Source organism: Callithrix jacchus, chromosome 9 (genome assembly GCF_049354715.1).
Source record: "Callithrix jacchus isolate 240 chromosome 9, calJac240_pri, whole genome shotgun sequence".
NCBI lineage: Eukaryota > Metazoa > Chordata > Mammalia > Primates > Cebidae > Callithrix > Callithrix jacchus.
The window spans coordinates 107,049,216-107,287,051 of NC_133510.1; the positions used below are offsets into that span (position 1 = coordinate 107,049,216).

At 42.0% G+C, this 237,836-nt stretch overlaps 2 protein-coding genes, 1 non-coding gene and 4 pseudogenes across 9 annotated transcripts; 3 read left to right on the forward strand and 4 right to left on the reverse strand.

Annotated features, from left to right (window-relative positions):
• Positions 1–10,648: 10,648 nt before the first annotated feature.
• Positions 10,649–30,862, reverse strand: NFYB (nuclear transcription factor Y subunit beta). Of its 7 annotated transcripts, XM_017976328.4 has the most exons (10): positions 30,800–30,862; positions 28,136–28,220; positions 24,653–24,701; positions 24,464–24,552; positions 20,973–21,066; positions 18,701–18,831; positions 16,440–16,637; positions 14,771–14,852; positions 13,940–14,019; positions 10,649–13,340 (listed from the first exon to the last, which is right to left on the reverse strand). In XM_017976328.4, the coding sequence occupies exons 4-10, from the start codon at positions 24,470–24,472 to the stop codon at positions 13,308–13,310; spliced, it is 627 nt and encodes a 208-aa protein (XP_017831817.1). In that variant the 5' UTR covers positions 24,473–24,552; positions 24,653–24,701; positions 28,136–28,220; positions 30,800–30,862; the 3' UTR covers positions 10,649–13,307. The 7 variants fall into 7 exon arrangements, with proteins under 7 accessions (XP_017831817.1, XP_009002763.1, XP_009002764.1 ...); XM_009004515.5 differs by lacking the exon at positions 24,653–24,701; XM_009004516.5 differs by lacking the exon at positions 24,653–24,701 and having other exon boundaries at positions 30,050–30,862.
• A 3,490-nt stretch (positions 30,863–34,352) lies between these two features.
• On the reverse strand, positions 34,353–34,454 carry LOC118144599 (U6 spliceosomal RNA). Its single transcript, XR_004729367.1, has one exon. It is a non-coding gene; the product is annotated as a U6 spliceosomal RNA (small nuclear RNA).
• Positions 34,455–84,021: 49,567 nt separating this feature from the next.
• Positions 84,022–86,422, reverse strand: LOC100385969 (dnaJ homolog subfamily C member 8 pseudogene; annotated as a pseudogene).
• Positions 86,423–120,634: 34,212 nt separating this feature from the next.
• Positions 120,635–237,248, forward strand: TXNRD1 (thioredoxin reductase 1). Its single transcript, NM_001256419.1, is given in 17 exon segments — positions 120,635–120,747; positions 145,901–146,052; positions 150,949–151,009; positions 176,384–176,493; positions 200,831–200,959; positions 203,019–203,091; positions 205,459–205,578; positions 209,251–209,393; positions 209,787–209,902; positions 212,688–212,913; positions 216,286–216,378; positions 217,587–217,663; positions 218,339–218,495; positions 219,006–219,113; positions 221,292–221,387; positions 225,475–225,609; positions 235,348–237,248. Coding segments are annotated over 17 exon segments (1,956 nt in total). The 5' UTR covers positions 120,635–120,656; the 3' UTR covers positions 235,417–237,248.
• On the reverse strand, positions 129,632–131,047 carry LOC103795403 (protein LSM14 homolog A pseudogene; annotated as a pseudogene).
• LOC144577658 (large ribosomal subunit protein uL6 pseudogene) lies at positions 139,224–140,120 on the forward strand (annotated as a pseudogene).
• Positions 160,684–161,316, forward strand: LOC144577659 (large ribosomal subunit protein eL28 pseudogene; annotated as a pseudogene).
• Positions 237,249–237,836: the final 588 nt, after the last annotated feature.

Sequence of the window (237,836 nt, forward strand, 5' to 3'; positions counted from 1 at the left end):
TGAGATGACATTGGCAAACCTCCCATCTAACTTTTATAGTTATAGTTGTTAGTCCCTAGACTTAAATATTTATGTAACTTTAGAAAAAGACTTAGATTATTCCTAGAAAAACACAAACTACAGACTCAGGGGAAAATCAATAAATTCTATAAACCAAATGAAGAGCTCACATCTGGGATCCCAGCATTTTGGGAGGCTGAGGCAGGTGGATCACCTGAGGTCAGGAGTTCAAGACCAGCCTGGCCAACATGGCAAAACCCCATCTCTACTAAAAATACAAAGATTAGCTGGTCATGGTCATGGGCGCCTGTAATCCCAGCTACTCAGGAGGCTGAGGCAGGAGAATCGATTGAACCTGGGAGGCAGAGGTTGCAGTGAGCCAAGTTCACGCCATTGCATTCCAGCCTCGGCAGAGAGCGAAACTCTGTCTCAAAAAAAAAGAAAAGGATATAAAATTTGAGAACACCTGTAATCTCAGCACTTTGGGAGGCTGAGGCGGGTGGATCACGAGGTCAAGAGATCAAGACCATCCTGGTCAACATGGTGAAACCCCATCTCTACTAAAAATACAAAAAAATTAGCTGGTCATGGTGGCACGTGCCTGTAATCCCAGCTACTCAGGAGGCTAAGGCAGGAGAATTGCCTGAACCCAGGAGGCGGAGGTTGCAGTGAGCCGAGATTGCGCCATTGCACTCCAGCCTGGGTAACAAAAGTGAAACTCCATCTCAAAAAAAAAAAAAAAAAAAAAAAAATTTGAGAACATCAGCCTCCTGTTCAAAATAGATTTCTTCATCTCATTAGTATCAATTTGCTTCTCTCCTGTTTTCTGCAGAACTAATTATGAAGAAAATGTCCACTCATGGACTTGTTAATCTCAGCAAAGGACATCTGCAACTGAGCTTGAGGTTCTTTTGTTTTATATATTTGGTATTTTGGATACATTGGATTGAGCAAAGGCCTGCTACTTAATCATCAGATTCACAATCTGGCTACCACTCCTGCCAGCACCTCACATTCACAAAGTCTTGAGAATGCAGGGTTACAGAGCCTTTGGTCTTAGAGAGAATGCTGGGAAGTCATAGGGATGAGGTTGTGAAGGTTACAGAAGTATTCTTTGTTTACTGATTTTGCTTGTTCAAAAGATATTTGAAAAGTGCCTAGAGATGTCAGGGTGTTTACATATAAAAGAGAAGAAAGTATGAATTGATGGCATATCAGATATGGAAGGTGTCACAGGAAAGGAAACGTGCCCCCATCTCCCCACCATTCTACCCACTTCCCCTTCATGGTCTTCTTACCACTCAGATATAAGAAGCTAAAAGAGCCATCGTTCCTGAGCATGAGAATTGAGGAAGGCATACCTTTTGGTATGAGCACATACAGGTTAAAAATGAAAGGTAGCAGCCTGTGTTTGTTTTTTTGTTTGGTTTTTTTTTTTGAGACGGAGTTTCGCTGTTGTTACCCAGACGGGAGTGCAATGGCACGATCTCGGCTCACCGCAACCTCTGCCTTCTGGGTTCAAGCAATTCTCTGAGTAGCTGGGACTACAGGCACGCACCACCATGCCCAGCTAATTTTTGTATATTTAGTAGAGACGGGGTTTCACCTCGTTGACCAGGATGGTCTCGATCGTTTGACCTCGTGATCCACCCGCCTCGGCCTCCCAAAATGCTGGGATTATAGGCGTGAGCCACTGCGCCCGGCCCTGCCTGTGTTTGTTTTTGAACATAGAATAACCCTGTCCACTAGTAAATTATAGTCCAACAAATGTCCAGCTCCAACCAAAAAGATGATCCATTCTTCCTACTGAGAAAACAGAGTAGAAGTTCTCTGAGAATTTAAAAGGAGTTACCTCCTCTTCTCTTTTCATATTGGGTAGGGGCAAAAAGCTACAGCCGTAATGTTTATCATCTGCTATAACAAAACATAGCATGAGTGGGCAGAGATAGAAGATAAAACTGCTTAATTCAAAATCATCCTGCCAGTTGTGGTTTAGCACCCCCTGGTGGCATTGTCCAGTCCAGCTTACATGTGGGTAAGATTCTAGGTCTTGTAGCTGCCTAGGATTTTAAAAATAGCTACAGCAATACCTGGAACTTTCTGAGCTGGCACCCCTGTGTTAGACCCATTTTGAGAGATTGGACCTGGAGGATATACTTTCTATTTCCCTGCAACTTCCTAACCCAAGATAGTAACTTTAACCTGCCCTGTTTCGATATAGGGAATGCATTGATTATTTCAATATCCATTTAATTTTTGAAGATTTTAAAATTGTATATCAAAATTTCTGGCTAGTTTTCTGAAATCAGGAGAAATTGCATCTTAATTGTGTCTTAAGTCTACAAAATGGCATTGACATTGATAACCTTGATAAAGACATGATTGCAAAATTGTTATAACATTTGTGTGACCAGCAAGGCACCTGAGCAATGTGGAGAAAAACATGCAATGGTCAATTGCTGCCATGTACTTTCTGTATTTTTTTGAATACTTAATATATAAGTGCATTATTAGGAGAATGTGTGAAAGGAAATTTGTGCTTTTGAATGTCAACAGAATTCAGTAAAGAGGTGGTATCTTTGTCAATTTATTTGGAATTTCTATCACCTATTAGTATATGCTTTATACAAATAATTATACCCAGAGAACAAAGTAACCAATTAACCAGAGTCATGCCAGTGACTCCAAGCCGACTTGGAAGAACAGCGCTATAATATTGTCGTCTCACTGGACCTTGACCCTGTGGGAATCTAGTTAACTGTTGTGAAGAAGTCCATACTCGTTTCCTTTTCATATTATATTTCTCCCCCCATTATTATGATTAGCTGATTTGCATAGCACAGTAGTGGCTGAAATGTCAGAGGATGTTCTTTGTTGATGAAAGTGTATATTGCATAACCTTATATCTTTTTTCTTTTAAAATGTTTGTTGTGAAATAGTACACACAAAATTATATTGTGTATGTATGGTTAAAAAAAAATGATCACGGCCGGGCGCGGTGGCTCAAGCCTGTAATCCCAGCACTTTGGGAGGCCGAGGCGGGTGGATCACGAGGTCAACAGATCGAGACCATCTTGGTCAACATGGTGAAACCCCGTCTCTACTAAAATTACAAAAAATTAGCTGGGCATGGTGGCGCGTGCCTGTAATCCCAGCTGCTCGGGAGGCTGAGGCAGGAGAATTGCCTGAACCCAGGAGGCGGAGATTGCGGTGAGCCGAGATCGCGCCATTGCACTCCAGCCTGGGTAACAAGAGAGAAACTCCGTCTCAAAAAAAAAAAAAAAAAAAAAAAAAAATGATCACACATGTACTCAGCCTTCAGCTTAAGAACTAGAACATTCTCAGCTGCCTAGAATCCCCCATTTGTTCTCCCTCCATAGATTATATGAGGTAAACATTCTTCTGAATTTTTTGTTAATAATTTCCCATGTTTTGATTTGTGACTCTCCCATCTATGTATGTATTCCTGATAATATGTTGTTTAGATTTCTTGAACTTTTATGTAAATGGAGTTATGCTGTATGTATTCTTCTGTGACCTCTTTTTTTCTGACATTGTTTTTGAGATTCCCATCCATGTTTATGCATGTAACTGTATTTCATGTTTTCACAGCTGTATGGTATTTGATTGTATGACTGGTTCACAATTTATCCATTCTTCTATTTATGGAGGTTTGGATTGTTTTCTGCATTTTGCAATTACAAACAATGCTGCTATGAACATCTGCCCGATTACAATGTAGGCTGTATGGGCAGGAGTTTTGCCTCTTCTGGACTCTGCCATATTCCCGTGTCTAGAACAATGCCTGGCACCAGGTGGATGCTCAATAAATATTTGAGGAATTAATGACTTGTACTGTCTCCTGGTGCACTTTTTCAGCAGTTGTCCTAGGACAGTTGTTGTCAAAGTGTGGTTCAGGGACCCCTAGGGGTCCCTGAGACCTTTCTTTGGGGGGGTGTCTGTGAGGACAAAACTATTTTCATAATACTAAGGGATTTTGTGTTCATTTCATTCTCATTTTTTTACAATATATTTTCCAGATGTATGATGGCATCATCACTCTAGCAGCTAATCAAGTATATTTGTATATTTCTGTTTTAAAAATGTCTGAATTTTAATTTCTAATATGGTAAATATTGATAGATATAACCCATGTGAACAACAGCTCTTTGAGGCCCTCAATAGTTTTTAAGGTTATAAAGAGGTTCTGAGACCAACACTTTGAGAACTGCTGCTTTAAGGAGTGGGTTTTCCTTGGTATTGTTTTCTAAAGCATTTGTAGCAACTTACGCTCCCCCTGGCAATGGTTGAGCGTTCCCATGGCTTCACATCTTGGCAAACACTTGGTCTTGACTATCTTTGTATTTGTCAACTGAATGGCTATTATGCGGTTTCTTACTGTGGGTTTAATTTGCATTTCCCTGATTACTAATGAAATTGAGTGTTTCTTCATATATGGGTCCCTCATGATTCCTCTTCTGTGAAATACTCATGTCTTTGGCCCATTTTTCTATTTGTGTCTTTTGCCCATTTTTCTATTAGGTTGCCTTTTTTTCATTGATTCGTATGATTTATCTATTCTGGATACCAATCCTTTGTCAGTTACATGTATTGCATATATCTTCTCTCAGTTTGTGTATTGTCTTTTGTAACGGTAAAGAATCTGTTGATCTTGGAGAAAACTGACATCTTTTCAGTAATGAGTCTTTCAAGCCAAAACCCTTGTGTATCTTTCCTTTTATTAGGTCTTCTTTAATGTCTCAATAAACTTTAAAAATTTTCTCCATAAAGGCCTTTACATCTTATATTAGATTTCATCATAGTGGTTTTATAGTTTTTAATGCTGTGGTAAACTGAATTTTAATATTTTTTAAATTTGTTTTTATCTTAAAATTTTTCTCATTTTTATTGACTTTAGTTTCATTCAAAGTACTTATCAACAATATTTCTATATAATTAACAACAACCAGAATGGAAAAAAGTATAATTTAAAAAATTCAGTTTAATTAAAGTCAGTACTAGTTGGTAACTGAATTTTACCAGATACTGAATTTTTTGAATTATACTTTCCATTCTGATTGTTGCTGATTTTTAAAATTCAGTTTAATTAAATTCAATTTACCTATTGGATGAAAACAGGTGAACCAAATTTTTTAAATTATACTTTCCATTGATTATTGCTGATTATATAGAAATATTGTTGATATGTATTGATTTTAGATCTGACAACTATGGCAAACTTGTATTAGTTATAACAATGTATCTAGATGTCCTTTGAGTTTTTAAAATTAACATTTGCAAATAATGGCAGTTTTCTTCCTTTCTGAGGCTTATAACTTTTTTAAAAAATTTCTTGTATTTCTGTACTAGCTAGGACCTATAGAACAATGTTGAAGAGAACTGAGAGTGAACATCTTTGTCTTAACCGTTATTTAAATATTTTTTTTAAACGTTTCACTGTTTGGTGGGGTTTTTGTTTTTGTTTTTTTGTAAATGGTCTTTATTGGTTCAAGGAATTTTCTTTGTTTTTTGGTTTGGTTTTTGTTTCTGTTACCCAGGCTGCAGTGCATGGCATGATCACAGCTTACTGCAGCCTTGACCTGCTGGGCTTAAGTGCCTCAGTATCCCAAGTAGCTGGGAGCACAGGCATATGCCACCATGCCGAACTAATTTTTAAATTTTTTGTAAAGATGAGGTCTCATTATGTTGGTCAGGCTGTCTCTAGTTCCCGGGCTCAACCTCCCAAAGTGCTAAGATTGCAGGCATGAGCCACCACACCTGGCCAAGGAAGTTATCTTCTGTATCTAGTTTGTTAATAGTTGTATTATGAATGGATGTTGAATTTTATCCAAGGCTTTTTTCTGTCTCTCCTTTAATCTGTTAATTTATAAATTATGGTAACTGACTTTTTAATATTAAACCAACCTTTAATTCCTATTATAAACCCAACTTGGTCATGGTGTGTGTGTTTTTAATACATTACTGGATTCGATTTGCCAATACTTTGTCTAGTTTTGCTCCTATAGGCCAGGCGTGGTGGCTCACACCTGAAATCCCAGCACTTTGGGAAGCCCAGGTGGGTAGATCACTGCAGTCAGAAGTTTGAGACCAGCCTGACCAACATGGTGAAACTCTGTCTCTACTTAAAAATAAAACATAGCTGGGTGTGATGGTGTGCGCCTGTAGTCTCAGCTACTTAGGAGGCTAAGGCACCAAAATCATTTGAACCTGGGAGGTGGAGAGTGCAGTGAGCCCAGATCACCCCACTGCACTCCAGCCTGGGCAACTGAGCAAGACTCTGTCTCAAAAATAAATAAAAACAAATAAATAGTTTTGCTCCTATGTTCATAAGTAAAATCAGTCTATAATACTTTCATGTCCTATCATTGCTGATTTTGGTATCAACATTATACCAGCCTCATGAAATGGTGAGTTTTTCAATTTTCTGGAAGAGTTTAAGATGAGAACAGTCTTTAAAACTATTTGGTTATTAATGGAAGATTTTTATTTAGTTTCTTTAAAGGTTATAAGAACATTAAGATTTTACATTATTCTTGTAAATCGTTTTATTTTTTTCTATGGATTTATCCATTTCATCTTAGTTTAAGATTTCTGCTGTATGAAACTGTCCATATTATTCTCGTTTCATTTTAGTCTCCACAGCATTTGTTAGTTGACCATGTTTCATTCCTGTTAGTTTATTTGTGCTTTCTCATGTTTCTTGATTAATCCTTCAGGAGGTTTAAATGTTTGACACATTAGTTTCTTTAAAAGTCTATTTCCAAATGTCAGGAATAGGTTATGTAGGTTCTCTGTATTTTTTTTTTTTTTTTAAGACAGAGGATCTCACTCTGTCACCCAGGCTGGAGTACAGTGGAGCAGTCATAGCTCACTGCAGCCTTGAACTCCTGGGTTCATGATCTCTTGCCTCAGCCTCCTGAGTAGCCAGGACTACAGGCACCACCACCACACCCAACTAATTTTTTTTTTCTTTTTGAAGAGATGTCTATGTTGCCCAAGCTGGTTTCAAACTTCTGAGCTGAAGCAGTCATCCCACCTTGGCCTCCCAGTTTTGGGATTACAGCGTGAACCACTGTGCCTAGCCTTAATCTGTATTTCTAATATTTTGAGAATATGATTTACAGGATTTTGGTTTTCTGAAACTGAGACGTTTATGTCCTATCATGTTTCATGAGTATTCCATGTGTATTGGTAAAGTGTGTATTATCTAATAGTTGAGTATTATGTTCTCTAAGTCCTAGATCAAACTTGTTAGTTGTGTTGGATACAACTTTATTGATTTATCTTGTACCTGATTTGCTTACTGGAGTCTAAGGATTTCATTATAATGGATCTCTCAATTTCTCTTAAAGTTGTATTTGCTTTTTCACTGGCTTTATTACTAAATACATACTAATTTAGAATTGTTCTATTTTCCCTAGTAAATTGAACCTTTTAAAATAGTTTAAGTGGCTCTATCTATATGACTGCATGTTGCCTTCATCTTCTTTGTTGTCAGTACTTACTTTAACGATATTACACGTTCTATTTGGTTTACAAGTCTCCTTGTTTCTATGCAGTCTTTTGTTCCTTTTTCCATGCTTCTATTTCTTTAAACATCATTATTTTTTTCCCTATTTTATTACCAATATTGAGTCTTTGTGGATGCTTCTGTTGTCTGTTGGATATTTTGTTTTTTACTCATGGTGCCACCATCTTTCCTTGAGGGTTTTTTTTTTTTTTTTTTTTGAGACAGGGTCTCACTCTGTTGCCCAGGCTGGAGTGCAGTGGTGCAATCTCAGCTTACTGCAACCTCTGCCTCCTAGTTCAATCAAGTCTCCTGCCTTAGCCCCGCAAGCAGCTGGGATTACAGGCACATGCTACCATGTTCGGCTAATTTTTGTATTTTTAGTAGAGATGGGGTTTTGCCATGTTGGCCATGCAGTTTGTGGAATCTTAAACTTCTTTTCCTTGGCAAATAACTTCAAGCATTGAAATGGAGAATTTTGAGAGAACTTTTTTGCTCTGCCAGACATCCAGAAGCAACCAACATGAGACTACTTATTTTAAATTATCAGCTGACATTTAACCTGAGGAAGAGCCTGTGGTTAGGTATTTGAGAATAGGGGTAATTTATACCCCTTCATCCAGCACCAAAATTGAGGCAGGTAAGCCTGCTTGCTACCTATTTCTCTGGTGGCCCTAATAAGACTTCAAACTAGGTAAGCATTCAGCTTTATGTCCAGGCCCTCCTCTCCTGCTAGGTCAAGAACTCCAGACTCCAAAAGAGCTCTTGGGGCAAAAGCAGGCTTTAGTGCTAGCTCAGCCTCACAGGTTATTTTTACATCTTTTTGGAGTTCTGCAAATTCCTTGCTTTCATGATAAACTTACCAAAATACATTATTCAATAATTTGCTGATAGTTCACGTTATTTCTTTTATAAAGCATTGGGGGGGGTTAATTGGGAGTTGTTAGGGTATCTAGGCTGTCTTACTCTTGGAAATGAAGTCTAGATTAACAGTTTGCCCTTTATGCAAGTAGAATACGTGGTACCTTCTAGCAGTCTATACAGAATTAAAAGATGCCTGGCTCCCTCTGTACAGTTCTGTAAGATAGCACTTTTACAGTGGAGAGACTGCTACTTGCAAGGTTGGAAATGTACAGAAAGAAACCATTTTTAAAAGATAGACTCTTCCTCCAAACAAAGGAACAGCTCTGCCATTTCTTTAAATGTCCCAAACATTGTATTCTTTTATTAATGATTGCTTTGATCTGAAAAAAGAATTTGGATTTGGTTTCTTGTAAAGCTAATATTGGGGAGATATATGCATGAATGAGCCTCCTTGGCATACCTGTTCTGGCTGAAAGGCACTTTCTGTTATGACTTGTCCTTGCCCAGTAACTTTTTTTCAACAACTGCCTAGTGTTCAAAGTTCAGAAGTATCTTTCATTCACATGTACTCTGAAATTGAGCCCTGGAAAACAGTTGCAAAAGTATGACAGAAACCTGTTACTGTTTGCTTTTAGAGGACAATCAAGGAAGACCTAAATCATACCTTAAAGAGGAAAAATTTTATGCCATGGATCGGAATTTTATAATCTCAGGATATTTTTGTGGAAGAAGAAAGAATTACCTATTAATGTAATTTGGTCCCCTAAAACTACTACATGGCCTTTAAGAGGGTACCAGCACATACTTTAATGACTTTATTCTTATCTCACACACTTGCTCAAATTAATTTTGGCAAAGGAGTTCTTACATTGTCTTGCACACATATCCCTTTAATATGCAGTGGAAAAGGAAACAGTCTCTGGAGTAAGATCAGGGAAAACTAACTTTACTATTAGGCAAGCGTCTCTTTAAAGGCAATGGCCAGAAGCCAGAGAAATGAATCCATGCCAGTGCCATCTGTGGCCCAAGATTGGAAGGGATTCTGCCTTATGGTTTCACAAATCCTTAAAATCAGGTACAAAAAGTAGCACAGTCTCAAAATAAATTTATAAGGGGCCGTACAGCAGCCAGTATAAAAGGCTGTATTACACATCTCTTGTGTTTGGGTGGTGCTATTTTCTATATTTGGTGATTACTACAAAGGTTTTACAAATGTTTGAGAAACTTTTCTGATAAAGACCTGAAGAATGAGTGGGACTTAGCTAGGTAGAGGGAAGTATGTGTTTAAGGTCATGGCAGGTGGATGCGGGAGGCAAAGAACTTGACATAAGGAGCCAAGATGAGATCGGGGTGATGCAGCTGCCCAGCTCACCCAGTTTAGAGAGAGCTAAACTAGGTGAAGTAACGGTTCTAGCTCTAAAAGAAACCATAAATTGAAACTGAGTATTTTTCAGACAGTGTAGTATAGTTCCTTAGAAAACAAAGTTAGAGTTGTTCAATTTTTTACTCATGAGCACATTATATGACTTAATAGGAGTTTAAGGTCAATATATACAAATTATTAACTTACACAAATTATCAGTTGCCTAACTCAGGGAGACCAAAAAACACATTTAAAATAGACTAGTTTTTGGTATAGATTTTACCCAGTATCACTTTTCTTTTAAAGTCCTTTTAAGAACTGCCTAATTATCATTTATTTGAATGACTTAAAGTGTATTTTATCACATAAATAACAAACATCATCTTGTTTAGATTGTTGAAAAAATTAGCATTTTCCTTAAGAGAAAATTTTTTTTAAATCTTGCATTCTTAGCAAATGGGAGAAACTATCCTTTCTGCTTTTCATGCCTAATTACTACTGCTATAGAAGTCTTTTTAATTGGGCCCTCATAACTATATTCAATTAGAATTATTAAAGTTAACTGGTACTCCTTTAACTCGCTAAGGCAAAACGGGCAATAAGGCATGTTTGTGAAGAAAGGAAAACGCTGCACACGTAATACAGTGTAGGAGGGGAAAAAATACAAATAGCTTCAAACACTGTCATATCAAAGTATGTGACATTAGGAAGGCACCATTTAAAAAACAATCCTTGCTGAATTCAAGATGATTTTAAAGCATCTCCTTTAGAGTGAGGTAGTGAGGGGCCAGACAGAAGCTACCTAAGACACAAGCTACCTAAGTCCCCTTCTTCTACCTTACTACTGAAACCCGTTTCTCTATTACATACTCAAGAAAGCAATGTTTACAAAATTAAAAAAAAAAAACATTTTTATAATAGGTTAACATGGGAGCTTGCATACAGAAGTTCCAGAGAAAACATGACATCCAGTTAAATGCAACACAAGCCAAGTAAGACACTGACCCCAGCTCTGACAAGCATAAATTAGGATATTATGTACCTGACACATGCAGAATGTCCATTTTCTTTCCCATCAGAGTATGAAGTCCAACAACAGTGAAGTCCATACAAAAAAAAAAAGTGACCTGATTTTACCTAGTGTAAAGTTTTGGTGAGCACTACCAGCAAATGATGAAGTTTGGAAATTTGTTGTATTAGATACTGACTTAAAATTTTGAATGATGGAATTCCTGGGTTTTGTTTTCTTTTTTTTTTTTTGAGACAAGAGTCTGGGTTTGTTGCCCAGGCTGGAGAGCAGTGGCATGATCTCAGCTCACTTCAGACTCTGTCTCCCAGGGTCAAGGGATAATGCCTCAGCCACCAGAATAGCTGGGACTACAGGTGCATACCACCATACCCTGCTGATTTTTGTATTTTTTGTAGAGATGGAAGGTTCGCCATGTTGGCCAGGCTAGTCTCAAACTCCTAACCTCAAAGTGATCCACCTACCTCAGCCTCCCAAAGTGCTGGGATTCTAGGCATGAGCAACCCCATACCTGGCCTCAAATTCCTTTTTTATCTTGATTCTCTACTCTAATATATCCCAATCTTTAAACTAATTTTACAGATAATCAAAGACCAAGTGGTTTTTTCAGTTATATAAGGACACACTACCTGGATCAAATGGAAAATATTTTAAAATACACTCATAACAAAGTATCAAAACGGTTAAAATTTTGCATATTTGATAATCCAGCAATACGTCTAAGAATTTAAGAAAACAGTCATGGATGAACACGAGATTCAGTGAAGTGTTGTTTATACTGTGAAAAGATGTAAATAATCAAAATATCCAATAGAAGATTAAATAAATTATGATTGAGTCATATAACAGAATAATAAACCAATAAAAATGATGCAGAAGACTATGCATGACCTGGAAAAGATGATCACAATATATTGTTAAGTGAAAAAAGCAGGTTACAAAATGGTATGCACAATATGAGCCCATTTTTATAAAAATATACATATTTAGCAAAGTAAAAGGACAAATAATATTTATCAAAATATTAACATTGGTTCTTTCAACATAGTAGGATGATTATTGGTTTTGCTTAACTACTCCCATTTTTTCCTATTTGAATTTATTATAATGAAAATTATTTTTAAAATGGAGCATAGTTGATGAGGGCATTTTTAACCTCTGATTAGCTCAAATATAGTCCCAAAGGCTCCTTCTGGCAAAGAAATGTTTCTATTCAGCCTGTATCTGGGAAATTGCTTCTACCTTATAAATCTGAGTATCCTTCAAAGATGACATTCACTCCAACTTCCTTTTAGGCAAACTATACAATAACAATTTTTGATATTAAAACTTAAAAAAAAAATCCCTTAACACCAAAAATAATAGATGAGAAAATACAAATCCTCACTTTTTAAAAAAGAAACAATCCAAGTATATACTACTAAATTATACAAAGTTACACTATCTAAGTTTAGTTTATTGCAAAGATGAAGACAGCACACTAGAAGCTGGCAGCTTCTTTTTCACACCGTTCACAGCACTCACTCTGTTCTCCATTTCATTCACTCACCCATGCAAAAGGTCTGTACACGCAATGATGTCTGATGTTTCTTGGTTTCCGTAGTATAAAAGGAAACTTAACATTTCAATTAAAAAGGTAAAATGAGGACATTTACCATCAGACTATAAATTTCCTCTTCTGTAAAAGGTCAGTATAGTACTTGAAGATATGCTTTGAAAAAAATCATGTACCAAATGAAAGGGGCACCATTTCAAGAGCACTAGGAGAACATTAAACTTAAATGTATTCCAACATTCTTAATAATGTAACTCAAAACCAAATCTAGTCTAAAAAAAAGTCCAATAACTAAAACTACATTAACAGGCACGATGAACAGTGTAAACACTGTTAATGGGCACCAAGTTGAACCAGGGCAGACAATATTTGCTTCTGCATTCACACTTAATTACATTGTTTTTAAAAAAATGGTGCTGCTTAAACTATGAATGTTTTACCCAAAAAAATAGTAATTTTAATAAATACAGCAAATGCTAGAAATCTAGCTAGGTTATCATGCAAGGTATAACCAAGACAAACTCAAATTTATAATAAAGGCAACTTGCATTCAAAATGAACTCTACCCTTATATTTTATTAAAAGGGCAAACATCATGAATTAACCCAGCTGCTTACTTGAATTACAAAAGTAACATGATTCAATATGAAAATAAGAAACTGTCTACAAATCTCTGACAGTAATAAATTGCAATATACAATGCATACAGGAGTCATACAGAGCAACAAACTCTTGTACAAAACAAAAATATTTTAATACCTTTAAAATCCAAATTTTTCTTTAAAATCACTCATGAAAAAGATTCTCAAGTCGGAATTAACACCTCAATTAGTCAAGCATCAGGAAGCTACATTACAGCTATTTAATATACAAAGATACATCTTGTCACCAGTCACTTCCTTCTGATGTCTCTGTTCCAGAATCATACACTCTCATTTCTCTACAATCCCCATTCCATCATTTCTTCAGATCATGAAAACTGAATTTGTTGAACACCAGAAATCTAAGATTAGAAAATTTAAATTGAGCAGAATTAAAGGAGATTAAGCATAACATATGCATATTATAAATATTCAGTGACTAAAAAGACAGTAACAAGTCTACTTCCCATTTCTTGTGTATCTTTCTAGAAATCTATGCAAATATAAACATTCTTAACTATTAAGAGACTACTATATAGAGTTATCCATATTGAGAAAACAGAATTTTTAATAACCCTATTATCAAGTCCTTAATAACGTGTTGAAATTAGCTTTATCAATAGATATAATCAATTTTTTTTTTTGGAGACAGTCTTGCTCTGTTGCCTAGGCTGGAGTGCAGTGGCATGATCTCAGCTCACTGCAACCTCTGCCTCCCAGATTCAAGTGATTCTCCTGCCTGAGAATCTGGTATTAGAGGCACCTGCCACGATGTCCTGCCAATTTTTGCATTTTTAGTACAGACAGGTTTTCACCATGTTGGCCAGGCTGGTCTTGAACTCCTGACCTCAGGTGATCCGCCCACCTCAGCCTCCCAAAGTGCTGGGATTACAGGCATGAGCCACCGCGCCCCAGCAATATAATCAAATTTTTTAAACGTTTAAAATACAAAGGACTGTACCTGTTGATATGATGTTGTGTAAACCATAACATTTTGTTGTTGACCATCTGTGGTTATTAAGCCAGCTGGTAACTGGTTAGCTAAAAGGAAAAAATTAACAGTTAAAGAGGGAAAAGAACTTTATCTACTTTCTTGGGCTGAATCTTGAGGTTGTGCCATTAATTGTCTCAGTACAATTCTGCCCCTTATCAATGATATAGTCTTGGACAAAATAATAAATCCTCCAATTTTCCATTTTAAAAAATGTTCCCTAAAAACCACATTTTTTTTTTATTGCGTTTTTCAATTTTCATATCTCTAACATGTACCTTAGCTAACTGTCCATGTGTACAAATCTGCAGACAGACTGGATGAAGTGATTATACTACACTACATCATGAGGTTTGGCTGGGAGCAACACATAACTGAGCAGCATATATTTTACATATGAGAAGTGTACTCACCATAGCCCTTTTATTTCACCCATATGACAATGATACTCAATGTAAAAAAAAACAAAAAAAACAAACCTGAGTTCAAAGTTATTTAAACCGTAAGATTTTACATTACAAACTACAATTCCTTAATATTAAATTCCTATGTCATATGAATCTTTGCCGAAAACTAGGGGCTATGGAACTTAGAACTATTTGTGAAAGGTTATGATGTCTGCAGAATTAAAATTTTCTACACCTACCACTCACTGATTTCAAATAAAAGGGCGTGAACTGATAAGAACTATTTAAAATAATGCTATGTCAAAATACTCAGTGTTGACATTCCGAAAATACCACTAGACAGTATGAATCACTGCTAACAAGCTACATGACTTGTTATTATAACAATGCTTACTAAATGCTTCCTCTGTAAGCTCTTCACTTAATCCATCTGTAGCTGTGACTGCTCCACCAATTCCCTTTTCTCCTTTCATAGCCTGAGGAAGGAAAAAAAAAAGTCACTGATATTCAGATGAAATTGTCTTTCAAATAAGAATGCTTACCTATTGCCTAAAATTAGGAGCTTCTATTATTACAAACTCTAAGCAGAGTATTTATTAACACTGCTGGTTAATTACATATGAAGAAGGCTTTCAAAAGGCTAACTTTTAATATAAGCTGTAATCACTTTAAGAGTTAGTAATGACCTAGAAAACAAAGTATTTATAGATAAAAATAAATTATTCTAATTCTACACCACATCAAAGGGTAAGAGAACTCTACTTACAGATGAAGAAGTCTGCAAAATACCACAAATATTGAGCTTATAAATATACTACAAATGATCCAGGTTATCACTTAAGTATATACATGTCTTTCAGCCAACTGGGCAGTACTGTAGCAAGTTGAGAATTTAAAATTCTTAAACCAAAATTAGTTTGGCCAAATACCTCCAGGGTTCTATGATGCTGAAGATTTGTAAAAGCACTGTCAGAAATTTACACATTCTTTTCCTACTTGAATCATTCCATGCAATTATCACTAATTTAATGGGATTCAAACACTAAAGATATTTAGGATATATTTTGAAAGTAATGTGAATCTGACAACACCTAAGCTGGTATGTGGAAATAAATATGCTGAACTCAACTCCTTTTCACAAAATCCATTCCCACAGGCAAAGATAAACCTAAGAGGAAGTATAGAAGAATTCAATCAATAATAAGACACATGATTATACTTTCCACTTTTTTATTATCTTACTACTTTTAATGCTACTTCCTTTAAATTAACAATAGCAGCAAGAAGTAACGTTAATGAGCACTGAACATTATTTACTTAGTCCCATCAATAATTCTATGATGTAGGTACTATTAGCCTCATTTTACAGATGAGGAAACCAAGACCTTTAAAGTACTGAAATAATCTGTCCAAGGCCATAGAATTTGCATGTGGCAGAGCTGAGATTCAGCCTCCTGGTAGTCTGAATCCAAAGTCTGTGCCCTTTCATCATTATGTAACTATGCTATGGTTAGTAGTAAGCAAAGGGAAAAAGAAAGGACTTAGTATTTAAGTACTGTAATATAAGTCAGTGATCCCCAACTCCCAGTCTGCAGGCTGATAAGGGTCCCTGGCCAGTTAAGAACCTGGCCACACAGGAGGAGGTGAGGGGCTGGTAATCCAGCATCACCACCTGAGCTCCACCTCCTGTCAGATCAGTGGCAGCATTAGATTCTCATAGGAGCTTGAACCCTGTTGTGAACTGTGCATACAAGGGATCTAGATTGTGCATTCCTTATGAGAATCTAACTAATGCCTGATGATCTGGGGTGGAACAGTTTCATCCTGAAGCCATCTGCCCCTTGAATCCCTCCCCCGACCCCAATCCGTAGAAAAACTGTTTTCCGCAAAACTGGTCCCTGGTGCCAAAAAGGTTGGGAACTGTTGATATAAGCGACTGAATACTTCTGAGAAATGTTACATAATTTACTACAAAATAAAGTTTTTAAACAAATAAACATTTAAAAAGTTAAAGTACATAATGTCTCTTTTCTTAAAAGCACAATGGGAGACATTTTCCTTACCTCTCTGAATTTCTGAAGGTATAATTTCAGAGGTTCCACATAACTGTCAAAGCCTAAGGTAGACATGGCAAAGAGAATGTCCTCTCCATTGATTGTTTTCCGTTTCTCTTGATGGCACCTTTCACTTGCTTCAGATGTTATAAAACTGATGAACTCACTTACACATTCTTGAACACATTCTTTGGCATCTTTTGCAATCTGAAGAGAAAATCACAGGTAAATTACAGAAACTATAAGCATCACCTTCCTAACAACCTACAAAAATAAAAGCCTATTCAGAAGAACACATCTTCATTTTATGACTACTTAATCTCTTAAATATGTTATAACATTAATACAGTGTGTGCTATCAAAATTCCAAACCTCAGAGTCAGAATAAAAAGTCAAATACAAGTGAGAGAAGCCATGAAACTATTTACAGAAAACAAATCTGATTTAGATATCAAAGAGCACTGGATGTTCCTACCACCCCACAGAGGATGAAAACTCTTACTAACCAAATGCCCCTGGAAAGTCAATTCCACATGCATATTTTATGGGTGACTAAGGTACCACTTCTCTGCTCTAGCATTTTGATGAATAAAGACACCAGAAAATAAAAAAACAAAAAGCAAGACAAAAACTAAAAAACTGAATTCACATAAGGCTTGGAAAAGAGCGGAACAATAACATATGAGTCTGGGCATGGTGGCTCAAGCCTGTAATTCCAGAACTTAGGGAAGCCAAAGCGGGTGGATCATGAGGTCAGGAGTTTGAGACTAGCCTGACCAACATGGTGAAACCCTGTCTCTACTAAAAATACAAAAATTAGCCAGGTGTGGTGGCACATGCCTGTAATCCTGGCTACTCAGAAGGCTGAGGCAGAAGCATCACTTGAACCCAGGTGAGCAGAGGTTGCAGTGAGCCAAGATCACGCCACTGCACTTCAGTCTGGGCAACAGAGCGAGACTCCATCTCAAAAAAGAAAACAAACACACAAATATTGGTGACTTTCTGACTTCTTTTATTATTGGGGATATACAGTGTCATATACAGGTTTTGAGTTTACTAAAAAGACTGCCTAAAGAAGCACACATCTGCCACTTAATTATAAAAACAATCTTCCCTTAAGAGTCTGGGGTCTAAAAATCAAACTCCAATGGATTAACATGCAATTACAAAGCCACTTATAATAGCAATACCACTCAAAATTCTTGCCAAAACCTACTGTCTTTCACCTCCATGCCTATTTTACATACTAGAGTGTAAACAAGAACTGCATGAATGCGGTCAAGCAAGACAATATAATGTGAGCCACATATGTAAGTTTAGATTCTCCAGTAGCAATATAAAAAAAATTAAAATTAATTTTAATAGTATATTTAATTTAACCCAAATTATTACTATTTACACGTAGAATCAATCTTTCAGTGAAATATTTTAATTCTTTTCTTCATACTAAGTCTTCAAAATCTGGTGTTTCAAATTTACAGCATATCTCCATTCAGACCAGCCACATTTCAGGTGCTCCAGGGCACGTGGCTTGTGGCTACGATACTGACCAGTGGCAGCCTTAGCCTATGTAAGCAACAAGCAGCATTTGTGCCTTTTTTTTCCTTAAAACATAAGGACAAAATTCTCAAACTGTAAGTTCTAGGCCTAGTAATTATTCTAATAGTATATATATTTGTACATTTTATTACTTCCCTAAGTCTTTTTAAACTATAATGATAGAAAAGTTACCAACAGAAAACGATATAAAATGTGTGAATTTTAATTCAGACCAAGTGATCAGCAGTGACAATGAGTTTTTAAAAGTTCTAAGAAGACAAAACTATTTAAAAAAATCGTATCAGTTGAAATGTATGTTAGTATCTATAATTACGTAAAAATAGCTGTTTCCAAATACCAGGATTTGTTTGGGAAAATTCTTACCACACCTATATCAGACCAGTATGACCTAAATTTGCTGTAACATTATAGAAGTTACAGCTTCATACACTCAAACCTGATAGTTCTGACAATGTACCTATTTTTTAAAACAGTCTTAATTCTATTGTATCTGCCTCCAGTAAGTGGGAGAGGGGAGAACATTTGGGGACATGACAGAATTGAAAATGGAACACTATTCAGTAACTGCGTATGTAGACATGAAAGAAATATTTGATTTGCTGAAAGCCTGAATGATTGATACCAACAGCTAACTGTATTCATGACCTATGAATTCATGTCGTTTCATGTTTCCCTTGAAAAAAACAAGTTGAATTTCTCCTCTATGTTACCTTTCCTGTTTGAGGTATGGCATTTTTCATTATCCTAGCCACGTTTGCTATTGGAAGATATATATCTTGTTCTCTGAAACTTTCCTTTGAACCATTTGTGTCTTCATGATCATTCATGCTGTCTTCAGTATCTAAAGAAATAAAAATATTTAGGTTTAAAGCTTATTATTTCTATTTCAAGATAGAAAAAACTACCAAAATGATCCAGAATAAAATCATCCTGGTTCATCACTCAACCCTTATTTAGGGATTAGGAGAGCAAGTCTTTTCATAATTTTTACAGAGCCAGAACTGAACTTTTTCATTAATTTCAAACTCACCACCTAAAATGCTTTTTATTCTCAAATATACCTGCTACATCTTACCCCCCATTCTCCAAAAATCTCAAATAACATCTCTATAGCACCTTCAAAAATGATCTTTTCTTTCATAAAATACAAGGGCTTCTCTATGTCTTTTCTCTTACACATTTTAGAATTTTTATTAATCCTCATTTCTCCTATTAGATTTTTGCTACTTGATGTCAAGAATCAGCTTCGTGTATACCTAGCTTAGTATAGCACTTTCCACAGAGTAGGTATTCTTAAATATTTACTGCATGACTTAGCTGTAAAACTTACAGACTGTAACCTATGGCTCCTTCAATATTGCCAGACTAAGAGATAATATGTTTCTCCAAAGCCAAGTTTATATAAACTTATTTATGTAAAAGTCTATATAAAACTTTTAAAGCTGATATAAAGTTGTCTGTATAAAGTTTATATAAAATTCTATACAGAATGGACAACGGGACTTGAATATTACTGACCCAATTGGATTACTAATATAATTCGATTTTGAACAAAGCTATAGCAGTGATCCAACTGTTCATACAAAAAGTGAATTTTCCAATTATATAAATGTAGCTATAACTGAAGCTTGTACAGTACCAATAGCATCCTTTTATGACTAAATGCCGTACCTTGTAAGTAAACTGCCCACTCTTCATATATAAGTAAGCAAGGCACTTAAGTTGATTCAATTTACATTTTTATGTGTTTAAAATGATGTTATCAGAATTAATTTATTTCAATATCTGTTTCAGGATGAAATTAATCCCTCTGGCAAATTTCTTCTGAAAATATATCTCAATTTGTAAAAATTTTACAAGTCAGGCCAGGCATGGTGGCTCATGTCTGTAATCCTAGCACTTTGGGAGGCCCAAGCAGGCAGATCATCTGAGGTAAGGAGTGCGAGACGAGCCTCACCAACATGGTGAAACCCTGTCTCTACTAAAAAGAAAAAAAATTAGCCGGACGTGGTGGTGGGCACCTGTAATCCCAGTTACTGGGGAGGCTGAGGCAGAAGAATTGCTTGAACCCAGGAAGTAGAGGTTGCAGTGAGTCAAGATTGCACCATTGCATTCCAGCCTGGGCGACAGAGCAAGACGCCATGTCTCCAAAAAAAAAAAAAAAAAAAAGTTTTACAAATCAAAATGCCACAAAAGTAAATTATTTCTGATAGGCCAACATAACAATGCCTTTTTTTTTTTTTTTTTTTTTTTTTCGGGAAACAGGATCTTACTCTGTCACCCAAGCTGGAGTGTGCAGTGGTACAAATACAGCTCACTGAGGCTACCTCCCAGGCTCAAGAGATCCTGCCACCTCAGTCCCCAGCCCCCTAAGTAGCTGGGACTACAGGTATATGCCACCAAGCCCAGCTAATTTTTGCATTTTTTTTTGTAGAGATGGGGTTTCACCATGTTGCCCAGGCTGGTCTCCTACTTCTGAGCTCAAGGGGTCCTCACCTCGGCCTCCCAAACTACTGGGATTATAGGCCTGAGCCACCACACCGAGCCAATACTGCCTTTCTAATACCTGACATAGTTCGAAGTTAATACGAATGAAACCCAAAAAATCGTAAATGGAAAAAACATAATAGCTAGAAATTTAACTCACCCTCTAAAGAATTATTTTAGTTACCCTATCAATAGATTACAGATTTCTCATTTTTAACATTTAAACAGGAAGTCGGTAACAAATTTTAAAAGAAACTATACACGTTTTAGAAAAGGTGTATTTTTATAGTAAAAGTTTTTTCAAGAACTCACTCTTTTGAAGACTATTTCTAATAAAAAGAGCATGGTACTCCTTTTTTACACTTTCTCATTCAACCATGACACAAGATTGCAAATTTTCCTATAAAGACAAAAGTAACCTAGAATACCATATTAATGAAATGTCCACTTTCTAACTTGTTTCAACTTGTGAATTTGGTTCTGTGGCCTGCTTACCATCATGAGGCTGTATAACATAATGACTTCCTCCAATATAGTCTGCAGAGATTCCTAATTGAGAAGCATCTGTTGTAGAACTGTCACCATCCATCTATGAGGAGAAAAACAGTTTTTCAAAACTTTTCAAAGTACTAACAAACGTAACAGATTCAACACTTATAAACCGTTACAGGACGATGGGTCAATTACACTTTTCACAGCCTTGAGTTTACTAAAAAAGAATTCATATTTCTTGTTTTTTAAATTAATTATTTTTTTTTCAAGACAGGGTGTCACTCTGTTACCCAGGCTGGAGTGCAGTGGTATGACTTCCCAGGCTCAACCTCCCAGGCTGAAGCAGTCCTCCCACCTGAGCCTCCCAAGTAGCTAGGACTATAGGCATGCACCACCACAACTGGCCAATTTTTTTGTATTCTTAATAGAGATGGGGTTTCACTATGTTGCCCAGGCTGGTCTGGAACTCCTGGCCTCAAGCAATCCGCCTACCTGAGCCTCCCAAAATGCTGAGATTGAGATTACAGGGATCAGCCACCATAACCAGCCTGTATTTCTTGATTTGGAAACTCCCCCACAATTTGCCCACGATTCAAGATTTCCCTATCCATCTTCCATAAGTGATAAGCATAAGGCCAATGGAGACAAGGAAATGAATCTAAAGCATATGCCTCTTTCTTTTCAAGTGCACAATCTTCAAATCTGGTACACAGGCAACGCTGACTTACAACCTAATTTATCCCTGGAATGATGATCAGCTTAGTAAAGCTGGACACAGTGTCATGCTCCTCTAGCCCCAGCTACTCAGGAGCTGAGGCAGGAGGATTGAGCTCAAGAGATTGAGACCAGCCTGGTCAATGTAGTGAGAACCTGTCTCTTAAAAAAACATCAGCTTAAGTCATCAACTGGAATTCACCTGTACACATCACTTGCAGCTCTCCTGCTAAAGCCTGGTTTTCCTTTTGCTCCTGCTGCAAACTTTCTTTGCTTTTTCATAGAATTTCCAAAATAGAAAATGACTCCATTCAAACTGTTACTTGGTATAAGAAGCATGGAGATTCCCTGCACAATTCTGTGCCCAGATAACCCAAAAGTACACCCATGTTTTGAATGAATCCATAAACTCTGATTGTAGTCAAAGGTATAATTTTCTCTCCCTCTGCCAAGTCAGGGCCAGGTGTTGTGGCTCATGTCTGTAATCCCAGCACTTTGGAAGCCAAGATGGGAGGATCACTTGAGCCCAGAAGTTCAAAATCAGCCTGGGCAACATGGTGAGACCCTGTCTCTAAAATAAAAATAAAAAAATTAGCCAGGCATGGTGGCATGTGCCTGCAGTCCCAGCTACTTGAAAGGCTAAGGTGGAAAGATCACTTGAACCTAGGAGGTTGAGGCTGCAGTTAGCCATGATCACACCACTGCACTCCATCCTCAGTGACACAGTGAGACCCTAATCTCAAAAAAAGGGAAGGGATCAGGAAGATGTTAGATTTACATATAAAGATAGGAAAATTACATGTACAGACAAGAATAAGAGTTAAAATTCCTGTTTTTAAAAAGTCTGCTTAATAGCCAGACGTGGTGGCAGGTGCCTGTAATCTCAGCTACTCGGGAGGCTGAGGTAGGAGAATCACTTGAACCCAGGAGGCAGAGGTTGCAGTAAGCCCAGATCACACCACTGCACTCCAGCCCAGGCGACAGTTCAAGACTCCCATCTTAAAAAAAAAAGTCTGCTTAATTAAGTTTGCTGAGAGCTAAAAGAATTCCAAGAGGGAAAGTCTGGAGAAGAGGAAATCATAAGCCCTGAACTGACTCCATTCAATTTCACCAACATGGCAGATCCTAGAAGCCTTTCTGTTTTGCAAATACTACTAATCAAAATATCTGTGAGTGAAAAAATTTAAATGCATGATCTGAATAAAAAGTATAGCAAAAATCAAGTGTAATATGTACTTTCAGGCTGAACAAAGAAGAGAAATTTGATCCTTCGTTAAGGCCCAGGACCCAGTATAAATTTAATGTAATTGATTGCAAAATTTTAGTCCTTGTAAAACACATGTCTTCTCCATCTCTGTTGGATTTTTATTTAATATTAAAATACTGGGCTAGTTTCCAGGTCTTCAAAAACATGGCATTTCTTTCATGCATCTACTGACTGTGGTGCTAATATAACTGTAGATAGAGATACATTTCTGTAATTTATATATATAGTTTTAAGGGGGTAGAAAATAGAATTCACAGACCTTTAATAATCTGTGAACGTAGGGTACCTATTTATTGATACTTTTTAGTAGCCTCTAAGAAGTAAATGACGAAGTCAGTGACCTGATTCTAACTCTCCTACTGATCCCCTGAAAATAAGCATCTCTGCCAATTAAATGTATTTCCATATAAAATAGAAAAAACAATACCACCCTCCCCATCTTAAACTAACACAAATGAATGTGAAACACTGCCCAAAAATCAAATGCTATTTTGATCCTAAAATGCTAACATACTAGGAGAGTATCCTTTAATGGACATGATGATGGATTTATTACAGCCATAAAAGAATGATCAATTATTGATAGCTGTGAGTTGACCAGCTTTTACAATAACCTAAGGAAGATCAAGGTGCAAGAGACAGGACCAAAGTGGTTGTTTCAGAACCTACAGTTGGAAACAAATCTTTGGTCGGGGGTGGGGAGGGCAAGCGGTGGGGTAGGAAGAATAACAGAAATTCTTTCCTAAGTGAATGTCTACATGATAACATAATTAGCTGATGAGCAAGACGATGTTCAAATAACCAAGCGCATCTGGGAGATGAATTAATTTAGAAATAAAACACAAACAAAAGTATTGAAGGCAAAAAGTTTAAATCGTATTTTCTTGTCACACACTGGAATGAGCAACAAGATTATCATCTGGACTAACAGCATTAGCCTCTCTAAATCTCAGTCTTCTAAAAGTGAAGATAAAAGTATTTCCTAGAGTTGTCAGAATTAAATAAAGACTAGAAAGCTGCTAGAGACAGTGTTTGGCACATATTGTACCCCACAGACATTAGCTCTCATCCTCCCTCCTTTGAAGAGAAGCCGCACATCATCTGCTAAACTCTGTATGTCTTCGGTTCCATAAGTTGCAGCTCTATCATTTCACACCTTCTGTCTTCCTTTCCACTATCTTTCTACCATTAAAATCCTGCCCCAGACTTTAATCCCAGTATTCTCTATTCTCCTTGAATCTTTCTGTTTTATCCCTTACTGCAATTCAAAAACAAATGTTCTTTAAAGCTCTATGGCACTTAGTCCCTTGCACTCAATAAATCAGCCTAATCTTTGATGCTTAGAATATGCTAGCCATTCTCCAATATATAAGAATGATGGAAAAAAACCTGCTGGATGCATCCCAAAGGTTTTTCCTAGGTCTAAAACAGCCTATAAAAATTTGTAAAACAGAGTGTAGATTGTCAGTAAGGCAGTCAACAAATATTTACTGAGTGAGTGCTTAGTATTTACCAGATCCATGCTATGTGCTGGTCACGTAGCTGTCAACAACAGACAAGGTCTCTGTCCTCAGCTTGCAGGGAAGACAAATGTTACATAACCTGGGAGGCAGGGTGAAGGGGTAGAGAGCGAAGCCTATTAGTCCTTCCAGGACACAGGCTCTGGAATTGAATCACCTAGTTTGAATTCCCTGCCACTTACCATGAGACCTTGAACAAGCTGGGTGAGAAGACTTAACCTCCCAGGGCTTCTGTACAGGTTAGGAGATAATCCATGTAAAGACAGCACAGTACATGGGCATACTCAGTAAGTATTACATATAGCTACTAAAATAATTACAAATAAGTAATATGCTAGTGCCAAGTACTAAGAAAAACAAAGATTTTTTCTATGTGCTATATGAGCTTACTCCAAAATGGACCTCACTTATCTGAGGGGTCAAGAAAGGCTCTTAGGAAATGACACTGAAAATGAGATTGAAAGATGACTAGAAATCAGTCAAGCAAAAAGAGAGGTGGGAAACGAATGTTCCAGGCAGAGAAAACCAAGAAATACAATACTGGTGGACTGGAATGAGCTGAGGAGGAGCTAGATCAAGCAGTGTCCTGTGGACAAGAGGAAATCAAAGAAGAGTTTTAAGCAGAAAAGCACAAATCACAGTTCTATTTTAAAAGATTCCTCTGGCTATAGTTCAGTACAGAAACCAACCTGGAGGGGAGCACAAAAAGGCACAGAAGACCAGTGAGGACTATAATGCTGCAGTTAAGGCATGACTTCAGGCAAGATAATGATCATTTTAGCATCAGATCCAGGCGAGAGCGATGGAGCTCAAGAGAGAAGCACAACTACTAGAGAGCTGTTTATTAGGTGACTTGGTTACTGACTGAAAGAGCTACAGGAACACCGAGGATAATGAATGATGGGATTCTTGAAGCTGGAGAGACAGACAGCTGTCACTGCAGAGAATGGGAGAGGAAAGGGAGGGCAGTGATGGACAGCACAGAGCCTAGTTGAAGCTAATGACTGCGAATTTACAGTGGTGCATGCCAATATGTCCAGTGTGACACCTGAAAGGCCTGATATGAGAATACTAAAGCGAAAATGTTGGATTTCATCTGGGTGATGAGGCTGGAAGAGCACAGCATATAGGATAATGACAAGGGGACAATGATGAATCATTAGACCTAAGGGAACTGATAAATATGGACAAATAAATTCATTTTAATGACTATTCTAATCATTTAGTTGAACTGACAGAATTATTCTTGAAAATATTATGTGAAATAAACAGGTAGCGGGCTAAGCTAATAAATCTTTATTCTTTTTGATGTAGCCATATTTAAACTATGCTAATAATGTGTTCCACAAACAAATACTCCCCTCTTTGATGTTTACATTTATTGAACACTTTCTAAATAGCTCATGCAAGGTTCACAAGCCTGTGACGCAGGTGAGAAAACTGAGGTATAGGAAGCTAATGATTTGCCCGAGGTGACACAGTAAATGGGGCTGAAATCCAGGGACTCAGATGCCAGGTACTCTCTATAGCATTCCTGCCTAGTAGTTTCTCATGGAGTCCTTATACCTACTTCTTTAATTTGTCCCCTTTAAATTCTAAGGCTATTGATTATACATGGAAAACATTGAAATTAGCTTCTCAAACTTAACAGTGTTTGTGAGATGGTTAAGAAGCATGCTCTGGACTGTGGTGAGAAACACGGCTCTTAGGAACAATTTCGTGGGTTTGAAGCTTGGCTCCCCATTTATGAGCTCTGTTTGTGTGTTCAGCTTCCCCATTTTTAAAGTGATGCTGCCATGAGGAAGCTACTGTATAAAAAGTACTTAGCAAAGTACAAGATATATAGTAAGAACTCAACAAATGTAATCTAGCATTAGTATTGTCCCTTCAAATACAGTTCTCATCATCCTTCCAGGCAGAGATTCCTCTCTTTTAATTTACCCTTTTACCTGTTTTCTGGATTACATTCCTTTTCTATCTCTGAGGATAAGAAATAATACAGATTCCTCTTCTCTCATGTATCTTCAGTCCTCCTTACCAGCTCCTTCACTCTTCCTTAAACATGCTTAGTCTCCCTCATTGAGCACACGGAAGTCACAGAGATACATAAAACCTTAATTCTGCCCCATACCCTTGCCTAGCTACCATTCTTTCCCTGACAGTCATTAGACATCTCTTCATTCCTATTTAAACTCCCGAACATGTACTTTTTACCCCCAACCCAGTATGAAAACACTCTTAAAAGCTGCCAGTGATCTTGTCCTCACCCTACTTGACTATTCTTTGTAGTGCTCGCTACTGCCGGCCACACATTTATGCCTGGAATTCTATCCTACTCTAATTTCCAAAGCAATATTCTTTCCTCCCATCCCGTTAGTTTCACCCAAGGTTATCCTTCTCTTTCTTCCCTTATTTTCTTAATGAACTCACTAAATATCACTTCTATGCTCATAAATTTCAAATCTACAACCAATATCCTGCTTGCCACTCAAGCAACCCATGCCTATAGAGCATGTCTAATATCCCATCACTGCAAATTTAAGATATTGGGAAATGAAACTCACCTTCCTCCAACCCCTGGAAGGGGGCAAGGAGGGAGATTTCCCTTTCCACTACTGCAATTCTACTAAGAATACCAGTCTTTCACTCTGCCCAGCTAAATATACCAGCATCATCTCAGGTTCTTCCATTTCCTTTAAGCTCTACCTCATCTATTACCTCGTAAAAAATGTCTCCCAGATATGCTTTCTCTTTCCTATTTCCACTGGATTACTATGCAGCCCATCTCAACATACTGTTATAAGACAAATCTCACCACAACACCACTTGTGTAACTATTGAAGGTTCCTAAAGGCCCCCTATGTGAAATCCAAACCTCATTTTCATGACTTCACATGAGCAGATCGCACATTTAACCTAACCAAACTTGTTTCCTACTCTTCTCTATCTTCATGGTTAATAAAAACCTTTGTGCTAGAATGTGCTCTATTTAGGGATCACAGAGTGCATTTCTTTCATTTTAGGAATGAAGCAACCAGGGCTCAAAGAAGCTGTGACACGCCCGAGGTTACAGATAGAGTAGCACATCCAGAATTACATATCCAGAGGCGTCAAGTGCTTTCTCTTTCCTACATTATCCTTTGAAATCTGCCCTGGACCATGCATCTCTACTTCTGATCCCCTAAACTTAAGTTACCCATTCCTGCCACCAGGCATTTGCTTTTGCTGAGACTCTTCACCTCTCCATTCCCATTCTCTACGTTAAGGCTCAGTTCAAGGTCTGCAGGATCCCTCTGATATTCCCCAGTACCCAGGCCCACCACGCCTCTCTTCTTCCCACAGTGACTGCACTTAAGAGTTAACATTTTCCACTCAGGGCATAACTGTCCCCTAAGAATTCAATTAATTGGCTAAATAGACAGCCCCTTAACAGCTGGGACAAACACCCTGTAGCCTCAACAGCACTTAGGGGCCCACGGGAAATAAGGGCCCAAGCAAGAACATGAAAATAAGGAAGCAACAGGAATTGAGTAGAGATACTGTCTGTCTAGACCTGAAATGCATTCATTCTATCAGGCATCTCCAGTATAAATCAGTTATAATTTTATTTCCAACCAATTACTGTTCAAATCTAATTAACAACCAAAATGGTAAAATATACTTACTGTCATGAAATACTATCAGAACCGTGTTGTCAGTGGTGTTGAAGAACACCTGTCTAAAAAGGCGTCTAATCTTTGCTATTTCAACCTAAAAGATAAACATCTATTAGGACCTAACATCTATTAGCAGTAAAAACATCAAATATATCACCTATAGGTTTTCTCATAAAATTAAAGAGGCATGTACAATTTTGTCTACTATTCTTAATCAATGGAGTGCATGTTATAAAATAGTATTAAAAGGCACCCAGTAAATGTTTGTTCAATTGAAAGACTTATTTTGGAGAACTTACAAGTTAATTCCATGGGGAGAGGAGAAAATGAATTTTCCAACATAACCCTGAATTTAGTCACACTCATCATAAACATTCATTACAATACACCAAATAGGAACCAAATTATGTAATATGCAAGAGACCAAAAATTATACATCTAATACTTAAAACATTAACACCCAAGACACAAACACATCCCTTATCAACTTAATTTTTTGGTGATGGTTTTCTTAAACGTTTCAGAGTAACATTTAGGCACTCTATAGCTCAAGAGGAGGAAAAAATTATCTCAGAATATAATGCTTTTCAATTAAGAATCTCAGATTATACTGTAATGAAGATACATTCTGCACTGAGAAGATATCAAAAAAGCAACACAATCAAGACCCTTATTTATAATTTTGAAGCACCACCATTTTTGACTAAAATTGCATCCAAATAGCACTTCAGTATCACTGTAATGCATAAATAGCTGAATAAATTAGTATCAACTGCAATGTTACAACTTGCATTTCTCATTTGCTCCATTCTCTTTTTCAAACGAAACAATTAAATGGGGGAGGGGTAGGATGCCAAAACAAAAACACATCCTTTCAGTGTTAATTTTAAAGGGAGAAGATACACTGATACCTATCCCAGCATGAAATCTAGCAAATAGCAGAAAAAAATGGTAGCCACTGAATTGAATGTTTTAAATGCCACTAAAAGGGTCCAGGCAGCAAACACTCCTTGACATTTGCTACAATATTAAAAGTAATTTCTAATTTCTTTTCAAATATTAATAGTATCCTCTAACCCCAAAACTGCTCAGAAAAGTCCTTCCTTGTAACGAGAAATGTTATTTTTTTTAGGGTGTCTTTGTAAAAATAAGCCCTCAGAACACTTAAAATATGGGAGCTATATTTATATATTTTGCTTGGAATGGGGGCGGGGGTATGGGAAAGGGAGTCACACCACACTCACTCACCCAAATAGTTGATTCAGTATATATTTAGACTCAGTACATTAAAGAAAAATACTGTCACCTCATATGGTACATATTTTCTTAAGGGCAGGTTATGATATATGTAAAAGCTCTAGGGAATGCATACATCTGTTTAATGTTTGAAGAAATGCAAATTTGTATCCAAGAAAAGCAGTAGTCCCTTCCTCCACCCTCTATTCTTTGGCATCAACAACCAGAGTTTTCCATCAATATACAGTAATCCTTAAATTAAGCTACAAGAGCAGTGCAGGGAAGGAATAATTGCCTTTTAAGGAATTTTGGTTAAACTTCCAATACTTTACAAATAAAACCCCCACTGACTAGTGCCACTGATATTGATCCGTTTACTTTCATCACTTTATGTTGCTGATTAGTTTCCATACTAAGAGAGCTGAAACCACATCAGTGATTTTGTGGCACGAACCACGGAACTATGGGGTCCATGCGGGTTAGTGAGATGCCATTTTTTTTTAAAGGTCGCAGGCTACCTAACCTTGTTTAAATTATCCTGTTAGAGTACTCTGGGCGAGATTATGATTTGTGGGTGCTCTGTAATTCTTTGTTCTCTAAGACTACCGTTCCTCAAGGCCCTGTTTAACCTCCCGCCTCCCAACACCGATTAAAACCTTAGTCCAATCCGAAAGGCTTCCTTCCCACCTTCGGGGTAAGTCCAGGGACCGCAAGCCGCCAGATGGCTGCATTCTTTACGCGCAAACCAGACTGCGGGGAAGCCAAAGCCATGCCTTCCTCCCCACGCAGGTGCCCGGGTGGCCCCCGGCCCCACGGCCCGGTCCGGCCGAGCTGTCAGCCCAACGAGCGCCGAGAGGCCGCCCCCGGCGCGCATCCCTCGACTCCCCCGGCCGCCCCGGCCCCGCGCCCAAAGCCTGCCTCCCGCCCGCCGCGCGGCCCCCGGGGTGTGCGGGCAGACAAAGCGCGGGACCCCGCCACAGCACCGCGGGAGGGAGGGGGGCGCCCCCGGGGACCCGCGCGGCGGCTGGGGCTACGGGGCCAGGGCTACGGGGCTACGGGACTCGCACAAAATGGAGCCGAGCCGGGACGCCGCCGAGAGCGGGGCCCGGACGCAGCCCCGCGGCCCCTCCTCGGCCCCGGGCCCGGAGCTCAGCGGCGGCGAGCGGGAGGCGGCCTGGCCCGCGTCCCGCCGCTCCTCAGCCCGGCGCACAAAGAGCCGCGCCGCGGCCCCGCGCCCGCTCCCCGGCCCGCTGCGAGAGCCGCCTCGCAGGCGCGGGCGCGGGCCCCGGCCCCGGCCCGGGCGGGAGGGCGGGAGGCGAGTGCCCCCGGCCGAGGCGGCGTTGGCGGCAGGGACGGCGCCGGGAGGAGACGGACATTTCATTCGAGCTAAAGTGGAGTCGGTTTAGGAGCGATCATTGGCCGAAGCGAGACACAAACCTCCAATGCAGCCCTGGTTGGCTCCCGTCTCCAATCGGCTGTTTGGTTGGACAGAAAATGGCTGCGAAGGAACCAGTCCCAGCGCGGAGCTCCGCTTCCAGGACTCGGCCTCCCCTCCCTCCGCCGCGGGCCGCTTCCCTCGGCGCGACACCCTCCCTCCGCGCCGCCCGCGCGCCCGCGCGCCGGCCCGCCGCAGCCCCGCCCCGTTACGCCCCCTGCCCCGCCCCGCGCGGCTGCCGCGCCGCTCCCTACCCTGCTCCTAGTGGCGCTGGGGCTTCTAGGGCCTGGCCCTGGCGCGCCGTTCGGGTCTAGGCGGGCCTTCTTCCCGATGTTGACCCGGGTTTGTGCAAAGCGGAATCTGTCGGGCCTCCCTCTCTTTGTCACCGCTTTCCTCCCCACGTGGAGGTGTCTCCGCCGCCCGAGCTCAGCCTGCCTGCCCCTGGATTTTTAAGAAGGGGAAACCAAGGACAGAAGCCGCCCCCTAGGACGACGTGCCCGGGCCACCGCGAGGGTCTGAACGGCGGGGACCTCCTGGAGCGCCTTCAGCTCCTCCTGTTTTCTTTCCTTGGGTCCCTGTTACTGTCGCCAGATGCGCATCGCTCCCTGTCATTTGGTCCCTGAGCTTGGGTGTTTGTTTTCATATTTCATCTAAAGATGCAGACCCCTGCTCAGTCTAGCCAGCCTTCACCCTGAATCTTGAACTTAAGATGCTGCATTTTCCACCCGCCCCCGCCCCTCTAGTAGTTGCAAATTGACAAGCGGCTTTTCCCAACCAGATGACAGTTTGGCTGCAAGAATCCGCAGCCGGTTCTTCCCTCTGTGCAGCCAAGCTCCTTCGCTGTCATTCCCTGACTGCAGTCCTGGGTCCAGCTTCGCTCAGCAGTGACCATCCCAGAGGTGGGTAATCCAACACCACTCACTGCAACTGGAGCTGGGGGTGGCGTGCCGCCTACTTCCACTAACCAAGTGGCCTGGGCCACATTAAACTCTCCAGCATTGATCATACAAAAATAGAGTTGCTTTTTTTTATAGAGTTCCCACTGTTTCTCAGCGTGTTTAAACATTTCTGGGGCAAGTATGGAAGAAAGGACAAATGAAAGCCCCAAATCATGACAAGAGGAGTAAGTAGCAATGCCACTGTAGTATCAGACAACCTGACTTGAATTCCAACTCCCCTTCTTAGTGGCTTGTGATCTTGGCCAAATATCTGCTTCTCAGGGTTGTTTGGGATCATGTATACGTAGAAAGCCCTTTAAAAAAAAGTTATCCTAAGATCTTTATATAACATGAATTTCTTTAGTCTCCATCAAACATGTAAAAACTTAGAGGCCGGGCGTCATGGCTGACACCTGTAATCCCAGCACTTTGGGAGGCTGAGGCAGGTGGATCATTGGAGTCAGGAGTTCGAGACCAGCCTGGCCAACATGGTAAAACCCCCATCTCTACTAAAAATACAAAATAAGCCAGGAGTGGTGGTGCGTGCCTGTAATCTCAGCTACTCAGGAGGCTGAGGCAGGAGAATTCCTTGAACCCAGGAGGCAGAGGTTGCAGTGAGCCAAGCACCATTGCTCTCCGGCCTGGGCAAAAAAGAGTGAAACTCCATCTCAAAAACTGTTAAAAAAAAAAAAAAGGAGTAAAATTGGCCTGAGTTTAATTTTTCCCTTTCTCTATTATTACCCATAAAATGGAGATTTAGGAGTGAAATGATGTGTTCAAAGGCAGGAAATATAAAAACACAAGTAATAGAATTGGGAGAAGGATGACTAATTCTCCCAGTTCTGGATGCTGAACCAAAAGATGTGAAGATGACTACTTTACTGAGTTAATAGTTTATCGTTTCAGTACTGTGGATCTAAACTGCATGCTTAATTCAAATTCCATGATAAGGTAATATCAGCTCCTACCATTCTACAGGCATTGTGCTAGGAGCCCAAGGGCTGCAAAGGTGAATGAAGCACTCCCCTTACCCTGGAGAGCCAGAACTCTAGGAGAGATGGGACCCGACCACATCCGGTCCACAGTTGAATCCTAGGTCATCCTGCCTTGACAACCTGTGTTCTCTGTGCCTTCAGTATCTATTTCAGGAAGCCCCCAATAAATGTTTACCATTTTTCTGATCCTGGCCTACCTCTTGGTGAAAGAGGTAGGCCAGGATCATAATTTAGTCTTGGAAAAAACACTGCAGCTAAGCTAGTCTTTGCATTAAAGATCAGAGACGGGCAATTGAGTCTTTATTTCCAGTCTGTACACCACAGCTGCCAGTTAGTTTATATCGCTATTTATCTAGGCATCATAATTCAGCAAACAATGAGGATGAAATGGCCTGATGAAAACTTCAGTTAGATTTTACTTCATCACTTCAATGAGACCTGGTAAAATGCCCATGCAGACAGTGTCTGGTATTATCTCTACTTCCACCTTCCCGATTCTTCTCTGGCTCCACTCTTCTCAATCCACTGTATGCACTGAGGCCTGGAAGGATCTGGCTTCAGCTTCCCTCTCCCACCCGGCTTGTGGCTCTTCTTCAACCCTGACTTCACCACCCTCTAGACCCACTGGCCTGTGCATTGCTCCTTACACGCACACCAGCCTTAAGGTCCTCACTGGCTCCTTTTCATCACTGAGGTCTTGCCTCTTCAACGAGGGACTTCCCTGACCCCTTCTTCTTAAGTAGCCCCACTGAGTTACTCTCTATCCTGTCATCTGGCTCTGTTATTCTATGTAAAAGTAAATATGATTATGTTTACTCCAATGCACTTAGCCTAACTGGATTATCTTATTTATTTGTTGGCTACAAATATGTATACCTAAAATGGAAACAGGCCAAGTTCAGTGGCTCACGCCTGTGATCCTGGCATTTTGGGAGGCTAAGGAGAGCGGACTGCTTGAGCTCAGGAGTTTGAGGCCAATCTGGCCAACATGATGAAACTCCGTCTCTACAGAAAATACAAAACTTAGCTGGGCGTGGTGGCGCACACCAGTAGTCCCAGCTACTCAGGAGGCTGAGGTGAGAGAATCGCTTGAACCCGGGAGGTGGAGGCTGCAGTGAGCCCAGATTGTGTCACTGTACTCCAGCCTGAATGACAGAATGAGACTCTGTCTCAAAAAAAAAGGAAACACTTCTCATTGCCCACACTACTACCACCATGGTTCAAGTCACATCTCCTGATAGGATTTAGATGTCCTGCCCAAATCTGATGTTGAAATGTAATCCCCAGTGTTGGAGGTGGTGCCTGGTGGGAGATAATTGTATCTTGGGGGTAGCTTTCTCATAAATGGTTGACCGCCATTCCCTGGATGCTGTCCTAGAGCTAGTGAGTTCTCTCGGGATCTTAGTGGTTTAAAAGTGTATGGCACCTCCCCCTCTCCTTCTTGCTCCTGATATCGCCCTGTGAAGTGCCTGCTGCCACTCTGCCTTCCACCATGATTGGAAGCTTCCTGAGGCCTTCCCAGGAGCAGATGCCAGCCTTATGCTTCCTGTACAGCCTGCAGAACTGTGAGCCAATGAAACCTCTTTTTGTATAAATTACCTAGTCTCGGGTGTTTCTTTTTTTAAAACATAGAACGCTTCACAAATTTGCATGTCATCCTTGCACAGGGGCCATGTAATCTCCTCTGTATCATTCCATTTTTAGTATATATGCAAGAACAGCCTAAGTGAGGGTGACTGCAGTGACTTGTCTCCCCTCTTCCACTCTGATACACACAGCCAGGATTTCACATCCTCTGAAAATATAAGTCAAATCCTGTCACTCCACTGCTCAAAAATCTCCGATTAACTCCTTATTTCCCTCAAAGCAAAAGACAAAGACTTGGCTGGGCCCAGTGGCTCACGCCTGTAATCCCAGCACTTTGGGAAGCTGAGGCGGGTGGATCACGAGGTCAAGGGATTGAGACTATCCTGGCCAACGTGGTGAAACCTTGTCTCTACTAAAAATACAAAAATTAGCTGGGCGTGGTGGCTCGTGCCTATGGTCCCAGCTACTCAGGACGCTGAGGCAGAAATGCTTGAACCCGGGAGGCATAGGTTGCAGTGAGCCGAGATCGCTCCGCTCCACTCTAGCCTGGCACCTGGTGACGGACCGAGACTCTGTATCAAAAAAAAAAAAATACAGTTTTTCTTGTGGTCTTGCAAGCCATAGTGACAAGTTCCTTCATTCCAAGTTGAAAAACAGTAAGATACTGGTTGTTCTTTGGTCATAGTGACAAGAAACAACCAGAATCTGTTTTAGTCAATCAATAACAATCTCTTGATCAGTGACTTGCTTCTAAAAATTAGCCAATCAGCAACAGCCACACTCCACTAATCTTTCTTCCACAGCTAAAGGTCAACTCATCTCTAAACAGTCCAGCTTCTAAGAGTTCGCCAACTTCCAAACCCCATGCTTCCCAAAACATGACATAAGAGTCACAAATTCCTTTGTTCAGAGACACTCTTATCTTACAAGTACTGCTGTTCTCTGCTTAGCAAGAAATATATTCAGCACTTAATTGTTGCAGATGTGAATGGTGGCCTCTTCACTGGTCAAGGCCCTGTGGGATCTTTGATCTATTCCCTTTCCACTCCCCCTCTACCTTCATCTCCTCCTACCTTTTCCCTTCCTCACTGTCCTTATTTCTGCCAGGAATGGTTCTGCCTCAGGGCCTTTGCACTGGCTGTTCCATCTTCCTAGTACATTCTCCCTCATATATCCACATAGCTCACCCCCTTACCTCCTTCTGTGTCTTAATGGGTCTAGCCCTGATCACTGATCTAAAAATTGTAATTCCAAGTCCCTACCCCCACTCAGCTATAACCCTCTAACAGACTATGTAATTTCCTTATTTATTATGTTTACGATGTGTTGTCTGTCTCTTCCCACTAAAATGTAAGCCCTATGAGGACAAGGAATTTTGCTTGTTTTGTTTACCAGTGCATCCCATGCATCTAAAATAGTGTCCAGCATTCAATCAGTACTCAATATTTGTTGAATGAATGGACTTTGAATGTTTCACCTTTTTGGAATATAAACTTTAGTGCAAAGACCTTGTATTCACTTTTGTATTCTCAGAGCCTAAAACAGTGCCTGGCACATAGTAGGGACTGCATAGGTATGTATTAAATGAATGCATGAGCAGGTATTATATAAAATTGTTTTAATTGATAATATAAATGACCTTGAGATTACCAAAGCCTTTATGTGCCATTTTCCTCCATAGAAACACAGTTAATGAACACATTTAAAATTCCTCACATTATTATGATGTTAATCAAAAAATCCAAAACATATTCATCACTATTTTCTCAGGTATTAGATAAGTTAATAGACAAAAATGACTAAAAAAAATCTGGCTGAGTAGGGTGGCTTACGCCTGTAATCCCAGCACTTTGGGAGGCTGACGTGGGTGGGTCACGTAGTCAGGAGTTCGAGACCATCCTGGCCAACGTATAGTGAAATCCCGTCTCTACTAAAAATACAAAAATAAGCTGAGTCTGGTGGCATGCACCTGTAGTCCCAGCTACTCCGGAGGCTGAGGCAGGAGAATTTCTTGAACCTGGGAGGCAGAGGTTGCAGTGAACTGAGACCACACCATTGCACTCCAGCCTGGGTGACAGAGTGAGACTCCATCTAAAAAAAAAAAAAAAAAGTCTTTGATCAGCTTGAACAAGCAGCAAGATCACTCTCCTTCCTCCAGCTGCTGGGGCTGAGGACAGGAGGAAACCCTTGTCTCTGATAGGAAAGCAGGGCAGATAACATTTTTTTCTCATTTCCTTTATTTTTTTGCTTAAAAAAATAAAAGTCTTGGGTCTTTTCCAAACTAGTGTCCCTGTTTATTATCACATGGCCATATTAATCTTCCTGAAACTTGGTTGTTTTTTTTGGATCCTACATATGAATGCCAGGTCATAGAAAACATAGTTCTTATTGTGTTACTACCTTTTAAAAATCATGAAAATAGCTCTCATCTATTACATAGTTACTGTGTATCAGGCACTCTGCTAAATGCTACCTGCATGTTTTCTCATTTCAGCCACACAATGACCTTATGAAATAAGTGTTATTTACCCAACTCAAAAGACATGAAAACAAGCTCATAGTTTAAGAAACCAAGACGCCAACCAGGCACTGTGGCTTACTGTAATCCCAGCACTTTGGGAGGCCGAGGTGGGTGGATCACCTGAGGTCGGGAGTTCAAGACCAACCTGACCAACATGGAGAAACCCCATCTCTATTAGAAAAAAAATATGAAATTAGCCAGACATGGTGACACATGCCTGTAATTCCAGGTACTGAGGAGGCTGAGGCAGGAGAATCATTTGAATCAGTGAGGAGGAGGTTGCAATGAACCAAGATTATGTCATTGCACTCCAGCCTGGGCAACAATTAAAAAAAAAAAAAGAAAAACCAAGAAGTCACACAGCTGGAAGTCAGGCCTCAAACCTGGCACTAGTCTCTCTTATTTTAAAAAAAAAAAACAAACAAAACACTATTTATTCAAAGGATCCTAATAGACTTCTCTCTAAAAAAGAGATGGCCAAAAAGCATATGCCAAGATGCTCAACATCATTAGTCATAAGGGAAATGCAAATCAAACCACAGTGAGATACCACTACACACCCACCTGAATGTCTAGAATCAGAAAGATCAATCATAACAAACGTTGTCAAGGATATGGAGAAATTAAAACCTTCATACAATGCTGGTGGGAATAAAAAATGATACAGCCACTGTGGAAAACAGTCTGGCAGTTCCTCAAATGGCTAAACATAAAAGTTACCATTTGACCTAGCAATTCCACTCCTAGGTGTATGCCCAAGAGAAATGAAAATATATGTCCATACAAAATGTCCATACTTCTACATTTATAGCAGCTTTCTTCTTTTATTTTTATTTAAAAAAAATTTTTCTCAGCCGGGCGCAGTGGCTCACGCCTATAATTCCAGCACTTTGGAAGGCGGAGGCGGGTGGATCATGAGGTCAAGAGATCGAGACCATCCTGGTCAACAAGGTGAAACCCCGTCTCTACTAAAAATACAAAAAATTAGCTGGGCATGGTGGTGTGCGCCTGTAGTCCCAGCTACTCGGGAGGCTGAGGCAGGAGAATTGCTTGAACCCGGAAGGCGGAAGTTGTGGTTAGCCGAGATCATGCCATTGCACTCCAGTCTGGGTGACAAGAGCGAAACTCTGTCTCAAAAAAAAAAAAAATTTTTTTTCAAGATAGAGTTTCACTCTTGTTGCTCAGGCTGGAGTGCAATGGCACAGTCTCAGCTCACTGCAAACTCCTCCCAGATTCAAGCAATTCCCTTGCCTCAGCTTTCCGAGTAGCTGGGATTACAGGCATGCACCACCACACTTGGCTAATTTTTGCATTTTTAGTAAAGACAGGGTTTCACCAAGTTGGTCAGGCTGGTCTCAAACTCCTGACCTCAGGTGATCCACCTGCCTAGGCCTCCCAAAGTGCTGGGATTACATGTGTGAGCCACCACACCTGGCTGCAGCTTTCTTTGTATAGCCAAAAAGTGGAAACAATCCAAATGTCCATCAACAATGAATGCATAAACAAATATGATATATCTATGCAATGAAATATTATTTGGCCATAAAGACAAATGAAGCTCTAATATATGCTACAACATGGATTAACTTTAAAATCATTATCTAAGTGAAAGGAGCCAAACACAAAAGACCACAGATTATATTATTTCATTTATATTAAATATCCAGAATAGTCAAATCCATAGAGACAGAAGGCAGATTATTCTTTGCTGAAGGATAAGGGAGGAGATGGGGAAGCAGGAGGTGTGATAGCTAAAAGGTACAGAGGTTCTCTTCGAGGTGATGAAAATGTTCTAAAATTGTCAGAGCCAGGCACAGTGGCTCACACCAGTAATCCCAGCATTCTGGGAGGCCGAGGCAGGCAGATCACTTGAGGTCAGGAGTTCAAGACCACCCTGGCCAACATGGTAAAATCCTGTTTCTACTAAAATTAAACAGATTAGCCAGGTGTTGTGGGTGGTGGGGGCCTGGGGGAGAGGTGCCTGTAATCCCAGCTGCTTGGGAGGCTGAGTCAGGAGAATCACTTGAGCCCAGGAGGCAGAGGTTGCAGTGAGCCAAGACAGCACCACTGCACTCCAGCCTGGGCAATAGAATGAGCCTCTGTCTCAAAAAATAATAAGAAAAACATTTTTTTAAACTGTGAGGATGATTGCACAAATCTGCGATATACTAAAAAAGAGTAAATTGTACATTTTAAATTTGAAAATTGTATGGTATGTAAATTATATTTCAATAAAGCTTTTACCACAAGGATGCTACCTTTTTATATGTGTTCATATCTTTTTATATGTGAAGCACACACAAATTGATAAGCAAAACATTAAATTCCCAATAGAAAAATGAGCAAAGGCCATAAAATAAAAAACTCATAAAAGAAAAAATACAAATGACTGATGAACATGAGGGCAGGGAAAAAGGTTTAACTCAAAGAGAAATTAAAACAAGGGATACCTAACACATAAGCAAATAATTTTGCAGCAAAGATAAAGACGAAGATGTAGTGAGATTTGTATCTGTGTTTTTTTTTATAGGCACAAGGTTTCGCCATGTTGCTCAGGCTTGTCTTGAATTCCTAAACTTAAACAATCCTCCTGCCTCAGCCTCCCAAAGTTCTGGGATTATAGGCATAAGCCACTACACCCAGGCTGAGATGGGTGCTCTTATATACTGATAATGGGAGAGCTCTCTGGAAAGCGGTGTGTGCTTTGGCAGCTTTTAAAGTATTTGTGTTAGTCTGTTCTCACGCTGCTAATAAAGGCATGCCAGAGACTGGGTAATTTACAAAGGAAAGAGGTTTAATAGACTCAAAGTTCCACATGGCTGGGAGGCCTCACAATCGTGGCACAAGGTGAATGAGGAGCAAAGTCTCGTCCCAGGTGCAGGGAAGAGAGCATGTGCAGGGGAACTTCCCTTTATAAACTCATTAGATCTCATGAGACTTACTCACTATCACGAGAACAATGCGGGGGAAGACCCACCCCTATGATTCATTGACCTCCCACTGGGCTCCACCCATGCCCTGTGGGAATTATGGGAGCTACAATTCAATATGAGATTTGGATGCAGCCAAATCATATCAGTGTTCTTACACACAGCATCAAAAAATCTATCAGAGGAAATCATTTGTAATACAGGTAATAAGGTATTAAGTAATAAAATATTGATAACAACACTGTTAACAATAGATAAAATTGGAGGAAAACTATGTGGGAAGCAAATTAAATGATCCCAAGGCTCCGCAGCTCCTAGTATTCACACCTTTGTGTGTTCTCCCCTGGGGTATGGGCTGGACTTACCGACTCACTTATTCTTCTTTTTTTTGCCCCATTTTTTTTTATTTATTTTGCTTTTCTCTATTTTTCCTTCTATTAAATAGGTATTTTAAACTTTTTCTTTTTAAAATTCTGTACAACTATTAAGATTTTAAGAGGGGATGAATTCGAAGCATTTACAGACTTTTCACAACAATGACCTTGCCTGGTAAGTCCCTTTTTTCTCCCTCCTTGTTTTCTCAAACTTTGCAGTTAATGAGTTTTAAGATTTGTGTTGCTTTCCCCAAATATCCACCAATTTGTTCATCTTAACCGCTCCATCCAGACATAGAATACAGAAAACCATAGGAAAGTGTCATAGACTTGGATGAAGGTCATCACAGCGCCTCTCGAAGTATCAAAGAACTATTATCTTGCCGTTTAAAACACTGACACGTTGTTTTTTCTTTTTTAAATTTCTTTTTACATTTTTTGTGGAGTCGCTCTAAGCTATGTGAAGAACAGCCATGAGGCAGGAAGGAGGTTGTCCTCCATTCCCCTCCATTTGACACAGAGCTACACATAGAGCTGCAATGAAAAGACTGGTCCTTTGGTCCCTAAATAGCTATAGGAATCACATATAGAGGTGCTCAATGGCCTCCCAGATGCCCACTGTGAACTAGGCCTGCTTCAGGGATTTTGGTGGGCTGGAAAAGCAGTGTCTCCTTCCAGTTCTCAGCCCTTCAGCCTCACATCTGATCTCGTGTTTATTTTGTTTTAAAGTTGCTGTGTGTTTGTGTTTTCTCATTTTTCTTCATCATCTTCTTCTTTATGTCATATATATTTCTCCCCAAAACGTGTCCTCTCAACTCCATAGATGCTGTATTTTTCTTGAAGAAATGTTACAGTCACACAGAGAGTGTCTGGAATCTTCAGCTTGATTGATATTGGCTGATATGTCAAGAGTGTCATCCAACAGTTATCATTTATAAATAGAGAGAGGTTTGTTTGTGTATTTGTTGAATTTGATTTGAAGTTCTGGTAGGTGTGTGGAGGTTTTTAAATGGAGCCCTTTCAGCATCCTGTCTCATGCAAGTCTTGCTCTCCCATGGGGGACGCTCCCTCGGGAGCTCAGGCGATTTGGCACCTTTGGGCCAATTCAGCTGCACCTGGAGCATCTTCATGCTGACCTGGAAGCCATTCATGGCCTGGATGACAGTCTGCGCCTGGTCGGGTTGTTGAAGCTCGGGGAGACTGTGAGTGGAGGAGTTTATTGGACACTGTCCTCCCTGACAGGAGGGGGACTGGCAATGTGAAGACACAGGGTGCTGGGCTGGGGAGAGAGGGGTGCCAGGGCAACTCACTTCTAATGAATGGAATTCAGCAGGCAAAATGGGAGGTTGCTTCTAAGATTAGATTACAAAATAACTGTAAATTCCCGCTTGGGTCACCTTTCTCTCTCTCTCTCATTCTGTGTGTGTGTGTGTGTGTGTGTGTGTGTGTGTGTCTATATCTCTATGTCTATTGTTCTATCTATAGATAGATCTATACATTTATATATCTATATCTATAGTGATATAGAAGGGTATAGATATAGAAAAATAGAATAAGGAACAGATGTCTTCAGCCAACAGCTGGCCAGAAACTGAATTCTGCCAACAGCCAAGTGAGTGAGCTTGGAAGTGGGTCTTCCCCTGCCTGGGTGTTGAGATAGCCACAGCCCAGCTGATAGCTTGACTGCAGGCTTAGAAAACCCTGAGCCATCCGGGCACAGTGGCACGCCTGTAATCCCAGCACTTTGGGAGGCCAAGGTGGGTGGATCACGAGGTCAGGAGTTCAAGACCATCCTGGCCAACATAGTGAAAACCCGTCTCTACTAAAAATACAAAAAATTAGCCAGGTGTGGTGGCAGGCACCTGTAATCCCAGCTACTTGGGAGGCTGAGGCAGGAGAACCACTTGAACCCAGGAGGCAGAGGTTGCAGTGAGCTGAGATCACGCCATTGCACTCCAGTCCAGGTGACAGTGCAAGACACCATCTCAAACAAAATAAAACCAAAACCCTGAGCCTGGCAGGGTGCGGTGGCTCATGCCTGTAATCCCAGCACTTTGGGAAGCCGAGGCAGGCGGATCATGACGTCAAGAGATCAAGACCATCCTGGCAAACATGGTGAAACCCTGTCTCTACTAAAAATACAGAAATTAGCTGGGCGTGGTGGTGTGCACCTGTAGTCCCAGCTACTTGGGAGGCTGAGGTAGGAGAATTGCTTGAACTCAGGAGACGGAGGTTGCAGTGAGCCGAGATCACGCCACTGCACTACAGCCTGGCGCCTGGCGACTGACAACAGAGTGAGACTCTGTCTCCGAGAAAAAAAAAAAGAAAAAGAAAAACACCCTGAGCCAGAGCCGCACCCAAATTCTTGGCCCCCCAGAAACTGAGATAGTATTACTAAATGGTGTTTTAAGCCATGGAGTTTTGGGGTAATTTGTTACACAGCAATAGATAAAAAATACAACTTCATTGTCTAACAATTTGAAAATGGTTAAAAAATATGTCATAAAATAGCTGGACACTGTGGCTCATGCCTGTAATCTCAGCACTTTGGGAAGCCAAGGCAGACAGATTGCCTGAGCTCAGGAGTTACCAACCAGCCTGGGCAATATGGTAAAACTCTGTCGCTACTAAAATACAAAAAATTAGCTGGGTGTGGCCATGTGCGAGTCCCAGTCATTCAAGAGGCTGAGGCAGGAGAATTGCTTGAACTCGGGAGGTGGAGGTTGCAGTGAGCTGAGATCGAACCGCTGCACTCCATCCTGGGAGACAGAGTGAGACTCTGTTCCCCCCACCCCACAAAAAAAGTCATAAAATAGAATATTGTCCTGCTATAAAAATGTTTTCAAAGAATTTTTTAAAACATGGGAAGATATTGAGAATAAAATGAACTATAAAGAGATACATAATATGATACCAATTCATATTTATAGGAATAGTTAAAGAGAAAACCTGCAAGTAAATATGTTGAGGGTCAACAGCTTTCCCTGTAAAACAGAATAGGTGCTCAATGCATTCTTGTTGATTTCAGTTAGGAACTCATTCATTTGGTCCATTTTTACTGAACATCTACGGTGTGTCAGCCAGGCCCTGGGGAGACAATAGAGACAAAAAATCAAGTCCCTGCACTCAGGGAACTTACTTCGTGATGAGCTCTCCTGAAGGTTTTTTCTGTGGCAGTGGAGATGGAGGTGGAAAAATGGAGCATAGTGAATGGATTGGTGATACATTTAAGGGGTAGAACATTTTGGTGCAAAAAGGGAATAAGATCAGGTGACTCACACCTGTAACCTCAGCATTTGGTGAGGCTGAGGCAGGCAGATCACTTGAGCCCAGAAGTTCAAGACCAGCCTGGGCAATATGGCAAGACCCTGTCTCTACAAAAAATTTTAAAATTAGCTGGGCGTAGTGGCACACACCTGTAGTCCCAGCTACTTAGGAGGCTGAGGAGGAATGATCACTTGAGCCTGGGAGGTTGAGGCTGCAGCGAGCCATGTTCACGTCACTGCACTTCAGCCTGGGCAACAGAGCAAGACTTTGTCTCAGACAAAAAACAAACAACAACCACCAAAACCAAAAAGGGAATAGTGAAGAAATAGGGTTTACTCTTAGGTGGTTGGTTTGGGTAATTTGAGCGGATGGTAGGACAGGCTGTGGAGTATAGTGTTTGGTTTTTGAAAGTTGTCAAAATCAAAAATGGAGTCACTGATACCAAGATAACCCTAATAAATTATCTCTTTATTCATGGCACGGGCCATGAAGAAAGGATCTCCTGCTTGTATACCTGATAACAGAAAAGACTCTACAAAAACTAGAACCTTGCACACACACACACACAGACACACACACACAAAGAGGTTTCTGTAAGAATATCTGTCCAGCAGCTGCCTGTCCATCCCCGGACCAGTATCACCCTTGTTATTGATCTTTGTAGCCAAAGATAATTATTTCAAACAATTTTGTAATCCTTCTCATTTTTTTTCTTCAGAAACCTTTGTCTTTCTTTACCCCCCTGAATACTCACATAGCTTAGGATGGTATGTGATTTCCCATTGCAAAGCTCTATTCCCAAATAAACATCATTTTCTTTTAGAGAGCCTCTCTCTGTTATTTAGGTTGATAGCTTAAAATCCTGCTGCTACTAATTACCAGCTGAGTGGTCTTGGGTCCACAGGCTACATAATTTGTGTGCCTCAATTTCCTCATCTGCAAATCGATGGCTTTCTTCATCCACTTTGCAGATAACAAGCTAATTCCAGAGTTGTTGGGAGGCGTGAGTTAGTATAAAGATCTTCAAAGAGAGCCTCACACATTGAAAATAGCTAAGATTGTTAGCTCTTATTAATACTGCTTTACAACTGCTGAGATGGGAACTACTAAAAAAGAAATCAAAATTAAGAATGACCATGAGTATGTAGAAAGTGTAGTTATTAATTTTTCTCTGTTACAGTGGAATCATGCCACCCATTATAGTTTACCTATTTTAACAAGTTATGGGAGTAATTGATATACTATGTGATAATTAACAGTGTGGATTGGAGGTGCCCAAAGGAAGGAATAAAAGGGCAGTAAATTTTAATAAGGACTCTAGGAAATGACCCTACAAGAAAAGGCTGCTGAGGCAGGGTGAGCCTGGAGGGGAAGGAACTGCAAAGGGACGTGGAGGAGAGAAAATGGGGGGGGGCAGACGTCCCTTCCACGTCTGAAGCCAGGATGACTCCCCATGCTTCAGTGGCTCTGAGCACTGAAAGGTGATGATGCCATACCTCCCCCTATGTAATTCAAAGTAAAAAGGATGCTTCACTGTAGAGTATGTGGATAGGAGTCCCACAGAATTCTGGCTTTCCTCATGATGGGCACTTTTATATGTTTCTCAATATCAAATTATTTTCTTTACTGATCCCCAAGCACATTCTTGCTTTGCCTAATCTGTAATCCCACCTGGAAAGTTATGGCCACTGGCTCCTCAGCCCTTGCCATTTGCTGGACTGACTTTTATACATCCTTCAGAGAATTTAGCTTACCTATCACCTCATCCAGGAAGCTTTCTCTGATCCTCCAAGACCAGATCTTGTAGTTACATCCATCTCTCTCACTAAAGCAGGGGTTCCCCAACCCCCAGGCCACTTTCCTCATCCACTTTGCAGTGGAATGTAAATTTGTTGAGATCCAGACCATGTCTTTTTCATCCCCGCACTCCTTGTGTCTAGAATGGGGCCTGGCTCAAAGCTGGATAAAAGTGTACTAAAGGAATAAATTATTGCAAGAGTGATCCCACTTCACCCCACCACCCCTGACTCCTCCACCTCCAACAGACAGTGGACAAAGTTATCCAGCAAGCTCCGTGTAGCCCACTACCACCCGCCTCCAGAGCCCTTACACTGCGGCTGCCTCAGAGGTCTTCCCACCTGCATGCCTCCGATTCCACACTGAGTTCAATGAGAACCCATTCAAAGGATAAAGAACTATAAGCACAGACAGAATTTCCACAACTGAGTTTTCTGAGCCTAGGTGGTGAAGTTAAAAAGCAAGGCATTTATGACCTCACTCTGACCGGTCTCTGAGTTTTATGAAATATGAAGTAAAGGATCTTCTGCAAACTGCTCCTTCCCAACTTGGCATAATTCTGTCATAATCACTTTCCCAAATAGGGTTTTCCTGGCTGGAAAGGCTCCTCCTACTTTGTTTGCCTATAATCAGTCACAGATTCAACAGCAGAATTGCTAAAAATTTCTTTTCTTTTTTTTTTTTTTGAGCTGGAGTCTCACTCCTTTGCCCAGGCTGGAGTGTAGTGGCATGATCTCAGCCCACTGCAACCTCTGCCTCCTGGGTTCAAACAATTCTCGTGGCAGCCTCCTGAGTTGCTGGGATTACAGGTGCTCACCACCATGCCCAGCTAATTTTCGTGCTTTCAGTAGAGATGGGGTTTTGCCATTTTGGCCAGGCTGGTCTCAAACTCCTGACCACTTCAGCCTCCCAAAGTGCTGGGATTATAGGCATGAACCACTGCACCCAGCCAGAATTGCTAAGAAATTCTTAAGACCACCTACCTCAAAGTTTACAAACTCCTATCCAGTTGCCTTTATAGATAGCATACTTATTTTTATTTCACCTATACAAGTCTGCAGAGGTTTTTACCCCAAACTTTGCGGGGGGATTTAAATGTATTTTGGGGAAAACCATGGCTTCTTTCATTCCCCTCATGCCCCACCACCAACCCCTGGCTACTATCAGGCTATTTCTCAGTTTATGTTACCAACCTGGCCTCTGATGACAGATCTGAGTTTTGGCCACTGAGGCTGGTCCAACCTCCAACCCATTCCCAAAATTCCTTCCCCAGCTGTCTCATATAGGGATGTCCTTGCCTTCCAAACCCAATGCACGTCTGAGACCTCCTCTGGGAGACCCATGTCTATTCCCAGCCCCACCTTGCCTTTTCCTGCTGGGTCTTCATATTGTTTATGTTGTTACTGGTTATACTCACGTCATAGGTGCAGAGACAGTAAACTATGAAGAGATCTGCTGCTGTTTTTCATCCAGAACAGGCTTCCTCATTCTTCTGGGAAATGTATATTTCCCTGACTCTAATTGTGAGGCTCCCATGGGAACAGAGAGCAGATCACTCTCTTCTGACAGATCCCATCCCCTTGGCCCCTGGTGACTGGGGCAGGATTGGGCACCTGATTCAAGCCAGACCAGACATGAGCCTCTACTGCCCCACTGGACACAGTTTTGATCCAGGCCAGAGCCCTTACCCAGGATTTGTAAACTTGACCCCAGGGACAGCAAGTGTCCCTCTCTGGTGTCAAAGCTGGGTGGAGCCGCTCTGGTGGCTGTTGCCTGACTTGCCACCAGTCCTGGGGAGAAAACCAAAACACTAAGAGAACAGCAGAAAGGAGAAAAGGAGGAGAGACTCTGTACAGAGTTCAAGTTCCTGTTTACCTAAGACTTAATTGTTGAGCTTCAATTTGGAGAACTACTCTAGTATCCAATCACTCTTATCTTTCCTTTTGCTTCTTCTGTAAGTTTGAATTCAGTTTCTGTTGCTTTCAATCAGAGTCTCAGTGAATATATAAATTGTCTGGGATCTATTTTTGTTTTGCTTTAAGAGCATTTCAGGAATGAAAATCCTGCAGTTTGGGAGCAAACTTTAAGAACCAATCATTTTCAAGAGAACAGTGGAAGAGAGAAAAAAGTTTTAAGTCAGAAAGAGTGTATTTGTTATCCCTTATAATAATAATAGCTGTCATTACCTATGAGGTGGGTATTATCTCTATTTTATAGGAGAGAAAACTGGCTCAGCAAACCAAACAGCTAGAAAGTGACAGGTTGTGAATTTGGATGTGTCTGAGTTCAAAGCTTAATCATTTCACCAGGCTAGAATATGTTCCTGGCATGAAAGGGAAACCTTCCTTTAATCTAATCTATTTTCAGAAAATACCTTAAATCAAATGTTGGAACTGAAAATTCCTGCTCCATATTCCTCATTAATAGTCAGCTCTGCATTCATTCATTCAGAGACATCCGTAGGCATTACAGCAGAATCTCCTGACTCATTCATTTCTGGTACTCTGAAAGAAGTTCAGATAATTTATCTTACAGAAGCCAGACCTGGAAAAAGACCCATACAAAAGTCTATCTGAAGATATATATACACCTACTATGTACCCACAACAATTAAAATTAAAAAAAAATTTAAGTGTATCTGAAGGCAAAATGATGAAAAAAATTCTTAAGCGTCTACGGCAGGGGTTGGCAAACTACAGCCCGCAGACCTGCTGCCTGTTTTTGTAAAGAAAGTGATACTGGAACTCAGCCACGTCGTTCATGTATGTATGATCTTTGCTGCTTTCCTGCTGCAATGGCAGCAGAGTTGTTGCGATGCAAAGTTTCCAACACTTACTATCTGCCCCTGAAAGAAAAGGTTTGCTGTTCTCTGGTCTAGGGCAACAATTGAAACATATAGAAGTGGAGAGCCAGCCTGACAGTCTTTAGGCCACTTCTGCTCCTAGAAGACCTACCAAGCTCAACTGCCCCTTGGATCTGCCCCTCAGAGAACATTCCACTGCTCAGTGAGCAACCTTATCGTAACCTAAATCACAGTCCTTCTTGTTTCCCACCCGACATTTCCTGATCCTGCCTGGCTACTCACCTCCATTTTTCTTTCATTTTTCCTTTTCCATGTCCGTAGCCCAAGTGTAAATCTTACCTCTGCCTCCCACTCCCTAAGGCAAAAACTGGTTTTATGAAATACCAGTTTTCCATGGACAAGGGATGGGAGGGATGGTTTCGTGATGATTCAAGTGCATTATATATATTGTACTCTTCATTTCTGTGATGATTACACTGTAATATATAATGAAATAATTACACACCTCGCCATAAATAAAATCAGTGGGAGTCCTGAGCTTGTTTTCCTGAAACTAGGTGGTCACATCTGGGGATAATGGGAGACAGTGACAGGTCATCAGACATTAGATTCTCATACGGAGCATACAACCAACCTAGATCCCTCACATGTGTAGTTCACGACAGGGTTTGTGCTCCTGTGGGAATCTAAAGGCCACTGATCTGACAGGAGGTGGAGCTCAGGCAGTTCCTAACAGGCCACAGGCTGGTACCAGCAGTGGCCCAGGGGTTCAGGAAGCTTGCCCTAAGGCATCTATTCACCTCTACCCAGCCCTGTGGCCTCCTCCTTCTTCCAGCTGCAGGACTCAAGCCCTACCTACTCTTGAGTTTGGCCAGTGAGCAGAGGTACTAGCAGAACAAAGAAGAAAAGAAATCGAGGTTGGGCGTTTATCGCCCTGACTCCTTGTAAAGAAAGTGGTATTGGAACACAGCTGCTGGGCCACTGCCTCCCCTACCCAAACCCATAGTCTGGAGGAGCCACCCCGATTCCCCTACACTCCATAGACTCTGAAACGCATCCTTCCCTTTCCTTCCTCAGACTTGGGTGTCAGTGGTTTCTGGCTGTTGCTACCCTGACGAATTGCACTGGCTCCTACTGGTTTTCCTAAACCTTGCTCAGTTCTGTATAATAGTCCCTCTATTCGTTATCAATTGTTGTGTAAAGAATTACTCCCAAAACTTAGTGCCTTAAAACAACAAACATTGGCTGGGTGTGGTGGCTTGTGCCTATAATCCCAGCACTTTGGGAGGCCGAGACAGGTGGATCACCTGAGGTCAGGAGTTTGAGACCAGCCTGTCCAACATGGCAAAACCCCATCTCTACTAAACTACAAAAAAATTAGCCAGTCCTGGTGGCAGGCACCTGTAATCCCAGTTCCTGGGGAGGCTGAGGCAGGAGAATCACTTGAACCTCGGAACCAGGGGTTGCAGTGAGCCAAGATCTCGCACTGCACTCCAGCCTGGGTGACAAGAGTGAAACTCCATATCAGAAAAAAAAAAAAAACAGCAAGCATGTATTATGTCACAGGGTTTCTGAGGGGCAAGAATCTAGTAGCGGCTTTGCTACTAGATTCTAGTTCCAACTACATTCTGGTTCCAACTCTCCCATGAGGTTTTGGTCAAACTATTGGCTGAGGATGCGGTCATTTGAAGGCTTGAGTGAGGCTGGGGGACTCACTTCCAAGTCCACTCACACAGTTGTTGGGAAGAGGCCACAATACCTTGACACAGGGCGCTCTCCAAAGGGTTCTCACAATGTAGCTGGCATGAGAGAGTGACCAAGATATATTTTATAGCCTCATCTTGCAAGTAATATTGATAAGGTAAAAAATCAGTTATTCTTGTATGTGTGGGTTTGTTTTTGGACTTTCCATTCAGTTCTATTGCTGTATTTTTCTGTCTTTATGCTAATACCACACTGTCTTTTTTAACACTTTTTTTCTTTTGTTGAGACAGGGTCTCACTCTGTCATCCACGCTGGAGTGCAGTGGCACAATCACAGCTCACTGCAGCCCCAACTTCCTGGGCTCAAGCAATATCGTTCTACCTTATCCTCCAGGGTACCTGGGAATATAGGTGCACACCACCATGCCCAGCTAATTTTTTTTTTGTATTTTGGTGGGGAGGCAGGATTTGCCATATTGCCCAAGCTGGTCTTGAACTCCTGGGCTCAAGTGATTCTCCTGCCTCAGCCTCCCAAAATGCTAGGTTACAGACATGAGTGACTGTGCCCAGCCTTCTTCAACTTTTATTTTAGAATCAGGAGGTACATGTGCAGGTTACAAAGGTATAGTTCATGATGCTAAGGTTTGGGGTATGACTGAATCCATTACGCAGGTAACAAGCATAGTAATTTTTCAGCCCTTACCCCCTTTCCTTATCGCCCCTCTGTAGTAGACATCAGAGGCTATTGTTTCCATCTTTTTTTTTTTTTTTTTTAAGAGAGTGAGTCTCGATCTGAAGCCCAGGCTGGAGTGCAGTGGTATAATCTTGGCTCACTGCAACCTCTGCCTCCCGGCTTCAAGTGATTCTCCTGCCTCCCGAGTAGCTAGGACTACAGGCATGTGCCACCATGCCCAGATAATTTTTGTAATTCTAGTAGAAACAGGGTTTCACCATGTTGGCCAGGCTGGTCTCAACTCCTGGTCTCAAGCAATTTACCCACCTCAACCTCCCAAAGTGCTGGGATTGCAGGCATAAGCCACCACACCAGGCCTCTGCATGAATTTTAAAATCATTTTGTCTTAATAAAAAAAAAAAAAAAAAAAAAAACCCAAAATAACAAAGTAAAAAGATAAAAATAAAAAAAAGAAATAGAATCATTTTGTCTTTTTTTTTAAACAAAATAGCATGTAACAATTTTAATTAGCACTGAATTGACAGCAATTTGGAGAGAATTGACATCTTAATAATATTGAGCTTTCTGTACTATGAGCATAGTATATCTCCATTTGAAAAATCATCTTTATCTCAGCAATGTTTTACAGTTTTCACTGTTTAGGTCTTGCAATTCTTTGTCAGATTTTTATAATTAAAAAATAATTTGAGTTTATAAGGAGAACTAGCTGGAATGATCATTTTAATTTTGAAGTAGGTGAAGAACATTGTATTTGGTAGGCTTATTTATTTATTTATTTATTTATTTTTATTTTTTGAGATGGAGTTTCGCTCTTGTTACCCAGGCTGGAGTGCAATGGCGCAGTCTCGGCTCACTGCAACCTCTGCCTCCTGGGTTCAGGCAATTCTCCTGCCTCAGCCTCCTGGGTAGCTGGGCACATTTAATTTATATTTTCCTCTTATATCAAAAATTTAAATACTACAGCCCAGGCGCAGTGGCTCATGCCTGTAATCCCAGCAATTTGGGAGGCCAAAGCAGGCAGATCACCTGAGGTCAGGAGTTTGAGACCAGCTGGCCAACATGGCAAAACCTTGTCTCTACTTTTAAAAATATGGCTGGGCACAGTGGCTCATGCCTGTAACCCCAGCATTTTGGGAGGCCGAGGCAGGCAGATAACAAGGTCAAGAGATTGAGATCATCCTGGTCAACATGGTAAAACCCCGTCTCTACCAAAAATACAAAAATTAGTTGGGTGTGGTGGTGCATGCCTGTAGTCCCAGCTACTCGGGAGGCTGAGGCAGGAGAATTGCTTGAACCCAGGAGGCAGAGGTTGTGGTGAGCCAAGATCGTGCCATGGCACTTCAGCCTGGGCAACAAGAGTGAAACTTCATCTCAAAAAAAAAATACAAAAATACCTGTCTCAAAAGAAAAATTTTTTTAAAAATTAAATATAGATTCAAGGGCAACCTTAGGTCTTATTTTGCAAAGTATATAAACATTCACATTCTGAATGCAAGGAAGGACAATAGCATCTAAAACAAAGTTGTTCATTTTCTCAAAGTGCAAAACCAACTCACATGGTTAAAAATTCCAGTTTTTTTCCATGAACATTAATGCTGCATTTAACACATGAATAACTGGAATTACGGCTCTTTAGCTTAAGATGACTCTATTATTTTAAAACTTCCTTGATGAATGTGATTTTTTTCTTTGTTCACTCAAACTTTACACATGAAAGGATTAAATATTAACACACTAGTATTCTAAATGAAACATTTAAATGTATTTAAATGAGGTATACAGGAGTGTGGGATTACGAGACTTAATGTCTAGTGTAAAAATTGTAGCTGTCTGTTTTTACTCAATTGAGTGAGTTTAGAATATAGTATCACTCATTCTTTGTAAAGTTTTCTTTTGTTGTTTTGTTTTTCTGTAATTTATTTTGCTTCAGCTGTTAGGATAACAGGAAATTACCAGGGTCTTGGGCTGTCCTAGAAGCCGAAATTTTCGTAATTTTTGAATCTACTGAAAATGGTATTGTTTTTCTAACTTCAATATCTGTTCATTGCTTGTACATAGGAATTTTTGTAGAAATAGCTTATATCCTGCAACCTCACTTATTTTAGTAGCTTTTTTGTAGATTCCATTGGATTTTCTACATGAATGATCATGTTATCTGTGAATCAACACGATTTTACTTCATCCTTTCTGATATAAATACCTTTTATTTCTTTCTATTGGCTAGAATCTTCAGTATAATGTTAAGTAGACGTGGTAAGAGCAGACATCCTCACCTTATAGCCAGTCTCAGAGGGAGAACATTTAGTTGGTGGCCATTAAGTTTGATGTTATCTGTAGGTTTTTGATAAATAACCTAGAGCAGGTTGAGAAGTTCCCTTCTTCTCCTACTTTGCTGAGATTTTGTTTTTGTTTTTGTTTTTAGACAGGGACCTGTCTTGTCCAGGATAGAATGCAGTGACACAGTCACAGCTCACTGCAGCCTCCACCTCCCAGGCTGAAGTAGTGCTCCCACCTCAGCCTCCAGGGTAGCTGACTACGGGTTCACACCACCACACCCAGCTAATTCTTGTATTTTTTGTAGAGATGGGGCCTCACCATGTTGCTGAGGCTGGTCTCAAACTCCTGGGCTCAAGGAATCTGCCTGCCTCAGCCTCCCAAAGTTCTGGGATTACAGGATTGAGCCACTGTGTGCAGCCTAGAATTTTTTTTATTTTAATCATGAATCTGTCAGATTCATCAGATCTTTGATAGTTTGTGCTTTGAAGGAATTTGTCTATTTCACCTAAGTTGTTGAATTTATTGGCATAAAATTGTTAATAATATTCCCTTATTATCCTTTTAATAAATGTAGTAATATTACCTCTATTCTTCTTAATATCACTAATTTGTTTTAGGCTGGGTGCAGTAGCTTGTGCCTATAAGCCCAGCACTTTGGGAAGCCAAGGCAGGCAGATTGCTTGAGCCAGGAGTTTGAGACCAGTTTGAGCAACATAGGGAAACCCATGTTGCTCAAACAGAAAATACAAAAATTAGCCACACCTGGTGGTGCACACTTGTGGTCCCAGATAACCAGGAGGCTGAGGCAGGAGGACTCCTTGAGCCTAGGAGGCTGAGACTATAGTCAGCTGAGATCATGCCACTGCACTCCAGCCTGGGTGACAAGAGTGGAACCCTGCCTCAAAAAAAACTTATTTTATTACTTTCTTCCTGATCATTCAGCTAGAGATGTATTAATGTTATGGCTCTTCTTAAGGAATCAGCTTTTGCTTTTATTAATTTTTCTTTGTTATTTTCCTGTTTTCCATTTTACCAGTTTTGGCTCTGATCTTTATAGTGTTCTTCCTTCCAATTACTCAAGGTTTAATTTGCTTTTCTTTTTCTAGTTTCTTAATACAAAAACTGAGTCATTGCTTTCACACCTTTCTTCTTTTCTAATGTAAATATTTATTATTCTGAAATTCCCTGTAAATCCTGTTGTAGTATACAAACTTTGATATGTTGCATTTTCATTTTTATTTAGTTTGAAATACTTTCTCATTTCCCTTTTGATTTATTCTTTGATACAAGGGTTATTTAAGGGTGCTTTATTCAGTTTCCAAATATTGATATTGATTGCTAATTTAATTTACTTGTGTTCAGAAAATTCACTTTGTAGGAACTGGATGCTTTTAAATTTGTTGAGACTTGTTTTATGGCCTGGATTATGATCTATATTGGTAAATGTTGTGTGCACTTGAAAATAATTTGCATTCTGCTCGTGTGGGGTGGAATGTTCTATAAATGGCAATCAGGCCAAGTTGATTGATAATACTATATCAGTAAAAAAAAATTAAAGGAACTGTATTAGTCTTTTTTACCCTGCTGATAAAGCCACACTGGTGACTGGGTAATTTATAAAGAAAGAGAGGTTTAATGGTTTCATAGTCCCACGTGGCTAAGGCTAATCAAGGCAGAGGGTAAAAGGCACATCTTACATGGTGGCAGGCAAGAGAGAATGACAGCCAAGTGAAAGGGGAAACCCCTTATAAAACCATCAGATCTCATGAGACTTATTCAGTGCCCCAACAACAGCATGGAGTAAACTGCCCCTATGATTCAATTATCTCTCATGGGCTCCTTCCCAAAACATGTGGGAATTATGGGAACTACAGTTCAAGATGAGATTTGTGTGGGACACAGCCGACCATATCAGGAACCCCTAAAAAAGTATTGAGTGTGGAGAATTCCAAAAAGCTTGATGAAGGATACAATTTTTGGATGTTAGAATTATTTTGTATTTCAAGTTAACTGCTTTCCCCAGCCACATTTGTTCCTACTCGTTTTTTACCTTCAGCCTGGTGTTGACATAAAGAAAGAAACTGAGGTAAATATTTATTTGGGTCAAGGTTGAGGACTGCAGCCTGGGAAACACTTTCAAATTACCTTGGGAAGTGCTCTGGAGAACAAAAAAATGCCTGGAGTGTTTAAAGAAAAAAGAATGAATCAGGAGAGGGAGCAATCACAAAAGTTATTTGTCAGGAATTCTTATTGGTTTAGAGAAATAACATTGTTAGTGATTGGCTGTATGTTACTGAACCATAGGGTATGAGTTATGGTGTCCAACCTGTGGCATTGTTAGCTTAATTTATAGCTATTTATGGTGACACTCAGTCTAGAGTCTATATAACAGGAAGATTCAAGAGATGATTACTTAGTTACTCAACTGGAGGTGGGGAAATGGGACTTGACTGCTGCCTCACTCCTATGCCTCTCTGCGCCTGATCACTTTCCTCAAATAAAAGGTTGTCTTTTCTTTTTCACTGGTGTGATTTCCTGCTAGATGTGAGGAAGCACAAAAGAGCCTACTCCTAGCTAAGGTCGTGGGCTTGCTTTTTGGTTCTAGGTCTCTGTTATCTTTTCCCAAAGGCCCCTGATCATTTGGCTAGCTTTCCTCTTTTCTTCTGAGCTGATAGGGGGTAACAGAATCACAAAAGTGAAAACACTGTAAGAGTTTCAGAAATCTTATCAAAATCTCATAGTAAGTTACAAATTCCCTTTCGGTTCTGCTTACCCAACACTGATGTTGCAGGAGGCTGGTAGTAAAGGGAGAAGTAAGATATAGCCCTTGCTCTAAAGAAAGGATTATCACATTTCTTCTGTAGAAGGCCAGATAGTAAATATTTTAGGCTATGGGGGGATGTTGTGATATAATAAGAAATATATATTTGGTCTCTGCCCCTAGTTCCTGGGACACAGCTCTTGGAAACTCTGAAGCGTTAAACGCCTGTTTATAGGCTAATGAGATGGCTGAAGGCTAGGGGTTCCTAAGCAGTCTCAGGAACAGGGCTGGTTGCCTGAGGGGAAGTGATCATGTGAGTAGAGGTTGGAACCTTTAGTCCCACCCCACCAACCTCCAGAGAGAAGAAAGAAGTGGTAGGTCAAATTGATGATCAGTGGCCAATAATTTAATCAATTGTTCCTGTGTAATGAAGCCTCCATAAAAACACCAAAGGACTGGGTTTGAAAATATTCTTTTTTTTTTTTTTAAAGACAGGGTCTCACTGTCCCCCAGGCTGGAGTGTAGTGGTACAATCACGTCTCACTGAAGCCTCTACCTCCTGGGCTCAAGTGATTTTCCTACCTCAGCCTCCTGAGTAGCTGGGACTATAGGTACATGCCAGCAGGCCCAATTAATTTTGTATTTTTTGTAAAGACGGGGTTTTACCATTGTGACCCAGGCTGGTCTCAAACTCCTGGGCTCAAGCAATCTGCCCAACTCAGCCTCCCAAAGTACTGGGATTACAGGGGTGAGCCACAGTGCCTGGCCTGAAGACCTTCTTGATAGCTGAACACATGAAGGTACCTAGAGGGTAGAGCACCCAGAGAGGGCATGGTGAAGCTCCATGCCCTTTTACATAAGCCTTCCTGATGCATCTCTTCCATCTATCTGTTCATTATAACTTTTATAATAAATAGATAAACATAAATAAAGTGATTCCCTGAGTTCTGTGAGCTGTCCTAGCAATTTAGCTTAACTCAAGGAGGAGGTCATGGGAACTCCAATGTATAGTGTTACCAAACTGAACTAGGGCCTGCTTGCCTGGCACAGTAAGGCCAAACATCCATGCTGAGATTTTGCAGCAGCAGAAGGAGGGCATTTATTTGTAGGGTACCATGCAAGGAGAATCTGGCAGTTCATGCTGAAGATCTGACCTCTGCCAGCCCAGGGTTTTTAAAGGTAGAGGTAAATTTCAGGAAAGCAGAAGTTACAGGCAAAATTATAAATCAATATTTGGAGGTTAAACATCAATTTAGCCTAAAAAGGCAGCATATCCTGAACCAAGGGCTTATAGGTCATGGGTTGATTCAAAGATTTTCTGATTTGCAATTGATCAGGGAAGGAAAGCTTTATCTAAAGACCTGGGGTCATTAGAAAACAATGTTAGGTCTGGCCTAAGGGTGTGACTTCCTCCTGGCCCCTGAGGAAGAAATTTAGAACAAAGAATGGCAGCCAGAGTTCAGTCCTCAGTTTTCCCCTTATCTGAGGTCTGTGTGCCAGTGGATCCATTTGGCAGGGGTCTGGATTTCTAAAAAACAACTCAGGGATATTTGTTGACAGGGATATCTTTAGTTTCTATAGGGAACCAAACATCTCATGACTCTACTTCCTTGGCTATTGTTTGAAGCTCCTATTACCTTCTTACTCATTTACTTCTCAGCACTAGCTAGGTTCCTGGAATCTACCTTGAATGAACTCAAGATTTGCATTCATTTCCATGCTTGAGGGTGCCTAGCAGGGGCCTCTGTTCCATCTCAATAGCGGGTTGGCCAGAAGCACAGATCACAACCTTGGGCATGCAATTGGCATCTGAAGCAGTCTTGTGGGACAGGGTCCTCAACCCATGGGGTCTGACACTATCTCTAGGTGGATAGTGTCAGAATCGAATGGAATTATAGGATGCACAGCTGGTGCCTGATGAGAATTCCTCGGTGTATGGAGAAAAAGCCACACACATCTGGTGTTAGAAGTGAAGTACTGAGTGGTGTGAGTAGAAAGGAAAGCCACCGAGCAGACAAAGGGCTTTGGACTGCTGGGAAAGCACTGCTTGTCTGTCCACCAGGACATTTCTCAGCTGGATTAGTGAAGTGATTACTTCATTCTCTTTTTTTTTTTTTGGAGGAAGTCAGGAAGGGAGGGAAGGAGGACGGTAGGGAGGAAGGAAGGGATGAAGGAAGGAAGGAAGGGAGGAAGGAAGGAGGGAGGGAGGGAGGGAGGGAGAGAGGGAAGGGAAGGAAGGAAATCAAGCAAAGAGAGAGACATTGCCGACCTGGATCTAGAGGTTTACAAGTTGATTTCTTTTTTTTGAGAGAAGGAAAGAAAAAAAAAAATAAGTAAAGGACAGGAAAAAAGAGGAAGAGAGAGAGGGAGAGTAAATGGAAATATTGCTTTATTCTGAAAAAAATTGGGTATTAATAATGGCCAATCAATGTTTCATTTAAACTTATGGGTAGGTGTGATGTGGTATTGACAAGAATGTATATTTTGTGTATTTGAAGTGGGGAGCTCTATAAATATTTATTAAGTTTACTTGTTCCGGATCTGAGTTCGAGTCCTTTTATCCTTATTAATTTTCTGTCTCATTGAGTCTAAGTCTCTATGTATCTGGGTGTTAGGATCGTTAGCTCTTGTTGTTGCATTGATCCTTTTACCACTATATCTTTGTTGCTTTAAAATCTATTTTATCCGATATGAGAATTGCAACTCCTGCTTTTTATTTATTTATTATTTATTTTTGCTCTCCATTTGGTTGGTAAATCTTTCTCCATCCCTTTGTTTTGAGTCTTTGTGTATCCTTGCATGTGAAACAGGTCTGGATGTAACATGCCATTGGGTTTTGGCTGTGTCTTTTGATTGGGGGATTTAGTTGATTTAAATGTAGGGTTACTGCCATTTGATGTTGACTGGCTGTTTTATCCATTCGCTGGTGTAAATTCTTCTTTATGTTGGTGCTCTTTACTTTTTGGTGTATTTTTAGAAAGGCTAATACTGGTTGTTTCTTTCTGTGTGTAATGCTTCTTTCAGAAGCTCTTGTAAAGCAGGCCTGGTGGTAATAAAATCTCTGAGTTCTTGCTTGTTCATAAAAGGTTTTATTTTTCCTTCAGTTGTGAAGCTCAGTTTGGCTGGATATGAAATTCTGGGTTGAAGGTTCTTTTCTTTGAGCATGTTGAATATTGGCCCCCACTCTCTTCTGGCCTGTAGAGTTTCTGCCGAGAGATCTGCTGTAAGTCTGATAGGCTTGCCTTTGTGGGTAACCTGACCTTTCTCTCTGTCTGCCCTTAGTATTTTCTCCTTCGTTTCAACCCTGGTGAATCTAACAATTATGTGCCTTGGGGTTGCTCTTCTTGAGGAATATCTTTGTGGTGTTCTCTGTATTACCTGGGGTTGAATGTTGACCTGCTTTGCTAGTTTAGGAAAATTTTCCTGAATAATATCCTGAAGGGTATTTTCCATCTTGGATTCATTCTCTCCGTCACATTCAGGTACACCTATTGTCCGACCTACCCTCTGTGGGAAGACTGAGCTCATTCGGAAAAAACCGACCGCAGGTTAGAGGAAATTTCTTAAGTTCAGGCTTTATTGAGAGGAAAGAGCCTCCGGGCAGGCCAGCTGGGACGAAAAGGAAAAATGGCCGCGCCGCTCAGAGGGACAGGGTTGTTTTATAGGGGGCTGAAGGGCTGGGGGAGTGGGGAAGCCGCAAGCCGAGGTGGTGGGCAACTGTTGGTCAGTTTGAACTGCTGGGCGGGAAGCTGGGCGGCGGGAGGGCTAGGGCCAGTATGTAAAGTGAGAGATAAGGGAGCCTCTTTGTGGGGGAGGGAAAGAGAGAGAGAGAGCTTTCGCGGTAGGGGCAGAGTTTTCCAAACATTCCCGACTCCTTAAAGAAAAGAAAAAGAGGGAGTCAGGGGCGTCGGTTGTCTCTCTGGCTACTTCCTGCTGACAAGGGTTGATGGGGGGTTCTGAAGAGGTCTCTTTTCCTAAGGAGCCTGGATGTTCGGGGAGAGGTCTGTTTCTTGCACTCGTTCAGGGTAGGGTTGGATCAGCATCTGGTGGATGGTGACTCGAGTCAGTTCTTGAAAGCGCCGCTGTAGGAACTGTAGAAAGCAAGGAGCAATAAGTAAGATTAGGCAAACGGCTACTAGGGGCCCAAGCAATGGGGACAAGAGGGTATACATAGAGGAAGACCACCACGCTGTGGCTTCAGCCGAGAACTTCTGACTCTGCAGGTTAGTTTTGAGTTTCTGGAGGCTCTCGATTCGGGTTTCTACTAGGCCGGATTCACTGATATAGTAGCAGCACTCTTCTTGTAGGAAGATACAGGTCCCTCCTCGTTCAGCAGTGAGCAGGTCTAGGGCTCTTCGGTTCTGCAAGGCAACTTGGGCAACTGAGGTGATCTGTCGTTGGAGTGATGCTAAAGACTCAGTAGAGTCATCAATAGCCGCTTGGAATTGCGAGGTCAGTCGGGCTATAGCCCGGTGAGAGTGGACTAGTGCCCCTCCTGCTAATCCTGCTGCAAGTGCTGAACCAGCAAGGGAGACTCCAACGGCAATGGGTAGGAAGGCAGCTCGTTGGGTGCGGCGATGGGGAGTTTGCAGCATCTGGAATTCGGCTGGGGAATATATAGTGAGTCGAGGGACTAGGGTTACCGGGAGGCATAAAAGAGATGAGGAAAGACCAATGTAGAGAGTTTTTGTTAAGGTCTTGTTACACCAGAAAAACGTTCCTCGTGGGGCTGTTATATTAGTGGTTACCCGTACAGTTCTGTTACAGCTAGGGAAGTTTCGGCCTAGGGAATAGCACACAGGTAGCTGTTCAAAATCAGGTGGAGTGTAGAGATCAACTTCCTTGATAGGGGAGAAGGAAGAAGTTGTTACTGAAAGGTTGAGAGGGATGGGGTAGGGGACTGCAACGAAGGGAGTCTGTCCTAAGAAGGCACACATGAGACATGAGGTTAGGTCAGTTAATCCTGAGAGGTTAGCTAACTTGATTCCTTCTTGGAGAAAGGTTAACCAGGAAAACGGAGGTGGATGTGGTTGCAATTGGTCATTCAGAGATTTTTCTTGTAGGCTAATGTCAGAGTGGACTTGGTGGACTGTACGTACGTATGCCCACCAGATGTACAGGTGGGAAGAGGGATATTTGATATCTATGTGGTCATACACGGCAGATTTCTGGGGGCTTTTCCACCGGTTGTCCCAGGGGTCAGGTATGAGAAGGGAATACCGTGTAGAACCGATAATGGTGTTTCCTTCTCCATCTACATCTGGGATGATTTTGAGCTGAGATCGGGCAGGTACTGTGGACTCGATAGCTATATGTAGTCGACAGCTCATCCAAGTACATCCCATGCAGGAGCGCCAAGGAGTATTATTGCATGCTCCTGATGGTTGGTCATGGTTGAAGCACATGAGAGGTATATCAGTATGGACATTGCGGAATTTGGTGAAGTTCAGATATATGGCACTTTGGCATCCGGCTGCGGGGCAGTCGGAAGTTGCAAGAAGATGGTTGTTGCTGTATGGGGGCGGGTATTACAGATGAAGGTGGTTTTGGTATAGTTTTCAGTTAGGAAGAATCTCCATCTGTAGGGGGTGTGGCTGCTAGGCCCTGGTAAGTTTGACAGATAAAGGGCCAGTAGGAACAGCCTTCCAGCAAAAGGAGGGTCCATGAGGGGCCTTTTTTACCCGAGAGAGGTGAACCCAAGATGGGATTTCAGCAATTCTTATAGCTGATGGAGTGGTAAGGAGGACTGTGTATGGTCCTTCCCACTTGGGGGCGAGGGGCTTTGGGGAGAGGGACCTGATAAGAACTGAGTCTCCGGGCGAGACTTTCTGTGTATTTTCAGATGGCTGGGTGGGTTGGGGAAGAGAAGCGTTGGCGTGTTCTCGGAGAAGGCTGCGAAGGAGAGTAAAGTAGGGGAGATAGCTGTCTAGAGGAGTGGTCTCTGGCGGTGGGGGAGTTGAAAGTAGGAAGGGGCGACCATACAGCAGCTCGAACGGGCTAAGCTGTGATGGGCCCCGGGGGCTTGCTCTCAACCTGGTGAGGGCAATAGGAAGCAAGGTTACCCAGGATTGGCGGAGCTCAAGCATGAGCTTAGTCAGATGCTCCTTTATTAGGCCATTGGCCCATTCCACCTTACCAGAGGACTGAGGATGGTAGGCGGCATGTAGCTTCCACTGAATTCCTAGAGAGGTAGAAACGGCATTAGTGACTTTGGAGATAAAGGCTGGGCCGTTGTCTGACTATGGTGGCTGGGAGTCCAAAGCGTAGGATGATGTCTTGAATGAGATGAGTGGCTACTGTCCTGGCAGACTCAGAGGCTGTGGGGTAAGCTTCAATCCAGCCTGAAAAAGTGTCAACAATGGTTAGCAGATACCGGTACTGTTTGTGCTTTGGCATATGGGTGAAATCAATTTGCCAGTCTTGGCCAGGTAGGAACCCGCGTAGCTGATGAAGCTGGCGCCGGGGATGACAGGAACCCTGGGAATTAGTTTTCGCGCAGACAGTACATGAGGACTGGACTTCCTGTATGGTACTGAGGAGATGGTGAGGGTGAAAAAGTGGGTTGAGGAACTGGTATAAGGCTTTAGGCCCAATGTGGAGTGAATTGTGGATGTCTTGGATTATCTGGTACTTTTGCTTTTCGGGGAGGATGAGGAGGTTATGCTTGAGGGCCCAGTCGTCTTTGAACTGTACCTCGGGGGTAGACTGGAGGGCCTGGAGTTCTGAGGTAGAGTATTGAGGGCTATATGACTTGGACAAGAAACAGAGAGTGGAGGTGGGTGGCAGATGGTTTCTTGCCATGTCTTTAGCTACCCTGTCTGCAAAGGCATTCCCTGCGGCTATGGGTGAGTTCAGGGACTGATGCCCTTTACAGTGGACGATGGCTACCTTGCTAGGGAGTTGAACGGCTTGGATAAGGGCAGCAATGAGTTTTCCATTGAGAACGGGCATGCCTTTAGTGGTGAGGAAGCCTCGTTCCTTCCAGATCATGCAGTGTGAGTGAGCTATGAGGAAGGCATACTTGGAGTCAGTATATATATTTACTTCTTTGTTCTGGGACCAGGATAGGGCCCGAGTGAGGGCGACTAATTCAGCCTGTTGTGAAGTGGTCCCAAGAGGAAGGGGGCGGGTCTCTATGATTTCAGAGTGAGTTACTACAGCATAGGCTGCTCTCCGTGGGCCAGTGGGATGAGGTATAGAGCTGCCATCAACGAATAGGGTAATGGAGGCAGATGGTAGGGGTTGAGGTAGCAAGTCGGGACAAGGAGACTGGGCTAATTTGAGGATTTCAGTACAGGAATGTAGGGGGCTGGAGTACGGAGGGCAAGGGAGGAGGGTAGCCGGGTTTAATGAGGAGCAGTGAGAAAGAGTGATGTTGGGGTTCTCAATAAACAGTAGGTGAAGCAGTTGAATACGGGAGGGCCCGAGGTGGGGCAGAGACTGTTGACTGAGCAGTTCAGTCAACCTGTGTGGAGAAAAGACTTGGAGTGGGAGTTGTAGATTGATCTTAAGAGCTTCTGTGGTTAGGGTGATGGCGGCAGCTAGGGCTCTAAGACATGGCTGCCATCCTCGCTCAGTTGGGTCAAGTTGTCTAGACAGGTAGGCTATAGGCAGAAGGGTCTTTCCTACTGGTTGGACTAGCACTCCTACAGCTGTATGTTGTTTCTTGTCTGTATATAGTTGGAAGGGTAAGTTGGGATTAGGCAGGGCTAGGCTGGTGGAGGTACATAGGGCATTAAGCAGTGACTTGAACGCCCGGTTGACAGAACCTGGTGAGGAGAGTGGTCCCTCGGGGGCTTCTGCAGCAGCATGGTATAGAGGTTTTGCTAGCAAAGCATAATTAGGTACCCAGTGGCGAAAAAACCCTACTAGTCCTAGGAAGGAGAGGATTTCTTTTGCTGACTCAGGGGCCTGGAGCGCCTTTAAGGCTTGTAGTCGGTCGATTGTGATGGACCGTTGCCCAGGTGTGAGCTGTATGCCTAGGTAGGTGACGGTGGGTGAGGCTGTTTGTGCTTTGGTTGGTGACACCCGGTATCCCTTATCTCCTAGGAAATTGAGTAGGGCGGTGGTGGCCTGGATGCACTCCTGGCGGGTGGGGGAGCAGATAAGAAGGTCATCTACGTACTGGAGGAGGTGAGAGGGCTTGAGGTTGCAGTGAAGTAGGTCAGTGGCGAGTGCCTGGCCGAATAGGTGCGGGCTATTTCGGAAGCCCTGTGGAAGGACTGTCCAGGCCAGTTGTTGGGACATGTTCGTGAGGGGATCATCCCAAGTGAAGGCAAAGATAAAGTAGGAATTAGGGTGTAGAGGTATAGTGAAGAAGGCATCCTTTAGGTCTAAGACTGAGAAACAGGTGGTCCCTGGGGGAATGTTAGAGAGAATGGTGTATGGGTTGGGGACAACTGGATGTATGGGAATTACAGCTTCATTGACTAAGCGCAAGTCCTGGACCAGCCTATATTGTCCTGATGGTTTTTGTACTGGGAGGATGGGGGTATTACATGGGGAGTTAATGGGAATTAGGAGGCCTTGACCTTTTAGTTTCTCTATGATGGGTCTGATACCCATACGGTGGGCTTTAGAGATGGGAAATTGAGGGCGGCAGAGAAAATGAGGCGAGGAGTCTTTAAGGCGGACCTGAACTGGCTGGTGGTGGGTAGCTACAGATGGGTTGTTAATGTCCCAGACCTGAGGGTGGACTCCGGGGAGTAGTTCTGACAGGGCTTTTTGGGGTTCAGTGTGTGAGGTGAGGGCTAGAAGAAAGAGACTGTGTGGGTTGGTGGAGGGGAAGGTTATGATGGCCTTCAGCTTTGAAAGGATGTCTCGCCCCAGAAGGGGAACTGGGCAGGTGGGGATTACTAAAAAAGAGTGGGTAAATGGAGTGGAGTTATATGAGCACATGAGTGGTGGGGTTTGGTAGGGGATACTCGGGGTCCCGTCGATTCCCATGACCGAGACCTGGGAAGGAGTGAGACGGCCAGAATAAGAAGGAAGTGCGGAGTAGGTAGCCCCCATGTCTTGTGACCCTAGGCTCGGCGAGGGTAACCAGAGTCGGTAAGCCAGGGCCCCGCTAGTCGTCGAGCAGCCCTAGTAGACTGGGGAACGGAGCTCCCTCAAAGGTCGGCTCCTGGCAAGCAGGCTCCTCCCTACTGAGGGTGACCGCCAGCTGCGTAACGCCAGTGTGTCTGTTTTGAGGAACCGGCACCCTGGGGAAGCTGGGGCAGTCTGACTTCCAGTGTCCCAGGAGCTGACAGATAGGGCAAGGCTTAGTTGGTGGCCGTGGTTGTGGGCAGGCTCGGGACAAGTGTCCTTCCTTTCCACATTTGAAACATGCCCCTGGAGGGGCATGGGTTTTGGCCTTGGGCTTCTGGTTCCCTGCCGGCCTTAGAGCCGCCACTAGAGCTTGGGTCTGGAGGGCAGCCTTCTGCTTCATGCGGGTTTGGCGGGCAGCCTCAGCCACATCTTCCCTGGCATTGAATACTTTAAAGGCCATTTTTACCAGGTCTTGGATGGGAGTCTCTGGCCCCTCTTCTGCTTTCTTTAGTTTCTTTCTTATGTCGGGTGCTGATTGGGAGATAAAATGGGAGGCTAATACAGTGGCCCCGTTTTGGGAGGCTGGATCTAGTCGAGTATACCGGACTAGGGCTTCTTATGCTTGAGTGAGGTATTGGAATTCTTTAATATAGGTGGACGGGTCGGCTGAGAAGGATCCTAAACGTTTCTCAATTTGGGACAGGTCTTGGAGTGAGAAAGGAACATGGACCCTGACTAAACCTTCAGCGCCTGCTACTTCTTGGAGTGGGGCCAGGATAGCTGGCTGGTGGGAGCGGGTGTGGGCCGCCACCGGAGAGGCAAGAGGAAGTGCGGCCTCTGAGGGAGGGGGCTCGGAGGGAGTAGAGGGAGAGTGAGGCATGGCCTCTGAGGTAGGAGGTGCAGAGGGAGTGGGAGAAGGGCGTGCCGTTGATGGCGACTGGTTGCTGAAATTGGCAGGAGAGGACAGATGTTCAGGCAGATCCTCCGGTGAGGAGTAGGGAGGGGGAGAGGTAGTGGAGGAAGATTTACGAGGGGTTCGAGCTAAGAGGATTTGGTAGGTGGAGCAGGAAGAACATAGGTCGGGGTGGGTACGGAGGTCCCAAAAAGCCTGAACGTAAGGAATTTCATTGTCCTTGCCCGCGCGGCGACAAAAATCGTCAAGATCTCGGAGGGTGTTGAAATCGAAAGTGCCAGTCGGGGGCCAATGTGACTGGTTACTGAGTTTGTATTGGGGCCAAGCCACCTGAGATAGGAAGATAAGCTTTTTCTTTCTGAGGGTTTGGGAATATCCCAATTTGGTGAAATTTCACAGCAAGCACCCAAGGGGGGTGCTCAGAGGTATTTTGGACTCCGAATTTCCCATGGCAGGCGCAGCTACAGACCCTCCGGCGTGGATGGGCAGATGCAACGAAAAGGCGTCCCCGTTCGCTGCAAATTCCCCGGAGTACAATTAAGTACGGAAAGGGAAGCGGTCAGAGGGGCGTCCCCCATCTGGCGGCTGTCCCTCGGAAGGCTCCTGGAGCTGGAACGGAAGACTACCTTGGCTTGGCCGAGACTAGGCAAGGAGTCCGTGCGGAACGCTGGAGAGGGAGCAACTGCACCGTGCCGTAGGAAGAGGAGACGGGAAGCGGGGGAAGGCAAAGCAAGAAAAAACTTGGCTTACCTTAATCGGAGCGTGGAGGTGGCAGGGCCAGTGTTGGGTAGGTCGGGGAGGGGGGCCGTGGGTGGGCCAACGGCCTCAGCTCCCGTCCCGGGTTTCGGCACCACTTGTCCGACCTACCCTCTGCGGGAAGACTGAGCTTGTTCAGAAAAAACTGGACAGCAGGTTAGAGGAAATTCCTTAAGTTCAGGCTTTATTGAGAAGAAAGAGCCTCCGGGCGGGCCAGCCGGGACGAAAAGGAAAAATGGCCGCGCCGCTCAGAGGGGCAGGGTTGTTTTATAGGGGGCTGAAGGGCTAGGGGAGTGGGGAAGCCACAAGCCAAGGTGTTGGGCAACTGTTGGTCAGTTTGAACTGCTGGGCGGGAAGCTGGGCGGCGGGAAGCCGGGTGGCGGGGAGGGCTAGGGCCGGTATGTAAAGTGAGAGATAAGGGAGCCTCTTTGTGGGGGAGGGAAAGAGAGAGAGCTTTCGCGGTAGGGGCAGAGTTTTCCAAACACCTATCAAACGTAGATTTGGTCTTTTCACATAGTCCCACATTTCTTGGATACTTTGCTCATTCTTTTTTATCCTTTTTTCTCTAATCTTTTCTTCACGTTTTATTTCATTAAGTTGGACTTTGACCTCTGATATCCCTTCTTCTGCTTGAACAATTCGAGTGATTAAACCTGTGCATACTTCTCGGAGTTCCTGTATTGTATTCTTCAGTTCCATTAATTCACTCATACTCCTCTCTAAGTTGTCTATTCTTAATAGGATTTCATCAAACCTCTTTTCCAAAGTTCTTAGTTTCTTTACGTTGGGCTACAACATGTTCTTTTAACTCACGGAAGTTTGTTATTATCCATTCCCTGAAGCGTGATTCTGTCATTGGGATGCGCTCGTTCTCCATCAAGCCTTGTTCCATTGTTGATGTGGAACTGTGATCATCTTTAGAGGGAGAGGCGTTCTGACTTTGAGTATTCTCAGCTTTTTTACGCTGGTTTCTTCCTGTCATTGTAAGTTTATTCTTCTGTGGTCTTTGAATTTACCAACTTTCAGATTAGGTCTCTTGAGTGGACGTCCAGGTTGTTAGTTCCTAGGGCCAGAGCAGCGGCGTTATAACTGATGGTGCTTTTCTGCCCAGGATTCTCCTGTCTGGCTTCCTTCTTGTGTCCGTAGTAGGCGACTCTGCCTTCCCGGGGCTCCAAACCTCGTCAGAAGGGGAACCGGTACCGTTTACTCTGCGCAAAGTGCTGCTGCGCCGAGGTGCTGTCACAGCCGCTGCGCCGGGCTCTAGTGTCGTGCTGGGGGCCCTTTTGGGTCCTCCCAACCTGTTTACTCTGCTCCGAGTGACGAGGTGCTGGCAGAACCGCTGCGCCGGCCACCCGTGTGTTTCCTCCACTGGGGATCTTCTGCTCTGTGAGTGACCAGAATTTGTCTGAAAGTGTGGCGTCCTCTAGTTCTCTGCGCCTTCCCTGAGAGCTACAATCCTGGGATGTTAGCGATCGGCCATCTTGGATGGTTCCTCTACTTCATTCTCTTAAACGTCCAAGGCACAGATGATGCACTGCATAGCTCCAGGGAGCACCATTCACTTAGACTATAGGGAACGGCACCCCCTGTAGCTGTCCAACATGGCTCAGTCCACTTCATACACCTGTCATATTCTCTCTCTCTCTCCACTTTATCGCCACCACACCCTGTACGACCACCACCATGCTCAGAAAACCCTTGCCTAGCACAGTCCTGGACTATTCACATCATAACAACAGTAGGAAATGATGCAAATAACAACATGAATATCCACAAGCTAAAATACAGCATGGCTTCATTTTCTTCTTGTTTTCTTTCTCTGGGATATCAGGCTGTGTTTCTGGCTTTGAGAAAGACACTCACCTGTCCAATCCCAAAGAATGGACTTACAGGCACAAAGAACAGAGAAAAGAGAGACTTTTTGTTTGTTTGTTTGTTTGTGTGTTTGTTTTTGAGACAGAGTTTTTCTCTTTTCGCCCAGCTAGAGTGCAGTGGTGCCGTGTCAGTTCACTGCAACCTCTGCCTCCCAGTTCAAGTGATTCTTCTGCCTCAGCCTCCCGAGTAGATGGGATCACTCAGAGACCAGCCTGGCCCACAAGGTGAAACCCCATCTCTACTAAAAATTAAAAAATTAGCTGGGCATGCTGGCTCACACCTGTAGTCCCAGCTACTTGAGAGGCTGAGGCATGAGAATCACTTGAACCCGGGAGGCGGAGGTTGCAATGAGCCGAGATAGTGCCACTGCACTCCAGTCTGGGCACCTGCCATTATGCCCTGATAATTTTTTTATTTTTAGTAGAGATGGGGTTTCACCATGTTGGCTGGGTTGGTCTTGAACTTCTGACCTCAGGTGATCCACCTGACTCGGCCTCCTTAAGTGCTGAGATTGCAGATGTCAGCTTCTGTGTCTGGCCGAAAGTGAGACTTTTTAGTAACAGTCTTGCAAGACTGGGCATCTGATGGACAGGCACACACAGGGCAGCTACAGCAGATGATTTATCTCCTAGCACGTAGGTCCCTCCCCCAGTTCCAAACTGGTCAAGTACTAAGGGTTACAATCTTCCTGGACATCACCTAAGTTTCATTATTCCCCTTACAAGGTTATACCTTGGTCCCCTTCCCCACTTAAGTTTTGATTTCCCAAAAACAAAACTTTCTTCTCTTTCATGGGCTGACCCCTCCTGTACATTCTGTTTGCTTATTGTGATCTTCTAGGTGCATGAGCCGTGTGATTTGTTACATTCACAGGTGGCTGTCAGTACTTAGATTTATCATGCCTTGAAAAGGGACCATTTAAAATGTTTTCTCACATGGCTCTATGTCTTATTTATCTTGGGCCATTTTTTAATTCGCTAAACTAGCGGTTCCCAACCTTTTTGGCACCAGGGATTGGTTTTGTGGAAGATAATTTTTCCATAGATGGGAGCAAGATGCGGGGGATGGTTTCATCAGGCATTAGAGCCTCCTAAGGAGCATGTGACTTAGACACAGCCTAGATCCCTCACATGTGCATTTCACAATAAGGTTCGTACTCCTGTGAAGATCTAATGTCGCTGCTGATCTGACAGGAGGCAGACAGAGCTCAGGTGGTAATGGTCGATGGGGGGCAGCTGTAAATACAGATGAGCTTTGCTCACTTGTTCGCTGCTAGCCTCCCGCCAGGCTGCCCGGTTCCTCACAGGCCATGAACGGTTTGCAGGCTGGCTGTCAATAGTGGCCCAAGAACAGTAGTGGTCCAGCTAGTTTAGGGAATTAAAAAATGGCCCAAGACAAATAAGACATAGAGCCCTGCGAGAAAACATTTTAGATGGTCCATTTTCAAGGTATGATAGATCTAAGTACTGACAGCCAGCCTGTGAATGTAACAAACAGTAGTGGTCCGTGGACCGAGGGTTGGGGTCCCCTGCCCTAAACTGTATTGGATTGAACAGGCTAACTCTTGAATTCCAGAGACCTCCAAGAACTCAGAGGTGCTCCAGGAACCAACAGAGGGAATTCAACAAACAATACTTTATTCACTAAGGAAGGATGGAACCTATTTGCCGGGCGTCGTGGTACCTGACTGTAATTCCAGCTACTCAGGAGGCTGTGCCAGGAGAATTGCTTGAACCCAGGAGGCAGAGGTTACAGTCAGTGAGCCAAGTTCGCGCCGCTGTGCTCCAGCCTGGGCAACAGATCGAGACTTCATCTCAAAAAAAAAAAAGGAAGGATGGAACCCACCTTTGGAGTTGGCTATATGCTTGTATATGAGATCACAAAATCAAAATCCTTCAGGCTTATTACCAGTAAAGATTTTTAAAGACATGTTTTGGAGGAAAACTAATTTGGAAGTTTCTAGTTCTACTGCCTTTTCAATCTTTGTATCAGTCTATGCTTATCTTTTCATTTCTTGGTACACTACAGTGTTTTCATTAAGTCACGCTTGAAATGCATGCTTATCCGGTGCTCACAGTTATCTTTAGGGAGGGTTCGTGGCCAGTAGTCCTCCCCAGCAGGTGAGCTATAGCCACACCCAGTTGGTCACCACAGAGGCTGGATCCAGAAATACCACTGGAGGCCAGGCGTGGTGGCTCACACCTGTAATCCCAGCACTTTGGGAGGCCAAGGCAGGCAGTTCACCTGAGGCAAGACCAGCCTGGCCAGCATGGTTACACCTCATCTCTACTAAAATTAGCCAGGTGTGGTGGCTCATGCCTGTAGTCCAGCTTCTCAGGAGGCTGAGGCATGAGAATCACTTGAACCTGGGAGGTGGAGGTGGCAATGAGCTGAGATCACGCCACTGCACTTCAGCCTGGGTAACAGAGTGAGATTTGGTCTCAAAAAAAAACAAGAAACAAACAAACAAATACCATTGGAGAGAACTTTTCCAAGTTCTCAAACAGACTGAACTGATAAAGTGGAGGGTGAGAAAAAACATTTGAAGCGAGAGTTGCCCTGTCCACCTCATGGAATTTCTGTAAGCCAGATCCTGTGGCTTCTAACCACAGGGTGGCCAACCAACCTTGGAGCTGGGAGAAACTAGGAAAACTGAGACATTCCCTAGGGCAAACAGATACCAGTTGCTCAAGGTAGAACTAAGGGTCAAAATGGACCAGGGTCCACTCAAGAAGACGGGCTGTGGATGCACTGAAGAAGGCAGGCAGAAACAGCAGGGATACGGTTTTAGGGTTTTCCTGAAAAACAGAACCAATAGGAGATAAAGAGAAATGAGATCTATTATGAAAATTGGCTTGGTCGAGCACGATGGCTCATGCCTGTAATCCCAGCACTTTGGGAGGCCAAGGCTGGTGGATAACAAGATCAAGAGATCAAGATCATCCTGGCCAACATAGTGAAACCCGTCTCTACTAAAAATACAAAAATTAGCCAGGCATGGTGGCGCACGCCTGCACTCCCAGTTACTCGGGAGGCTGAGGCAAGAGAATCGCTTGATCCTGGGAGGTGGAGGTTGCAGTGAGCTAAGAATGTGCCACTGCACTCCTGCCTGGGTAAAAAGAGTAAAACAAAAAAAAAAAAGAAAAAAAGAAAGGAAGGAAAGAAAGAAAGAAAGAAAGAGAGAAAGAAAGAAAGAGGGAAAGAAAATTGGCTCACACAGTTATGGAGGCCTTCAAGAAGTCCCACAATATGCCATCTGCAAGCTGGAAAAGCAGCAAAGCTGATGCTGTAATTCAGTCCAAGTCTGAAGGCCTGGAGTTCTGATGTCTGAGGGGCAGAAAAAGATGGATGTCCCTACTGAAGAAGAGAGAGAGAAAAAGAAAGAGAGAGGGAGAGAGAGAGAGGGAATTTGCCCTTCTTCCACCTTTTTGTTCTATTTGGCCCTCAACACATTGGATGATGCCACTCACTGGGGAGAGTGAATCCGCTTTACTCAGGTGACTGAGGAGAATGCTAATCTCTTCCAGAAATGCCCTACAAAAACACCCAGGATAACATTTTACCAACTATCTGGGCATCCTTTAGCCCAGTCAAGTTGACACCTAAAATTAACCATCACAGACACGGAAAGTGGAAAACCCTGGAGATCTGCAGGATATATCAGAATCCAAAACCTCAGCAAGGTTGGTAAAAGAAGGAAGAGGCAAAGAGAATCAGAGAGCTCATCAATTTTCTGCTTTAGATCTCAGGGCAGGAAAGACCCAGGGCTTATGAAATATTTGGAGCCTGTGAAAATATCTAGGACCTTAAAAAACAGTATTGTTCTAAAATACAGTTCAAGACTAGCCTGGGCAACATGGCAAAACCCCTATCTCTACAAAAAGTACAAAAATTAGCCTTGGTAGCTTGCACTTCTCCCAGCTACTCAGGAGGCTGAGGTGGGAGGATCATTTGTGCCTGGGAGAGGGAGGTTGCAGTGAACCAAGATAACACCACTGCCCTCCAGCCCGGGTAACAGAGCTGTCTCAAGAAAAAAAAATTAATAAAACACAAAGAGAAAATTTCAAAAATATAAGTTAATAAATAAATGGGAAATAATTGTGCATAAAGCATCATATTGTCTACTTCATTAATTGTTCAATATTGCATTGATAAAATGTCCTTATATTGGGAAAGACATTACAGATTAGCATAGTGGTGAAGGGCATGGACTGTGAAGCCAAATTGTCTGTGTCCAAATTCTGGCTCCGCTGTTTACTATGTAACTTTCAGCAAGTTATTCAACATCTCTGAGCTTCAGTGTCCTCATTCTTTCTAATCCCATGAATAAAATGTGGATAATTATATCACTAACCTCATAGATTTCTTTTCTTTTTTTTTTTTTTGAGACAGAGACTTGCTCTGTCACCCAGACTGGAGTGCAATGGCATGATCTCAGCTCACTGCAACCTCCACCTCCTGGGTTCAAGTGATTCTCCTGTCTCAGTCCCCTTAGCTGCAAGCATCTGCCACCATGCTGGCTAATTTTTGTATTTTTAGTAGAGATGGGGTTCACCATATTGGTCAGGCTGGTCTCAAACTCCCGACCTCAGGTGATCCACCCACCTTGACTTCCCAAAGTGCTGGGATTACAGGGATGAGCCACCAAGCCCAGCCACAAACCTCATAAATTTTTAAGAGGATTAAATGGGCAAAAGACTTGGAACAGTGCATGGCACATTCTCTGTACTAGATGTGTACTAATTGTTGTTATTATTTTCTCACTTGGAAAGATTCCAAAACATGAACTGATATGTAAGAAATCATGACCCAATTATATGAATTATTCATACGCAAGTAATTTTAAAAGCAAAATTATAAAGGTTCTTTCCAAAGAATTTATTAAAACGTTTTATCAATGAAAATTTCAAGCAGATACAGATGTAAAAATAAATATGCAAAGAGAGGCTGGGCACGGTGGCTCATGGCTGTAATCCCAGCAGTGACAGTTGTATTGTGATATGGCCGGTGCTATTTTAACGTTTGCTACAATCGGTAGACAGCCTGAAAGAGCTCTGAAAAAGCCAAGCCGGCTGCTTTTCTCTTCCAGCCCAGACAAAATCCATCTCTAAACTGGGCCAGTTTAAGGTCAATAAGTGATTGTAATCAGCAGGCTGAAATGGGCGCTTCCTGGAATGGTGAAGCTTTTCAGTTCTTGCCAGAAGTCGTTGCTGTGAGGAGCATGGTTCAGAGCTGAGTCTTCGACACCAGACCTCTGCGATGGGCTTCAGGAATAGAGGCCCCATCCCTTTCTCAGAAGGTAAGACTCGGTCAGGTCAACCGCATTGGTCGTTTGGCTCTAACAATAACCGCGCCTTAGAATGAACACTTCAGGCCTATTCGTTTCTTTACAGACTCATAATCCCTTGCAGAGTAAGGAAAGTGGGTGACTTCTAGTCTTGGAGGCAGGCAACCTGCAAGAGCCAGAGGTCAGGGCTCCTGGCACAGGGCGGGGAAAGGGCGGATAGGGGGCGTGGCTAGGAGGGAGGGGAGGGGCCAGTAGAAAGGGGGCGGGCCCCGAGGGCTGGAGGCGGGCAGGCTGGTGTGCGGCGGAGGTGGCCTGGCTGGTCTCCCCAATCCCCTGAGCCCAACCTGTGCAGCAAAGACCCGTTCTGCAGGACAGAGATCCCTCTAGCCAAGTCAACTCGTTCTTCCCTCCCTCACGGTCTCCATAACCCCATCCAAGCAGGAGGCGAGGCCATTGGAGTGGAAGAGTAAGGAAGGCAGAAGGTAAGGGCCCAAGGAGGAACCGGTGTGTGGAATAGGCTGGAATACTCGTTCTTCTTCCACACCTACTCTTAGGCTGCTCCTCTGCAACCAGGCCTCTCTGGGGGATCTTGTCTTCTACAAAAAGCGTGCCCTGCCTTGTTACTAAGTCTGATTAATTTGGTGTAACTAGGAATTAAATTGACTTAGGAGGCCTAGATGCATTGGGAGTAATTGGATCTCGGGCTGGCAGCACTCAACCCCTTCTCGCAACGAGGCAAGGTGGGCGTGGTTATCGTGCGGAGCAGCAGAGTCAAACCTGCAATCAGAATAGGTTCACAAGTGCAAACCTAGGGCGTTCGCTGATTGCTCATGGTGTTCCTGAAAGTGAAATAGATGGAATGCCTACTAAATCCTTCCTGGATCTGCATAAGCAGAAAACTAGGTCAAGTGAACAAAAGTTTAAGCTGAATCAAAAAATAGAGTAATGGTGCTCAACCAATTTTCAGACTTGAACCTGTGTACAGACCTTGAACCCCTTGAATAAAGGAAAAGTCAGATCCCTGTGAGGAAGGACCTGGGTACACTACTGAAAATATATACACTGTTAATCTTTCTCCCAGCCTAGGGGAGGGACCTGCGGCCTTTTACCAGGATAACTGTACATTGGGGAAAAGATAACTCTACATTTTCTTTCGGGACTTCTTGACATGTGCTCTGAATTGATGTTGATTTCAGGAGACCCGAAATATCACTGTGGTCCACCAGTCAGAGTAGGGGTTTATGGAGGTCAGGTGCTCAATGAAGTTTTAACTCACAGTGGGCCCAGTGGGTCTCCAAAACTATCTGCAGTTATTTTCCAGGTTTAAGAATACGTAACTGGAATAGACATACTAAGTAGCTGGCAGAGTCCTCACATTGCTTCCCCAACCTATGGAAAGAGGGCTATTATGGTGGGAAAGACCAAGTGGAAACTATTAGAACTGGCCCTACCTTGGAAACTTTAAACCAAAAGCAAACACAAGTTCCTGGAGAGACTGCAGATATTAGTGTCACCATCAAGGACTTGAAAGATACAGAGGTGGTGATTCCTACCACACTCCTGTTAAACTCCTATTTGACCTGCACAAAAGACAGATGGACCTTGGAGAATGACAGTGGATGACTGTAAGTCAAATTACATACAGTTTCTTTGATTTACTTGGTTTTGGTGTTCACTTAAAAGTAATTTAAAAGTGTGTTGCCCCAGAGGCATGGTGGCTCATGCCTGTAATCCCAGCCTTTTGGGAGGCCTAGGTGGGAGGATCACGAGGTCAGGAGATCAAGATCATCCTGGCTAATGTGGTGAAACCCTGTCTCTACTAAAAGTACAAAAAATTAGCTGGTGATAGTGACACGCGCCTGTAGTCCTAGCTACTCAGGAGGCTGAGGCAGGAGAATTGTCTGAACCAGGGAGGTGGAGGTTGCAGTGAGCTAAGATCGCGCCATTGCACTCCAGTCTGGGAGACAGAGCAAGACTCTGTTCTCCCCCTCACCCCTCTACACACACAAAAGTACATTGCCCCAGCATTAAGGGAGGCCCCATTTTGGGGATGGAGAAAGGAAGAACGTAGTAATTTTCCCTTGAGGGAAGCCTTATTCAGTGGTTCTCTCCCCATGTCTCTTGAGGTAGACAAAGGGCACAACATAAATGGTCATTGATATGTAACTGTTCTATACCAAAAAAAAAACAGTAATAATATAAATGGTCATTGATAGAGGCACAAATATTAGGGCACATTTCTACAGAATGCTATGTGGCTATGAAAAAGACTGAGGTAGATCTATATGTAATGCTATGGACAAATGTATTAACACATAATACATTGATGACTCAAAAGTAAATGAAGTTGCAAAGTATGACCGTTTGTAAATGTGTTGGAAAAGTTCGTGGTAAAATGCCATCAGAGGTTTTTTTCTGGGAAGTGGGGTTGGAAAGTAACTATATCAGTGACAAAGCTTTCTGTTGCAAGTAACAAAAAAACCCAAAAAACCCTCCACTCAGCCGGGGTTTAATGTACAATGAGAAAGTGTCTTGCTGGGCGTGGTGGCTCACACCTGTAATCCCAGCACTTTGGGAGGCCAAGCCAGGTGGATCACCTGAGGTCAGGAGTTTGAGACCAATCTGGCCAACATGATGAAACCCTGTCTCTACTAAAAATACAAAAAATTAGTCAGGCGTGGTGGCATATGCCTGTATTTCCAGCTACTCGGGAGGCTGAGAAACATGAGAATCGCTTGAACCCAGGAGGTGGAGGTTACGTTGAACCAAGATCATGCCACTGCACTCCAGCCTGGGCAAAAGTGAGACTCTTTCTCAAAAAAGAAAGGAAGGAAATAAGGGAGGGAGGGAGAGAAAAAGAAAAGAAAGAAGAGAAAAGAAAGAGAGAGAGTTATTTGGCAAAATAAGAAGTCCATGGAGACAGGGACCCTGGGGTTGGTGAAGGCAGCAGCTCAGGATATCACTGGGGACACAAATCCTTTCCATCTTTCTGCTTTCCATGTACTTCTAAGCAAAGTTCAGCAATGCTGTTGTGGAGTTCTCTAGCCGAAGTCACCTGTCAGAGGGGTCCTACATCTGCTCAGTAATAAGGCTTTGTTCTCAGGTGTCTCCTCTTGTGAGGGATAGGTGCAGAGGTTTCAGGAGCCACATCCAAACTTAACAGCATTTATAGCAGAGAAAGCATTGTGCTAATCTAGATCCTGTGAAAAGCAGACACGAAAACAGAATTAAATATGCTAGGAATGTATTAAGGGAAATGCCTTTAACAGAAATTGAGGAGGGTGGTGATTGGAGGCTGGGAGAGCCATCAGAGATTGATGAAGGTCTGAACACAAGAGGAGAGGAGAAAGTTAGGGTAGAAGGTTGGAGGAAGTGTCTTAGCCATGTATTTCTAATGAAAATTCAGCAATGCCTTTGTGGAGTTCTCTAGCCAGAGTCAACTGTCAGAGGAGTCCCGCAGCTCTCAGAATCAAGCTGTCTTAACATCTTTGCCACACTCAGTCACTGGCTGGCAGCAGCCCCTGGGAAGTGTGGCCTCAGATGTTCAGAAACTACAGCAGCCATCCATCAGTGGTGCTCCCGGCAGCTGGAGGTCTGAGAGGACATTCTCTGGCATTCATGGGCATTCTTGTTTTTAAAGAACCAGTGCGCTAGCTAATGTCCCCTATGTGTCACATGTCCTGATTTAAACCAATTACTAGCAAGGGGAAGTGAGACCAGCATGACTGACTTAAAGATAGACCAGTCAGGACCACAGGACCACACCCTCGGTCTCAGCTAGTGCCCACCTCCCCAGAAACATGTCGCTATTGGGGGGAAGATGAGAAACTGCAAAAAATCTGGGTTCTGTTAGGAAGAAGGAAGTGGGGATGAATGTCAGGTAAGTAAGCAACAGGGCCTACTGCAGTAATGGGGGTACGTTTTGAACCTATGCGTTTCTATATAATTTGGATTTTCTTTTCTTTTTGAGGAGAAGTCTCACTCTGTCGCCCAGGCTGGAGTGCAATGGCTCGATCTCAGCTCACTACAACCTCTGCCTCTCTGATTCAAGCGATTCTTCCACCTCAGCCTCTTGAGTAGCTGGGATTACACCTGCCGATTTTTGTATTTTTAGTTGAGACAGGGTTTCACCATGTTGGCCAGGCTGGTCTCGAACTCCTGACCTCAGGTGATTCACCTGCCTCAGTCTCCCAAAGTGCTGGGATTACAGGCATGAGCCACCAGGCCCAGTCATAATTTAGATTTTTTATGTGCATATATTACTTGTATAATAATAGTTTTTCAGTTAGGGATGTTAAGATATTGGGACTTGGCAGAACAATATTCAGTTCCATCAATAAGATTTAAAATCTGTAGTCCTGGGCCAATACCATAACATCTTCAAGTCTTTATTATTAAGAAGTTGAAAGTGATTCTCAGGCTGGAAAAAGGCAAATACAAAAAACATTAAAGAGATGTGGGTTTTTCTTGTGTACCAGCGAAAAATTATTTTCTATCTATAAAAAGTCTGAAACATGTTAGATTACACAACTTTAGGCTTAGTTACTGTGTTCGTATTTTGAAGAACTGGAAAAAAATATGGTTTTTCCTATTACCTTCCTGTGCGTACATTACAGAAAGTCACAATTTATTTTTAACGGGTTGAGGAAATTGTTCTTTTAGTTTCTTTCAACTCTGTTGTTGGTTGAAATGATAGAACAACATATTTCCCAGCAAGTTATGAGGTTGGATTATAAGATTATGCAGTTATTTTGAAAATGATCAGTTTAGTTCTACTTATTCATACAGTGATATGTAATCTTGGGTCTTAATTACTTTACTATGAATCAAAGCCCACTATCTTAATGTCATTTTTCAAGCTGAAAAAGATGCCTGCTAAGAAAACTGTACACTTGGGGAACTATCATTAATTAGTGGATTTAAGTTTGGATATTTTCCAAGAGATACAAGTAGTTGCAGAACGAGGTGGTCTTCAGTGTCTACTGATATATATTGACTGACAAATGCCCGCAGTGCCCTCCCCAGGTGAGAAGTGAGGTGAAGTCCCACTCTGAACCCAACCTCATCTTGACCACTCATTTTAGGAAGTTCCCTGCCCCCATCCCATCATTTCTTTTCATTGCACCCAGAATTAATTGCCTTCATACACTTAATACAGTTCATTCATTTTACTTAGATATACATTTGTTTGCTGTCTGTCTCCTATACAGTATATAGAAAGCTGCACGGTGAAAGGAATGGTGTCTGTTCCTCCCCAGTTTATACCCAGCCTCTAACTCAGGACTTGGCACATCATAGGAGCCTAATAATTATCTGTTGAAAAGTGAATGAAATCAAAGCTACAGTTATGCAATAAGGACTTCCTGACATTGTTTTCCAGCAGCCAGCATCTTCTGCTCTGAGAATGTGGTGAACTTTCCTGTCTCATAGTGGATGATTCATTCTGTGGCCAGTTGGCCAGGGGAGGGCAGTAGCTCCTTGTTTCAAGCTCTTGCCTCCCTGTGCCTCTTTTATTGATCAGTTCTGCCCCCATCTGTTGGCAGCTGCCAAACCCCATGGATTCTCCCTGGGTTTTGCCTCCAGAATCCCACCATCCTGTCACTGCCCTGGTGGCCTTCGAAGTTTCTAGCCAGGATTCCCGCCCTGACCTCCTCACTGGGCTGCTTGCTGGCAGTCTTGCCCAATTCCACCCCCATGTTTCCGTCAGCTGCCAGAGAGAGTATCTTTAAGATATTTGAAAAATTAACTCTAGAGTTTAAAGACTCTCTGCTCCGCAAAACCCCGAGATAAGATCAAGACCAAACATTTTGGCGTGAGGGTCAAGGCGTTTCACAATCTGCCTGGAGGTCCCTCTCGAAGCTCCTCTCTAATTACCCAGCCCACTTCCTCCCAGCCTGGGTTCCAGCCACAGGCTCCCTGTGGACGCATTGAGTGAATCTGTCTGACATGTCAGCATTTGGTGCCAGCTATGCCTTTTGCCTGGCCTGGCTTTGCCCCCACTCCTTCACCTTGATATCCTCCTCCTCCTCATCATCCATCTGACCTGACTTGGAATTACATTCTCAGGAAGGGAAGCCTGCCCAGCCGGGGTTGTTCATATCTCTATTAAAGCTCTCATCACTTCATGCCTAAGTTTGCAGTCTCAGCTCCTACTGCTATGGTTTCTAGCACCAAGGAGACTTGTTGGAACAGATGAAGGAAGAAAATAAAAACTTGAAAAAAAAAAAAAAAAAAAAAAAAGCCTATGCCACCCTACCCCAGCTTCTTATTTTCTTCTGCTTCTCGCTCCCATTGACTGCTTACTTTGAAAGGCCTTTTTAGGGGGATATCGGTTGTGCTTGTCTGCCTGACCATCCTTCCCTTTTCCAGAAACAGTACTCTTCTTTCCTATGGGAAAACTTGCCCCATGTAGTTAGAGTGGATTTGATGATATCCACCCTGCCATAGACCCAGGCTGCCCCCACCAAAGGACCCCATGCCCTTGAACATGTTAAATCACTCAGGACTGGGCACATGACCCAAATAACGCCACTTAAAATCCTCCTTAGATTTTCTTGCCAGGGGGATTTGGGAAAATACTTACCTTTCCTTGAGAATTCGTAACTAGTAAGTTTGGGCTGCTAGTGATTATTGTAACCCCTAGTAGAGAAAACCTGCTTAAGAGAAAGGGAATGTGATTGGACAACATAATTTGAGCTCCTAGATCAATCTGTGCCTGAACTCAACAAACTTTCCTTTATGTGAGCCAATAAGTTCTCTTTTCGTTTATTCTAGTTAGTTTCTGCCAGTTGTACCTCAGAGTCTCCAACTACTATACTTTTTTCGGGGGTGGGGGATGGAGACTTGCTCTGTCACTCAAGATGGAGTGCAGTGGCACCATCTTGGCTGGGACTGCAGGCTCATGCCACCATGCCTGGCTAATTTTTGTACTTTCAGTAGAGACAGAGTTTCACTATGTTGGCCAAACTGGTCTTAAACTCCTGATCTCAAGTGATCCACCTGCCTCAGCCTCCCAAAATGCTGGGATCACACACCTGGCCTATACTTTTAAAACAAAAAATACTTCATTATGATCTCCACTTTACTCAGAGAGGGTATGGCTTAGATATAATGATGTGTAAGGTCATTCTTGCACTGCTGTAAATACCCGAGACTGGGCAATTTATAAGAAAAGAGGTTTAATTGGCTCACAGTTCTGCAGGCTGTACAGGAAGCATAGTGGCATCTGCTTCTCGGGATGCCCTAGGGAGCTTTTACTCATCAAGGTGGAAGGCAAAGTGGGAGCAGGCACATCCCATAGCAAAAGCAGGAGCAAGGGGTGGGGAGGTGCCACATACTTTTAAACCTCCAGATCGCTTGTGAACTTAGAGTCTAAGAGGTCACTCATCACCAAGGGGATGGCCAAAGCCATTCATGGGGGATCTGCCACCATGTTCCAAATACCTCCCCCCAGGTCCCACCTCCAATACTGAGGGTTACCTTTCAACATGAGATTTGGTTGGGGACAAATATCCAAACTCTCTCATTTAGTAAACCCAGGGCTTATTTTCTGGGTACTAAAGCCAGGGGCAAGTCCACTTTTTTTTCCTCCAGTGATTTCAGTGAACCATTGAGTTCATCCTCATTAATGCTTAGAAGAACCTGAAATAGAATTCTTACTCCTAGACCCTCTGTCAAAGCCCATCTCAAGCACAAAAGTTGTTTCATGGCTCCTGAATAGAAATAATATGTAACTCAAGAAAGGCCTCACACATTTTGGCGGGGGGGGGGGGGTCACTTTGTGTTTAAGAAGATGAAAAGAGAGAAGCCCAAGAAATGATAGGACTTTAAGATCTCTCTATATACAGGACTTCAAACAACTTTTTTTTTTTTTAAGAGAGGAATTCTTCTAGAAATTTTTAGGGCAAAGCAAAATTAGAGCCATTTTTGGAAAGGGAAATTGTAAAAGAGGCAGACGTGACAAGAACAAACGAGTATGAAAAAGTCTGCTTTAAAGTCATCACTGGCAGTTTAAAAAAAGTTGATGAGCCCCTGGGGTGATGTAGAGACAGGAGTGTGGGTGAAATGTCTGCAAGAATAAAATCAGCTGGATCCTCTGACTTCAAGATAACTTCTCTAAAGATCCATAAGAAGTTGTTCTTAAAAGGAAGTGTCAGGCCTGGGTGCGGTGGCTCACGCCTGTAATCCAGTACTTTTGAAGGCCGAGGCAGGTGAATCACAAGGTCAGGAGTTCAAGACCAGCCTGGCCAAGATGATGAAATCCCATCTCCACTAAAAAAAAAAATTAGCCCGGCGTGGTGGTGGGCACCTCTAATCCCAGCTACTTGGGAGGCTGAGGAAGAGAATTGCTTGAACCCAGGAGGCGAAGGTTTCAGTGAACAAAGCAGCACTGCACTCCAGCATGGGTGACAGAGCAAGACTCTGTCTCAGGGGGGACAAAAGAGGGGGTGGGTTGTCCAGGAGGCCTGAAGAAAGACGAGCTGTATGTGGCTGTCTCGTTGGCCTTCCTTTCTTTTGCCCTGTGGCTCCTTGAGATCACTGCCAAGTCTGGGTAAATAGAACATGCACCTCTTCTTTGATTTATTTATGCATTTGAGACATTTTCTGATCAGCTGTCAGGGGTTAGACACTAAAAGGCACCAGTGAAGCTAGATTACAAGATACCTGCCTCAGCTCTCTACTCTTCACCATTGCTAGGCTGGACCATTCAACAAATACTTCCAATAATGCATATTTTGTGCTAAGCCCTGTGTTAGGCACTGGGATACCACTGAACCAGTCATCCTTGCCCTGCAGTAATGGTAGCAGTTAGGCAGCATTTGATTCTTTTTTTTCTTTTTTTGCATTTGATTCTTAAAGAAGACTCATAGGACCCAAAATGACAGTGTGGTAGGAAAAGGATACAATCACACAGCAGCATTAAGTAAGGCAATGGATAGGAAGTAGCCAAAGCCTGCACCACAGCAAAGGATCTGGAGAGGCCAGATGCAGCCTCCAATGCTACTCTTTCTGCAAGGCTGAATGGATGCATCTTCTCTTTTAGATAAGGAGTCACTAACGTGTGCACTGAACGCCTTGCAACCACGGTGTCCAAAAGGGAGGACACGCTGAATTTCCTATCCCCTGCTGGTCACATGGGTGTATTCTTGCTATGTAACTGCCTCAATGGCAGAGCCCCACTGCCCATGGGTCTTACTGAGACCAGGTGCAAATTACCAATCTCACCGTTATCAGTAAAGTCTCACAATTTTCAGCAAACAGTTCTGAAATTTGCCTTGAATCCATGATTACAAAATAACGTTGTTAGTCAGAAGGTTTCATGTCTTAACCAGGGATCAGTGCTGGGCCAGGTACCTGCTTCACTTCAGTGGCTCCTCTAATGCCAATTCCAAGCCTACAGGAGTTAATCCTAGAACCCCTCCAAACCATTCCCCACACTGCATCCACTGACAGAAACAACACAACTCAATCAGATGATGTCACTCTCCTGCTTAAAATCAATGGCTCCTTATTCCCTCTGGATTAAATCTGTATTCCTGGAGGCAACGTGCAAAGCCAGTTAGCATCTGTCCCCGACTTCCTTTACAAATTTGGTTTCTTCCCAACACGGGCTCTGCACTGCAGTCTGCATTGAGAAACGATCCTTCCCAACACTTTCCCCACTTCGGAAGTGCCCTTGGTTTTCATTTCATTGCCATCTCAGCGTGTGTATCACCCCCAGGAAGTCCTCCCTGGTACCCAGTCTACTATAGGTCTACTTTAGTACTTTATGATCACTTTTTTGGGGGGAGCTGGGGGTATTAAAATTTATTATACCTAAAAAATATTGCCACTAACAAATGCAGACAGGCTAGGACACCACGGTACGGGTGGAGGTCAGCTAGCTCTTTGGGAAGTGAAAGGTTTGGGTGGCATGGGCCTCATGCCAGGCTGATTGGTCAGTAGACAGGAGGGCACATGCCAAACACCACAGGGCAGCAGATGCCTGCTCTTGTGTGCCCACAAGTGCTCCCTCTCTCATCTGGGGCTTTGAAGGGAGCACACCCAGAAGCAAGCAGCTGAAGCGAAGGAGCTTCCTGAGGTGCCCTTCCAGGATTGTCTCTGAAGTCACAGCAATACCATTTTAAGCAGTATGTTTAGCTGGATCATTTCCACAAACTATCCATGAAGTTTCTAACCATCATAATTCAGTGAAGTACAAAACATTAAGTAATTGGCTATGGGGCCGGGCACGGTGGCTCAAGCCTATAATCCCAGCTACTCTGGAGGCTGAGGCAGGAGAATTGCTTGAACCTGGGAGGTGGAGGTTGCAGTGAGCTGAGATTGCGCCATTGCACTCCAGCCTGGGCAACAAGGGCAAAACTCCACTCAAAAAAAAAAAAAAAAAAAAAAAAATCAGGTAACAACAAAGCTTTAAATTTTTTTTTAATTAAAAAAAGTTACAGGCAATGGGAAGAGAAGGCAGCACCAATGGTGGCACCTTCCAATCCTGGTGGTTCTAGGGGCAGGGAGAGGGGAAAGTCTTTTTTAAAACCAAGCCCCTCACTTCAAGCCACAAAAGAATTACTCTGATCAATATTAAATTGCATCAAAAACAAAATGGAATAAAAAGCAAATACTACTCTATGTTGGGGTGGAAGTGGGAGGAAAGAATGAGTCCTTTGAAGCAGGAAGGGAGACAGCAGGGGAAGGTTCTGTGCCCGTGACCGCGGGGGGTCACTTGCGCTGCTCCATGTTTACTTGCAGTGGTCTCAGGAAGAGCCGATTTTTCTTCTCTTTCTCCTCCTTTCTATTGGCTTGATGTTTCGCTAGCTGTCCACACGACCGTCTCGACTGTCCTCAGTGGTTTTCTGCCAGTCTCTTTCTCGTTTGGCTTTTTCTTGAGCTTCGATCTCTTCTTGCCTTTGTTGCTTCTTTTCATGAATTTATTTGGCTTCTCTCTCTTTCCTTTTAATTTCCAGCTCAGCAAAGAGTTTCATTGTCTGTTTATATACAGCTTGTTTGAACGGCTCAGAATCACCCACCTCTGCAATCGTACGTTTTCCTTCCTATTTTTAACTGTTTTTTTTTTTTGTTCTTTCACAGTGTGTTCCACGTATTCTTTTTCTGTCCGAGTTACATGCAAGGCCCTCTCCCTTTGCTCCTGCTCCGGTAGCAACTTGTAAGCTTTGTCCAGCTCTGTCAGCACCATCTTGATATTTGTCAGGATGCATCAGTGTCGATAACTGCCGAAACCTCTTCTTTATATCTTCATCTGTAACTTCAGGATCTAACTGAAGAACCTCAAAGGGGTTCAAACTGAAAGTAAGAGGAACCAGGATGGGTCAGTCTTTCAATCTGATTTTGGATGTTAGAACCAAGTCTCTCTTCTCTATTTGTTTCACATCAGTGTTGATGGTCATAAATGCTGCTTCGGTGCTGCCTCCACTGCCAGGAGTCCCGCTCTCTCCTGAAGCTGCCGTTTTCCTGATGCAGCCTCCACAGGACCCTTCTCTCTTATTTATTTATTTTTGAGATGAAGTCACTCTTTTTGCCCAGGCTGGAGTGCAATGGTGCGATCTTGGTTCACTGCAACCTCCACCTCCTGGGTTTAAGCGGTTCTCCACCTAAGACTCCCAAGTTGCTGGAATTACAGGCACCTGCCACCACGCCTGGCTAATTTTTGTATTTTTAGTAGAGATGGGGTTTCGCCATGTGGGCCAGGCTGGTCTCATACTCCTGACCTCAGGTGATCCACCTGCCTCGGCCTCCCAAAGTGCTGGGATTACATACGTGAGCCACCGTGCCTCACCGATCACTCTTGACTGTAATTGTTTTACTGATCCACCCTTCTACATAGATTAGTGGCTTGCTGAGAACAGGATATGTTTCTGTAGGGTCCTCCAGTTCCCCCTAATCCCTTTCTTTCTTGGCCTGACTGAGAGTGCCTTTGGCCTCCCTGTGACCCAGCCAGCTACATGTTTTCCCTGCAGGCTCGAACCCAAGCTAAGGCTTTGAACATTCCCAGGCACTGATGAAGATGCTTAGTTTGTTTTAAGTTGTTGCTCAAGACACTGACCTGAGCCAAATTCTTTAAACCCTCACATAAATTCCACACTCTGACCTCATCGTGGTGGACACAGCTAGGTAGAGCGTTGCTTTCTCTCTTGACCATTGGAGGATACATGGCAGCTCACTCTGTAAGTTTGTCCTGCTAATAAACACTTCAGACTGATCATCCTGGTGTAAGTGCTTCTTTCTTTGGAATCCCACTGAGCCCCATCTCAAGACCATCTGGGGCTCTCTCTTGTGGGAACTTCCCTGCCATGCTTTAGGGGCAATTCCAGCCACAAGGTTGGTTGGAGGGAACAGTATCTTTTATTTCTGATTCCTAGTTATCTATCACAGTTCCCTGCAGACATAAGACATTCAGTAAGTAAATGACTCTAGTGAATTGCTTTCTAGTGAAATGTATGCAGGTAGTTGGCATGCAGGTCGAAGGTGGCATGAGCACCAGATGGCTGCTCACAGCATGTCCTCCTGAGGCCCAGCTACACTCTCCACTGCAAATTCCATGAGCTATTATCTATATCTTTGTAATAATTTTCCCACCTGTCCCCCAATTAAGCCACTTCAAATAGGTTCCTGCTGTTTGCAACTAGAAATGTCCTAAGCAAACATTACCTCATAGGCTTATTGAATTGGACCATTGTATTGATTTGTGCATCTCACTGTAAATTTTATCTAAAAAAAAAAAAAAAAACAGGAGAAAAATTACCCCATGGTGTTGCCAGGAGGCATACATGAGATAATGCTTGCACAATGCTGTGTTAGTCAGGAATATTTTGAAAACAAGTGACCTAAACACAAATCGGGTTAAGTAATAAATGGAACACACAGGCTCACAGAACTGGAAAAGCTAGAGGTAGTTCTGTGTCTTTGTTCTCTATTGCTGCATTCTAAATTGCTGTAGCACCAATTTAGCAGTGCACACCACCACCCATGTATTGTTTCACAGTTCAAGACTAAAATCATGGGCTGAGCTGTCATCTGAAGGCCCTGTGGATAATCTGCTTCCAACCCTATTCTTCTTGTTGGCAGCATTCAGTTGCTCACAGTTGTAGGACTGAAGTCCCATTTCCTCCCCTCAGCTCTCAGCTTCTAGTTACCCATGGTTCCTTCCCATGTCCCTGCCACAGGCACTTCACAGCATGGATGTTTGTTTTTTTCCAGATCAATCAGAGGCTCTCTCTCTGACTTCCTGTTCTTAGCTCAGATGATGAGGTCATCCAGATCATCTCCTGATGATTTTAGACATTCATAGTGAAACTGGAGAGTTTCCTTGACCCCTTCATGGGACTTGCAACAGGGGTGACTCATTTACTCGGCTGCCATACTCAACCCCTTGTGGAAGGGAGCACATGGGCCATGGGTGTGGGAACCAGAGCAAAAGAATGCTGGATCCACCAGCCACTTCTCTCCCATGGCAGCAGGCCCTGTGTGGGTCCTGCGGCAGCATCCCAGGAGTGTTACAATGCTCTTTTAGCTCTGCTGTCCTGGTGAGGGAGGTGTCTGTGACACCCCTGAGCCTCAGAGGGCATGTTACCAGCTCAGTGGGCCTTTTATCTCATCATGTGGGTGGCTGCCCTCCATCAGCAAGGGCAAAGGGCCAGTGTGACAGCTTTTTGGGATCCTGCACCCAGCGCATCTCAAATTCTTGTCTATTGCCCAAGAGGAATGAGGTCACATGGACTTGAAGGATGGCAAATGTAGAGATTTTATTAAGCAGTGGAAGTAGCTCTCAGTGGGATGGGAGCTGGAAAGGGGATGGAGTGAGAAGGTGGTCTTCTCCAATGGCCAAACTCCTCTCCACCATCCCACCTGAACTCCTCTCCACCATCCCAGCCAAACTCCTCTCCAATCATAGTCTCCAATATTCAGCTGCTTTTCTCCTCTCCACATTCAGATGCTTCTGTCTTCTGTCCTTGTCTGCTATGCTGCTCTGTTCCTCTGCCAGTGGACCTTGGGGTTTCTATGTGCACAGCATGGGGATGTGGGGCGGCCAAAGGCAACATTTTGACAGGAAAACAGGGATGTGAAGTTCTCATTTAGGGCCACAGGTCCAGGCTTAAGGGTGGAACCCTCACCGGGGACCCTGCCTCCTGTTCACATCAATTGCATCAGTAAAATCTCTCCACAGTAGCACTTAGAGTTTTAGTGTTTGAATAACTGCTAGAAGGTGTGTGTAAACCAGGAACTGAGAATCTTGAGAGGGCCATCTTAGAATTCTTCCCACCACAGGCTGACTTCAGGCACGGCTGGATCCAGGCGCTCAGAATTGGTGGAGGAGGGGCATTATTCCAGCAGCTTCATCTTGCCTACTTGGGTACACTTGAGGCACAGTGCTTATTCTCTCAGCAGTCAAAGGCATCCTCTTTCCTGATGACCATTATGGGACTGACTGTGGGCCAACTTGAGCTGATGCCCATCTCTGAACTAATCACTGTAGTCAGAGGGTACAAATGCTCTGGTTGACTAGGTCTGAGTTACATGCTTTTTCTTAAACCCAGGGACTTGTATTGATTGGGCGTAAACCTTCAGACCAGTAGTTTTCAATGGGAAGAGGGGTGATTTTGAACCTTAGGAGACATTTGGCAGTATCTAGAGTAATTCTTAGTTGTCATAAAGCTGGGGGATAGGGATGGTACCAGCATTTCATGGGTAGAGGCCCAGGTGCTGCCATGTATCCTACAAAGCACAGGACAGTCCCCCACAACAAAGATTTCCCTAATGTTAATACTGCCAAGGTTGCAAAACCCTGATGCAGATGAAGAAAGGGGGTGCTTAAGGAAAATTAAAGTGCTCTTATCAGAAGGGGGCCTGGATGTTGGCAAAACCCACGGATTCCACTGCAAGTACCTGGCACCGAATCCGTTTTCTAGAGTTTAATATTTCTTCTTTCTGTTCTTTTTCTGATTTGTTTTCCCTCCCTACTCCTGACTCCCATCTTTTTACACACATCCTTTAGAAATAAACCTTCTTCCGCCTGTCTGCCAAGATTAGTTCTCGCAGTCTCTCCCTTCCTAAAGCACCCTAGGAGTTCCACGTCCTCTGTGATGCCTGAAACACAGAGGGGTAGATGCTGCTTCCTGCCTCCAGGACACACTCACCTGCCAGTCCAAACAGCTCTAGAGTAAGGCCCGCAGTGGTAAATGAAAGGTGATTGTTTTGTAATTGCAAACTTTTTCAGCCCCACACACCCACACATATACTTTTTTGGCTCAGATTTCTCCCAAGATATCAACAATAATGCCAAATTTCTGTAACCGTTGATTTTCTGTTTCCTTTTTCTTATCTCTATCTCCTTTCACCATGACTTTACCTTGGCTACATTTTTTAAAGTTTTGTCCTATTTTTAAATAGGTAATGCATTTATATGGTTGAAAATTTAAAAGCTTCAAAAGGATATATGCAGCAAAAGTCACTTCCACCTCTATTCCCAGCTCCCTAAAAACCTCACTGGAGGCAACTAATGTTACTAATTTGTTTATAAATCTTTCCAGAGGTATTATCTCTACTTATAAGCAAGCATGTATATAAGTCTTTCTTCTCTTTTCTTCTTTTTTATTTTAAACAAATGGTAGTATGCTGTTCACAAAGCTATGTAACTTGTTCTGGCTTATTTTATGGAAAAATTATTTTGGAGATTGTGCATATCTATGCATAAGAGCTTGCTCATTCCTTTTGTATAGGCTTAGTGTCCATTTTGTGGATGTGTCATAATTTATCTAACCAGTCCTCTCTCACTGGACTTTTAGATTATTTTCAATCTTCTGTTGTTACAAAAAGCAAAAAATACGCTGTCACTGGGTTTGGGGTAGCCCACCTGTAGTCCCAGCTACTTGGGAGGTTAAAGCAGAAGAATCGCTTGAACCCAAGACTTAGAGGCTGCAATGAGTTCTGATCACGTCATTGCACTCTAGCTGGGAGCCTGGAGGCTGGTCTCATGATAGAATGAGACGTCATCTCTGAAAAAAAGAAAAAAAGAGGCCAGGCATGGTGGCTTACATCTGTAATCTCATCACTTTGAGAGGCTGAGGCAGGCTGATCACCTGAGGCAAGGAGCTCAAGACCAACCCAGCCAACAGGGTGAAACCTCATCTCTACTAAAAATACAAAAATTATTCAGGCATGGTGGTGCAGGCCTGTCATCCCAGCTGCTTGGGAGGCTGAAGCAGGAGAATCGCCACTGCACTCTATCCTGGTCAACAGAGCAAGACTCCATCTCAAAAAAAAAAAAAGAAAGGAAAGGAGAAAGAAAATAACCAAGTTGACATAGCTAGAAACAATGATGCTGGTTGGCTAGGAGTGGTGGCTTACGCCTGTAATCACAGCATTTTGGGAGGCCGAGGCAGGCAGATCATGAGGTCAGGAGATCAAGGGCATCCTGGCCAACATGGTGAAGTCTTGTCTCTACTAAAAGTATAAAAATTAGCTGGGTGTGGTGGTACCTGCCTGTAATCCCAGCTTCTTGGGAGACTGAAGCAGGAGAATTACTTGAACCAAGAAGTTGGAGGTTGCAGTGAGCCAAGATTGTGTCACTGCCCTCCAGTCTGGTGATAGAGCAAGACTCCATCTCAAAAAAATAATAATAATAAATAAAGCTGGTTTCAGACGATTTGGTGATAGAGCTATTCCCCACCTCTTTTTTTTTTTTTTTTTGCGATAGAGTGTCACTCTTGCCAAGACAGACCCGGCTAACTTTTTTTTTTTTTTTTTGGTGGAGACAAGATCTCACTATGTTGCTCAGGCTGGTCTTGAACCCCTGGCCTCAAGCAATCCTCTCACTTCAGCCTCCCAAAGTGCTGGGACTACAGGCATGAGCCACCATGCTTGGCCAGAGCTATTCTCTTATATAGGAAGTAAATTCAAAAGGAGTTTTTACATTTTGTCTTGTCTCTTATCGTGGACTGAAAGACATGAACCTCTGTTAAAGAAATTTGGGTCATTGAAAGTAGATTAGAAAGAGAGATTGAGGGATTTTCAATGTTCTGGTGTGCCCTTAAATGATACCAGTTCTACTGAAAGTAAAGGCCCACTGCAGAGAAGTTTATGATTCTGAGAAATTCCTTGCTACATTTAATTTTAAAACACTGCACTCAACAATTACCTATAAACTCTTTTACAACCTATTTGATATTCCTAGTCTTTCTACAAATAGTTTAGAAAAACAACGTGGAGTAGTAAGACAAGATTGTTCCTTGAGCTTGACTCCCTTCATGGTCAGGAACTGGAGTGGCTCATTTCACTCAGCCTGTCGCTGGCCTCTGAGAGAGAGAGAGAGAGAGAGAGAGAGAGAGAGAGAGAGAGAGAGAGAGAGAGAATGTGGGCGAGAACCTGAGGGAATGAATGCTGAAACCAGCCAGTTGCTCCTCTCTGGCAGGGAGCAGGCTCTGTGTGGGCCCACCGCAGCCTCCAAGCTCTTGCTCTCTTGGCACCAGGTTCTTGTCTGGCATCCAGGAAGAATCAGGTCACACAAATGTATTGAAGGGTAGTGTATGCAGAGGATTGTATTGCGTGATGGATGTGGCTCTCAGCGGAATGGGGAGTTGGAAAGGGGATGGTGCAGGAAAAAGGTGATCTTGCCCTGAAGCCACACTGTCTGAAGATAGCAGTGTCTATCTGCAGTCTTCAACGCTCAGCTGCTTGTATCCCTGATGCTCAGTCACTTGTCTGCTCACCACTTACGTTGCTCTGCCAGCTGATGTCTTTTTACAGGCACACGATAGGGGTTTGGCAGGCCATATTTGGGTGGAAAAATGGGGTCAGCTCTTTTCACTTGGCTGTGGGGTTCCAGGCCTGAGGGTGGGGTTTAGTCAGGAGCCCAGTCATTCTGTATCAGTAGGATCCAATGATTTCATATAAAGAAGCAGAATGATGAAACGTTATTATCAAAAAAAAGAGTAGACTCATAGACTCACCTTCAATTTTACAAATGTGAGTGTTGGTTCAAATGTCACCTTCTCAATGCGGTCTGCTCTAACAATCTAGTTCAAATTGTACCCCTTCATCACACCCAACCTTTTCACTCCCAAATCCCCATTAGCAATCTCAAACCTGTTCAGATCTTTTTGTTTCATTCAGGCCTTCAACTGATTGGATGAGACCCACTCACATTTTGGAGGTCAATCTGCTCAAAATTTACAAATTTAAATGTTAATCTCATCTAAAAACACCTTCTATATTGACACATTAAATTAACTATTAAATCTCACTCAATTCTTTTTATTATAGTTTTTACTACTGTCTAACTTACAATATATTTGACCTATTTATTATTACTTGTTTTTTCTTTAATGTCTTTCTTTCTTTTTTTTTTTTTTTTTTTGAGACGGAGTTTCGCTCTTGTTACCCAGACTGGAGTGCAATGGTGCGATCTCGGCTCACCGCAACCTCCGCCTCCTGGGTTCAGGCAATTCTCCTGCCTCAGCCTCCCGAGTAGCTGGGATTACAGGCGCGCGCCACCATGCCCAGCTAATTTTTTGTATTTTGAGTAGAGACGGGGTTTCACCATGTTGACCAGGATGGTCTCGATCTCTTGACCTTGTGATCTACCCGCCTCAGCCTCCCAAAGTGCTGGGATTACAGGCTTGAGCCACCGTGCCTGGCCTCTTTAGTGTCTTTCTATGTTAGAATTTAAGTTTCATGTGGGCAGGGATTTTCTTGTTTTGTTCACTGCTGTGTTCCCAGTACCCAGTAGGCCCTAATATTCTTGAATATTTTTCTTCAGGGACTTACTTGTTGTATCCTAAGTTAAAATGCCCAACCCCAAAAAAGTTTAGAGGACATAAAAGCAAAAATTATTTGTTTTCCTTTGAAATTTCTTTTTGAATAGATACTACACTATGGTTCAAAATATAAAAATGGTTTAAAATGCAAAAGTTACACAAGAATAGACCAAAAAAAAAAATAGAATTTCCACCCTGTTTCCCCTGCCATTCAAGTGTGCTCTTCCCTAGAGACAACTAATGTCATCAGTTGCTTTTGTAAATATCCAGAAAAATTTTCATGGATATGCAAGCAGATATCAATATAATTTTCCCTATCTTTTTTTTTTTTTTTTTTGAGACAGAGTTTCACTCCTGTTGCCCAGGCTGGAGTGCAATGGTGCAATCTTGGCTCACTGCAACCTCCACCTCATGAGTTCAAGCGATTCTCCTGCCTCAGCCTCCTGAGTAGCTGGGATTACAGAAACCCGTCACCGTGCCCAGCTAATTTTTTGTATATATTTTTAAAATTTTGGTAGGGACAGAGTTTCACCATGTTGGCCAAGCTAGTCTTGAACTCCTGACCTCAGGTGATCCACCTGCCTTGGCCTCCCAAAGTGCTGGGATTACAGGCATAAACCACTGCGCCTGGCCTCCCCTATCTTTTTTTAACACAAATATTATACCGTATTCATATGTCCATATTGCCATGCACATGTCTGTTTTTTTAAGACAGAGTCTTGCTCCATTGCCCAGGCTGGAGTGCAGAAGCACGATCTTGGCTCACTGCAACCTCTGCCTCCCAAGTTTAAGCGATTCTCCTGCCTCCGCCTCCTGAGTAGCTGGGATTATAGGCATGCACCACCCAGCTAATTTTTGTATTTTCAGTAGAGACGTGTTTTCATCATATTGGCTAGACTGTTCTTGAACCCCTGACCTCAGGTGATCTGCTCACCTCGGCCTCCCGAAGTGTTGGAATTACAGGCATGAGCCACTTCACCCAGCCGCACGTGGCTTAAAAAAAAATCAGCAGTACAAGGTGATTAAGAGGAACTGAATGCTTTCAAGAATGTATTATTCAGTACTGATTATGTATGAACATTTAGTATGCATGTGGGAACGTATCAGTAATCTTGTGTTTATTTTGTTTCTTCCTCACAGTCTTGTGGAAATGAAGTAACACATCATGCTACCATTTCAGCCTCAATTCTGTTGTGCCACAAAGGGTCTGGGATAAATTAGACTACAGGATTTATAGGTGGTGGGTGACATGCTAGGGTGGCATACTGAGCATTTCTAAAATTACAACCAATCTTCCAGATTGGCTTTGAATGCACATTCATATATAATGTTGTGTTAGTCAGAGTTCTCCAGAGAAACAGAGCCAATAGGCTATGTGGATAAATAGATATAAAAAGAGATTTAAATAATGTATAAGGAATTGGCTTACATGATTATGGCGTCTGACAAGTCCAAAATTTGCAGTATGGGTTGGCAGGTGGAGACCTAGGAGAACCTTTAGCAAATGAAGTCCAAAGGCAGTCTAGGCCGGGCACAGTAGCTCACACCTAAAATCCCAGCACTTTCGGAGGCAGGGGAGGGAGGTTTGCTTGAGCCCAGAAGTTGAAGACCAGCCTGAGTAGCACAGGGAGACCCTGTCTCTACAAATAATTTAAAAATTAGCCAGATGTGATGATGCATACCTGTAGTCCCAGCTACCTGGGAGGCTGAGGTGAGAAGATCACTTAAGCCTGGGGGATTGAAGCTGCAGTGAACTATAATCATCCCACTGCACTCCAGCCTGGGCAAAAGAGCAAGATCCTGTCTCACAAAATAAATAGATAAAAAACAAAAAGGCAAAAGTAGTCTGCTGGGAAACCCCTTCTTGCTTGAGGAGGCTTATCTTTTTGTTCTATTTAGGCCTTACCCACATTTTGAAGGTCAATCTGCCTTACTCAGAATATGCCAATTTAAATGTTAATGTCATCTAAAAACACCTTCCATGTTGACACATTAAATTAACTATCACAAATATAGATACAAAGTAATAAATTTTTGAAGTGTTCTCCTTTTTTATGACTTCCTTTTTTTTTCTTTTCTTTTTGAGACAAATCTCACTCGGTTGCCCAGGCTGGAGTGCAGTAGCACAATCACAGCTCGCAATCACGGTTATCGTCCCACCTCACCCATCTGAGTAGCTGAAAGTACACCAGGCATGGCTAATTTTTGTATTTTTAGTAGAAGTGGGGTTTCACTGTATTACCTAGGCTGGTCCCAAACTCCTGACCTCAGGTGATCTGCCCGCCTCAGCCTCCCAAAGTGCTGGGATTACAGGCGTGAACCACTGCACCTGGCTTTGCTATTAGTTTTTCTTAAATATTTGGTAAAATTCAGCAATAAAGCCATCCAATCCTGAGTGGTTTCTGCTTTGATATAATTGCTTGTTATTGGTCTGTTCAAGCTTTCTACTTCTTCATAGTTAAATCTGGGTAAGTTGTATGTGTCCAATAATTTATTCATTTCTTCTAGACTTTCCAATTTGTTGGTGTATAGTTGTTCATCATAGTCTCTAATAATCCTTTGTATTTCTGTGGTATCTGTTGTAATGCCTTTTTCATTGCTGATTTTATTTATTCAGGCCTTCTCTCTTTTTCATAGTCTAGATAAAGTTTTGTCAATTGTGTTTATGTTTTTAAAAAATCTTTTCTTAAATTGATCTTTTGAATCAATTGTTAATCTCAATTTCATTTATTTCCCTACCTTCACTTTATGTCTGTGTTGCCTTTATAGGTAAAATCGTCCTTCCCTCCCTTCGTCTCTCCCTCCCTTCATCTCTCCCTCCCTCCCTGCCTTCCTTCCTTCCTTCCTTTCTTCCTTCCACTCTCTCTTTTTTCCTTTCTTTCTTTTTATTTGAAATGGGGTCTTGCTATGTTTCCCAGGCTGGTCTGAAACTCCTGGGCTCAAGCAATCCTCCCACCTGAGCATTAGAAGTGGATGAGACTATAGGTACACACCATACTGACAAAATTAGTTTAGTGTAGGTAGCATATAGTCTTGTTTTTTTTCAAATCTATCCACTCTATGCCTTTAGATTAGATAATTTAGTCCGTTTGCATTCAACATGACAATTGATAGGTAAGAACTTACTACTGCCATTTTATTATTTGTTTTCTGGTTGTTTTGTAACTCCTGTCTTTCTTTCTTTTTTTTTTTTTTTTTTTAATTTTTTATTGGATTATAGGTTTTGGGGTACATGAGCAGAGCATGCAAGACAGTTGCGTAGGTACACACATGGCAGTGTGCTTTGCTTTTCTTCTCCCCTTCACCCACATTTGGCATTTCTCCCCAGGCTATCCCTCCCCACCTCCCCCTCCCACTGGCCCTCCCCTTTTCCCCCCAATAGACCCCAGTGTTTAGTACTCCCCTTTCTGTGGCCATTTGTTCTCATTTTTCATCACCCACCTATGAGTGAGAATATGCGGTGTTTCATTTTCTGTTCTTGTGTCAGTTTGCTGAGGATGATGTTTTCCAGATTCATCCATGTCCCTACAAACGACACGAACTCATCATTTCTGATTGCTGCATAATATTCCATGGTGTATATGTGCCACATTTTTCCAATCCAGTCTATTATCAGTGGGCATTTGGGTTGATTCCAGGTCTTTGCTATTGTAAACAGTGCTGCAATGAACATTCGTGTACATGTGTCCTTATAGTAGAACGATTTATAGTCTTTTGGATATATACCCAGTAATGGGATTGCTGGGTCAAATGGAATTTCTATTTCTAAGGCCTTGAGGAATCGCCACACTGTCTTCCACAATGGTTGAACTAATTTACACTCCCACCAACAGTGTAGAAGTGTTCCTTTTTCTCCACATCCTCTCCAGCATCTGTTGTCTCCAGATTTTTTAATGATCGCCATTCTAACTGGCGTGAGATGGTATCTCAATGTGGTTTTGATTTGCATCTCTCTGATGACCAGTGATGATGAGCATTTTTTCATATGATTGTTGGCCTCATATATGTCTTTCGTAAAGTATCTGTTCATATCCTTTGCCCACTTTTGAATGGGCTTGTTTGTTTTTTTCCTGTAAATCTGCTTGAGTTGTTTGTAAATTCTGGATATCAGCCCTTTGTCAGATGGGTAGACTGCGAAAATTTTTTCCCATTCTGTTGGTTGCCGATCCACTCTAGTGACTGTTTCTTTTGCCGTGCAGAAGCTGTGGAGTTTCATTAGGTCCCATTTGTCTATTTTGGCTTTTGTTGCCAATGCTCTTGGTGTTTTGTTCATGAAGTCCTTGCCTACTCCTATGTCCTGGATAGTTTTGCCTAGATTTCCTTCTAGGGTTTTTATGGTGCCAGGTCTTATGTTTAAGTCTTTAATCCATCTGGAGTTAATTTTAGTGTAAGGTGTCAGGAAGGGGTCCAGTTTCTGCTTTCTGCACATGGCTAGCCAGTTTTCCCAACACCATTTGTTAAACATGGAATCCTTGCCCCATTGCTTGTTTTTGTCAGGTTTATCAAAGATTGTATAGTTGTATGTATGTTGTGTTGCCTCCAGTGCCTCTGTTTTGTTCCATTGGTCTATATCTCTGTTTTGGTACCAGTACCATGCTGTTTTGATTACTGTAGCCTTGTTTATAGTTTGAAATCCGGTAGTGTGATGCCCCCCGCTGTGTTCTTTTTGCTTAGAATTGACTTGGCTATGTGGGCTCTCTTTTGGTTCCATATGAAGTTCATGGTGGTTTTTTCCAGTTCTGTGAAGAAAGTCAATGGTAGCTTGATGGGGATAGCGTTGATTCTGTAAATTACTTTGGGCAGTATAGCCATTTTCACGATATTAATTCTTCCTAACCATGAACATGGAATGTTTCTCCATCTGTTTGTGTCCTCTCTGATTTCGTTGAGCAGTGGTTTGTAGTTCTCCTTGAAGAGGTCCCTTACGTTCCTTGTGAGTTGTATTCCAAGGTATTTTATTCTTTTTGTAGCAATTGCGAATGGCAGTTCACTCTTGATTTGGCTTTCTTTAAGTCTGTTATTGGTGTAGACGAATGCTTGTGATTTTTGCACATTGATTTTATATCCTGAGACTTTGCTGAAGTTGTTTATCAGTTTCAGGAGTTTTTGGGCTGAGGCGATGGGGTCTTCTAGGTATACTATCATGTCGTCTGCAAATAGAGACAATTTGGCTTCCACCTTTCCTATTTGAATACCCTCTATTTCTTTTTCTTGCCTGATTGCTCTGGCTAGAACTTCCAGTACTATATTGAATAGGAGTGGTGAGAGAGGGCATCCTTGTCTAGTACCAGATTTCAAAGGGAATGCTTCCAGTTTTTGCCCATTCAGTATGATATTGGCTGTTGGTTTGTCATAAATAGCTTTTATTACTTTGAGATACGTTCCATCGATACCGAGTTTATTGAGGGTTTTTAGCATAAAGGGCTGTTGAATTTTGTCAAATGCCTTCTCTGCATCAATTGAGATAATCATGTGGTTTTTGTTTTTGGTTCTGTTTATGTGGTGAATTACGTTGATAGACTTGCGTATGTTGAACCAGCCTTGCATCCCTGGGATGAATCCTACTTGATCATGATGAATAAGTTTTTTGATTTGCTGTTGCAATCGGCTTGCCAATATTTTATTGAAGATTTTTGCATCTATGTTCATCATGGATATGGGCCTGAAGTTTTCTTTTCTCGTTGGGTCTCTGCCGGGTTTTGGTATCAGAATGATGTTGGTCTCATAAAATGATTTGGGAAGGATTCCCTCTTTTTGGATTGTTTGAAATAGTTTTAGAAGGAATGGTACCAGCTCCTCCTTGTGTGTCTGGTAGAATTCGGCTGTGAACCCGTCTGGACCTGGGCTTTTTTTGTGAGGTAGGCTCTTAATTGCTGCCTCAACTTCAGACCTTGTTATTGGTCTATTCATAGTTTCAGCTTCCTCCTGGTTTAGGCTTGGGAGGACACAGGAGTCCAGGAATTTATCCATTTCTTCCAGGTTTACTAGTTTATGTGCATAGAGTTGTTTGTAATATTCTCTGATGATGGTTTGAATTTCTGTGGAATCTGTGGTGATTTCCCCTTTATCATTTTTTATTGCATCTATTTGGTTGTTCTCTCTTTTATTTTTAATCAATCTGGCTAGTGGTCTGTCTATTTTGTTGATCTTTTCAAAAAACCAGCTCTTGGATTTATTGATTTTTTGAAGGGTTTTTCGTGTCTCAATCTCCTTCAGCTCAGCTCTGATCTTAGTAATTTCTTGTCTTCTGCTGGGTTTTGAGTTTCTTTGATCTTGCTCCTCTAGCTCTTTCAATTTTGACGATAGGGTGTCAATTTTGGATCTCTCCATTCTCCTCATATGGGCACTTATTGCTATATACTTTCCTCTAGAGACTGCTTTAAATGTGTCCCAGAGGTTCTGGCACGTTGTGTCTTCGTTCTCATTGGTTTCGAAGAACTTCTTTATTTCTGCCTTCATTTCGTTGTTTACCCAGTCAACATTCAAGAGCCAGTTGTTCAGTTTCCATGAAGCTGTGCGGTTCTGGGTCGGTTTCTGAATTCTGAGTTCTAACTTGATTGCACTATGGTCTGAGAGGCTGTTTGTTATGATTTCAGTTGTTTTGCATTTGTTGAGCAGTGCTTTACTTCCGATTATGTGGTCAATTTTAGAGTAGGTGTGATGTGGTGCTGAGAAGAATGTGTATTCTGTGGATTTGGGGTGGAGAGTTCTGTAAATGTCCACCAGGTTTGCTTGCTCCAGGTCTGAGTTCAAGCCCTGGGTATCCTTGTTGATTTTCTGTCTGGTTGATCTGTCTAGTATTGACAGTGGAGTGTTAAAGTCTCCCACTATTATTGTGTGGGAGTCTAAGTCCTTCTGTAAGTCATTAAGAACTTGCCTTATGTATCTGGGTGCTCCTGTGTTGGGTCCATATATGTTTAGGATCGTTAGCTCTTCTTGTTGTATCGATCCTTTTACCATTATGTAATGGCCTTCTTTGTCTCTTTTGATCTTTGTTGCTTTAAAGTCTATTTTATCAGAGATGAGAATTGCAACTCCTGCTTTTTTTTGCTTTCCATTAGCTTGGTAAATCTTCGTCCATCCCTTTATTTTGAGCCTTTGTGTATCCTTGCATGTGAGATGGGTTTCCTGGATACAGCACACTGATGGGTTTTGGATTTTTATCCAATTTGCCAGTCTGTGTTTTTGATTGGTGCATTTAGTTCATTTACATTTAGGGTTAATATTGTTATGTGTGAATTTGATACTGCCATTTTGATGCTAAGTGGCTGTTTTGCCTGTTAGTTGTTGTAGATTCTTCATTATGTTGAAGCTCTTTAGCATTCAGTGTGATTTTGGAATGGCTGGTACTGATTGATCCTTTCTATGTGTAGCGCCTCTTTTAGGAGCTCTTGTAAAGCAGGCCTGGTGGTGACAAAATCTCTGAGTACTTGCTTGTTCGCAAAGGATTTTATTCTTCCTTCACTTCTGAAGCTCAGTTTGGCTGGATATGAAATTCTGGGTTGAAAGTTCTTTTCTTTAAGAATGTTGAATATTGGCCCCCACTCTCTTCTGGCTTGTAGTGTTTCTGCCGAGAGATCTGCTGTGAGTCTGATGGGCTTCCCTTTGTGGGTGACCCGACCTTTCTCTCTGGCTGCCCTTAGTATTCTCTCCTTTATTTCAACCCTGTTGAATCTGACGATTATGTGCCTTGGGGTTGCTCTTCTTGCGGAATATCTTTGTGGTGTTCTCTGTATTTCCTGCAATTGAGTGTTGGCTTGTCTTGCTAGGTGGGGGAAATTTTCCTGGATGATGTCCTGAAGAGTATTTTCCAGCTGGGATTCATTCTCTTTGTCCCCTTCTGGTACACCTATCAAACGTAGGTTAGGTCTTTTCACATAGTCCCACATTTCTTGGAGACTTTGTTCATTCCTTTTTGTGCTTTTTTCTCTGATCTTGGTTTCTCGTTTTATTTCATTGAGTTGGTCTTCGACTTCAGATATTCTTTCTTCTGCTTGGTCAATTCGGCTATTGAAACTTGCGTTTGCTTCGCGAAGTTCTCGTATTGTGTTTTTCAGCTCCTTTAATTCATTCATATTCCTCTCTAAGGTATCCATTCTTGTTATCATTTCCTCGAATCTTTTTTCAAATCTTTTTTCAAGGTTCTTCGTTTCTTTGCATTGATTTAATACACGATCTTTTAGCTCACAAAAGTTTCTCATTATCCATCTTCTGAAGTCTAATTCCGTCATTTCGTCACAGTCATTCTCCGTCCAGCTTTGTTCCCTTGCTGGTGAGGAGTTTTGGTCCTTTCTAGGAGGCGATGTGTTCTGGTTTCGGGTGTTTTCCTCCTTTTTGCGCTGGTTTCTTCCCATCTTTGTGGATTTGTCCGCTGGTCGTCTGCGTAGTTGCTGACTTTTCGTTTGGGTCTCTGAGTGGACACCCAGAATGTTGATGATGAAGTATTTCTGTTGCTTGGTTTTCCTTCTATCAGTCTAGCCCTTTCGCTGTACGACTGTTGAGGTCCGCTCCAGACCCTGCTTGTCTGGGGTGCACCTCTAGTAGCTGTGGCACAGCGAGGGATGCTACCAGTTTCTTTTTCTGCTCTCTTTGTCCCAGGATGATGCCTGCCTAATGACAGTCTTTTGGATATAGAGGGGTCAGGGAGCTGCTTGAGGAGACAGTTTGTACTTTATAGGGGTTTAATTGCTGAGCTGTGCACTCTGTTGTTCATTCAGGGCTGTTAGGCTGCTATGTTTGATTCTGCTGCAACACAGCTCATTAAACAACCCTTTTTTTTTTCTCAGATGCTCTGTGTTGAGGGGTTTGGGCTTTATTTTTGGATGTCCGATCAGGTGTCCTGCCCAGCTCGAAGGCAGACTAGCCACTGTTTGGCTGCCGAGGCTCCGCCCTGCTGTTGTGTGATTCGCGCTGTTCCTGCCGGCTCTGCTGTGGTCTCCGCCATGCCCTGCGGCGGAGTCTCTTCATTGTAGCGTGTTGCCTCAGCAACGGCAGGCTGCGTCAGCAGTGGGCGTGTATCTCAGTAGGGACGGGTTGCCTTGGCAACGGCTGGCTGCGTCAGCAGTGGGCGTGTATCTCAGTTGGGGCGGGTTGCCTCGGCAACGGCTGGCTGCGTCAGCAGTGGGCGTGTATATCAGTTGGGGCAGGTTGCCTCCGTAGTGGTGGACGCCCCTCCCCCACAGAGCGTCTCGGACCGTCTGCCCGGGATAGTTTGAAATCACGGTTTTGTTTGTCCCACTGGGTATCCCAAACGATCTGTCCCTGCAATCCCCTGGGCTGGGCTACTGTGCAAGTCTCGTTCAGTCTCAAGTCCAGCCCTCTCAAGTCTCAGGTTGCCGGTTCAACAAGGCACCCGGACAAGCGCGCCCTGTGGGGATTGCTGGGTAGGGCCGGCCGCCGCCGCCCCGGCTGCCGGCTTCGCCAGGCAGACCTACTGCCTGGCGTCCCGTGTCTTTTTATACTTGGGAGTTTCCCCGTTCTGTGGGCAACAAAGATCAGTCTGGAAATGCAGCACTGACTCACCATTTGCGGATTCAACGCGGGCTCCAATCCTGGGTTGTTCTCACAGCGCCATCTTGAGTCCCCTCTCCTGTCTTTCTTTCTTAGTGTCTTTCTTTGTGGTTAAGTGATTTCCTCTCGTAGTATGTTCTAGTTCCTTGCTTTTTGTTTTTAGTGTATTTATTATAGATTTATACTTTGGGTTACCATGAGGCTTGCCAAAACATTTAATAGTTATAACAAGTTATTTTGAACAGATGACAAGTTAACTTTGATCAAAAAGAAAAGAAGGGGAGTGGGGATTGTAAATTGGTTAAAAAAATAGAAAGAATAGGCCAGGCGCAGTGGCTCACACCTGTAATCCCAGCACTTTGGGAGGCCGAGGTGGGTGGATCATGAGGTCAGGAGATTGAGACCATCCTAGCCAACATGGTGAAACCCTTAGCTGGGTGTGGTGATGCATGCCTGTAATCCCAGCTACTCAGGAGGGTGAGGCATGAGAATCATTTGAACCAGGGAGTCGGAGGTTGTAGTGAGCTGAGATCATGCCACTGCACTCCAACCTGGTGACAGAGGGAGACTCTGTCTCAAAAAAAAAAAGAAGAAAAAGAAAAGAAAAGAAAGAATAAATAAGACCTACTAGTTGGTAGCATAATAGGATGACTATGGTCAATAATAACTGTATATTTTAAAATAACTAAGAGTATAATTGGATTGTTTGTAACATAAAGAATAAATGCTTGAGGGTATGGATACCCCATTTTCCATGCTGAGATATTATACATTGCATGCCTATATCAGAACATCTAATGTATGTCTATAAATATATACCTAAAATGTACCTATAAAAATCAAAAAGAAAAAGTTTAAAGAAAAAGAAAAGAATACAAACAAAAGTACTTCAATGCCCGGTGTCATGTTCACACCTGTAATCCCAGTACTTTGGGAGGCCAACGTGGGCAGATCACTTAAGCTCAGGAGTTCAAGACCAGCCTGGGTAACATGGTGTCTCCACAAAAAAATTAGCTGTGTATGGTAGTGTATGCCTGTAGTCCCAGCTACTTGGGGGGTTGAGGTGGGAGGATTACTTGAGCCCGGGGAGTTGAGGCTGCAGTGAGCTGTAATCATGCCACTACACTCCAGCCTGGATGATTAACAGATTCTGTCACCAAAAAAGAAAACTTTAAAAAGTTTTAAACCTTAACTCCGGGCCAGGCACGGTGGCTCATGCCTGTAATCACAGCACTTTGGGAGGCTGAAGTGGGTGGATCACAGGTCAGGATATCAAGACCATCCTGGCCAACATGATGAAACCCCGTCTCTACTAAAATACACACACACAAACACGCACACACACACACATGCAAACACACGCACGCGCACACACACACACACACACACACAAAATTAGCTGGGCCTGGTGGTGTGCACCTGTAGTCCCAGCTACTTTGGAGACTGAGGCAGGGGAATCTCTTGAACCTTGGAGGTAGAGGTTGCAATAAGCTGAGAATATGCCACTGCATTCCAGCCTCACAACAGAGTGAGACTCTGTCTAAAAAAGAAAGAAAAAGAAAAAAATAAAACAAACAGAAACAAGAACAAAAACTCCCCTCCACATTCTGACTTTTTGTTGCCTCAATTTATGTCTTTTTATATTTCCTAGCTCTTAATAAATTCTTATAATTTGTGTTATATTTTTCTTTTAGTCTTTATACTAGAAATATGAGTGGTTTATATAACACAATTACAGCATTACAATATCCTGAATTTGTCTGCATACTTAATTTTACCAGTGAGTTTTATATTAGGTTGGTGCAAAATTAATTGTAGTTTTTGCCATTGAAAGTAATGGCAAAAACCATGATTACTTTTGCACCAACATAATATCTTTAGATGATTTCCTTGCTGCATGTTAGCATCCTTTTCTCTCAGGTGGAAGGACTCTTTTTAGCATTTATTATAACACAGGTCTGGTGGTGAAGAATTTCCTCAGCTCTGTTTGCCTAAAAAAGTCTATCTTTCCTTCATGTTTGAAGGATAGTTGTGCTGGGTAACACATTCTTGGTTGGCAGGGTTTTTTGGTTGTTTTTTTTTTCCCCTCCTTTAGCACTTTGAATATGTCATCTCACTCTCTCCTAGCTGGTATGGTTTCTGCTGAGAAGTCTGTTGTCAGACAAATTAAAGCTTCTTTATATGTTATTTCTGTCTTTCTCTTGCTACTTTTTGGATCCACTCTCTCTCTGTGACTTTTGAGAGTTTCATTATTACAGGCCTTGGAGCAGTCTTATTTGGGTTGAATCTGTTTGTTCATCTTTGACCTTCCTGAATATGGATATTCATGTCTTTCTCTAAGTTTGGATAGTTTTCTGTTATTATTTTATGGGAGCTTTCTATCTCTTGCTCTTTCTCAACTCCTTCTTGAAGACAATGACACTTAAATTTACTCTTTTAAGGTTATTTTCTAGTCCTCTAGTTTTTTTCTTTACCTTTACTTCTTTCTTCTTCTATGACTGTGTATTTCAAAGCTCACTTATTCTTTCTTCTTCATTAATCAATTCTGCTGTTGAGACCCTGGTTCATTTTTCAGTTCAGCAAATGTATGTCTCATTTCCAGGACTTCTGTTTGATTTTTTTTATCATTTAAATATCTTTGTTAAATTTCTCTGATAAATTTCTAAATTGTTTCTCTGTGTTATCCTGGAGTTTGCTGAGTTTTCTCAAGATTGCTATTTTGAATTCCTGATCTGAGAGTTCACATATTGCCATCTTGCTGGGGTTAATCACTGGTTACTTCTTGCTTTGCCCATTTGGAAGGTCATGGTTCCCTGTTTGCTGTTGTTTTTATGGACATATGTCTATGTCTTTGCAATAATGGGTTGTTTATTTTGCTGTCTGGGTTGGTTTGGTGTTTTAGCATAGAGGTTTCATGCAGTCTGCCTGTTGATTCCCTTAGCCCTAGATCACTGCCTCCTTTTTGGCACCAGATGGCACCATAAGCCTGTGTTTCCTGCTGTTCTCCTAAAAGTTTGAAGTGCTGCCTGTCCTGAATTCAGGGAGAGAGTCCCAAAGAGAATGCCCCAGTTGTTTGGGGATTGTGACTAGAGGTTCATGCCCAGCGAACCTATGGCTAACACCTACAGCATTGTGCTTCTGCAATGCCTCTCTGATTCAGTATCTGGTTTGTCTGAATGGAGACCAGCCCCCATTTCACACACTGGGGCTGCTAGCCCCACTTTCACTGTGTCTCCAGCTGCCCTCAAGGATCCTTCTCTCTATAGGAAATTGCAATGCTTCCCCTGGCTTGAGGCAGGAATGGCTTTTGTGCACAGGAACCCAAGATAATGGGGAAGTGGACTGTCCACTGCAATCTCAGTTTTTCCAGTGTAGAAGCTTTGAGTCCATGAGAGCTTTTCTGCATGGTGCCTGGCAGTTTGCAGAAATGGGCATCACAAAGAAAGAAATCTGTTTCTCCTACCTTCTGCTCACAGTTTTTCACTTCTCTGTGGCTCCAGGGATTATCACAGCTTTAGTTTTGAGTTCTGGGATATCAGTGGTGATAATCTTTTTTTAAAAAAATATGTTTTTGGGAAACAGGTAGTGTGTGGTTACATGGATAAGTTCTTCAGTGGTGATTTCAGAGATTTTGGTGCGCCTAATACTCAAGTGGTGTGCACTGTACCGAATGTGTAGTCTTTTATCCCTCATCCTGCTCCCTAAGTCTCCAAAGTCAGTTGTATCATTCTTATGCCTTTGTGTCCTCATAGGCTCTCACTTATAAGTGAGAATATGTGATGTTTGATTTTCCATTCCTGAGTTGTTACTTCACTTAGAATAATGGTATCCAACTCCATCCAAGTGAATGCCATTATTTCATTCCTTTTTATGACTGAGTAGTATTCCATGGTGTGTGTGTGTGTGTGTGTGTGTGATTTTCTTTTTTTTAAGAGAAAAAAGAAAGGAAGAAAGAAAGAGAGAAAGAAAGAATAAAAGAAAGAGGGAGAGAGAACAGGAATCTTGCTCTATTGCCCAGACTAGAATGCAGTCTAAAAATGGGTATTAAAAACCTCTTTTATGCCAATAAATGTGCTTAACAATGGAGACAGGAAGGAATAAGGGAGGAAAATAAACAAGCAGCCAACCAGTATTTCATTTAAACCTGTGAAATGCTCTGCAGTTGCTGAGGAGTGATTTACTTCCAATTATGTAGTCACATTTAGAGTAGGTGTGATGTGATACTGAGAAAAATGTATGTTTTGTGGATTTGGGGTGGAGAGTTCTGTAAATGTTTATTAAGTTTACTTATTTCAGGTCTGAGTTCAAGTCCTTGATATCCTTGTTAATTTTCTGTCTCATTGATCTGTCTAATATTGACAATGTAGTGTTAAAGTCTCCCACTATTATTATGTGGGAGTCTAAGTCTCTTTGTAAGTCATTAAGAACTTGCCTTATGTATCTGGCTGCTCCTGTATTGGGTACATATATATTTAGGATCATTAGCTCTTCTTGTTGCATTGATCCTTTTACCATTATGTAATGTCCTTCTTTGTCTCTTTTAGCCTTTGTTGCTTTAAAGTCTATTTTATCAGATACCAGAATTGCAACTCCTGCTTTTTTTTTCTTTCCATTTGGTTGGTAAATCTTCCTCCATACCTTTGTTTTGAGTCTTTGTGTATCATTGCATGTGAGATGGGTCTGGATGCAGCATACCGATGGGTTTTGGCTTTTTATCCAATTTGCCTGTCTGTGTCTTTTGATTGGGACATTTAGTCCATTTAAATTTGGGATTTATATTGATATATATGAGTTTAATACTGCCATTTAATGCTGGCTGGCTGTTTTGCCCATTAGTTGATGTAAATTCTTCATTATGGTGATGCTCTTTACCTTTTGATATGTTTTTAGAATAGCTGATATTACACATAGAAAGTTGTTCCTTTCTATGTGTAATGCTTCTTTCAGAAGCTCTTGTAAAGCAGGCCTGGTGGTGATGAAATCTCTGAGTACTTACTTGTTCACAAAAAATTTTATTTTTCCTTCACTTATGAGGCTTAGTTTGGCTGGATATGAAATTCTGGGTTGAAACTTCTTTTCTTCTCACACCTGTAATCCCAGCACTTTGGGAGGCCGAGGCGGGTGGATTACGAGGTCAGAAGATCGAGACCATCCTGATCAACATGGTGAAACCCTGTCCCTACTAAAAATACAAAAAATTAGCTGGGCGTAGTGGCACGTGCCTGTAATCCCAGCTACTCGGGAGGCAGAGGCAGGAGAATTGCCTGAACCCAGGAGGCGGAGCTTGTGGTGAGCCGAGATCGCGCCATTGCACTCCAGCCTGGGTAACAAGAGTGAAACTCCGTCTCAAAAAAAAAAAAAAAAAGAAAGTTCTTTTCTTTAAGGATGTTGAATATTGGCCCCCACTCTCTCCTGGCTTATAGGGTTTCTGCTGAGAGATCTGCTGTGAGTCTGATAGGCTTCTCTTTGTGGGTAACCTGACCTTTTTCTCTGGCTGCCCTTAGTATTTTCTCCTTCATTTCAACCCTGGTGAATCTAACAATTATGTGCCTTGGGGTTGCTCTTCTTGAGGAATATCTTTGTGGTGTTCTCTTTATTACCTGGAGTTGAGTATTGTCCTGCCTTGCTAGGTTGGAAAGTTTTCATGGATAATATCCTGAAGAATATTTTCCAGCTTGGATTCATTCTCTTTGTCACATTCAGGTACACCCATCACACGTAGATTAGGTCTTTTCACATAGTCCCATATTTCTTGGACACTTTGCTCATTCCTTTTTAGCCTTTTTTCTCTCACCTTGTCTTCTCATTTTATTTCATTAAATTGGTCTTCAACCTCTGATATCCTTTCTTCTGCTTGATCAATTTGACTGTTAAAATTTGTGCATACTTCTCAAAGTTCTCCTATTGTGTTTTTCAGCTCTATTAATTCACTTATATTCCTCTCTAAATTATCTATTCTCGTTAGCATTTCATCAAACCTTTTTTCAAGGTTCTTAGTTTCTTTGCATTGACTTAGAACATGTTCTTTTAGCTCACAGGATTTTCTTATTATCCACCTTCTGAAGCCTGATTCTGTCAATTCATCACACTCATTCTCCATCAGGCCTTGTTCCATTGCTGATGAGGAGCTGAGATCCCCTGTAGGAGGAGAGCCACTCTGATTTAGGGTATTTTCAGCCTTTTTGCACTGGTTTCTTCCCATCTTTGTGGATTTACCCACCTGTCGTCTATGTAATTGCCGACTTTCAGATTGGGTCTCTGAGTAGATGTCCAGCTTGTCGGTGATGAAGTTTTTTCTGTTTCTTAGTTTTCCTTCAGTGGACGCCCCTTCCCCACAGAGCTGGACCTTCCTGGGTTTAGCTGCTGTGCTTGCTGTGAAACTCTCAATCCTCAGCGCTTCCAATTGCTGTTTTTTTGTGGGGGCACTGTGCCGGCTGAAACAGTGGCGTTGAGATTCATGGTGCTTTTCTGCCCAGGAATCTCCCGGTCTGGCTCCTTGCTTCAGTCCCCCCTTCAATCAGCTGAATGGGCGACTCTGCCTTCCCGGAGCTCCAAATGCCAACTAAAAGGGCAACCAGTCCCATATACTCCGCACTGAGAACCGCTGCACTGGGGTGCCAGCAAAAAAGCTGCACTGGCCAAAAGAGTCACGCTGGTGACCCGTGGGGCTCCTCTACTGGGAATTTCCTGGTCCATGAGCAACCAAAATTCATCTGGAAGTATGGCATCCACTCATTCTCTGCACTTTCACTGGGAGCTACAATCCTGAGCTGCTGCTAATCAGCTATCTTGGATCTCTCTCCTCGTGATTTTCTTTATTCACTTGTTGATTGACAGGCATTTGGGCTGGTTGCAATACTTTTGCAATTGCAAATTATGCTGCTATAAACATACATGGGCCAGGTGTGGTGGCTCATGCCTGTAAGCCCAGCAATTTGGGAGGCTGAAGCAGGCAGATCACCTGAGGTCGGGAGAGCAAGACCAGCCTGACCAACATGGAGAAAACCCATCTCTACTAAAAATACAAAATTATTTGGGTGTGGTGGTGCATGCCTGTAATCTGAGCTACTTGGGAGGCTGAGGCAAGAGAATCACTTGAATCCAGAAGGCGGAGGTTGTGGTGAGCTGAGATCGTCCCATTGCACTCCAGCCTGGATAACAAGAGTGAAACCTGTCTAAAAAAAAAAAAAAAAAAAAAAAAGGAAGGAATGTATGTACAAGTGTCTTTTGCATATAATGACCTCTTTTCCTCTGGGTAGATATCCAGTAGGTGGTTTGGAGGATCAAATGGTAAAATTACTTTTAGTTCTTTAAGGAGTCTCCATACTATTTTTCATAGTGGTTGTACTAGTTTCCATTCCCACCAGCAGTGTAAAAGTATCCTTGGTTAAATATATTCCTAACTATTTTGTGATTTGAAGCTATTATAAAAAAGATTGAGTTCTTGATTTGATTTGATTTGATTCTCAGCTTGGTTGCTGTTGGTGTATAGCAGTTCTACTGATTTGTGTACATTAATTTTGTATCCTGAAGCTTTACTGAATTCATTTATCAGATCTAGGAGGTTTTTGGATGAGTCTTTATTTCTAGGCATGATCATATGATCACATGATCATATTGTCGATGAGCAGCAACAGTTTGATTTCCTCTTTACACATTTGAATGCCCTTTGTTTCTTTCTCTTGTCTGATTGCCCTGGCTAGGCCTTCTAGTACCATGTTGAATAGAAGTGGTGACAGTGAGCATCCTTGTCTTGTCCCATTTCTCAGGGGAATGCTTTAAACCTTTTTCTGTTCAGTATAATGTTGGCTGTGGGTTTGTCATAGACGGCTTTTATTACCTTCAGGTATGTCCCTTCTATGCCAATTTTGTTGAGGGTTTTAATTATAAAGAAATACGGGATTTTGTCAAATACTTTTACTACATTTATTAAGATGATCATGTAATTTTTGTTTTAATTCTGTTTATGTGGTATATCACATTTATTGTCTGTGGATGTTAAACCATCCCTGCATCCCTGGTGTGAAACTCACTTAATCATGGTAGATTATCTTTTTGATATGCTTTTGGATTCGGTTAGCTAGTATTTTGTTAAGGATTTTTGCATCTATGTTCATCAAGGATATTGGTCTATAGTTTTCTTTTTTTGTTACATATTTTCCTGGTTTTGGTATTAGGGTGATACTGGCTTCACAGAATCATTTAGGAAGGATTCCCTCTTTCTCTGTCTTTTGGAATAATTTCAATAGGATTAGTACCAATTCTTCTTTGAATGTCTGATAGAATTCAGCTGTGAATTTATCTGGTCCTGGACATTTTTTTGTTGGCAGTTTTTTTATTACCATTTCAACCTTGCTTCTTGTTATTGGTCTGTTCGGAGTTTCTGTTTCTTCCTGGTTTAATTTAGGAGGATTTTATATTTCCAGGAATTTATCCATCTCCTCTAGGCTTTATAGTTTGTGAGCATAAAAGTAGGAGAATCGCTTGAACCTAGGAGGCAGATGTTGTAGTGAGCCGAGATCCTGCCACTGTATTCTAGCCTTGGCGACAGAGTGAGACTTCATCTCAAAAAAAAGAAAAAGGCCAGGTGCAGTGACTCACATCTATAATCCCAACACTTTGGGATGCCAAGCCAGGTGGATCATGAGGTCAGGAGTTCAAGACCAGCCTGTCCAAGATGATGAAACCCCATCTCTACTAAAAATACAAAAATTAGCCAGGTGTGGTGGCAGGTGCCTGTAATCCCAGCTACTCAGGAGGCTGAGGCAGAGAATTGCTGGAACCTAGGAGGCGGAGGTTGCAGTGAGCCAAGATCGTGCCACTGCACTCCAACCTGGGTAACAGAGCAAGACTCTGTCTCAAAAAAAAAAAAAAAAGAAAAGAAAAGAAAAGAAAAAGAAAGCCTGGCTTCCAACTCTGCTCCCTCTGCTTGCCTAGGATTTCAGTGGCACCTGGATAGGCACCTTTTGAGGCACAGACTGATCCTGACTGGACTGCATTAGGTGCAGCAAACCCTTCAGGTTTCTCTTCCAGTGACCCACCACAGGTGGTTTGGAGTCCACTTTCCCATCCATCATAACTACAATAGAAGAAACCAACATTCATTTCATCTTTATGTTGTCTGCATATTTGGTTGTTTTAGGTGACTAGACCACAGATGGTCCTACAAATAGGTGACTTAATATTATAATCACTTTTAAAGTGGAAGACAATTTGTGTGTGATTCAAGAAAAAAATTTGAATATTAGGGAAATTAGATCTAGGGAAACGGACTTAAAGTCTAAATTTCAGTGCAAAATTCAAATAACCAGAAAGCTCAAATAATTAGAATGTCTCCCCTCCCCTCCCCTCCCCTCCCCTTTCCTTTCTGACAGAGCCTTGCTCTGTCCCTGAGGCTGGAGTACAGTAGTGTGATTTTGGCTCACTGCAACCTCCACCTGCCAGGTTCAAGTGATTCTCCTGCCTCAGCCTCCCCAATAGATGGGATTACAGGTGCACACCACTACACCTGGCTAATTTTTTTGTATTTTTAGTACAGATGGGGTTTCACCTTGTTGGCTAGACTGGTCTTGAACTCCTGACCTCAGGTGATCTGACTGCCTTGGCTTCCCAAAGTGCTGGGATTACAGGCATGTGCCACCATGCCTGGCCTAGAATGATTTTAAATACATAATTGGTGATTGATGTTTTGCTATAGGTTGCATACATAATTCTCTCAGGCATTTAGCTGGGTCCCAGGGATGCAAGGTGAATTAGACACAGGCTGGCCTTAACAAGTTCACAGTCTCGTAGGTAAAACAGTGGTGGTGTCATAGGGTAGCTTTGGGGAACTTTAATTGTTCCCTCCTCCCAGCCTCCCAGCCACACCTATTCTTTGATATAGTTAGAGTTTTCACAATCTCATGTGAAGTACTTGGTCAACCCAGCTTCAAATTCTTTGCCTATCCAGTCTCTACCCTTTGAAGTTCTCTGTAAGAGACATTCTGCAGCTGCCCTGAGGAATAAATACCATGCAGTCCAAGTGCAATGATGAGGCCAGAATGTTTTGGAAGCACCTGGCCCAGCAAGCCCATTGCCGAAAGAGGGGTAGAGATAAATCAGCCCAGGAAGGGTGGCCTGCAGGTGATGTGGCTTCATGGGGCACTTTGATTTGGGGAAAGCAGCAAGAGATGCAGACTAATGAAGGGCCAACTCCTATGCCGTGCTCAGGAGTCCTCGTGTTGGTTTGTTTTTCTCTCTTCTCTTCCAACCACACTGAGATGGCGGAAAGCTTGTTTTGTTTTATTGTCCTTTGATGTCCTGGCTCCTCCCACAGTGACTTATTGGCCTGGAAGAGGTGTTGAGGGTGAGTGCTGAATGGATGCAGGTTTTGGGAGCCACATGAGGCAGGGATGTCACAGAAGGACTTGTGGGCAGCCACACAGAGGAAGGATGTGATGGGGACAAGACTGAAGGTAGAAAAGACACTGGTTCTAGGACTATCATCAAGGTGGGCTGTGGGGAATGAGGGGTGGGAAGACTAAGACACTGGCTGTAGGGCTGGGAGCAGCAGACGGATTAGAGATATTTAGGAGGTAGAATGAGCAGAACTTAGCTGGCCAGGGATAACTGTAACCATGGATGATGGTACCAGGAGCAGGCAGGGGGAGGAAAGTCCATGTAAGGCCAACAGAGTTAACTAGAATGGAGTACTCCTCAAACCCATTTCAGAAATGCACTGTATCTGGATTGCCAGCACTTAGGTATTAACCAAGTAATCATGGAATCTAATTTTGCTGTGACTTAAAGTGTTGTTGGTAAACTCCAACTGTGTAGAGGTCCTCTGAGATAGACAGATGGTTTTATTTATTTTATTTTTATTGTATTTATTTATTTTGGCCAGGCTGGGTGGCTCACACTTGTAATCCCAGCACTTTGGGAGGCTGAGGTGGGAGGATCACTTGAGGTCAGGAGGTCGAGACCAGCCTGACCAACATGGTAAAACCCTGTCACTGCTAAAAGTACAAAAATTAGCCTAGCGTGGTGGCACATGTCTGTTGTCCCAGCTACTCAGGAGGCTGAGGCAGGAGAATCACTTGAATCCAGAAGGTGGAGGTTGCAGTGAGCCAAGATCATGCCACTGCACTCCAGCCTGGGTGATAGAGTGAGACTCTATCTCAATAAATAAATAAATAAATAAATAAATAAATAAATAAATAATAGGCCGGGCACGGTGGCTTGCACCTGTAATCCCAGCACGTTGGGAGGCTAAGGTGGGCGGATCACGAGGTCAGGAGTTCAAGACCAGCCTGGCCAACACAGTGAAACCCCATCTCTATTAAAAATACAAAAAATTAGCTAGCTGTGGTGGCACGCACCTGTAGTCCCAGCTACTTGGGAGGCTGAGGCAAGAGAATCGCCTGAACCCAGGAGGCGAAGTTGCACTGAGCAGAGACCACACCATTGCACTCCAGACTGGGTGACAGAATGAGACTCCATCTCAAAAAAATAAAAAAATATTTATTTATATTTTTAAGACTTAGTCTTGCTATTGTCGGCCCAGGCTGGAGTGCAGTGGCACAGTTTTGGCTCACTGCAACTTCCATCTCCTGGGTTCCAGCAATTCTCTTGCCTCAGCCTCCCAAGTAGCTGGGATTACAGACGTTTGCCACCATATCCAGCTAATTTTTGTATTTTTAGTAGAGACGGGGTTTCATCATGTTGGCCAGGCTAGTCTTGAACTCCTGACTTGTGATCCACCGACCTCAGCCTCCCAAAGTGCTGGGATTACAGGCGTGAGCCACTGCACCTGGCCTGATGGTGTATTTCAAATGGGATGTTCTGAATATGATCTGACAGTGGCTTTTCCATCAATCATCTCATACTGAAAATTATGGTAGAGGTGGAAGGAGGGTGGTGAGTTCTATAAATTGTGATCCTGTGGCAACCAAAATAGTGCTCTGCACACAGCAAGGGCTCCATAAGTAAGTCTTTTTTTCCGAGAGACAGGATCTCACTTTGTCACCCAGGCTCGAATATAGGGGTGTGATCACGGTTCACTGCAGCTTTAAAATCCCAGGCTCAAGTGATACTCACACCTCAGCCTCCCAAGTAGTAGCTGAAACTACAGGTGGGCACCGCCATGCCCAATTAATTGTTTTAAAAGTTGTTTTTTAGAGACAGAGTCTTATTACGTTGCCTAAGCTGTTCTTGAATGCCTGGGCTCAAGTGGCCCTCCCACCTCAGCTGCTTAAAGTGCTGTATTACAATCATGAGCCAATGTTCCCAGCCCACAAGTAATTTCTGAGTGAATGAATGGTGTCCCAAGATCATCGGCTTGTAAATTGCATTGATGTTCCTTCTTGCCTTCTTCAGCAAATATTTAGTGATTGCCTGATGGTGCCAGATGCTGTTCTGGGTGCTAAGGATACAGCAGTAAATATAACAGACAGTATATACAGCAGTTAATATAAATATAACAGAAGTTCCTGTCCTGATGAGTGTCCATTTTTTTGGGGAGGGCAGATAATAACCAACATGGTTATGTAAAATGTCTACAGCATAGCATATCAAATGATCATGCTATATTTACAGATTACTTCATGTTGTTATTATTACCGTTTTGCATTATATAGAAGGTGATACTTTCTAAGGAGAAGGTTAAAGCCTGGAAGAGGGATGAGGGGCATTGGGGTCAACAGCAGAGCCAGGGGGACTTACAAGCTTAGATTGAGTGGCCAGGGAAATCTCAATTGAGAAGGTACATTTTGAGTTCAGATCTGAAGAGGGCAAGAGGTGATCCATGTGGACATGTGAGGGAAGAGCAGTTCTGGTGGAAGGAACAGCCAGTGCAAAACTTGAGATGGGAGTGTGTTCAGTGGGTCTTAAGGAAGAAAGGAGTGCACTGTAGCTGGAAGGCGGTGAGCATGGAGGAGCAAGCAGAAAGGAGGTCGCAGAGGGGCGGGCTCACGATGCCTCTGATTAGGGCCTTTTAGACCACTGGTTTCACTTTAACAGCATTGAAAGCCATGGAAATTTCTAAGCAGAGGAGTGACATAATCTTAACAGGATCCCTCTGGTTGGCCTACTGCAGTAGCAGAAAGGGAGAGGGGAGAAAGTGGGGGACAGAGGACAGGGGACAGGGCAGAAGCAGGGAGACCATCAGGAGGCTGTTGCAATAAGCAGGTGATAGGTGACAGTAGCAGCAAAGATGCTGAGAAGTGATCAGGTTTTAGATATCTTTTTAAAACTTAGTATGGAAAACGTCAAACATATAAATTAGAGAAAAAGTGGAATGAATCCCCGTGTACCTTGCAGCCAATTTCAACAACTGACATTTGGCCAATCTTATTTTCTTCTTCCTTATTTCCATCCAATATATTAGAATATTAGATTATTTTTTCTTTTCCTTTCTTTCTTTCTTTATTTCTTCCTTCCTTCCTTCCTTTCTCTCTCTCTCTTTCTTTCTTTCCTTTCTTCTTCTTCTTCTTCTTTTTTTTTGTTAATAAGCTCCTGGCTTATTAGATTATTTTTTAAAAATCCCAGATATATAATAATTCAGTTGTGGCCAGGTATAGTGGCTCACACCTGTAATCCTAGCCCTTTGGGAGGCTGAGGCAGGCTATCACTTGAGGTTAAGAGTTCAAGATCATCCTGGCCAACATGGTGAAAACCTGTCTCCATTAAAAATACAAAAATTAGCTGAGTGTGGTGGCTGTGCAACTGTGATCTCTCCTACTCAGGAGAATCACTTTGAACCCAGGACACAGAGGCTGGAGTGAGCCGAGATTGTACCACTGCACTTCAGCCTAGGTTACAGAGTGAGACTCCATCTCAAAAAAAAAAAAAAAGTAATCATAATAATTTCAGTTGTGACTATTTCAGGATGTATCTTTAAAAGAAAAGAACTTAAAAAAAAAAAGTTACTACAAGCTGGGCATGGTGGCTTACACCTATAATCCCAGCACTCTGGGAGGCCAAGGTGGGTAGATCATGAGATCAAGAGATGGAGATCATCCTGGCCAACATGATGAAACCCCATTTCTACTGAAAATACAAAAATTAGTGTGATGGCACATGCCTGTAGTCCCAGCTACTGGGGAGGCCAAGGCAGGAGAATCACTTGAACCTGGGAGGCGGAGGTTGCAGTGAGCCAAAATCACAGCATTGTACTCCAGCCTGGCAACAGAGTGAGACTCCATCTCAAACAACAACAACAAAAACAAAAAGTTAGAATCACAAATAAAACATTAACAATCTTAAGGCCATGTGCAGTGGCTCATGTCTGTAATCCCAGCACTTTGGGAAGCCAAGGCTAGCAGATCACCTAAGGTCAGAAGTTCGAGAACAGCCAGACCAACATGGAGAAACGCCATCTCTACTAAAAATACAAAATTAGCTGGGCGTGGTGGCTGAGGCAGGAGAATTGCTTGAACCCAGGAGGCAGAGGTTGCAGTAAGCCAAGATCCTGCCATTGCACTCCAGCCTGGGCAACAAAAGTGAAACTCTGTTTCAAAAAAAAAAAATCTTAAGTATCCAGTCCATATTCAAAATGTTTTCATATATAAGTATACAATTTTTTTACAATTAATTTGTTGATTTTTTTGAAATCAGAACCCAAAGTCCACTGCATTTGGTTGTCTCCTGTCTCTCTCCCCCTCTTTATGTTGTAGTAAAATATACATGAGAAATTGACCATTTTAAGCATTTTAAAGTATACAGCTCTGTGGGCACATTCACACTGTGTGCAACCATCACACCATCTGTCTCTAGAACTTTTTCCATCTTCCCAAATTAAAACTCTGTACCCATTAAATTAAACTCCTAATTTCCACCTCCCTCAAAGCCCTGGCAATCACTATTCTACTTTCTGTCTTTGTGAATTTGACTACTCTGGATACTTCATATATCCTAAGTCTCTTTTCATCGATAAGATTCCACTTCCTCCTTTTCTTCCCTTGCAATTACTGTAATTGTTGATGAAATTGGCACATACATACCTATAGTTTGTTTAACTTGTTCCTTTATCCTCTTTTTCCTATAAGCTGGATATAGAGGAATTTATTCATTTTTAAATATTATTTGAAGGTAGAGTAGACAGGATTTTCTGGTCAATTGAAGATGGAGTATGAGAGTCAATGATAACGCCAAGATTTTTGGCTTGAGTAACTGGAAGAAGGGAGTTGCCATTTTCTGAGGTGGGGAAGACCATGGTTTGGGGAGGGGACAATCTGCTTGGACATTTTAGGCTTGAGGTGTTTATTAGACACTCAAGTGGGGATGCCAGGTACCAGCTGAATATGTGAGCTTGGAGTTCATGGAAGTGGCTGGGCCAGGAGATATGTTTGGGAGTTGTCAGCAGGATGACATTTAAAGCTTTGAGACTAAAGATCACCAGAGTAGCAAATGCAGATTACAAGCGAGAGAGGAGGGGAGAAGTTCGAAGACAGGGCTTTACCCTTCAATATTAAATGCCAGGAAAATTGAGGAGAAACCAGCAAAGGAGACTGAGGAGGGGCATTCAGCACAATAGGAGAAAGTCTAGGTTAGTGTGGTACCCTGGAAGCCAGTCATTCTAAGGAGAAGATTATGAAACATGGGTCATATATCATGGACACAGCAAGTAAAATGAAGACCTGCGGCCGGGCTCGGTGGCTCACGCCTATAATCCCAGCACTTTGGGAGGCCAAGGCGGGTAGATCACGAGGTCAAGAGATCGAGACCATCCTGGTCAACAAGGTGAAACCCCATCTCTACTAAAAATACAAAAATTAGCTGGGCATGGTGGTGCGTGCCTGTAGTCCCAGGTACTCGGGAGGCTGAGGCAGGAGAATTGCTTGAACCCAGAAGGCAGAGGTTGCGGTGAGCCAAGATTGTGCCATTGCACTCCAGTCTGGGTGACAACAGTGAAACTCTCTCAAAAAAAAAAAAAATGAGGACCGGGAATTAATTATTATTGGGTAGAATAGAGATGCCCTCCCCTGGGAGAGGTGGGTCACACCTGTAATCCCAGCACTTTGGGAGGCTGAGGTAGATGGATCACCTGAGATCAGGAGTTCGAGACTAGCCCATGGTGAAACTACCAAAAATATAAAAAAATTAGCTGGGTGTGATGGCATGCACCTATAATCCTAGCTACTCGGGAGGCTGAGGTAAGAGAATCGCTTGAACCTGGGAGGCAGAAGTTGCAGTGAGCTGAAATCGTGCCACTTCATTCTAGCCTGGGCAACAGAGTAAGACATCACCTAAAAAGAAAAAAAAAAAAGGAAAGAAAAGAGTTTTGTTCTTGTTGCCCAGGCTGGAGTGCAATGGCACGATCTCGGCTCACTGCAACCTCTGCCTCCCAGGTTGAAGCGATTCTCCTGCCTCTGCCTCCTGAGGAGCTGGGATTACAGGCATACACCACCACGCTCAGCTAATTTTGTATTTTTAGTAGAGATGGGGTTTCTCTATGGTGGTCAGGCTGGTCTCGAACTTCTGACCTTCATTCCCTTTTGATGCTCTTTAAACAAATCATATATAATTAAATTAAAGCTCAAAACAAATTTCCCGGGGAAACATTCTCTTCATGTATTGGAATTAGTGGACTGCAAAGTCATAGTAATAAGAGGGGTTACTGGTCGAGAGCAGCTTCTTGGAAATCAGGAAACCTAGATTTCCATATCAAGCTATGGGATCCTGTGCAATTAACCCCCTGAGCATAAGGATTCTCTGCAAAATAGGAATAAGAAGAGACCCTGCTAAATATGGCTCTTGCAAGAATAACATAAGATGAGCATACTTTTACACCAGTAAAGGACTTAGCAGGATGCCTGGCTCATCTCAAGTACCCAACAAATTGTTGGTTGTTATGCATGTAATAGGATGACACAGGTAGGCACATGACTCTCAGATACTTTTGCTAGATATTTAAAAAATGAGAAAGCCATCATTTTAGTTAAATATATGTACTAAATAGAGAAAAAGAATGACAGTCACAGTTGGAATTTTGATGATAAAATGGCAATTTTAACATAAATCGAATAGCATGTTTTCTTGTTTAAAAAAACAATCTCTGAAACAGTCATTTCAGTGAAACAAAGGAATTGTAGACCTGGCTCGCAGAAGGAGGGAACGTTGCTTTTAAAGGGTCGTGGCTTAGTTGCACTCGTTACTACAGACACCAAACACTTAAATGAAGTTGTTATTAAGATTTACTTTAGGGCTGGGCACAGTGGCTCACGACTGTAATCCCAGCACTTTGGGAGTCTGAGGGGGGTGGATCACCTGAGGTCAGGAGTTTGAGACCAGCCTTGTCAACATGGTGAAACCCTGTGTCTACTGAATCCAAAAAATTAGCCAGGCATGGTGGCTCATGCCTGTAATCCCAGCTACTTGGGAGGCTGAGGTAGGAGAATTGCTTGAACCTGGGAGGCAGAGGTTGCAGTGAGCAGAGATTGCACCACTGTACTCCAGCCTGGGCAACAAGAGTGAAACTGCATCTCAAAAAAAAAAAAAAAATTACTTTAGCTTTGTGCAATGTCTATTATTAAAAGGCTTTGGTTCAGTTTTATTTTTCTGTATTTAAGCAAATAAACACCCAGTGGTTTCCAAGAACATTTTTACTCTGAGCTGCTCTCCAGAGAAGCAGGATATAACCTTGTCCACAAACCCAAATCAAAACAAAGGGCCCACACCATTGCCAACCATCTGGTGACCAGACAAGTTCAGTAAGCCTCAGCTGGGTTGGGAGTTCTTTGAGACCAGGGAATTTGAGTTAGTTGCCTTGTTACCCTAGAACAAAGCAGGGCATATGTTAGATGCTTATCATGTGTTAGTTAATTGAAAGGAGGAAAAACAGAGTACCGCACTGATTGAGAAAAGTGAGTCTGCACCTGATGTGCTGCAGTGTGGTTTGCTGTTAAAAAATCACTGTAATTCATTACTAGTAGGAGTACACAATTCCAGAAAAGCAGTTTTGGCAACGTTGTAATAAGAGCCTTAAAACTATAAACACAAAGATGTTCCCTGCAGCCTTATTCATAATTTTTAAAAATAAAAAACAAACTAAACTTCTAACAATAGAATATGTAATCATCCAGTAGCTCTATTGGATGTACTCTTATATTATTATCATTATTCAAATTAATGTTTCCCTGCTTCTCCCCTGGCTTTCCTTCAATATTGAATTCCTATAATGGCTCAGGCATTGTTCAAGGAGGTGGGGGAGGCCACCTGGCCCAAGCTGATGGCCAAGGGCATTTGGGTATACAAGAAAAAAAATGCAAATGTGCTATTTTCAGAAGGTGTACATGGGCATGGTGTGGTGAGGAGGCTGGCAGAGGGAGTGGGAGCAGGTGACAGAGAATATAGGGTAAGTTAGAAGGCTCTCAGTGCTGGTAAAAACAAAATAGAGTAAGGTAAAGGGTGGGGGTAGTTGAGGGTGGGGTGACCAGGTTTCTGTTTCAAATAGAATGGGCTTTTTGCTGTGAACTTAAGACTGCTCTAAAAAATAAAGAATATATATATTTTAAAAACTACGATGTTCAGTGTATGCCTTATCTAAGATCTATGGTCGAAGAGGCAAACACTGAAGCGAGAGTGGAAGCCAGCGGGCTATCTGGGAAGCTTAGAAGACTATGTGATATGCTGAATGTAAAACTATGCATAGAGGGGAAAAACTGGAAAGAAATTGCAAACATAGCAAAGGTAGTTTCTGTGAAGGATAAGTTTTTTAAAATTATTTTTTGTAGAAACGGTTTCCCTAAATTGCCCAGACCCAGGCTCAAGCAATCGATCCTCCCACCTGGGCTTCCCAAAGTGCTGGGTGGGATAACAGGCATAAACCACGGTGCCTGGACGAAAGGTAAAATTTTGGGTGATGCCCTTTCTCCTTTCTCCTTTCCACTTCTGCATTTTCCAATTTACCTTTAGCGACTGTTCTTTCCTGTTTAAAAAAAAAAATTCATGACCTTGAAGAAGATACTTGGGCCATGACTTCGGGGATGTCACCGCGCGCCCCTCCCACCGCGTTCTCCAGCCCGCGGCCGGCAGGGGGCGCGCGGCCTCCGCCAGGCGTCCTTCGGCAGCGTCAGTTGCCACAGGGCCTTGTGCAACATGGGCTGCGTGGACTGCAAGGCGGTGGCAGTGGACACCCCACCTGAGCTGCAGACCAAAGGCAAGAACGGCGGTGGCCGCCGTAGGTCAGGTACGATCCAGGGCGAAGGCGGTCCCAGGTCGGCGGGCCGAAGCAGGCCTTCCCTCCGGGGCTGAGGGTAAAGTGCCCCGGAGCCCAGGCCTTGAAGCCCCTCACCGGTGTCAGTGACGAACCGCGAGCCACGCTGGAGACCCCAGAAACGCTCCCCCGGGTCACCCCGGGAGACGGAGGCTGGCGGTCAGCCGAGGGCTGCCGCCACTGGCTATGAGAGGTAGGAAGGAGGAGCAGGCCCGCCGCGAGGACCTGCCCGGAAACCTGTCGGAAACCGAACCGAGAGGCCCTTACCCGCCTGATTTCGCTCAGGGCCGGTGAGGGCGTCCTCTTCTTACAAGCACGGTGTTTCCAAAGAAACCTTACGGGGAAAGCCACCAAACCGCCCGCCGAGGCCCGGGGTGCCCCTTCACCCCTCCAGAAGCCCCAGGCCCACTCCCAGCATCCTCCTGCATGGAGAATCTTGTCCGACGCGCCTTTCTGGCCCCGTTTCTCCATGCCCGTGAATCTTGGGCACATTTCCCCCACCATCATCCCGCTTTATCCTTTCACTTGTTCTTCAAGACGAGAAAGCTGCCAGTCTCTTCTCCATTGTCGGATAATGCCAAAAATGGCTAGTGGTTAGTAAGCATTGACATGTGAGGGGCCTTTGGAAGCACTGGGCATGAATCTTAGTTCATCTTTCCAGCCATACTGACATAGCTTTGTCATAAATCCCATTACACAGATGAAGAAGATGAGAAGTAAAGAGGCTATAAAACCCAAAGCACACAACTGGTAAGTGGAAATGCTGGGGTACCAGTTGAGGCCATCTGACTCAAGAGTCCTGGTCAAAGCTGGGTGTAGTGGCTGATGCCTGTAATCCAAGCCGTTTGGGAGGCTGAGGCAGGCAGATCACCTGAGGTCAGGAGTTCAATACCAGCCTGATCAATACGAGGAAACCCCGTCTCTACGAAAACTACAAAAATTAGCCAGGCATGGTGGTGCATGCCTGTAATCCCAGCTACTCGGGAGGCTGAGACAGGAGAATTGCTTGAACCCGGGAGGTGGAGGTTGCAGTGAGTCGAGATTGCACCATTGCACTTCAGCCTGGTCAACAAGAGTGGAGCTCTGTCTCAAAAAAAAAAGAAAAGAAAAAAGAAACCCTGGTCATAGTCATGATTTTGCCCCTCCACATTTTCTATAAGCTTGAGAAAGTGAGGCTCCAAAAAGTGCCTTGCCCAATGGCTGGAATTATTCAATGCTGTAGGATCTGTCTCTTTCAGGGGCTTACAATTTAGTTACAAGGCAGCATATCATGAAGGGCTAAGAGGAGGGGTGAAAACAGCCAAGTAGGGATGGCAACTCCCATAGATGAGGTAGGATTTGGCAGGGGTGTCTGAAGGGAGAACATTCTTGTTAGGGGAAGCAGCCAGTAAGACCATGTCAGAGACAGGGAGGTCTGCATATCCTGCTGGAGTTGAGGACTTGGATTAGGGGAAGGGAAGAATAAAGGAATAGAGTAGGAGCAAGGTCAGGCAAAGTCAAGGTCAGGCAGTTAATTCCTGGCCGTCAGTACAATGAAGAAGTTTGAGCAGGTGTACCCCAAATTGATCTTTTGTGTACTATCCTCGGGATCCTCTTTATATCTATGTCCTGCCATTTATTTACTGTTTTTCTTTAGCTACATTCTTTTTGTGTGTGGTTAAAAAAAAATTACCATCTTAACATACATATATACACGTGTGTGTGTGTGTGTGTGTGTGTGTGTGTGTATTTTTTTTTTTAGAGCTTCGCTCTTGTGGCCCAGGCTGAAGTGCAATGGTGCAATCTCGGCTCACTGCAACCTCCACTTCCCAGGTTCAAGCGATTCTCTTGCCTCAGCCTCCCGAGTAGCTGGGATTATAGGCAGGCACTATCACACCTGGCTATTTTGTATTTTTAATAGAGATGGGGTTTCTTCAGGCTGGTCTCAAACTCCCAACCACGGGTGATCTGTCCAACTCAGCCTCCCAAAGTGCTGGGAATACAGGCATGAGCCAATACACCCAGTCCATCTTAACCATTTTTAAGTGTACAATTCAGTAGTATTAAGTATATTCATATTGTTATGAAGCAGATCCCCTGAACTTTTTCATCTTGCCAATCTGAAACTCCATGCCAACTCCATAACTTATTTGCTTCTACTCCCAGCCCCTGCTATCCACCATTCTACTTTCTGTTTTTGTGAAATTTGGCTACGTTAGATTCGTTATATAAGTTGGTATCATACAGTCTCCATCTTTTTGTGACTGGCTTATTTCATTTAGCACACTCTCTTCATGTTTCATATGTGTTGTAGCATGCAACAGGATTTTCTTTTTAGGGCTGAATAATATTCCATTGTGTGTGTGTACATGTACATATACACACGCACACATGCATATATATACACACAAAGTGGAATATATATGCATATACCACTTTTTAATCAATTAAATATATCCATACTTTTGTATTGAATTATTTTATAATATAGAAAAGCTCACTCATTGTAATAAAACTTGCTAAATGTTTACACACTAAATATATGCATGCAGCCCACATTCAGCTGAGGAAATAAATGTTTTCAGTACCCCAGGAGCCCCCACAATGTCTCCTACTCCCATACCAAGGGCAACCACTACTCTGATTAAAAAACGGAATAAAAGAATTTCACCTATTGACATTTACTTTTTGAAACTTAAATTTAGGCTTATTTTAAGCATTAATCTATGAAAGCACTGCTTTATTCCAGATACTTTTCTTTGTTTTTTTTTTTTTAAATAGAGTCTCGCTCTGTTGCCTAGGTTGGGGTGCAGTGGCTCAATCATGGCTCATTGCAGCCTCAATCTCCTGGGCTTAAACAATCCTTCCACTGGCCAGGCACAGTGTCTCATACCTGTAATCCCAGCACTTTGGGAGGCCAAGGTGGGTGGATCACAAGGTCAGAAGTTCAAGACCAGCCTCGCCAATATGTTGAAACCCTGTCTCTACTAAAAATATAAAAATTAGCTGGGCATGGTGGCGTGCACCTGTAGTCCCAGCCATTCAGGAGGCTGAGGCAGGAGAATCACTTGAACCTGGGAGGCAGAGGTTGCACCACTGCACACCAGGCTGGGTGACAGAGCTAGACTGTGTCTTAAAAAAAAAAAAGAAAATCTTCCCACCTCAGCCTCCTAAGTAGCCCCAAGTGTGTGCCACCAGGCCCAGCTAATTTTTTTATTTTTTGTAGAGGTGGGATCTTGCCATGTTGCCCAGGCTGGTCTCAAACTTCTGGGCTCAAGCAATCTTCCCACCTTGGCCTCCCAGAGTGCTGGGATTACAGGTTTGAGCCACTGTGCTCAGCCTAGATATTTTTCTATACACATACGTATATACATAATTATAAATATTATTTTTCTAGAGATGGGGTCTCACTCTGTTGCCCAGGCCGAAGTGCGGTGGCATGAATCATAGCTCACTGAAACTTTGAACTGCTGGGCTCAAGTAATCCTCCTTCCTCAGCCTCCTGAGGCAGCTAGGATTACGGGGGGATACCATCATGCTTGGCTCAATTTTTAAATTTTTGTAGAGATGGGTCTCACTAAACAACAGCCCAGTCTGATCTTGAACACCTGGCCTCAAGTGATCCTCCTGCCTCAGCCTCCCAAAGTACACCATGCCATGCCCATATATATATATAACTACTGACTTTAAAAATGCTCTTTTTTGTGTCACCTGTAAATACTCTAGAAGCCATCTTCCTTAAGTACCATATGATCTCTAAGTTCCTTCTCAAATTAAAATTACATGGTTAGGTTTCAGGAAACTAATTTCTTAATAATGCAGAAGGTTTTGCTTGAATGACTGTTCAACCAAGCATCTATTATTTATCAGGCATTGGGAACACAGGGGTAAACAAGGCATGATCTCAGTCCTTGAACATACAGTCTCCTGGAGAAGAATGGCGTAGAAAATGCAGTGTCATAATGTGTAATCATAAAATGGATGGGTACACACCACTTCAGGAGAATGGCAGAGGGAGTTAACATCTTGGCACTTAGCATTTAGTATTTCTGCTATGATACACATTCCATTCTATTTTAATTAGCTTGCAAACATTTTTCCTGCTGGATTCTTGAGGATCAGGAATGTGTCTTGTTCACTATCTTATTTCCCGCAGTCCTTGGCATACTGCCATACAGATCGGTAAATGTGTTTATATGACTCATGTGGCAAAGGGCAATTTATTTTTTTAATAAGTGAGTAATCTTCCAAAAGCCAATGCTATTAACATTGACCAGCTTCTCTAGTAAGGAGAGGGGACAGTGTTTTCCCAAAGTGTGGTCCTAAGACCATCTGCAAGAGAATTAATTACATGCTGGGGATGTGTAGATTAAAAACTCAATTTCCTGTTCTCCATTTCAGACTCACTAAATCAGCCCCAGGTTGTTGGGCCAGGAAGCTTCATTTTTGGTGTCGCAAATGATTCTATTTGAACCAAGGCCTGAGAACACCACAGTGAGGTGTTTGGGCCAGTGTCAAATCACCAATTTCTGGGCAGAGGCACCTGTCCTCAACAAAGGGATTGAGGCTGGGTGGAGGGAGCCACTGAAGATCATTGAGGCTGATAGGATGAGTCCAATGCCCTAAGAGGAAATTGAAATCTTTGGAGTGGAACCAAAGATCATAACTGACATGCAGCCATGCAATCTGCAATCAGAAGTTAGTACTACACGATTTACTCAACAATTGTAGAGTAATCTTGCCTTTTGTTGATTTTAACCAGGTAATTTAAATAAAAGTCGTTACTCATTATTTGGATTTTCACACTTGAATGTTTATTTCTTTGTATTAATGTGTACTGAGTATTTAAAGCTTTTATATTAGTTTTTTTTTTTTTTAATTAAGTGTATTTTAGGCCAGGCACAGTGAATCATGCCTGTAATCCCAGCACTTTGGGAGGCCGAGGTGGGTGGATCATGTGAAGTCAGGAGTTCGAGACCAGTCTGGCCAACGTGGTGAAACTCCTTCTCTACTAAAAAAATACAAAATTAGCCAGGTGTGGTGGTGCATGCCTGTAATCCCAGCTATTTGGGAGGCTGAGGCAGGAGAATTGCTTGAATTCAGAAGACGGAGGTTGCAGTGAGCTGAGACCATGCCATTGCACTCCAGCCTGAGTGACAAGAATGAAACTCCATCTAAAAAAAAAAAAAAAGTATATTTTAGATATACAGTTGGATTAAATTTTTGAAAGAACTTGAAAGAAGGAATTAATCTGTTAATGCCTTTTCTTTACCTTCACAAAACATCAGGAAATATTTCATGAATATTCCTCCTATCCTGCTTTCTAGCTGTGAGCATTACTTTGCTGGTAGAAACTAGTCTACATGTATACAACTATAAATGACTATCACAAATAACTCTTTGGTGTTAAAAAAACAAACTATCTGGCTGGGTATGGTGGTTCATACCTGTATTCCCAGCACTTTGGGAGGCCCAGGTGGGAGGATCATTTGATACCAGGAGTTCAAGACCAGCCTAGGCAAAAAGTGAGACTCAGTTTCTACAAAAACAAATAGGTGGGCATGATGGCATGTGCCTGTTAGTCACACCTACTCAGGAGGTTGATGTGGGAGGATTGCATGAGCATGGGAGGTCATGGCTGCTGTGAGCCATGAGCAGGCTACTGCACTCCAGCCTGAGCAACAGAGGGAGACCCTGTCTCAAAAAAAAAAAAAAAAACAGCAACAACAAAACTACCTGTTGGTTTTAGCGGTAGTGCAGTGGTTTTCAGCTTTCAACCTTCAAGTATGCTTCCAACTTTGACAAATATAGAAAAGTTATTTTTGCCACAATTTAGTATGTTTGTGGAAGGTGTGTATACAGAATCTTCAGATGATGATGAGTGTCTGTTAGATGAAAAGCCGAGCTGGGCAGGTGGTGGAAAGTTGTATGGACTGAGAAATAACTTGCTATGAGAAGAATTAAGGGGCCACAGATGCTGGGCGCAGTGGCTTACGCCTGTAATCCCAACATTTTGAGAGGCTGAGGTGGGCAAATCATGAGGTCAGGAGTTCAAGACCAGCCTGGCCAAGATAGTGAAACCCCGTCTCTACTAAAAATACAAAAAATTAGCCAGGCATGGTAGCAGGCACCTGTAATCCCAGCTACTTAGGAGACTGAGGCAGGAGAATCGCTTGAACCTGGGAGGTGGAGGTTGCAGTTAGCGGAGAGACTCTCTCTCAATAAAAGAAAAAAAAACTACAGAGACAGGCAGGTCATACAAATGAGTGAACCAGGGAGTGGTGGAGACTGGAGTGGACTGTACAGAAGGGGCAGCTTCTACTGAGCTTCCCTTTCTCTGGGGTGGGAAAAAGAGGGTAGAGGGTGGTGTTGCCAGACCTGTTTTTTTTTTTTTTCCAGAGAAATTAGAAATCTTTTTTCCAGAGAAACTAGAAGTCTTTTTTTCCAGAGAAACTAGAAATCTATATTCATTATTTTTATGACTTTCCCAGTTTGTGAATGTCAGCAATAATGCAATTAAGTAAAATACTGAGGGTCAAACAAGATGTGATTGCAAGTAAATATTGTCTGTGAATGTGTAGAATAATGTCAAGCTGGCACACATTTTAAAAATTAGAAAAAGATAGTGTCTTTTGAATGTATAGAAGTGGCTGGGGCAGCCAATTTTTGTATGTTTTGTAGAGTCAAGGTTTCACCATGTTGCCCAGGCTGGTCTTTGAACTCCTGAGCTCAAACCATCTGCCTGCCTTGGCCTATTTGGGCCATTTATTGTAAGTGGAATCATATGGTCTATGGTCTTTGGTGAGTGGCTGCTTTCACTTGGCATCATAGTCTCAAGGTTTATTCACGTCGTAGCATGTATTCATACTTCATTTCTGTTTATTGTTGAATTCTAGTTCATAGTATGAATAAACCACATTTTATGTCTATTTTAACCAGTTCTTGGACATTTTTATTGTTTCCGCTTTTTGGCTGTTATGAATAATGCTGAGAAACATCATGTACAAGTTTCATGGAGACACATATTTTTATCTATCTTAGACATAGACGTTGGAATAGAATTATTGGGCCATGTGGTAACTATATGTTTAACTTTTTTTTTTTTTTGAGACAGAGTGTCACTCTGTTGCCCAGGCTGAAATGCAGTGGCACAATCTCAGCTCACCACAGCCTCTGCCTCCTGGGTTCAAGTGATTCTCCTGCCTCAGCCTCCTGAGTAGCTGGGATTACAGGCACATGCCACCACACCCAGCTAATTTTCATGTTTTTAGTAGAGTTGGGATTTCACCGTATTGTCCAGGATGATCTCGATCTCCTGACCTCATGATCCACCAGCCTCAACCTCCCAAAGTGCTGGGATTACAGGCTTAAGCCACTGTATCCAGCCATGTTTACCTTTTTGAGGAATTTCTGTTTCCCAAAGTGTCTACACTATTTTACATTTCTGCCAGCAATGTGTTAGAGCTCCAAATTTCCCACATCCTTGTTAACACTAGTTATTGTCTATCTTTTTTATTCTAGCCACCTTAGTGGTATGAAGTGGTATCTTACTATGCTTTGATTTGCATTACCCTGATGAATAATGATGTGGAGCATCTTTTCATATGCTTACTAACTGTATAACTTCTTTTTACACTGGTAATCCCAACACTTTGGGAGGCTGAGGCTGGTGGATCACATGAGGTCAGAAGTTCGAAACCAGCCTGGCCAACATGGTGAAACCCCATCTCTACTAAAAACTTAGCCGGATGTAGTGGTGTGTGCCTGTAGTCCCAGCTACTCGGGAGGCTGAGGCAGAAGAATTGCTTGAACCCAGGAGGTGGAGGTTGCAGTGAGCTGAGGTGACACCACTGCACTCCAGCCTGGGCAACAGAGGGAGACTCCATCTAAAAAAAAAAAAAAATCCTTTAAAATTCCTCGTTACTCAACTTTAACCATGCCAAGCAGTTAAGATTTTTGGCTTTTGAACTTGATAAGAAATAACCTCATAGGGGAAACCAGTGAGCCTTAATTAGTTTATGACTTAATGGCAAGTGTACAAGGTATTTTCAAAGGATTGATAGGAAGCTTTTGAAACTGTCATTGCAAAATTGTGACAGAGACAGTGAAAGTGATCTGACCCAAACAACTCCATTTTGTTTTCAGCCCCAAGCTGTCCTTGCCCATCAAACAAAGATGTTAACAGTCACTTCCCAAGATATACTTACCTCTTGCTTGGGGAGCAGACCAAGGAACTAGCGGTAAGATTGGAAACCGTGGCCCAGAAGAAATGCAGCTGGAGGCTACAAGATTTTGACTCTCTCTAAACTGCTCTCAAGATTAGTGCTTAAGATATTTTGTAAACCCTAGCCTTGATGGATCAGATGGCACCACTGGGATCCACAAACTGGCTGACCTGATTTTGTTGCCCTCACCTAGGAACTGACTTAGCACAAGAAGACAGCCACCATTGTAAAATGGTGGGGACTAAAACAAAATATTGCCACGTGGTTACAGGTTATGTTCCCAAAGACATGAAACAAGATGGAGGCCTGTAGCCAAGTTTGTTACTGACTATTTTTTGGTTTTGTTTTTGTTTTTAAATAAAGATGGTGTTTCGCCATGTTGGCAGGCTGGTCTTGAACTCCTGACCTCAAGTGATCTGCCCACCTTGGCCTCCCAAAGTGCTGGGATTACTGTTTTGTTGGGTTGACTCAAACAGCAGGCTTATGGGATCCTGGGCCTGCATCCTGACCTAAGTTACCATTTCTTTGACAGAACCATACAGAAAGGCATGCAAAGCACACCAGATTTTCTGTGGCTTAACCAGCCTCACAAATCCTTTTTCATTAATTATACATTTACAAAGAATATAAACAATGATCCTTATTATCCCTTTTACTGGTTTGCACATGGAGAGAGAAGCCAAAAGCCCAACTAGTGAGAAGTTTTTACCCTCTTCCTGGCATATCAGGCTTCTGGGTTCCCTTCCCCATAGGTCAGTCCCCAAGCTGTCCTTCCCCATCCCTAGGAGTAGGCAGAACCAACTTTGGGAGGAGCCCAGGTTGGTCTCCGTTCACTATTGTCATCACAAGAAATATTATCAAAGAAGGATTTCGTTTTGTCATAATAGCAGTTAGGTCCAAGTGGATCTTCTTTATCAGCATTTCTTTCACTGTTTTGGGTATCAACTCCTGAGTCGCCTTTATCTTCACCATTTACAGGCTTCTCCTGTTTCTCAATTTATCTTCTTCTAAGTTTATTATGAAACTCTCTGTCAGTCTCTTCCTTGTTGAATTGTGCATTTGTACTTTCAAAGTCTTTCTCAAATTTTGTTGGCCCATCTCGCGGAATACGAGATCTTCCTCTACCACCCTAATGACCTGCATGTCCTCTCCTTGGTGCTGAAGGAGCCCCTGGAGCTACTTGTCTCTTGCTATCATTTCATAGTTGCTCATTTTCTGGCTTTGAAACTTTGTGTACTTCAGCTCACCTGTGGTCTTGATTCTCTATTGCTTTTTAGCTGGTAGATGGCAAAGGCCTGGCTGATACAGGACTCCTTCTCCCAACAAGTGCTGGAGCAGGTAAATGGGCCAAGGTGGTCTGCACTGCTGGTTACGTGGTTGGGCTTTTCCCAAAGAGTCTAACTGAGGGCTTGAATGACCTTAACATAACTGCATTTTTTAGAGATCTTATATCCTGTGTAAAAGCAAAACCCAACACCCTACTTTGGGGTGAGTTATCACTGTTTGATGTTTCTGTTCCAAAGAACGTCAAAGAGCTTCTAGCATTACCAGCAGCACCAAAGTGCTGCCCAACCAAGGAACTTGGACTAACCTGACTGTATGTGAGCATCCTGCTAAAAGGCCCATAAGAACCCATGGACTGGAATGAAGAAGTTGATGAGCCTAGAGAGGAATGAATGATAGCTGGGTCTTGAGGCAAAGAACACTGGTTTTGGTGGTTCACAGTGAGGTCTCTAATGTCACTTCCATGGAATATATAACATATTCAAAGACTTCATCTCAAGGTGGTTTCAGAAGATCTGTTAGTCTGTCTTCTATACCAAAGGATTAAACTCTGGCGAGGGCTACAGTGGGGTTTTTGGTGTCAGTGGTGTAGAGGATGCCCTCGTAGCCGATTTCCATTTTGGAGATAAGGCTGATCTTGCTGCTGATGTAAGGGCTGCCCTCACTCATGGCACTGCCACTGCTGCTCTGGGCTGCTCACAGAGAGGCAGATCTCATTCTACTGTTGTCCACTCCACACGCCTGCTTGTTCCATTGGTGCCTACAGCAGCCCCTTCAGACCCAACATGGTGGCACTGGCTCCACTACCCTCCCCCAGCCTCTTGTCCTCAAGCTGCAGCATGGTGGCAGTGGCCAGGAAGCTTCTTTATACCTATCAGGGTCATCAGAAAATTGGCCTAAGTCTCCCTTTACTTGCCTAAGGTTCTGCAATGAGAAGGAAACTTGAAGGGGCCCCAAATAAGGGAGATCCTCAGATTATTTCCCTGAAAGTTACTTTTTCAATTTTGGGGAACTACTTTCCCTGGACCTGCCTGATATGGTTGTTAAAAGAGCTGGATTGATCTTACAATGTTTGCAAAGGTTTGGTAGAAATGCCATGCCCAGTGCAAGAGAAAATGAGTTGTACTGTCTTCCTGCCTAGGCAACAGAGCAAGACTCCATTTAGGAAAAAAAAAAAAATGGAAAATGAGCTGTGCTGTCCTCCAGCCTGGGCAACAGAGTGCAACTCCTTTAAAAAAAAAAAAAAAGAGTTGCTTTCCTTAAAGTTCTGAGGTTAAGGGAGTTAAAGTGTTTCAGAGTGCATTCCAGAGGGTTGCAAGCTGAAGATAATTTATTACCCATTTAGACAGAGAAGCAAGAATAGGCTGGGCACAGTAGCTGATGCCTATAATACCAGCACTTTGGGAGGCCAAGGCAGGTGGATCACCTGAAGTCAGGAGTTTGAGATCAACCTGGCCAACATGATGAAACCCTGTCTCTACTAAAGATGCAAAAATTAGCCAGGTGTGGTGGCGCACACCTATAATCCCAACTACTCTGGAGGCTGCGATGGGAGAATCACTTGAATCTGGGAGGTGGAGGTTGCAGTGAGCTGAGATTGTGCATTGCTTTGTGGTAAGTTTTTAAATTAGAAAGTATGAGTTCTTCTACTTTGTTCATTTTCAGATTTGTTTGGGCGATTTTGGGTCCCTTAGATTTCCTTATAAATTTATGGATCAGCTTGTTAATTTCTACAAATGACAGCTGGGATTTTGATAGGGATTACACTGAATCTTTAGATCAATTAGGGGACTATTGCCAACTTAACAATATTAAGTTCCTTAATGTCTTTCAACAATGTTTTGTAGTTTTTTGAGGGCGTGTATGTGTGTATCCTATTCCTTAGGATTTTCTACATAGGAGAAGTAAGATAGTCTTACTTCTTTCTTTCCAACTTGGATGACTTTTAATTTCCTTATATAATTGCCCTGATTAGACTTTCCATTACAACTGACTAAAAGTAGCAAGAGCAGACATCTTTGTCTGTTCCTTATCTGATGGGAAAAGTATTCAGTTTTTCACCATTAAGAATGATGTTAGTTGGCCAGGCGCAATGGCTCATGCCTGTAATCCCAGCACTTTGGGAGGCTGAGGCAGGTGGATCACCTGAGGTGTGGAGTTCGAGACCAGCCTGACCAACATGGAGAAACCCCGCTTCTACCAAAAATACAAAATTAGCCGGGCATGTTGGTGCTTGCCTGTGATCCCAGCTACTTGGGAGGCTGAGGCAGGAGAATTGCTTGAACCTGGGAGGTGGAGGTTGCAGTGAGCCAAGATTGCGCCATGGCACTCCATCCTGGGCAACAAGAGTGACTCTTCAACTAAAAAAAAAAAAAAGAAAAAAAAAAAAAAAAGATGTTAGTTGTGGGTTTTTCATAAATGGCCTTTATCAGGTAGAAAATTTCCTTCTATTACTAGTTTGTTTAGTGTTTTTATCATGAAAAACTGTTAGTCTGTCACATGTTTTTCCTGCATCTATTGAAATGATCATGTGGTTTTCATTCTTTATTAATATGATGTATTGAATTGTTTTATTCTCATGTGTTTAATCAACCTGTGCAAGGCTTATCTTGGGATAAGCTCCACTCAGTCATGGTGTATAATACTTTTATATATTGCTGTATTTGTTTTGTTAATGTTTTGTGGATAATTTTTCTTGTCTATATTTAAAAAGGGCATTGGTTTGTGGCTTTCTTTTCATGTGATGTCCTCTGGTTTTGGAATCAGGGTAATATTGATTTCATAGAATGAGTTGGAAAGTATCCCCTCCTCTTCTGTTTTTGGGAAGAGTGTAAAAATTAGTGATAATTCTGTTTTGGACTTTTGGAAGAATTTATCAGCGAAATCATCTGATCCTGGGCTTTTCTTTGTGGGAAGATTTTTATTACGAATTCAATCTCTTGTCTATTCAAGATTATAGGTCTGTTTAGCTTTTCATTTCTTTTTTTTTTTTTTATTTTCCCCTAGGCTCAAGCAATTCTCATGCCTCAGCCTCCCAAATAGCTGGGATTACAGGTATATGTCCCAAATAGCTGGGATTACAGGTATATGCCACCACACCTGGCTAATTTTTGTATTTTTAGTAGAGATGGGGGTTTCGCCTTGTTGGCGAGGCTGGTCTCCAACTCCTAGTATCAGGTGATCTATCTACCTTGGCCTCCCAAAGTGCTAGAATTACAGGTGTGAACTATTGCAGCAAGCCTGATCTCTTCTAGACTCAGTTTGGGTAATCGTCTTTCTAAGAATTTGTTCATTTCATGTAGGGTATCTAATTCTTTAGCATATAATTGATTTTTTTAGCGGTGTTAATGTGAACCAGCTTTGCATTCCCAAGAAAACCCCACTAATTTGTGGAATATTATTATTCTTTTTTTATATTGCTGGATGCAATTTGCCATGATTTTGTTGAATAATTTTGCATCTTTGCCTATGAGGGATATTGATTTACAGTTTCCCTTTCTTGTACTATCATTGTCTAGTTTGGGTGACAGGATAATACAGGCCTCATAAAATAACTTTGAAAATGGCCTCTCCCCTTGTATTTGATGGACAAGATTGTATAGATTGGTAGGGTATCTTTTATTAAATTTTATTGTCCTCCTGATATTCTGCTCATAGGTGTGTGTGAGAAACAGAAAATGTTACTGAATCAGAGTGTTCTAAGTTGCTTTCTTCAGTTTTCTCTTAAACTTTGGGATTAAATCTGTTGAAATACAATGTAATGGCTGGGCGCAGTGGCTCACACCTGTAATTCCAGCACTTTGGGAGGCCGAGGTGGGCAGATCACTTGAGGTCAGGAGTTCCAGACCAGCCTGGCCAACATGGTGAAACTCTGACTCTATTAAAAATACAAAAGTTAGCTGGGCATGGTGGCAGGCACCTCTCTTATATCAGGATAAAAAAATTGAAGTCATGAATATATTTTGCATATGATAAGGACATTTTTAAAAAATGAAGTCCAGAGGGCATAATTAAGCCAATGGTAGTTCTCTCACAGATGAGAAAAATTTGATTTCTTTAATTTTACTTTTATTTATTTATTTATTTATTTATTTGAGACAGAGTCTCATTCTGTCGTCCAGGCTGGAGTGCAGTGGCGCAATCTTGGCTCACTGCAATCTTTGCCTCCCAGGTTCAAGTGATTCTCCTGCCTCAGCCTCCTGAGTAGCTGGGACTACAGGCATGTGCCACCACCCCCTAATTAATTTTTTGTTTTTTTCAGTAGAGACAGGGTTTTACCGTTTTAGCCAGGATAGTCTCCATCTCCTAACCTCATGATCTGCCCGCCTTGGCCTCCCAAAGTGCTAGGATTACAGATGTGAGCCACCATGCCCAGCCTATTTTAATTTTTTTGTAGAGATGAGATCTCACTATGTTGCCCAGGCTGATCTTGAACTCCTGGGCTCAAGTGAACCTCCTTCCTCAGCCTCCCAGTTGGGATTACTGGCCTGAGCCACCATGCTCAGCGAAAAGCCTGATATCTTAAGTCATTTTTAAAAGGTGATATACGAAGAAAAACTTTAACATTTTATTTTTTCATTTAACATCCTTTACTTATTTATTTATTTACTTATTTATTTTTGAGACAGAGTTTCGCTCTTGTCAACCAGGCTGGAGTGCAACAGCGAGATCTCAGCTCACTGCAATCTCCACTTCCTGAGTTCAAGCAATTCTTGAGTCTCAGCCTCCAGGCTGGTCTTGAACTCCTGACCTCAGTTGATTTGCCCATCTCCGCCTTCCAAAGTGCTGGGATTACAGGCATAAGCCACCACGCTGGCCAACATGTTTTATTTTTTATACTCAATGATTGTTGTTTTTTTTTTTTGAGACGGAGTCTTGCTCTGTTGCCCACGCTGGAGTGCAGTGGTGCAATCCTGACTCACTGCAACCTCCACCTCCTGGGTTCAAGTGTTTCTCTTGCCTCAGCCTCCTAAGTAGCTGGGACTACAGGTGTGGGCCACCATGCCTGGCTAATTTTTGTATTTTTAGTAGAGACAGGGTTTCATCATCTTGGCCAGGCTGACCTCAAACTCCTGACCTCTTGATACTCCAGCCTTGGCCTCCCAAAGTGCTGGGATTACCAGTACGAGCAACTGTGAGTGGCCTATACTAATGATTTTTTAAAAGCTCTGTTGCATTGCTTTTAAAATGATTTTCTTATCTTATTAACAGTATCAATATTAAATTTACAACTAGGTGAAAGGAAGGTGTATGTTTCCTTCTTCCATTTGGTCCTTCAGTTACTCTTCCACGTTCCCTGTGGTAGAGCCCAACCCTGTCAGGAGACCCCTGGGGCTGAGTGATCCAGTAAACCAAGACTAACCCTCACTCCCTCCCACCTCACACGCAGAGTCTAGTTGCAGTGGCAGCATACTTGGACTTCTGGTGTAGTTTCTCTAATCATGAACCATTCCATAAACTGGTCCTCTGTGGAAGAGAGAGTTCCTTTCAAATGTGTATTCTCAGGCTCACACAGCCACTGAGTCCTGAACATGGCATATAATCATATTAGAATACAACTGTGGAGTGAGGCAAATGGGAATGCTTGGTTAAGATCCCAACATAACTAAGGTTTAATCTTAGGCTTCAAATAAGACCCCTTTGAAGGAGGTGCAAGCACCAGAGCTATAACCAGGATATTGTAGTCCTTTTTTATTTTTTATTTTTTTTGAGATGAAGTCTCACTCTGTTGCCCAGGCTGGAGTGCAGTGGTGTGATCTCGGCTCATTGCAACCTCCACCTCCTGGGTTCAAGTGATTCTCCTGCCTCAGCCTCCTGAGTAGCTGGGATTATAGGCACCTGCCACTGCGCCCAGCTACTTTTTGTATTTTCAGTAGAGGCAGGGTTTCACCATCTTGACCAGGCTGGTCTTGAACTCCTGACCTCATGATCCACCTGCCTCTGCCTCCCAATGTGCTGGGATTACAGGCATGAGCCACTGCGCCTGGCCTGTAGTCCTTTTTATAGCACTTAAGTCCTTCATATGACAATTTCCTTGTGAAAACTAAAAAATCTTTTAAGGCTAAAGAAACCTTCCTCGGGGTTTATTTCAGTCTGGTAAATAAATAATACTAATAACTAAGATGTACTTATTATTAGTTTCAGCATGAGAAATTCATTATCATGTCCTTTTAAGGAGTCTTTCATCTTCCTTTTTTGTGTTCCCACAAAGGCTTCTGTTTTATTTTTCCAACTTGTTTCTTACCCTACAGACTTTCAGAAACACATAAAGTATCTTCTTGTGTTCATTTGATTTTTAGACAGTATAATGGGCATTTAAGCTTCCTGACTCTTACACCTTTTGTGGAGTAACTTCTTTACTTGATGGGTTCTTTTCAGACCCAAGAGTAATATTTGTATGTCTTGTGGGTTGAATAAACTATTTTAATAATTATTACTTTGTTAAAAGGAATCTTCTGAGAGTGGTGGTGTGTTTGCAAAAGTCTTTGCACTTGAACTGAATAAGAAGTTTTGTTAAGAGGTTTGGGGATCTGATTTCTTCTGACTTGCACTTCAGCTGCTTTTAACCACAGGCAGCCAGTAAAAATGTGTGTGTGACAGACCTATAAACCAGAAAGTGATGACAGCAGGCAGAGTAAGGTGCTGTAAAAATTTTATCATCACACTTGAAGTGATCGTGTTGCTTATTAATGGCGAAAACTCAAGTCCTAACACGTGGCAGTTTTAGTCTGTGTTCAGCCTTGTCATGTGCTTTCATCTGCCAAGCTCCTCTTTGCTTACACCCTTGTTTCTTTTTCTTTCTTTATTTCTTTCTTTCTTTTTTTTTTTTTTTAATAGAGATGGAGTTTCACCATGTTGGCCAGGCTGGTCTCGAACTCCTGACCTCAGGTGATCCACCCACCTTGGCCTCCTAAAGTGCTGGGGTTACATGCACGAGCCACTGCGCCTGGTCTCCCCCTTGTTTCTCTGCTTTGAAGTTCATTTGTTGTCCTGGTTTCCCGTGAAATGCCACTTGGGGATGATTCAAAAGAGGAGGGTGACTTTATTGACCTGTACTTTCCAAATTTCATACTGCCTGTTTTCCAGTTGCCCCAGTTACTTTGCATTCCTTGTGTACTGTGATGTTCCTATTGTCAAACTAGAGCTTCTTCCCACAGCTAAGTGGCTGATCAAGGTTTCTCCAAAGAGATACGCATCAGTTCTATAGTTCTCTAAACAATGTGCAGACTGAGAGACACTCAAAACCTGGCTCTCTGCAGACTTTCAGGTGGTGGTAGTCATGGAGAGTCAGTAGTTTTGGCAGGTACAAGCACATATTAATAGTATGTAGATGGGAACCTCTTTCTCAAGGCAGAGTGTCCTGGATGGAAATGTTTCCCTTCAGTAATCTCACAGTTCAAATATCTTGCTTTATCTCCCCAATAATACAAAGATTTGAATGAATTTCTCTGTTTAGTGAAGTCAGAGAGACAAGAACAAATGTGATAGGCTGGTATGTAACTTTTTTTTTAAGTTTGGGAACTACAGGAAGGGAAAAGTCATGGATAATTCCGTCTCACCAATGTAACTAATGTGGCCATTTTGCACGTTCCTTTTCAGGATTCCTATATGTCATCATTGTAAAACTATCATACATAGGATTTGGTATTCTAGGTTTTTTAAAAAATTAACATTGTGTCAAACTATTTCCACGTTATTTTGAATCTTGAATAGTATGCAGCCATTTAATAAGCTTAGAACAAGAGAGCTACTGTAATTTAGCCATTCCTCTAATGTCAGACATTTGTTGTTTCTAATTTTTTGCAATAGCTAATGATGTTATAATGAAATTGTTGGTATTAATTAAATAAAAAGAAGGGATTGAAGATAGGGAAGAGAAAGGGGTGTATGTTGTAGGGCAGGGATAGAACCTCTTTGCAGCTTAGCCTTGGGAGTGAGAAAGCTGAGGCAACGTATAACTTTGTCCCTGTATCTAGAAAGGTAAGGGACATGTTTGGGAGGAGGGAATGGTGAGTATAGGTAGGTCAGTGGCCTATTTTGTTCAATTGTGTTGTACAGAAGGTAACATGATTGGTTGTAATGCTATAGAACTTTTATTAAAAGGGAATATTCCCCTTTAGGTGATAATAGCTATGTTAATAAAAACTACTGAAAGCTTTTTCTAAGAAAAGGCTAGGAGGTAGGGGTTTTTCTTATGAATAAATGTTTTCATTATTTTAGATTTTTATTTTAAAAGTTAAATCATCGCAAATAAGAATACTGAATTAAAACATATGGCATCTCAGGAGGTTGCAGTGAGTCGAGATTCAGTCACTGCACTCCGCCTGGTTGATAGAGTGAGACCTTGTCTCAAAAGAAAAAATAGTATGGCCTTTTCAGTGGTTTTTCACTGTCAAATTGTCTTCCAAAAGAATAGTATTAGCTTGTGTTACACACCCTATATCCGTGGACTCACTTCAGTGTACATTTGTCAGCACTGGGAGTTTTTATTTTTTTATATGTAAGAAATGACATTCAGTCACTTGAATCTGCATTTCTCATTATGAAATTAAAATAAATAGAAACTTTTATTCTATTTCCTTTGCCTATTTTCTTTCTGTGAGTTGGCTGTTTCTGTTCTTTTTTTTTCTTTTTTGAGATGGAGATCTCGTCCTGTTGCCTGGGCTGGAGTGCAATGGCACAATCTTGGCTCACTGCAACTTCCGCCTCCTGGGTTCAAGCAATTCTGCTGCCTCAGCCTCCCAAGTAGCTGGGATTATGGGCATGCACCACCACACCTTGCTAATTTTTATGTATTTTTAGTAAAGATGAGGTTTCACTATGTTGGCCAGGCTGATCTCAAACTCCTGACCTCATAATCCACTCACCTCAGCCTCCCAAAGTGCTGGGATTACAGGCGTGAACCACACACCCAGCCTGTTTTTGTTTTTTATTCATTTTATCATTTGTGGTCCTGTTGTTTTCTTGCCGACTTGCTAGAGTTCTTTTTGTTGTTTTATTGCTTTTTCCCTGTAAGTATTTTACGGATGCTGCTTTTTTACCTTACACAAAACTATTATTATCTTTCTTTGCTGCATCTATTGTAAAAATGAAGATCATTCTCAGCAATCACACTGTTGACATTCCAGAAAATGTTGACATTACTCTGAAGGGACACACAGTTATTGTGAAGGGCCCTAGAGGAACCCTATAGAGAGACTTCAACCACATCAATGTAGAAAAAACTCAATCTTGGAAAGAAAAAAAAGAGGCTCCAGGTTGACAAACGGCAGGGTAACAGAAAGGAGCTGGCTACCATTTGGACTATCTGTAGTCATGCACAGAAGGATGTTACAAGGGTGTTACCCTGGGCTTCCATTACAAGATGAGATCTGTGTATGTTCACTTCCCCATCAGTGTCCTTATCTAGGAGAATGGATCTTTTGTTGAAATCTGAAATTTCTTGGGTGAAAAATACATCCACAGGGTTTAGATGAGGCCAGGTGTTGCTTGTTCAGCATCTCAAGCCCAGAAAGCTGAATTGATCCTTGAAAGAAATGACATGCAGCTTGTTTCATATTCAGTGGCTTCGATTCAGCAAGCCACAACAGTTAAAAACAAGGATATCAGGAAATGTTCAGATGGTATCTATGTCTCTGCAAAAGGAACTAGGCCAGACGCAGTGGCTCACACCTATAATCCCAGCATTTTGGGAGGCCGAGGCAGGAGGATCACCTGAGGACTGGAGTTTGAGAACAGACTGACTAAAATGGTGAAACCCCGTCTCTACTAAAAAATACAAAAATTAGCCAGGCGTGGTGGCAGCCGCTGTAATCCCAGCTACTTGGGAGGTTGGGGCAGGAGAATTGCTTGAACCTAGTAACCAGAGGTTGCAATGAGCTGAGACTGCACCACTGCACTCTAGCCTGGGTGACAGAATGAGACTCCATCTCAAAAAAGAAAGAAAGAGAGAGAGAGAGAGAGAGAGAGAGAGAGAGAGAGAGAGAGAGAGAAAGAAAGAAAGAAAGAAAGAAAGAAAGAAAGAGAGAGAGAGAGAGAGAGAGAGAGAGAGAGAGAGAGAGAGAAGAAAGAAAGAAAGAAAGAAAGAAAGAAAGAAAGAAAGAAAGAAAGAAAGAAAGAAAGAAAGAAAGAAAGAAGAAAGAAAAGAAAGAAAGAGGAACTATTCAGCAGGCTGATGAATAAGATCTAAGAGTTGTCCAGCTATAGAAACAAGATGCTGGATGATTCCTACGACCTACTTGTGATATTTAAATGATGCAATAACAGACCTATTGATTTTGGAGTGAAAAAAAAACAAAAAACTATTATTATTATTGTATTTACTTCTAAGTTTGATAAGTTATTACCTCACTAGAGATATAGAAAAGATTCCATTTAATATGCTGTATAATAAGAAAGTGAAAAAACTTTTCCCCAAATTATCAAATCATCATTACCATACTATTTTGAAAGTACATTTTATTGCTTTGTGATGGCTTTTTTGTTTTTTGAGAGGGAGGCTCACTCTGTCTCCAGGCTGGAGTGCAGTGGTGCGATCTCAGTTCACTGCAACTTCTACCTCCTGGGTTCAAGCCATTCTCCTGCCTCAGCCTCCCAAGTAGCTGGGGTTACAGGCATGTGCCACCATACCCAGCTAATTTTTGTATTTTTAGTAGAGATGGGGTTTCACCATGTTGGCCAGGATGGTCTCAATCTCCTGACCTCGTGATCCACCGACCTTGGCCTCCCAATGTGCTGGGATTACAGGCATGAGCCACCACGCTTGGCCACGTGATGGCTTTTTAAAAATGATAAATGATTCTGTATTTGTCTCTTTTTAGGCTATCTAATCTCTTTTATTGACCTCTGCTTACTTTTACAAATACAAGTAGGGAGCCCATTTTATTATTACTCTTTAGTTTCAGTTTTTACAAGTGGACAGTAAGTACTTCATGGATCCAAATATTAGGAATTGATCTTAGGCAAAAAAAAAAAATTGGGGCAGATTGGAAGCAACTTATAATAACAGTTTTATCTGTGTTTTTCTGACTACCTGGTTCTGTGCTGTTTTTGCGACATTTACTTAACATTTGTCTTTGAATGCTGCTTCAAATTTTGTTTCAAAATTGAGGGGGAAAATTATTAGCAAATGACAAACAAAATTTTATTTGCCTTTTTTTGTTAGAGACAGAATTTAAGGAAAAATTCTGATGATTTTGATTACAGGTAGTGGCTAACCTCTTATGATTTATTTATTTATCTTTCCATCTATTTGTACATTTTATTTTTGGTAAACAGTCTCTTCCCCAGTAAGACAGCAGTTCTTCTTAATCACAGAAGTTATTCCTTTCCTTGTGATGGCCTTCTGTGTTCTGTGTCTTGGCAAACATCTGAGCCTAATAGTTGGGTGGTGCTCTTGGCATAGATGTTATGTAAGGAATTATCACCTGCTTTTAGAGTCAGTCATGCCATGAAATCGAAGGAGTCAGTAAGGCGTTATGGAATCAGGCGGCTTGTGTGACAGCTCTGACGCTGATGCCAATTAATTACCTGCCTGGACCTCAGTTTCCTCATCCATCAGTAGAAAGAACACAGTTGGCCTAGTGACCCCAAATGTCTCTCCCAAGCTAACATTCTGTGATTCTCATTCTTTGAGATGTTACCACAAGGAATGTTTACTTCTACATTGCTTTTAAAATAAGAAAAATGGAGAAAAGCAAATGAGAACTAGAGTTTAATTTTAAAATTTTGAAGTGTCATTGATGAGGTTATAGTCATGTGTCATGTTGCTTTAGTCCAGTAGTACTTTTTTTTTTTTTTGAGACGGAGTTTTGCTGTTGTTACCCAGACTGGAGTGCCATGGCACGATCTTGGCTCACCGCAACCTCCGCCTTCTGGGTTCAAGCAATTCTCCTGCCTCAGCCTCCCGAGTAGCTGGGACTACAGGTGTGCACCACCATGCCCAGCTAATTTTTGTATTTTTAGTAGAGACGGGGTTTCACCTCGTTGACCAGGATGGTCTCGATCTCTTGACCTCGTGAGCCACCGCACCCGGCCTAGTCCAGTAGTCCTTAATTAAGAGTATGCATTAGAGCTACCAGGGAACATTTTAAATATATGCATAGATGTGTGTGGACATATATACATATTTACACACACAAATATGTTTATTTTTCGGAGACAGTGTCTCGCTCTGTTGCCCAGGCTGGAGTGCAGTGGCATGATCTCAGCTCACTACAACCTCCACCTCCTGGGTTCAAGTGATTCTTCTGCCTCAGCCTCCCAAGTAGCTAGGAAAATGCCCAGCTAATTTTAGTATTTTAAGTAGAGATGGGGTTTCACCATGTTGGTCAGGCTTGTCTCAAACTCCTGACCTCATGTGACCCACCTGCCTTGGCCTCCCAAAGTGCTGGAATTACAGGCATGAGCCATGGCACTTGGCCACACACACAAATATGCTTGCTTGGGCCCATGCCCTGCAAATCTGATTCAGTAGGTTAAGGATAAGGATAAGACCTAGTAAGTCTTGGTTATTCAGATGCAAATAGGGGTTGAGAGGCCTCTCCCACTTATGGAAAGCAGATACTGTAGGTATAGACTGATGTGGTATACTCTGCAACAAATAAGTCCTGTTGCTCTTTTGGGATCCTATAATTAATTGGCACAGATTATAGTTTTTCTCTTTTCTTTTCTTTCTTTTTTTTTGAGACGGAACTCGTACTGTAGCCCGGGCTGGAGTGCAGTGGTGCCATCTTGGCTCCCAGGTTCAAGCAATTCTCCTGCCTTAGCTTCCTGAGTAACTGGTATTACAGGCGTGTGCCACCATGCCTGGCTAATTTTTTGTATTTTTAGTGGAGACATTGTTTCACTATATTGGCCAGGCTGGTCTTGAACACCTGATCTCATGATCCACCCACCTCAGCTTCCCAAAGTGCTGGGATTGCAGTCATGAGCCACCATGCATGCCTGGCCCAGGGAAATTACAACAAGCTAGTTTTTCTTTAAGAAGAACCCACTTCTCATTTTCCTATCTGTTCAGGCTGGTATAACAAAATAACATAAACTAGGTGGCTTATCAACAAGAGAAAACGATTTCTCACAGTTCTGTGGCCTGGGAAGTCCAAGATCAAGGTGCCAGTAGATTCCATGTCTGGTGAGGGCCCACTTCCTGATTCTCAGTAGGTACCGACTTGCTGTGTCCTCACATAGTGGAAGGGGAAATGGGCTCTCTGGAGTTTCTTTCATAACTGTGCTAATCCCATTCTTGAGGGCTCCTAATCACCTCCCAAAGGCCCCTCCTTCCAATGCTGTCACTCTGAGAGTTAAGATTTTGACACAGAAATTTTGGAGGTATAGAAGTATTCAGATCATAGCACTTATATCTCAAAGATAAGGAGATTACTATGTTCCTTTTCACTTTTCTGTCTATATTTTAAGTATTAGTAACATTTGATTGTCTGGTATATAATAAAATAGTCTTTTGATTGTTGACCCTATCTTGACATTGTATGATAGGGGTTATTTAAATTTTATTTTATTTTTAAATGGAGTTTTGCTCTTTTTGCCCAGGCTGGAGTGCAATGGCACAATCTTGGCTCACTGCAACCTCTGTTCAAGCAGTTCTCCTACCTCAGCCTCCCAAGTAGCTGGGATTACAGGCTGTGCCACCACACCTAGCTAATTTTGTAGTTTTAGAGACGGGGTTTCTCCATGTTGGTCAGGCTGGTCTTGAACTTCCAACCTCCCAAAGTATGGGATTACAGGCATGAGCCACCGCGCCTGGCCTAAAATTTTTTTTAATTAACTATCTTTTTTAAAAACACATAGTATCAAAAGTATGATGAAAGTGAAAGTCCAGCTTACTAGAGATAATGATTACTAACATTTTGGGGGTTTAGCTGATTTTATTAAATATAAAAATTATTTATTAAATTAATGTTAATTTAATATTAATATTATATTAAATACCATTTAAATATCAGTCTAGGGCTGAGTATGGTGGCTCATGCCTATAATCCCAGCACTTTGGGAGGCTGAGGCAGGTGGATCACGAGGTCAAGAAATCGAGACCATCCCGGCCGACATAGTAAATCCTTTTCGCTACTAAAAATGCAAAAATTAGCTGGGCGTGGTGGCACACGCCTGTAGTCCCAGCTACTTGGGAGGCTGAGAAAGGAGAATCCCTTGAACGCAAGAGGCCGAGGTTGCAGTGAGCGTAGATCGCATCACTGCACTTTAGCCTGGGTGACAGAGCGAGACTCTGTCTCTAAATAAATAAATAAATAAATATCAGTTTAGGTTGGGCGTAGTGGCTCATGCCTGTAATCCCAGCACTTCGGGAGGCTGAGGTGGGTGGATCATGAGGTCAGGAGTTTAAGATCGGCCTAGCTAAGATGGTAAAACCCCATCTCTACTAAATATACAAAAATTAGCCGCGTGCAGTGGCTGGTGCCTGTAATCCCAGCTACTCAGGAGGCTGAGGAAAAGAATCACTTGAGCCTGGGAGGCGGAAGTTGCGGTGAGCTGAGATTACACTGCTGCACTCTAGCCTGGGTGTCAGAGCAAGACTCCGTCTCAAAAAAAAAAAAATCGGTCTACATGTAGTGATAGTATAACATGCTGGTTAAAAGTATGTGCTCTACTTTTACATTTATGGTCAATTTTTCTTTTAGACAAAGTCTGAGTCTGTTTCCTTGTTTGTAAAATGGGGATGATGGTAGCAGTACCCACCTAACGATACTGCTGTAAGGATTAAATGAAAGGAGGCATACAAACATTCGCCCTCTGTCTAGTTCTGGATAAATACAAATATCAGCTATGAAGATGATGAGGAGATTAAAGAAGGATGGAATGGCTTATTTGGATCAGCAGAAATGAGAAGAAATCACTTAAGGAACAAGTAGTAAGGGTGGACCTGAGCTTGGTTAATTGTGGGCCCTGAAGAAGATGGCTAGCTTAAGCATTTTTATAAGCTGGAGGTAACGCTCTCTTGGTGGTTTTGACTGGTGATGACACCCGGGATGACAGTGCTGTCATGTGGGGATAACACACCACTAAGCTGGATTGTGTTTGTTTTGATGCCTGATTGGGCCAGCACAAAATCCTAGGGAGAAAACAGAGAATCTGCAGAAAGTATTTTTTACTGCAATCTTGCTGCATCTGGCCTGAAGATCCTGTGTCTGCTTATCCATGAGTCAGCCTGGGAGAAAATGTGTAAGCCTTGGTTTGAGTGGTCTCCCCCTATGTCTGTAAGCAGGGTTGTGTGAGAAGGGGATGTCTGTCTGACATTTGGCTTCTCTGCATTTAAACCATGGCTGGGAGTAAAGATGGCATAAAATGTGACCTCAGTATTTTGTACCTGTTACTTATTCTCCTGCATCCAGGGAATGTTCCGATTATGGCTTGTTACTTGTCGGGATCCCCTGAGAACATATCTTGAGTGTGAGCTGAGTCAGGAATATTGAATAATTTGCCAGATGTTTCCAGTCAGATGAAAGAACTAAAGCTATACTCTTCATTAGAGTCCTTCCTTCCTCAGATTCCTCATTTTGGCCTGTGGGACTAGAATAGTAAGGCTTTTAGAGTGAACCTAATTTTAGAAAATGCATCATCATGTTTTCCTTTCTGATAATTACAATCCTTACTTCCATTACTTCTAGCTAAAGATCATCACCCTAGTAAAACTTTGCCAGAGAACCCGGCAGCATTCACCAGCACGGACACTGCAGATCCCAGAGCCCTGCTACAGGCCTATATAGACAGTCACTCTGTGGTCATCTTCAGTAGGTCCACATGCACACGCTGTACTGAGGTAAGACTCTAAGCTCAAGGGGTTTCAATGGAATTGTAGGAATTTGACAGACTGTTGAGCTCAAATGCAAACAATTGGATTTCACCTTTAGGAAGAGTGTATGTAGGTGTAACTTGCTTCAGAATAATGGTAAAACGTGGACTTAAGAAGAAAATATTGCCTGAGTAATCTTTCTGAGCTTATGCCAAGTATAAGATGTTTTCAGGTAGTCAAAGTCAGGGAAGGTTAGGGTGGGGGAATTACCAAACCAGTTGATTTCAGGTATGTCTGTAGGGAATATTTCATAAGGAATGGTTGCTTAGGGTACTACCAAATTTTGATAGATGTCTCTTCATGCTGTGGTTTATTATGGGGAAAATGACTTCACAAAGAATAAACTGTGTTTCCTACTTGGTTCTTAATGTTAGATTATCAGAGAGAAAAGGTCAGTGGTCACAACCATTGGGAGGATTGGTTTAGTCCCCCATGAATTAACCACAGAATAAGGGTGATAATCAAAAGGCAAACCTGATCTGGCTGGTACTTCAGAGGAAGGTTGAGGGCATTTAAATGTCACTGAAGTTTCGCTGGCTCATGTCTGTAATCCAAGCACTTTGGAGGCCAAGGTGGGTGGATCACCTGAGGTTGGGAGTTCAAGACCAGCCTGACCAACATGCTGAAACCCCATCTTAAAAAAAAAAAAAGAAAAAATAAAATAAAATGTCACTGAAGTTTAGCTCTAAATTATACTCAGTGTAGCTCTAGGCCTACACAATGGAGTAAGACTTAAGAGTAAACATAACTGGCCATCGGTCCAGGTTCACCTGAAAGTTAATTTATTATCAAGTTTAATTTTCTCTCAATTTGTCTGGCCTGTGACTTACTTTCCAGATCTTGAGATTGAATTCAGAAGCCTTTTTATTCTGGAAGCCTTAGGTAGAACTGGGCTTATGGGCTTTTTGAACTCTCTCTCCCCTTTCTCTCTCTGTGTGTGTTTGTGTGTGTGTATGTGTGCACACCTGTGCGCACGTGCACTTTTTTTCTAAATAAAGAAAAAGGAAGGTGGGCAGCAAAAACACTGAAGTAGGGAGACCCTTTCATCCTTGTCTCTCTCCTGAACACAGTCTGCATCGATGCCACCTTTGGCTTCATCCCAATCAATGTGATAGTGATGCCTTTCATGTAGGACATTGGGAGTAGGATTGCAAAGAGGTAGAAGACACAAGTCCCATCCCAGGGGGTTTAGCTCAACTGAGAGGGCAGAACATGGCCTAAGAAGAAAAATGATCTCAGAGAGCCCATGCTAAAATCTACATAACTGGACAGGCAGTGTTAGAGAATTTAGAAGAGGGCTGGGTATTAGAAATCTGCTATGTAATTATTGGCTTCTGGGGGCTTCATTATCTAGCTCTGGCAATCTTACCTGCTTTGGGGACCTACCCCCACCCAAATTCCTTTTTGTTTAATCTTTAAAATGAAGGGCTTGAACTAGTTGCTTACTGAGGGTTTTTTTAGTTCTGAAATTATGTGCTTGTCTAGTCTCTTTTGTTACCAAACAATAGTTAAGAGCCTGGACTCTAAAGTCAGAGCGTGGATCTTGGCTCTGTGATTTCTCAGCCACATGACTTTAGTTATTTACCTGTTGTGCCACAGTTTCCCCATCTGTAAAATGTGGATAATAATAGTACCTATAACATGTTTGTTATTAGGATTAAATTAATATTTATGAAAGCCTTAGAACATACCTGACACATAGTAAACACTATATCAGTGTTTGTTAAAGAAAAGAACTAGTGGCATTTTTTCCTTTTCTGTCAGGACATAAAAACTTAGGTGGTTAATTTTCTCACCTGTCAGTACTGAGGCAAGATTAGATGGCAGTCAACAAATACCTGACTTAATGCTAAGTATAATTAATCCTATCAGTGGCTTAATAGCTACCATTTGAGTGCCAACTATGTGCCAGGCATTTGGTCATTCTACCCATATTTTCAAACATTATTAAAGAATTGGGAGCTGGGCACAGTGGCTTATGCCTGCAATCTCAATGGTTTGGGAGGCCAAGGCAAGAGGTTCACTTGAAGGCAGGAGTTCGAGACCAGTCTGGGCAACATGACAAGACTCAATCTCCATGAAAAAAAAAATATATATATATGTATATGTATATTATATATATCATGGTTTGCATGTGCCTGCAGTCCTAGCTTCTCAGGAGGCCAAGGTGGGAGGATCACTTGAGCCCAGGAGTTCAGCTTACATGAGAATGATTGTGCCACTGCACTCTAGCCTGGGTAACAGAGTGACCCTATCTCTAAAATAAATAAATATGGGCACAGTGGCTCACACCTGTAATTCCAGCACTTTGGAAGGCTGAGGCAGGCAGATCACTTGAGGCCAGAAGTTCAGGACCACCAGGCTGGCCAACATGGTGAAATCCTGTCTCTTCTAAAACTGTAAAAATTAGCTAGACATGGTGGTGCACACTTGTAATCCCAGCTACGCAGGAAGCAGAGGCATGAGAATCATTTAAAATTCAAGAAGCAGAGGTGGCAGTGAGCCAAGATCGTGCCACTGAACTACAGCCTGGGCGACAGAGCGAGACTCTATCTCAAAATAATAATAATAAAATAAAAATTTAAAAATAAAATAAGTAAATAAACAGAAATTCTGATTTTAACCCTGCCCTAGTTCTGGAATGAAGAGTTGGGCTAGCAGTCAGGATTGCTACTAGTGATAGATAGATAGATTCTCCGTGTGCTTCTTGCAATCCCAGATCTCTTTGACCTGTCATTGTTCTTTTTTTCTTTTCTTTTCTTTTTTTTTTTGAGACGGAGTTTCGCTATTCTTACCCAGGCTGGAGTGCAATGGTGCGATCTCGGCTCACGGCAACCTCTGCCTCCTGGGTTCAAGCAATTCTCCTGCCTCAGCCTACCAAGTAGCTGGGACTACAGGCGCGCACCACCATGCCCAGCTAATTTTTTTTTGTATTTTTAGTAGAGACGGGGTTTCACCTTGTTGACCAGGATGGTCTCGATCTCTTGACCTCGTGATCCACCCGCCTCGGCCACCCAAAGTGCTGGGATTATAGGCGTGAGCCACCGCGCCGGGCCGAAGCCTACTGTTTTAGTCGTTAAGTTTAGAATGAGACAAGAATACAATTTGTTTTTTTGAAGAATACATTTTCCTCATTGATCATCTCTGTGAACTTCAGGCTACTCTGGCCTTTTACATTTTATCGTATAATTGTAGGAATATGATTCTAAACTTTCCTAAATTATTGACAGGCTGTGTCTTATGCATGAATGTCTCTCGTGTCAGTAGTTTAAATGCTATCTAGTCACATAAGTAACTTTTAAATAAAATTTTATTTTTTATAACCATGAGCATATGATTTTTTGTTTATTTGTTTTATTTAATAGTCTCAGAGCATAATAAACTTTTTTTTTTGGTAACTGATTTATTGGTTGAGGGTTACTCAGCCAAAAAATAGATAATACTTTGACTATTGTAAGAATATATTTTTCCCCAGGTTTGCCACATAATGCTTTGGAAACATTAAGTGTTCCAGTGCTTAGCTGGGCATGGTGGCTCACGCCTGTAATCCCAGAACTTTGGGAGGCCGAGACGGGTGGATCACGAGGTCAAGAGATCGAGACCATCCTGGCCAACATGGTGAAACCCCGTCTCTACTAAAAATACAAAAATTAGCTGGGCATGGTGGCGTGTGCCTGTAATCCCAGCTGCTCAGGAGGCTGAGGCAGGAGAATCGCTTGAAACTGGGAGGTGGAGGTTGCAGTGATTTGAGAAAGCGCCACTGCACTTCAGCCTGGTGACAGATCGAGATTCCATCTCAAAAAAAAAAAAAAAAAAAGTGTTCCAGTGCTTTTTAAAACATATCCATTTTATAATGAGGTAGAACACACACACAAAAAGATAAGCATAAGGCCGGATGCTGTGGCTTACGCCTGTAATCCCAGCTCTGAGGGAGGCAGAGGTGGGAGGATAGCTTGAGACCAGGAGTTCGAGACCTGCCTGGGTAATATAGCGAGACCCCATTCTCCACAAAAAGGAAAATACCCCACAAAGACTATATATATCTATATATCTATATCTATATCTATATCTATATCTATATCTATATCTATATCTATCTATATCTATATCTATATCTATCTATGTATGTATAGTGAGGTAGACTGAGTCACTAAACATATAAAATGTATCTTGTGAAGTGATACAGATGAATCATTGACAATTGAATTAGAATCAATAGACTTCGCCGGGCACAGTGGCTCATGCCTGTAATCCCAGCACTTTGGGAGGCTGAGGCAGGTGGATCATGAGTTCAGGAGTTCACGACCAGCCTGATCAACGTGGTGAAACCTTGTCTTAAAAAAAAATTAAAAGGCCGGGCGCGGTGGCTCACGCCTATAATCCCAGCACTTTGTGAGGCCGAGGCGGGTGGATCATGAGGTCAAGAGATCGAGACCATCCTGGTCAACAAGATGAAACCCCGTCTCTACTAAAAATACAAGAATTTGCTGGGCATGGTGGTGCGTGCCTGCAGTCCCAGCTACTCAGGAGGCTGAGGAAGGAGAATTGCCTGAACCCAGGAGGCAGAGGTTGCGGTGAGCCAAGATTGTGCCATTGCACTCTAGTCTGGGTAACAACAGTGAAACTCCGTCTCAAAAAAAAAAAAAAAAAAATTAAAAAAAAAAGAATCAATAGACTTCAAACACTCTTTTAAATATCATTACTGTCAACAGGGAGAATCTTGTAGGTTACATAAAAGTGAAATGGAAAATTTTCAAAGGAGAAGGCTGGTTGAGGAAGGAAGTAACAAAGCTGGATAAGAGGTTCTCCTGTTGATTATAACCTCATTTTTCATTTTCCTCCTTGTTTCTCAACTTCTTCCAGGTAAAGAAGTTATTTAAGTCTCTGTGTGTTCCTTATTTTGTGCTTGAACTTGATCAAACAGGTAAGTTTCTGTTTAATATGTAAATCATACCTGCTGACTGTACATTTTATTTAATTTGTTCTGTCTGGCTTTAATTTGTCTTCCTTGAGGTTTTTATTGTTTAGTGAGTACCTGCTAGCTGATTCCTCTTTTTGGTCATTTAGACAGGGCACTCCCCTGGAGCTAATTGTATTTACCTTTAGCCTTTACCTAGTTTATAGCCTTGGTATTACCCAGCGTTTCCTATTATTGGAATTATCCCTCTTATTACTCATGAATCTAATTACAGATACAGTATTTGCTGGTTTATAGTAACTTTGTTTTTGCAAATTTGTCTCCTTTCTGATAAGTAATACAAATAGTATTAGAATTAAATATAAATTGAGAGGCATTCAGAAATTGTGGCAGGGACATGCAAAGATCAGTAAAGGTAAAAGATCCATAAAGAGTGCAACTGGGAAATCCCAGGGACAGAAAGGTTGGTGGAGTAAACGGAAAGCTTCTTTCTAAGACTATGGTGCTCTTTTTTTGTGAGTCAGAAAATCCCAAGGGCTCACAGACAAATGTTATTAAGAATCTAATCTAGGCCCATTGGTGACTCACGCCTCTAATCCCAACAGTTTGAGAGGCCAAGGTGGTAGGATCGCTTGAAGCCAGGAGTTTCAGACCAGCCTGGGCAACAGAGTGAGACACTGTCTCTACAAAAATAAAAAATTAGCCAGGCACCCAGGCGCAGTAGCATGTGCCTGTAGTTCTAGCTACTCAGAAGGCTGAGGCAGAAGGATTGCTTGAGCAAAGGAGTTCAAGGTTACAGGGAGCTATGATTGCACCACTGCACTCTAGCCTGGATGACTTAGTAAGACCTTGTTTCGAAAAACAAACAAAAAAAATCTGCTTGGCTGAACGCGGTGGCTCATGCCTGTAATTCCAGCACTTTGGGAGGCCAAGGCAGGCGGATCACAAGGTCAGGAGTTTGAGACCAGTGTGGTCTCAAACGACATAATGAAACCCTGCCTCTATTATAAATACAGAAAAATTAGCCGGGTGTGATGGCATGCGCCTGTAGTCCCAGCTATTTGGGAGGCTGAGGCAGGAGAACCACTTGAACCCAAGAGGCGGAGGTTGTAGTGAGCTGAGACCATGCCACTGCACTCCAGCCTGGGTGACAGAGTCAGACTCTGTCTTTAAAAAAAAAAAAAATCTGCTAGTGCCAGCACCATCATTTCTAGAGGAAAACCTCTCCAGATCAGGAAGAAGAGATAAACTTCATGTCACCTAGTAGCTTACAGGAAGCAGAGTTCTGGGCATTAACAGTCTCTGTTTAGTCTCCAAAGGAATATAAGGAAAGGATTCAACTAGACAGAGAAAGATACATGGCAATTGGGAGATATGAGTAATTGGCATATAAGTTTCATTTCTTTTATTCTTTTTCTTTTTCTTTTTTCTTTTCTTTTTTTTTGAGACAGGCAGAGTCTTGCTCTCTCTCACCCAGGCTGGTGTGCAGTGGCACGATCTTGGCTCACTGCAGCCTTCACCTCCTGGGTTCAAGCGATTCTTCTGCCTCAGCCTCCTGAGTATTTGGACACAGGCCTATGTAATTCTGAAGTCTGTGTTATTTCCATAATACCATGTTATCTGTCCTGCTACTGTGACCCTTCTATTCCTTCTATTCCTTAGGAAGGCTCTTGCCCCTAAATACTCCATAGTATGAAAGGAAATCTCAATAATTAAAATTTCTTCTGGGTCCAAAAGTAGCCTTTTATAAAAAAATAAAATTTCCTGGGAAACTTAAGTCACTTGCAACTTGCTGTGAATTAGGGAAAAATAACCAATCAGAACAATAACCAAACAAGCATATTAAATGAATATAAGATTAAGCAAATGAACATGTGGGAAAAGTAAAGGAGGTAACATCAGAAGAAATGGGCAGGATGGATGCACTAAGTGCTTGGGAGCATGATTTGTAAGGACTTACTCTCTGAATCTGGAAAATTTGCATTTTTTGTAACAAGTGGCAGATGTTTTATTTCTAAAACAGTTAACAAGTGGCTAAGGAAGTTTAAGAGACTGTGGTTTAATATGTGTCAGTCCCACAAAATAAGCATTGGAATATGAATTGACTTTTGTCCTAGTGGTTTCCCAGTTATACTTCCCTTGCTCTTTTTTTTTTTCTGAGATAGAGTCTGGCTCTGTCACCCAGGCTGGAGTCAGTGGCATGATCTTGGCCCACTGCAACCTCCACCTCCTGGGTTCAGGTTATTCTCCTGCTTCAGCCTCCTGAGGAGCTGGGGACTACAGGCACTTGCCACCATGCCCAGCTAATTTTTGTATTTTTAGAAGAGACAAGGTTTAACCAGATTGGCCAAGCTGGTCTCCAACTCCTGACCTTGTGATCTGCCCACCTTGACCTCCCAAAATGCTGAGATTACAGGCATAAACCACCATGCCTGGCCCCTTGCTCTTTCTTAAGTGTCCTCTTTATTTTCTCTGTCATTCTTCAGATGATTCTTATCTTTTTTTTTTTTTTTTTTGAGAAGGAGTCTTGCTCTGTTGCCCAGGCTGGAGTGCATGCAGTTTCGCGATCTCTGCCTCCTGGGTTCAAGCAATTCTCCTGCCTCAGCCTCCCGAGTAGCTGGGATTACAGGCATGTGCCACCATGCCTGGCTAATTTTTTTTTTTTTTGTATTTTTAGTAGAGATGGGGTTTCACCCTATCAGCCAGACTGGTCTCGAATTCCTGACCTTGTGATCTCCCTGCCTTGGCTTCCCAAAGTGCTGGGATTACAGGCATGAGCCACCTGCCCAGCCTATTCTTATCTTTTAAAATGTGTATTGCCAGTGGAGAGGTGGGGTGACTGAAAAATCTATTATATTTCTCCTTTTCCAACTACTTTTCTGTGTAAGACTAGATTTTTCATTTACTTCTACCAAAACAACATATATTGCAACAAATTAATCCGGAAGCAAATATGGGAATCTAGTTGTCTTCTATTAGCACAGATGCTAAAAAATGTCAAAAAATGTGAAACAACACACGTCTTCTCACTATATTTATTTATTTTGAGATGAAGTTTCATTCTTGTTGCCCAGGCTGGAGTACAGTGACGCAATCTCAGCTCACTGCAACCTCCATTTTCCAGGTTCAAGCAATTCTCCTGCCTCAGCCTCCAAAATAGCTGAGATCACAGGCATGCGCTGCCACACCTGGCTAATTTTGTATTTTTAGTAGACACAGGGTTTCCCCATGTTGTTCAAGCTGGTCTTGAACTCCTGACCTCAGGTGATCGACCTGCCTTGGCCTCACAAAGTGCTGGGATTATAGGCGTGAGTCACTGCACCCAGCCGATGTATTTATTTTGTTTTGGAAAATATAGTTACTTTTATTAAAATATTTTATTTACATGTAATAAAATAATTATTTTTAATTTTAGGTAAATTAATATTTTTAAATATCCCAGTTTTCTTTTTTTCTTTTCTTTTTTTTTTTTTTTTTTTGAGAAGGAGTCTTGCTCTGTCGCCCAGGCTGGAGTGCAATGGTGTGCTCTTGGCTCACCACAACCTCCGCCTCCTGGGCTCAAGCAGTTCACCTGCCTCAGCCTCCCAAGTAGCTGGGATTACAAATGTGTACCACCATGCCCGGCTAATTTTTGTATTTTGTGTTTTTATTTTTTTTTTTATAGGGGAGGTGGCAAGGCTGGCCTTGGCTTGCTCCCTCCCCTTAATTTTTGTATTTTTAAGTAGAGACTAGGTTTCACCATGTTGGTCAGGCTGGTCTCAAACCTCTGACCTCCTGATCCGCCCACCTCAGCCTCCCAAAGTGCTGGAATTACAGGTGTGAGGCACCACGCCCAGCTCCCAGTTTTCATTTTTAATGCAGTAAATGTTGATAGCTATGACCCATATAAACCAAAGCTCTTTGGAGTCATCAATAATTATTTATTTTTATCAAATAATTATTTGAGTGCAAAGGGGGACTAAGACCAAGTTTGACACCCCTGTTCTAAGGCAAGTAGGAAGCATGAATATTAACACAGTTTTGATTTTGCCAGATTTATTTCTCCCAAGGATAGGAGAAACACCATCCTACATGTGCAGTGGGCCCTAGCCACACAGGAGAGAGATGTGATCTGGTTCATGTCTTCACGGAGCTTGTAATAATGGAGCTGGAACTGCTGATGTAGTCTCTAAGTGCTGGTTTCATGAATAAACACCTCCTTTATTTGTTTCTGCTAGGCTCCAAAGGAACCCTCCATAGGCATGATTATACCAGTATTGGCTATGTAATTTTCCCAGGGCCTGGATCATAGGAGGTATTTAAAGAGCCAGAGATTAATTTGCTAGACAGGACTATTTGGTATGAAATCAGGTGGGTGCAGTTATTTATTCAGCGTATTTATTGAGTGCCTGCTGTGCACTAGGCTCTGTACACTAAGCACTGGAACTACAGTAATATGCTAGGCAAGTGTGCTTCCTGTCTAATGGAGTTAGACTTGCTTGTGTTTTTTTCCAGCAGATTCTTTTTATCTTCCTTTAGAGTTGAGGACCTGTGCACTGCCTAACTGGATTGGTAATGGAGTGACTGCCCCATGAATTCTTGTGGTTGAAATAGTATCATTTCTCAAAGAAAACCAAGAAGAGAAGTTGTGCTACCAGGGAATCCTCTGTCTTCACCCTAACATTTTCTTCTTCCTTCTTTTGGCTGTATTTTGGGCAGTCTACATAAGTTAAGGTTATTATTTGAAAACAACCATCAAGGTCAACTGAGTTAACTGAGATAGAGAGAAACTCAGCACCGGAAGGTCTGGCATTCATGTCTTGTGTGTAGGCAGTGGTATTAGTCATAAATGCTATCCTCCCTGTGCCAGAGGCTTATGCATGTTCTCCTATTTAATCTTCAGAGTACCACCAATCAGGTAATTGGTGATATCATCTTCTGATGATGAAGAAATAAAAACATAGTAAAGTATGTGTACAGGGTGGCTGACTTTCTGGTGAGCCTACTGGCAACCCACCCACTACTTCCTGAGACTATCTTCTCAGAACCTTCCATGACTTGCCCTATGTGTCTTGTGTATAATGTTCATGGTGTCGATATCATGATAGGTGTTCCTAGATTGAATGGTGTCTGTCACACATGCATGTGATGATGTGTCTGGTGACAGAGGTTGGACAATCTGCCACCATGCCAGCTACACCTTGGCTATCCCTGTGGATGAGCTGCCACTCACAGAGCCTGTTGATCTACGAAGACCTTGTATCTATACTTTGGGTGTCTTCCTAAGTAGCTTTGATCTAAGCAACAGACAACATCAATGCAATCATCTAAATTTGGTGGCTGCTGCCATTCTATAGCCCTCAATTTGGAAAACAGACATAAGATTTCAGCAGTTTGCCAAAAGTGTGTATCTGGATGCCATATGTCACTAGCTTGGGGGTTCTGATGTGTATTATTTGTGTCTCCTGGCTGCTGATAGAGGACATGGCTTTAATGCCTTCAGCAAGAGGGAGAGGCACTAATATTTGAGTTTCTTTTTATGACAGTTTCTTATCTCTCTCTTACTTGATCCTCACAACAGCTTTGTGTGGTTGTTGGAATTAATTCTGTTGTTGTGAGGAAGCAAATGATTAGCATTTGAATACGTTGCTCAGTGTTGCTGTGTCAAGCCCAGGCCTGTCTGCTTCCCCAGTTACCTATTCAGGGATTGCTTTCCTTAAATAAAACTGCCTCACAAGCAGAGGTACCCTAGCTACCTCAGCTCTCACCACTTTAGTATTAATGCTTACACATTCAGCAGATTGTTTTAGGCACCTATTTATATGCCAAGCACTGGCAGGGGAGAAAAGTTGAATAAGACACAAACTCGTTCTTTTTTTCTATTTGTTATTTTATTTTTTTTGAGACAAAGTCTCGCTCTTGTCCCCCAGGCTGGAGTGCAGTGGTGCAATCTCGGCTCACTGCAACCTCCACCTCCTGGGTTCAAGCGATTCTCATGCCTTAGCCTCCTGAGTAGCTGGGATTATAGGCTCCCACCACCAGGCCTGACTAATTTTTTTGTTTTTGTTTTTTTTTTTTGAGACGGAGTTTCGCTGTTGTTACCCAGACTGGCATGCAATGGCACAGTCTCGGCTCACTGCAACCTCCGCCTTCTGGGTTCAAGCAATTCTCCTGCCTCAGCCTCCTGAGTAGCTGGGACTACAGGTGCGCACCACCATGCCCAGCTAATTTTTGTATTTTTAGTAGAGACGTGGTTTCACCTCATTGACCAGGATGGTCTCAATCTCTTGACCTCGTGATCCACCCGCCTCGGCCTCCCAAAGTGCTGGGATTATAGGCGTGAGTCACCGCGCCCGGCCTTGTTTTTTTGTATTTTTAGTAGAAATGAGGTTTTGCCATGTTGGTCAGGCTGGTCTCAAACTCCTGACATCAGGTAATCCGCCCACCTCGGGCTCCCAAAGTGCTAGAATTACAGGCGTGAGCCACCTCGTCCAGCCTGGCACAACCTCATTCTTTAAGATCATTTTGTTTGCCTCTGCCCCGCTTCCAATTTCAGTGTAATCTGGTATTTCTAAAGGCTGTGGGATCACCGAGTAGTGGCTGGATAGGTATTTTCCAGGTGGGTACCCGATACAAAGGTAGTGGGTAAGACATTTAAGGCTGTAAATGAAAACAACTTAGGAAACATCATGGCATGTTTATTTAGAGCAAAGCTTATAAGGCCTGGGGCAGAGAACGCTGAGATTAAGAGTTGAAAAGTGAGGAGGCTTTCTCCCATAGAGAGTAAGGAGATGTGAGGTTGTTCTGTTTATTTTATTAATGAGGCTCAAAATATTCTTTAGCATTTTTGGTTTTGTCTACAAAAATGTTTATTTTTTAAAAATTTGGAGGCTAGGCCAGGCACGGTGGCTCACGCCTATAATCCCAGCACTTTGGGAGGCTGAGGCGGGTGGATCACGAGGTCAAGAGATCAAGACCATCCTGGTCAACAAGGTGAAACCCCATCTCTACTAAAAATACAAAAATTAGCTGGGCATGGTGGTGCGCGCCTGTAGTCCCAGCTACTCAGGAGGCTGAGGCAGGAGAATTGCTTGAACCCAGAAGGCGGAGGTTGCAGTGAGCCGAGATCATGCCATTGCACTCCAGTCTGGGTAACAACAGTGAAACCCCGTCTCAAAAAAAAAAAAATTTGGAGGGTAGAGTATAATAAAATACAAAAAAAAATCACATATAATCGCATCCAAAGATAGCTACTATTAATATTTTACATCTTTTTTGTAAACTGTGTTCTGTTTTATAATTTAATATTTTACGTGTTATACAAGTGCTTAGTAATTTTCTCAATGACTACAAAATAGTCCATGTATTTACTTAGTCATTCTACTATACTTGGGCAAATAGTCTGTTGCCAGCTTTTTGTTATTGTGGAATAATAGGTTAGAAATATTTTTCTTTGTACATGAAGTTTTTGCTGTATTTAGAATTATTTTCTTAGGATACATTACTGGAATGGATTCATGGGTCAGAGTAGGAACAATGCTAAGGTTCTAGAGCCCTTTAAATGGTGTGTACTAATCAATAACTTCATAAGCTCAAAGAGTTCCCTATACTTAGTGAGTAGTAAGAAATAATCATAGGTTTTTGGCTGGGCATGGTGGCTCATGCCTCTACTCCCAGCACTTTGGGAGGCCAAGGCGTGTAGATTCCAAGGTCAGGAGTTCAAGACCAGCCTGGCCAAGACAGTGAAATCCTGTCTCTACTAAAAAAATATATTTAAAAAAAAAAAGGCTGTGTATGGTGGCTCACACCTGTAATCCCAGCACTTTGGGAGTAGATCACCTGAGGTCAGGGTTTTGAGACCAGTCTGGCTAACACGGTGAAACCCCATTTCTACTAAAAATATAAAAAATTAGCCGGGCATGGTGGCGTGTGCCTGTAATCCCAGCTACTTGGGAGGCTGAGGCAGGAGAATCGCTTCAACCTAGGAGGCAGAGGTTGAAGTGACCTGAGATTGTGCCATTGCACTCCAGCCTGGGCTACAAGAAAGAAACTCCGTCTCAAAAAAAAAAAAAAAAAAAATTAGCCTACCATGTTGCCCAGGCTAGTTAGTCTTGAATTCCTGAGCTCAAGCAATCCTCCCACCTTGGCTTCCCAAAGTGTTAGAGTTATATATTTGCACCACCATACCTGGCCTTCTCTCCCAATTCTGCTTCTCTTGCTATTTCCACCATATCTGCAGTTACTTCCTCTATTAAAGTCTTGAACTCATCAAAGTCACTCATGAGGGTTGGAATCACCTTCTTCCAAAGTCCTGTTAATGTTGATATGTTGATTTCTTCCCACGAATCCGGAATGTTCTGAATGGCATCTAGATTGGTGAATTCTTTCCAGAAGGTTTTCAACTTACTTTGGCCAGATCCATCAGAGGAATCACTGTCTATGACAGCTATATCCTTATAAAACACATTTCTTAAATAATAAGACTTGAAAGTCAAAATTACCTCTTTATGCCTGGGCTGCAGAATGGATATTATGTTAGTAGGCATGAAAACAACATCCATCTCCTTCTACATCTCCATCAGACCTCTTGGGTGACCACATACACTGTCAATGAGCAGTAATATTTTCAAAGCAGTGTTTTTTTCTGAGCAACAGGTCTCAACAGTGGGCTTACAAGAAACCATGTTTTAAACAGATATGCTGTCATTCAGGCTTCGTTGTTCCATTTCTAGATATAGGCAGAGTAGATTTATCATGATTCTTAAGGGCCCTAGGCTTTTCATTGTATGCTCATTTGTCTCATGTTTAAATCATAAATATAGAAACACCTTAATATGGCCACTATTTGATGGTAGTGAGACGGAAAATACTTTGCCATTTTGGCCTAATATATGTTTTCTCTCCAAGAAAGAGGAAAGCCACTTAAAGGTCAACATTCAATCCTGTAAAGGAGAATAGGAGGTAATCTAGCCTCCTTTATAGCAATACAGGCTCAGGGTATTCCTGAGATTACTGAAAGATTAAACAGTCCTGGCTCGGTGGCCTATAATCCCAGCACTTTGGGAAGCTGAGCTGGGTAGGTCAACTGAGGTCAGGAGTTTGAGACCAGCCTGGCCAACATGGTGAAACCTTGTTTCTACTAAAAATACAAAAAAATCAACCCGGTATAGTGGTACGTGCCTGTAATCTCCGCTACTGAGGAGGCTGGGGCAGGAGAATCGCTTGAACCTGGGAGCTGGAGGTTGCAGTGAGCCGAGATCATGCCCTTACACTCAAGCCTGGGCAACAGAGTGAGAGACAGGAAGGAAGGGAGGAAGGGAGGAAGGGAGGGAAGGAGACAAGAAGAGAGGGAAGGAGGGAAGGAAGGAATGTATTTGAATTCACTTTAAGAAAGATTAAATAAGCATTTAGAGGGTGTTTGGATTCACTTTAAGAAAGATTAAATAAGCAATTAGGGCCGTGCTGGGCGCGGTGACTCACGCCTGTAATCCCAGCACTTTGGGAGACCAAGGCGTTCCTGGCCAGCATGGTCAAACCCCATCTCTACTAGAAATACAAAAAAGTAGCTGGGCATGGTGGCTGGTGCCTGTAATCCCAGACTCGGGAGTCTGAGGCAGGAGAATTGCTTGAACTCGGGAGCCAGAGGTTGCAGTGAGCCGAGATCGCGCCATTGTACCCCAGCCTGGGTGACAAGAGCGAGACTCCGTCTCAAAAAAAAAAAAAAAGAATTTAAAATTTGTAGATACTTTTTCTGTCTCCGGCCACTGCTGCAAGAGGAGTGGCCGCCATGTCTGCGCATCTGCAGCGGATGGTCGTGCGGAACTGCTACAGTTTCCTGATCAAGAGGAATAAGCCGACCTACAGTACTGAGCCCAATAACTTGAAGGCCCGCAACTCCTTCCGCTACATCGGGCTGTTTGACTGCAAGACTGTGGGCATGGAGCCGCAGCCAATGGCAGAGGTGTCGTGGTGGTCATGAAGCGGAGATCCATCCAGCGGAAGCCTACCACTTCCTAGGTGCGGACTGGACCACCATCAATAAGAACGCTCTCACCACTCTCAGCAGCAGCATCAGACACATGATCCACAACAACGAGCACCGCCCCAAACCTGCGCATGACAGCCATCCGCAGAACCAGCGCCATCCTGTGCAGCCGGAAGCCTATGATCATGAAGAGGAAGTGGACCCGCCCCAGCAAGAGCTCCTGAGACCCCTGCCCCCAAAGCAACAGTCAGCTGGCTTTCTATTTTTTTTTGAAGACGGGGTTTCGCCATGTTGGTCAGGCTGCTCTTGAACTCCCGACCTCAGGTGATCTGCCCGCCTTGGCCTCCAAACTGCTTGGATTACAGGTGTGAGCCACTACGCCCGGCCAGTCAGCTGGCTTTCTAAAAAAAACAAAAACAAAAAAAAACATACAAACACCAAAATAATAATACTCTGTAGATAAAGGAATTCAGTTATATATTGGTGGATAATTATAAGGTTCTCATCTGTCTTTGGGGTGGAGAAATTGGTCTTAATGCCTTTTTTTTTTAAAGATGGAATTCCGCTCTTGTTGCCCAGGCTGGAGTACAATGGTGTGATCTTGGCTCATTGCAACCTCCACCTCCCAGGTTCCAGCTATTCTCATGCCTCAGCCTCCCAAGTAGCTGGGACTACAGGCATATGCCACCATGTCTGGCTAATGTTTTGTATTTTTAGTAAAGATGGAGTTTCACCATGTTATCCAGGATGGTCTCCATCTCCTGACCTCGTGATCTGCCTGCCTCAGCCTCCCACAGTACTGGGATTGCAGGCGTGAGCCACCGCGCCCGGCCACAGGCACTAGTGTTTAAAGAAGTTTCTCATGTTTGTTTCACTCCTTTTAGCAAGTTGTTTTAAAAAAATTATGTTTTTCTTCTTCTGACAGGGAAAGACAGGCTCTGAGTAATGAGAATGTACGCAGCATTGTGGAAAATGGCATGCTTAGCCATAGACAGCTAATTACAAGAAAAATTAATGTGTTACTCCTTGAGTTAGGATCAGTGTCTACCGTAATGCATTGTTGACAGTTACTGGGAATGACCAACTTGTAAAAGGGGAAAATCCAAACTTCTGACCACACTGAGGTCATCATGGATTTATTTATACCATGCATGAGGACATAATGATTAGAATAACTGAAGTATTGAGTCCTTCACATCCTTTACATCTATTTATTCATCTAATTCTCCACAGTCACCACCTGAGGTGTAGCTACTGTGTTTATCACCATTTTATAGGTGAGTAAACAAAGGCACAGAGAGGTAACAGAACTTGCCTAAGGGCACACAGCTTGCCAGCAGAAAAGCCAGGTTATGTGACTTCAGTGCAGGCTCTTGTAACTATCAAGTTATACTGCTTGTTAATAGAAAGCTAGATGATGCTACAGGATTAGCTCAGAGATTTACAAGAGGAGACCTGGGCACATTTGAAGGCAGAATGGCTTGAATGGTCCTGAATACAAGATAGGAAGAAGATGTTGAAGAAAGGTGGGGTCCCCTAAGACCACTTGGAATTGGGATAGTTTATAGGTTGTAGTGCTCTGGTAAAGGTGAGCTTTAGCAGCGGGAGAACAATCCTTATTCTTCTGAGGTTGCAGTGAAGTCTAAGTATAGAAAACTGCTGTGAAGAGAAGACAGAGAAGTACCTGATGGTGTGTACCCTTTGGGCAGTGTGCTGGAGCTGGCTCGTACCAGCTCAAGAGAGCCCTTGTTAAACATTAAGGAATTTTTGGAATATGTTGGTAGCTTGAAATTAGCCAAAGTGGGAGTATTTCAACTCCAGAAATTAGCAAATACTACAAATTCGGGCCTCCCCACCACCACCCAGAACTGGTTTATCAGAACACCTTACACTCCCTTTCTTCTATTTTCCACTTCACTAATAGTCAAAAGCCTGCTCAAGTGCCAGCTGAATTCAAATCCTGAGTGAGTGCCCATTATGGGAAAGGCACTGTGCCAGATACCAGAGTAACAAAGACCAACCCCTCAGTAAATAATACTGTGGTGGAGAGAGAAGAGCTGTCAGCTCTTGGGCCAGTCACTTAACCTTGGGTTACTCATCTGTAAATGGAAATAATACATGTCCCAAAGGGTTATTGAGATGACTAATGAGAACATGTAAAGCTCCTGGCACAGAGGTGCTCAATAAGTGATGGTTCTAAGAGTGGCAGACATGTAAACTGATGTCTTTCATATAGTTTGATATGAGAAATAAAGATGGGAGTTGGGCACAGTAGCTCATGCCTGTAATCTCAGCACTTTGGGAGGCTGAGGTGAGAGGATTGCTTGAGCCCAGGAGTTCAATACCAGCCTAGGCAACATAGTGAGACCCTGTTTCTACAAGAAATTTTAAAAAATTAGCCAGGGATGGTCGTGTGTGCCTCTGGTCCCAGCTACTTGGGAAGCTGAGGCAGGTGAATCACTTGAGCCCAGGAGTTGGAGGCTGCGGTGAGCTATGATTGTGCCACTTGGAGAGCAAGACTCCATCTCCAAGAAACAAACAAATAAACAAAAGAAATAAAGACAGAATGACTAGAGGTCATAGTCCCCTGAGTACATTCCAAAGTTTTCAGGATGGATGTTTCATGAATGATTTTTTTTCCTTGGTCATTATCAGAAGGTTTTTTTTTTTTTTTGTGCCTACAAATCAGGTTTACCAGATTTACCTTTTGCTTTTACCTCTTTTTAGCCTGTTCCTCACTATATGTTATTTAATTATAAGACAAACAATGGATTTTGGAGGTAGGCACACCTGGATTTATATCCCAGCTCCAACACTTACCTGCTTTATGACCTTTGGCAAGATTTGTTACTTCCTAGAATCTCAGTTTCTAATTTCATATATAGGTATAATAACTGAATCCAACCTGTCTTTTAGATTCATCTCCCTTTATGCTTCTGCATCTCCATGCAAAAGACACTGTTCCTTTTCTACTGCTGTGTCTTTGTATATATTGCTCCATCTGCCTAGAGAAGTTCTGCTCTAGAGGTAGAATAGCGCTGTGGTAAGATCCATGGCCTACATGTCAGTCTCAGCTTTGACATCTAAACTAGATGTCCATAAGCAAGATAATTGTCCTCTTTATACCTCAGTTTTTAGTATTTGTAAAATGGAAATAATATCTCCCTCATTGGGTTGTTGTGATGATTAATCCTGTAAGAGCTAGATTTATGTCAGGCATATAGGAGGCACTGAAAAATTTTAGGCATTACTTCCACTTCCATTACTGCTGCCTTCATTATCCTCAAGCTGTGGTTTAAAAATCACTTGCTTTATGAAGCCTTCCCCATTTTGTCCATACCATTATTTACTTCTCTTCTCTGTACCCATTGAAGCTTATGAACCACCACATTTGGAGCACCTACTACGTCTCAGCACCCTCCTGGGCATAGTACAGATGTTGTTTTATTCAAACTACCCAATATGTTCTCACTTATTATCCCAGCTTCCTTCTGGGATAGATAAAAAAAAAATTTTTTTTTAAGATGGCGTCTCACTCTGTTGTCCAGGCTGGAGTACAGTGGTGCAATCTTGGCTCACTGTAACCTCAGCCTCCTGGGTTCAAGGAATTTGCATGACTCAGTCTCCCAAGTAGCTGGGATTATAGGTGCTCACCACCATACCCAGCTAATTTTTTTGTATGTTAGTAGAGATGGGATTTCACTATGTTGGCCAGGCTGGTCTTGGACTCCTGACCTCAAGTGATCCGCCTGCCTTGGCCTCCCTAAGTGCTGGGATTACAGGTGTGAACCATCATGCCTGGCCAATAGATCAAATTCTTAAAGGCCAAATTACCTTTATAAAACTGAGGACCCCCTAACATTTACCATATAAAAGCTTTTATTCTTTTCTCTGTGAAAAAAGATGGAACAAAATAACTGAATAATTTGTTATAACTAAGTAATATCTGCATTTTTACAGATTTAATCTCTCAACAAGTATTTATCGAGTGATTACTATGTGTGCACACTATATTAAGTGCTGGGAACATGATGGTCCCTGCTCACATGTGGCTATGTACATATATATTAATTAAACTTAAATAACATAAGAACTTCACATCCACACCTGTACTAGCCATCTTTTATGTACTTAATAGTCACATGTAGTTAGTGGCTATTGGATTGGACAATGTAGATTTAGAACATTTTCATCCCCACAGAAAGTCCTCTTGGACTGTGCTATTCTAGAGTGGGGGAGGTAGACATTGATCAAATTCTCATAAAAGTATGATTGTAATTGTGATAAGTACTAGGCAGGAAGAATACATGGTAACATGGGAACATTTCAGAGGGGGATTTGACTTCTCTGTTGGTTTTCCCAAGGAAAACCTGTTCAGACTAGATTTGCTGAATGCTTGGAAGTTAGCAAAGCCCTGTGGTAGGAGGGAGCACAGTAATTACAGGGGCTGAAGCAGCTAATGAGTGGATTGTGGGGATTAAGGGGAGGTTTGGGTGAGATGAAGAGGTGGAAGGACCACAAAGGGCCTTGTACAAAGAAGATGAAGAAGCAGAGAGACTGAGTAACTTGGCTGTGTAGTTAGTAATAGAACCTGGATTTGACTTCAAAGTCTACGCTGCATAGTAAGTGTGTATTCAATGGACTTTGGTTCTGCAATGATCTCTTTTGCTCCTTTCCTCTTTGGAAATTGCCAACGTTCCCTCTAATGGATTATTCCTTTAGCATAAAAACATGCTATAATACTTTCCTTCTTAGATAAATGAAAATAACCAAAAAAATCTTCCTCTATCCTACATCTCTCTTTAGCTCCTTTCTATTTTTTTGTTTTTATAGCAAAACCCCTTTAAGAGTTGGCTATACTTACTACCTCAATTTTCTTATTTTCTGTTTCTTGCTGAACTTCTTCTAATTAGGATTTCTTACCTCCCATGATTTTCGTAAATGACCTCCATGACTCAGCCCTTACCTTACAGGATTTCTTGGCAGCACTTGATATAGTTGATCTTCCTTTTTGGAGCACTTCTTCTTTGGCTTCTGAGATACCACACAGTCTTGGTTTTTCTCATACCTCCCTCCAGCTCCTTCTTAGGCTCCAGTGCAGGATCCTTCTCCCCTTTTGCAGTTTGAGTGTGCCAGGGCTCTGTCCTGGGCCATCTTTATTTCTCTAAATACAATAACTCCTGGGTCATTTCATCTAGGCCCATGGAGTGACAGTTAATTTTATGTGTCAAGTTGGCTAGTATACGGTGCCCAGTTGTTTGGTTGGATAAGAGTGTAGATGTTGCTGCGAAGGTATTTTTTAGATGTGACTTACAATGACATCAGTAGGCTTTGAGTAAAGCTAGTGACCCTCCATAATGTGGATGGGCTTCATTCAATTAGTCGAAGGCCTTAGAGAAAAGATGGAGGTTTCCCAAAGAAGAAGCAATTCTGCACCCAGACTGCCTTTAGTCTCAAGATTGCTACATCAACTCCTGATTGAATTTCCAGCCTATGGGCCAGCCTTAGAGTTTTCAGAATTATCATCCCTCACAACAGTGTGAGTCAATTCTTCAAAAAAAACTGTCTCTACAGGTGTTGGGAAAACTGGCTAGCTATGTGCAGAAAGCAGAAACTGGACCCCTTCCTGACACCTTACCCTAAAATTAACTCCAGATGGATTAAAGACTTAAACATAAGACCTAACACTATAAAAACCCTAGAAGAAAATCTAGGCAAAACCATTCAGGACATAGGAGTAGGCAAGGACTTCATGACCAAAACACCAAAAGCATTGGCAACAAAAGCCAAAATAGACAAATGGGACCTAATCAAACTCCACAGCTTCTGCACGGCAAAAGAAACAGTCATTAGAGTGAATCAGCAACCAACAGAATGGGAAAAAATTTTTGCAGTTTACCCATCTGACAAAGGGCTGATATCCAGAATTTACAAAGAACTAAAACAGATTTACAAGAAAAAAACAAACAAGCCCATTCAAAAGTGGGCAAAGGATATGAACAGACATTTTACAAAAGAAGGCATACATGAGGCCAACAAACATGAAAAAATGCTCATCATCACTGGTCGTTAGAGAAATGCAAATCAAAACTACATTGAGATACTATCTCACGCCAGTTAGAATGGCGATCATTAAAAAATCTGGAGACACATGCTGGAGAAGCTGTGGAGAAATAGAAACACTTTTACACTGCTAGTGGGAGTGTAAATTAGTTCAACCATTGTGGAAGACAGTATGGCGATTCCTCAAGGACCTAGAAATAGAAATTCCATTTGACCCAGCAATCCATTACTGGGTATATATCCAAAGGACTATAAATCGTTCTACTATAAGGACACATGCACATGAATGTTCATTGCAGCACTGTTTACAATAGCAAAGACCTGGAATCAACCCAAATGCCCATTGATGATAGACTGGACGGGGAAAATGTGGCACATATACATCATGGAATATCATGCAGCAATCAAAAACGATGAGTTTGTGTCCTTTGTAGGGACATGGATGAACCTGAAGAACATCATTCTCAGCAAACTGACACAGGAACAGAAAATGAAATACTGCATGTTCTCACTCATAGGCAGGTGTTGAACAATGAGAACACATGGACACAGGGAGGGGAGCACTACACACTGGAGTCTGTTGGGGGGAATAGGGGAGGGACAGCGAGGGGTAGGGAGTTGGGGAGAAATGCCAGATATAGGTAAAGGGGAGGAAGGCAGCAAATCACACTGCCACGTGTGTACCTGTGCAACTATCTTGCATGTTCTTCACATGTACTCCAAAATCTAAAATGCAATAAAAAAAAAATCTCTCTACATGCATGTATCCTATTAATTCCAACAAAAATGTAAGTCAATTCTTCAAAAAAAAAAAAAATCCCTCTACATACCTGTATCCTATTGGTTCTGTTTCTCTGAAGAGCCGTGACTAATACACATGGTATTATGTATTTTTTTTTTTTTTTTTTTAAGATGGAGTTTTGCTCTTGTTACCCAGGCTGGAGTGCAATGGAGTGATCTCAGCTTACTACAACCTCTGCCTCCTGGGTTCAAGCAATTCTCCTGCCTCAGCCTCCCGAGTAGCTAGGACTACAGGCATGCGCCACCATGCCCAGCTAATTTTTTTGTATTTTTAGTAGAGACAGGGTTTCACCATGTTGACCAGGGTGGTCTCAATCTCTTGACCTCGTGATCCACATGCCTCGGCCTCTCAAAGTGCTGGGATTATAGGCATGAGCCACCATGCCCGGCCATATTAAATATCTTTTATATTTGACTCCAAATGTTTATTTCTAGCCTTGACTTCTGCCTTGAACTCCATATGTACATATCCGACTGCTTAGTTAACCTCTCCATTTGATAAATAATAGATATCAAAAAAATTAGCTCTCTTAAGCCATACTATAGATTTGTCTCAAACTATTGCTTCTCCCCTCCCATCTTTCTTCCTCCTCTCTGTGTGTTCCTGCTTTTCCTTGAAGAGTACCACCATTTGCCCCATTGTTAAAGCCAGAAATCTAGAATTATTTTCTTTCTCTTACATCTGTTAATCCATCCATCTGTACAACATCCATCTGTACAATTAGCTTTACCTTCAAATGTATTTTTTTTGAGACAGTCTTGCTCTGTCGCCCAGGCTACAGTGCAGTGGTGCAATCTCAGCTCACTGCAACCTTTGCCTCCTGGGTTCAGGTGATTCTCCTGCCTCAGCCTCCTAAGTAGCTGGGATTACAGGCTTCCACCACTGCGCCCGGCTAATTTTTGTATTCTTAGTAGAGATGCGGTTTTACCATGTTAGCCAGGCTGGTCTCGGACTCCTGACCTCGTGATCCTCTAGCCTTGGCCTCCCAAAGTTCTGGGATACAGGCGTGAGCCACTGTGCCCAGCCTCCAATGTATTTTTTAACCTCACTAATCAGCCTTTATCATCTCTAGCTTGAACCAGCACAGTAACTTCCTAACAGGTTTGTATATCTCCACTTTTAAGTCTTGCCCTCCTTAGCCTATTCTGCACACAACTGAGCAATTATTTTACTGTACAACAATCCTTCTCTTCTCTTCTTTTCTCTTCTCTTCTTTTCTCTTCTCTTCTCTTCTCTTCTCTTCTCTTCTCTTCTCTTCTCTTCTCTTCTCTTCTCTTCTCTTCTCTCTTCTCTTCTTCTCTTCTCTTCTCCTCACACTCTGGTGTATTACCACGTTTAAAAGGAAATCTAAAATACTGACTATGGCCTGATGATGGATGTGACCCCTGGCTATTCCTCTGACCTCACTTCCTACCACTTTTTTCCCTCACTCATTAGGCTTTAGACATATTGGTTGCTTTGTAGATTCTCAGATGAGTCAAGCAGACTCCTAGCTTAGGGCTTTAGTATGTTGAAGTCAGAATAAAAATGTGGCGACAAGTCTCTAAATTAAAACTTTTTATTTGGAAAGAAAGAATAGCAATTTGGGGCATATATGCAGACAGGATGGTCTTCAGTATGTCTGAAGAACAAAGAGAAGGTTAGAGGTTTTAGAAATAGAAGATATGTTACATATTGCTTTTCGAGAAAGTTCTTTGGCACTAGTTAGGGTTTGGGGAGCTGGCAAGCTCTGGTGAGTGATGGAAGTCAGCAAAGTTAGTCCTAGAGTTTCAACAAGTTATCTTAGCATTTGTAGATAAAATTGGTCTCAGATTACAAGAGGCAGTTTCAGCAGTCAGGCTTGCAGAGAATTACATTCTTGGAGCAATGTTTTGTACCCTGAGTGCTTTTCCCCCAGCCCCTTGGCTCTGATTTAGTTGGGTATGACAAGAATGACCCAATTTTTTTTTCTTGTTTTCTGAGATGGAGTCTAGCTCTGTTGCCCAGGCTGGGGTGCAGTGACGCGATCTCAGATCACTGCAACCTCTGCCTCCCTGGTTCAAGTGATTCTCCTGCCTCAGCCTCTCAAGTGGCGGGGGCTACAGGCACATGCCACCACGTCCAGCTAATTATTTGTATTTTTAGTAGAGATGGGGTTTCACCTTGTTAGCCAGGATGGTCTCGATCTCATGACCTCGTGATCTGCCCACTTCGGCCTCCCAAAGTGCTGGGATTACAGGCATAAGCCACCACGACCGGCCAACAAAGAACTCTTTCAAAAAAGCTTTTCTTGTGTGTGCGTGTGAAAGAAAGCAATGAAATGGGGTGGTGGTAACTACAAGGGTTGGGGCACATGGGATCATGAGAGCCTTTTCTTTCTTTTTGGAGACAGTTTTGCTCTGTCATCCAGGCTGAAAAGCAGTGGTATGATCATGGCTCACTGCAGCCTCAAACTCCTGGGCTCAAGAGATCCTACCACCTCAGGCTCCTAAGTAGCTAGGAGTGCAGGCACGTACCACCACACCTGGCTGACTTTTATACATTTTTTTTTAAATAGAGACAAGGTCTTGCTATGTTGTACAGGCCAGTCTTGAACTGCTGGCTAAAGCAATCCTCCTGTCTCAGCCTCCCAAAGTGCTGGGATTACAGCACTTTGTGGTCGGCACTTTATTGTGGTCGGCAGGCTTTTTTAAAATGGTAAAACAACATTGCATTTGTATGATAATGGAAATGATCAGGTAGAGAAAAAGCAATTGATGATGCCAGAGAGGGAGGCTAATTTCAAGAATGATGTTTATGTATATTAAGAAGGAAATAAAAGATGAGAATCCATACACAAGTGAAGTTGGCCTTCACTATTCTCTGCATAACTGAGAAATTCTTTGAACATATAACAATCATTTGCTTCGCTTCCCTTCACACTCTGGATTCTTATCACATTTAAAATTAAATCCAAAATCCTGACTGTGGCCTGAGGCTGGATCTGACCTCTGGCTATTCCTCTGACATCACTACCTGTCACTTTTTTCCTCATTCATCAGGAAATAATAATACGAGGGAAGGCAGGGAATATGGCAGCTTGCTGGTTGAGATGAAAATATAAGGGAGTTCTGTCTGATTGATGCTATTTTCTTAAAGAAGAAAGTAGGTCATGAGCTAATGCAAGGGGTAGGGGCATTAGAAGTTTGAGGAAAGAGGGATGCATATGAAATAGGCATTTTGGATCCTGGGAAATAAATATACCAGGGATACAAAGGATTGCTGGGCAACATTGAGGACACATTTGAAGTTTGTGGTCTTGACTTTAAAGTGAAATCACTTTGAATTTCTGTGTTTCCTTTAGCAATGTTTTGCTGCTTTAAGTGGGGTATAGAATATGTGGACAGCTAGGTTCAGCAAGGGCAGCCTTGCCATGTCAATGTGATTGAGAAGTTTGCACTTCATCTTGAGGGTCCTAGAGAGCTACTGAAGGTGTGAGTAAAGAAGATTTGGGTATTAGAAAGATTATTCTAGGCCAGGCACGGTGGCTCACGCCTGTAATCCCAGCACTTTGGGAGGCCGAGGCGGGTGGTCAAGAGATCGAGACCATCCTGGTCAACATGGTGAAACCCTGTCTCTACTAAAAATACAAAAAATTAGCTGGCCATGGTGGCACGTGCCTGTAATCCCAGCTACTCAGGTGGCTGAGGCAGGAGAATTGTCTGAACCCAGGAGGCGGAGGTTGCAGTGAGCTGAGATCGGGCCATTGCACTCCAGCCTGGGTAACAGGAGCGAAACTCCGTCTCAAAAAAAAAATAGAAAGATTATTCTAGCTCAGTTTGGTGTGTGTGTATATAAGAGAAAGGCTTATTATAGGTAGAACAGTAGTTTAATACAATAGGAGGCTTTATCAAACACCTGCATAGATTTGTTATAGCTTAGATGACAGTTCAGGAACATAGAGAGGGTCTATTTCCAGCATTTTCTGAGTGCCTTCTATATACCAGATTTTGTAAAGACAAAGTAAACAAGGGTTTGCCTATCCAAAGCTCTTATAGAAGATTTATAATTATTATTAGGTATTTGGGGACACAGAAGAGGGAAGGAGCAATTAACACTGGGTGGAAATCTGGGAAGAATCTCAGAGGAGAAGTATTTCAGATGAGCTTTGAAGTACTAGGCCCTCAGGGAGGGAAGATAATTCTTGAAAGGAAAAATGAGCCCAGTCAAGAGATATGAAATGTATATTAAGTGTGAGAATATTGTTTGCTAGGGAAAAAAAAAAGAAATGTATATTAAGACATTTTGTGTTTATGATTTGCTACAGTGGTTCACACCTGAAATCCTAGCACTCTGGGAGGCTGAGGCAGGTGGATCACTTGAGCCCCGGAGTTCGATCAGCCTGGCCAACATGGGGAAACCCCATCTCTACTAAAAATACAAAAAATTAGCCAGACGTGGTGGTGCACGCCTGTAGTCCCAGCTACTTGAAAGGCTGAGTCATGAGAATTGCTGGAACCAGGGAGTCAGAGGTTGCAGTGAGCTGAGATGCGCCACTGTGTGTACTTTAGCCTGGGTAACAGAGCAAGAGACTGTCTATAAATAAATAAATAAATAAATAAATAGCTGCATGATGAGAAATGGTGGAAGAAGATGAGGTTCTTCTTCCGTTAACCAGCAACTAAATAGAACTAAGTAGTTTTTTCTCTAGAATTTATGACAAGGTAAGGCATCTGGGCCCTTACAGCAGCAAGAAGGATTTAAAAGAAAAGAAGATGGTTTTAAAATGGTGATTTTTAACTTAAAGAAAAATTACATGATGCTACTGTGGGTGTATAATTTCTGGAATGCTATAATTACTCTGAGCTGGCTATACAAGATGTTTTCAATGGCAAGGCTCTTCAAATCAATCCTTATTACTTGCTTTTAGTACATTATTTCAAGTTAAATGATCCTTCTGTGTCCTAAGTCATGCTTTTGAAATAAGGTTTTTTGTTTTTTGGTTTTTTTTGAGACAGAGTCTTGCTCTGTTGCCAGGCACCAGGCTGGAGTGCAGTGGCATGAGCTTGGCTCACTGCAACCTCCGCCTCCCGGGTTCAGGTAGTGCTCCTGCCTTAGCCTCCCAAGTAGCTGGGACTACAGGCGCGTGCCACCACGGCCAGCTAATTTTTTTGTGTTTTCTAGTAGAGATGGGGTTTCACCATGTTGGCCAGGATGGTCTCGATCTCTTGACCTCATGATCCGCTCGCCTCAGCCTCCCAAAGTGCTGGGATTACAGGTGTGAGCCACTGCACCTGGCCCAAATTAAGGTGTATTTTTGATATATTTCTAAGAATGAGGAGTTTATGACCCTGGTTCATGGTCATTGTGTAGATTAAATGAGATAAAGGCATATAAAATGATTAATACCGGGCTTGGCTTGGGAGCCAGAAATAATGTTTTGTAGTTTCTCTTAGTCCCAGCTTTCTTTTCATATTCTTCCTTCTTTCCTCCTTAAATCACATTGTTTCCTGAACATCTATGTACTAGATCCATCATCTGTTCTAGGGACCCCAGAATCAGGTGAAACATTCAAGTCAATAATCACCATACAGGGGAAGTGTCAAGTTAGTGTGTGTAGAGTGTGTGTCCATTTAGAGGGTGAGGAGGCTAAATCAAGCCTCCGAGTTTCACCTTGGCAGGGCCTGGCAGGACCTAGCAGTGGCTGTTTGCTTGTTAAGCAGAAGTGTGGCTTCTGCTAGCTTTTAGGAGCCTGCAGTGCTCTCACCTGAGAGTGCTTCAATTTGGTGTTATCCAAAGAAGTGGGAGAGCCATTCATTCATTCATTCATTCATTATTTATTCAGCAAATATTCACAGCCTGCTAGTGTGCAATGCTGAGTAAGAACATGCGTAACAGCAGGGAAGTATGAGAAAGCAGGCTCACCTTAGCAGTTGCAGGTGGCTGGGCGTGGCTGGAGTTGAAGGACACTCTCAGTTTTCCTTAAAACAAACAATAAAAACTAAATTCGAGCTGGGCGCGGTGGCTCATGCCTATAATCCCAGCACTTTGGGAGGCACAGGCGGGTGGATCACGAGGTCAAGAGATCGAGACTATCCTGGTCAACATGGTGAAACCCTGTCTCTACTAAAAATACAAAAATTAGCTGGGCATGGTGGCGGGCGCCTGTAGTCCCAGCTATTTGGGAGGCCAAGGCAGGAGAATTGCTTGAACCCAGGAAGCAGAGGTTGCGGTGAGCCGAGATCTTGCCATTGCACTCCAGCCTGGGTAACAAGAGCGAAATTCCGTCTCAGAAAAAAACAAAAACCAAACCAAAACAAAAAAAAACTAGACTCAGAATCTGATAAAGAAGATGTGCTCTCAGGGGAAGTTAGGTGTTTTCCTGAGAATCTGTCATTAAAGCCTAATAACTTCCTTTAAGGAATTCCCCAAACTGACTAATCCATGACCTCAGGGCAGTGGGTCCCAAACTTTGCTGCCAACTCGAATCACCTTTGGAGGCGTTTTTTATTTTTTATTTTTTTGTTTTGTTTGTTTGTTTTAACGCAGAGGTCCGGGTAATACTCCATACCAATAACATCAGAGTGTCTGCGGGGTGGGAGCCGGCACTAGGATTCTAAAGGTCATCACGTGATGACAACAGGTAGCAAAGTTCTGGAGTTACTACTGCCTTCGGGCATAGTTTAGTTTCTTCAGTAAAAACACACTTATTCCAAATTTGGTTCCAGAGTTGCCTTAAATTGTTTTTGCTCTGTTCTTAGGTTGGGGCGGCTATGAGCAGGCAGAGGATGTGGTGTCACCCAATTAGGAGCTCTGTTTGCTAAGCCAATTAGCATAGGTTGCCAGGGCTGCACGAGGAGTGGATTTCTGCTTTGTCATTCTGACTCTGGCAGTTGGCCCGCCCGCTCGGCGCAGGGCGTGGCTTCTCGTAGTCTTTAGGAACCAGCATCCCTTTCACCCCAGTTTCCTTCAGTCCGGCATTTGCAGCGGAGTGGAAAGAGTCCTGACGGAGAGCCTGATGTCTTCATCATTCTCTAATTCTTGTAAGCTCTGCCTTGGGTGAAACCAGACAAAGCCGAAAGCCCGGGGATGGGATCGCGCGGGGGATGGCCTGTCGGAGGGGAAGAAACCATTGCGCCTGGGAGGAGTAGTGTGTGTCCCGGGGAAGGGGAGATTATTTTTTAAGGCGAGTGCGAGCTGGCGGGAGGCTTTTCCAAACCCAGGCAGGTTCGTGGCGTTTGCGGTTTCCACCCGGTCACACAAAGCGTCAGTATGTGGTAGGTGAGACCGACCCCTGTCGGCTGGCGGTTTCCTTCCTCTTGCTCTTTGTAGAGACAGTTTGCAGACAGAGGAGAAAATGGTTATTGCATTGTTTCTTACAGAGACTGTCTTGAAATGCAGACGACAACGTGATGGGTGGATTGACAGGTCCTTGACTGCATTAAGAAAGTGTAACTATGGAATGCTTCTCCAGGAATTTCCACACCATTTAATCCTCAGAAATCCTGAGAGATTGGCAAAACACTGGGGTCTCCACGTTTTATAAGTGGGGAAAGCAAGGCTTAGAAGGATCAAGTAGCATGTCCAGCTGGACACAGACTATTAAATGGGGCCGCGGCAACAGTGGGGTCTCCACGTTTTATAAGTGGGGAAAGCAAGGCTTAGAAGGATCAAGTAGCATGTCCAGCTGGACACAGACTATTAAATGGGGCCGCGGCGGCGACGACGACCCCAGGGCTTCCTCACTGCCTCAGGCAGTACAGGATAGTGATTAAGAGCATACACACTGCCTGGGTTTGAATCCTGCCTCTGATGTTGAGTAGCTCCTTGGGCTTGGACAAGTTTCTGAGCTTTTCTGTACCTGTTTCCCTGCCTGTACGTTTGGCCTGGTAATACCTACTTCTAGAGTGGTTGTAAAGTTGAAATGTAAGTATGTGTGAACCAGTATAGACAAGTTAGCTACTATAATTACCATTAAGCAGCTATACTTTTGAGTGTTGGTGTAATTTATGTCTCATGAATGGGCCTCATATCAGTGTAACTAGAATCTGTATTCTCCACCGAGTTCAACCCTTTGTGAAAATTTACCGTTTGTTCCTAGTCTCATCTGTAGCGTTGCGTATTGCTTCAGGATTCTTTTTAAGAAAGCACCAGGTAGGCAGAGTGTTCTTAATTTTGCTCCACGGTTTCAAATTTCAAGATCAAATTGGAAGGTGTTTTGTGAAAGTTGAGATAAATATGTATTAAGCTTCTTAATTGGAGGTTTTTTGAATTCGGGATTTACGGGAAAGTAGGACGTATAATTTTAGCGGGCCGTGCAGTGATTTAACCCTGACCGGAATTCAGACATTTATATCTAGCCTTGAGGCCATATTCTCAGTTAGTGTGCAGATTTGCCAGGGTCAGAGTCCAAGCTTTATTGTGAGTTCTAGCCTTTGTCAGAATTGCAGCAAGTCATGCTAACTTGCAAGGGAGCCACCGGAGGGCAATCGGTGCTTGCAGGGCAGGGATGGAAGCCCCGCCCCCGGTGCAGTTCCCGCCGGGCCGCGGGGGAGGAGAACCTCACACGCTCCGCTCTGCTTTTGTGCCACAGAGGACGTTCGGGCCCTGGAAGGAGCGCTCTTGGAATTGGCCGCGGAAACCGACCTGCCCATTGTGTTTGTGAAACAGAGAAAGATAGGCGGTCATGGTCCAACCTTGAAGGTAGGAGAGAGTAAAGTGCCTTTTTAAACGGGGGATAGGCTCATCGAGCCCAGCGTGCTCACAGCTTGCCTTTTAAAGCTGGCGTGGATGTGCCCCTCCAAACGGGGCGCAGCGCTGGAAAATGACGAAGAAACGCTTATGGGCTAGCGCATGTGTTAATCGAAGTTGATCAGACGGACAAATTTCACATCCTAGGAAACTTGAAATTTTTGTTTTTATCTTTTAAAATCGCTTTTTTAAAATGTCGTTTTTCTCCTATTTCCCCTTCTTTCCCTTCCAGTTGTAAATAAATTTTTTTTGGCATCAATGTAATCTGCTAAATGTCGTTTAGGGAAGTCCTGAGAAAAGGGGATCAGGAAATGCTTATCTTTGTCATCACGGCGGCCCGGAATCTTCCTCTTAATTCTCTCAGGGGTAGGGGGACCCGGAAACCCCAGGCTCTGAGGAGACCAACCAGAAATCTCTTGGGGTGACTTCGTTTTCCTTCAGGTGTCTATTTGTTTAGCCCAGAGTTAACAGTTGGGTGAAAGGAAAGGAAGAAATTTTCCCTTTGGCTGGTGGCAAACACGGTGGAAATCCTTTCTTAGACCTACAGCACTGAGGAGTTACAGCCACTGAGGGATTTATAGCCTCCAGTGTTGGAAAAATGCTTGGAAGCTGGGTGCATGTTTAAGGCAACAGGACACCTGGGTGATACTCTGTATCACCTGTGGTAGGTTACCACATTAGCAAACCTCCCCTGATGCCATCACCACGATCCATCTGATTTTTGCCCTTACCCATTTATATCTATGTAATTATTATTATTTTTTGAGAGTTTCATTCTTGTTGCCCTGGCTAGAGTGCAATGGCGCCATGTCGGCTGGGCGCCATCTCGGCCCAACGCAACCTGTGCCTCGCGGGTTCAACAGTTCTCCTGCCTCAGCCTCCCGAATAGCTGGGATTACAGGTCTGTGCCACCATGCCCAGCTAATTTTGTATTTTTAGTAGAGGTGGGTTTTCTCCATGTTGGTCAGGCTGGTCTCGAACTCCTAACCGCAGATGATCTGTCCACCTCAGCCTCCCAGAGTGCTGGGATTACAGGTGTGAGCCACTGCACCTAGCCTATATCTCTGTAATTTTTAAGAAATGAAAACACTGCATTCTTAGAAGTAAATGTAAAAGTACTTGAGGCCTGCATTAAATGTAAAAATATATTTAGATGTGTTGCAACCTTAGGAAAAATACTAATAATTTGAATTTGCATTTTTACTTTGTCTTCTAAAAGTATTTTTTTTTGACATAGTTATAGGGAATGAATCTAGGCTTCAAGCACAGCTAATTAATGGAAACAAATTAATGGAAATACAGAGGCTTTTCGCATTAGTTAAAATATATTGTGTTACTCAGACCTTTAGTTTGCAGGTAGAATGAGACAATGATCTATTATATTAATATTCCTTGTTGGCCGGGCATAGTGGCTCACACCTGTAATCCCAACACTTTGGGAGGCCAAGGCAAGTGGATTGCTTTGAGCTCAGGAGTTCTAGACCAGCTGGGAACATGGTGAAACCCCGTCTCTACTAAAAATACAAAAATTAGCTGGGGCGTGGTGGCGCATGCCTGTGGTCCCAGCTACTCTGGGACTGAGGCAGAGGCTGGAGAATCGCTTGAACCTGGGAGGTGGAGGTTGCAGTGAGCTGAGATTATGCCACTGTACTCTGGTCCAGGTAATGAGACATTGTATCAAAATATATATACATATATATATATATATAAAATGTATGTATATGTCTTCCTGTCTGATTATTCTGTTCTTTTCACCTCTGCTGTAAGTTTACATTACGAAGTTATATAGTAATTTGATCTTTATATAATCCTACTGATGCTCCTGGTGTTAATGGCAGTGGAAGTAAAAAGAGTCATTCTGGGCCAGGCGAGGTGGCTTATGCCTGTAATCCCAGCACTTTGGGAGGCTGAGGTGGGCAGATCACCTGAGGTCAGGAGTTTGAGACCAGTCTGGCCAACATGGTGAAACCTCATCTCTACTAAAAATATCAAAATTAGCCAGGCATGGTGGTGCATGCCTGTAATCCCAGCTACTTGGGAGGCCGAGGCAGGAGAATCATTTGAACCCTGGGACAGTGAGCCAAGATCACGCCACTACACTGCAGCTTGGACGACAGAGCAAGACTCCGTCTCAAAATAAAAGAAAAAAAGAGTCGTTCTGTTTATAAGCTTTGGCATTCACTTAATTGATTTGTGAATGATTTTCTGATGTTCTGATTTTTTTTTTTTTTTTTTAATTAAAAAACTTTCTTTTCTTTAGAGGTGGGGGGGGGCTTCTCACCATATTGTCCAGGATGGTCTTGAACTCTTGGGCTCAAGTGATAATCTCACCCGGGCCTCCCAAAGTGCTGAGGAATCTTGTCAATGATAATTTTTTGGCTTACATATTGAGGTCAGAGAGCTAGTCTTATCTTTTTGCCTGTTGTCCTAGGCATATATTAGAGTCCAGCAGATATCTAAGTGAATATGCCTGTTAATGATTGTAACTTTTATTTATTGAATGCCTATTAGTGCTAGACTCTAAATGCTGTAATACTTAGTTGATTAGAGGCTGGATGGGGTGGCTCACGCCTGTAATCCCAGCACTTTGGGAGGCCAAGGCGGGTAGACCACCTGATGTCAGGAGTTCAAGAGAAGCCTGGCCAACATGGCGAAATCCTATCTCTACTAAAAATACAAAAATTAGCAGGGTATGGTGGTGCATGCCTGTAATCCCAGCTACTTGGGAAGCTGAGGAAGGAGAATCGCTTGAACCTGTGAGATGGCAGTTGGAGTGAACCAAGATCACACCACTGCAGTCCAGCCTGCCTGATGGGAGTGAGACTCTAGCTCAAAAAAAGAAAAAACAAATACTTAGTTGATTAAATCCTCACAACAGTCCTGTGAAGGAGGTGGTATTACCAAGTTTACAAATGAGAATTTAAGGCCTTGATAATTTTTTTATTTCTTAAACAGAGTTTTGCTTGTTGCCCAGGCTAGAGTGCAATGGCGTGATCTTGGCTCACCAGAACCTCCGCCTCCCATTTTCAAATGCTTCGCCTGCCTCATTCTCCCAAGTAGCTGGGATTACAGGCATACGCCACCATGCCCAGCTAAGTTTGTATTTTTAGTAGAGATGGAGTTTCTCCATGTTGGTCAGGCTGGTCTCAAACTCCTGACCTTAGGTGATCCACCCACCTCAGCCTCCCAAAGTGCTGAGTGAGGCCTTGAGATTTAAGGAGCTTGCCCAGATTACACAGCTAGTGAAGCTGCAGAGTCAGGGCTGGAACCTAGGCCTGCTTGCCTGCAAAACTCACTCTTGTGTACTCATACTTCTGGCACTTGGCTTTATGTTGTTGCTATTAAGATACAGGCTTGTGTCCTTGATGAGATTGTGTGGTATGCTCATGATTCAGGGTCAGGCCCATGCAAATCTTGGTATTCCTAGTATAGTGCTAGCAAATGGCAGGTATTCATTCATTACCTGCTTGCTGAATGAACTTCATTCGTCTGTGCCTACCTCTACCTTCCTTTAGGAGAAGAATGATATATTTTAGTATCTTCCATATATGGAAAAAATTTCTTTGGAGGCAGGGTCTTGCTCTCACCCAGGCTGGAGTGCAGTGGCACTATCATGGCTCACTGCAGTCTCGACATCCTCCTGAACTCAAGCAATCCTCTTGCCTCAGCCTCCTGAGTATCTGGGACTACAGGCACATACTGCCACACCTGGCTAATTTTTAATTTTTTTTTGTAGAGATAAAGTCTTTACAAAAGACTTTTATTTGGCCTAGGCTATTTTTATTTTTTGAGATGGAATCTTACTCTGTCACCCAGGCTAGAGTGCAGTGGCACAATCTCAGCTCACTGCAATCTCCGCCTCCTGGGTTCAAGTGATTCTCCTGCCTCAGCCTCCCAAGTAGCTGGGACTACAGGCATGCTCCACCACACCCAGGTAATTTTGGTATTTTTAGTAGAGACGGGGTTTCACCATGTTGGTCAGGCTGGTCTCAAACTCCTGACTTCGTGATCCGCCCACCTCAGCCTCCCAGTGTTGGGATTACAGGTGTGAGCCACTGTGCCCGGAGGGCTTATTTTTTAATACCTAGTGGCATCCAGTAAATATATGTTGGGTGAATGGATAGTGGTAGGGCTGAAAGAGACTCACTTAAAGGATTTAGCTCTAAGGTATCTGGTTTTATTGAAGACAAGCTGACTATCAGGAACCAAGCTCTAGGTTGTTCAGAAGAGATTCTAGGCAGCATATTGGAAAGCAGTTCAGAATTAAACGCTGTATGACAGCATCATTGTCTGCCTTCAGCATTTTATGCAGATGTGTCCAGGTCAGTTGGGAAGGAAGTCACTTGACATCTATTTAGCTAGTATTTATTGAGCACCTGTGTTGACACCAGGCTAGGCACTATCTTTGTAATCTATAGCAGAAGTCTGTAGAGCAATAGAGCAATGTACTTATTTAAAAATTGATTTGTCAGACTGGGCGTGGTGGCTCACATCTATAATCCTAGGCAGGTGGATCACTTGAAGTCAGGAGTTTGAGACCAACCTGGCCAACATGGTGAAACCCCTTCTCTACTAAAAATACAAAAAATTAGCTGGGCGTGGTGGCGAGTGCCTGTAATCCTTGCTACTCAGGAGGCTGAGGCAGGAGAATCACTTGAACTCAGGAGGCAGAGGTTGCAGTGAGCTGAGATCAAGCCACTGCACCCCAGCCTGGACAATACACATTTATTTTATTTTATCAAAAAATAAATAACAAGTGCTCATATATGATTTTGTTTTTAATGATCACAACCACTTTAGATGGCAGAGTGAGACATCTGATAGACTCATGTTAGAATTGCTGAAGAAAGTAAGTGGAAACGAATAATGCAGACATTTCCATCTGATCCTAGTGGAGTTTCTTGAATGCTACGTCCTTTAGTAGCTCCACACCCAGTGCTTTCTTAACCTCCCTGTCTATCAAAATAACACTACTAGTCAGTGTTGTCTTCTGAGGTGTTGTGGAGGCTCTTGTAACCTTAAAGGTTCTGTTCTTTTCATCTCACACCCTTGTTTATATTCTTGAGGCTTGGCAAGTCAGCCAGCACTGGGTTTTTTAAGTGTCATTAAGTATACGATTTGACCACAGAGCAAGGGTGGAGGTTTTATCTACACCAAAGTATTTCAATTGAGTGGGTCCAGGTTATTTAGTGAGACTCTTTTACTTCTCTAATAATAATGCCATCTTATTTGAATAAAGCAGTTATTCAGAGCCTCTTTTGGTTACTAGATTTAAAAGAATCTGCTGAAATCTAAGGAGCTATTCCTGAGAAAAATGTACATAAATAATTTTGCATATAAACTCAGACTATGGATCTGCTTCAGAATATCTGGTACGGAGGTTCACCCTTCAAAGTGTTACTATACACACTTCAAATAGTTGAAGCCTTAGTAGGTTTTTTTTATTTTATGATATGGCAAATTTCTTTCCACCAGTATTTGTTATAGTGGAATATATTCCTGTGTTCCTCATTACTGATTTAACCTTTAAAATATTTTTTCTGGATCTGGGCATGGTGGCTTACGCCTGTAATCTCAGCACTATGGGAGGCTGAGGCAAGTGGATCACAAGGTCAGGAGTTCGAGACCAGCCTGCCAAACGTGGTGAAACCCTGTCTCTACTAAAAATACAAAAATTAGCCGGGCATGGTGGAGCACGCCTGTAGTCCCAGCTACTCGGGAGAGTGAGGCAGGAGAATCGCTTGAACCCTGAAGGCAGAGGTTGCAGTGAGCCAAAATTGAGCCACTGCACTCCAGCCTGGACGACAGAGTGAGACTTAGTCTCAAAAAAGAAAATTTTCTGTTCCTAAAGCAACATTCAGAAGTGAAACTACTGGTTTGTATACAGTTTTTTCCATTTGCTATCTTTGGGATTATTTGATATATTAAGTACCCACTCAGTAGTTGAAAACACTGTCAGATACATTATTTTCATTCACTATAGTAATTATATGGTTTAAATACAGTTGTCCCTTGGTATCCTCCGGGGTTGGTTCCAGGACCTTTGCGAATACCCAAGTTCATATACTCAAGTCCCAAAGTCTACCCTGTGGAACCAGCATAAATGGAAAGTCAGCCCTCCGTATTCACAGGTTTCATGTCTCACAAATACAGTAGTTATTTTTTTATTTCTCACAAGCTTTTTTCTCTCTAAGTAGCAGGCAGAATTGGGTAAATGCTGTATTTTTTTATTGCTTTTGGTATAAGTGGATCTGCGCAGTTCAAAGCTGTTTTGTTCAAGGGTCAACAGTAGCAGTGTTCCTGTCTTATAAATGAAGATGCTGGAGGCTTAGAGGTTAAGTAAGCTGGCTAAGATAATACTAACAGCTAATAAGCCAAGATTGGAATCGAGATTGTCTCTTCCCACAATCTGTGGTCTTTTCAGAAACTAATTTTCATTTAAAAAAAACATACAGATATCTTTTTTTCTGTTCTTTTTTTTTCAACAGATATCTGTCTTTAGCAAAGTTTACTTTTAATAATAAAAAAACAAGAAAAGCAAAGTGTATACCTACAAACATAACCTTAAAGAAAATTAAGGTGAAAGAGAAACTACCTAACATCCTGCTACTCTGGCAAATCAGACTAGGACTTTTACCACATTTCTTCACAACTCAGTGTTAAACAGATGCCCTGGTGGTGTGAAGGGAAAAAAGCTGCTATGAAAGAAGGAACAGAAAAGTTTAGGGAGGTAGCTGATAGGATAAGCATATATGTTAGAGTGTGGGACTCAAACCTGACTGATTCCTGGGTTTGGCTCTAAAAAGTCTCTTAAAAATCTGTTTGTTACAGATAAATGTTACAGCAAAACCTTGCTGGAAAAAAATAGCGGACTCCATGTGACATCTTCCTTTATTTGGTTACAGGGAGGCATGTGACTTTTGTCATCCATGCTATCATGTTTGTGTTGAGCAGTATGGGTTGTGGGAAAGAGCTTAGGAATGCTTGGAATTAACTTAAACTAGAAAAGGGACTGAAAAATAATATAGGAGAAAAGACTGAAGAAAAGAGGAAAGGAAATGGAGGGTTGTAATGAACCCTGGGTAGTTGAGCAAAGAAAGAGGAAAAAGGGGGAAGAGGGGAGCTAAATGATCTCTGAGGCAACTCAGTCTCATGGTTGCCTGAACTAGTCTATACTGTGGGAAGAAGTAGACTCTACTGATTTCTTTGAAGTACCAGTGCACTTCTTGCTTTCTATTCCTAGTCATAGACAAATTTACCAGTAACTTGAAATTATGTAGTGCAGTTTCTTCTTTTTAAGCTGCATTTAAATAATTATTAGTAGCACTTAGACCTTAGGTTAGAGAATCACTGTTGAATGATTTAATTGAAAGATTTCACCAGCATGGAAAACCCATTCTTTATATGATTGGGGAAAATTATTAAACTTGAGATTGTTTTACTTTGTAGTACTGTCTAAAGGCAGATTTTTTAAGGTGGCATATAATGCAAGTCTGCCTTTCTTAGGATGATCGAAGTTACATGTTAATAAAGTTCTTGGGGAATCTAGCATAGAATGCATTCAGCACTGTAAATCACAACTTAATAATGCTTGCCTTGATATGCTCTGTTGCTCTGAGGAAGTTGTGTGGGCTGTTATCTCCTGAGAAATTCCTGTAATGGTATTAGTAATATCATTTTATAAGTAGGTTGGGAGAATATAGTTTTCTAAGGCATTTTGAAATTCTTAGATGAAAGGCTCTTTATGTGGCAAATTGGTGTGACCCTGTTTTCCTTCCTCTGAGCCAGGAGAAAATAGGCATCATAAGGGTGGGAAGGGTTGGCTTGTCTTTCAGAGTTCTTTTATAAGTAGCTTCTGTTGAATTTAAAGTGGATGTCAGAAGCTCCCAAGAATATCATTCAGTGTAAAAGCAGACTTTTTGGGATTTGGGTCTTGGAATGCCTTTTATTTATTTTTTTTTTTTTGAGACAGAGTCTCACTCTTTTCATCCAGGCTGTAGTGCAGTGGTGTGATCTTGGCCCACTGCAACCTCCGCCCCCCGGGTTCAAGCGATTCTCCTGCCTCAGCCTCCTGAGTAGCTGGCATTACTGGCACCCCCACCACACTAGGCTAATTTTTGTACTTTAGTAGAGATGGGGTTTCACCATGTTGCCCAGGCTGGTCTTGAACTCCTGATCTCAAGTGATCCTCCCACCTCAGGTAATCTGCCCACCTCCTAGAGTGTTGGGATTATAGGTGTGAGCCACCGAGCCTGGCCAGGTCTTGGAATTCTTAATTGTATTTTCACCAAAGATTTAAAAGAGGTTTAAAAACTAGTTTGTAATTGGCCAGACTTGGGAAAGATATGGTCCTTTAATGATCCTGGGTCTCAACTTATCTTTCTCTCATTTTTCCTTTATTTCAGAAGAGGGGTAAGAACTGACTTTTTCTGAAAAGCAGTCAACTTTTACTTTCACTATATAGGATTACTTCCATGAATCTGTTAACTTAATCTTTGCTGTCAAATAACTTGCAGTAGATGCTGGGACAATTTTAAGTCTATTTTAATTTATACATTCAGTACATGAGTCATCCATGTAAAAACAGCTGTGTTTGGAAGATCTAAAACCCAGCTTTTGTTCTTATGTATATAAGAACAAAATGTATATAATATATATGTACAACTAACCATAATGCATCATGTTTTTTGAAAAATGCATGTATCTCCCAGAATTACTACTAGTTAAAAAAAATAATTGTGAGCAAATGGTAATATAAGGATTTTGGAGTAACTTAATACTGGATTTTGCTCTCTGTGCATTTGCAAGAAAGTTTCTGCAAATGCTTAAGAAACACGAGCAAGTCTAGATGCATAAAGGAAGGTAGGGCTAATTTACTTCCTGGTGCTATGAGACTGGCAATTGGGCAGGTGCAATTGTGGGTGTCCTTTTTTTTTTTTTAAGGTGTACTTATTGTACGCTTGAAAAGCTGTTGATCCTCATGGGTTGGTTGGGTGCATGTTCTGTTTAAAATCAAGATGCATTCATTCCCATTGTTAAGTATACTTTGCTACTCGCTGCTGGTGAGACTGATAAGCGGATATCCAAAAAGTCTGGATACCAAATTAACTGCACTTGAGTTTCCAGTGACCCCATTAAATCCAATGGGTAAATTTTCCAACGCAGTGTAGTCACCCAATTTACAGATTAAGCTTTCATATCCTTAGATTGTATCTGAAATCTTCATAGCTTTGCTCACCTTTTAGGGTTCAGAGTTACGACCCATTCAGAGTCTGTGGCCTTTAGCTGTTGGCAAGCTTCTAAGTAAACTGCTCTTTTGCAGAGATCTGTACCCGCTCTATTCTTCCACTCCTGGGTGGTGGAGAGCCAAAGTTCACCTGAGTAATGCGCATGCCCAGCATCCACTAACCCTGCAGGGGTTAGCACGGATACTGGCGGCTCCCCCAACCGCCATGGGATGTTGGGATTTGGGTTTTAGACCTGTGAAAGGAATTACACGATCTATATTTGTATAATGAGTCCAGACACCACCTTGCAAAATAATTGAGAGTTCAGCCTGTTTGTAGTGGAGTTTCTGCTTTTCACGGTCCTTGGCTTCACCAGCGATTTACAGTCCAGCCAGATTGAGTTCACAAAAAAACAAAACCCTAGGTCGACCACACTGCAGTGTGTGATGGCAGTGATGGTTTTAAAGCGCAGGACCTTTTAGTCTCCTCAACAGTTTTTTCTAAAGTTGTCCAGAAGGGTCTCTTTAAAAGTGAGGTGATCCAGTCGGTAAACGCTTTGAAAAATGAATAGCTATCCCCTGAGCGGACCTTAGTCGCGTGTGGGGGTCGAGGCCCATTATTGCGTGCGTTCGGATCAAGGCGCGGGCCTGTGAGCGAGCGCCTCGGGCCGGGGCGGGGCTGTCCTCCCGCGGAGCGTGCTGGGGGAGTGTCGCGCCGGCTCGGGCCGCTAGTGCGCTTGCGCAGGCGTCCTCCGCTCCAACTGCCGCCAGTTTCCACACGACTTTCCACGCGCTGGAAGTTCATTACTTGAGAGAGACCCATGGCCAGCATGTCGGATGAAAAAGCTTCCCGCAAGGGAGACGAGGAGAAAGAACAGGAGCAGCTCGCGATCATCCCCAGTAGCGAGTACGCTGCAAAGCAGGCGGCGGAGGAGGGAGAGCCCAGGAAGATGGGAGTGGCGGTGAGGGCGGCGGGCTACTCCGGCAACCTCAGCTCCGGGGAAGCCGACATCGACCCAGTGCTCTTGCCCCTCACCGCTGACGAGGAGAAGTGCCGCAGCATCCGCAGGCGGTACCGGCAGCTCATGCACTGCGTGCGGCATAACCGGGAGGACATGGTGAACTCCGCGAGCAACTCCTTAACCGAGGCTCTGGAGGAAGCCAGCGTCCTGTTTGATGACGTGAGCCGAACCAGAGAAGCAGCCCTCGATGCCCGGTTTCTTGTGATGGCTTCTGATTTGGGTAAAGAAAAGGCAAAGCAGCTAAACTCGGACATGAACTTCTTCAATCAGGTAGCATTTTGTGACTTCCTGTTGGTGTTCGTGGGTCTGAATTGGATGCAAGGTGAGCCTGACGAGTTGAGTGGCTATGACGACAGTATAACCCTTTCCTTCTGGGAGGCCATAGAAAAGGAAGCAACATCCTGGATGGTACAAGCAGAAACGTTCCATTTTGTTTTCGGTTCTTTCAAGTCAGAACCTTCTGCACCAAAGCCCCGACTTGAACGCCAGAGAAAATCTCGCAGAATGGAAGAAAATGGGAATATGCCTACAAAGTTGAGGAAGTTAGATCTGAGCAGGTATCCAGAAGCGACCGAAGGAAACGTAGAAAGGATTTTGGGATTGTTGCAAACCTACTTTGGAAAGTATCCTGGTACTCCCGTGTCCTATTTTGAGTTTGTGGTTGATCCAAACTCTTTTTCTCGTACTGTGGAGAATATATTTTATGTTTCTTTTATTATAAGAGATGGTTTTGCAAGAATAAGGCTTGATAAAGACAGGCTGCCAATATTAGAACCGATTAATAGTAACCAAATGAGTGAGGGAAATGATTCCAGTTGCCATGGCAGGAAACAGGGAGTTATATCTTTGACTTTACAGGATTGGAAGAATATTGTGGCAGCTTTTGAAATTTCTGAGGCTATGATAAACTCCTCATGCTAAAGATTTCTTAGTATAGGATCCTTTTTGTGGTTTTTTTTTTTCCTGAAGTTATCTCGGAGAGTTTAAACTGAAGCACATACTGTATCTCTTGTAAGCTGAAAAAATATTTTCGAAAACATTGTTTTACTGTGCAGCATGTTTTTCTTAGTAATTTGTAAGGCCATGATGTTCTGTTATTTAAAAAAAGATTCACTGGCATATTAATGAGAATGTTTTATTGAATGCCCTTTGAGACTATTGTAATAAAAGGCTTTGGATACCAAATTAAAGGATATTTGATAACTTACAAAACATAATAGTTTATGAAAACCAGTTATGATGCTCTGTGATAAGGTGTTGCTTTCTCTGTTCAGGGAACCAAGAGAATCCCAGAAAGGATTTCTTACCAGGTTGGGAAAAGAGTGGGTAAAAAATAAAAGTCAAAAAAACCCTGTCTGTAATGCAGTGAATAGGTACCATTATGACTAAAAAAGTCATTGCAAAGAGGACTTAACATTTGTGACTGAGGGCCAGGTACTGTGGCCCACGCCTGTAATTCTAGCACTTTGGGAGGCTGAGGCCGGTAGATCACCTGAGGTCAGGAGTTCGATACGAGCCTGGCCAACATGGTGAAACCCCCGTTTCTGCTGAAAATAGAAAAGTTAGCTGGATGTGGTGGCCTGCTCCTGTAATCCCAGCTACTCGGGAGGCTGAGGCAGAATTGCTTGAACCCAGAAAGTAGAGTTTGCAGTAAGCCCAGATCGAGCCGTTGCACTTCAGCCTGGGTGACAGAACAAGACTCAAAAAAAAGATTTGTGAGAGTATCCATATTCCAATTTCTCCTATTACTAGACTCAGCAAAAGTAGTATCTCTGCTGAATAGCATCAGCTAAGGGCTGAAAGGTGAGTAGAAACACAAGGAAGGGAAAGGCATTCTAGGCAGGAGAATAACAAGATCAAATGCATGGAATTGTTAACAGCACAAGAGACCTGTTAGATTTATGGAAAAACTATTATATTTGAATGTTAAGCTGGGCAAGAAATGAATAACTTCATCTATTAGTATCCTCAGAATATGTTTTTGTCTATTATACTTTGAACACAAAATCTTTTGGTATCCACTTGTAGTTTTTATCTACTGATAAAAGTGTCCTTTTGTCGTCTTTGCTAGTACACAGAATGTCCTTCAGAACTGTGGTGTTTCATCATGTAACCACTTGAAATATTTGTCCCACTTCAATTTTTAGTTTCTTTTTTTTGTTTTGTTTGTTTTTTGAGATGGAGTCTCGCTCTGTCACAGGCTGGAGTGCAATGGCGCTATTTCGGCTCACTGCAAACTCCGTCTCCTGGGTTCAAGCAGTTCTCTGCCTCAGCCTCTTGAGTAGCTGGGATTACAGGCTCCCACCACCACACCCAGCTAATTTTTGTATTTTTAGTAGAGATGGGGTTTCACCATGTTGGCCAGGCTGGTCTTGAACTCTTGACCTTGTGATCCACCCACCTCGGCCTCCCAAAGTACTGGGATTGCAGGCGTGAGCTACTGTGCCCAGCCTTTTTTTTCTTTGAGACAGTCTCTCTTGCTGCCCAGGCTGGAGTGCAGTGGTGGGATCCGTCTCACTGCAACCTCCGCCTCCTGGGTTCAGGTAATTCTCATGTCTCAGCTTCCCAAGTAGCTGGAATTACAGGTGCATGCCATTACACCCAGCACATTTTTGTATTTCTAGTTTGAATGGGGTTTTCGCCATGTTAGCCAGCCTGATCTCCAACTCCTGGCCTCAAGTGATCCTCCCGCCTTGGCCTCCCGAAGTGCTGGGATTACAAGTGTGAGCCAAATTTTGCATTTCTTAACAGGGCTTTAAATGCTAGGAAACGGCCCCTGCTGAAACTAAAACATGTTAGTTCATCTCGGTGTTCTTCACTTAGTGTAAAGCCATAGAGGCTTTTTTCTTTCTGTTGCTTGTAGTTGTTTTAAGAATATAAGTTACAACCTTATTTGGAGATTATTGCCAAAAATTTGGGTCATTAAGAAAACAACTTGAGAAGGTGCAGTAAGCATGGCCCATAAGCTTTTTTACCCCAATTCTTATAGGAGCTTAATGTTTGGTAGTCGTGGAATTTTGCTGTTAGTAATTTAGCAAATGTTTAGGCATCTGTTATGCATAGCAGTGGCAAACTTTCCTACTAAGTCTAGTGGTACAGGAAAGGGAAATCCAGAGACAGACAAATGACACCAAGACTGAGTTGAAGGATCTTCCATGTATGGAGATGAGGTTCTTCACCAATAATATAGTAGAGGTTTTAGCAAAAACAAAACTTTCTCATGAAACTTGGTCAGTTATTTTCTAAACTAGTCATTCCTTCTTTCACATATGGAAGAGTGCTGACCCTTGCAAGTGTCTACTATCCTTTGATTTATAGTAGCAGTCATGGAAGCATCATTTGGTCTCACTGATCCCCAATTCAGCATGTCTCTGCCAACCAAGTTCCTTGGGTTTTGCAGAGATCTGTTGCTGGAAGAAAAAGTACTCTCACTGACAGCAAAAAGGTCCCGCCCCAGTACTTTACTGCCAATCGGTTGCTCTATTGAATGCCTCATGTCTTTACTAGGAATATTTGACAGTGATGACTTGAAAGCATTAATAGAGAATCTGGAGGCTTAGGAGAGGTAATCTTTTTGGGACTTTTCTAAAGTTAATAGCTGTTAAAATATAAAGTTAACCACTAGTGTTTTTATTTTTACTGGTTGGCATGACACCAACCAGTAAAATGATACAGCATGATGGATTGCCTCATTTTTGAAATTAAAGTGACTGCTTACCTTGAAGAAATAAGGAGATTAAAAATACAGAGTTTAAGAATCAAACTGCAAATTTGCTTGTTTCTTAGTTAATATAGATTACTTTAAATTTTGCAGGTTCAATAAACTGAAATGTAGGAAAATTGTTGTTGTTTTTGAGACAGGGTCTCTTGCTCTGTTGCCCAGGCTGGAGTGCAGAGGTACAATCATGTCTTAGTGCAGCCTTGATCTCTCAGACTCAAGTGAGTTGCCTGCCTCAGCCTCCTGAGTAACTGAGACTACGGCTGTGTGCCACCATGCTCAGCTATTTTTATTTTTTTTGGAAGAGACAAGGTCTCATGTTGCTCAGGCTGGTCTTGAACTCCTGCCTTGGTCTCCCAAAATGTTGAGGATTAACAGTGTGAGCCACCACACCCAGACTAGGACAATATTTTTAAGAAATATTTTAAAAATATTTTGAGAATATTTTAATATATTAGAACTATTGAATGGTAGAACCACTTGATGGTCAGAGGATCTGGGATGAGATCCTCACTCTATAACATTCTAGTTATGCCCTTTGGATAAATTATTTAACCTGTAAACATCAGGTTTTTCATTTGCCAAGTGGGAATAAGTTTACAGTAAGAAAGCAGAAAAGGTTTGTGATATGTACTTGGAGATATGAATTATGGTATATAGTGTAGTTGGAAAAGCAAGAGGTTTGTCATCTCTGTAATCGAAGTTGGGCTGAATTCTTGGCTTGTGGGCAAGTTTCTTTATCTCTAAGGGCCTCTATATGAAATGGGAATAAACATCTGGCTGGAAGACTATTGTGAGGGTTAAATGAGATAATATATATAAAAAATTTTTCTCATTGTAGACTCCATGTTAATGGCTCACTCTCTAGATCAGAGTCAGCAAATTCCATGATGCCACCTCCCTCCATGATAATGGTTCATCTCTGTAATGGTTCATTTACATTCCTTTGATTCTCGATGACCATTTTTCATGCTTTTTAGACCCTTGTCCTAGGGGATGTATTACCAAGTGATTGGTAATTCATTTATTCTACAACTGTTTGAGTACTCATTTTGCCAGTCACTGTTCTAGGCACTAGTGAAAGAATGGTGGATAGAACAGTGCCCACCTCTCATGGACTTCATAGTTCAGTAGGTATATTAGTTTCCTATTGCTTCTCTAACATACTACCAAACATTGAATGATTTTTTATTTTATTTTTTAATTGCATTTTAGGTTTTGGGGTACATGTGCAAAACATGCAAGATAATTGCATAGGTACACACATGGCATTGTGTTTAGCTGCCTTCCTCCCCTTCATCCACATCTGGCATTTCTCCCCATGCTATCCCCAGCTCCCTCCTCCGCCGCTGTCCCTCCCCTATTCCCCCCAATAGACCCCACTGTGTAGTACTCCCTTCCCTGTGTCCATGTGTTCTCATTGTTCGTCACCCGCCTATGATTGAGAATATGTGGTATTTCATTTTCTGTTCTTGTGTCAGTTTGCTGAGAATGATGTTCTCCAGATTCGTCCATGTCCCTACAAAGGACACGAACTCATCATTTTTGATTGTTGCATAATATTCCATGGTGTATATGTGCTACATTTTTTCAGTCCAGTCTAACATCAATGGGCATTGGGTTGGTTCCAGGTCTTTGCTATTGTAAACAGTGCTGCAATGAACATTCGTGTGCATGTGTCCTTATAGTATAATGATTTATAGTCCTTTGGGTATATACCCAGTAATGGAATTGCTGGGTCAAATGGAATTTCTATTTCTAAGGCCTTGAGGAATCGCCACACTGTCTTCCACAATGGTTGAATTAATTTACACTCCCACCAGCAGTGTAAAAGTGTTCCTATTTCTCCACATCCTCTCCAGCATCTGTTGTCTCCAGATTTTTTAATGATCGCCATTCTAACTGGCATGAGATGGTATCTCAATGTGGTTTTGATTTGCATCTCTCTAATGACCAGTGATGATGAGCATTTTTTCATATGTTTCTTGGCCTCATGTATGTCTTCTTTTGTAAAGCGTCTGTTCATATCCTTTGCCCATTTTTGGATGGGCTTGTTTTTTTCCTGTAAATCTGTTTGAGTTCTTTGTAAATTCTGGATATCAGCCCTTTGTCAGATGGGTAAACTGCAAAAATTTTTTCCCATTCTGTTGGTTGCCGGTTCACTCTAGTGACTGTTTCTTTTGCCGTGCAGAAGCTGTGGAGTTTGGTTAGGTCCCATTTGTCTATTTTGGCTTTTGTTGCCAATGTTTTGGTGTTTTGGTCATGAAGTCCTTGCCTACTCCTATGTCCTGAATCGTTTTGCCTAGATTTTGTTCTAGGGTTTTTTATGGTGCCAGGTCTTATGTTTAAGTCTTTAATCCATCTGGAGTTAATTTTAGTGTAAGGTGTCAGGAAGGGGTCCAGTTTCTGCTTTCTGCACATGGCTAGCCAGTTTTCCCAACACCATTTATTAAACAGGGAATCCTTTCCCCGTTGCTTGTTTTTGTCAGGTTTATCAAAGATTGTATGGTTGTAGATATGTTGTATTGCCTCTGAGGCCTCTGTTCTGTTCCATTGGTCTATATCTCTGTTTTGGTCCAGTACCATGCTGTTTTGATTACTGTAGCCTTGTAGTATAGTTTGAAGTCCAGTAGTGTGATGCCCCCCCGCTGTGTTCTTTTTGCTTAGAATTGACTTGGCTATGCAGGCTCTCTTTTGGTTCCATATGAAGTTCATGGTGGTGTTTTCCAGTTCTGTGAAGAAAGTCAATGGTAGCTTGATGGGGATAGCGTTGATTCTGTAAATTACTTTGGGCAGTATAGCCATTTTCACGATATTGATTCTTCCTAACCATGAACATGGAATGTTTCTCCATCTGTTTGTGTCCTCTCTTATTTTGTTGAGCAGTGGTTTGTAGTTTTCCTTGAAGAGGTCCCTTACATTCCTTGTAAGTTGTATTCCTAGGTATTTTATTGTTTTTGTAGCAATTGTGAATGGCAGTTCGTTCTTGATTTGGCTTTCTTTAAGTCTGTTATTGGTGTATAGGAATGCTAGTGATTTTTGCACACTGATTTTGTATCCTGAGACTTTGCTGAAGTTGCTTATCAGTTTCAGGAGTTTTTGGGCTGAGGCGATGGGGTCTTCTAGGTATACTATCATGTCGTCTGCAAATAGAGACAATTTGGCTTCCTCCTTTCCTATTTGAATACCCTTTATTTGTTTTTCTTGCCTGATTGCTCTGGCTAGAACTTCCAGTACTATATTGAATAGCAGTGGTGAGAGAGGGCATCCTTGTCTAGTACCAGATTTCAAAGGGAATGCTTCCAGTTTTTGCCCATTCAGTATGATATTGGCTGTTGGTTTGTCATAAATAGCTTTTATTACTTTGAGATACGTTCCATCGATACCGAGTTTATTGAGGGTTTTTAGCATAAAGGGCTGTTGAATTTTGTCGAACGCCTTCTCTGCGTCAATTGAGATAATCATGTGGTTTTTGTCTTTGGTTCTGTTTATGTGGTGAATTACATTTATAGACTTGCATATGTTGAACCAGCCTTGGATCCCCGGGATGAATCCTACTTGATCATGATGGATAAGCTTTTTGATGTGCTGTTGCAATCGGCTTGCATTTTATTGAAGATTTTTGCATCTATGTTCATCATGGATATTGGCCTGAAGTTTTCTTTTCTTGTTAAGTCTCTGCTGGGTTTTGGTATCAGGATGATGTTGGTGTCATAAAATGATTTGGGAAGGATTCCCTCTTTTTGGATTATTTGGAATAGTTTCAGAAGGAATGGTACCAGCTCCTCTTTGTGTGTCTGGTAGAATTTGGCTGTGAAGCCATCTGGACCTGGGCCTTTTTTGTGTGGTAGGCTCTTAATTGCTGCCTCGACTTCTGACCTTGTTATTGGTCTATTCATAGTTTCAGCTTCCTCCTGGTTTAGGCTTGGGAGGACACAGGTGTCCAGGAATTTATCCATTTCTTACAGATTTACTAGTTTATGTGCATAGAGTTGTTTGTAATATTCTCTGATGATGGTTTGAATTTCTGTGGAATCTGTGGTGATTTCCCCTTTATCGTTTTTTATTGCATCTATTTAGTTGTTCTCTCTTTTCTTTTTTTATCAATCTGGCTAGTGGTCTGTCTATTTTGTTGATCTTTTCAAAAAACCAGCTCTTGGATTTATTGATTTTTTTTAATGAGTTTTTCATGTCTCTATCTCCTTCAGTGCTGCTCTGATCTTATTTCTTGTCTTTTGCTAGGTTTTGAGTTTTTTTGATCTTGCTTCTCTAGCTCTTTCAAATTTGATGATAGGATGTCAATTTTGGATCTCTCCACTCTTCTCATATGGGCACTTATTGCTATATATTTTCCTCTGGAGACTGTTTTAAATGTGTCCCAGAGATTTTGGTATGTCGTGTCTTCATTCTCATTGTTTTCGAAGAACTTCTTTATTTCTACTTCATTTCATTGTTTATCCAGTCAACATTCAAGAGCCAGTTGTTGAAACAGCTGTGCTGGCGTCCCGTGTCTCTCCTACACCTGGGAATTTCCCCGTTGTGTGGGTAACAAAGATCCATCTGGAAATGCGGCTTGCACTCACCCTCTGCACCTTCACTGAGAGCTGCAATCCTGAGAGGCTCCTACCACGCCATCTTCCCCCGCTCCCCCACATTGAATGGTTTTAAATGACACTAATTATTTTACAGTTGTGGAGGTTGTATGCTAAAATCCAAATATCAATAGGTCTGATTCCGTCTGGAAGCTCTGAGGCAGAATCTGTTCCCTTGCCTTTTTCAGCTTCTAAAGCCCACCTGCATTCCCTGGCTCACAATCTGTCACTTCCTCTATTTTCAAAGCTGGCAATGCTACCTCTTCTGTCCTCATATCTCCTGGTACTATAATCAAGTCTCTCTCTGCATCCCTCTTATAAGAATACTTGTGATTTCATTGGGCCTACTGGGATAATCCTGGAAAAATCTCTCTCTTAAAAACTTAATCATTCTGCAAAGTCTCTTTACACATAACATATTCACTGGTTCTAGGGATCCAGACTTCAACCTTGAGAACGATTGTTCGCCCTATCATAGAGAAAGACAGCATATTCCTGTTAATGATGATAGCGCTGAAGAAAAGTTGCTTAGGCCGGGTGCAGTGGCTCATGCCTGTAATCACAGCACTTTGGGAGGCATGTGCGGGCGGATCATGAGGTCAGGAGTTCAAGACCAGCCTAACCAACATGGTGAAACCCCATCTCTATTAAAAATACAACGATTAGCCAGGGCTGGTGGCACACACCTGTAATCCCAGCTACTCAGGAGGCTGAGGAAAGAGAATCACTTGACCCCAGGAGACAAAGTTTGCAGTGAGCCAAGATTGTGCCACTGGACTCCAGCCTGGGTGACAGAACAAGACTCTTATCCTAAAAAAAAAGAAAAGTTGCTTGGATAGACATTGAAGTGCTGCCTGGGAAGAAGGGTTAAGGGGAGGCTCCTTGAAGGAGGCATTTGAAATGTAATCTCTTTTTCATAAGTCATTTACCAGAATACAGTAATGCACTATATAAGGGCAACCATGTACTGCATGAGGTCAACAATAGACCACATATATGGTGGTGGTTCCATAAGACTAGGCTGTCACCTAGTAAGGTGGTAGTGCTCCCAAAGTCTGGGGCCACAGAGATGAAAGACAGGATGCCCATCCTTGCAGAGTTGATGGGATTGTGTGATGGTAGCATTGGGATCTCAGAGGAGAAGCACCCAACTCAAGGTGTATTAGCCCATTTTCATGCTGCTGATAAAGACATACCCACGACTGGACAATTTACAAAAGAAAGGGGTTTAATGACCCCAGAGTTCCACATCACTGGGGAGGCCTCAGAATCACAGAGGAAGGCAAGGGGGAGGAGTAAGTCACATCTTGCTCCTGATGGCCACAGGCAAAGAGAGAAATTGGGCAGGGGAACTCCCCCTTATGATACTGTCAGATTTTGTGAGACTCATTCGCTGTCATGAGAATAGCATGGGAAAGACCTGCCCCATGATTTAATTACCTACCTCCCACAGGGTGTCTCCCACAACACGTGGGAATTCAGTTTGAGTGAGGACACAGCCAAACCATATCACAAGGGCTGTTAAGTAAAGGCTTCTAATTGAAGTTTGAAGGGCATGAAGGGGTTGGAGTGGAGAAAAGAGGACATCCCAGGTAGTGGAACAGTTGTATATTCTGAGTGCTGTGGCAGCTTGTGTTATTGGCGTTGTAAGAGAGAAAAGAACATTGGGAACTGAAGAGAAATTTGTTGGATAAAATGTAACTTTTGTGTTGCAATCTCTAGAGTGTTGGTTAAGGAAGCCCCCAGTCTCCAAGGGAATGTAGTGGAAGGGTAATATGTTTGTACACTGAATACAAATTTATAACATCATGCTAGTCTGTCTATATACTGGCTCAAGATAAGATTTGTTAGGAAGAGGGCATTTCAGGTGGAGATTGATGCAGGGAAGCTCAGCAGAGGACACCTGTAAAATATGTTCTAGCACTTCTTGACTTAGTTCCGGGCAATTTCCCTTCTTCAGGAAGTGGAGAATTAGTAACTTAAAGGGATTAGTTCCTACCAGCCACTATGCTAACATGCATTTTCTTTCTTAAACACAGCCATTTGGTGAGGTCAGGAACCTGTTAGCTTCGTTAAGGATTAGGTGATTTGTCCAAGTCACGTGGCCTTGTGAGTGGTAGAGCAAGTATTTTAACTCAGGTTATTTCTGAACCAGAGCCATGTATAATGGTAGGGGGACAAAAGTACAAATCTGGTAAAGGATAGAAGCTATGTTTGGGGGAAAAGTCAGGATTGCTTCTTCTGATTTTAAAAGGCTGACACAGTTGAATTACTTTCTGTATTGTACCCTTTTTGGAGGAGACTTGAGCAGTGTTTTACTGGGAATAGAGCTGGGGAAAGGGATTACTATCACAGACAGGTGGAAGAAAAGGAAGATTATTCAATGCGTAAGCCTTGCCAACAAGTGACAAATGCCTACAGGTCATCTACTCATATTCTAAGCAGTGGTTCTCAAAGTGGATGTAGCCCTTTCAGGCATACTTTGAGGTCAGAATTATTTTCATAATACTATAATTCTCTTGGATGTGAACTGTGAAGTTTTCCAGAGGTTACATGACAGGTGATATTGCAACAGACTGAATGGAGAAGCAGATATGAGCTGTCTTTTGTTGTCAGACATTAAAGAGAATTGCAAAGATACAAAACAGTGCCATTCTTCTCATTAATTAAAAAAGGTTTTTTTTTAAAGTAAAAATACTCATGTTAACATTTAATAAGTGTATTATTAATATTATTTGAGATGGAGTCTCATTCTGTCACCAGGCTGGAGTGCAGTGGTGTGATCTCAGCTCACTGCAACCTCTGCCTCCTGGGTTCAAGCAATTCTCCTGCCTCAGCTTCCTGAGTAACTGGGACTACAGGCACATGTCACCAAACCCAGCTAATTTTTTTTGGTATTTTTAGTACACATGGGGTTTCACCATGTTGGCCAGGATGGTCTCCATCTCTTGACATCATGCTCCTCCTGCCTTGCGCTCCCAAAGTGCTGGGATTACAGGCATGAGCCACCACACTAGACCTATTCTTAAATTTGTTAATATTTTAATTTTCTTCTCAATTTTAATTTCTAATATAGTAAATGGATAAAACCTACATTAACAAAAAAGCTCTCTGGAGTCTCAATTTTAAAGCTAAGATTGTAAAGGAGTCCTGAGATGCAAAAGTTTGAGAACTTCTGTGGCATTCATCATGGTCAGTAGATATAACACCATGGTCAGCGGACATAATTTCTAGCAATTGTAATTGGAGGAGAATGGGAGCATTTTCTCTTTTCCTTACCGCATCTCTGTGCTACTTTCTTATACTCTCTGGGGGAGCTGTCTTCTATCTTCTATTTTATTTATATTTCAGGTGAGAGGTGAGATACATGGAACTAAATGACAGCACTTTCAAGTTTGGTTAAAATTTAAAAACAAAATGTTTAATTCTAAGGTCAACTGAATGCTTCAATTTCCTGTGTCTTGCCAGTTTTACCTACAGTGCTTAAAAATGTTGAGGCTCATCCAGAGCCTTTTTTGTAAAATCTGTGCACTGGTTGACTTTAAGTTTAAACCATGAGAACCCAGGTACAGAATTTAAGTAAGGAACAGATTTTAAACATTGGTGGATGGAATATGTGGCTTTTCAGCATGAGGATACATTTTCTGGTATTTCTTCTAGTAGGTATATTGGAGGAGGGGGATTCCCAGAACTGTGGTTGTCATTTAGTCAACTGGTTGTCGTATTCTGTCACCATCTTTGCTAAGTTCATGCAGGTCAAGATGAAAATGAGGTCAAGATGAAAAATGATTATATGTTATTTTTCCAGCAGAGCATCTAATTGCGTTTATTGGTTAACTCTTAAACCAAAAAAAAAAAAAAAAAAAAAAAGGAAAGAAAAGAAAGAAAAAAATTTGTAAAATACATAAATGACTTTTTCAAAATCCATGCCCAGATTATACAGACATAATAAACATTAACTTTAATTTTTAAAAGACCAAAAAACTCTTAAACCAGTAAGTCATGCTCTTTGAGACTGAGTAGAGAGTCACACTAGTTATTTGAAGCTTAATTGATCCTTTAATCGAATGGCTGTTATTACCAAGTTGTTTTTCCCCCACAGTGCCTTGTATTGAAGGAGGAGCCTTGGCCATAATGCCAGTTGATGACTACTGGCTGTGTTTACCAGCCTCTCATGCTAGACCTTTTGTGCAGACTGTCAGGGTGGCGCAGTCTTGTCCCCACTGTTGCTGGTTTCCAGGTGTTCTCCCTTCAGTCCCTGAGCCACTATGTGTGCCTGATGTGCTGCCAAGAGGTAGCCACAATGCTGTGCTGCTTCCGCCACATAGCTCCACCACATCCCCTTCCACATCCCAGGAACCTTGTTCTGCTGACCCACCGCTCTGCCTTTCACCCCCTACATCTGATGGTAGGCAAGAGAGAAATGTGCAGTTTGGGCTGGTAAGTTTGGGGCTTTTTTTGTTATTAAGGTTAAGATTTGATTTTTTTATGATATGGAGTCTCTCACTTTGTTGCCCAGGCTAGAGTGCAGTGGTGTGATCTTGGCTCACTGCAACCGCTGCCTCCCAGGTTTAAGCATTTCTCCTGCCTCAGCCTCCAGAGTAGCTGAGATTACAGGCACATGCCACACACCTGACTAATTTTTGTATTTTTTAGCAGTAACAGGGTTTCATCACATTGGCCAGGCTGATCTCGAACTCCTGACTTCAAGTGATCTTCCCATCTTGGCCTCCCAAACTGCTGGGATTACAGGCATGAACCACTGAGCCTGGCCTAAGACTTGATATTTTAAAAACATTGTATTGTGCCTGCTGAAGGCATTCTCAGTCATTATCTCTTGTTAACATAGATTTTTATTTTAATAAAAAGGTAATATTAAATATATCACCAAAATATCCTATTAAACCAATGTGAAATATAATCGATGGGTATCAGAATTAGTGGAATGCAAGGATTTTTTAAAAATTGAGAGTCTAACATCTAAGTTATAAAAGTCTGTTACTTGCTAAGTAAATGGAAACTAAATATAAATACTAAATATGAAAGACTTCATGCATATTAATGCAAATTAAAGGAATGAGCTTTGCAGAGTTGTGCTTATTTAAAATATCCTACAAGAGCAGCAACTTTTACACTTAACTTTTCATACAAGTCAGTATCAATTGACAGTTTTGGTCTGAATTTCTAGATTTTACACCCCAGCTAAATAGTGTAGAAAATCTTAAATTTGGCTGATCTTTTAAGATTGTTATACTGAGATTAAGTTGTGCCCCTATTTACCAAACCCCTATCTTAGCCAGGGATCATAACCCACTCATTCTACCTTTGATTAGAAAGTAAAGATGGTTGCTGAATTATATTGAAACATAGTACAAATGTTTTTAAAAACCTGGTTTAAAACCTAGTTTAAAAATTCTAAGAATAAAAGGCTGATGATTAATCTTGATTTTTGACCTAAGTTGGTTTACTTATGTAGAGGTATTATATGAACACTTCAAAGTAGTTAGCAGTGAGAGTCTTTGAGGTTAATAAACTAAAATAAAGCAAGCAGTTCACCACTTTAAGGAAGGTTGAATATTTCTGTCTGTATGCTATAATTAACATAAATCAAATGACATCTTCCCTTTGAAAATTCCTTTTGTTTTTCTTTAAGGAAAGATTTTCTTACAAAGCTTTATAGAAATTGCTGATTCTAAGTTAAATTATTTTCTCTTCTGTTATTTTTTTTTAGGCTCATCAGGAGGGCAGACTTCAAAAGCTACTAAAAATGAACGGCCCTGAGGATCTTCCAGAGTCCTGTGACTATGACTATGACCTTATCATCATTGGAGGGGGCTCTGGAGGCCTGGCAGCTGCTAAGGCAAGGCTCCTTGTGTTATGTGTTGTTTGGGTTGTGGTTAGAATATTAACTTCCTTGACAGGGTCATCTCTGTTCTCTGTGGAATTTATTTGGTCCACTCTTGTGACATTTTGCACATTAACTTGGGCAGAACATGGACATGGTAAAGGACCAATTTATAAATCACTTTTCCAGACTGAAATAGATGGTCCTTATATAAAAATATAGAGCCCAGTATTTTGGAACATGTTTCATTCCCTTTTTTAGTTGACTTTTCAGAGATAATAAGGATGTTGTATAAAAGTGGTTTGAAATTAAGCAAATATATTTCTTTTTTTTGAGACTGAGTTTTACTCTTATTGCCCAGGCTGGAATGCAATGGCCTGCTCTCCACTCACTGCAACCTTCACCTCCCAGGTTCAAGCAATTCTCCTGCCTCAGCCTCCCTAGTAGCTGGGATTACAGGCGCCCACCACCATGCCTAGCTAATTTTTTGTACTTTTGGTACAGACGACGTTTCACTATGTTGGCCAGGCTGGTCTCAAGCTCCTGACTTCAAGTGATCCACCCGCCTCAGCCTCCCAAAGTGCTGGGATTATAGGTGTGAGCCACTGCACCTGGCTCATATATTTCTTATTATTTTTATTTATTTATTTATTTATTTATTTTAGATGGAGTTTCGCTCTTATCACTCACACTGGAGTGCAGTGGTGCAATCTAGACTCACTGCAACCTCCACCTCCCGGGTTCCAGTAATTCTCCTGCCTCAGCCTACTGAGTAGCTGGGATTACAGGCGTGCACCGTCACGCCCAGCTAATTTTTGTGCTTTTAGTAGAGATGGGGTTTCGCCATGTTGGCCAGGCTGGCCTCGAACTCCTGACCTCAGGTGATCTGCCTACCTTGGCCTCCCAAGGTGCTGGGATTACAGGTGTGAGCCACTGCACCCGGCCATATATTTTTTATTCTTAATTAGTATCTGTCTTTTTCACTTGAATGATTTCTCTGTTCATAACCCCTCCTCCCCAATATAAAAAAGATGGAGAGCAGTTGGGTTTCTTAAACCCATTTATTAAAAATGATTTGCTTTCTGTGTATGTGAGGTGATCTAATAACCACTAACTCTGTGGTCTGAGGGTGATTGGGAAGAGGATGCTCCTGGTCCTGAATCAAGATAAATTTCCCATGTGAGGACCCCTTGGGCCTGTCATCCTTTCCCAACAGGTTCCTTCAAACGATGATGTGGTTATCCTTCCCTAAGGTGTAGCTTGTGCTGAATCAGTAAAGGATAAAGGTGCCCAAATTAGGGGAAGACCAGTGTGTAGCATTGAAGCTTGAAAGTAATTCAGGAATAATACCTGATGTATTTTACTCCAGTGGTGGTGTATTTGAAAGACTTGCAGGTTCAGTCCTTTCAAATAACCTTTGGAGGTATAGTTGCCAATGTAAAAGCTTACTCTGTTTCTCAGATAAAAGATACTTTGTTAAACAAACTTCTAACTCTTGTCTTCCCTCCCTAAAAATAGATTTGGAAATACAGATATTGTCAACTTTTTCATGAGCTCCTCATGTGAAAATTTTAGGAAATCTTATAATACAGAAGAAAAACTTCTTCAATATTCTTCCTTAGAAACCAAATTAGATTAAACTTTAAAATGCTTTTAAAAATATCACCTTATAGGATATAGGTTGCATTAAGGGCTGTAGACTGTCAGTAAACCTGCTTTTTCAGCTACTTGGCAACTTGCTTGGAAATGGCCATGTTCTTTTTTGAGGTTACTGCTTAATCTGTTATTGTTTGAGTGGAATTTTGATAGAGGATTCTAAGGTTTCCAGCGGATTCTAACAATTTTACTACTGTAATCTGCATAATTTTAAAATCTCTCACAACTATCTGAATATCTCTTAATTTTTATCCTCGAGTTGAACTAATCATCATGGTGTATGAAGTACCCAGGTGTTGATTGCTTGTTATGCTTTAAGCTCTATAGCTTAATAAAAAAAAATAATGGATTTTTTACAGCCCAGTTCCAATCTGTCATGTTAACCTTTCCAACTCATTTTAATAATTTTATTTTCCAGGAAGCAGCCCAATATGGCAAGAAGGTGATGGTCCTGGACTTTGTCACTCCCACCCCTCTTGGAACTAGATGGGGTGAGCTTTTAAAATACTCTAGAAGTGATGTTTTCGAAGCTGTTTTCCCCTGGCACTAATCTAACAGGCTCCTAAAACCTAATTGAAAAAATCAAAAACTAAGTTAAAGAAAAATCAGCCCCAAAACATATATATCTTTTATTTGAGCTAAGTTAAAATGGATCAAGTTAAATGCTAAAAATTTAGGTTATCTAGCATATATAGGGGCTTAATAACTGAAAATATAAACTTTTCACATATGGATTTCTGTTTTAAATCTACCTCCTACATTCAACAAGAACTGGAATCAGATATCTTACTGCATAGCCCTTGCTGCTTCTGAGTTTTTATATGTTCCTTATTCATTTATTCAACAAATATTTATTGAAGATTTATTATGAACCAAGGCAGTGACCGTAGCAGTGAACTTGGTGCATTCAAAGTTCCTGCCCTTGTGGAGCTTATGTTCTAAGTGGGGAGACAAAAGATACGTAAGAACTTTAGGAATTGTGGTAAGTGGCATTGAAAAAATTATATAGTGGTATAGAGAGGAAGTAGATAAAGGAGAGTTTAACTTTGAGAAGATTTATCAAGGAAGGCATCTGAAAAGGTGACATTTAGAAGAGGCCAATGAGAATGAGCCAGCTGTCAAAAGGTGAGGCAAAACCTTCCAGGAAGCTTTTCTCTTTCTCTGAAGATAGCACATACAAAGGCCCTGAGATAGGTAAGAGTCCTTCATGGCTATGGCGTGGATATCGGGAGCTGGAAGTGGTGATGTGAGCTGAGACCAGAGAGGAAGACAGGTGTCACTATCGAGGGCTTTGTAGGCCAAGATGAGGAATTTGGACTAATCAGAGCATATAATTTGGACCAAATTGGACTAATCAAAGCATAAAAATGAACCTTTTAAGACTCTAAGGCAGGGGAGCCATGTGATAAAACAAATTTTATTTTTTTGAGACGGAGTCTTGTTCTGTCACCAGACTGGAGTACAGTGGCACAGTCTTTGCTCACTGCAACCTCTGTCCTCGGGTTCAAGCGAGTCACCTGCCTCAGCCTCCCAAGTAGCTGGGACTACAGGTGCATGCCATGAGACATAGCTAATTTTTGTATTTTTAGTAGAAACGGGGTTTTACCATGTTGGCCGGGATGGTCTCCACCTCTTGACCTTGTGAGCCACCGTGCCTGGCCATGATAATATAAATTTTGTTAAAGATTGCTTGACTGCTTGCATTAGAAGGAACAAAGAAGCAAGAAGTCCATATAAGGTGATGTCACAAATTCTGATTCATCCATGCAGCAGATACTTAATGTGTCAATTCTGTGTCAGACACTGCTCTTGGTGCTAGTTATTTCCCTTTTTGCCCTGTGAGCATACACTCCAGAGTGACACTGGTAGCATTCCGCTCAGATGACTTACTTTGAGTTGTATTCTTTCTTACTCCTGTCATTTTGGTCACCTGCCTGTGTTTTGTTCTAATGGAAACAAGCTGTCACCATATTCTTTAAGCTTAGGGATATGAAACCTTTTTTTAGGGAGCAAGGGAAGTCATGCTCCTTTAAAAAATCAAGTGAATGCTGTAGGCCACCTTCTTAAAAATACTTATATAAACCAAGTTCACCAAAACTACTTTTATATGTAGTTTAAGACCCACTACATTCTAATCATGCCCAGTGTAACAACCCCTTTATCAGTTACCTCTGTGCATAGATTCAATGGCAAGTACAGCTGCTGCTTGAATTACAATGGGACTACATCCTGATAAAAATTTTTGTAAGTTGAAAACATAAGTCAAAAATGCATTTAATATGCCTAACCTACCGAACATCATAGCTTAGCCTAGTCTACCTTAAACATGCTCTGAATGCTTACATTAACCTAAAGTTGGACGAAATCATCTAACACAAAATCTATTTTATAATAAAGTGTTGAATATCTCATATAATTTATTGAATAATGTACTGAAAGTGCAACACAGTATGGTTACATGGGTATCAACATAAAGTAGAAAAATGACAAATCAGAGGTTGTCTGTGTAGGGTTGTGTACATAGTAAAATTTCAATTTCTGGCATCTTTATCAGCAGTCATTTAATTTTGAATCTTTGAAGTATGTGGAAATTGTGGAAATCTGCCCCTCTTTTTGTTTTGTTTTAGGATGATGTTGCTGTGTTTGGTATAAAAGGGTCTCTGAACTTAGGAATGTTGTAAAGATTTAGGAATAAACTTATTCCTAAAGTGGAATAATAATAATAAACATATTGGCCACGTTAAGCAAATATAATACAGTATTTCTTAGAATTGTAATAATTATTGACTTTTTTTTTCTTTGAAGGTTTGTAAGGCTTGGAAAGCAGGCTATAAACTGATTTCTCAATGTTGTTGTAGGTCTCGGAGGAACATGTGTGAATGTGGGTTGCATACCTAAAAAACTGATGCACCAAGCCGCTTTGTTAGGACAAGCCCTACAAGACTCTCGAAACTATGGATGGAAAGTCGAGGAGACAGGTACAGGAGGGAAAAGCTACTCTTCTATTTGTGCTTTTGGGGGGTTGAGCTGCAATCTTGTAATGCATCATCCATTTCTGTGAAGGTAGCAAATAGTCTAGTTGTTTTTCGTTTTTGTTTTTTGGGACAGAGTCTCACTCTGTTACCCAGGCTAGAGTGCAGTGGCAGTGGTGTGATCTCTGCTCACTGCAACCTCTACCTCCCGGGTTCAAGCAATTCTCCTGCCTCAGCCTCCCAGTAGCTTGGATTACAGGTGCTCACCACCACGCCCAGCTAATTTTTGTATTTTTAGTAGTAACAGGATTTCACCATTTTGGTCAGGCTGGTCTTAAACTCCTGACCTCGTGATCTGCCTGCCTTGGCTTCCCAGAGTTCTGGGATTATAGGCGTGAGCCACTGTGCCCAGCCAGCCTAGTTGTTTTTGTTGTTTATATTTTTGATAGATACAGTCACTGGAGTTATCCTTTGTCAAGTATTTACATAGTTGTAATGGTAATAACAGATACTGCACTTGGACTATGGGGCTTATGTAATATAAAATTAGAATTGTTTTGAATATATTGTCATGTAGTATTTGTGAGAAATCATGCAGTGTTTGTAATTTGTAAGGAACTACTAATTACTTTACGTTTGTTTTCTTGAAGCTGTTGCATTTTTCTCCCTCCAAAGAGGTCTGTTTCACTAGCCAATATTTGTCGGGTGGTTGTTGTTTGTTGAGGAGAGGGAGTAGTTAGACTTTGTTGGATTAAAAATATTTAGAGTACCCTAGATAACCTAGAAACCCTAGACGAGTTGAAGAGATTGGAATTATTAATTTTAGAAAGTAGATTGCATTATCTATTAGAATAATAAGGTGAGAGCCGGCGCAGCTTCCTGGCTAATTTATGACATATGTCACTCTGTTATGAAGAGTGAAATTCCAACCTCTATCTGATTGAGGTTTGAGACCTATGGATTATGGAACATTTGAAGGAAAATACGCTAGCCAGTAGCCAGGATAAACTATTCTGTGGGTTTTTCGGGGTTTTAATTGTTTATTAAATGTAAAGATAAGGCATAAATACATGCTTTGAAAAATTTTGCTCTCACTCAAACTAGTCATGCTTCCTTTGTTGACACTTTTGACTCTCTATTTAAAATCAATAGTACCTTTTTTTTTCTTTTTGAGACGGAGTCTCGCTCTGTCACCCAGGCACGATCTCGGTTCACTGCAGCCTCTTCCTCCTGGGTTCAAGCGAGTACAATGGCGAGATCTCGGTTCACTGCAACCTCCTCCTCCTGGGTTCAAGCGATTCTCCTGCCTCGGCCTCCTGAGTACCTGGGATTACAGCCACCTCTCTCTGTGCCCAGCTAAGTTTTATATTTCACCATGTTGGTCAGGCTAGTCTCCCAACACCTGACCTCATGATCCGCCCGCCTCAGCCTTCCAACTGGGAGGCTGGGATTGCAGGTGTGAGCCGTTGCGCCTCCAGACTTGTACCCTTTTCAAGTCTGGAATCTTAGAAAATCACTAACTTTTAAAGTTTTATAATGTTGGGATCACATTATTTGCTCAGACCCTTGAGAGAGAGAGGGATATGAGAAGAAATTTTGTAAAACATTGATAATTGCTGCAGCTTAGATGATTGGCACATGTGGGTGAGTTGTATACTGTTCCATTCTACTTTTAGTAGAGAAACAGCAAGTCCTGAGCCTTTCGTGGTGGTGGTAAACAGAGGCCAGGCAGGCAGGTTGGTCCAGGCTTCCTGTAGAACCATGACCACAGTGGCACCTGCAGTTGTTATTTTTTCTTTCAGTTGAACCAGTCTCTTAAGGTTTGCTCTAATTCTAACATATGTTCATATGAATTCAATATCCATGAACTATGTTCTCTAGGAGGCTTTACATCAATTTTTGTGTGCTGTCATTCCCACTTCCGGAGGCTGACCGGCAAGTGTTATAAGTCTGTTTTCAACACTTACTGTGTAGCCAGGCTACTTGCCCACTGAATTGTTCTCCATATTCCTCATTTCCACGAGAGAAGCTTTCAGTATACGTTGAGTCGCTTCGTCTATCCAAACCACAGCTGCCCTAGGACCTGTCTTCTGCCTACCGCCAGAGTATATTTACCTGTGTCTTGTTTTTTTCCTAGTAATTTATAAGATATTAATTATTGGGCCAGGTGGCTCATGCCTGTAATCCCAACAGTTTGGGAGGCCAAGGTGGAAGGACCACTTTGAGGCCAGGAGTTTGAGAGTACCTTGGGCAACAAAGGAAGACCCTGTCTCTACAACAACAAAAAAAATAGTTGGACATGGAAGCCCTCGCCTATAGTCCCAGCTTCTCAGGTGGCTGAAGCGGGAGGATAATTTGAGTTCAGGAGTTTGAGGCTGCAGTGAGTGATGATTGATTGCACCACTGCACTCCAGCCTGGGCAGCAGAGCTAGACCCTATCTCTAAAGAAGAGATTATTGAGGCTGGGAGCAATGGCTCAAATGCCTATAATCCCAGCACTTTGGGAGGGCGGGGTGGGCAGATCATGAGGTCAGAGATGGAGACCATCCTGGCCAACATGGTGAGACCCCATCTCTACTAAAAATGCAAAAATTACCTGGGTGTAGTGGCGTGTGCCTGTATTCCCAGCTCTTGGGAGGCTGAGGCAGAAGAATCTGTTGAACCCAGGAGGCAGAGGTTGCAGTTAGCTGAGATTGCGTCACTGCACTCCAGCCTGGCAACAGAGTAAGACTCTTGTGTCCAAAAAAAAAAAAAAAATTAGCTGGGTATGGTGGCCTGCACTTGTAGTCCCAGCTACTCGGGAGGCTGAGGCATGAGAATAGTTTGAATCCTGTGAGGGCGGAAGTTGCAGTGAGCTTATGGTGCCACTGCATTCCAGTCTGGGCAACAGAGCGAGACTCTGTCTCGGGGGTGGGGGGAAGAATGATTGTTATCCTTTGAAATTTAGTATTATTTTAGTACCCTGACTTAAAAGATTAATTTCATTATGACAGAATAAACAGAATTTTAAAAAGTCCTCTGTTTGATAAGATTTGGGAGTTTGGAGGGACATGAGATAGACTCTTAAAATTCTGTCTAGATGAACAGTCAGTGAATTTTTTTATGTAAAAGGCCAAATGGTAAATATTTTAGGATTCTTGGGCCACAGGGTCTCTAGTAGCCAGTTAACTCTGCCCATGTAGTGTGAATGCAGCACTAGAAAATATTGAAATAAATACACATGGCTGTATTTTAGTAAAGCTTTATTTACAAAAAGGTGATGGGCTGGATTGGCCCATGGTGCCAGTCCCTAGGATAAACACTAGTGTAGTGACTCAGTAGTTGGCTGCATCAGAAACTCTTGGATTTTCTTATAAATAGAGATTCCTAAATCTTAATATATTCCAGAAATCAGTAAAATTTGAGTTCATTTCTAGATAAAGAAGGAAAAAGTTTGCGTATTACTTTAGTTTAAAATTGTCAGTTTTGTCTTATATTTATTTAATTGTATTAGTCTTATAAAAGGGAAAGAATATGTGAAGATGAAAAAATAACATATGTGCTCAAAATGGAGGCTCTGCCCTTTTAGATTGCCTTTTAGAGCTCTGCTTCTTGTATTTCACTTGTGTGGTTATTGAGAAATGATCTTTGCCAGGAGTTGAAAAGCCAAACAAGATTTTGTCTTATTTTCTTATACAGTTAAGCATGATTGGGACAGAATGATAGAAGCTGTACAGAATCACATTGGCTCTTTGAATTGGGGCTACCGAGTAGCTCTGCGGGAGAAGAAAGTCGTCTATGAGAATGCTTACGGGCAATTTATTGGTCCTCACAGGATCAAGGTAATTGTGTGACATCCTGACTTAGCTCTTTTTTTTTTTAAACTTTAGTTGAAAATGTTAAAGTATTATAGTAAAAGTAATAGCCACTGTGACCCAGACTATCCAGTTTGGTGATTTTGCTGTCATATCGAATGGGGCCTTGCATGGAGGTATGGTAAAATATAAGCATTACTGGACCGGATCACCTGGTTTTGAGGCTTGGCTCTGCCTCTTAGTAGCATTGTGACTTTGACTAAGTCTGTTAAATACTCAGCCTTAATTTATGCTTTTTATTATATTATTGTCCTCATAAGGATGAAATGAGACAATGTAGTGAATGACCTTTGTTAATATGAAGCTTACAATTCTGAGGAACGATTACTTAATAAGGTTTTCGTATTGGTTCTTTTGTAGGCAACAAATAATAAAGGCAAAGAAAAGATTTATTCAGCAGAGAGATTTCTCATTGCCACTGGTGAAAGACCACGTTACTTGGGCATCCCTGGTGATAAAGAATACTGCATCAGCAGGTAAGGAAAAAACGCAGGGAGGAAAAGAAAAACCCATCGTGGATTTTAGCTTTTGCATGTTTCTTCAAATCCACTTCATCAATTTCTTGGACTTCAGACAGATTTGTTTGCCACATTGTGCCCTCTCTGGGGGCCGGGGTTTGGGTGAAAGAGAAAAAGGAAAAATTATTTTAAAGGAGAACTTTTTTTTTATTTTTTGAAACCGATTCTTGTTCTCTTGCCAGGCACCAGGCTGGAGTGCAGTGGCGTGATCTTGGCTCACTGCATCCTCGGCCTACAGGATTTAAACAGTGCTCCCACCTCGGTGTCCCAAGTAGCTGGGACTATAGGCGTGCACCACCACACCCAGCTAATTTTTGTATTTTTCAGTAGAGATGAAGTTTCACCATATTGGCCAGGATGGTCTCAATTTCTTGACCTTGTGATCCGCCTGCTTTGGCCTCCCAAAGTGCTGGGATAACAGGCGTAAGCCACCGTGCCCGGCCAGGAGAACATTTTAAATATTGAAAACTTGGTCATCTTGTTACACAGAGTTAGTAGCACGAACATACTAGCATATAGATTTATATATACATTTGTATTTGAAATGTATATGTGTGTGAGTATATAAGTATATATTTAAAAAGCCAAATGAACATTCCCAACATTTTATAAAATAAGTATAATATGTATATACATTTAGATTTTGTAGAATGAGGATCACATATTGCCCTTTAACACATACAGAGTGGCCACTAAAGAATTAGAGGATGGGCCGGACGTGGTGGCTCACGCCTGTAATCCCAGCACTTTGGGAGGCTGAGGCGGGTGGATCACGAGGTCAAGAGATCGAGACCATCCTGGTCAACATGGTGAAACCCTGTCTCTACTAAAAATACAAAAAATTAGCTGGGCAGGGTGGCACGTGCCTGTAATCCCAGCTACTCAGGAGGCTGAGGCAAGAGAATTGCCTGATCTCAGGAGGCGGAGCTTGCAGTGAGCCGAGATCGTGCCATTGCACTCCAGCCTGGGTAACAAGAGCTAAACTCCGTCTCAAAATATATATGTGTGTGTGTATATATATATATATATATATATATATATATATATATAATTAGAGGATGGCAGGCCATTTAGATTTATCAGACTCTAGACCCCACTGAATGCTGTTTGAATGGTTGCAGTGTCATTGTAGAAGGACCTCTTGAAACCAGTCAAGCAAGGAGAGGTTTTTCTGTGTGGTTTATTTTTGCCCATCAAATGAAAACACTGCTGACATTGTTCAGGAGCTTTCAATTATGAAGTCATTAAGACAGAGTGTTGGTAAATGTGTCCTCATGGATGCTGTTTGCTCGGGAGTTTCTGATTGTCTTATAAGTTACTCTTCTCCTTCAGGCTGTTTTTGGCATATGATTTTATCCTTTCCCACCTGGTGGAAGAGGGAGAGGCAGGTCTCTGGGGACTTTTTAACAAGGATATTAGCCCCATTCATGAGAGCTCTGCCCTCATGGTCTAATCACCTCCCCAAAGCCCCACCCCTTAGTATCATTGCCTTGGGGTTTAGGATTTTAATGTATGCATTTTGGGAGTACGTAAACATTCACACAATAGCAAGGCTCCCTTCTATTATTTTTTAAAAACTCATTCTTGGCTCATGCCTATAATCTCAGCACTTTGGGAGGCCAAGGTGGGCAAATTACGAGCTCAGGAGATTAAGACCATCCTGGCCAACATGGTGAGTGAAACCCTGTCTCTACTAAAAATATAAAAATTAGCTGGCGTAGTGTCTTGTACCTGTAATCTCATCTACTTGGGAGGCTGAGGCAGGAGAATCGCTTGAACCCAGGAGTTTGAGGTTGCATTGAGCTGAGATTGCACCACTGCACTCCAGCCTTTTGACAAAGTGAGACTCCATCTCAAAAAAAAAAAAATGCCAGGCAAGGTGGCTCATACCCGTAATGCCAGCACTCTGGGAGGCCATGGCAGTTGGATCACCTGAGGCCAGGAGTTCGAGACCAATCTGGCCAACATGGTGAAACCCCATCTCTACAAAAAATTAGCCAGGCTTGGTGGCAGGTGCCTATAATTTCAGCTACTCTGGAGGCTGAGGCAGGAGAATCCCTTGAACCTATGTTAGGTGGAGGTTGCAGTGAGCCGAGATCATGCCACTGCACTACAGCCTGGGCAACAGGGCGAGACTCCATCTCAAAACAAACCAAACAAACAAAAACAACTCATTCTCTAACAATGCTTTTATTTTTATAATCTCTGTGTCCTGTATATTCCTAGCTCAACTGGAAGACTTTTGTCAGGTTCTGCTTTTTATAGTTGGCTTTTATGTTTCAAAATATTGAAAGTTTTTTGTTTTTTTTTCTCCATGTTTGTTCACACTATTGATAATAATTGGTTTCCACTAAGAAGAAGTAACACAGATTTTTCCACCTCAGAGAGAGCTGAATGGTGCATGAGGATAGGGGTTTGCGTTTGCAAATCTATGATTTATTCCAAACAGTTCAAAATCATTTAGTGTGAAGATGAGTTGGACTAACTGACTAATATCAGGAGTTACACAGTTTGCTGTGTTTAGCTTTGGGTAGCTTGAACTACTCCCAATGCAACTGAGTGACAAGAAAGGGTATCTAAGAATTATAAAAACTTCTCATGTATTATATGTGTAGCTAGTAGAATGTTTATCATCCTGAAAGTATGTTCTTAGCAAAGTAAAAATGTGTACTTGGATTTAGTAATTATTCATATATGAACATTATTTTTATTATTTCTTCCTCTCCCCACCCCACCCCACCAGTGATGATCTTTTCTCCTTACCTTACTGCCCGGGGAAGACCCTCATCGTTGGAGCATCCTATGTTGCTTTGGAATGTGCTGGATTTCTTGCTGGTATCGGTTTAGATGTCACTGTTATGGTTAGGTCCATTCTTCTTAGAGGATTTGACCAGGACATGGCCAACAAAATTGGTGAACACATGGAAGAACATGGCATCAAGTTTATAAGACAGTTTGTACCAATTAAAGTAAGTGGGTTTGCCTGTAGGCTTGTTGATTCTACATTCACAATAAAAGGCAAAAAGAGAGTTGAGCTCGTAGTGGAAGCATCCTTTCAGCATTATAAACCATCGGAAATGCTGATTTCCCTACTATTGTATATTGGTATACAAACTTGTACCTACCTAGCATCTAAACACCTATATAACTTTGTTCTTATTTATAGATTAATAATCTCTTCCTTTGGTTTTCTTCTCTTCCGTTTAATGCTTCCCTTTATGCATTCCTTTGTCATCTTTGGTCTGGCAATACTTTGTTTCTTCATATGCACCAGAGATTTAGATAAGAATTCAAGAGTAGGCTCCCCCCGCACTCCCTGGCTCCCCATAGGACATCCCCCCTTGGTATACGATACAGTCTCAACATTTACACTGCGTACTTCCAGCATCCCTGGTAGAGATTATCTCATTTATTTCTGTACGCTAACCTTTTTTGCTCTTTTACTCTTTTGAAAAGTTCTAATAACATGCCAAGTCACACCTGGGACTTGTTAACATTATCACAATAGTTTTGACACATAAGAATGACAAAATTGAACACGTAGTATATGTCTCAGACTAATAGGTTTCTCTAGGGCAGGGAAAATGGTGGGACTATTTTGTTAAGGAATTATAGTTGTCATTTTTTCATCTCTCAATGAGTTAACTTGAGTTGTGTATGTGACTATGCATCTCCTAATGCTGTTAGATAAGAATATGAACTTCGGGATCATCACGATCTGAATTCAAATACTGTTTTGCCAGTTTCTTGCTATATGACTTTGGAAGAGTTACTTAACTTCTCTGAACCTGCTTCTTTTGTAAAATTAGGTTGATAATAGCATCTAAGAATTCTTGTGAGGATTGAATTAGACAACACTTAAAAAAGTAATTAGAGGCCGGGCGCGGTGGCTCACGCCTGTAATCCCAGCACTTTGGGAGGCCGAGGCAGGTGGATCACGAGGTCAGGAGATCGAGACCATCCTGGTCAACATGGTGGAACCCCGTCTCTACTAAAAATACAAAAAATTAGCTGGGCATGGTAGCGCGTGCCTGTAATCCCAGCTACTCGGGAGGCTGAGGCAGGAGAATTGCCTGAACCCAGGAGACGGAGGTTGCGGTGAGCCGAGATCGCGCCGTTGCACTCCAGCCTGGGTAACAAGAGCGAAACTCCATCTCAAAAAAAAAAAAAAAAAAAAAAAAAGTAATTAGAAAAGTATCTGGTACAGAGTAAGTCTGAAGTGAATCTATCTTATAATATTGTTGTGGAGAGTAAGGCACAAATTTCCTGGAAGCTGTCAGTGCTTGATTACTGTAGCTGTTTTTAATTTTTACTTTTTAAAATTTTTTTTTTTGAGATAGAGTCTAGCTCTGTTGCCTAGGCTGAAGTGCAGTAGCCCAGTCTCGGCAGACTGCAATCTCTGCCTCCCAGATTCAAGCGATTCTGGTGCCTCAGCCTCCGGAGTAGCTGGGACCACAGCTGGGACCCCGGCTAATTTTCATATTTTTAACAGAGAAGGGTTTCACCATGTTGGTCAGGCCGGTCTTGAACTCCTGACCTCAAGTGGTCCTCCCATCTCAGCCTCCCAAAGTGCTGGGATTACAAGCGTGAGCCACCGCACCTGTCCTGTAGCTGTTTTTTAAGAGTAGAGGAATATATGCTATATTTGTATTAGAGCTATGATTCGAAAACAACAGCTGTATGTATATGCTGTACTGATAGAAAGTAACATCTTCCTGTATACATTTCTTAACATTTTGGGGAGTTGTGGACCCCTTTGAAAACCTGGTGGACTAATCCTAGTAAAATAGGGTTACCAGGTTATCTGATTCCCACAGGTGGGTATTAAACTCTTGCTGTATTCTAAAGTGACTGAGTGGAAGGAACCTTCAGTGGAGAGCGGGGAGAGAGTACATTTTGGATGGAGAATGCAGTATGTGTACAAAGGCTCTGTGGGGAGAAATGCTGTTGTAGATACAAAAAAGGCCTGATTGAAGTACAAAAGTGAATAAGGGTGGAGGTAGGATGAGGCCCTTATCATTTTCAAACAAATCTTAAGCAGTGGACCAATTAAACTTTTCTCCAAGGATTAGGGCATTTTAATTAAAATTAAGTAGGAACAACTTTTCCACTATGTCCAAAGAAGTTTATTTAACTATATAAGAAAGAAAGGGAATTCAGGAAGGAAATCTTTATTTTTTGTTGATGTCAAATAAAATAACCCTGGACAAGTTTTCTAGGTGAAAGAGTTTCTAAGTCATTGTACCTGGTCTGTAGGTTGTTGTTGACATCTATGTGTAGTGGGTTGGTATATTCATTTTCATCTGCCATCACTCAAATATGAGGGGTTGCTCATTTCTTTCTACATCCTTAACAACCAGAAACAACCCCTTGTTCTGATAAATGCTCTCATTTCCTTGCCCACACGAATATTTAAGACTTTCAGTTACCTGTATTACTATTGACCTATTCTAATATCTATCCTTTGTTGTCAGTGAAAGCTGAGCATCTGTAGTCAAAAGAGAATCTCTGAATTTGGGCAACAGTTGCCCTCCATGGGATTAATCGTTCTGGGTGAATTATAAGATAGAATCCTGGGAAAAGCAGTAAGTCATTGGTTTGATTTTAGGGATGGTAGTGTGCTTTTAATACCTTTCTTTTTTTCTGTATTTTTCTCTGAATTTTTTTTTAAGATGGAGTTTCACCATGTTGGCCAGGATGGTGTCGATTTCCTGACCTCATGGTCCACCTGCCTTGGCCTCCCAAAGTGCTGGGATTACAGGTGTGAACCACTGGGCCCGGCCTTTTCTCTGAATTTTATTGTTTGAGAACTGTTTAAAAGAAAGCCCCTCTAGTAGACAGCATTGAGCAGCCAAAAAGGAGATAATCATTATCATCCTAATAATGTTAAGTGAGGGAGATGAGACATAAAAGACCTTTTTTTTTTGTTTGTTTTTTGAGATGGAGTCTGTGTCTCCTGGCCGGAGTGCAGTGGCTCCATCTTAGCTCACTGCAACCTCCACCTCTCGGGTTCAGGCAATTCCCCTGACTCGCCTCTCAAGTAGCTGGGACTACAGGCATGTGCCACCACACCTGGCTAATTTTTGTATTTTTTTTTAAGTAGAGACAGGGCTTCACCATCTTGGCCAGGCTGGTCTTGAACTCCTGACCTCGTGATCCACCTGCCTTGGCCTCCCAAAGTGCTAGGATTACAGGTGTGAGCCACAGCACCCAGCCCATGAAAGACCTTTCAAGCAAGATTTTATATTTTAACTTTTAGTTAACCAGATAGAAGGGGAAGTTACGGAATCCAACTTGATAAATGTTTTTATTTCACAGTAAAATTTTGTTACTATTAACAGGTTGAACAAATTGAAGCAGGGACACCAGGCCGACTCCGAGTAGTAGCTCAGTCTACCAATAATGAAGAAATCATTGAAGGAGAGTATAATACGGTAAGGAATGGGCCCAGGTTAATACTTTACCAGAAAGCAAATAATGTGCTTATTGAGTATTGTTTAGGAACTTAAAATGGCTCTTAGGGATTTCCAGATGTACTGGTTCTATGCCCATTGTAAGACATCTCAATAACTTGTGATATTAAAATTTGTTTTGGTGGCCGGGCACAGTGGCTCACGCCTATAATCCCAGCACTTTGAGAGGCTGAGGTGGGCAGATCACAAGGTCAGGAGTTCGAGACTAGCCTGGCCAATGTGGTGAAACCCTATCTCTACTAAAACACAAAAATTAGCTGGGCGTGGTGGTGGGCGCCTGTAGTCCCAGCTTCTTGGGTGGCTGACGCAGAAGCATTGTTTGAACCTGGGAGACAGAGGTTGCAGTGAGCTGAGATTGTGCCACTGTACTCCAGCCTGGGCAACAGAGTGAGACTCCGTATCCAAAAAGAAAAAATTATTTTGGTATAGGGATGGCTTCAGATTTTTTTCCACCATAACTTAAGGCAACAGAATTTATTTTTATTTTTTGTGACTGAGTCTTACACTGTCACCCGGGCTAGAGCGCAGTGGCACACTCTTGGCTCACTGCAACCTTCTCGGCTCACTGCAATCTCCACCTCCCAGGTTCAAGCGATACTCCTGTCTCAGCCTTTCAAGTAGCTGGGACTATAAGCGTGTGCCTCTATGCCGGACTGATGTTTGTATTTTTAGTGGAGATGAGGTTTCACCATGTTGGCCAGACCAGTCTCGAACTCTTGACCTTGTGACCCACCCACCTCTGCCTCTCAAAATGCTGGGATTACAGGCGTGAGCCACTGTGCCTGGCCAGGTAACAGAATTTTTAAATAGACCAGAATTTCTGTCTTGTGTCCTTCCCTTTTATCTCCCCAGGCAACCACTTAAAAAATAATTTAGTCATAGTCTATGATGTTGTTGTCTTTAAACTTGGATAGGTTTATTAAGGCATTACAAATTCTCTTTTTCCTAATAAGAAGTGCAAAATAATTTCTGCTATTTCATGTTCAAAGGATTTTTTTCCCCTGAGGATTTTAATTTATTTAAACTCTTATGTTACTTTTTAATGAAATATTTATTTCCAGGTTTGATAAATGAAACCAGATTAGCTTAGTAAGCAGAGAAAAATACGATTAAGTAGTAAATGCAGAGCCTTTTTGTTGTTAGTCACTAATATATTAATAATTTTTCAGGTGTTGTTGGCAATAGGAAGAGATGCTTGCACAAGAAAAATTGGCTTAGAAACCGTAGGGGTGAAGATAAATGAAAAGTAAGAAAAAAAAACTTTATTATGTAATATTTAATGCTATTTCAGTTATTTACAGCATTGGTCAATTGTAGAATTTTAGTGTTTTTGTTTGTTTGTTTATTTTTGACATAGAGTCTTGCTCTGTTGCCCAGGCTTGAGTGCAGTAGTGCAATCTCATGTCACTGCAACTTCTGCTTCCTGGGTTCAAGTGATTCTCGTGCCTTAGCTCCCTAGTGGCTGGATTACAGGCGCCCGCCATCATGCCTATAATCATGTTGGCCAGGCTGGTCTCCATCTCTTGGCCTCTAGTGATCCACTCAAATCAGCTTCCCAAAGTGTTGGGATTACAGGCGCAGAAAACTTTTCTTCCAGTGGCATTCGCATTAGTATTTCTGTTTGTTTTCTTTTTCCATTTTGGGGGATGTTATAATTTAGAATCCTCACTCTTAACCTCTGTGTTGGAGTTCTTCCATTCTAAGATTTTTTAGAGTTTTCTTATTTCTTTGATTTTTAAAATAGTGGCCAGAGTTGTCATGATAAGCTTTTTTGTTTCTTTGAGCTGTTTTGTTTTAATTTTATTACATTAGCACATTGTCCTCAGCTAGAGTCATGATTTTGGGTTTCCTTGGGAAAAAGGAGGATTTTGTTCTCCTTAATTAATTATGGTAATTAATTTTTAACTGAATAAAATTACAGGACTGGAAAAATACCTGTCACAGATGAAGAGCAGACCAATGTGCCTTACATCTATGCCATTGGCGATATATTGGAGGGTAAGGTGGAGCTTACCCCAGTTGCAATCCAGGCAGGAAGATTGCTGGCTCAGAGGCTCTATGCAGGTTCCACTGTTAAGGTGAGTGTTGTGCTTGTCCTCACTACATACTCCCAGTTCCTTATTTAGGGGGCAGTTGGGAAGTTTTGCAGATCTTGAATATTTTAGTTATTTTGGTGATGGCATCCTAGATGTCCTTTATTAGCTGTATTCCAGACAAGATACTATTAAAGCTGCTATACATTTGTGACTTTATTATGAAAATGGACATTCTTGGATTCATACTATGAATAAAGAGCTTGATTAATCAGGTTTCAGCACTATTGTTAAATAGTGTACTTCATATCCATATGCTGTAAATAGTTGCATTTTATGTCGTTTTATTATTGCCAATATAAATCAAATGTTCTAAGGTCTTTTTATGGCACTTATCTAGGCTATAAAAGGACTTGAGGATTTAGGTAATGGTGTCAGTGTGCAAAGTAACTTAAACCACTATTTCCTCTGTCAATTTTGAACTTTTTTGAAGTATACCCTTTTTTTAAGTTAAGTCTTTGCCTATTATAACTCCTTACGTCCATTTTTAAACAGTGTGACTATGAAAATGTTCCGACCACTGTATTTACACCTTTGGAATACGGAGCTTGTGGCCTTTCTGAGGAGAAAGCTGTGGAGAAGTTTGGGGAAGAAAATATTGAGGTAATTTCTCTTTTATCCTATGTAAAATTACTACTTTAATCCTTTGGAATTTTAAAGTATACCGAAAAGTTGAAAAATAGTACAAAGAATTTTCATATACTTTGTACTATTATGTACATGTATGAATAGTCATGTATTACTAACATTTTGCCAATTTATTTTATATGCTTTCAGTATTCTCTTTGTGTGTGCGTGTGTGTGTGTGTGTGTGTGTGTCTGTGAATCATTTGAGAGTAAGTTGAATGCTCCTTTACCCCAAGTACTTACTGTATACTTCTATGAACAAGGAGATTTTCCTATATAACCACAGTGTAGTTACTACTTTCAGGAGACTTAGTATTGAGTAGTATTTTTATCTGATTTAACTTTCATTTTCTAATTTTGTCAGTCAACCCAATTGTATTTCCTTTCTAAAAATCACATTTATTGATTTCTCTTGATTGATTATAGGAAAGTGAATGCTCTGACCATTAGTACTACTTGTTTCTAGCATTACCTTCTAATTTGTACTAACTTTTCTGCTTACATTTTATCATGAACGAAAATGCACATGAAATACAGTATTCATTCCTATAATAAAGATATACTATTCTTATAATCAGAAAAAAAATTAATAATGTGTTGCTAATAGGCCAAGATATAACATGCTACTACCAATGCATGTAATAAAAAGATTATTTTGTTGTTTGTTTTGAGATAGAGTCTCACTCTGTTGCTCAGGCTGGAGTGTAGTGGCGTGATCTTGGGTCACTGTAACCTCTGCCTCCAGGGTTCAAGGGAGTAGCTAGGACTACAGGCGTGTGCCACCACCCCGGTTAATTTTTTGTAATTTTAGTAGAGACAGGGTTTCACTGTGTTAGCCAGGATGGCCTCCATCTCCTGACCTTGTGATCCACCCACCTCAGCCTCCCAAAGTGCTGGGATTACAAGTGTGGGCCATCGTACCCAGCCTGTACTTCTTTTATTAAGGGGTGCATACTATAATTTGTTAAGCCATTGTTTGATTAGCTTGTTTACAGTTTTTTTCATTATTATAAATAGTATGATGATCATCTTCATAATTCATTGTTTCTCAGATTATTTTTTGAAGATCGATCCTCCTATGAGTGTGTGTGTATATATATGGCATACATATATAATTAAATTTTGAAGTTTTTAACATATATTTCATATTTCGTGATAAACAGTATTTAAGTTTTTAAAATTTGCTTTTTTGTTGTAGAAGTGTAATGTGTTTGAGTTGAAGAAACTGAAAAATGTAAGGGAAAGAGGAAACAATTACTCATGGACTTATGTCTATAACAGCAATTTTTAGCAATTTAGGGTCATTCCTTTAATTTTTTTTCCTGTAAAATTATGATACTATGATACTATACTTAAATTTTGTAACCCACGTTTATTTTTAAAATTATATATTACAACATGGAAGAACACTACTTATGTCTTCATAATCAGTTCACTTTTAAAAAGTGTGTAGTTTTGGAATATTGTTCTTTGTATAGCCTGCCAACAATTTATTCAAAAAATAAACTCATAGGAAATATGAAAAAAAAAAGGTAGCAAAACATGTTTTGAACTGAGGCTAGCAGCTAGGGGAAAAAAAAATCCATTCGGTCATCCCGGAATTACATCAGTAAGGATGCTGTCCTTCCAGACTTCCTTCCTCCCTCTCTTCTTCCTTCATTCCTTCCCTGTCTCCTTCCTTCATTGCTTTTAGTGAATTATGCCAAAGGAGGAAATGTCTTTTGGAAGCATTAAGCAAGAGAACTAGGTAATTACTATAATTGATCCTGGCATCTTATTTGTTTCTTGCCCAGGTTGTTATTCACATTGGATAACAAGATATTATTGAGGTTTGCGTATGTATGTGTTTTCAATGTAAGACAGCAGGTAATTAAATGGCTTCTTTCTCTCATTCCCTTGTTCTTTTTTATTATCAGTTAGGGTATATTCTTTTGAGGTTGAGATATACATAATTAAGGGATGAGCTTATAGCAAAAGTGCCTGACAGCAAGGAGTTTACGGTCATTTACCTTTTGACCAGATTCCTATTTATTCCATGAATGTTATTGTTTAATGAAAGTCTACTTTGTCTTCACTGTCTTTCACCATATATAATGTTTGACAGACATACTGTTTAAAATAATGTGTCTAAATTTTACTTTTGTATTTTCTTAGGTTTACCATAGTTACTTTTGGCCATTGGAATGGACAATTCCATCAAGAGATAACAACAAATGTTATGCAAAAATAATCTGTAATACCAAAGACAGTGTAAGTGCAATTCTCACTTAATCCTTTTCCAATAATTTTATTTTTACTTAGGTTTTTTAAATTTAATTTAATTATTTTTTAGATGGAGTCTTGCTCTGTCCTCTAGGCAGTGGTACAGTCTTCACTCCCTGCAACCTCTGTCTCTTGGGTTCAAGCAATTCTCCTGCCTCATCCTCCCGAGTAACTGGGATTAGAGATGCATGCCACCACGCCCAGCTAATTTTTGTATTTTTTTTTGTGAAGAAGGGTTTTTACCATGTTGGCCAGGCTGGTCTTGAACACCTAACCTCGTGATTCACCCGTCTCGGCCTCCCAAAGTGCTGGGATTACAAGCGTGAGCCACCGCACCCAGCTTTAGTCTTTAATATATAGCTTAGTTGGTCACATGGTGCAGATGGCATTCCTTCAGTATTTTGCCTGCCAGTCTTCTCAGCTAATAGATATCAGCAGCCAGCAAGGACCTTGGCTGCACTGCCTGCTCTCCCCTCATCTTCACTGGCATGAGGCCCTGCACTTAGTCAACAGGCAGCCAAAACTTACTGAGAGAAGGAACCAAAGGCATAACTTCAGAACTGTCTGTTTGTGTTTATAAAAGAGAAACAATAAAGTCATCAACTATCAAAATATAGTGGAAAAAAAAGAGCAATGCACATTTGATCCTCAGCAACTGGGACTAATGAAAAAGAGCTCTTAATTGAGTTCTAAGATTTCATTGCCTGCTGCTACATGTAACACTGGTCAGGTATTATTACATGTAAATCTAATGTGTTTAAGTGCTTTTTAGTAGTTCCTCCTACAGATATACTTTATTTATACCATAAAGCCCCAATTGTCAGGGTGGATATGTATAAGAATACAATGTGCTGTATATTCCAATACTTACTTTAGCAGAAACCTGTGAAGGCCTGTGAGCAAACTCTATACCTCATAGGATTTATTTCCATAAGTACAAAATGAGGGATTAGATAATTTCTATTTTTTAAACTGTTTTGACTGCTGCCACACATTGTAACCTGGGACACAGGTATGCATATACACACACTCTCTTTTAAGTGATGTATTGACTCATAAGAAAACCAATCTTTTTAACTTATCTGACACTTAAAAAAAAATGACCTCAGTAAAAGTATAAATGATGTTAAAGAATCTATATGTTAAAAGCCTAGTAAACTCTGATAATTAGTTTTAATCTCAAAATTGTAATATAATTAAGCCATGTATCCTATTTGGAAACTACTGTTTTAGGCAGTAGGACACTTACAGCTTTGTTTTTTGGTAGAACCCAGGGTTTTAGAAAACATTTTCCTGGATCCACTGCAAAAAAAAAAAAAAAAAAAAAAGCTTCAAATGAATATAACTCATAATGAGCTACACAGTTAACATAAAAAACCACTGTATACAGAGTTTGTCTCTTTAGGCAAATTTTCTTAAAAGTTTTTTATATGGGCATATATTAGATATCACTTTTGCTTCAGACCAAAGGAGAAAATGTCAGGATTCTCATTGGCAGTATATTAACTGCCCCTGTCTCACTGAGAGATACTTCAACTGCTCATAGCAGTCAGTGAAACCTTGCAGATTTCCCTCCTACCAAGCAAATCCATTTTAACCATATATATTTTGTTCTTTTTCCAATGTTTCAATTTGTTCAAATGACATTGCTAGTATAATGTGAAAAATAATTTTACTATCAATAAACCTGCCAGTAGTTGAGGTCCTAAGTAGAGTGACAGTGTTTTCAGTTATTTTCATAGATACAGATAGTAATAGAGAAGATGAATATTTGTTACTGCTCTTTTGTCATGAGCTATCTGAGGCAAAAGCTTGTAGAACTTGGCTGTTCCACGGGCGTGCTTTATTCATTTTGAGTCAGTCACTTGACTTCAATGTCTAAATGTCCTTGATTCCAAATTGTACTTACAATGTTTATTGTCTTCTGGCGTTTGTTTTCTGCTATTTTTTTTAACATAAAATATTTAAAATATAATAAAGATGAGGAAAGTACTCACCATCCAAAGTCAACGAATGTTAACATTTTGCCGTATTTGCTTCAGAGCTTTTTTCTTATGAGAGAAACAATCACATATGCAGTTTATAACAGCTTATATTTTTGAGCACTATGTACCAGGCACTATAGAAGTCTACAAGCCTGTGAGGTAGGTATGTGCTATTGTTTTCCCTTTTTTTAGATGAGGAAACTGAAGCACTTGGCAGTTAAGTAATGGTACTCAAATCATTTCCCTAGGTAAGGGCAGTTCTGTACATTCATTCTCACACAATGGAGATACCATACTATTAACTATTATTCCTGTGCAGTCTTCCGTCTTCCTTCACTCCCTGAGAGGCAAAACTTAATGCAAAGGGTCTCTCATACTTATGTTCTTCTGTTTGCCACCTATTTATGAATGCATAAACATTATACAGTGTTTGTGGTTTAATTGAAGGTGGCATCCTCATTATATAGAGTTCTGTAACTTTTTTATAATCTCATATTTTTAGAGCCTTTTCACATTATTACATGTAAATGTATTTTAAGTGGTTTTTAGTAGTTCCTCCTACAGATTATACTTTATTCATACCCTAAACGCGAAATTGTCAGGGTGAATATGGGTAAGAGTACAATATACAGTATATTACAGTCCTTTGTTAGCAGAACAACCTCCTGATTGTTCCCAGGGAGTGACAGAATCTTAGACAAGTTCTGCACCCCACAGCTTGAGTTGCCTCATTTGTTATGATGAGATTGGACTAGATAGTCTAGTCTAGCCAGAGTCCCCACTGAAAATCTCAGCTGAACAGTTGAGTACATCAGATTTCTCTGCTTTTGGCAGAGGTAGCCAGAGTTTGAGATTTCGAATTTATCCAAAAGAATTTCTACACAGGTATTTTAGAATACCAGACATTTTTCTTTTGCTTTCAAAAATGTTTTCAGACTTTGCTAGGCACAGTGGTAGAAACACCTGTAATTGCAGCACTTTGGGAGGCCGAGGTGGGTGAACTGTTTCAGCTCACAAATTTGGGGCCAGCTCAGGCCCCATAGCAAAATCCCATCTCTATTAAAAACAAAACAAAAAACAAAAATGTTTTCAGACTTTAATGATCTTGCACTATTTATCCTCAAAACCTTATTTAAAGTGACTTTTTAAATTTTATTTTAAAACAAAAATGTTTTCAGACTTTAATGATCTTGCACTATTTATCCTCAAAACCTTATTTAAAGTGACTTTTTAAATTTTATTTTGCTATGGGGCCAGCTCAGGCCCCATAGCAAAATCCCATCTCTATTAAAAACAAAACAAAAAACAAAAATGTTTTCAGACTTTAATGATCTTGCACTATTTATCCTCAAAACCTTATTTAAAGTGACTTTTTAAATTTTATTTTTTAGAGACAGGGTCTTACTTTGTCACCCAGGATGGAGTGCAGTGGTATAATCAGCCCATTGTAGCCTTGGCCCCCTGGACTCAAGCAATCCTCCCACCTCAGCCTGCCAAGTAGCTGGGACTACAGATGTAAGCCACCATGCCCAAGCTAATTTTTTAATTTTTTTTCTGTAGAAACAGAGTCTCCCTGTGTTGCCAGGCTGGTCTTGAACACCTGGCTTCAGGTGATTCTCCTGCCTCAGCCCTGCAAAGTGCTGAGATTACAGGCTTGAGCTATGGTGCCAAGTCAAAATGACTTTTAAATTTGAATGACTACCCTTAAGGGTCCCAGCTATTGGAGATAGTCTGTGTGGAGCTGAGGCAGTCAAATACAGGATGTGAGGATGCCCTGCCCTTTGATGATATTTTCCAGAGCATTTTGGTTATTAAAGACCTGCCAGCATCTTCGCCTTTTGTATTTTTCCTCATAAAATGAGTAATCTCTTGTAGCTGTCTCTTGTCTCTTTGTTCTTATTGAAGTGAGCATCATACTCTCTGTATTGGCTCATGTTGGGGAGTCTTTAGCCTAAATAGCTGTTACCAGCAGTCATTAAAGTTTCTGGACATTTTTAAGAGAATAGACTGGAGAAATGCTCTAGTCTGTGTAGGAAGAGAAGGGGAGAAAAATCAGTTTAATTGCATTATTTTATTTTTTTTTACTTTAGGAACGTGTTGTGGGCTTTCACGTACTGGGTCCAAATGCTGGAGAAGTTACACAAGGTTTTGCAGCTGCACTGAAATGTGGACTGACCAAAAAACAGCTGGACAGCACAATTGGAATTCACCCTGTCTGTGCAGAGGTGGGTTATCTACACTTCTGCAGTTTAAAATTGCACACCACCCAGCTTACAAGTGGCAGATAGAGGACCCTGAGTTTGATAATGATTCCTCAAAAGAGGGCCTTGTCTCTAAAAATGAGTTTTCATCTTTCAGTATTCATTGCTTATGGTGTGAACTGGAGGTTTCTGTCATGTTGTTAAGTGTTAAAAATTATCAGAGTGATTTATAGAGCTGTGCCTTAAATATTTTATTTAGCATCTAAATTATTTTCATGGCAATCAGTTAATGATGGAAGAGCTTCAATTTCACAGCTGTCTTGAGGCTAAATGATACTGTTTGCTTCTTTAGCTTTTCTTATCAATGAATGAGATTTGAAAATGATACTTTCAAAAGATCAAATGACAGTAGAAATAGAAATTGACCAATCTAGGCCTCTGGGTGTCAGTGTTTCTTCGCTGCCAGTGATCATCCGTGAGTTGAATATTGTAATACCTAACTGTATAGGAATGGTAAGCCAAAAATGTGTTTATATTGGATAACTTGGGAAGGTGTGGGAGGAAGCATGTCATACTATGCCAGCTTATCTATGGAGTTGAAAATTGCAGTGATTATCTGTTGTTGGGAGTGGTTTCCAAGTTGTACATTGTACTTGTGCATGCGCGCGCGTGCGCGCGCACACACACACACACACACACACACCCCAGATTTCACTCAGCAGCTCCATGACTGGTTGGTATCTGTTCCTGATTGCCCTTGTGCAACTGAGCTCATTGCTGAGTATGTGGAATGTCAGCTTTAAGGCCTGGAAAAACGTTTTAGCTTTCTTTTGCTTTGCCTTCTCTGTGATCAAGAATCCTTCTCTATGCACCTGGCTGGGATATAAGCCTAAAATATTAACAGGTTGAGAGGTTAGGGCATCAGTTACAGAAAGCTGCTGTTTTGTGAGAGAAATAGAATTAAGCTTCAAAAAATAGGTAAAAACTGAAGTCTTGATGAATGCCCTTAATGTATGGTAGATCTTTTATTCAGTGGAATGACTCAAACTGCCTGTGTTGGGAAGGAGCCAATTAACTTTGCTTTCTTGAGTACCTTAGTTTCCCAGGGCTGTTGTAACAAAGTACCACAAACTGGGTGGCTTAAAAATAGCAGACATCTACTCTCTCTCTGTTCTGGAGACTAGAAGTTCAAACTCTAGATGTCAGCAGGGCCAAGCTCCCTCCAGAGGCACTAGGGAAGAATCCTCCCTTGCCTCTTCTCTCTTCTGGTAGCAGTGGCAGTCCCTGGCATTCCTTGGCATTCCTTGGCTTGCAGATATATCACTTTAATCTCTGCCTCCCTCTTCACATGGCCTCATCCCCTTTGTGGTCTGTGTCCAAATTTCCCTCTTTCAAAAAACTCCAGTTATTGGATTAGGGCCCACTCTAATCCAACGTGATCTCATTTTCACTTGATTACATCTGCAGAGACCCTATTTCCAAATTCACAAATACTGGGGGTTAGGACTTGATCATGTCTTTTAAGGTTATGGGGACACAATTCAACACACAGTAGTGGGTATATTTTAAAATGTAGATGCCATTTCAAGATACTCACAAGCTTCAATAACCATTTCTCATAGGGATGAAGGAAAAGACAATTTTATTCTTTTGTATATGAGTGTCTAATTTTTTGTCAGAATTCAGCTGGGCATGTTGAAAGAAAGACTGCTGTGTATTGGCCTCTGACCCCCTCAGGAGGCTGTTGTGCTGTGATCCAGCAGCAGCATCTGGCAGGGTAACTGCCAGCTGGGCAGAAGGATGCTGTAAGGATGCAGGGTGTCTCCTGAAGTCCATGGCTGTGCAGAGGTCAGCCAAAGGCCTGTTCTTCTTGGTATGCCAGGCACATCAGGGTTGTGCATCTCCATCTGTTGGTCCTCTTAGGGGCTGAATGTTCTGGTGCTTTGATAGGACTCTGGTATTTTATTTTTCCCAAGCTGTTGGCTGATTAACAAGATAAAAAATTGGGTGAAATTGCACTCTGTGAACACACTTGTCAAGCTGTGTGCACAGCGCCATGCTGGGCATGGAGGACACAGCAGGGATTTGGGATAAGCAGAGGAGGCAGCTGCGTGATGTGCCGGTAACAATTCCATCTGATGCATCCTAGGATTGGGGTAGGTATAAAGTGCTGGAGGCACTGGGTTGCCACCTTTGTGGTCTTTGGCTCAGGGATTCCTCTGACCTGTTTTTACTCACAGAGCACTTCTGACCCCAGATGTGTGGGGGTTTTGCTCACATGAACAACCAATTCTCCAGCTTTCCAGACACCAGCTGGGTGTCCTATAACATAACTCAATTCTGCTATCAGTTGCCTCTAGTTAGCATCAGATCCTACAAGGGCTCAGTCCCGTAAGCCTGCCTCCATTGCAGAGGCTAGTCTCAGGATGGCCTCCTATACTTCTGACCTATCAGCTATGAAATCATGGATTTCCCACAATAAATTGCTAGCATGGCTTACGGAACTCAGGAATAAACTTTACTTATATTTACTTGTTTATTATAAAGGTTGCAACTCAGTAACAGACAAATGGAAGAGTTATACAGGGCAAGGTGGTTGTGGGGAGGTGGGGGATGACAGAGCTTCCATGGCCTCTTTAGGTGTGGCACCTTCCTAGCAGCTCGATATTCACCAACATGGAAGTTCTCTAAACCTCTCATTTAGGGGTGTTTTTAGAGGTCCCATTATGTAGGCACGCTTGATTAATAATTGACCATTAGTAATTAACCCAATTCTCCTGCTCTCTCCCCAGATGCAGGGGGTCAGAATTGGGGCTAAAAATTCTACCTCTGATGACATGGTTGGTTCCTCTGGCAACCAGCCACCATCCTGAAGCTATCTAGGGCCCCACCAAAAGTCACATCATTAGCATAAAGTCAGGTGTGGTTGAAAGAGGCTCATTATGAATAGCAAAAGATGCTCATCTCACTAGTGTCACTCAGGAAATTCCAAGGGCTTTAGAAGTGCCCATGCCAGAAACCGGGACGGGATGGAAGACGAAGTACATATTTCTCATTATATCACAATATCATAGGATGTTGGGGCAGGATGATTCTGGAGGGGTTTCTTAGCTAAGACTAGAAGAATGTGTGGGTGTTATCTAGTGAGAGAACACTGTATAAAAGGCCTGGGTGGGAAAGCAGATGGCTCATTCAAGGAACCGAAGAAGACCCTCAATATTGCCATAGCTTAAAGAGCCTAGAGAGTTAAATATATATGTATGTATGCACTGGATAAATAGGTGAGTAAGTGATGGTCTTGTAAACTAAGGAAGGATATTTTGACTGCCTTTGGGGCATTGTGATTCAGCCAAAAGATCTAAAGCAGGGAGTAACATGTTCAGATACACTGTTCAGAAACATTCCTCCAGCTGCACCATGGAAGCTGGACAGAGCGGGCAAGTGGAATGGCAGATCCAGTTATGTGGCTATTGAGGTGGACAAGAGGAGATGATAGTGGCCTGAGGTGGTGGCAGTGGAAATGGAGCAACACTGTTGTATTTGAGGGTAGAGTTGATAGTACCTGCCCCCTGAACCAGGAATGTGAAGAGGGAAGAGCTGAAGACCACTCAGGTTTGTGTCCTGCAATAGGAAGTAATAGCAAGAGCAGGCACAAGAGGTGACAGTGATGACAAGACCACTGATGCATATGTGGACCTGCTGTGTGCTGGGTACTATGTCCCTGCCTGTTGACTAACTTGGTCCTTATGAGCACCTCATAAGGTGGGTGAGGGTAGTATACCTATTTGACAGACGAGGAAACCAAGGACAAAGAGGTTGAGTGAATGCCCATGGTCACCCAGCCTGGTCATGGCAAAGCTGGGATTCAAACCCAGACAGGCTGTCCAGAACCCCAACGCACCACACTGTGGTGTATTTCCACAGACTGTCCTGCCATATGTGCCATAGAATCTAAAAATGGAAATGATTTCTTGGTGGCAACATGAACATAGTGGAGACACACAGACCTGGGTTGTAATCTTAATCAGCAAATTCCTCTCAGTGAGACCTGGCCATACCACCCAGGTTTTCAGAAGCTTTGTTTCCACATTTAATAAAATAAGAGGCCAGGCATGGTGGCTCACTTTTATATTCCCAGCACTTTAGGAGCCTGAGGTGAGTGGATCACTTGAAGCCAGGAGTTTGAGGCTAGCCTGTCCAACATAGCGAAACCCCACCTCCAAATAACAAAAAATTGGCTGGACATGGTTGCATATGCCTTTAATCCCAGCTACTTGGGAGGCTGAGGCACAAGAATATCTTAAACCCAGGAGGCAGAGGTTGCAGTGAGCCAAGATCACACCATTGCACTCCAGCCTGGGTGATAGAGCAAGACCCTGTCTCAAAATAGATAGATAGATAGATAGATAGATAGATAGATAGATAGATAGATAGATAGATAGATAGATAGGCCGGGCATGGTAGCTCACGCCTGCAGTCCCAGCAGTTTGGCAGGCTGAGGCAGGTGGATCACAAGGTCAGGAGATCGAGACCATCCGGGCCAACATGGTGAAACCCCGTCTCTACTAAAAATACAAAAAAATTACCTGGGCATAGTGGTGCACGCCTGTAATCCCAGCTACTTGGGAGACTGAGGCAGGAGAATTGCTTGGTCCCAGGAGGCGGAGGTTGCAGTGAGCTGAGATTGCACCACTGCACTCCAGCCTGGTGACAGACCAAGACTCCATCTCAATGGATAAGTAAGTAAGGCCTGGCTCGGTGGCTAACACCTATAATCCCAGCACTTTGGGAGGCCAAGTTGGGCAGATAACCTGATGTCTGGAGTTTGAGACCAGCTTAGTCGATGTGGCAAAAGCTTGTCTCTACTAAAAATGACTGGTGTGGTAGTGCAAACCTGTAATCCCAGCTACTTGGGAGACTGAGGCACATGAATTTCTTGAACCTGGGAGGTGGAGGTTGCAGTGAGCCAAGATTGTGCTACTGCACTCCAGCCTGGAGCGAGACTGTCTCAAAAATAAATAAATAAAATGAAATGAGAGAATATCTAAAATGAGAGAGTATCTAACTATAGGGTTGATTAAAATGCAATCTGTAAAGTGTGTAGGAGAGTTCGTGTATTTAATAGATGCTGAAGAGCTGCACCTGTTAGCTGTTCTTTTCACTGGGATATTATAGAAGAAAGATGCGGCTGTGGCTTGGGAGGAGAGAAGATGTGGATGGACTGAAGGTCATCACGATAGTATTTTTAATGGGGGTTGGAGAGGTATGGATATTTTGAAAAAGCTCCAGTGATTTTTTTTTTTTTTTAAACCCTGGTTGTGAATTACTTGCTTTGATACTGGATTTTGAAAAACCAAAGGCTTTAAAATCCTAGTTATGGACATTTTAAAAATTATTATTATTTTTATTTTTAAATTATTTTTAATTGATGTGGAATAAATGTTTATAGGTTGCATGGTGATGGTTTGAAACAGTTTATAGTGATCAGATTAGGGTAATTAGCATATCTATCATCTCAAACATTATTTCTTTGTGTTGAGAACATTCCATATCCTTTCTTCTAGCTCTTTGAAAGTATGCTTTATTGTTAACTACGGTTATTCTAAAGTGCTGTAGAACACATTTCTCCTATCTAGCTGTGATTTTATATTCTTTAACAAATCTCTCCCTATCTCCTTCTCCCAACTCATCCTAGCCTCTAGTAATCTCTCTACCTCTGTGAGTAAGCTAGTACAGCCACTATGGACAACAGTATGGAGGTTCCTCAAAAATCTACAAATAGAGCTGCCATGTGATCCAGCAATCCCACTACTTACTGGGCATTTATCCCAAGAAAGTTGGTTTTTTTTAAAGCTTCTTTATCTAGGAAGAGTGAAACTTGGCATTAGGGGTTCATAGGAGGAACTCTTTTCTTTGCTAAATGCTGAGTTTTGACTTAGTAATTGGATTTGCTACTGGACCCACTGTTTGTATTGTCCAGACATATCCTGTAGGATATGCTGTTCAAATGTGGTCCACAGAATGTTTGTTAGTAGTCTATAATGAGAGAAGGATAGAAACGAAGAAGAAAGTTGAGAAACTTTAACATCAGTTTGTGACTGTTCTAATAATAAAAAATGGTGTTTTAATTTTACATGCCTTTTAAAATTTTATTTCCCCAGTATATTGTCAGTGAATTTCACAAGTGTGAGTCCAGTGGATGAATTAGAAATGATAGTAATTTTTAAACCAGTCCCGAGACTGCTTTAAACTGAGTCCTCAAAAAATAGCCACAGCTCCAAGGCCAGCTGTGATAGGCTGGCACAATGACTCATTGAATGAACTCCTCCGTACCACTTTGATAAAAATCCTGGGCAATTGAGAGCAATCTTTGGCTCTGAGGAGCAATTGCTTAAAAAGTTGAAAAATTCCTTATTAATTCCTTATTAATTTCCAAAGGGAATTACTGGAATTCTGGAATTGCTGTAAGAGGAGAGGCTACTCTTGTTTTGACCGAAGGATTCTGAGCACCTGGGGCATTAGTCATGATTTTGTCTTACTCATTGCGAGATGGGGTGGTGGTCATTTATTCTGAACACCTGAGCTATAGTCATTGAGTAGGAAATGGATTACACATAATTTTCAGTAGTGATTTCAACTAATCAAGTTTACTTGTAAAGGAACAACTTGCTTTGATACTGGATTTTGAAAAACTAAAGGCTTTAAACTCCTAGTTACAGGCATTAAAAAAATTTACTTTTAACTGACACATAATTGTACGTATTTATAGGGTCCATAGTGATGTTTTGAAACAGAGTTTATAGTGATCAGATTAGGGTAGTAGTTCAAGAGGAAAGCATTTGAAAAGACTTTTGGTGTCAAATATTAAAAGTTTGGGTGCCTTTTTTTTTTTTAAAACAGTCAGTATAATCCCACTCTAAAGTGCGGGAGCCTTCTGCGGCTGAAAGTGTTGGGGCAAGATACGAGTATGTGAGGTGAAAGCCTCCAGCAGCCCTGACCTTTGTACGAGTCCTGTGTGTTGGGATGGAAGGGCATGAAGGCTGCCCCTTCTTATAAAAATTCTAAAACGGTTGTGTATGAATGAAATCTGTCAAAACTGACCCCAGCAGTTTTTTTTCATTTATTTGAGACAGGGTCTCTGTCTGTCATCCAGGCTGGAGTGCAGTGGTGTGATCTCAGCTCACTGCAGCCTTGACCTTTCAAGCTCAGGCAGTGTTCCCACCTCAGTCTCCTGAGTTGCTGGGACTACAGGCGCATGCCACTGTTCCCAGCTAATTTATATATATACATATTTTTTAGAAACAGGTTTGCACTATGTTACCCAGGCTGGTCTCAAACTGCTGGTCTCAAGCGGTCTTCCTGCCTCAGCCTCCCAAAGTGCTGGGATTGCAGGCATGAGCCACGGCGCCCAGCCAGTTTTTTTACTTAGACTGATCAACAATGGCAGTTTGGCTTCCACCATCTTTTAAACATAAGAACAACATCAATATAAGAAAAAACAGATGAGAGCTCATTTTGGTGGGTTTAGTTTTGTATCCAAATCTCCTACAAGTTCTATTTCTAAATCAGTTTCTGAGAACTAGAACCCAGGCTTGCACATTGATAAGCCTGGAATTTGTTTAGATGTATTCTTTGGCTCTTTATTTATTTCCTCATTATAAAAATGGAAAAGAAAGCATGTTTGAATTGCCCATAATACCCAACTCTAACACAGCTATTTTTATTATCATGTATTATTTCCCCGTCCTCATCTGTACTTATACATTTTTTTAAACAAAGGAATTTTATTGCCTTTCCAAAAAAGTTGTACTAGTTTACAATGTGTCGCCAGCATTGCATATAAGAGTGCTAATAAAATGTTGCAAAATTCAGTGTAATGTTTTTTCTATAGTGAGTATAAGAAGGATAACTACTGGCCGTGCGCTGTGGCTCATGCTTGTAATCCCAACACTTTGGGAGGCTAAGGTAGGTGGATCACCTGAGGTCAGAAGTTCGAGACCAGCCTGGTCAACATGGTGAAACCCCATCTCTACTAAAAAACCAAAAATTATCTGGGTGTGGTGGCAGGTGCCTGTAATCCCAGCTACTTGGGAGGCTAAGGGAGGAGAATTACTTGAACCTGGGAGGCAGAGGTTGTAGTGAGCCAAGATTGTGCCACTGCATTCCAGCCTGGGTGACAGAGTAAGACTCTGTCTCCAAAAAAAAAAATAAAAAAAAATAAGGTAACTATTTCAAGGATTTTAGTGTATCTTTGTTAACAGTGATGAGCCTCTTCTTGTAATGATTTTTTTTTGGGATATGAATTATCCAAATACTTCTAATGCATTTGTATTTAAAAAAAATTTTTTACGATACTGGCCATTAGTACTTGGTCTGGATTTTTTGAGAAGTAAAGACTTTGTTACTCTCTGAGGCTAAAACAGAATAAAAACTTCTCAGTATTGTTCCTTTCTTACACAAAACTGTCTTCCCACTTATTCAAAAGTTGTTTTTGTTTTTTTGAGACAAAGTCTTGCTCTGTCGCCCAGGCTGGAGTGCAGTGGCGCAATCTTGGCTCACTGCAACCTCCACCTCCTGGGTTCAAGCAATTCTCTTGCCTCAGCCTCCTGAGTAGCTTGGATTACAGGTGTGCACCACCATGCCTGGCTAATTTTTGTATTTTTAGTAGAGATGAGGGTTTTACCATGTTGCCCAGGCTGGTCTCAAACTCCTGACCTCATGATCTACCCACTTCAGCCTCCCAAAGTGCTGGGATTACAGGTGTGAGCCACTGTGGCCGGCCATGTATTTTTGTTTTATGTATAGGCAATCTTGAGCAGTAACAAGTAAAAATTGTCTAAAACTGTTGAGTCCACAACCATTAAATGTTTGCAAGGATATGAAACAAGGGCTTGTTAGTCACTGCAAATAAGAGTACAAGTTGATGCAGACACCTGGGAAATCCAGTCAAGCCAAAGTTTCACCTGCCCCCTGACCCAGCAATTGTACTTCATTCAGCTCTGTCTGCAAGGAGATGCACTGGAATGTCCTAGCATCGTATTGCAAAGAGCATTTTGGCAACAGCTTGGATGGCCAACAGAAGGAGCCCGAATGTGTGATTCATATTCACTAGTTAAATAATTGAATACTACAGTATACACTATATATGCTAGGCTGTATGTGTTGTTCTAACTATAGTGATCGAACTCAATGCAGTGTAAAAAATGGAAGAATTAGCTATTTGTATCCGTGTGGGATACAAAAAAGCAGGGTAACAGAAGAATCTACATCTTCTTGCCATTTGTAAGTAAAGCTTCTTAAAAACCACAGGAGAAATGCAAGAAGAAATGCATAAGAATGATAAGCACCAATTAGGTGGAGGGAAAGGAGGAGAAGGAGAAGGCCATCAGGGTCTGGACTAACTGGGCACATGGGTGTTTGTAATAATGCACTTTATACCCTTCTTTACATCCAAAATATTTCATGGTGAATTTCTTTTAGAGGGTTGACAAACAACTGGGGGTACCTTATTTGTTTTAATCATCCTCATGCTAACAAAATTCTTCAACAGATAAAACCTAAATTTTTTTTCCTCTTTCACCTTGGTTTTAAATATCTTCTCCCTTTTATTCTCTGGAGAAATAGAAATATCCTTGATCATACTACTATTCTTGTTTTACGCATTTTGGTAGTCGGTTTTAATGCATATGATGTTATCTGAACTGTTCCGTTACCTCATCTGCTCAGGCATCTGAAGATGTTGTGCTTTCTCTTCCCCTGCAGGTATTCACAACACTATCTGTGACCAAACGCTCTGGGGCAAGCATCCTGCAGGCTGGCTGCTGAGGTTAAGCCCCAGTGTAGATGCTGTTGCCAAGACTCCAAACCACTGGCTCGTTTCTGTGTCCAAATCCAAGGCGGAGTTTTCTAGAAGGTTCTTGGGCTCTCGGCACCCACATATCCTGTGCTTACCACCGCCCAAGGCCCCCTTGGATCTCTTGGATAGGAGTTGGTGAATGTAAGGCAGGCAGCGTCACACTGGGGTCACTATGACAGACTTGAAGCTGACATTTGGCAGGACATCTTAAGGATGCATCCATGAAGTCACCAGTCTCAAGCCCATGTGGTAGACAGTGATGGAACAACTGTCAAATCAGTTTCAGCATGACCTTTTTTCTTTGTGGATTTTCTTATTCTCATTGTCGAGTTTTCTAATGTTGGTTTTCTTCTCTATGGTGTTAATGATATTAGAGATGAAAAACGTTAGCAGTTGATTTTTGTCCAAAAGCAAGTCATGGCCAGAGTATCCATGGAATACTCGTGTTGCATGGAAGGGATAGTTTGGCTCCCTTGGAGGCAATGCAGGCTTGTCCCAGGAAAGAGCACTGTCCTGCAGCTGAAATGGATTATTCTTTACTGACGTGCTCAGCAGTTTCTTCTCTAATATATGTCCAAACCGAGTACATCTTCGATCGACTCTAGCCAAATTTGCTCATTTGCTACATCACGGATGATTATTGTTTTAAGGTCTGTTTAGGAAGGGAAGTGGCTACCTGGCCAGCCATTGGCTGACATTTGGTAGTATAATATGATTCTTGCCGTTATTTGTCATGGGGGCAGACATACACCAGCAATGGGGGAGTAACAGTACATATCTTTCTCTTTAGTTTACTGTGTGTTGGTCTAAGCAAGCTGAGATCATTTGCAGTGGAAAACACACAACTTGTTTAAAAGTGTTTCTGGTAGTTTTAGCTTTATGTTAAAAACACAAAATATAATGGCGTTAGGTAACTCTAAGACTACATTAGTAGGAAAATGAGTCTTTTCATGCTTATGATTTAAATCTTTTGTGGTAATTGCTTTTTAAAGGAAGTTATTAATATCATAAGTTATTACTATTTTGAACACAGGTGGATGTGAAGGATTTTCATTTCAAAACCAAGTGGTTTTGACTTTTTCTGTTGAATGAACAACTGTGCCTAATGGAATTGTTGCAGAAGTGTTTATGCTTTGTTAGCATTCCAATTTGCATTATTATAAAGAGGTATAGATGCCTCAAATGTTACGTGTTTGTCAATGAACTGGCTCAGGATTCTATTTCAGCTGTCTTTTTTCACTGTGTAAGTTGAGTTGAATACGTGCTGTGGACATCAGGCTTCCTGCCAGCAGTTCTTGTAGCTTCTTTTTCATTCCTGCCCCCATCTGTATTTGTCAGCTATGGCACTGCGTGGTTGTTTCAAAGTGCATTTCTGGGCCACCCCAGGAAACCCATGCATCTGCCTGGCGTTTAGCAGCAGAGCCCCTGACTGTGCCCCAGGGCTCTGCCTCACATCCTCATCTCATCTGGCTGTATGAAGATCTAGGAAAAGGGGAAAGGAGAGGGCAGTTGAGGCACTTGACCGTATTCAGTTTTATTTATTTTTGTTTTTTTCTCCAAGTCCACCAGTCTCTGAAGTTAGTAGGCAGTATGAAATAGTCAGGCCTAATCATGTTGTGATTCTCTTTTCTTAGGGGAGTGGAATATTCCATCCCCACAAGAAGGATTATACCTTATAGACGTGTCTTATTGAGATTCTGTATTTACCTATTTTATTGAAACATATACTAAGTTCCATGTATTTTTGTTACAAATCTTCTGAAAGAAAAAAAAAGACAATGTGAAACATTAAAAGGTATTAATAATATCCACATGTGTGCTTTCCTACTGAACGATGGTTTTGGGAGTCCTTGCAAGAGTACTGAATAGATCTCTGACAGTGTATTAAAGAGCTAGCTGCTGAGTAGGCTCCAATGATGCTATGCTGATTTGAGAGAGACTGATGGGTTTGTTGCTATTTCCCACCTTCTGGCAGTATCAGGCACATACATGGTTAATAAATGTTTATTGTCATGTTCAGATTATACATTCACATGCACTTAATCTTCTTAGGTATCACTTTTTAAGCAGAAACTCCTCTCTTTTTTTGAGAGGGTCTTACTTTGTCTCCCAGGCTGGAGTACAGTGGTGCAATCTCGGCTCACTGCAACCTCTGTCTCCCAGGTTCAAGCAATTTTCCTGCTTCAGCCTTCTGAGTAGCTGGGGTTACAGGTGCGCACCATCATGCCTGGCTAATTTTTGTATTTTTTAGTAGAGACAGGGTTTCACCATATTGGCCAGGCTGGTCTTGACCTCGTGATCTACCCGCCTCAGCCACCCAAAGTTCTGGGATTACAGGCGTGAACCACTGCACCCAGCTGAAACTCCTCTTTTATGTAATCTTTACCAAAAACCT

Excerpts from the sequence above, each read along its gene's own strand:
- NFYB (XM_009004515.5), bottom strand. Across the intron at positions 18,832-20,972 it reads TGTTATACAGCCTCATGATG|ATACTGAAGACAGCATGAAT; the intron begins GTAAGCAGGCCA and ends TTATTTCTTTAG. Across the intron at positions 16,638-18,700 it reads CCATACCTCAAACAGGAAAG|ATTGCAAAAGATGCCAAAGA; the intron begins GTAACATAGAGG and ends TTTTCTCTTCAG.